The sequence below is a fragment of the Phyllobates terribilis genome, unplaced genomic scaffold (assembly GCF_046119375.1).
Source record: "Phyllobates terribilis strain yellow unplaced genomic scaffold, ASM4611937v1 Scaffold_8__6_contigs__length_399053987, whole genome shotgun sequence".
NCBI classification, from domain to species: Eukaryota; Metazoa; Chordata; class Amphibia; order Anura; family Dendrobatidae; genus Phyllobates; species Phyllobates terribilis.
In genome coordinates, this window is record NW_027362768.1 from 212,705,948 (window position 1) to 212,994,305 (window position 288,358).

At 45.3% G+C, this 288,358-nt stretch overlaps 1 protein-coding gene across 2 annotated transcripts; it reads right to left on the reverse strand.

The window, feature by feature from the left end:
• Window positions 1–30,355: 30,355 nt before the first annotated feature.
• On the reverse strand, window positions 30,356–232,627 carry RASD2 (RASD family member 2). Of its 2 annotated transcripts, none has more exons than XM_073644066.1 (3): window positions 232,181–232,627; window positions 84,002–84,281; window positions 30,356–34,973 (listed from the first exon to the last, which is right to left on the reverse strand). In XM_073644066.1, the coding sequence occupies exons 2-3, from the start codon at window positions 84,270–84,272 to the stop codon at window positions 34,444–34,446; spliced, it is 801 nt and encodes a 266-aa protein (XP_073500167.1). In that variant the 5' UTR covers window positions 84,273–84,281; window positions 232,181–232,627; the 3' UTR covers window positions 30,356–34,443. The 2 variants fall into 2 exon arrangements, with proteins under 2 accessions (XP_073500167.1, XP_073500168.1); XM_073644067.1 differs by lacking the exon at window positions 232,181–232,627 and adding an exon at window positions 189,381–189,465.
• Window positions 232,628–288,358: the final 55,731 nt, after the last annotated feature.

Sequence of the window (288,358 nt, forward strand, 5' to 3'; positions counted from 1 at the left end):
AGAGTTTTAAACACCTGGCCTGTAGGTAAGTAGTTTGAACAACAAACTGGTGTGAATTGCTTCAATGACACACTAAAGGAAATTTTTCATGGAGGCCAAAAATGGCAGTATTTTCTGACAACGTATATGTGATCCGTGTGACGGACAAAACAGAGTTTTGTACACCTGGCCTGTAGGTAAGTAGTTTGAACAGCAAACTGCGGTGAATTGCTTCAATGACACACTACAGGAAATTTTTAATGGAGGCCAGAAATTGCAGTTTTTTCTGACAACGTATTGTGAGCCGTGTGACGGAGAAAACAGAGTTTTGTACACCTGGCCTGTAGTTAAGTTGTTTGAACAGCAAACTGCGGTGAATTGCTTCAATGACACACTAAATGAAATTTTTAATGGAGGCCAGAAATGGCAGTATTTTCTGACAACGTATATGTGTTCCGAGTTAAGGAGAAAACAGAGTTTTAAACACCTGGCCTGTAGGTAAGTAGTTTGAACAGCAAACTGCTGTAAATTGCTTCAATGACACACTAAAGGAAATTTTTAATGGAGGCCAAAAATGGCAGTATTTTCTGACAACGTATATGTGATCCGTGTGACGGACAAAACAGAGTTTTGTACACCTGGCCTGTAGGTAAGTAGTTTGAACAGAAAACTCCGGTGAATTGCTTCAATGACACACTAAAGGAAATTTTTAATGGAGGCCAGAAATAGCAGGATTTTCTTACAACGTATTGTGAGCCGTGTGACGGAGAAAACAAAGTTTTAAATACCTGGCCTGTAGGTAAGTAGCTTGAACAGCAAACTGCGGTGAATTGCTTCAATGACACACTACAGGAAATTTTTATTGGAGGCCAGAAATGGCAGTATTTTCTGACAATGTATTCTGATCCGTGTGATGGAGAAAACAGAGTTTTGTACACCTGGCCTGTAGGTAAGTAGTTTGAACAGCAAACTGCGGTGAATTGCTTAAATGACACACTAAAGGAAATTTTTAGTGGAGGCCAGAAATGTCAGTATTTTCTGACAACGTATTCTGATCCGTGTGATGGAGAAAACAGAGTTTTAAACACCTGGCCTGTAGGTAAGTAGTTTGAACAGAAAACTGCGGTGAATTTCTTCAATTACACACTAAAGGAAATTTTTAATGGAGGACAGAAATGACAGTATTTTCTGACAACTTATATGTGATCCGTGTGATGGAGAAAACAGAGTTGTAAATACCTGGCCTGTAGCTAAGTAGTTTGAACAGCAAACTGGTGTGAATTGCTTCAATGACACACTACAGGAAATTTTTAATGGAGGCCTGAAATGGCAGTATTTTCTGACAACTTATATGTGATGCGTGTGATGGAGAAAACAGAGTTTTAAACACCTGGCCTGTTGGTAAGTAATTTGAACAGCAAACTGGTGTGAATTGCTTCAATGACACACTAAAGGAAATTTTTAATGGAGGCCAAAAATGGCAGTATTTTCTGACAACGTATATGTGATCCGTGTGACGGACAAAACAGAGTTTTGTACAACTGGCCTGTAGGTAAGTAGTTTGAACAGCAAACTCCGGTGAATTGCTTCAATGACACACTAAAGGAAATTTTTAATGGAGGCCAGAAATAGCAGTATTTTCTCACAACGTATATGTGATCCGTGTGATGGAGAAAACAGAGTTTTAAATACCTGGCCTGTAGCTAAGTAGTTTGAACAGCAAACTGGTGTGAATTGCTTCAATGACACACTACAGGAAATTTTTAATGGAGGCCTGAAATGGCAGTATTTTCTGACAACTTATATGTGATGCGTGTGATGGAGAAAACAGAGTTTTAAACACCTGGCCTGTAGGTAAGTAGTTTGAACAGCAAACTGTGGTGAATAGCTTCAATGACATACTAAATGAAATTTTTAATGGAGGCCAGAAATGGCAGTATTTTCTGACAACGTATATGTGTTCCGAGTTAAGGAGAAAACAGAGTTTTAAACACCTGGCCTGTAGGTAAGTAGTTTGAACAGCAAACTGGTGTGAATTGCTTCAATGACACACTACAGGAAATTTTTAATGGAGGCCTGAAATGGCAGTATTTTCTGACAACTTATATGTGATGCGTGTGATGGAGAAAACAGAGTTTTAAACACCTGGCCTGTAGCTAAGTAGTTTGAACAGCAAACTGCTGTAAATTGCTTCAATGACACACTAAAGGAAATTTTTAATGGAGGCCAAAAATGGCAGTATTTTCTGACAACGTATATGTGATCCGTGTGACGGACAAAACAGAGTTTTTTACACCTGGCCTGTAGGTAAGTAGTTTGAACAGCAAACTGCGGTGAATTGCTTCAATGACACACTAAAGGAAATTTTTAAAGGAGGCCAGAAATAGCAGTATTTTTTGACAACGTATTCTGATCCGTGTGACGGAGAAAACAGAGTTTTGTACACCTGGCCTGTAGGTAAGTAGTTTGAACAGAAAACTCTGGTGAATTGCTTCAATGACACACTAAAGGAAATTTTTAATGGAGGCCAGAAATAGCAGGATTTTCTTACAACGTATTGTGAGCCGTGTGACGGAGAAAACAGAGTTTTGTACACCTGGCCTGTAGGTAAGTAGTTTGAACAGCAAACTGCGGTGAATTGCTTCAATGACACACTAAAGGAAATTTTTAATGGAGGCCAGAAATGGCAATAATTTCTGACAACGTATTCTGATCCGTGTGATGGAGAAAACAAAGTTTTAAATACCTGGCCTGTAGGTAAGTAGCTAAAACAGCAAACTGCGGTGAATTGCTTCAATGACACACTACAGGAAATTTTTATTGGAGGCCAGAAATGGCAGTATTTTCTGACAATGTATTCTGATCCGTGTGACGGAGAAAACAGAGTTTTGTACACCTGGCCTGTAGGTAAGTAGTTTGAACAGCAAACTGCGGTGAATTGCTTAAATTACACACTAAAGGAAATTTTTAGTGGAGGCCAGAAATGTCAGTATTTCTGACAACGTATTCTGATCCGTGTGACGGACAAAACAGAGTTTTGTACACCTGGCCTGTAGGTAAGTAGTTTGAACAGCAAACTGCGGTGAATTGCTTAAATGACACACTACAGGAAATTTTTAATGGAAGCCAGAAATGGCAGTATTTTCTGACAACGTATTTGTGATCCGTGTGATGGAGAAAACAGAATTTTGTACACATGGCCTGTAGGTAAGTAGTTTGAACAGCAAACTCTGGTGAATTGCTTCAATGACACACTAAAGGAAATTTTGAATGGAGGCCAGTAATGGTAGTATTTTCTGACAACGTATTCTGATCCGTGTGATGGAGAAAATAGAGTTATGTACACCTGGCCTGTAGGTAAGTAGTTTGAACAGCAAACTGCGTTGAATTGCTTCAATGACACACTAAAGGAAATTTTTAATAGAGGCCAGAAATGGCAGTATTTTCTGACAACGTATTTGTGATCCGTGTGATGGAGAAAACAGAGTTTTGTACACATGGCCTGTAGGTAAGTAGTTTGAACAGCAAACTGTGGTGAATTGCTTCAATGACACACTAAAGGAAATTTTGAATGGAGGCCAGTAATGGTAGTATTTTCTGACAACGTATTCTGACCGTGTGATGGAGAAAATAGAGTTATGTACACCTGGCCTGTATGTAAGTAGTTTGAACAGCAAACTGCATTGAATTGCTTCAATGACACACTAAAGGAAATTTTTAATGGAGGCCACAATTGACAGTATTTTCTGACAACTTATATGTGATCCGTGTTAAGGAGAAAACAGAGTTTTAAATACCTGGCCTGTAGCTAAGTAGTTTGAAAAGCAAACTGGTGTGAATTGCTTCAATGACACACTATAGGAAATTTTTAATGGAGGCCAGAAATGGCAGTATTTTCTGACAACATATATGTGATCTGTGTTAAGGAGAAAACAGAGTTTTAAACAGCTGGCCTGTAGGTAAGTAGTTTGAACAGCAAACTGCTGTAAATTGCTTCAATGACACACTAAAGGAAATTTTAATGGAGGCCAGAAATGACAGTATTTTCTGACCACGTATATGAGATCCGTGTGACAGAGAAAACAGAGTTTTAAATACCTGGCCTGTATGTAAGTAGTTTGAGCAGCAAACTGCTGTGAATTGCTTCAGTGACACACTAAAGGAAATTTTCAATGGAGGCCAGAAATGGCAGTATTTTCTGACAACGTATTCTGATCTGTGTGACGGAGAAAACAGAGTTTTGTACACCTGGCCTGTAGGTAAGTAGTTTGAACAGCAAACTGCGGTGAATTGCTTAAATGACACACTAAAGGAAATTTTTAATGGAGGCCAGAAGTGGCAGTATTTTCTGACAATGAATCTTGATCCGTGTGACGGAGAAAACAGAGTTTTGTACACCTGGCCTGTAGGTAAGTAGTTTGAACAGCAAACTCCGGTGAATTGCTTAAATGACACACTAAAGGAAATTTTTAATGGAGGCCAGAAATGGCAGTATTTTCTGACAACGTATATGTGATCCGTGTTAAGGATAAATCAGAGTTTTAAACACCTGGCCTGTAGGTAAGTAGTTTGAACAGCAAACTGGTGTGAATGGCTTCACTGACACACTAAAGGAAATTTTTAATGGAGGCCAGAAATGGCAGTATTTCTTGACAATGTATTCTGAACCGTGTGACGGAGAAAACAGAGTTTTGTACACCTGGCCTGTATGTAAGTAGTTTGAACAGCAAACTGCATTGAATTGCTTCAATGACACACTAAACGAAATTTCTAATGGAGGCCAGAAATGGCAGTATTTTCTGACAATGTATATGTGATCCGTGTGACGGAGAAAACAGAGTTTTAAACACCTGGCCTGTAGGTAAGTAGTTTGAACAGCAAACTGCTGTAAATTGCTTCAATGACACACTAAAGGAAATTTTTAATGGAGGCCACAATTGACAGTATTTTCTGACAACGTATATGTGATCCGTGTGATGGAGAAAACAAAGTTTTAAATACCTGGCCTGTAGCTATGTAGTTTGAACAGCAAACTGGTGTGAATGGCTTCACTGACACACTAAAGGAAATTTTTAATGGAGGCCAGAAATGGCAGTATTATCTGACAACTTATATTTGATGCGTGTGATGGAGAAAACAGAGTTTTAACACCTGGCCTGTAGGTAAGTAGTTTGAACAGCAAACTGCGGTGAATTGCTTAAATGACACACTAAAGGAAATTTTTAATGGAGGCCAGAAATGGCAGTATTTTCTGACAATGTATTCTAATCCGTGTGACGGAGAAAACAGAGTTTTGTACACCTGGCCTGTAGGTAAGTAGTTTGAACAGCAAACTCCGGTGAATTGCTTCAATGACACACTAAAGAAAATTTTTAATGGAGGCCAGAAATGGCAGTATTTTCTGACAACATATTCTGATCTGTGTGACGGAGAAAACAGAGTTTTGTACACCTGGCCTGTAGGTAAGTAGTTTGAACAGCAAACTGCGGTGAATTGCTTAAATGACACACTAAAGGAAATTTTTAATGGAGGCCAGAAATGGCAGTATTTTCTGACAATGTATCTTGATCCGTGTGACGGAGAAAACAGAGTTTTGTACACCTGGCCTGTAGGTAAGTAGTTTGAACAGCAAACTCCGGTGAATTGCTTCAATGACACACTAAAGGAAATTTTTAATGGAGGCCAGAAATGGCAGTATTTTCTGACAACATATATGTGATCCGTGTTAAGGAGAAAACAGAGTTTTAAACACCTGGCCTGTAGGTAAGTAGTTTGAACAGCAAGCTGCTGTAAATTGCTTCAATGACACACTGAAGGAAATTTTTAATGGAGGCCAGAAATGGCAGTATTTTCTGACAACATATATGTGATCCGTGTGATGGAGAAAACAGAATTTAAACGCTTGGCCTGTAGGTAAGTAGTTTGATCAGCAAACTGCGGTGAATGCTTCAATGGCACACTATAGGAAATTTTTAATGGAGGCCAGAAATGGCAGTATTTTCTGACAACGTATATGTGATCCGTGTGTTGGGTAAAACAGAGTTTTGAACACCTGGCCTGTAGGTATGTAGTTTGAACAGCAAACTGCGGTGAATTGCTTCAATGGAACACTAAAGTTCATTTTTAATGGAGGCCAGAAATTGCAGTGTTTTCTGACAACGTATATTTGATCCGTGTGACTGAGAATACAGAGTTTTGAACCCCTGGCCTGTAGGCAAGTAGTTTGAACAGCAAACTGCGATGAATTGCTTCAATGGCACACTAAAGTTCATTTTTAATGGAGGCCAGAAATTGCAGTGTTTTCTGACAACGTATATTTGATCCGTGTGACTGAGAAAACAGAGTTTTAAATAGCTGGATTTCTATCGCTCTAATATGGAAAGGACCTGGCTGTATTCTGCAGTGCCAACAAGCAAATGGCACAGAAAAAATGGTGCTCTCTGGATTGCTTTTTAAGCATATAATGAGGATTAAGATCCAAAGAAAGTATTCCTGTCCCCTGAGACCTCGGCCTTTGTATAGAAATATCTAACAGCAGCAGAAGGCAGAATTGGAATGAAGCCTCTTGTGCTATATGCACTGCAGTCTGCTATATACACACCCTGCCTATACACCCTGCCTGCCTGATATCTCTGAAGATGGATTAGTCCTCAGAAGGACTGTTTGTTAAGATGGATATGTGTAATGTACGGTTTTTCTCCCTAAACTACCTAATACACAATCAAATCTGTCCCTGACGCAGCAGCAGCTCTCCCTACACTGTCTGATCCGGAGTGACTGTAATGAGCATGGCGGCGCCAGGTCTGATATATACCTGACGACGCTGTGCGGCCAGCCAATCACTGTAATGCCCACAACCAACATGGTACGGCATTACAGTGCATGGCAGGCAATCCCTGCATGTTCATTGGCTCTCTAAAGAGCGCCAAACATGTAGGGAGGGGACCCGAGTTGGAGCGAGCATGCTTGTTCATTACTAGTTACTCACCCTTCTTCCTATTGCATGGACGATCGCCAAGACTGCCAATCGACATCATGTTTTATACTTGGGTGTCAGAGACTTTCAGAACGTGTCCGGAGTGTGTTCGGAAATGGAAGGAACGGATGGCAGAGGCATACAACATAGCATCCAATGTGGTTACACAAGGACAGAGCAAGAGTAAGGAGTACTATGATCGAAAATGTTATGGAGCAGAATTAGCACCAAGAAGCCGGGTGCTAGTCAAGAATGTACGTGAGAAAGGCGGTACATGAAAACTTTGTTCATACTGGGAAGACAAGGTGTATGTGGTCGTAATGACGAAAGCTGATGACAGCACAGTGTATGAAATCTGATTGGAAATGGGAGACAAGAAAACTAGAATTGGCTCTCGGAATTTACTACTACCATGTGATTATCTCCCACCACAACAAGACTTCCCAGAAGTAGACTGACATCGTCCGAGACTAACTAAGGGACCACCACAGACTGAAGCTCTGGAGTTGGATAGTGACCTTGAAAGTTCTGATGAAGAAGAACACACCATTGTATTTCTCAGACCGGCAAGGAGAGAGATGTACCATCCTCAGGAGAGTGAACTAAGTCCCGAAGCCCCAGAGTTTGTACCAAGGAGTACAGATGAAGTCCAATTCAGATATGATGATTGAACACCGTTCCTTGAAGAGACCGATTGACACTCAGGAGGAGCGAAATTACCACACCGTGTGGAAATAGGCGATACAGGAGAAGTACAGGAACTTACAGAGGCAGCTCTAAGAGCATCTGAGGAAGTACGGGAAATGAGTGCGGGGGAAGAAACTCCTGTGACCGAAGAACTCGAGGTATCTGAGGAACAACCCACCTGGAGAATGTCGACTCGAGAAGTGAGGAGGCCCGTGATGCTGACATATGAGACACTTGGTGAACCAAGTGAAGTGTCAAGGACTGTTGACTGGAAACAGGTATCTCTGCCTACAGACCAGGTAAGCCCACTGGAGTGGTATTCACCACCGAGAGGCGGTATGGAAGATGTTGCCTGGTGGTAAGACTTGTTTTCATGCTTTGATTTTACTTAAAGACTTTGTAGAAACAAAGAACTGTTAAATCCTAGTGAGAGAGCTGGTTGAAGACGTACGAAAAGCTCCAGCTGAAGAGATGCTGATTGTTTTAGTCGTGTTAATTGTTTATTTCTTACAAGCATCCTACTCCTACAAGAAAAAGGTCATAAGAATAGTTTGTTATTTATGAACGTTATACCAATTTGACAATACCAATTTGTATATAAAGTTGTTCAAGTTTCACCACTTTCTCAGAATTGGTCAGATTGAGGACAAGTACGACTTTCAAAAAGGAGGGAAAAGTATGACATGCAGAAGTAGTGCTGTTGCTTCAAAAGAATCCAGCAACTATTAGAAGTAACACAATCACAAAAGACAGGAAGTGTTGTGCTCCAGAAGCATCCAGCAACTAGAGGGGTTAACACAGTCACAGGAGACAGGGAGTGTATAGCAGAGTCTCAGGGGGATTGTGCGGAAGTTGTTTACTGTCTGGCTGGAGCTGAAGAGAAAGGTGGTGTGTGATCTGTATCTCACAGATGGCAAGGGAACAGAATTCAGGGCAGTAGTGAAGCTAAACACAGGTCAGATAGACTCCCTGAGCTAACAGTGCAGAGTATTATTGGGCAGAAAGATGAGAACTGGAAGGAATCGTGTTATAGGGATCATCTCCCTCATCAAACCCTCCCTCCTTCCTTCTCCATGCAGGATAAGAATGCTGTGTACTATTTAGTCCTTGTGAAGGAAAAGCCTGTGGTTGTGTATGCGTAGAAGTGTGCTGCTCAGAGATCTAATCTGTGCTGAATTATGCTACTGAAGAGACTGAATGTTACTGTGCGTGCTTTAATAAGACTGTACTGTAATGAAGATTGTTAATGTAATATCCCTGAATTGCACTGGCTGTGCTTCAGATTAAATTCCACTGTTAAACTGTTGTAAAAGACTCTTGTCAGATGTGTCTGGTCAGCAATTGAATCTATCATGTGCTTGAGAGAAGCTGCAGCCAATGGTCGCCATGAGTAACAGTTCCAAAGAATGCATGTGAGCTGTCTCGCCCCTATCTAAACCTAGTGTCGTGCGCTTAACATACACTACTATTCAAAAGTTTGGGGTCACCCAGACAATTTTGTATTTTCCATGAAAACTCATACTTTTATTTATCAAATGAGTTGCAAAAGAATGCTCCCTTTGCAGCAATTACAGTATTGCAGACCTTTGGCATTCTAGCTGTTAATTTGCAGAGGTAATCTTGAGAAATTTCACCCCATGCTTCCTGAAGCCCCTCCCACAAGTAGGATTGGCTTGATGGGCACTTTTTGAGTATCATACGGTTAACCTGCTCCCACAACAGCTCAATGGGGTTGAGATCTGGTGACTGCGTTGGCCACTCCATTACATTTAGAACACCAATTGCCTGCTTCTTCCCTAAATAGTTCATGCATAATTTGGAGGTGTGCTTTGGGTCATTGTCCTGTTGTAGGATGAAATTTGCTTCAATCAAGCGCTGTCCACAGGGTATGGCATGGCGTTGCAAAATGAAGTTTTAGCCTTCCTTATTCAAAATCCCATTTACCTTGTAAAAATCTCCCACTTTACCAGCACCAGAGCAATCCCAGACCATCACATTACCTCCACTATGCTTGACAAATGGCGTCAGGCACTCTTCCAGCATCTTTTCAGTTGTTCTGCGTCTCACAAATGTTCTTCTGTGTGATCCAAACACCTCAAACTTTGATTCGTCTGTCCATAAAACTTTTTTCCAATCTTCCTCTGTGCAATGTCTGTGTTCTTTTGCCCATATTAATCTTTTTCTTTTATTAGTCAGTCTCAGATAAGGCTTTTTCTTTGCCACTTTGCCCTGAAAGCCAGCATCCCGGAATCGCCTCTTCACTGTAGACGTTGACACTGGAGTTTTGCGTGTACTATTTAATGAAGTTGCCGGTTGAGGAGCTGTGAGGTGTCAATTTCTCAAACTAGAGACTCTAATGTACTTGTCTTGTTGCTCAGTTGTGCAGCAGGGCCTCCCACTTCTTTTTCTACTCTGGTTAGAGCTTGTTTGTGCTCTAATCTGAAGAGAGTAGTACACTCCGTTGTAGGAAATCTTCAGTTTCTTGGCAATTTCTCGCATGGAATACCCTTCAATTCTAAGAACAAGAATAGACTGTCGAGTTTCACATGAAAGTTCTCTTTTTCTGGCCATTTTGAGAGTTTCATAGAACAAACAAATGTAATGCTCCAGATTCTCAACTAGCTCAAAGGAAGGTAAATTTTATAGCTTCTCAAATCAGCCAAACCATTTTCAGCTGGGCTAACATACTTGTGCAAGGGTTTTCTAGGGTTTTCTAAAAATCCATTAGCCTTCTTACACAGTTAGCAAATATAATGTACCATTAAAACACTGGGATGGTGGTTGTTGAAAATGGGCCTCTATACACCTTTGTAGATATTGCAATAAAAACAAGATGTTTGCAGCTAGAATAGTCATTTACCACATTAACAATGTATAGAGTGTATTTCTGATTCATTTAATGTTAGCTTCATTGAAAAAAAATGTGCTTTTCTTTCAAAAATATTGAAATTTCTAAATGACCCCAAACTTTTGAACGGTAGTGTATATGTTGAGAAATACCTATATTAACTATAAACAAGCAAATCTCTCCCTGACTCAGCAGCATCTCTCCCTACTCTGCCTTTTTCCGGGGTAGACTGGGACGAGCATAGCGGCCCCAGGTCTTATATAGACCTGATGATGCTGTGCAGCCAGCCAATCACTGTAATGCCCACAACCAACATGGTTACGGCATTACAGTGCGTAGCAGGCAATCCCTGCATGTTCATTGGCTTTCTAAAGAGCGCCAAACATGCAGGAAGGGGATCCGAATTCCTGACCGAGCAACTCGGAAATACTTGCCGAGCTTGTCAAGCACAGTGATACTTGCTCATCACTAACCACCACATTTAGATCTTTCAGACTGAACCTGAAAACCCATCTCTTCAAGACAGCCTACAGCCTGTCATTACCTCGCTGCCACCTCAACACCACCAGAGCAACTGCAACTCCACAACCTACTGTCTCTTTCCCCATCATCCTGTAGAATGTAAGCCCGCAAGGGCAGGGTCTATAAGACTTACCATGTAATCACCTTGGCAAAGCCTAATGCGGTTCTCCCTCTGATATCTAACAATAACAAACAGGTCATGCTGGAGAACCTTGCACCTACTGCCACTCAGTGTCTTCAGCTCCTTCAGCTCCGCTTTGTTTTAACATATTTATTAATGACCTTGTAGGGGGCATACAGAGTAATATTTCAATATTTGCAGATTACACTAAACTCTGCAGGGTAATCAATACAGAGGAGGACAATTTTATATTACAGGAGGATCTATGTAAACTAGAAGCTTGGGCTGATAAATGGCAAATGAGCTTTAATGGGGATAAATGTAAGGTAATGCACTTTGGCAGAGGAAATAAAATGTATAATTATATGCTTAATTGTAAAACACTGGGCAAAACTGTAACTGAAAAAGACCTGGGTGTGTTGTTGGATGACAAGCTCTCGTTTGGTGGCCAATGTCAGGCAGCTGCTGCAAAGGCAAATAAAATAATGGGATGCATTAAAAGAGGCATAGATGCTCATGAGGAGAACATAATTTTACCTCTATACAAGTCAATAGTGCGAGCACACTTAGAATACTGTGTACAGTTCTGGTCTCCGGTGTATAAGAAAGACATAGCTGAACTAAAGCGGGTGCAGAGAAGAGCGACCAAGGTTATTAGAGGACTGTAGGATCTGCAATACCAAGGCAGGTTATTACACTTGGGGTTATTTACTTTGGAAAAACGAAGACTTAGGGGTGATCTTATTACTAAATGCAAGTATATGAGGGGACAGTACAAAGACCTTTCTACTGATCTTTTTACTCTGAGGCCTGAGACGGGGACAAGGGGGCATCTTCTACGTCTGGAGGAAAGTAGGTTTAATCATAATCACAGACGGAGATTCTTTACTGTAAGAGCAGTGAGACTATGAAACTCTTTGCCGCATGATGTTGTAATGAGTGATTCGCTACTAAAATTTAAGAAGGGCATGAAATACTTTCTTGAAAAGTATAATATTACAGATTATATATACTAGATTCCTTGATAGGGCGTTGATCCAGGGAACTATTCTGATTGTGGTATGGAGTAGGGAAGGAATTTTTTTCCCCAATGTGGAGCTTAGTTTTTGCCACATGTTTTTTTTGCCTTCCTCTGGATCAACATGTTAGGCTATGGGTTGAACTAGATGGACTTAGTCTTCCTTCAACCTAAAACTATGTTACTATGTTTGTGAGAAACTAATGCTTGGGCAGCCACTCCAAATAAATTTCCTGAGGTATCGAAATTGTGTATGGCTTCGCTTCTGGTACTGGGTGCTAATACCAAACCGTGGCATGCCATTCATTGGATATTCATATCTGGTTGTAAACAAGCTCATTCTCACAGAAAAGTAACAGTCAGCTAAGGAGATGGTCGCCTCTATCATCATGAAGAAGTTTGCTTGTTGTCTAGGGGACCAACCACCACTGCTGTCTACCTTGTGAAAATTGTGCTGAAGCTAGCAAGGATTAAGAGGTTACATTGGCAAGTCTGGTTTTTATACTAAAGATCCTGTTTTTTTATAGTTTTATGTGAGCATACAGAGATCATGGTTTCTGCAGCAGCGCTTCTAGGCCCGGGTAGTGGTGGAGAAATTGCTGTACCCTCAGGTTGAGGATGCAAGTGACTCACCCCCAGGGCCATGGGGTACTCGCCAGCCAGGCCTTAAGGCTGATTTTGGGGGAGATCACGGTGGCTGGCCCGGTCTGTGACCCAGGGCGGTCAGTGCAAAAAGGGGATATTTATAGGGGATTTGTCGTGACGCCACCTGTGGTGTCTGGTGAGGATCATCAGCGCTGCGACAGTCCTCTGAGGCAGGTGTTAGGGCAGCTTGAGATTGAATGGCTCCCCACAGGTGGAGCAGGCCTCAAGGCAGTGAAAACGATGCAGGTTGCGCTGGGCGCTGTGGTGCAGGGGGAGCGATGGCGCAGCAGAAGTAACGTACAGAAACAGGGAATTTGCTTCATTACCTTTACTGGTGCTGTTGTTAGGTACGGTCCAGGGTACTCCGGGTGAAGGGCGCACTTTTGGACTTCGCCCCAGTGAGCGGGTATAGGGCCTCCTGATCCGTGTCTGTCTCTGTGTATGTTTCTGGCCAGCCTGCAACTGAGCCTAGACTATGTGTCCTGCTTTTACTTCACCTGTTGCTCAGAAGTAGGACCTCTGGTTGGTAACCACTTTCCCAGGCCGTCGGTGCCTTCTTGGTTTCTTGTCCTGTAGGTGTCTAGCTTCAGGTTTGACATGGACTTGTAGTCCTCCTGGGATTCCGGTTATCCCTACTGGGTGTAAAGGGTCCCTGTAGGCTCGGACCCGGTGTCCGGTTTGTATAACGGGGTGAGCACACTATGCTCTTCTGCCCCCTTAGCTCCACTCTCTTTTTCTCCTCGCCGTCAACCACACTCGGGGCCCTCACTACTTGGCAGCTGATGTGCTGCATCTTCACTGCTCTCTGAGCGTCGGCACGCTCTCTGCTCACTCTGAGTTGTGCTCCTCTCTGAACACTAAACACCAACTAACCGAGCTGCCTGCCTCCACCCTCCCTATATATATCCCTATCAGGCTCCCTCTGCAGGTCTGAGGTGGTAGGTGGAGGTGTATTAATGTAGTGAGGGCCTCTTGTGGAGAAGTCCATCCATGCACCCATCTGGGTTTTGTAGCACCAATGCGCAGCAGGGCGCCACACAAGCCATGTAAGGTATGCGTGTGAGGTTGCCCCAGCATAGGCTTGCACCATTATCGCACACAGCCTTCCCTTGTTCCAGGTTCAGTGCAGACAGTCATTGCTCAAACTCGTCCTGGAGAGCTGTCCACAACTCTTCAGCTGTATGACTGTGATCGCCAAGGCATATTAATTTTAACATTGCCTGATTGCAGTGAGACCTGACTGCGCAGTATGTAGATGGGCGGGGGTTCTCTCTGCACTGTTGGAACATGTGTCTCATTAAAGCAGAGGTTGAGGGCGCAGTTGGAGGCCCTAGAGGAGGTGGAGGAGGCAGAAGCACTGGAGGAAGTGTTAGATATAGAGGTTTGTCCTGCAAGCCTTTGGGATTCCAACATGTGCTGTCTAGTGACACCTTGGTGTCTAGTGATTTAGTTCTCCATCCCCTGGTGTGTAGTAGTTTCCGCCTCAATAGTGAGGCCTCATCGGAGGAGTGTACTTGTATTTAGCAGAGGCGGACAACTGTCCATCCCTAAGTGAGGCAAAAGAGAAAGCTGCCAAAAGCCTCCTAACTACATGTCAAAAACAGGTTCCAAGTGCTGCAGTGGCAGTCAATAGACTATACAGAGTGCTGCCTGGTCAGAAATAAGACCAGGAAGCACATCTCACCCCCTATGTCTTGGTATCCCCAAGATTCAGTTCTAGGACCCCTGCTCTTCTCCATCTATACCTTTGGCCTGGGACAGCTCATAGCTCATAGAGTCTCATGGCTTTCATTATCATCTCTATTCTGATGACACACAGATCTACCTCTCTGGACCTGATATCACCTCCTTGCTAATCATAATCCCACAAAGTGTGTCCACTATTTCATCTTCCTTCTCTGCTAGATTTATAAAACTTAACATGGATAAAACCAAATTCATCATCTTTCCACCATCTCATTCATCCCCCCAACTGACCTATCCATCAAAGTGAATGACTGCCCACTCTCCCCAGTCCCGCAATCTTGACTCTGATCTGTCCTTAAAACGTCAGATACAAGCCCTTTCCACTTGCTGCTGACTCCAACTCTAAAGTATCTCGGGGATCTGCACATTCCTCAACCATGAATGTACAAAAACACCAATATACGCCCTCATCATCTCTCACCTTAACTACTGAAAGTTCCTGCTCTGAGGCCTCCCTTCTGACACCCTTGCACCCCTCCAATCTATCCTAAACTGTGCTGGCCGATTAATCCACCTGTCACCCCGCTATTCCCAGGCTTCTTCCTGCTGTCAATCTCTGCGCTGGCTCCCTGTTGCCCAGAGACTCCAGTTGAAAAACCTAACTTTGGCATACCAAGTCATCGAAGACCTGTCTCCTCCATACATCTGTGACCTAGTCTCCATGTACTTACCTGCACACAACCTCCCATCCTTCTAAGATCTCCTTCTCTACTTCCCTCTTATCTCTTCTTGCCACAATCACATACAAGATTTGTCCCGTTCATCTCCCCTACTGTGTAACTCTGTACCCCAACACATCATACTCTCGCCTACCGTGGAAACTTTGAAAAGGAAGCTGAAGACCAACTTTTGACAAGCGTACAATCTGCGGTAACCCTCGCTCCAGCATACCGCTGCATGGCCAGCTGTACTCTGACCTACTGTATTCTCACTCATCCCTTGTAGATTGTTTGTGCGCCCTCGCAGGCAGGGTCATCTCTCCTCTTGTACCAATGGGTTAAACCTTTTCATATGTAAAGCACCACAGAATAAATATCGCTGTATTAATAATTATAGTACTTGTACTCTGAGTCAATTGATGGCACTTTCCTGGTGTCTGCCCCTAATTTGATGTGTTTTGGCAGCGTATATGCATTTGTATTTGCCCCCCATTGAATTCAATGGTGTTCGGCAAAGTTTGGCGAATATTTGAAGAATAAATCGGCGAATATTGCAAATGTGACGATCGTAATCCGAACCAAACATTGATTCATTCGCTCATCTCTATTTAATACCACCGCAATGTAACACAAAGCAAGTAAAAGTGTATGGATGACAAATTTAATCTATGGATGACAAATTCAATTCAGAAAAAAATTTGAAAGCTTTTTTGGAGTATTATATACCACTGAAATTTAACACAAAGCACATAATACTCTATGGATGACTAATTGAATCCAGAAAAAAATTTAAACGCATTTTTGGAGTATTGTATACCACAGAAATGTAACACAAAGCACTTAATACTCTATGCATGATTAAATGGTTATTTTTTCACCCCAAAAAATGAATGCGGTCACTTGCAGATGATATATATTTAGTAATGGTCTGCAAAGCAATAAGCTCTGTCCAGAGGTTATATCCTGCCACTCTCACTGCGACTGCAACTGTCCCTCGCTAGGTTAAATGCAGAATGTATCTGATATTAACAGCAAAGCACAAGATTAGCCCTTAGAAGGACTGCTACTATGATGTTTCAGCATCAGCACCAGTATAAGCACTAGAAGACTCTGATTTGTTAAACTGTGCACACACAGGTCTGGACAATCATTCTCTCCCCCTAATAAGAACTGTTCCTGAGCTGTACAATGGAGTCAGTGTGCAAAGCGTGGTGGCACCTGTTCTTTTGTAACCCCTGATGAAGTAATATGGCCAGCCAATCACAATACTGCCGCTACCAAGATGGTTAAGGCATTACAGTGACTGGCAGGCAATCCTTGCATGTTTATTGGCTGTGTAACAGGCGCCAAACATACGGAGTAACATAGTAACATATTAACTAGAGATGAGCGTTGTTCGACTCGAACTGTTCGCCAGTCTCAAATTCGAGCTGTTTTGGGCGGTGTTCGAGCCGTTCGGCGAACACGAACGATTTGAAAAAAATTCGGCTGTTCGAGGTTATGTTCGATAACTGTTCATGCACCAAAATCATAACTGGATTTTTTCTCAGTAATGCTGAAAATTAATGTTAATACGCAGTTTGAGTGTACAGTGGGGCGGGGGGAGGGGCAGGGGATGGATCTCTGCAGGAATAATGAAGATCTCCATTTTTTTTTCTCTTTCCCGCATTTACAGTGGGGAGGTGCAATCTGTCAGCCTATCAGCAGCGCACACACGGAGCGAAGTGCTTTTTTTCACACAAGCAAGGGCATGTGTCATTGGCAGTGTATGTCACATGTCCATGCCCTATAAGACCCAGCCATTTTCCCCGTCGCCACCATTTTCTCACTGCTGCAGCTGCATGTTAGACGGCACCGCTTTTGCTGTGTGCGCTATACCTTGTTAATTTAAAGCCAATTTTCGCACAAATCTACAGATAGCTTGGGAGTAGGGAATAGTTGTGATGGCAGTCCTTTTAAGGACTAGGTTACAGCGTTTCCTACGACTTTTATCAGGCAGGTCTGTGCTCTTAAATAGATAGGTTGGGAGTAAAGACTAATTGTAATTGCAGTCCTTTTCAGGACTAAGTTAGATCAGTTCCTATCAGTTTTTGCCAGGCAGGTCTGTGCCAGTGCTGTGCAAGTTTTTTTCACAGCATTTGGCTAAATCTAGCAAAGCAAATCCTTTTTGGCCTATTGCAGAGTGTGTTAGTCAGTGGAGTAGCATATCTGTGTTGCAAGCTACACCACCTGTGTATAGAATACCAATTTTTTTACTGCACCTAGTGAAGTAAAACCTTTTGGGCATAGCATCATTCTATTAATCCATCTATACTGACCTCCATCAGGTTGCAAATCAAAAATAATTTTTATCTGCATCTAGCTCTAAAAAAATATTTGGCCTTCTAGCAGTGTGTGGGACTTGTTCTATTAGTCCATCTGTACTGTCCTCCATCAGGTTGCAAATTGAATATAATTTTTTTCTGCATCTAGTTCTGAAAAATATTTGGCCTTTTAGCAGTGTGTGGGACTTGTTCTATTAGTCCATCTATACTGACCTCCATCAGGTTGCAAATTAAAAATAATTTTTATCTGCATCTAGCTCTGAAAAAATATTTGGCCTTCTAGCAGTGTGTGGGACTTGTTCTATTAGTCCATCTATACTGACCTCCATCAGGTTGCAAATTAAAAATAATATTTATCTGCATCTAGCTCTGAAAAAATATTTGGCCTTCTAGCAGTGTGTGGGACTTGTTCTATTAGTCCATCTATACTGACCTCCATCAGGTTGCAAATTAAAAATAATTTTTATCTGCATCTAGCTCTGAAAAAATATTTGGCCTTCTAGCAGTGTGTGGGACTTGTTCTATTAGTCCATCTATACTGACCTCTATCAGGTTGCAAATTGAATATAATTTTTTTCTGCATCTAGCTCTGAAAAAATATTTGGCCTTCTAGCAGTGTGTGGGACTTTTTCTATTAGTCCATCTATACTGACCTCCATCAGGTTGCAAATTGAATATAATTTTTTTCTGCATCTAGTTCTGAAAAAATATTTGGCCTTCTAGCAGTGTGTGGGACTTTTTCTATTAGTCCATCTATACTGACCTCCATCAGGTTGCAAATTAAAAATAATTTTTATCTGATAAGTTTTATCAGTTTGGCCACTCAGCTCTGCTCGGTTCCCAACCATTGTTTTTTTGTGCAAACAACTCCAGAGTTGTGAATTAGTTAACCACCAAAATGAGTGGAAAAAGGCCTGTTGCTGGTGGAAAGGGGAATAGGCGTGTTGGGAAGGGGATAAAAGGTTGTGTCCGTTGGGTAGATGTTAAAGCAACAGTAACATCTGCAGAAGAAAGACCATCTTCTAGCCAAACTAAAATGTCTACTACTTTTAGCGGACAATGTGACAAGATCCCTTTCTTACGGCCACGCCAATCGCTACAAATTCCAGATGAGGCACAAAAACAGCAGGTGCTTCAACGGATATCAAGTGCTCCTTTAAGTGGGCTCTCCTACACATCAACTTCAACATCACAAATACTCCAGTCCTCAGAGGTGTCACCCCAATCGCACTTGCTTCCTCACAGCTCCCAAATCTCCAGCTGCCCGTCTGAGTATGAGGTAGAACAGATGGTTGAGTCTGCAGAGCTGTTTACTCATACTGTAGCCTGGGAATCAGAGGTCGGCTCCAGCGCTTCTGTGAATCCAGACGAGGAAATGATCTGCACTGATGCCCAGAATCTTTATGAGTCGGATCCAGGACCAGACGCAGAAGGTTCTGACCATAATGTAGACCCTCATTCCCAAACTGTAACTCCTGTTGGTGGAGACAATGAGGAAGACGATGATGAGACTCAAATACCTGATTGGAGCGACAACTTTAGTTTTTTGTCAGGGCAGGAACAGGTTGGCTCTGAGGACGACGGGTGTGATAACACACAGGGTGATGATGATGAGGTTGGAGATCCCACTTACTGTCAACCCACAGTCAGCCAAGAGATGAGGTCAGCAGAGGAGGTGGAGGAGGATGCTAGTGACGACGAGGTCAGGTTGCGCCTTCCTGGACAGAGACATAGTACTGGAAGCACGTCAACAACTGCATCCTCAAACACAACTCTGCCTCTGACCACAAGTCGTGGTGGCTCTTCAGGTCACATGGGTGCTAAGCCTTGCACAGCCTGGGCATTTTTTCAGATCGATAAAGATGACCCAACTCATGTTATCTGTAACATTTGTCAACAAAAGCTAAGTAGAGGCCAAAAAATACATAGTTTGAGTACTTCATGCATGAACCGGCACATGGACATGAAGCATAAGTTGCAGTGAGAAGCTCACTGTGCTACAATGCGGCCTAGCCGGCCGGGCCAACCACCGTCTGCCCCATCTTGTGCATCTGCAGCCTCTTCATCCTCTGTGACTGGGGGGACAGCAGTCACACCTGTTTTGGGACACAGACCTGCCACCTCTTTACCGGCAACAGCCAGCGTGATTGGCAGGTCATCATTTTCTTTGTAGGTGGTAACACCAGCTGGTGTTTAGCGCTGTCCGACATCGATAGCACCACCTTTGGATCAAGGCAACCTAACATGTCCGCCTGCATCTTCCTCACAGACCGGCAGTTTGACGGGGACACCCTTATCAACCCCGTCTAAGCACAACAGCCAGCCCTCGGTCCCTCAGATGTGGACAAGTAAAAGACCATTTCCTCCTAGCCATGAGAAAGCTAAGAGGTTGAATTTCACCATCTGCAAGCTCTTGGCTACAGAAATGCTGCCTTTCCGCCTGGTGGACACAGAGGATTTTCGAGACCTTATGTCCGTCGCAGTGCCCCAGTACCAGATGCCCAGTCGGCACTACTTCTCAAAGAAAGGTGTGCCTGCGCTCCACCAGCATGTCGCACACAACATCACCTCTTCTTTGAGAAACTCTGTGTGTGACAGGGTACATTTCACCACAGACACTTGGACGAGTAGGCATGGACAGGGGCGTTACATGTCGCTGACTGGACACTGGGTAACTATGGTGACAGCAGGACAAGGGGTTGCTGTCCAAGTCTTGCCTTCCCCACGAGTTGTGCGTCAATCCTCTTTATCTCAAAGTTCCTCCACTGCTTCTGCCTCCTCAACCACCTCTCGGTCCTCCACCTGCACCCAAAGCCTGTCTGGTCATGCCACAAGCTTTCTAACTGCGCAGAAGGGATCCTGCACACCTCCTTACTATGCTGGCAGTAGGGCTCAACATCATCAGGCGGTTTTTACTTTGAAATGTCTAGGAAATGTGAGTCACACAGCTGAGGAGTTGTGGTCAGCTCTGGAGAACCAATTTCATGAATGGTTGTCTCCACTGGACCTGAAACCAGGGAAGGCCGTGTGCGACAATGCTGCAAACCTGGGTGCGGTCCTTTGCCGGGGCAATGTCACACACGTGCCTTGTATGGCTCACGTGTTGAACCTGGTTGTCCAGCAATTTTTAGCCCACTATCCCGGACTAGATGGCCTTCTGCAGAGGGCATGGTCGCTGTGTGCTCACTTCCGCCGTTCGCATCCCGCAGCTCAGCGACTTACATCTCTACAGAAGTCGTTGGGCCTGCCACTTCACCGGCTAAAATGCGATGTGCCTACCCGGTTGAATTCAACTCTGCACATGTTGCAGCGACTGTGGCAGCACCGACAAGCCCTGGTGCAATACGTTCTGACGTATAGCCTGGGCCAACGAGATCCAGAGGTGGGGCAAATCACGTTGGAGAAGTGGTCTCAGATCAGGGACCTATGCACCCTTCTGCACAATTTTGAAATGGCGACGAAGATGTTTAGTCCTGACGATGCCATTATCAGCATGACTATTCCGGTGATTTACATGCTGGAGCACATGTTAAACAGAATTCGGAGTCAGGTGGTGGCACAAGAGGAGGTGGAGGAAGTAGAGGAGGAGGAGTTGTATGCGGAAGGGCTAACATCTGCAAGGTCCAGACGGTCGGCAGCACCAAGGCGGCAGGCATGTGAGGGTGGGGGAGATGGTTTTACCACGGCGCATGGTAGCAGCCAAACTATTGAGTAAGGTGCAGGAGCCCAGGAAGAAGTGGAGGACGAACTGATGGAAGACTCATCAGATGAGGGAGACCTTGATCACATTTCTGTTGTGCGAGGTTGGGGGGAGAGGACAGAGGAAGGAAGCATGATTGTTACCACGCCACCAACATAACAGGGACTTGGTACTCCTGGATGCGCAAGACACATGAGTGCCTTCTTGCTGCACTACCTGCAACATGACCCTCGAATTGTGAGAATTAGAAATAATCCTGACTACTGGGTTGCCACACTGTTAGATCCCCGGAACAAAAGTAAATTTGCAGAAATTATTCCTGCCATAGAAAGGGATGCACGCATGCAGGAGTATCAGCAGAGACTCTTGCAGAATCTTACATGTGCTTTTCCACAAAACACCAGTGGTGCAGGTAGTGAATCTCACAGTTCCAATTTGCCAACCGTGGGACCGTCGAGTGTTCAGCACTCAAACTGTAACAGAAACACAGTATCTGCTGGTAACATCAATTTTGCGGAATCATTTCACCACTTTTTTAGCCCATCCTTTGCAAGGCCACAGGAGACAAGAAGTCTGACACATAGTCAACGCCTAGAGACGATGGTACAGGAGTATCTCCAAGTAAACATTGAAGCCATGACTGTGTCACTGGACCCTTGCTCTTTTTGGGATTCCAATCTGGATAAATGGCCGGAGATCGCCACTTACGCCTTGGAGATCTTGTCATGCCCCGCAGCCAGCGTTCTGTCTGAACGTGTGTTCAGCGCTGCTGGTGGTGTGCTGACAGATAAGCGCACCCGGCTCTCCACTGATAATGTAGACAGACTCACGTTCATAAAGATGAACAAATCATGGATCCGAAACGACTTTTCTACCCCTGTGTCATCCTGGGGAGACTAAAGGCTTGATGATTGGTTAAAATCACCTCACCAACCGTTTTAAGCTTTCAAATTACTAATCATGTTTATCTGTATCTTGGCTGGAAAATAATTTGGGCTTTATAGCAGTGTGCAGTACTTATTCTATTAGGCCATCTATACTAAACTCCACCAGATTTAAAATTACTAATCATGTTTATCTGTATCTTGGCTGGAAAATAATTTGGGCTCTGTAGCAGTGTGCAGTACTGATTCTATTAGGCCATCTATACTAAGCTCCACCAGATTTAAAATTAATAATAATTTTTAGCTGTATCTAGCCCGGAAAATAATTTTGGGGCTCCGAGATGCGCAAGACACATAAGTGCCTTCTTGCTGCACTACCTGCAACATGACCCTCAGATTGTCAGAATTCGAAGTAATCCTGACTACTGGGTTGCCACACTCTTAGATCCCCCACACTCTTCGATCAACCTTTTCATTTTAATAAAGACCAAAAAAATGGTCATTTTTGAAATTATAAGCATTAGCAGGTTATTAGAAACTGAAATCAAACAGTTTTCAACTCAAAACTTTATTCTAGGTTATGTTACATTTGCACATAGGACCCCTTGTTCGAAAGGAGCTTCTGAACTCTCTCATCCATTGAATTTGTCAGGTTTTGGATGGTTTCTGCTTCAATTGTTTTGCATGAGGACAGAATACCCTCCCAGAGCTGTTGCTTAGATGTGAACTGCCTCCCGCCATCATAGACACTCCTTTTGATGATGCTCCAGAGGTTCTGAATGGGGTTGAGGTCAGGGGAGCATGGGGGTCACACCATAAGTTTGTCCCCTTTTATGCCCATATCAGCCAGAGATGCAGATGTGTTATGTGCAGCATGAGACGGTGCATTATCATGCATGAAAATGATGTTGCTGTGGAATACACGGTTCTTCTTCTTGAACCATGGCAGGAAGTGCTGTTTGAGAAACTCCACATACATTATGGAGTTCATCTTTACACCTTCAGGGATCCTAAAGGGGACGACAATCTCTCTCCCCATGATTCCAGCCCAAAACATTACTCCACCTCCTCCTTGTTGGCGCTGTAGCCGTGTTTGCGTGGGGTGTCCATCAACCAGCCATCCTCCACTCCATCCATCTGGACCATCGAACGTTGCACGGCACTCATCCGTGAACAAAACAGTTTTGAAATCAGTCTTCATGTATTGTTTGGCCCACTGGAGCCGTTTCTGCTTGTGTGCAGTGGATAGAGGAGGTCGACAGGATGGCGTACGCACAGCTGAAAACCTCTGAAGGACCCTGCATCTTGTTGTTCGGGGGACGTTGGAGGCACCAGCAGCTTCAAAAACTTGTCTGCTGCTATGACAAGGCTTTTTTGCCGCTGCTCTTTTAACCTGACGTAATTGCCTGTAGGAAAGAGTCCTCAATTTGCCCTTATCAGCACGCACACGTGTGTACTGTGAATCAGCTACATACTTCTTGATTGCCAAGACACTTCATCCTGATCATCGCACAATGTTGATTGTAGTCATGCCTTGACCTAAACACTCCACAATTTGTTGCTTCTCAGCAGCCGACACATCCTTTTTCTTTCCCATTTTGGCAGAAAATGTAGGCTGCTTAATAATGTGGGACAGCCTTCTTAAGTAGTCTTGCCTTTTATTGGACACACCTGCCAAACTAATTAGCACAGGTGTCTGCAATTGCTTACAGTGATATAAAGAGCCCTGACACACATCACCATCAATGAGTTTAACTGACAAACAAACAAATTCTTCCCTTATCACTACTAAACACTTTTTGCATAATAATTTGGAACAAAGTGTACATGTGCTTTTCCCTAAAACACCAGTGGTTCACGTAGTGAATCTTACAGTTCTAACTTGCCAACCGTGGTCTGTATGGAGTTGTTCAATAAAGGGCCCAAAATTAAGATAACATAGACAGGAGAGGTCTCTATGAATAGGAATTCCTAAGTATTTGATACCCTGTGAGGGCCAGGCAAAGAGAAAGTTGGACTGGATGGAATCCTGTATGGATTTGGGGAGGGAGACATCGAGGGCCTCAGACTTCGCTGCATTGATTTTAAAATTTGACCATGTAGCAAAGTGATCTATTTCAGCCATAACAGCAGGGATGGATATATGTGATTGAGTGAGATATACTAGGACATCATCAGCAAATGCAGAGCACTTGTACTCGGTGCCTCCCACCTCAATCCACCTAATATTGGGGTTATGGCGAATTGATGAGAGCAGGTGCTCCGTCACTAGGATTTATAAGAGAGGGGACAGAGGACATCCCTGCCTTGTCCCATTGGTGATTATGAAAGGTGATGAAAATGTTCTGACGCGCCCCCTGGGCCTTGAGACACCCGGAGCCGGACCCTTTTTGGTGGATGCTGGTGGTTGTAGTCTCCATGGCGGCGACCCGGTTCCGTGGCTCAGGGCGGTCAAACCAGTGGCAGAACTATTTATGTGGTTTTGATGTTTAAATGTCCGACTACGCCACCCGTTGATTGCGGTCAGAGTGAACCGCCGCTGCAGGGCAGACCGCTGAGGCTGGTGTTGTGGGTGCAGCAGAGCGTAGCATAACTCCCCACGGGAGGAGTATAGCCTCAGGGCAGTGTATGCGGAGGATAGGGGTGATGGTGCAGGGCAGCAGCAGTAATGACACGGAGTCAGTGATGCAGTCCAGGGCCTTTACTCACAGTTCTTATTATCCAGACCACTTCTGCAGGTAACGGCTGCCCACGTCGTACTGTGCTCACCAGGTGAGGGGCTCAGACAACTCCCAGATAACTTTGGAGCGCTTCACAGGACCCCCTTTGTGTGTCCTTTGTCTGGCCTTTCTTACCAACCCTTCTGTCCGGCTGCCTCGGGCCTCCTCTTGGTAAACTTGGCGCCAGTTTCCCTGACCCTATGTGGTGCCTTCCTAGCGGGTGTAGCGAGGGGCTGCGCCATATAAAATGTCACAGCCTCCGGTTTCTAGCTGAGGGTCGTTTCCCACCTCCACTAGTTTCGGGGACCGGTCTCCCCCTTTGGCCTGACCCCTCCACGCAGGTGGAATCGGGCGTGCGGTGGCGACTCGCCCATCCGCACCCCTGGGATCCCTTCATTCCTTGTTCCTGGAGCCTTCTCTGCTCCTCTTCCTTCCTTCTCCCTCTTCCAGGCCTGGGCCTCTGTTACTAGGCCCGCCTCCGGAGCAGAGCTCATGCAGAGCTCTTGCTCCCTGTCACTTCTGCTCAGACTTCTCTTCACTGAACTAAGATGGTGCCCACCTTTTATACTCCCTTCTCAATGCACCCAGGAACTGCTTTCTCCCTGCTCCTGCACTACATTGTTCCCCTTTCTCAGTGTTCCCTCCCCCCACTCCAGCCAGGGCATATTGGTCGCCCTGCCCCACGGCAATGTGGTGTAATGCATGCAGGTGTCGGGTTCTGATCCACACTCCATCCTTACCTGAGAGTGAGATATCACACCTCTGGGTGAGGTGCAATACGTCAGTAGCAACCGAGCCCTCAGGGTGCTACAGTTCCATTTATCTTCAGCCTAGGTGACGTATTGCAATACAGGGTCGTGATTTTGGCTATAAAAGGGTCCCCTAGACCCCTACCCCAAGCTTTTTAAGAGAATAATATATGGCGTGCCAGGAGACTCTATGGAATGCTTTCTCAGCATCCAACGAGAGTATCTAATTACAAATTTTTAACTGCATCTATCCCAGGAAATACTTTGTGCCTAGTAGCAGTGTCAGCTAGTCAGCGGATTGTCCCGGCTGTTAAGCAAGCTGCATCACCTGTAGTTTGGACACTTAATTTTTTCAAAGGAAATGCTTCGGGACCACGGGATACTCAGTGAAGAGCATCAGGAGGCACCCCAAGGCATAGGGGCTGGGACTGGCTGTAGGACGCCTTGCGGTGGACAGCTGAGCTCGATCCTTATAAAAGCTTTTTAACTGCAGCAGCTTTAGTGGACGCTACTGGAGCTGGAATTACGCGGCTGCTGGCATGAGACTTGCCCTCCAATAGATCCTTGTAAAAGGATTTAAAGTGTATTCATTCAAATTAGAGAGACAATTTAAATTAAAAAGCTTAGAGCTGCCTCCACCACAGGGGAGCTCGCTCGACCCACCAGCGGACAGGCACCAGTATTGGGAGAGGGGGGCTGGCCGTCAGGGTCCACCGCGGCTCTGGCACAAACCCGGCGACACGGAGGTGGCACGGGCAGAGACGAACTGGCCGTGTCGGCTTCTCACTTTTTGGATTTAAGAAGGGCATGACATGCCTATATCTGTGTCTCCCCCTCCTTTAACTCCTCCACCTCTTTTCTTTTCGCATGACTATTTGTACTTGTCACTTTTCCATGTGTTAGTTATGTCTTCTGAGCAGTTTGTCAGCTTTTGGACACGTTTGAAGGTGTTTTCTATGTGTTTCTATGTGTTTTTGTTTGCCTGCCATTGGTTTTAATGGTGTTCGAAGGTGTTCGACGAACAGTTCGACGAACAGTTCGGCGAACACACGGGTGTTCAATGAACCGAACCGAACTCGAACACTACGGGGGTGGCTCAACACTAGTATTAACATAGTTATTAAGGTTGAAGGAAGACTAAGTCCATCTAGTTCAACCCAGAGCCTAACATGTTTATCCAGAGGAAGGCAAAAAAAAACCCATGTGGCAAACACTAAGCTCCACATTGGGGAAAAAAATTCCTTCCTGACTCCTTACGACAATCAAAAGAGTTTCCTGGATCAATACCCTATCAAGGAATCTAGTGGGGATTCAAACTTCAAATCGGAGCACCGGCCAATGCTCACCATGTGCCGAGCATATCCAAGCACCCAGATACTCAAGTGATATTCGAGTATTACCAAGCACGTTCGCTCATCCCTATTGAGCACAATAACCATGGAGGTCCTTTCCATCTCTAACATTCTATTATTCTAAGATTCTATGATGTACAGGTAGGGACAAACTCGTCAGGCAGGAGAATAGTCAATAAGCGAGCTAAGGTTAGAATCAGGAATATCCATTAGAAACAAAGGAGCTTGGAAACACTGGACTTCACCAGAGCTAGTAGAACTATAAGTGGTTTAGCCCAACCAGACTAAACAACAGAGCTAAAATTTACAAACATTAACACCCTAGCTCCCAGTGAGCAAAGAACTAGAATTACCACTGGAAACGAAAGCAGAAATAAGCCATACACCAACACATTTAACCCAGGTTTTAGGCCACAATTACTAAACAAATACCACTTTGGGAAGACTTCTGCGAATAGAAGACGTAGCTGAGTCCCACTGATTACTGCCAGTTCTGAGCCGATGACACTGCTGGACATCTTCTGTTTTTGAAGCCAACTGGCCATGATATGTCTTTCTTCTGTGGTACTAAGATTTCTTGAAATACTACTTCATCTATGGTTCTCAACAATGCCCATTTCTTGGTATTCTGAGAAATAAAGGCAGATACTTATCTATCATACACTACCATAAGGGAGGCGTCCAGTTCCAAATTTATTCTGCAGCAGAAAAGCGACCCCAAATATACAGCCATTGCCATTAAGAAGTTTCTTCAGCACAGGGAAGAACAAAGAGTCCTAGTGATAATGTGGCTCCCATGGAGCCTTAATTTCAACATCATCAAGTCTGTCTGGGTTTAATGATTAGAAAGAAAAATTTGAACAAGCCTACATCTGCAAAAGATTTGTGGTTTGTTTTCCAAGATGTTTAGAACAACTTCCCTGCCAAATTCCCTCAAAAAATGTGTGCAAATGTCTGTAGAATTGACGCTTTGATGTTGTTTTGAGGGAAAATAGTGGTCACACCAAATATTGATTTGATTTAGATTTCTGTATTGCTCTTACTAGTGATGGACGAGCGTGCTCGGCACTGCTCAATACTCGATCGAGCATTGGGGTCCCTGTAATAAGCTCATTTGATTCTGAAGCCAGGTATATACATCTATCTCCATATCTATCTCTATATATCCCTATCTATCCCCTTATCTATCTCCCTATATATTTCCCTATCTATCTTCCTATCTATCTCTATCTATCTTTCTCTATCGGAAGGAAGAATGAATATGGATGGTTATGGATGGATGGATATGGATGGATGGATATAGATGGATGGATATAGATGGATGGATATGGATATGGATGGATGGATGGAAATGGATTGAGATGGATGGATGGATGGATATAGGTGGATGGATGGAAATGGATGGATGGATGGATATGGATGGATATGGATGGATATAGATGGATAGATGGATGGATGGATATGCATGGATAGATGGATATGGATGGATGGATATTGATGGATGGATATTGATGGATGGATGGATATACCTGGCTTCAGTGCGGCTCAGATGATTCAAGTGTGCTTCTTACCGGGAGAGAGAGAATGAGCCCCCAGACCTCTTCAACTCACAAAGAGTCCAGCTGACAGAAGAGTCCCTGCTCTCCCAGCAGGGAAATTCCCGGCTCCAGTGCAGCGCTGCTGAGCTTATTCAGAATAAAATGAGCTTCCTCTTTACTAATAGAGATCTCTCCCTTTCTCTCATCATCCGCCCACCCGCCATCGAGTGCAGGTCTGCATGAAAAATGCTTGAGTCCTTCATTGACTTACATTATGTTTAGGACTTGAGTCAGGCAGGTCCGAGCGTCTGACCTTCTTGATCCAAGTACTGAGCATTCAAGCAATTTGCTGCTCGCTCATCACTACTCTTTGCAGTTTATTAAATAAGCACTCCCACCAAATGTTGTATTGCCTAAACACGTGTAAATGTATATGCTCTGTAGTGTAAGTGTGTTAACTCAACTTCTACAGTTTCAAGCACTTCTCGGTCTTCTATATTGTGTGAGGGCTATTCCAACCTACCAACTCACAGTGATTCTATGTGTGAGCCTTTTACAATGTAAGCCTGTGGAGACTTGTTCTGGAGGCTCGTTCTCAAGATCCATAGGCTTACTTTGTAAAAGCAACATCTGACTCACATATAGAGCTCAGTGTAAGCCAGCAAGTCGAAATAGCCATCATGTTTCTCAGAAGAGACCCGGAACAGTGCTGAAAACCAGGGAAGATGGTGATCGCTGAGTATGCCACACTTAAACTACACTACATATACATTTACACAAGTTTAGGAATACAAATGTTTTGGTGGGTGTGCTTTTTTACTTGATAAAAATATCTATGAACAATTCTATTTTTTAAAGGATCCTTAATTTGTAGCATTCTTCCACAAACTTTTGCAGAGTAGCTACATTACAATTTAAAAAAGTAATAAAAAAGTCCACACCAAAAATAAAAATTGAAAAATCTATTTTTTTTCATATAAAAGATGTTTTATTACTTAAAAAAAATCCACACAGAAATAATACAGAAAATTAACTCAATGGGTTAGTTCATGTGAAATGTAGACAGCAAAAATATGAGCAAGAACAACTATATCAAATATTATTTTTTTTTATATTTGCATAACAAAAAAATATATAAATTACACAGTAATTTATATATAAATATATAGAGAGATATATACCAAAACAGCAGTAACAAATAATATAATTGATCCCACATAACACAAAGCTTCATACAGTCACATCTATGAAAGAAAGAAAAAACACACCTGCTGCAAATTTAGGCAAAAAAAAAATGCCCAGTCATTAAAAAAGATCTTTCACCAAATTATTCATATTCAACTGGACACACAATGTAATAGGGGCGGTGGAGTGGAATAAAATGCTTTTTTTTGTGATTTTAATTTTGCCTTTCCACTGCGGAGTTTTTAGCAATCAAAGTATTTGGTACTTAATGAGTTAACCATTGTCAAGTCCAAGTGGGTGTTACCAGGTAGGAACTCACACAGGAAGAAGAAGTACACCCTCTATGAAAACACCCACTTGGACTTAACAGAAGTTAAAGGGGTTTTCCCACAAACAAAAGTTCACTTTAAAAATTGGCTGTGTCTGACCATGTATAGAACATACCACATCTCCTGGGCAGGGGAGGAAGCAAAAGAATGTACAGATATTACTGCAGGGGATCACAGAGGATTCATTTTGTGAGGTAAAACATTCCACTGCCTGTTTTTAAACAATATTTTACCTCACAAAATGAATCCTCTGCGATCCCGTGCTGTAATGTCTGTATTGTCTTTTGCTTTCTCCCCTGCCCAGGAGCTGTGGTATGTTCCTTACATGGTCAGACACAGACAATTTTTAAAATGAACTTTTGTTCATGGTAAAACCCATTAAACTTATTAGGTACCAAATACTTTTATTGCTACTATCTTCACAGTGGAGAGGTGAAATTAAAAACACACAATTGGCTATGTGCGCACGTTCAGGATTTGATCACAGAAATTTCTACAGCATTTCTGCATCTCTTGGCAGGAAAAACGCTGCAGAAAAAAACGCGCACTTTCCTGGGATTTTGATGCGTTTTTAATGCGATTTTTAATGCATTTTTTAATGTGTATTTGTACATCAATGAATGCTTTTGAAGTTAAATAAAAATATTTGAAAAAAGAAATGTGGGACATTGCTTTAACCCTTGGATTACCCTCATACCTGGAGTGAGTATTTTGTTTAATTAAAATGATTAAAGAATGTGTCTGTTGTATTTTAAGTAAAGTACTCTGTGTGTGTGTTTATTTAACTCTTTACTTTAGTTTACTTAGGTGTAGTAATGAAAGGGTCTGATTGACACCTTTTCATCACCACACAAAAGGGCTAGGTGTCAGCTAATACCATATACCCAATATCATTAGCATTTCCATTCATGCAATTTCTGGGGCAGCTGAGAGCTGCTATTTTTAGCCTAGGAAGGTGCCATTAGGCAAACATGTTCCCCAGCTATTAATAACACCTTTCAGCTATTTCATTAGCCGCTACATCCCCCCCCACAAGCAACAAGCAGTGGTTTGGATGCAGCATATTTTTGCTGCGTGCAAAACGCTGTGTTCTAATGCCGCACTTTTATTGTTGGTACATGTGAATCCACCGCATGTAATGACATTTCAATTGGTCAAAATCTGCAGCGGGGACTAGCATATCTGCTACAGAAATTGACCTGCTGCTGGTGAGTTTGGGTACGTGGCCACAATCAGGAGCCGCTGCAGGTTTGAAGCTATGTGTTTATGCAGCATCAAACCTGCAGTGTCCAGATGTTACAGCATAGTGGATGGGATTTCTAGAAATCCCATGTCCATTCTGCATGCATCTGAGTCTGTGGATCAACCGCGGACACTGACATGTAGCTCGTCTTTTAGGACAGCAGCATGTCAAATTCTCTTGTGGAGTCACTAGTCTCCGCAACAGAAATTTGACCACTAGAATGTACTGAATGCTGTAAATCTGCTAAGTTCAGTGAACACATGTGAATTTACCTGCGTTCAATTGAACACAGTGTTTTGGACGTAGCAAAAATAAGTCACGCCCAAAGCGCTGCTACGTTCAGATCGTGGGCACATAGCCTAAAATTTAAAAAAAAATGGCGTGGGCTCCCAAGTCATTTTAATAGCCAGCAGAGGGAAAGCCGACCACTGGGAGCTGATATTAGTAGCCGGGGAAGGGGCCATTAGCCAAAGATGTTCCCTGGCTATTAATAACAGCTCACAGCTGTTTGCTTAGCCTTTACTGGCTAGATTACAGGGGGACCACAGAAAAAAATTAACGTAGGGTCCTCCTATAAAATCTAACCAGAAAGCGCTAAACAGACAGCTGCGGGCTGAAATTAAGAGCAAAGGAAGGGTCCATGGATCCTGGCCCCTCCTCGGCTAATAATATCACCCCTCAGCAGTCCTAGAAATGGTGCATCCATAAGATGTGCCAAATCTGGTGCTTAGCTTCGGCTCTTCCCACTGCCGTGTAGCGATGGCGAGTGGGGTAATGGGGTTGGGGTTCATGTCAGCCTTGTATTGGCTGCTGACATGAATCCCAGGTTAGTAATGGAGAGGCGTCTATAAGACGCCCCCATTACTAACCCCGTAGTAAAGTTTTCAATGGTTTTTCAATAAAAACACAGCCAGAATAAAGTCTTTAATTGAAATAAAAATACATACGGTTTTAATAATTTTTTTATTGTTCTCTTAATCCACAACGCCCTCGCCTCCTGAAAAAAATAAAAAATAAAAAACAACCATATCCCTCACCTGTCCACTGTCATGATGTAATCCATATTGTCCCTCGGCGATCCGGATCACTTCTACAGCAGTCACATCAATCACTGATGTGACTACTGTAGAAGACAGCACTGCACACTGACAGAAGTGTAATCACTCCTGTCAGTGTACATTGCTCTGCTGCAGGCTGAAGTCATGTGAGTTCATCAGCTGAAGATCAGCTGATCAGCCCCAGTGACCTCATACTGCATCAGTGGTACGTGGGAACATTCGTGAGAGTATTCCCACGCAGCATCAATGCCGTAAAGTGAGGTGCTAGAGCTTTCAGCTGATCTCCAGCTGTAAACTCACATGACCTCAGCCAGCAGTAGCGATGTACACTGCCGGGAGCGAGGGCGCTCCCATTAGTGTACCGCCGGCCGTTAAGTGATCAGGATGCTGGGGGACATCGGGAGGACACCGGCAGGTGAGAACAGGTGTTTTTATTTTGATTTTTACTTTTTTTTTCACAGTGCACATACGGCGGCTCAGCTGAGGAGACTACTTCTCCCCTCAGCTGCACCACTATCACTGCTATCAGCTGCAGCGGTGGTCGGATGATGGGAGAACTAGTCTTTCCCAGCAAGCCCAGGTACCACTTTTTGTGCATTTTTGCAGTGTATTTGACCCATTGACTAGTCAAATAAGCAGCAAACAACTGCAGCAAATCTGCAAATACATTTATTCCTGCGGGTTTGCTGCGGTTCAATTGAAGTCAATGGGAGGGAAACGCTGCATTTACGCTACAAAGAATGGACATGCTGAGCATTTTACAATGCTGAGCGGAAAATTCAGCATCATGTGCACAGCACATCAGAATTGTCATTGCATTAGCTGGCAGACGGATTATATAGCGTTTTTTGGTGCATTTCCGTGCTGAAAAAATACAGTAAAAAAGCATAAAAATGCACTGTGTGCTCATAACCAAAAGCATTTTATCCCGCACAGCAGCCACTATTACATTGTGTGTTCAGTTTAACGTGTAAAATTTGATGAAAGGTCCCTTTTAAAGTCCATTCAGGCCTGGTCATAAAGGGGTTAACTATGCATGGAACTGCGCTACAGCTCTCTGTTTTTATAGTTCACTGTAAAGACTGGACAACACATATAAATTTAATGTAAAACAATCTGGAATTTCTAAATGCTGCAATTACATTAGCATTTGAGGCAAATATTTTAAAATGTTTTAAATAAATACAAAATAAGATAAGATATCAACAAGAGTATTTTACCGTGTTATAACAATTTATGTACATGAATGATTTGTGTTTTTTTCTATTGAGTTGAGCACTCACTACTACACACTGAACTGTAATATTATTTTATGTAACTATTCTTTTAAATAATGCAGAAAGATTGAACGGAAAAGATTACAGTTTACAAGGAAATGACAAACATTTGGAATGCAATCAGTTTAGCTCTTGAGCATTTTAAACATCTTACAATTTAGAATATAATTTATGTGCTCACTTAATACTTAGCAACATGCAATTGACTAAACAAGTCTATTTTTTTTAAATAAAACCAATAAAAAAAGAATGAATACAATTTAAATATTTCTGAAAATGTCAATTAGCTGTTCTTTTATTTTTTACTTCAACAAACATTTGAAAATTACTAATACAATACAAAGGCTTCAGGTGTAATGTTCATATTACACAGTAATGTATTCATTTTAATTTATCTTTGTTTCTATACCCTATTTTTTCTTAAAGTTTCCCTTGAAAGTATTTTTTTATAAACATACGCAATGGTCCATGAAATATATTGACTTCATTTAGTAAATTCACACTATTGCACATTATATACAGTGAGTTCATTATTTAGTAACTTTACACATTTGTCTATTAAAGATAGTTCAATATTTTTGTTTATTATTCACTTTGAGAAAAATGTGTCACAAGAGAACCTGAAATATATGATTATGGAAGATATTCAATTCAGTAAACTAAATCTAATCTAATCTAATTCTTTTTGCATCTGTGTTTTCAAACTAAATATTAGTCTAAAATCCATGTCAAGCCACAGGATATTGACATGAAACTCATCCAAAACACATGGTTCTTTATCTGTAAGTGTCCACACACCACAAAGTATAATTTGGTCATTTTTAACTCTTGGAGCCTAGCAAGGTCAGAGGCACTTTTTTTTGTTCATTGCCTAAAAAACAACTCATTGAATAATGCACTTCTCTCTGTCACGCCCTTGACCTTCTCCAAGGACTTTTGCCTTTATATATTTTAGATCACTATTAACACTAGGACGTCTAGCAAATGGGGAGATCATACCATATGAATCCATTTCTTTAAGCCTTCTCAACCTAAAAGACTTTTGCTGAAATGAATCCCCATACTGCATTGAAATTTTGCGATGAAGAGCAGGGCTCATTTCATTAGGAAGCTTGGCCATACTGAAAAGAACTTGAAACATTTTATCCACATTTAGATTCTTCTTGGCTGAGATCTCAAAGTAAGCACAATTTTCATCCCCAGAGACGAGACGCTCTGCCTCTTCAGCCCATACCTTGCGATGGTGTTCCCCACAATCACTCTTGTTTCCACAGATCATCATGGGGAACTCGCCAGTTTCTTTTGTTTTATTCTTAACACATGATTTCACTTCAAGGATTTGCTTTCTCAGCCTTTTCACTTCATCAAATGAGTCCTTGCTGTCTATGCTGAAGATAAGTATGAACACGTCACCTGTGAGAAATAAACATACTTTAGCTTTTGTAATAAATTATCAAATACAGATTAATCATCTAACGGCATCACATGTCACTGACAAAAAGAAACATGTGAATTTTTTTTAAGTGATTAAAATAGCAATGTACAATATGTGCTCAAATTTTCCCACTTTTGATAAATTATAACCTAAGGGCACCTTATTTCTATCTGAAATGTGTTTAATTTCCCTTGAAGATAAATTTTGCTATTGGGTTTTGTAAAAATATGTAAACCTTTTGGCATCTGGTATTATTGTTGTTGAAATTGGCAGCTACTGACATAAAAATCTATGGAACAGTTAAGGCCCTCATACACATTACACTAACATCAGACAAACCTGTTAGTCTCCTTAGACTAATGTCTATGATAGTCTAATTATACAGGGTGGGCCATTTATATGGATACACCTAAATAAAATGGGAATGGTTGGTGATATCAACTTCCTGTTTGTGGCATATTAGTATATGGGAGGGGGAAAACTTTTCCAGTTGGGTGGTGACCATAGCGGCCATTTTGAAGTTGGCCATTTTGGATCCAACTTTATTTTTTTCAATGGGAAGAGGGTCATGTGACACATCAAACTTATTGAGAATTTCATAAGAAAAACAATTGCGTGCTTGGTTTTAAAGTAACTATTCTTTCACGAGTTATTAACAAGTTTATGACCACTTATAAAATGTGTTCAAAGTGCTGCCCATTGTGTTGGATTGTCAATGCAACCCTCTTCTCCCACTCTTGACACACTGATAGCAACACTGCAGAAGAAATGCTAGCACAGGCTTCCAGTATCTGTTGTTTCAGATGCTGCACATCTCGTATCTTCACAGCATAGACAATTGCCTTCAAATGACCCCAAAGATAAAAGTTTAAGGGGTTCAGATTGAGAGACCTTGGTGGCCATTCAACTGGTCCACGATGATCAATCCACTTTCCAGGAAACTTTTCATGTAGGAAGGCTCGGACCTGACACCCATAATGTGGTGGTTCACTATCTTGTTGGAAAAACTCAGTTTCCTGGAAACAGTTTCCTGGAAAGTAGATCGGTCATCGTGGGCCAGGTGAATGGCCACCAAGGTCTCCCTGATCTTTTTGTCTTAGCAAGGTAAGTTGCTGCTAACAGCAAAGTCTGGCAGCTGCTCTATCTGGAAGGTGAGGTTTGAGCTCACATACATTACTAAATGTCACTGCATTACTGAAAAAAGTTATGAAACTTAAAGGATATGAACACTTCAGCTTGAGTGTCTCTAGTCTTATAAAGATCAGGATTTGAGAAACAATTAGGACATTGCTAGGGGGTCAGGGTAATCTGTCCCTTAGACAACAAGTGCTAAATTGTGTAGTCTTTACTAGATGGAGATAACCCAATGGTCAAGATACAATTTAGTATAAATTAAAAAGTTATTGCCAGATGCAATGTCCTTAAAGTAATATCATTGAAATGGCAGACAACTGAATATCAAGGCTTCTAATGTAGTCTTTACAGAGCACTAGTGAGACAAGCACTTAGGGAATTAAGTTAGCAGGAAGCTGGTAAAGGAAGGAAGGGTTTAAATTCCTTTGCTAGAATCATACAGCTGTGCTGGGAAAGAGAATTATTACATAGTAAAAGGAAATTGTAAAGTAACATCTAGACATAGAGAAAGTTAAACAAGATAAAGCAGATAAAGAATTCTAGCAAAAAATAAACAAAATTGAATTGACAATGTAAAATAAGTACTATTATATTGCTTTGAAAAAGTAGTCATACCCTGTGAACTTTTCCACATTTTTTCACATTACACCCACAAACTTAAATGTGTTTTATTGAGATTTTATATGATCTATCAACACAAAGTAGTAAGTATTTGTGAAGTGTAAAGGAAATGGTACATGGTTTTCTAATTATTTTAAAAATATAATTGTGAAAAATGTGACGTGAATTTTTATTCCGCCCCCTGTAGTCTGATAAATAAAATCCTGCCTCTAGACATCACATCATTAGCAACTTGAATCCACCTGTGTGTAATTTATTCTCAGTATAATGACAGCTGTTATGTGAAAGCCTCAGAGGTTTGTATGAGAACATTAGAGATGAAACAGCATCATGAAAACTAAGGAACACACCAGACAGGACAGTGATAAAGTTGTGGAGAATAGTAAAGAAGAGTTAGGTTATATAAAACAACCTAAACTTTGGCTCACTGTTCAATCCATCATTCAAAAATGAAAGACATATGGCAAAACTGCAAACCTACCAAGACATGGCCGTCCATTTAAACTGACATTTTAAGCAAGTAGAACACTACTGGCGAAGTAGCCGAGAGGTCCTTATTAACTCTAGAGGAGCTACAGAAATCCATAGCTCAGGTGAGAGAATCTGTCCACAAATATGGCCTTTAACCTCTTAACGACATTAGGATTTTCCATTTTTGTGTTTTCATTTTTTGCTCCCCTTCTTCCCAGAGCCATAGCCTTTTTATTTTTCTGTCAATATGGCCATGTGAGGTCTTAGTTTTTGCGGGACAAGTTGTACTTTTAAACACCATCACTGGTTTTACCATCTCGTGTACTGGAAAACGGGAAACAAAATCCAAGTGGGGTGAAATTGCCAAAGAAATGCAATTCCACAGTTGTTTTTTGTTTTGTTTTTTTTACCATGTTCACTGAATGCTAAAACTGACCTGCCATTATTATTCTCCAGGTCATTACGAGTTCATATATACCAAACATGCATAGGTCCTTTTTTATTTAAGTGGTGAAAAATAAATCCAAAGTTTGCTTAATAAAAAATGGCGCCATTTTCCGAGACCCGTAGCGTCTCAATTTTTCAGGATCTGGGACCGGGTGATGGCTTATTTTTTGCACATCGAGCAGATGTTTTTATTGATACTATCTTGGGGTAGATCCGATGTTTTGACTGCCCGTTATTGCATTGTATTGCAATGCTGCGGCGACCATAAAAACATAATTCTGGCGTTTAGAATTTTTCTCTCGTTACGCCGTTTAGCGATCTGATAAATATTTTTTTTATATTGATAGATCAGGTGATTCTGAACGCGGCAATACCAAATATGTATATGTGGGGGGGTTTATTATTTTATTTTGAATGGGGCGAAAGGCGGATGATTTAAACTTTATTTTTTTTTATTTTGTTTTATTTTTAAAAACATTTTTTTGCACTTTCTGCTTGCTTCAATAGTCTCCAAAGGAGACTAGAAGCAGCAGTTGTCAGATTGCCTCTGCTGCATACAAGCGATGATCAGATTGCTTGTAAGCAGCAGAAATGCTCACTTGTTATGAGCGTCGAGCACTGGGTGGCGCTCATAGAAATCAGGACATGACAACCACAGGGGTCTGCTGCAGACCCCGGGTTGTCATGCCCATCCATCGGTGACCCGCAATCATGTGACGTGGTCGCCGATGGGCGGGGCTAATGCCGCTCTTCCGGCACGGTGATGTTAAATGCCGCTGTCGGAGTTTGACAGCGGCATCTAACTGGTTAAAAGCCGGGGGTGGATCGCGATTGCACCTGCGGCTGTTGCGGGCACATGTCAGCAGTATAAATCAGCTGACATGTGCCTGATTCAGTGGGGGCTCAGCGCCGGAGCCCTCATTGAACCGGCCTTTCTGACCTGGTGCGTACTATTACTGACCAGGTCGGAAAGGGGTTAATGAAAGGTAGCGAGAAAACAGCCATTTTTGAAAGCAAGCAATAAAATGTCCCATTTTCTGTTAGTAAAAAGCCTTGTATGGGACACAGCTAGCATGTGGAAGAAAGTGCGGTGGTCAGATAAGGCCAAAGTAGAATTTTTTGGCCTAAATTCAAAATGCTATGTCTGGCTGAAAATTGACACTGCACATCACCCTGAAACACCATCCCCACGGTCAAACATGAAGGCGGCAGCATCATGCTGTGGGGATGCTTTTCTTCATTATGCACAGGGAAGCTGGTCAGAGTTACTGGGAAGATGGATGGAGCTAAATAAAGGGCAATCTTGTAGGAAAACTTGTTAGAGGATGTAAAATTCTTGAGACTGGGGCATAGGTTCACATTCCAGGACGACCACGACCCCAAACATACTGCCAGAGCTACAATGGAATAGTTTAGATCAAATCATATTCATGTGTGTGAATGGCCCAGTCAAAGTCCAGACCTAAATCCCATTGAGAATCTGTGGCAAGACTTGAAAATTGCTGTTCACAGACACCTTCATCCAATCTCACTGAGCTACAGTTGGTTTACAAAGAAGAATGAGCAAAATTTCCAGACTCTAGATGTGCAAAGCTGGCAGAGACATACCCCAAAAGACTTGAAGCAGTAATTGCAGGGAAAGGTGGTTCTACTCAGTATTGACTCTGGGGTGGGGGCTGAATACAAATGCATGTCATAATTTTTAGATTAATATGTTAAAACATTTAGAAAACCATGTGTAATTTCCTTTACAATTCACAAATACTCGCTACTTTGTGTTGGTATATCATATAAAATCCCAATAAAATACATTTAAGTATATGGGTATAAGGTGAAAAAATGTGGAAAAGTTCCCTGGGTATGAATAGTTTTTCAAGGCACTTTAAAATGCTTAATCATCGATCATATTGATATCAATGGCACCAGAGTCCAAGAGTCTGACTCTAGCGGCTGCGATAAGAAAGTCAGTATCTTGGACTCTGGTGCCATTTACATCAATAATTATACTGTTTCCTGATGTGTCCACCTATTACAGTGTGGGTGAAACACATAGAGAAAATGCCAGGCAGGGGATGATAGAAATTATACTCTAGCAATCCCATGTTATGAAGAGACAAATGGTAGTGACAAATGCTAGGCAAGGGATTATTGTAAATTCACTCCAGCAATCCCATAGTATGAAGTGATACTAATGTGAGGTAGATGATCAATGAAATTGTACTTCAGCAATGTTTTGCGAATATGAACATATATTAGAGAATCAGACAATAAGGTCACATTACAATAAGATCCCACAGACAATATGCAATATTCTAGCATCGTGGAAATATATTGTCTCTCTCTTATTCGGTATCTAGCATATTTTATTATTCCTCTACAATATAGAGAACACTTCTAATCAATTATATAGGTAATATATGCTGTTGAAATCTTCAGCATCATACCTTTTAATTAGTGATGAGTGAGCACTAAAATGCTCAAGCACTCGTTGCTCGGGTCGAGCACATTGGAATACTCGGGTGCTCGACCCAAGCAATGAGCCCAATGTAAGTCTATGGGAAACTCGAGCATTTTTCCGATGGCTCCCCTGGCGGTCAGCAAAGGACCTAAAAATTGCTCAAATTGATGGGAACAGTGCTGAAATGACATGGGAACAGCATGGGGAAGACCCCTTGAAGCATTTCTGACTCCCAGGTCATTGCTGTTAACAATGTTGTCAGAGGTATTACGCCACTTTTATGGACTCACAATAAAACATACAAAAATGAAACCAAAATGGAATTTCCTGGGAAATATGTTAAGGAACATCCTTTCAAGGGTAATGATGTGTATATAAGGCAAAATAAATAACCAAAACAAAAATGCTCCTCCACACCTTGGGCTATGTTCACATGTAGGTTTTTTGATGCGCTTTTTCACTTTTGCATTGCTTTCAACGGTGAAAAATACATTCACCAGTAAATGTCATTTTAACATTTTACAACCTTATCTGGCCATGTGGGTTGTGAAACATCATCAGACACATCCTGTTTCATTTATGAAGGAGGGATTGTGAAAGTCACAAACACTATTTTTACAGCCTTACTATTCTTAAAGGGCCAGAAGTTGGCTATGCTTTGTTGTTCCCATTATTAAAGAGTGGGCCTCCTATACTGTTATTGAGTATGCAGTGACTGCAAGGGCTGCCAAAAATTTGGACGCAATTTAGGAAAAAATCCACTAACAATTTAAACACACATAGAGGTGGGCCACAGTAACGCGTACGACATGTTCCCATTATAAAGGAGAGGGTGTGCTATCCATTTATAGGGTATGCAGTGAGTCCAACGGCTGCCCACATTTACGAAAAACCCTACTAACAATTTAAAGACACATGGAGCTGAGCTACAGTAACAAGTATGACATGTTCCCATTAAAAAAGAGTGGCTCTCCCATACTGTTTGCCTATGGAGTGAATGCAACTGCTACCAAAAATGTGGAGGAACTCCAGTGTCCCTTGCAAGAGACGTAGAGGTTGGAGGGCTTCCTGAAAACAATATTCCCATTATTAGGAAGTGGGTCTCCCATTATGTTTGCCTATGCAGTGAATGCAACGGCTGCCAAAAATTTGGAGAAACATATGGTAGATATGGTGGTGATATGGTGGTGGAGGATGAGGAGAAGGATGAGGGCAACAGAAAATAGACAAAATCAGGAAGAATACCCATGTCTGGGTGTGAAGAGGTGCATGGGAATAGACCCCCCTAAAAAAAACCCACTGGATTTGACTTTATGTTCTGCTGCTATCATCCGGTGGTGTTGAGAAGTCTGGCCCAATTCAGCCCTTGTTCATTTTTATAAGAGTCAGCCTGTCAGCATTTTCAGTTGACAGGCGGATGCGCCTATCGGTTATAATTCCATCAGCGGCACTAAAAACCCGCTCTGCCAAAACACTGGCGGCAGGGCAGGCCAGGACCTCCACGGCATAGAGAGCCAGTTCATGCCATATGTCTAGCTTGGATACCCAATAGTTATAAGGCACAGAGGAATCACAGAGGATGCTGGTATGGTCGGCAAGGTACTCCCACAGCATCTTCTGAAACTTTTCCCTCCTTGTGAGAGTACCCCACGCCTCAAGGCCTGGGAGGGTCCGGGAAAACTGTCCCACACCTTTGACAGTGTTCCCCTGCCTCTGCTGCATCGTATTTGTGTCTCACTTGCCTTGGTAATCCAGCAAACTGTGACCTCTGCCGCCAGCATTTTCAGATTTTCAGGATTTTTTTTTAATAATTCTTGAACAAGGGCCTTCTTTTACTGCAACATTTTATTAGACCTCTCCACCATGGGAAGGAGAGATAGAAAGTTCTCCTTGTAGCGTGAGTCTAGAAGTGTGACCAACCAGTAATTACTGTCAGCCAAAATGTGTACAATGCGAGGGTCACGGGGATGGCAGCGTAATATAATATCAGCCATGTGTGCCAGGCTGCCAACAGCCAAGTCTTCCCTGTCCTGACCAAGAGGACGACTGTCCATGCTCTCCTCCTCCTCATTCTCCTCCTGGTGCTCCACCTCAGGGTGAGAAATATGCGGTACAGACTCACAGCTACTGTGACTGGACCGTGTGGAAGCATTATCTGCTATCCAACTAACAACCTTTTCACACTGCTATGGCTTCAAGAGTGGTGTTCTGTGCCCCCCTAGAAATTGGGACAGGAAGGCAGTTCGACATGATGTGGGTGTTTGTTGTGCTCACTCAGCAGGCACAGTTTCATCTTGCCCAAGGCCTCGGCCTCTGCATGCACCATCAGCATCACATCCACTTCCCCTTCACTTGCCCATTTTAAATGGAGTGTAACATTTGGCACGTTCAAAAAAATGTGACTATTATTCCGACAGTAATATCGGATCACGTTTGATGACCAGGAAGCCTTTGCAGGTGTTTTTGGTTAATTATTCTAATTTACTGAGATAATGACTTTTGTGTTTTCATTGGCTGTAAGCCATAATCAACCTTAACAGAAATAAACACTTGAAATAGATCACTCTGTTTGTAATGATGCTACATAATACACCGCGTGCAGAATTATTAGGCAAATGCGTATCTTGATCACTTTGATACTTTTTATACATATTGTCCTACTCCAAACTGCATAGGCTTGAGAGCCAACTACCAATTAAGTATATCTGGTGATGTGCATCTCTGTAATGAGGAGTGGTGTTGACTAATGACATCAACACCCTATATAAGGTGTGCTTAATTATTAGGCAACTTCCTTTCCTTTGGCAAAATGGGTCAAAAGAGATTTGACGGGCTCTGAAAAGTCCAAAATTGTGAGATGTCTTGCAGAGGGATGCAACAGTCTTGAAATTTCCAAACTTTTGAAGCGTAATCACCGAACAATCAAGCGTTTCATGGCAAATAGCCAACAGGGTCGCAAGAAGCGTGTTGGCCAAAAAAGGCGCAAAATAACTGCCCATGAATTGAGGAAAATCAAGCGTGAAGCTGCCAAGATGCTATTCACCACCAGTTGTGCCATATTTCAGAGCTGCAACGTTACTGGAGTATCAAAAAGCACAAGGTGTGCGATACTCAGGGACATGGCCAAGGAAAGGAAGGCTGAAAAACGACCACCTTTGAACAAGAAACATAAGATAAAACGTCAAGAATGGGACAAGAAATATCTTAAGACTGATTTTTCAAAGGTTTCATGGACTGATGAAATGAGAGTGACTCTTGATGGGCCAGATGGATGGGCCAAAGGCTGGATCAGTAAAGGGAAGAGAGCTCCACTCCGACTCAGACGCCAGCAAGGTGGAGGTGGGGTACTGGTGTGTGCTGGTATCATCAAAGATGAACTTGTGGGACCTTTTTGGGTTGAGGATGGAGTGAAGCTCAACTCCCAGACCTACTGCCAGTTTCTGGAAGACAACTTCTCCAAGCAGTGGTACAGGAAGAAGTCAGTATCGTTCAAGAAAAACATGATTTTCATGCTGGACAATGCTCCATCACATGCATCCAACTACTCCACAGCGTGGCTGGCCAGTAAAGGTCTAAAAGAAGAAAAAATAATGACATGGCCCCCTTGTTCACCTGATCTGAACCAGATAGAGAACCTGTGGTCCATCATAAAATGTGAGATCTACAGGGAGGGAAAACAGTACACCTCTCGGAACAGTGTCTGGGAGGCTGTGGTGGCTGCTGCACGCAATGTTGATTGAAAACAGATCAAGCAACTGACAGAATCTATGGATGAAGGCTGTTGAGTGTCATCATAAAGAAAGGTGGCTATATTGATCACTAATTTTTTTGTTTTTTGTTTTTGCATGTCAGAAATGTTTATTTATAAATTTTGTGCACTGATATTGGTTTACCTGGTGAAAATAAACAAGTGAGATGGGATTATATTTGTTTTTTATTAAGTTGCCTAATAATTCTGCACAGTAATAGTTACCTGCATAAACTGATATCCTCCTAAGATAGCCAAATAAAAAAAAAGCCCACTCCAACTTCCAAAAATATTAAGCTTGGATATTTATGAGTCTTTTGGGTTGATTGAGAACATAGTTGTTGATCAATATTAAAAATAATCCTCTAAAATACAACTTGCTGAATAATTCTGCACACAGTGTATAGGAGTTTCACTTTTAGTATTGAAGAACTGAAATAAATTAACTTTTTGATGATATTCTAATTTAGTGACATGCAGCTGTATATATATATATATATATATATATATATATATATATATATATATATATATATATATATATATACTGTATATTTGCTGTGGATGTGGAATATCTATTCCTAACTATAAACTGCCAATTCTCTCCCTAGCTCAGCAGCACCTCTCCCTACTCTGCCTATCTGAAGGGTAGACTGTGCCTGTGACGATCATGGGGTCTGATATAGACCCGATGACGCTATGCGGCCAGTCAATCACTGTAATACCACAACCAACATGGCTGCGGCATTACAGTGAGTGGCAGACAATCCCCTTATGATTATTTGCTATTAAAACAGCGCCAAACATGCGAGGCGAGGACTCAAGCTCCCACCCGAGCATCCCAGAAGTACTTGCCGAGCGCCGAGCATCTCGAGCAGTGAGATGCTCGGGCGAGAACAGAGCAGAAGCAAGCGCGCTTGTTCATCGCTAATAATCAATAGTATATAATAATTACAACAATGAGGCAATATATACAAATACTGGGATAAAGTGGGGATACCTGAGGATCAGATCCAACACTGATAGCAGCAATGGAGCAATACAATTATAAGTGATACATACCAGGGTAAATTAGAAATGCCTGAGAATCAGATCCCCACATGTATCGCTGCTTTCCAGCAGCTTTGCCAGGGATGGTCTGCTTGTGTTGAATGATAGGTTTAATTAGTGTTAGTGAACCTGCGCTATGATGTCATGCCCATTCCAACCAGCACATCGCGCATGCACGATAGCGTGAAGCAGGAAGGAACTTGAGCTTTCCAATGATGTGTGTCAATGGGAGAGTCGGAAGTAATGAATCAGATCTGCAGAAAAGTCCAGTCAGTCAGTTTATATTACGATATCATAGTAGGTAAGTATAAAACTAAATTGGGGTCCAGGTCATGGGATACGAGTCAAAAAACATAACATGGTATTTAAAACTAGTAACCGGAAATTAGATATGCATTCCAAATGATGCAAGAATGTGTTCCACAGGAAGCACCCATGAAAGTTTCAAGAAATACAAATGGCTCCCATGATTAACCCCTTTACCACCTAGGACGTATTTATACGTCCAAGGTGATATCCCTGAACTCCATGTGGGCTCCGACGCTGATCAGCTGGGGGATTCTGTGCCTCCTATATTTCTTATAGACCAATTGGTCTTATTTCTGTACACGTGGCCAATCCACATTAACACATTATTTATTATTAGTATTGTGTATTCCATACCTTATTTATTGATCATTTGAAATTAGAAATTGATTATGGTATAGTGCTGCTCACCATTATTAGCACCCCTTAATTGTTTTAATAGACTGTACAATATCTTCAGAAATAAATGGAAATGTACCAAAGTTATATCCTAAGGATTTTTTAACTAATGGTCCAAAGTAATACAACAAAAAAACATTGGTTTTCAATTTCCATGTTGCAATTTCAAAGAAGAAACAGAATAAATAGCATGTGCAACATTAAAGGCACCCCTAATTAATACTTGGTTGCACACCCTTTGGCATTGATGACAGCCTCCAAACATTTCTTGTAGCCATCTATAAGCTTCTTGCACTTCTCAGATGGAATTTTCTCCCATTCTTCCTTTGCAGTTTGTTCAAACTCTTGAATTTTTGCAGGGTTCTTTATCCCAATGGCAGGTTTCAGCTCACCCCAAAGATTTTCAATGGTATTGAGGTCTAGACTCATTGCTGGCCATTTTAAAACTGTCCATTTTTTCTTTTTCAACCATTCCTGTGTACTTTTGGATGTGTGCTTTCGGTCATTGTCTTGCTGGAGAACCCATGATCTTCGACTAAAACCAAGTTTTCTTACACTGGGTAGGACATTGCGCTCTGAAGTCTGATAATTCTCTTATTTCATGATTCCTGTGATATGGTCAAGGCCTCCAGTACCGGATGCAGGAAAGCAACCCCACAGCATTATGGATCCTCCAACAAGCTTAACTTTTGGTAAAGTGTTCTTTTCCTCATAAGCTTCTTGCAACATTCGTAAAGAAACTGTTGCTTTGCATTGCCATACAGCTCTATTTTTTTTTCATCTGTCCACAGAACATTTTCCCAGAAGGATTGTGGTTTGTCAAGGTACTCTTTGGCAAAGATCAGTCATTCCTTTTTATGTTTTTTTTTTCAGCAATGGTTTCTCTCTTGGCCTTCACCAATAAAGCTCTGCTTGGTTTTGTGTGCAGCATATGGTACTTGTTGAAACCATGACCCCAGACTGTGCCAGGTTGGCTTTCAGATCTTTGGATGTTTGACGTGATTTTTTTTCACTATTCGCACCAACCTTCGAAGACATTTTTTGTCAATTTTCCTCTTTCCCCCACATCCAGGGCAGTTCTTGACGGTTCCATGCTTGGCAAACTTCTTATAAAACATTGCACACTAATGAAACTGGAGATCGATTTCTCTACAGGCTAAATGCGCTCCCAATAATCGATAATACAGGTGAATATAGGCAAATATTATTTCCTGTGCAATTTTTATTTTACCTTACAACGTGTTTTGACATAAAATAGTCTTCATCAGGTATATTTATCTAAATGAACAAAAGCCATGACTGCTTTATATAGGTAGCAGAAACACATCAGTTAGGGCGGAGGCCGTGTTTAGCAAATCAAGGCACACCCATTTAAAATCCCTCTTACATAGGTAGTCTAGTCCTAAAAAAAAACTCCATATCTTTAGATAAACAAACAAAAAAAAGTTAAAAAAAACAAAACTTTTAAAACATATATATAAATATACGTAAAGATTCATATTAAAACGCCAACATCAACATGCAGATAAAAAATATTTTTCTTATACATAAAACACATTTAAATAAAATCTTATCAAAATTATATTTCTTTATATATGTCAGAAACATTTAAATCTGATAAATATTTTTTATTTGCATGTTGATGTTGGCATTTTAATATGAATATTAACATAGGCAGCTAGATGTGTATATATATATATATATATATATATATATATATATATATATAAATATATATATATGTATGTATATACAGTATATAAATGTAAAAGAGTTTTATTTGATTGTTTATATAAAGATATGGAGCTTTTTAGGACTAGACTACCTATGTAAGAGGGATTTTAAATGGATGTGCCTTGATTTGCTAAACACAGCCTCCGCCCTAACTGATGTATTTCTCTACTTATACAAAGCAGTCATGGACTTTGTTCATTTAGATAAATATACCTGATGAAGACTATTTTATGTCGAAATGCGTTGTATGGTGAAATAAAAATTGTACAGGAAATAATTTTTGCCTATATTTACCTGTATTATCAATTATTGGGAGCGCATTTAGACTGGAGAGAAATCGATGTCCATTTCATTCCTATGACAACTCTGAAGGGGTTCTCCATAGCTACCAGGAACGTGCAGCAGACCGGCAGTGAAGGAAAACTTACTATTGTGATCCTTAAGGATCAATATGCAAGACTGCAAGATCCAGAAATAGGCGAGTACAATATTGATTTGTATGCACACATCTTAGCGAAGCAGCTACATTTTAGATCTGTGCGCTCTGTTTCTTTCTCCTTCTATGGTGCACTAATGAAACTGGGATACCAAGGTCATAGGAGATGACCTCATACCCTTTGGAAGTCTTGTGTTTGCTAATAATAGCAGTTCTGATGTCCTCAGACAGCTCATTGCCCTTTACCATTGTGACAGTGGAACAGGGCCTATCAAGTGGCTTTTTAAAACATTGAAGTCATCATTCATTGACTAATTCATGTCACATGGGCACTGACAATTACCGTATTTTTCAGACTATAAGAAGCACTGGACCATAAGACTCACCTAGGTTTTAGAGGAGGAAAATAGGAAAATAAATATTTAAGCAAAAAATGTGGTCATGATGCCCTGTTATAGGGGAGGGAGTCTGCTGCTGACACTGGTTTTGGGGTAATGTCCCCCAATTCTGTTAATATCCTCCATCCTGTTATGTATGGCCCCTCCTTCCTGGTATACGTGGCCCCCATCCCATCTTGGTATAAGTGGCCCTCATCTCCATCCTGGAATGCATGGCACCCCTTGATCTCCCATCCTGGTATTCATTGCACCCCTTTGATCTACAATTCTGATATGCATGGCACCCCCTGATCCCCATCCTAGTTTTCATGGCACCCCTTGATCCCCCATCCTGGTATGCATGGCACCCCTTGATCCCCCATCCTGGTATTCATGGCACCCCTTTGATCTACCATCCTGGCATGCATGGCACCCCCTGATCCCCATCCTAGTTTTCATGGTACCCCTTGATCCCCCATCCTGGTATGCATGGCACCCCTTGATCCCCCATCCTGGTATTCATGGCACCCCTTTGATCTACCATCCTGGTATGCATGGCACCCCCTGATCCCCATCCTAGTTTTCATGGCACCCCTTGATCACCATCTTGGTATGCATGGCACCCCTTGATCACCCCATTCTGCTATGTATGGCACCCATTGAGCCCCCATCCAGTTATGCATGGCACCACTTGATCACACATCCTGGCATGCATGGCCCCCCTCATCCCCATCCTGATATGTATGGCACCCCTTGATTCCCCCATCCTGGTATGCATGGCACCCCTTGATACCCCATAATGGTATGCATGGCACCCCCCTGATCCCCATCCTGGTATGTATGGCACCCCTTGATCACCTATCCTGGTATGTATGGCACCCCTTGAGCCACCATCCTGGTATGTATGGCACCCCTTGAGCCCCCATCCTGGTATGCTTGGCACCCCTTGATCCCCCATCCTGGTATTCATGGCACCCCTTTGATCTACCATCCTGGAATGCATGGCATCCCCTGATCCCCATCCTAGTTTTCATGGCACCCCTTGATCACCCATCCTGGTATGCATTGCACACCTTGATCCCCCATCCTGGTATTCATGGCACCCCTTTGATCTACCATCCTGGCATGCATGGAAAACAAAAACAGTAGGAGCGCCAATGGTGAAGAGCCTGAGGTTTGGGGGTGGGGGGAATGAAGGGGGAGATGTTGTGACCACTCACCTGGTCCTGTTGTGCAAAGGAGCCCCGCACGACAAGGGAAAACGCTTCCAGGTGGGAGTCTGTAAGATGATCACAACTTGGCAGGAACTGTTGTAGGGAGCTTCTGTCTGCTTCAGCGGTCACATGACCAGGACCGTGTGACCGAAGTGGGCATTCCACAATGACATCACGGCAGGTCCTGTAGTAGGCTAGTTGTAAACAGAGCAGCTTCCACCGCTCTTCACAAGGGAGATTAGCAATCAAGAAAGAAGGAATTCTGCGGTGTTAGTTAGTGTTGAGCCACCCCTGTAGTGTTCGAGTTCGGTTCGGTTCGTCGAACACCCGTGTGTTCGTCGAACTGTTCGTCGAACACCTTCGAACACCGTTAAAACCAATGGCAGGCAAACAAAAACACATAGAAACACATAGAAAACACCTTCAAAGGTGTCCAAAAGCTGACAAACTGCTCAGAAGACACAACTAACACATGGAAAAGTGACAAGTACATATAGTCATGCGAAAAGAAAAGAGGTGGAGGAGTAAAAGGAGGGGGAGACACAGATATAGGCATGTCATGCCCTTCTAAAATCCAAAAAGTGAGAAGCCGAGACGGCCAGTCCGCTCCTGCCCGTGCCACCTCCGTGTCGCCGGGTTTGTGCCAGAGCCGCGGTGAACCCTGACGGCCAGCCCCCCTCTCCCAATACTGGTGCCTGTCCGCTGGTGGGTCGAGAGAGCCCCCCTGTGGTGGAGGCAGCTCTAAGCTCTAATTTGAATGAATACACTTTAAATCCATTTACAAGGATCTATTGGAGGGCAAGTCTCATGCCAGCAGCCGCGTAATTCCAGCTCCAGTAGCGTCCACTAAAGCTGCTGCAGTTAAAAAGCTTTTATAAGGATCGAGCTCGGCTGTCCACCGCAAGGCATCCTAGTGCCAGTCCCAGCCCCTATGCCTTGGGGTGCCTCCTGATGCTCTTCACTGAGTATCCCGTGGTCCCGAAGCATTTCCTTTGAAAAAATTAAGTGTCCAAACTACAGGTGGTGTAGCTTGCTTAACAGCCGGGATAATCCGCTGACTAGGAGACACTGCTACTAGGCACAAAGTATTTCCTGGGCTAGATGCAGTTAAAAATTTGTAAGTAGATACTCTCGTTGGATGCTGAGAAAGCATTCCATAGAGTCTCCTGGCACGCCATATATGATTCTCTTAAAAAGCTTGGGGTAGGGGTCTAGGGGACCCTTTTATAACCAAAATCACGGCCCTGTATCACAATACGTCACCTAGGCTGAAGATAAATGGAACTGTAGCACCGAGGGCTCGGTTGCTACAGACGTATTGCACCTCACCCAGAGGTGTGATATCTCAATCTCAGATAAGGATGGAGTGTGGATCAGGACCCGACACCTGCATGCATTACACCACATTGCCGTGGGGCAGGGCGACCAATATGCCCCTGAGATGGGCACGACAGTCCCTGTCCCTGGCTGGAGTGGGGGGAGGGAACACTGAGGAAGGGGAACCCTGCAGTGCAGGAGCAGGGAGGAAGCAGTTCCTGGGTGCATTGAGAAGGGAGTATAAAAGGTGGGCACCATCTTAGTTCAGTGCAGAGAAGTCTGAGCAGAAGTGGCAGGGAGCAGGGGCTCTGCATGAGCTCTGCTCCGGAGGCGGGCCTAGTAACAGAGGCCCAGGCCTGCAAGAGGGAGAAGGAAGGAAGAGGAGCGGAGAAGGCTCCAGGAACGAGGAATGAAGGGATCCCAGGGGTGCGGACGGGCGAGTCGCCACCGCACGCCCGAATCCACCTGCGTGGAGGGGTCAGGCCAAAGGGGGAGACCGGTCCCCGAACTAGTGGAGGCAGGAAACGACCCTCAGCTAGAAACCGGAGGCTCTGACATTTTATGTGGCGCAGCCCCTTGCTCCACCCGCTAGGAAGGCACCACATAGGGTCAGGGAAACTGGCGCCAAGTTTACCAAGAGGAGGCCCGAGGCAGCCGGACAGAAGTGTTGGTAAGAAAGGCCAGACAAAGGACACACAAAGGGGGTCCTGTGAAGCGCTCCAAAGTTATCTGGGAGTTGTCTGAGCCCCTCACCTGGTGAGCACAGTACGACGTGGGCAGCCGTTACCTGCAGACGTGGTCTGGATAATAAGAACTGTGAGTAAAGGCCCTGAACTGCATCACTGACTCCATGTCGTTACTGCTGCTGCCCTGCACCATCACCCCCATCCTCCGCATACACTGCCCTGAGGCTATACTCCTCCCGTGGGGAGTTATGCTACGCTCTGCTGCACCCACAACACCAGCCTTAGCGGTCTGCCCTGTAGCGGCGGTTCACTCTGACCGCAATCCACGGGTGGCGTAGTCGAACATTTAAACATCAAAACCACATAAATAGTTCCGCCACTGGTTTGACCGCCCTGAGCCACGGAACCGGATCGCCGCCACGAAGACTACAACCACCAGCATCCACCAAAAAGGGTCCGGCTCCGGGTGTCCCAAGGCCCAGGGGGTGCGTCAGAACATTTTCATCACCTTTCACAATCACCAATGGGACAAGGCAGGGATGTCCTCTGTCCCCTCTCTTATACATCCTAGTGACGGAGCACCTGCTCTCATCAATTTGCCATAACCCCAATATTAGGTGGATTGAGGTGGGAGGCACCGAGTACAAGTGCTCTCTATTTGCTGATGATGTCCTAGTATATATCACTCAATCACATATATCCATCCCTGCTGTTATGGCTGAAATAGATCACTTTGTTACATGGTAAAATTTTAAAATCAATGCAGCGAAGTCTGAGGCCCTCGATGTCTCCCTCCCTAAATCCATATAGGATTCCATCCAGTCCAACTTTCCCTTTGCCTGGCCCTCACAGGGTATCAAATACTTAGGAATTCCTATTCATAGAGACCTCTCCCATCTATGTTATCTTAATTTTGGGCCCTTTATTGAACAATTCCATACAGACCACGGTTGGCAAGTTAGAACTGTAAGATTCACTACGTGAACCACTGGTGTTTTGTGGCAAAGCACATGTACACCGCGTTCCAAATTATTATGCAAAAAGTGTTTAGGAGTGATAAGGGAAGAATTTGTTTGTTTGTCAGTTAAACTCATTGATGGTGATGTGTGTCAGGGCTCTTTATATCACTGTAAGCAATTGCAGACACCTGTGCTAATTAGTTTGGCAGGTGTGTCCAATGAAAGGCAAGACTACTTAAGAAGGCTCTCTCACATTATTAAGCAGCCTACATTTTCTGCCAAAATGGGAAAGAAAAAGGATGTGTCGGCTGCTGAGAAGCAACAAATTGTGGAGTGTTTAGGTCAAGGCATGACTACAATCAACATTGTGCGATGATCAGGATGAAGTGTCTTGGCAATCAAGAAGTATGTAGCTGATTCACAGTACACACGTGTGCGTGCTGATAAGGGCAAATTGAGGACTCTTTCCTACAGGCAATTACGTCAGGTTGAAAGAGCAGCGGCAAAAAAGCCTTGTCATAGCAGCAGACAAGTTTTTGAAGCTGCTTGTGCCTCCAACGTCCCCCGAACAACAAGATGCAGGGTCCTTCAGAGGTTTGCAGCTGTGCATACGCCATCCTGTCGACCTCCTCTATCCACTTCTCACAAGCAGAAACGGCTCCAGTGGGCCAAACATTACATGAAGACTGATTTCAAAACTGTTTTGTTCACGGATGAGTGCCGTGCAGCGCTCGATGGTCCAGATGAATGGAGTGGAGGATGGCTGGTTGATGGACACCCCACGCAAACACGGCTACAGCGCCAACAAGGAGGAGGTGGAGTAATGTTTTGGGCTGGAATCATGCGGAGAGAGATTGTCGGCCCCTTTAGGATCCCTGAAGGCGCTAAAGATGAACTCCATAATGTATGTGGATTTTCTCAAACAGCACTTCCTGCCATGGTTCAAGAAGAAGAACCGTGTATTTCACAGCAAGATCATTTTTCTGCATGATAATGCACCATCTCATGCTGCACATAAAACATCTGCATCTCTGGCTGATATGGGCATAAAAGGGGACAAACTTATGGTGTGAATCCCATGCTCCCCTGACCTCTACCCCATTCAGAACCTTTGGAGCATCATTAAAAGGAGTGTCTATGATGGCGGGAGGCAGTTCACATCTAAGCAACAGCTCTGGGAGGGTATTCTGTCCTCATGCAAAACAATTGAAGCAGAAACCATCCAAAACCTGACAAATTCAATGGACGAGAGAGTTCAGAAGCTCCTTTCGAACAAGGGGTCCTATGTGAAAATGTAACATCACCTAGAATAAAGTTTTGAGTTGAAAACTGTTTGATTTCAGTTTCTAACAACCTGCTAATGCTTATAATTTCAAAAATGACCATTTTTTTGGTCTTTATTAAAATGAAAAGGTTGATCGAAAAGTTTGGGGGATCTAAGAGTGTGGCAACCCAGTAGTCATGATTACTTCGAATTCTGACAATATGAGGGTCATGCTGCAGGTAGTGCAGCAAGAAGGCACTTATGTGTCTTGAGCATCTCGGAGCCCCAAAATTATTTTCCGGGCTAGATGCAGCTAAAAATTATTTTTAATTTTAAATCTGGTGAAGCTTATTATAGATGGCCTAATAGGATCAGTGCTGCACACTGCTACAAAGCCCAAATTATTTTCCAGTCAAGATACAGATAAACATGATTAGTAATTTGAAAGCTTAAAACGGTTGGTAGGGTGATTTTAACCAATCATCAAGCTTTTACTCTCCCCAGGATGACACAGGGGTAGAAAAGTCGTTTCGGATCCATGATTTGTTCATCTTTATGAACGTGAGTCTGTCTACATTATCAGTGGAGAGCCGCGTGCGCTTATCTGTCAGCACACCACCAGCAGCGCTGAACACACGTTCAGACAGAACGCTGGCTGCGGGGCATGACAAGATCTCCAAGGCGTAAGTGGCTAGCTCCGGCCATTTATCCAGATTGGAAGCCCAAAAAGAGCAAGGGTCCAGTGACACAGTCGTGGCTTCAATGTTTACTTGGAGATACTCCTGTACCATCGTCTCTAGGCGTTGACTATGTGTCAGACTTCTTGTCTCCTGTGGCCTTGCAAAGGATGGGCTAAAAAAGTGGTGAAATGATTCCGCAAAATTGATGTTACCAGCAGATACTGTGGTTCTGTTACGGTTTGAGTGCTGAACACTTGACGGTCCCACGGTTGGGAAGTTGGAACTGTGAGATTCACTACGTGCACCACTGGTATTTTGTGGAAAAGTACATGTAAGATTCTGCAACAGTCTCTGCTGATACTCCTGCATGCGTGCATCCCTTTCTATGGCAGGAATAATTTCTGCAAATTTACTTTTGTACCGGGGATCTAACAGTGTGGCAACCCAGTAGTCAGGATTATTTCTAATTCTCACAATTCGAGGGTCATGTTGCAGGTAGTGCAGCAAGAAGGCACTCATGTGTGTTGCGCATCCAGGAGCACCAAGTCCCTGTTGTGTTGGTGGCGAGGTAACAATCATGCTTCCTTCCTCTGTCCTCTCCCCCCAACCTCGCACAACAGAAATGTGATCAAGGTCTCCCTCATCTGAGGAGTCTTCCATCAGTTCGTCCTCCACTTCTTCCTGGGCTCCTGCACCTTCCTCACTAGTTTGGCTGCTACCATGCGCCCTGGTAAAATCATCTCCCCCACCCTCACATGCCTGCCGCCTTGGTGCTGCCGACCGTCTGGACCTTGCAGATGTTAGCCCTTCCGCATACAACTCCTCCTCCTCTACTTCCTCCACCTCCTCTTGTGCCACCACCTGACTCCGAATTCTGTTTAACATGTGCTCCAGCATGTAAATCACCGGAATAGTCATGCTGATAATGGCATCGTCAGCACTAAACATCTTCGTCGCCATTTCAAAACTGTGCAGAAGGGTGCATAGGTCCCTGATCTGAGACCACTCCTCCAGCGTGATTTGCCCCACCTCTGAATCTCGTTGGCCCAGGCTATACGTCAGAACGTATTGCACCAGGGCTTGTCGGTGCTGCCACAGTCGCTGCAACATGTGCAGAGTTGAATTCCACCGGGTAGGCACATCGCATTTTAGCCGGTGAAGTGGCAGGCCCAACGACTTCTGTAGAGATGTAAGTCGCTGAGCTGCGGGATGCGAACGGCGGAAGTGAGCACACAGCGACCGTGCCCTCTGCAGAAGGCCATCTAGTCTGGGATAGTGGGCTAAAAATTGCTGGACAACCAGGTTCAACACGTGAGCCATACAAGGCACGTGTGTGACATTGCCCCGGCGAAGGGCCGCACCCAGGTTGCCAGCATTGTCGCACACGGCCTTCCCTGGTTTCAGGTCCAGTGGAGACAACCATTCATGAAATTGGTTCCCCAGAGCTGACCACAACTCCTCAGCTGTGTGACTCACATTTCCCAGACATTTCAATGTAAAAACCGCCTGATGACATTGAGCCCTACTGCCAGCATAGTAAGGAGGTGTGCAGGATCCCTTCTGCGCAGTTAGAAAGCTTGTGGCATGACCACACAGGCTTTGGGTGCAGGTGGAAGACTGAGAGGAGATTGAGGAGGCAGAAGCAGTGGAGGAACTTTGACATAAAGAGGATTGACGCACAACTCGTGGGGACGGCAAGACTTGGACAGCAGCCCCTTGTCCTGCTGTCACCATAGTTACCCAGTGCCCAGTCAGCGACATGTAACGCCCCTGTCCATGCCTACTCGTCCAAGTGTCTGTGGTGAAATGCACCCTGTCACACACAGAGTTTCTCAAAGAAGCGGTGATGTTGTGTGCGACATGCTGGTGGAGCGCAGGCACACCTTTCTTTGAGAAGTAGTGCCGACTGGGCATCTGGTACTGGGGCACTGCGACGGACATAAGGTCTCGAAAATCCTCTGTGTCCACCAGGCGGAAAGGCAGCATTTCTGTAGCCAAGAGCTTGCAGATGGTGAAATTCAACCTCTTAGCTTTCTCATGGCTAGGAGGAAATGGTCTTTTACTTGTCCACATCTGAGGGACCGAGGGCTGGCTATTGTGCTTAGACGGGGTTGATAAGGGTGTCCCCGGCAAACTGCCGGTCTGTGAGGAAGATGCAGGCGGACATGTTAGGTTGCCTTGATCCAAAGGTGGTGCTATCGATGTCGGACAGCGCTCAAGACCAGCTGGTGTTACCACCTCCAAAGAAAATGATGACCTGCCAATCACGCTGGCTGTTGCGGGTAAAGAGGTGGCAGGTCTGCGCCCCAAAACAGGTGTGACTGCTGTCCCCCCAGTCACAGAGGATGAAGAGGCCGCGGATGCACAAGATATGGCAGACGGTGGTTGGCCCGGCCGGCTAGGCCGCATTGTAGCACACTGAGCTTCCCACTGCAACTTATGCTTCATGTCCATGTGCCGGTTCATGCATGAAGTACTCAAACTATGTATTTTTTGGCCTCTACTTAGCTTTTGCTGACAAATGTTAAAGATAACACGAGTTGGGTCATCTTTATCGATCTGAAAAAATGCCCAGGCTATGCAAGGCTTAGCACCCATGCGACCTGAAGAGCCACCACGACTTGTGGTGAGAGGCAGAGTTGTGTTTGAGGATGCAGTTGTTGACGTGCTTCCAGTACTACGTCTCTGTCCAGGAAGGCGCAACCTGACCTCGTCGTCACTAGCATCTTCCTCCACCTCCTCTGCTGACCTCATCTCTTGGCTGACTGTGGGTTGACAGTAAGTGGGATCTCCGACCTCATCATCATCACCCTGTGCGTTATCACACCAGTCGTCCTCAGAGCCAACCTGTTCCTGCCCTGACAAAAAACTAAAGTTGTCGCTCCAATCAGGTATTTGAGTCTTATCATCGTCTTCCTCATTGTCTCCACCAACAGGAGTTACAGTTTGGGAATGAGGGTCTACATTATGGTCAGAACCTTCTGCGTCTGGTCCTGGATCCGACTCATAAAGATTCTGGGCATCAGTGCAGATCATTTCCTCGTCTGGATTCACAGAAGCGCTGGAGTCGACCTCTGATTCCCAGGCTATAGTATGAGTAAACAGCTCTGCAGACTCAACCATCTGTTCTACCTCATACTCAGACGGGCAGCTGGAGATTTGGGAGCTGTGAGGAAGCAAGTGCGATTTGGGTGACACCTTTGAGGACTGGAGTATTTGTGATGTTGAAGTTGATGTGGAGGAGAGCCCACTTAAAGGAGCACTTGATATCCGTTGAAGCACCTGCTGTTTTTGTGCCTCATCTGGAATTTGTAGCGATTGGCGTGGCCATAAGAAAGGGATCTTATCACATTGTCCGCTAAAAGAAGTAGACATTTTAGTTTGGCTGGAAGATGGTCTTTCTTCTGCACCTACCCCACGGACACAACCTTTTTTCCCCTTCCCAACACGCCTATTCCCCTTTCCACCAGCAGCAGGCCTTTTTCCACTCATTTTGGTGGTTAACTAATTCACAACTCTGGAGTTGTTTGCACAAAAAAACAATGGATGGTAACCGAGCAGAGCTGAGTGGCCAAACTGTGGTATTAGGCCAAAACTATTGGCTGGGTTAGATGCAGAAAAAAATTATTTTTAATTTGCAACCTGATGGAGGTCAGTATAGATGGACTAATAGACCAAGTCCCACACACCGCTAGAAGCCCAAATATTTTTTCAGAGCTAGATGCAGAAATTTTTTTTATTCAATTTGCAACCTGATGGAGGTCAGTATAGATGGACTAATAGACCAAGTCCCACACACTGCTAGAAGCCCAAATATTTTTTCAGAGCTAGATGCAGAAAAAAATTATTTTTAATTTGCAACCTGATGGAGGTCAGTATAGATGGACTAATAGACCAAGTCCCACACACCGCTAGAAGCCCAAATATTTTTTCAGAGCTAGATGCAGAAAAAAATTATATTCAATTTGCAACCTGCTGGAGGTCAGTATAGAAGGACTAATAGAACAAGTCCCACACACTGCTAGAAGCCCAAATATTTTTTCAGAGCTAAATGAAGAAAAAAATTATTTTTAATTTGCAACCTGATGGAGGTCAGTATAGATGGACTAATAGACCAAGTCCCACACACTGCTAGAAGCCCAAATATTTTTTCAGAGCTAGATGCAGAAAAAAATTATTTTTAATTTGCAACCTGATGGAGGTCAGTATAGATGGACTAATAGAACAAGTCCCACACGCTGCTAGAAGCCCAAATATTTTTTCAGAGATAAATGAAGAAAAAAATTATTTTTAATTTGCAACCTGATGGAGGTCAGTATAGATGGACTAATAGACCAAGTCCCACACACTGCTAGAAGCCCAAATATTTTTTCAGAGCTAGATGCAGAAAAAAATTATATTTAATTTGCAACCTGATGGAGGTCAGTATAGATGGACTAATAGAACAAGTCCCACACGCTGCTAGAAGCCCAAATATTTTTTCAGAGATAAATGAAGAAAAAAATTATTTTTAATTTGCAACCTGATGGAGGTCAGTATAGATGGACTAATAGACCAAGTCCCACACACTGCTAGAAGCCCAAATATTTTTTCAGAGCTAGATGCAGAAAAAAAATATTTTTAATTTGCAACCTGATGGAGGTCAGTATAGATGGACTAATAGACCAAGTCCCACACACCGCTAGAAGCCCAAATATTTTTTCAGAGCTAGATGCAGAAAAAAATTATATTCAATTTGCAACCTGCTGGAGGTCAGTATAGAAGGACTAATAGAACAAGTCCCACACACTGCTAGAAGCCCAAATATTTTTTCAGAGCTAAATGAAGAAAAAAAATATTTTTAATTTGCAACCTGATGGAGGTCAGTATAGATGGACTAATAGACCAAGTCCCACACACTGCTAGAAGCCCAAATATTTTTTCAGAGCTAGATGCAGAAAAAAAATATTTTTAATTTGCAACCTGATGGAGGTCAGTATAGATGGACTAATAGACCAAGTCCCACACACCGCTAGAAGCCCAAATATTTTTTCAGAGCTAGATGCAGAAAATTTTTTTATTCAATTTGCAACCTGATGGAGGTCAGTATAGATGGACTAATAGACCAAGTCCCACACACTGCTAGAAGCCCAAATATTTTTTCAGAGCTAGATGCAGAAAAAAATTATTTTTAATTTGCAACCTGATGGAGGTCAGTATAGATGGACTAATAGACCAAGTCCCACACACTGCTAGAAGCCCAAATATTTTTTCAGAGCTAGATGCAGAAAAAAATTATTTTTAATTTGCAACCTGATGGAGGTCAGTATAGATGGACTAATAGAATGATGCTATGCCCAAAAGATTTTACTTCACTAGGTGCAGTAAAAAAATTGGTATTCTATACACAGGTGGTATATCTTGCAACACAGATAGGCTACTCCACTGACTAACACACTCTGCAATAGGCCAAAAAGGATTAGCTTTGCTAGATTCAGCCAAATGCTGTGAAAAAAACTTGCACAGCACTGGCACAGACCTGCCTGGCAAAAACTGATAGGAACTGAAGTAACCTAGTCCTGAAAAGGACTCCAATTACAATTAGTCTTTACTCCCACAATCTATCTATTTAAGAGCACAGACCTGCTTGATAAAAGTCGTAGGAAATGCTGTAACCTAGTCCTTAAAAGGACTGTAATCACAACTATTCCCTACTCCCAAGCTATCTGTATATTTGTGCGAAAATTGGCTTGAAATTAACAAGGTATAGCGCACACAGCAACAGCGGTGCCGTCTAACACGCAGCTGCAGCAGTGAGAAAATGGTGGCGGCGGGGAAAATGGCTTGGTCTTATAGGGCAAGGACATGTGACATACACTGCCAATCACACATGCCCTTGCTTGTGTGAAAAAAAGCACTTCGCTCCGTGTGTGCGCTGCTGATAGGCTGACAGATTGCACCTCCCCACTGCAAATGCGGGAAAGAGAAAAAAAAATGGAGATCTTCATTGTTCCTGCAGAGATCCATCCCCTGCCCCTCCCCCCGCCCCGCTGTACACTCAAACCGCGTATTAACATTAATTTTCATCATTACTGAGAAAAAATCCAGTTATGATTTTGGTGCACGAACAGTTATCGAACATAACCTCGAACAGCCGAATTTTTCTCAAATTCTTCGTGTTCGCCGACCGGCTCGAACACCGCCCAAAACAGCTCGAATTTGAGATTGGCGAACAGTTCGAGTAGAACAACGCTCATCTCTAGTGTTAGTGAAGCGCTAGAACAACTAGACAGTGGATTAGGTTATAACACACAAACCTTTTATTGTTTAGTACGCTCTCTAATGCCACTTAAGCCCCCATCCTGGTATGCTTGGCACCCCTTGAGCCCCCATCCTGGTATGCTTGGCATCCCTTGATCACCCATCCTGGTATGCTTGGCGCCCCTTGAGCCCCCATCCTCTTATGCTTGGCACCCCTTGAGCCCCCATCCTGGTATGCTTGGCACTCCTTGAGCCCCCATCCTGCTGCCCACAGATAAAAAAAAAAAATCATACTCAACTCCTCTCTCCTCCAGCGCCGTGCCGCTCTGCTGCTGACACTCTCACTGTGTGAGCCGTGCATTGCAGGGTGCAGATGGTGTTCCTGCCATGCACCCTCACACAGTGTGAGAGCGCGCACACTGTACCGCAGCGTGGCTCCTGCTATTGCTCTGCGGTCAGTGTGCCTGCTGTTAAAAACCATGGATATTCACTACAACTCATGGGAGTGGGTTGTAGTGAATATTCATGAGCTTTAATAGCGGGCAGAAAGACCACAGAGCGCAGCAGGAGCCGCTCTGTGGTACAGTGTGCCGGCTATTAAGGAAAATGAATATTCCCTGCTCCCCACGTCCATGGAAGTGGGGAGCAGGGAATATTCATTCTCTTTAGTAGCGGGCACAGCGCAGGCTGCAGCAGTTGGCTGCTGCCTCCTGTGCCCCGCTGATCCCCCGCTGCTGCTCCCCCAGCCCTCCTACCACGCAGAGCCACAGTATATACAGTGAGATAGTATTCGGACTATAAGACGCACCTCCACTTTCCTCCAAAATTTTGGAGGAAAAAAGTGTGTCTTAAAGTCCAAAAAATACGGTAATCATGGGTGAATCTCTTTTGTGATTTACCACAGGCGAGTCAAAATGTGTTTCCATACTAAATTAATGTAAAGGGTGCCAGTATCAGTGATACAGCAAGCTTTAGGTATTTCTATTTTTCCCTCCCATTGTTTTTTTGTTTTAAATTATTGTTTATCATTTGCTCTTTTGTATTTAACATGATGCTCTATACAAAAACTGTTTCATTTGATTAATTTTTTTCAGGAGATATTCCACATTATGTACTTAAACTTCAAGGGTGCCAATAATGATGAGCAGGACTGTATGTTAATGCCTTAAAGACATGTGCCGTACATCTACGGCACATGGGGTGTCTCTCCTTCTGGCGCCGGCTCCGGTGATGAGCCTGCACCTTTCTGGAGACATGACAGCTGATCTAATCAGCGGTCACGTGCCCCTAACAGCTGTGGGTGGAATAGCGATCCACCCGTGGCTGTTAATATGTTAAATGCCGCTATCAATCTCTGATAGCGGCATTTAACATGGCCACGATGGAAGGACGTCGCTATTCCAGCCGATCAACGCCCCTGTCACATGACCGAGGGTCACTGATGGGTTGGCATGACAACCCAGGGTCTACAGGAGACCCCTGCAGTTGTCATTGCCAGGATGCTATGAGTACCACCCAGCACTTGCTCATAGCAAGTGAACATTTCTACTACTTACAGGCGATGTGGTGATCGCCTGTATGTAGCACAGGCAGTCAGATGATCGGAGAGTCTAGTATCCCATGGAGACTATTGAAGCATGTAAATAGTAAAAAAAATGTTTTTAAAAATATGAAAAAAATATAAATATACCCCCCTTTCGCCCCATTCAAAATAAAGCAATAAAAAAATCAAATATACACATATTTGGTATCGTCATATTCAGAACTAATCCGATACGGAAACAGCATAATGAGAAAAAAAAAGTTAAAACGCCAGAATTACGTTTTTGTGGTCGCTGCAACATTTCAATAAAATGCAATAACAGGAGATCAAAACATCATATCTACCCCAAAATGGTATCAATAAAAACATCAGCTCAGCGTTCAAAAAATAAGTCCTCACCTGGCTCCAGATCCCGAAAAATGGAAAATGGAGACGCTATGGGTCTTGGACAATGGCAACTTTTTTTTTTTTTTTAACAAACTTTGGATTTTTTTTCACCACTTAAATAAAAAAGAACCTATACATGTTTGGTATTATTTAGCATTTAGTGAACATGGTAAAAAAAAAGCAACTGTGGTATTGCACTTTTTTTGTAATTTCACTGCACTTGGATTTTTTCCCCGTTTCCCAGTACACAATATGGTAAAACCAATGGTGTCCAACTTGTTCCACAAAAAATAAGCCTTCACATGGCCATATTGACAAAAAAAAAGTTATGGCTTTGGGAAAGAGGGGATCCAAAAATGAAAGCGCAAAAACGGAAAATGGCCTGGGGGTGAAGGGGTTAAATTATTTCTTTGTACTGCACTTTTTTGGCCATTTTTCCACAGCACTTTCAATATATTAGCATGGTGTCCCCTTCTTTATATTGAAACATTTTGTTTATGTATGACATTTTACTTGAAGTACGGTGTATGTAGGAAAGAGCTTTTATTTTTCTGAGTGACTTAGCATACTCTGTAGCTATTTCTCTTGTTAATATTCATGTTCATCCATTGTTCTTTGTTGAAATTAATAAAGATTTACATACTTTACTCAATTGGGCATTGTCATTAGTGATGAGCGAGCATGCTCACCACTATTCGATACTCGCCCGAGCATCTCAGTGCTTGAGATGCGCAGTACTCGGCGAGTAATTTTTAAATGCTTGGGTGGGAGCTCAAGTCCCCGCCCTGCATATTTGGAGCTGTTTAAACAGTGAATTAACATGCGGGGGTATTGCCTGCCAGTCACTGTAATGCCGCAGCCATGTTGGTTGTGGCATTACAATCATTGGCTGACAGCATAGCGTCATCGGGTCTATATAAGACCGTTGTAACAGGCCAGATTAACCCCCCATCCAGAATATACTCGGGATTAAAATGGCCTAGGGCAGATTATACCCTGGGTATATTCTGGCCTAGGCCAAACTATACCCTGGGGTATAAATTGGCCTAGGTCAGATTATACCGCTCTGGGCCAGAATATACCCCGGGTATATTATGGCATAGGCGAAACTATAAATTGGCCTAGGCCAGATTATATCCCTCCGGGTCAGAATATACCCCAGCTGCTGTAGATCAGATTTTTCACGCTTTTGAGGAACATTGAGTGATATACTCAATAATGAGGCCCCAGGCAGCGCACAGGGCCCCAGGCAGCACACAGGGGGGCAGAGACAGCGCATGGGGCCCCAGACAGTGCACAGGAGGCAGAGACAGCCCACAAGGGGGGGGGGGACAGCGCGCAGGGGGGGGGGGAGACAGTGCGCAGGATAATCGTACACATGGCTGGTGACAGGACACTACAATATAAAAGTTCAAAGGTAAACACTGATAACATTAAAATGATTAGTAAACACTGATAACAACATTAAAATGATCATGCTTGTTTTCAAGATAAAGTGCATGTTCTGTTGTTGACTGCAGATTGAAGCTTGCGGGACACGTAAACCAATCCATGGTGTCACCGACTTTTGTGTGGATGACGATGTCACAACTCAACAGATTTGCTGTGGCCATGATTTCTGCATCAGTTGCCCAGACTCCATCACGAGAGATGCCAGAGGTGTTCACATATTCATTCACATCTTGATTAAAGTAACCCTGTAGTTTTTTCGACAAGTCAGTTTTCATGAGGTGGATGACTTTAGCTCTGAGAAGGGAGTAGTTGTCCTCTGTTCCTGTCAAGATATAGCTGATGGTCCGAAAGAAGCAGTTCCCATCACCTTTGGTTTTATATGTACGTCGTGGTTGTCCAAGATCTCTTGTGCATCCAAAGTACACAACCCTACTAAACGTAAGATCAAGAGTGGTGGTAAGATACTTCCTTCCTGAACTTGGTAGTGGGTTGAAAGTCTTGCTTTGCTTGTGTTTCTCTGTGGCAGAGTCACAGGGACAGTCATCAGGGGACTGGGGTAGTAGAGAAGTCTCTCCATCCTGGTAAATCTTAAGGTTGCTGGCATGGTAGGTGTTGCTTAGTATCTTGCCAGTCTTATTATTCTTAAGTTTTACTCGTCCCTTGGTTAAGGATTCCACAACTAAAGTAGGGTCCAACCCAGCGTGGTTCCATCTTTGAACCCATGCGATGAATACGATATTGATTCTGGATATAAACAATGGTGCCAGCAGTGATTTCTTTGTTGCTGTTGTGTCGGCGATCAAAGGCACACTTTTGGTATTCCTGAGCAGAATGGATGTTGGTACTTACAGTTGAGTGGATCCTGTTATGAATGGTTGGGAGTGTATTTATCACATCAGGGTTGGCATCATCTGAAAGAGACATGACATCCACAGTGTCATTTGCTGATGAATTGAGGTCAATAGGAACTTAGCCTTTTGTCCATACATGACCTCAAATGGAGTGGACTTGGTGGAGGCATGCACAGATGTGTGATATGCAAACAAAACACCATGGATGAACTGGTCCCAGTTGGTTCCTTGGTAATTGACAAGCTTGCTAAGAGATTCTCTGAGTGTTCGATTGTCACATTCCCCCTGGCCATTTGTTTGTGGGTGGTAGGCAGATGAAATGCGGCGATCTGTTTGAAAATGATCCATCAGGTTGTCGATGATCGAGTTCACAAACTGTCTTCCCTGGTCGCTAATCAAAGTGTCCATACTGCCTAAGCGGCAAATAATGGTGTACAAAAATTTTGCTACTGACATGGCACTCTTGTCTGGAATAGCTGTTGCTTTAGTCCACTTGGAGAAATGATCAGTGACAGCAACTATATATTAGTTGCTGTTTGATGTTTCCTATCAATCCCAACTAAGCTCTATACTTTTCCAGACACTGGTATACTGTTGAGTGGTGGAGCTTCTTTGCTGATTTTGGGACTTGTGACAAAACATTTTTGACAGGCTTTGACATGTTGGTGAACATCGTTCTTCATTCCCTTCCAGTAATAAGAAATTTTGGCAAATGTTTTATCTCTGCCAAAATGGCCACCAGAAGTTGGGTTGTCGTGACAGGCCTACAGGATATTTGGCAGTCGGCTTTTAGTGAGAAGGTCCTTTTTTCCATAGTAAATAATCCCTTTCTCTTCTCGTTATGGCTTAGATGTTTGCCTAAACCGGGACTTGGCATTTGAACATTTCTCTGGAGGTAGATCGTAGATCCACTGGGGGTACTTTTGTTCTGTTGCAGTGTAGAATCTCAAAAGCTGATCATACAGTTGGTCTTCCATTGTTGTCAAAATTGGAAAACTTATTTTTTTGTTGGAGGTGTTCCAAGTTCACTTTATATACCTTATCAGGATAGAATAGGAACTCACACTGGAGAACTCAAAGTGCATATCATAGAGAGCAGGGAGAAACATACATAACAAGTTACAACACATAACATTAACTATGCACTGATGGAACTGCACCATCTACTGTCAGTTTAATGTAATGCCTCCAACACATGCTGTAAGTCTAGTCCACCCGTTCCCATGCACTAGATTTGCTGCTGATTTTCCACAGGGAAAAAATCAGCAGACAATCTGCATCAAAATCTGCATCCTAATGATGTGGATTTTTTGTGCAGAATCATAGCAGATTTTTCCGTGTCACGTGGAAGATGGAAATCTGCTGCAGACCGCATCAAAATCTGACAAAAGTAGCATGAAATGGTATATGGTTTGTATATGTGCATCTATATATACTGTAGCACTACAGCAGCAAAAACACACTAATATTCTGCCCTAGAGGAGTGTAGGCCATGGGTCTATTATAGCCTAGGCCAAACTATACCCCGGGGTATAAATTGGCCTAGGCCAGATTATACTCCTTCGGGCCAGAATATACTCCTGCTGCTGTAGATCAGATTTTTCACGCTTATGAGAACCATTGAGTGATATACTCAAGAACGGGGCCCCAGACATTGCATAGGGGCCCCAGACATTGCACAGGGGCCCCAGACATCGCACAGGGGCCCCAGACATCGCACAGGATTGAGTGATATACTCAAGAATGGGGCCCCTGACATCGCACAGGGGGTCCCAGACAGCGCACAGGGGGGCAGAGACAGTGCACAGGGGGGCAGAGAAAGCTCACAGGGGCCCTGCGCACTGTCTCTTCCCCCCCTTAAGTGCTGTCTCTGCCCCCCTGTGCGCTGCCTGGGGCCCCTGTGCACTGACTGGGGCCCCGTTATTAAGTATATCACTCAATGGTTCTCAAAAGCGTGAAAAATCTGATCTACAGCAGCTGGGGTATATTCTGACCTGTAGGGGTATAATCTGGCCTAGGCCAATTTATACCACTGGGTATAGTTTGCTAGGCCAGAATATACCCGGGATTTAATCTGGCCTAGGCCACTTTAACCCCGGGTATATTCTGGGCAGGGGGGTTAATCTGGCCTGCTACACCGGAACCCTATGCTCGTCACAGTCTACTGGTCAAAGAAGCAGATTAGGGAGAGCGGCAGCTAAGCGAGGGAGTGAATTGACGGTTATTTTAAACAGAGATTCCACACCACTATTAGAAATCTACTCTAACAGTCCTTCTAAAGAATAATTCTGATGCATATCAATCCTGGTGATAGCAGGAGTTAGGCAGGCAGAGTTTGTGGAGAGCGTATGTGGCACCCTGCTGTTCACAGGTACCACAGGACCCAGGGTGCATGGAAGGACTTCTCCACAAGAGGCCCTCACTACATACAAACACCTGCACCCTTCCACCTCACACCACCAGAGGTAGCCCGGATAGGGATATATATATATGGAGGGTGGAGCCAGGCAGTTCAGATTAGTCAGACAGAGTCAGAGGGTCTGAGAGCGTGCTGACGCTGAGAGCAGCGAAGACGCAGCACGTCTGCTGCTGTATTGAGTGCCCCGAGTGTGGCCGAAGGCAAGAGGAGAAAGGAGAGAGGAGTTTAGGGGCAGAGGAGCATCATAGGCTCACCCCGAGTATACAAACCGGACACCGGGTCCGCTCCTATAGGGTCCTATATACCCAGAAGGGATCACCGGCATTCCAGGAGGACTACAAGTCCCTGGCTGACCTGAAGCTAAACCCATTACAGGACCAGGAACCACGAAGGCCTCGGCTTCCAGGGATAGTGGTTGCCAGCAGAAGGTCTTACTACCGAGCGACAGGTGTAGGAACAGCACGAAACATAAGCTAGGCCCAGTTGCAGGCTGGCCAGGAGCATACAGAGAGGCAGACACGGACCAGGAGGCCTTAATACCGCTCACTGGGGAGAAGTCCTGAAGTGCATTAATCCTACTGAGTACCCTGGACCGTACTTGACATCCGCATCAGTAAAGGTATTGAAGCGAATCCCCTGTCTCTGACAGTTACTGCTGCTGCACCATCCCGCCTGCACTGCAAGTCCCAGCACCACCCACCACCAAACTCCACACTGCCCTGAGGCCCACTCCACCTGTGGGGAGCCGTTCCAGCCCAGCTGCCCTATCAACTGCCTCAGAGGTCTGCAGCAGCACTGGTACAAATTACCAGAAACCACAGGTGGCGTCACGATCAAACTACAAATCCCATATAAACAATTCCCTTTTTGTTAACCGCCCTGGGCCACGGACTGGGCCAGCCACTGTGACATATCCCCCCCAGCATCTATAGGCCCGGCTGCCGAGTACCCCATTGCCCTGGGGGCGCGTTACGTATACAACAGAATAGGGTCTATTGCATGTTATTTCTGCCGCTGTTACTCATATCCATAGTCCTAGATATCAGGGCTAATAATCTTTTTGCTTTTAATCCTGATTATTTTGCTGAAAAGCAATATAGTACACCAATTTTACTGCTCCATTTGCTTGTTTGCAGCATACAGCCATATTTGGTTGATTTTAATAGCATTGCTGTATTGTGGAAGTAGAGAAACTTGTTCATCATCTCAGGTGGTCAAATATTACTGCGGTAATAATCCTGACATTTTTTGGGAATGTGACAAATATTCTACTCCATTTAAAGTCTGCCAGTTGTGTGTTTAAACCTATTCACACTTGGTCGGTGACCTATACCGTATCTATTAGGCCACTGCCTAAAACCGTGATCATCAGCTGTGATTCTTTATTACTGCGGTAATAATCCTGACATTTTAGGGAACTTAACAAATATTACACTCCATTTAAAGTCTGCCAGTTGTGTGTTTAAACCTATTCACACTTGGTCGCTGACCAATACCATATCTAAAAGGCCACTGCCTAAAACTGTGTTCATCAGACGTGATCATATATTACTGCGGTAATAATCCTGACATTTTTGGGAATGTGACAAATATTCTATTCCATTTAAAATGGTCAAGGCGCATGGCAAGGGACGGGGAAGTGGACATGATGCTGATGGTGCACGCAGAGGCCAAGGCCGTGTGCAAGCTGAAAATGTGCCTGCTGAGGGAGCACAACTAGCACCCACATTATGTCTCCCTACCTTCCTGTACCACTTTGTAGGGGGCCGCGGAACACCACTCTTGAAGCCACAGCAGTGTGAAAAGGTTGTTGGTTGGATAGCACCACCACCACCCTGTCTTTCACATGGTCCAGTCTCAGTAGCTGTGAGTCTGGATCACATATTCCTCACCCTGATCCTTCCACCATGCCGAGTGCCCAGAGACAAGTAATCCCACACTTGGACACTCCGAAGAGCTGTTCACATTTCCATTTATAGACTCAGGCCTCTTGCTCGGTCCGCTTCAAGCGGGGCATGAGGAGATCGCATGTAGCGATGCCCAAATATTTGAGCAGCCAAGGTCACATGAAGGCGATGGTGGGAAAGTTCAATTAGTGTTGCAAGAGGTGGCTGATGATGATGAGACACAATTGCCAACAAGTCAGGAGGAAGCCCTGGGTGCGTATGTGGAAGATGAGGTGGTGGATGATGAAGTCACTGACCCAACCTGGAAAGGTGACATGCATAGCGAAGACAGCAGCACAGAGGGGGAGGGAGCTGTAGCACCATAACAGGCAGGAATAATCAGGGGGTGGCCACAGACACAAGGTGGGCAACTGTTCCATGGAACACCTAACACGAGGGAAGTGGCCAGTCCAAATGTTAAGTCTTCCAGAGTCTGGCTCTTTTTTTAAAGACTGTCCAGTTACCTCCAAAAATTCTATTTACAACATCTGCCATGACAGCATCAACAGGGGCAGCAAAATTACCAGCCTGACTACCAACAGCATGCTCAGGCACATGACAGCAAAGCAACCGACTAGTTGAGCAGAATGCCAGGGTCCAGAAACAGTATCTGTGGGTGACACCACTGTCTGTTCCGCTGTTGTGCGTGCACGCCAATTCCCCTGTCCATGGCGCAGGCAAAGATGTCTCCCACCCTGCACCTGTCGTTGCACACTTGCAACCACCACCATCAGCAACCACATCCACGTCCTTGTCTCAGTGCAGCGTTCAGCTGTCCCTACCCCAGTCCTTTGAATGCAAGTGAAAATATGCAGTCAGCCAACCATAGTCCACAATACTATACTGCCACATTTCTTGACTGCTTGCACTGGAAATGTTGCCTTTTAGGCTCGTGGAGATGAAAGCTTTCCGCAACCTCATGGCGGCGGCCGTCCCTCGGTACTCAGTCCCCAGCCACCACTATTTCTCCCAGTGTGCCATCCCCGACGTACACAAGCATGTGTCCCAGAACATTACAAGTGCTTGTAGCCAGGAACGGTACATCTCACTGATGGCACACTGAGTTAATATTATGGAAGCCGGGACCCAGTCGGACCCTGGGACGTAACACCTCCTCCCGACGCTGAGGATTGCAGGCCCAGGGTCAATCAGGATTGCCCGCTCATTGTACAGCTGCTGAACCTTCTCTTCAGCCTCCATCTTCAAAAGGACCACATCAGTTGGAAGCCGGAATCACTGCGGCTCTGCCTCGGCCAAGCAGCAACAGGCTGTGCTGAAGCTAATATGTTTAAGTGACAAACCGTAGACCACTGCAGAGTTGTTGAAAGCTATAACAGAGCAGAAAGATCTGAGGCTCTAACCGCTGAACCTACAGCCAGGCATGGTCATGTGTGACAATGGCTGGAACCTGGTGGCTGCTCTGAGACTTGGCAACCTTGCACACGTACCATGCCTGGCCGATGTGCTCAACCTAGTGGTTCACTGGGTTCTCAAAACCTACCTGGATCTGCCTGAGATGCTTGTGAAAGTACATCGCATGTGTGCCCATTTCAGAAAGTCAGCTATAGCTTCCGTTGCCCTCACCATGCTTCAGCAGCATTTGCAGCTTCCAGCTCACCAACTGGTGTGCGATGTCAGCACGCGTTGAAACTCAACGTTGCATATGTTGGGAAGGATTTGTGAGGCGCAGAGGGGAGAGAGAGGCAGTTGTTAGGTACCAGCTTCAACACGTTCGTCGGTATTCAGGTCAGCCTCCGCTCATAAGAGCTGATTAGTGGGTATGGATGTCTGACATCTGTGCCAGCCTCCAAAATTTTGAGGACTCCACCAAGATGGTGAGTGGTGTTGACGCCATAATTAGTGTCATCATCCCACTTCTCTGTCTACTGAAACGCTCGCTGCTTGCAATTAAAGAGGAGTCATTGCAGGCGGAGCATGATGAGTTGGAGCAAGGAACTATATAGGGTGATGCTACACAGCCAAGTCTCATCTCATCTCAACCTGGATTTGGCTTTAATGAGGAGGATGAGGAAGAGGAGGTGGAACATGAACTGTTTTCCTGCGCTACATACGGTACTACCCACATAACATTCATGCCGTCGGTTCAGCGTGGATGGTCTGAGGAGAGGGAGAATGAGAAGGAAGACCAGGAGGAGGATAAGGAGGAGGAGGAGAGCATGGACAGTTGTCCTCTTGGTCAGGACAGGGAAGTCTTAGCTGTTGGCAGTCTGGCACATATGGCTGACTTTATGTTCCACTGCCTATCCCGTGACCCTCGCGTTTTATGCATTTTGGCCAAAACTAATTATTGGTTGGTAACACTTCTAGATCCATGCAACAAGGAGAACTTTCTTTCTTTCCTTCCTTTGGCGAAGCAGTCTAATAAAATGTCGCAGTACCAGAAGGCCCTTATTGAAGAGTTGTTAAAAAAATTCCCATATGAAAACGCTGATGGCAGAGGTCACAGTTTGTTGGACAACCAAGGAATACAGGCTAGGGAGACACAAATACGATGCAGCAGAGACAGGGGAACACTGTCAAAGGTCTGGGACAGTTTTCTCAGACCCTCCCAGTGCCCAAGCCCTGATGTGCGGGGTACTCGGACAAGGAGGGAAAAGTTTTCGAAGATGCTGAAGGAGTACCTTGCCGACCGTACCGGCATCCTCCGTGATTCCTCTGAACTTTATAATTATTGGGTATCAAAGCTGGATGTGTGGCATGAACTGTCTCTCTATGTCTTGGAGGTCCTGGCCTGCAATGCCACTAGCATTTTGTCGAAGTGGGTTTTTAGTGCTGCTGAGGGTATTATCGAATCCGCCTGTCAACTGAAAATGCTGACAGGCTGACTCTTATAAAAATTAACAAGGGCTGGATTGGGCTAGACTTCTCAACAACACCGGATGATAGCAGAGGAATATAAAGTCAAATCCAGTGTTCTTTTGGGGGGGTCTTTTCCCATGCACCTCTTCACACCCAGACATGGGTATATGCTTCATGATTTTGTCTATTTTATGTCACCCTCCTCCTTCTCCTCATCCTCTACCACCATATCAACAGGGTGACATCATGCAACATCTGCATCATTTTTTTTAAGGGTGTTTATGATGCCCTTAGGAAATATTTTTAGAGGCCTACCTCTAACAATCTGCATGTTATACAGAATGTTCATGTGTACAGTATGTTCATGTATACCCCCCAGAGGTTAATGTTTTTAATCCCATGCACTTAGTGCATGGGCATTACCAGTTTAGAAGGCCCACGCCTTAATAATGGGAACATTTTTTTTTAATGAGGCCTTCCTCTATGTTTCTTCAAAGGCTCATTGGAGTGCGTCCTAATTTTTGGCAGCCCTTGCAGTCACTGCATACACAATAACAGTATAGGAGACACACTCCTTTATAATAGGCACATTTTTTTAAGAGGCCCTCCTCTACATCTCTTCAAAGGGGTATTGGAGTGCATCCTAATTTTTGGCAGCCCTTACAGTCACTGCATATGCAATAACAGTATATGAGACCCACTCTTTTATAATGGGAACATTTTTTAATGAGGTCCTCCACTATGTGCCTTCAAAAGGGTATTGGAGCGCGTCCTAATTTTAGGCAGAATTTGAACTTGCTGCATACGCAATAACAGTATAGTAGACCCACTCTTTAATAATGGAAAATAAATTATTAACTGAGGCCATCCACTACGTCTCTTCAAATTGGTAAACAAACAGCGGCCCACATAGAATTAAACACCAGCTGAAGATCCGATTAAAACAATACCAGATCTAATGCAGTCATGTCTAATCAAAGTATATGAAGAACTGGTGAAAAGTAGAATATAGTGGCATTCTGGTGGCATACATCCCTACAACAATACATAACTTGATAGATTTTTTCATAGAATCATTGACCGATTCATAATTTTGAACAGTGATCTGTAATTAGAAATTGATGAAATCAGACAGGGTTGCTTGCGTTCCTTCACAGTTTGGTGGTGCAAGATACAAAAAAAAACTCTTCAGAACTGGTTAAATTCAATTTTTAATTGTACTATATTACCTCTCTTATCTGAGATTCATATACGGGTGACCTATAGCAGTTGGGATAGCATCTTAAAGGCATTTAGTCAGGGTTTATTGTATTATACTCTGCTAAAAAAATCTATTCCCTATTGATAACGCTGTTAGCTGCTTTTAAAATAGGGACAGGTGCTAGATGGTATTATCGGCTGGAAATGAGTGTTCATTCGAGATGTGTCTGAGCATGTCTCACACACCACGTGGCCAGATAAGGTAGTAAAATGTTAAAATTACATGTACTGGTGAATGTATTTTTCACCGTTGAAAGAAATGCAAAAGTGCAAAAATGCATCAAAAACTCGTGAACATAACCCAGGGTGTGGGGGAGAATTTTTGGTTTTGGTAATTTATTTTGCCTTATATATACACCTCAAAGATTTTTTCCAGGAAAATCCATTTTTGCTTTGCTTTAGTATGTTTTATTGTCAGTCCGTAAAAGTGGCATAATACTCTGACAACAGTGACCTGGGAGTCAGAAATGTCTCCAGGAGTCTTTCAAATGCTGTTCACATGTCATTTGAGCACTGCTTCCATCGATTTGACCAATTTTTAGGCCCCCTCCAGACCTCCGGGAGGGGGCCACCGGAAAAATGCTCGAGTTTCCCATTGACTTACAGTACAGACCAAAAGTTTGGACACACCTTCTCATTTAAAGATTTTTCTGTATTTTCATGACTATGAAAATTGTACATTCACACTGAAGGCATCAAAACTATGAATTAACACATGTGGAATTATATACTTAACAAAACAGTGTGAAACAACTGAAAATATGTCTTATATTCTAGGTTCTTCAAAGTAGCCACCTTTTGCTTTGATGACTGCAAAGCTGCAGTGCACAATGGGGTGCATATAGATAGAAGAAGGGTCACTTGGATGAGGTAGCGATGTTGAATTGGTATCTACTATCTGCTACCCCACCTAGCGACACACAGTGGTTTTGTGTCCTCCAATTCGCTGCTACCTAGTGACCAGCCTACTAGCGCCTCCTACTTCTCAATTTGTGTACTGCTCATAACCTGCCCAATACAATCCAATCTGGGAAACATGGTGGTGGCAGCATCATGCTATGGGGGTGTTATTCAGCTGCAGGGACAGGTTTCAATTGAAGGAAACATTAATGCGGCCAAGTACAGAGATATCCTTGATGAAAACCTCTTCCAGAGTGCTCTGGACCTTCCAACAAGTTCACCTTCTAACAAGACAATGACCCTAAGCAAACAGCTAAAATAACAAAGGAGTGGCTTCATAACAACTCTGTGACCATTTTTGACTGGCACAGCCAGAGCCCTGACCTAAACCCAATTGAGAATCTCTGGAGAGACCTGGAAAATTTAAAGGGGTCTGAATACTTTCCATACCCACTGTATATTATGGCAATGAATCACATGGGCAGTATAAGTATCATGTCTGTGTCTTGCACACCTTCTCAGTACTGCCCTACTCACTGCATTCATCACTCTGCTTCCCCAGTGTTAGACCATCTTCCTGAGCTGCCTTCTGCTCACTGCCACCTCTGCTCCTAGAGAATTTCCACCTGGCTATAGTGAGGCGCGGCCAGATCCTACAGGAATTTAACCCTGCTGTGTCCCACAGGTTTTGCCTTCCCCAGCCTATCCCTAGCCAGCAGCCAGTTTATTAGGCAGCTCTTCCCACCACTCTTTGCCCAATCATTGTTTCCCAGTTTCCTGTCTCTGGATCCTGTGGGTGCATGTTTGTTCTGTCTCTCCTTGCTTGTATACCAGTCCTGTCTGACCTCTCCTCTCCTGACCTTGGCTTTATACTCCTTGGCTGCCTGCACTGACTCCAAATTGTTTGACCACGTCTTTGCCTTGTTCCTCCTGTACCTTGTACCCATGTCTCTAACCCTCTAGACAGCTGCTACAGACCCTGGGACTGCCCTGAAGTGGTACTTGGTGCCTACTGACGCCGAACCCATCCTCACCCCATCAGAGGCTCTAGTGAAAACCTGGTAGCCACTTAATTACGCCCATCCAGGGAAAGCTCAACCCGTGGTGCAGTGGGTCCAGATCCACCAGCATTATAATAAGTTTATTGTTACCTGGTTCCATTGGATCTCCTTTCAGGAATCTTTAGAGTATGGAGATTTAATGAAAAGAAACCAATTCCTACTCCATTTGTGAATAATGCATAAATGCATTATGCTTTTACATTTTTTTTCACTTGTTCCCTATCTAACCCCATGGTGTCTTTGTTCCATACTAGAAGGTTTGCTTAAATTACAATATTATGATGAAATTATATACAGTCATGAGAGAAACTAAGTATACCCTCTTTGAATTCCATGGTTTTACTTTTTGAGAATAATAAAAAAAAGCTAGTCCTTAGAAGATGTTAAGATTAGAATACAACCTCTGAAGAACAATAATACATGACAAATTACACAGTATCATTATTCATTACCTATTTAATAAAAACAGTGTTAAAAATGAAATACATCCTATGAATCTATACCTTCTAGAACCACCTTTAGCAGCAATAACTAGAAGTAATCCTTTTTTCTCTTTTTCTCTTAAGATCTTGCCACAGTGGAGAGTATTTCTGCAGATGCACTGAAGGAGTACCTAACAGACTTTTTTAACTGCATTAATCCCTGAGGTGGATCAGCGGGACCTCCTAATTGACAGGGGGCACAGGATCCCTAAACCCAAAAGTGCCCCCACTTCTGCGCCCAGGCACGTAATCGCCCGGCTTCACTTCTACCATTTTAAAGAAGCCATTACTAAAGCGGCGGCGGGTAATCCAGAGCTCCCAGAAAGGTTAAGGCTATGTGCCCACGAAGCAGAAATGCTTCGGATTTTTCCTGAGCGTTTCTTCATCTCCCAGGCAGAAAAAACGCATGCAGATTTTACATGCGTTTTTTTAGCCAGGGACAAGCGTTTGTGAAGCGTTTTGATTACGCGATTTCGCATTCGGGTTGTCAAGCGCTTTCTAAGCGATTTTAGCATCACTTGGAAAGTGCTTGACAACTTGGTCACACTATATAAATCCATGCAACCGGCATGGATTTTATATAGTGTGACCAAGTTAGTTAAAATAAAGAATAAAAGTAAAAAAACATATACTCACCTTCCGATGGCCCCCGGTCTCCTTATCCGATGCGTCTGGTCTCCCCGGTGTCTCACGGTGGTGTAAAAAGACCTTCCATGACGTCATTTAGTCATGTGACAGGTCACGCGACCGCCGATGTCAGCGGTCGTGTGACCCATCACATGACTAAATGACGTCATGGAAGGTCCTTTTAGACCATCGCAAGCTGCCGGGGAGCCGGGAGGCATCGCTATGGAGACCAGGGGCCATTGAAAGGTAAGTATAATGTATTTTTTTATTTTAAATTCTTTTTTTTTTTACAGGTACTATGGTACCCGGGTCTGGAGGAGAGTCTCCTCTTCTCCAGACACGGGTACCATCCGCATTGAATCGCTTAATATCCGCATGTGCATGTGACGCTCAGCTGTGCTTGGTATCACAGATCCTAGAAGTTCCTCCACAAGAGGCCCCCATAAACATTCACACATCTCCACCATCCACCTCAGACCAGCAGAAGGAGCCCGTTAGGGATATAAATAGGGAAGGTGGAGCCAGGCAGTTCAGTTCCTCTGAAGAGTTCCTGCAGTAGAGAAGCCTGAGAAAGGTTAGTCTGCGGAGGAGCTCAGTCTAGTTTAGAGAACTCGGCTAATAGTTCAGTAGTGGAGCACGAGGCTCCTGCTAGCTAGATTCAGGGAGCTCAGTTAGGGAGCTTTAGGTGTGCCGGCGCCATAAGATCGGTGAAGCGCGGCAAGCTGCCGTTAGTGTGTATAGCCTAGTGAGGGCCTGAGTAGGCCGAAGGCGAGTGGAGAGTTAGTACGTAGGGGGCAGAGGAGCTTAACTGGCTCACCCCAAAGAAGTTACCGGACACCGGGTCCAAGCTTACCGGGATCTCTATGACCCAGTAAGGCATAACCAGAATCCCTGGAGAACTACAAGTCCCAGGATCGCTAAAGTGCTGATACGTAACAGAGCCGGGAGACACATAGGCCCCGCAAGCTGAGGAGCGTGTACTCCAAGAAAAGGCCCTACCACAAGGCCAGCCAGCGCAGGACTGAGACAAAGTTAGGCCTAGCTCCAGGCAGGTCAGAAACTTATTACGCAGAAGCAAGAAACAGGAGGCCCTACACCCGCTCATTGGGATGGATCCTGATATGCACCCTTCACCCTACAGTGCTCCGGGACGTGCCTGAATTTCCATCAGTAAAAGGTACTGAAGTGACTATTGTGTCTGTTCCTGTTCTTGCTCTGACCCGGCTGGGTCTCGCCTGTCCTGCATTCCCCTTTCCATACGCTGCCCTGAGGCCTAGCTCCACCTGTGGGGAACTATACTGCCTTATCACCAGCCTCTGTGGACTGCGCAGCGCTGGTAATTCTCACCAGAAGCCACTGGTGGCGTCACGAACTTTCATAAAACTAAGAAACCTATTTTCCCCTTTTTAAAGAGTGACCCCAGGGTACGGGCCTGGGAGCCGACCACCGCGACATCCCCAAGGCCAGGCTAAAAGCCGGGGTACCGAGTCATCCCCATCCCCTGGGGCTGGTCATGCACATGTAGTGGTGCGGACATTAGGTGATTCAATGAAAATCAATGGCGGCAAAATCGCTGCGATTCCGCAAAATAATTGGTAGTGCTGTGGATTTTTCCGCAATGATAATCCGCAGTGGAAATTTTCGCAGCATGTGCACAGCACATGCGGATTATCATTGGGGAACATAGCAGACCTTCTACCAAGCATTTTTTAAGCGTTTCTGCAGCAGAATTGCCCCTGCGGAAACGCTTAAAAATTGCATAGTGGGCACAAAGCCTTAAGGAATCTGAGAAAGGAGTGGACCTGAACAAACAGCAAGTTTGTTCCCCTAACCGTTGTACTTTCATCTCAGTTGTTCTGCTTATATCCTTTTTTAGAGCAGATCATACAACTAATTTTTTTTTTTACCCAATAGTCTTTGGAAGCACGAGGAAAATATTGTTCTATCTTACACTTCCCGCCGTTATATACTAGATAGCGGTGCATGTCCAGTAGGTACACTTTGAACCAGACTTTATTTTTGGAAATGTTACAGTTATTTATATTTTTGAGATTTGGAATTTGTGATTTCCCCATTTTTTCCCTAACTGTCTAGTGGTGACATAGATTCTGTCTGTATTTTGTATATGGTACTTCACATTTCCAGCATCAATGCGAAAGGGTTAAATAGTCTGTTTAAAAGATCCCTCCTGTAGAGAGAGGTCTACTCTGTGTTCAAGAAACCCATTTAAATAGTAGCAATGCTCACAGGTTGCAGAACAGAGACTTTCCCAATGTGTTTCACTCTCACGCAACTGGCAAAATAAGGTGAATAGTAAAAGCGATAAAAAACACCGTTGCCTTCCAATTGATCAACAGCATTATAGACGATGAAGGCAGATACATCATTTTGGTATGTAGCACAAATAACAAAACCTCTAAAAAATAGCCTCTATATATGCCCCTAATTCCAAGCAAATTTCATTTGTTAAGGAAACTTTAGCAGTAATAATAGATGTAAAAAAAGATACCATCCTAATGTGCGGAGATTTTAATATCACCCCATGCCCCAACATAGACAAATCTGTACATTCCCAAAAAAAAAAAAAAAAAGCTCGTTGTCTTTCTCAAACCCTCTGGCAGAAGAACTCTATGATGTTTGCCAGGTTTTGCATGCCTACGAATGCGATTACACGTTCTACTCACACTCACACAAAGGCTACTCAAGATTCGACTTAATTCTTACAGAAAAATGGTTATTACAGGATATCCAAAAAGCCACAATAGGTAACATCAAGTGGTCGGACCATGCTCCTGTCTCGTGCCACATTAAAGAGGGATTTAACTATATGACATATTCCCCATGGAGAGTAAATAATTACCTAATCACATCGCATAACATTAGACCTCAACTGCAGGAGACCCTGAAAGAATATTTTATAATTAATAATACTTCCGACGTGACCACATCAACAGTGTGGTGAGCTCATAAGGCTTACATCAGAGGAAAATTAATCCAATTAGCATCCCGAAACAAAAAAGAAAGAATGCGCCAAATAGAAAAAATTAACCAAAACATTGCCTTACTATTACAAATGCATAAAAACAACCCCACAAATATACTGTATTTTTTGGACCATAAGACGCACTTTTTTCCCCCCAAACTTGGGAGGAAAATGGGGGGTGCGTCTTATGGTCTGAACGTAGTCCATACCACCACATACCTGATAGTTGAGGTGGTAGTGGAACCCAGCGGCGGTGGTGGTGGCGGCGGAGGCAGCAACGGCAGCAGAAGGTGTCTAGCTGGGGGCTAGTGAGCGGCGCAGCTCTCCGGTGTGCACGGCCATCTTCCTGAAGCTGTAATCTACAGGAAATGGCCGCCAGAGACTCGTAGCTCGGGCGGCCATTTTTCTGTAGATCACAGCTTCAGAAAGATGGCCACGCACACCGGAAAGCAGAGCCCACAGCTCTGTCATGCTGCTCACTGGCCTCGGCCTGCAGCTCTGTAACGCTGCTCACCGGCCCCAGCCTGCAGCTCTGTCATGCTGCTCACCGGCCCTGGCCCGCAGCTCTGTCGCCCTGCTTACCAGCCCACAGATCTGTCGCCCCGGTCCCGACCCTAGCCCCCAGCCAGGCACCAGGTCCCAAGCCAGGCACCGGACCTTAGCCAGGCCCAGGCCCCCAGCAAGGCACCGGCCCCCAGCCAGACCCCAGGCCTCAGCCACACCCCAGCCCCCAGCCAGGCACCGGGTCCCAAGCCAGTTACCAGACCTTAGCCAGGCCCAGACCAGCACTGGACCCCAGCCAGCTCACCTCATTTGCTACAGCTGCCAGGTTCCTGAGGGAGGGAACAGAGGGCCCTGCAATCCTGCTCCACCACCACCGCAACCCCCCGTTGCTGGAGCGCCGGCTTCCTTAAGGACCCAGCCTCCTGTGACCCTCACTCCACCACCCCCCAGGTAAGATACTATACCTATTCAGAATATAAGACAGACCCCCATCTTATAAAAAATATTTTTTTCTTATATTCCACCCCAAAACTTTGAGGTGCGTCTTATGGTCCAGTGTGTCTTATAAAATCCGAAGAATACGATAACTCTCCAAAAATTACATAAACTAAGATACGATTTATATCAATTGCTCCAACATAAATACGAGCATAACCTACGGAAAAGCAAAGCTAAATATTACTGGCAGGGAAATAGGGCAGGTAAAATATTAGCGAATAAAGTCAAAGTTAAAATGACTAAACAAAGGTTACCATATATCCATAATGACCAAAATGATAAAATATATAATCCTAAAGAGATCGCCAATACCTTCGCAAATTATTACTCATCCCTCTACAACCTACAAGAAAATAATACACCACCACAGCCTAGCACCCAACTGATCAATCAATTCTTAGAAAGTATAAAACTACCCAAAATATCAGAAGATAAATTAAATATATTAAACCAACCAATATCCCAACTAGAAATAAAGCAAACAATCAGAGAAATGAAAAACAACAAATCCCCTGGCCCTGACGGATTAACAAGCTAATATTTTAAACTATTTGAACAAATACTAACCCCTTATATAGCTCCAGTCTTCCAAAACATTGTTGAAACTGGGAATATCCCAAAAGAAATGATTCAGGCAACAATTGTACCTCTCCCAAAGCTGGGGAATGCACCTGACCGAGCCATTAATTTTAGGCCTATATCATTACTGAATATGGACCTAAAAATTTATTCTAAAATATTAGCTAATAGGATATCAGGAATAATTCAGGATCTTGTGCAAAAAGACAGACGTTAGACAGCACAAGGAGAATGAGTGATATTATTTATGCAGCTGGGAGAAATCGGACGCCCTCTTTGCTCCTTTCTTTGGAAGCCGAAAAGGCATTCAATCTGGTACTTTGAGAGTTCCTATTTAAAGTACTGTCTAAATTCGGATTTGATGGAAATATACTTAGAGCGATCACCCCTGTACACTCCAATCCATCAGCCTCAGTTCTCATCTCTGGGATAATGTCAGATAATTTCAAAATTACCAATGGCACGAGGCAGGGGTGTCCACTCTCACCCCTAATATTTGCGTTAATAATTGAACCCCTTGTGGAAAAAATTAGATCACATTCGGGAATAACTGGTAGTAAAATCGGTAAATCAGAACACATAATCGGACTGTTTGCTGACGATATTATTTTAACTCTTACCAAACCTACAGAATCATTAATTAAAGTCATGGAAGTAATATACTTATTTACTAAGGTATCCTATTATAAACTAAATATCCTTAAAAGTCAAATTTTAAACTTAATACCCTCCACATCGTATCCTGCGGACCTGAAAACTAAATATCCTTTTAAATGGGATAATGAAAGCATAACATATTTGGGAATACAATTAGTGCCCTCACCAGATAGGATGCTTTCATTAAATTACGAGGCCTTAAGTAAAAAGATCAAAGCTGACATGTTGCACATAAAACAACATGACATGTCCTGGCGAGGTAGAATTGCTTCAATAAAAATGTTTATAATTCCCCAAATATTGCATTTATTTCACAGCCTGCCCATTATATTTCCCATAAAATTACTTAAAGAAATACAATCTATCATATTAAAGTATATATGGCAAGAAAAGCAACAAAGAGTTAAAGCAGACACCTTTTATATTCCAATAAAAAAGGAGGACTGGGGTGCCCCTCAGTGGTGAGATATTATAGAGCGGCTATATTCATACAAGATTTATGTGAAACAACAAGGATGACAGACATTGGATAGAAATTGAAAATATTTTATAGAAACTTCAAATATAGCATCCTTTTTTCAGTCACATATAATAACTGAATCTAACTCCAACAACAGCAGAGGTATATCTTTACCACCAATGGTGGATGCTGCATTGGGGGTGTGGAGCACACTGGTTAATAAGCTGAACTCTATAGAAATAACCCTCTCTAAAGCTCCTACAAAGACTCTGGAGCAATGCATCCCAAACCTCCAAATCCAAAACTGGAAACCACTAGAAATCACATTACTTGGCAACAAGTATGAGGGAGAAATATTATCCTCCTTTTCTACACTTAAAGAAAAATATGATATTCCATATAAATATATCTATAAATATCTACAGATAAGACACTTCCCACATGAAAAGAAGGGGATAATTTTCTCATAACCTTCTAAGTTATATACAATGCTACTCAACACAACAGATCAAAACATTATCTTTAAGTTACAACCTCATGCTGGAGGATACGTTTCCTTCTCTGGACACATATCTCCACAAATGGGAGAAAGATCTACAGTCTACGATTACCCCAGGTCAATGGCAGACATCCTCCACAATGGTAGTGTTACACTCTAAATGCACAAGCCATCTAGAAAATGCAAGGATTTTGTATAGATGGTACTTTACACCATATAGACTATCTCAGATCTACCGCAACTCCCCAGATGTCTGCTGGAGATGTGGAGACGCCAATGCAGATATGATGCATATCTGATAAAACTGCGATAAAGTAAAACAATTATGGGATGCAATCTCCCATTTAGTATCTCAAATTAGCAGCATCCTAACCAAAATCACTAAGGAGCAGGCACTTCTTGCCATTGACCTGGATTTATTTCCGCACGAATTTCAAACAGTGATCGCGCATATCTTCATAGCTACAAAAATTAAAATTGCAGGTTATTGGAAAAATCCTAAATGTCCAACACTAGGTGAAATCATAGCACTATTAAATGATAACTGCCTTTCCAAGAAAATAATTGCTTTATCTACTAATAATTCGCTATCATTCCATAAAAAATGGGACAGTTGGCTATCATTCAGACTAAATACTGTGAACATAGAGATGTAACGTGATACTATGTGTAATGTGCAGAAATTATTAATCGTTTGTCATCACCCCTTTCCTTTCCTTTTTTACCTTTTATACTTTGTTATGATAAAAAGTTATTAATGTTTACTTCTTATATTCTACAATGTCACAACTATATACATTGGTTATCAATATGTTGTAAAACATGACATTTCAGTTCAATAAAAATTTATGGTTAAAAAAAAAAAGATCTTGCCACAGCATTTAAATTGAGTTATGGTCTAGACTTTGACTGGGGCCAATGCAACACTATTCTTTTCTTTTCAGCCATTTTGATTTGGATTTGCTGTTGTGATTGGTATCCTTGTCCTGCTGCATGACCCGGTTTCAGTGAACTTTAACCCTTAGATAGAAGGCCTTACATTTAATTTCAGAATTTTTTGACATATGGAGTTCTTCATGGTTGAATCATTGACTGGAAGGTATCGAGGTCCTGTGACTACAAAGCAGACCAAATTATCAACTCTCCACCACCATGCTTGATAGTTAGTATTTGGGGCACAACAAATGTTTGAAGTTGAGGGATAGTGTGAAACATTTTGCTTCCTGGTTTTGTGGGTGTGTATGTAAGGCTAGGGATACAAGTAAAGTTTTTGTATAATCACTTTGATATTGCTGTCTATCAGAATGCAATGAGGAGCTTAAAAATCTTCAAAATTGCTGCAATTTCTTTTTTGTCATTGCTGAGATTTTTGAGAGACTTTTAAAATTGATTACTACTACTTTCCATAGATGAGAATCAGTGTCTTCACATTATTAAACAATTAATCACATTTCTGGGATTTTGACTGGAGTTTTTACGGTAGAAAAACCCCTTCAAATTTGAAACGTTTTCCTATATAGATTACATAAGTTCTTACCTGTCAATATTGAGAGCCTTCTCATAGCAGGGAAAGGATGATTGCCAGATGTATCTAAAATGTCCAACTGATACATATCTCCTCTTATATTATATAGCTTACGGTGGAAATCCTCAATTGTTGGTATATACTGGTCTTCAAAACGTCCATTTAAGAATCGTGAAACAATGGAACTTTTGCCCACCCTAGAAGCACCAAGGACCACCATACGATAGGAGTTCTTTGCTGGGACACTAAGTGTGCAGCTTCCAGAAGAAACCATTTTCATCATGACTTTGAACTGTAGAAGAAAATTTAAAAAAAATTGTTATGCAAAATTAACAGATTTGGATTGTACCAATATCTCAATGACATTTTTTTTCTTTCTCCTTCAAATCTCCAAAGAATTTATGACCAACAGTTATATATGGTACTGTGTTCCCTTTATTATTTTGTTTCTTTTTCTATTACAATGGCAACTTTGGTGTGCCAAGGTTTACTCTAGTGTTTAAAGCAGTTTTTTCTGTTTCGCTATAGGAATAGACAAATGTATCATCTGTTCTATAACAGAAACAAAGAGGTCATCAGACAGACCCCACGGACTATATTGTGGTGCACAACCTAGTTCTGCAAGCTCCTAATGGAGGCCTTTGACCTATTATTACAGATTACTTTTAGTACATTAGACTTCAATATTTCCTATAAAGTTGTGAAAATCCAGGGATTTGGATTAAATGTCATATACAGTGGGTACGGAAAGTATTCAGAACCCTTTAATTTTTCACTCCTTGTTTCATTGCAGCCATTTGGTAAATTCTAAAAAGTTCATTTTTTTCTCATTAAAGTACACTCTGTACCCCATCTTGACTGAAAAAAAACTGAAATGTAGAAATTTTTGCAAATTTATTAAAATAGAAAAACTGAAATATCACATAGTCATAAGTATTCAGACCCTTTGCTCAGACACTCATATTTAAGTCACATGCTGTCCATTTCCTTATGATCCTTCTTGAGATGGTTCTACTCCTTCATTGGAGTCCAGCTGTGTTTAATTAAACTGATAGGACTTGATTTGGAAAGGCACACACCTGTCTATATAAGACCTCACAGCTCACAGTGCATGTCAGACCAAATGAGAATAATGAGCTCAAAGGAACTACCCAAGGAGCTCAGAGACAGAACTGTGGTAAGGCACAGATCTGGCCAAGTTTACAAAAGAATTTCTGCATTACTCAAGGTTCCTAAGAGCACAGTGTCATCCATAATCCTTAAATGTAAGAAGTTTAGGACCACCAGAAGTCTTCCTAGACCTGGCCATCCAGCCAAACTGAGCTTTGGTGAAAGAGATAAAGAAGAACCCCAAGATCCAAGATCACTGTGGCTGAGCTCCAGAGATTTGAGCTTTGGTGAGAGAGGTAAAGAATATCCCCAAGATCACTGTGACTGAGCTCCAGAGATGTAGTAGGGAGATGGGAGAAAGTTCCACAAAGTCAACTATCAATGCAGCCCTCCACCAGTCGGGCCCTTATGGCAGAGTGGCCCGACGGAAGCCTCTCCTAAGTGCAAGACATTTGAAAGCCCGCATAGAGTTTTCTCAAAAACACATGAAGGACTCACAGATTATGACAAATAAGATTCTCTGGTCTGATGAAACGAAGATAGAACTTTTTGGTGATAATTCTAAGCGGTATGTGTGGAGAAAACCAGGCACTGCTCATCACCTGCACAATACAATCCCAACAGTGAAACATGGTGGTGGCAGCATCATGCAATGGGGGTGTTTTTCAGCTGCAGGGACAGGAAGACTGGTTGCAATTGAAGGAAACATTAATGCGGCCAAGTACAGAGATACTGTATCCTGGATAAAAACCTCTTCCAGAGTGCTCTGGACCTCAGATTTTACCAAAGGTTCACCTTCCAACAAGACAATGACCCTAAGCACACATCTAAAATAACAAAGGAGTGGCTTCAGAACAACTTTGTGACCATTTTTGACTGGCACAGCCAGAGCCCTAACCTAAACCCAATTGAGAATCTCTGGAAAGACCTGAAAATGGCTGTCCACGAACGTTCACCATCCAACCTGATGGAACTGGAGAGGATCTGCAAGGAAGAATGGCAGAGGATCCCCAAATACAGATGTGAAAAACTTGTTGCATCATTCCCAAGAAGACTCATGGCTGTACTAGCTCAAAAGGGTGCTTCTACTCAATTTTGAGCAAAGGGTCTGAATACTTATGACCATGTGATATTTTTCTTTTTTAATACATTTGCAAAAATTTCTACATTTCTGTTTTTTTCAGTCAAGATGGGGTGCAGAGTGTACTTTAATGAGAAAATAAAATTACATTTTTAGAATTTACCAAATGGCTGTAATGAAACAAAGAGTGAAACATTTAAAGGGGTCTGAATACTTTCCGTACCCACTGTATATGATGAAGGATGAACATTATATTTTGTTTTTCGAAAGATCCACACAACATACAAGATATTTCTAGGGCAGTACGGTGGCTCAGTGGTTAGCATTGTTACTTTGCAGCACTGGGTCCTGAGTTCAAATTCAACCAAGGACAACATCTGCAAGGAGTTTATATGTTCTCCCTGTGTTTAGGTGTGTTTGCTCCCATACTCGATAGACATACTGATAGGGAATCTAGATTGTTAGCGCCAATAAGGACAGTGTCAATAATGTCTGTAAAGTGCTGTGGAATTAATGTCTCCACATAAGTGAGTAAAATATAATATTTAACTTCTGTTAAAGTGAGCCTGTCATCTGATTCATGTGGCCTGAACCATGGGCAGCATAAATTCAAGTCTGGCTTGCATCTGTACATGTTTTGCGATTAAATTTTGCAGCAGATGTGACACATGGGGAAGACCCCTGGAAGCATTTCTGACTCCCAGGTCACTGCTGTCAACAACGTTATCAGAGGTATTACGCCACTTTTCCGGACTCACAATAAAACATACAAAAACGAAACCAAAATGGATTTTCCTGGGAAATATGTTGAGGAACATCCTTTCCAGGGTAATGACTTGTATATAAGGCAATATAAATAACCAAAAACAAAAATACTCCTGCACACCTTGTGCTATTTTCACACGCAGTGTTTTTGATGCGTTTTTGCACTTTTGCATTGCTTTCAACCATGACAAATGCATTCACTGGGAAATGTTATTTTAACATTTTACAACCTTATCTGGCCATGTAGTGTGTGAGACATGATCTGACACACCCTGTTTCATTTATGAAGGAGGGACTCTGAAAGTCACAAAGCCTATTTTTATAGGGCCATCAGGCGGCCTTTACTATTCTTAAAGGCCCAGCAGTCGGCCCTCACTATTCTTAGAGAGCCATCAGCCGGCTACACTTTGTTGTTCCCACTACTAAAGAGTGGGTCTCCTATACTGTTATTGCATATGCAGTGTGTGACAAGTCTGCCCAAAATTTGGATGCACCCCAATACCCCTTTGAAAATTTGGACGCACCCCAATACCCCTTTGAAGAGACTTAGAGGAGGGCCTCCTGAAAACAATGTTCCCATTATTAGGAAGTGGGTCTCCCATACTGTTTGCCTATGGAGTAAATGCAAGGGCTGCCAAAAATTGGGAGGCACTCCAATGCCCCTTGGAAGAGACGTAGAGGGCCTCATGAAAAAATGTTCCCATTATTAGGAAGTGGGTCTCCCATAGTGTTGGCCTATGCAGTGAATGCAAGGGCTGCCAAAAATTGGGAGGCACTCCAATGCACCTTGGAAAAGACGTGGAGGAGGGCCTCATAAAAAAAGTTCCCAATATTAGGAAGTGGGTCTCCTATAGTATTGACATATGCATTGAATGCAAGGGCTGCCAAAAATTGGGAGGCACTCCAATGCACCTTGGAAAAGACGTGGAGGAGGGCCTCATGAAAAAATGTTCCCATTTGAAAGAAGCGGGTCTCCTATTCTTGTAATGCCCATGTGTAGCACCCCGAGGGTTCGGCCACTACAGGGGTATTGCACCTCAACCAGAGGTGTGATATTCCACTCCCAGGTAAGGATGGAGTATGGACCAGGGCTCAGTTAGCTGCATGCACCACACACACCCCATTTCCGGGGGACAGCTCGACGGTGCTCCCATTTATACAGTACAGACCAAAAGTTTGGACACACCTTCTCATTTAAAGATTTTTCTGTATTTTCAGGACTATGAAAATTGTACTTTCACACTGAAGGCATCAAAACTATGAATTAACACATGTGGAATTATATACTTAACAAAAAAGTGTGAAACAACTGAAAATATGTCTTATATTCTAGGTTCTTCAAAGTAGCCACCTTTTGCTTTGATGACTGCTTTGCACACTCTTGGCATTCTCTTGATGAGCTTCAAGAGGAAGTCACCGGAAATGGTCTTCCAACAACCTTGAAGGAGTTCCCAGAGATGCTTAGCACTTGTTGGCACTTTTGCCTTCACCCTGCGGTCCAGCTCACCCCAAACCATCTCGATTGGATTCAGGTCTGGTGACTGTGGAGGCCATGTCATCTGGCGTAGCACCCCATCACTCTCCCGCTTGGTCAAATAGCCCTTACACAGCCTGGAGGTGTGTTTGGGGTCATTGTCCTGTTGAAAAATAAATGATGGTCCAACTAAACGCAAACCGGATGGAATAGCATGCCGCTGCAAGATGCTGTGGTAGCCATGCTGGTTCAGTATGCCTTCAATTTTGAATAAATCCCCAACAGTGTCACCAGAAAAGCACCCCCACACCATCACACCTCCTCCTCCATGCTTCCCGGTGGGAACCAAGCATGTAGAGTCCATCCGTCCACCTTTTCTGCATCGCATAAAGACACGGTAGTTGGAACCAAAGATCTCAAATTTGGACTCATCAGACCAAAGCACAGATTTCCACTGGTCTAATGTCCATTCCTTGTGTTCTTTAGCCCAAACAAGTCCCTTCTGCTTGTTGTCTGTCCTTAGCAGTGGTTTCCTAGCAGCATTTTATCATGAAGGCCTGCTGCACAAAGTCTCCTCTTAACAGTTGTTGTAGAGATGTGTCTGCTGCTAGAACTGTGTGTGGCATTGACCTGGTCTCTAATCTGAGCTGCTGTTAACCTGAGATTTCTGAGGCTTGTGACTCGGATAAACTTATCCTCAGAAGCAGAGGTGACTCTTGGTCTTCCTTTCCTGCGGCGGTCCTCATGTGAGCCTGTTTCTTTGTAGCGCTTGATGGTTTTTGCAACTGCACTTGGGGACACATTCAAAGTTTGCCCAATTTTTCGGACTGACTGACCTTCATTTCTTAAAGTAATGATGGCCACTTGTTTTTCTTTACTTAGCTGCTTTTTTCTTGCCATAATACAAATTCTAACAGTCTATTCAGTAGGACTATCAGCTGTGTATCCACCTGACTTCTGCACAACACAACTGATGGTCCCAACCCCATTTATTAAACCTGACAGGGCACACCTGTGAAGTGAAAACCATTTCCGGTGACTACCTCTTGAAGCTCATCAAGAGAATGCCAAGAGTGTGCAAAGTAGACATCAAAGCAAAAGGTGGCTACTTTGAAGAACCTAGAATATAAGGCATATTTTGCGTTGTTTCACACTTTTCGGTTAAGTATATAATTCCACATGTGTTAATTCATAGTTTTGATGCCTTCAGTGTGAATGTAGAATTTTCATAGTCCTGAAAATACAGAAAAATCTTTAAATGAGAAGGTGTGTCCAAACTTTTGGTCTGTACTGTATATATATATGTAGGCACAACTGACCATGTCCCTGACTGGAGTGGGGAGGGGGGAGGAAACTCAGTGGTGTAGGAGCAGATAGGGGTTGGTTTCTGAGCATAGGTAGGAGCTCATTGGGTGCTGGTCACCTGAGCTCACACACAGAGGAGGAGCTATATAAAGGCAGGCACCATCTTAGGAGTTCAGTTCAGTCAGAGCAGGAGAGAGAGCTGTCAGGGAGCAGAGGCTCTGTAGGAGCTCTGCTCAGAAGGCAGGCCTAGGGTGAAGGCAGGAGCCAGAAGGGAGAAGAGGAGAAGGAACGGAACAGAAAGGGAAGGAACCAAGGAGTAGAAAGGCTCAGAGACACGAAGGCAGAAGGGACCCTAAGGACCAGCGTGATATTGGGTGACGGGTCAGGCAACAGAAGGGTACCGGATCCCAAATTGGTGGAGGTAAATCATCCCTCAGCCAAGAACCGAAGGTCGTGATCATCTATTGGTGCGACCCCCTCGCTAAACCTACTAGGAAGGCACCACATAGGGTCAGGGAGGCTGGCGCCAAGTTCTCCCAGAGAAGGCCTGAGGCAGCTGGACAGAAGTTTGGTCACTGGTGGGGCACGGCCAGAGAAAGTATAGAAGGGAGTTCTGGGCTATACTCCTGAATTGCCCGGGGGTTGACCGAGCCCCGCACCTGGTGGACGCAGCACGGCTTGGGCAGTCATTGCCGGCAGAAGCGACTCAGATAACAACTGTGAGTAAACGACATTGGACTGCAACACGTTGACTCTGTGTTTCTTACCGCGCCAGCACTAACGGTACTGGGATGCCCTGCACTACAACCCCCACCATTTACACTCACTGCCCAGAGGCTACACTCCTCCCGTGGGGAGTTATACTATTCTCTGCTGCACCCACAACACCAGCCTCAGCGGGTCTGCCCCGCAGCGGCGGTTCACCCTGACCGCAATCCACGGGTGGTGTAGTCGGACATTTTAAAGCTCTAAATATAGACTGCCACTGTATTTGGTCTGACCACCCTGAGCCACGGGATCGGGTTGCCACTACTACTCCCATCATCGCCCTGAAGCCCGGTTCCGAGTGCCCCACGGCTCCGGGGGTGAGTCACATGCACTAAGTGTATGGACTGACAAACATTTACCCCTGGGGGGTGTACATGAACATACTGTATAATTTTTTTTTTTATGGGCATCATAAACACCCTTTAAAAAAATTATGTGGGTGTTGTATCACGGACCACGGTCACCCTGGTGATATGGTGGTGTAGGATGAGGATGAGGAGAAGAAGGAGGACAAGAGCAAATAGCCAAAATCAGGAAGTGTATACCCATGTGTGGGTGTGAAAAGGTGCATGGGAATACACCTCCCAAAAAAAGACACCGGATTTGAGTTTATGTTACGCTGCTATCATTCGGTGGTGTTCAAAAGTCTGGCCCAATCCAGCCCTTGTTCATTTTTATAAGAGTCAGCCTGTCAGCATTTTCAGTTGACAGGCGGATGTGCTTATCAGTAATAATTCAGCCAGCGGCACTAAAAAACCGCTCTGATAAAATGCTAGCGGCAGGGCAGGCCATGACCTCCAAGGCGTAGAGAGCAAAGTTCCACGTGTCCAGCTTGGATACCCAATAATTATAAGACACAGAGGAATCACGGAGGACGTTGGTACAGTGGGCAAAGTACTCCCTCAGCATCTTCCCAAACTTTGCACTCCTTGTGAGAGTACCCTGCGCCTCAGGGCCTGTACGATGGGGGGGCTGAGAAAACTCTCCCAGAACTTTGACAGTGTTCTCCTGCCTCTGCTGGATTGGAGTTGTGTCTCTCTCGGCTGTACTCATTGGTTGTCCAGCGAACTGTGATCTCTGCCGCCAGCGTTTTCAGATGGGAATTTTTTTTAATAGTCCCGAAATAAAGGCCTTATGGTACTGCCCCATTTTTCTAGACCTGTCTGCCTCAGGAATAAGAGATATAAAGTTCTCCTTGGAGCGTGTGTCTAGAAGTGTCACCAACCAGTAATGACTGTCACCCAAAATTTTGACAACGCGAGGGTCATGGGAAAGGCAGCATAACATAAACTCAGCCATGCGTGCCAGACTGCTAATAGGCAAGACTTCCGTGTCCTCACCAAGAGGATGACTGACCATGCTCTCTTCCTCCCTGTCCTCTGGTCATCCATGCTGAACAGATTGTATGACAGTTGTGCAGGTAGTACCATCTACAGCTCCTGTTCTTCCTCCTCCTCCTCTCCTCTTTCTCATTGTCACCCAATCCACATTGGGATCAGATGAGGCTGGGCTGTGTGTAATCACCCTGTATGGTACCTTGCTCCATCTTATCATGCTCCGCCTGCAATGCATCCTTTTTGATTGTGAGCAGGGAGCGTTTCTGAAGACAGAGAAGTGGGATAGTGACGCTAATTATGGCATCATCGCCGCTCACCATCTTGGTGGAGTCTTCAAAGTTCTGGAGGATGGTACAGATGTCTGACATCCATGTCCACTCTTGAGGTCTTATGTGTGGAGTCTGAACTGGATACCGACGGCCTTGTTGATGATGGTAGTCAACAACTGCCCTCTTCTGCTCACAAATCCTTCCCAACATCTGCAGTGTAGAGTTCCAAGGCATGGGGACATCAAATACCAGTCGGTGAGCTGGAAGCTGCAAACGCTGCTGAAGCACGGCGGAAGCTGTAGCTGACTTTCTAAAATGGGCACACAGGAGGCGTACTTTGACAAGCAGATCCAGCAGCTCCAGGTAGCTTTTGAGAAACCGCTGAACCATGAGGCACATGGGCCAGGAATGGTACATGTGTAAGCTCGCCTCGCCTCAGAGCCACCACCAGGTTCCAGCCATTGTCACACACGACCATGCCTGGCTGTAGGTTCAGCGGTGTCAGCCACAGATTTGCCTGCTCTTTCAGAGCTGCCCACAACTCTTTTGCATTGTGCAGTTTGTCACCTAAGCATATTAGCTTCAGCACAACTTGATGCCGCTTGGCCGAGACAGCCGTTGGACTCACTGCATACCCTATAACTGTATAGCAGACCCTCTCCTTTCTAATGGGAACATGTCGTACTTGTTACTGTGGCCCTGCTCTATGTGTCTTTAAATTCTTAGTGGGGTTTTTCCTAAAATTGGTCAGCCGTTGGAATCACTGCATACCCTATAACTGTATATAGCAGACCCTCTCCTTTCTAATGGGAACAAGTCTTACTTGTTACTGTGGCCCTGCTCTATGTGTCTTTAAATTCTTAGTGGGGTTTTTCCTAAAATTGGTCAGCCATTGGACTCACTGCATACCCTATAACTGTATATCAGACTCTCTCCTTTCTAATGGGAACATGTCGTTACTGTGGCACCTGTGACGGTTGTGTACATCTACACAACCAAGATTAAGCGTGTGATTAATGAGGCTCCGGGTCGCCTCTCTCTATTTGTAATACTGTCCTGTCGATGTTTGCATCGCAACTCCGTGCTCCTCGAGTGGTCACGCGATCCTGCCTGACCGGATACCACATCACCGTAGGTCCTCAGTTGTTTATCCCGGTGGCTGGATAACCGCAGGTCCTCAAACATCCAAATATGCCAGTCTGCTCCTGCCGCTTTGGCTCCGTATGGAGATATTTCACATGTAAACAATGGTGCAGCGGTCTCAGAGAGCGCCAAAGGAATACTGGACAATTTAATAGATGATAACCGACCTTTATTCTTCCTCCAATACCACTGCCACAACGTGTTTCGATGGTCTAAGCCGTCTTCATCAGGTGGGGTAAAGGAGAATGTTACAATGACAGCTTTATAAAGGGGTGGTATTTTACATAATTTAGACCACGTGTTGTAATCAATTAACCCTTTCATTGAAAAACTCCATATAATGCATTCTTTACCAATTAACCTCTTATTTCCCCTTGAAACAGCATTGTGCACTCATATTTAAAAATCCCTACATGGATTCATAAACTCAGAATTCTTAATAAAAACTTCCTATTTGTGTTTAAAAAATTTTTTTTTATTTTTTATTTTTATTACCAACTATTAAAATCACCCTGGGGGCCTTCTTAGGGTGTCTTGACAGTGCTGTACTGCGATTTCCAGCCCCCAATTCAAAAGTTAAGTTTCTTAAAGAGGCAGTACACTTTCATATAAAATGGCAGAAAATAACCTTGTACTGTTGCCCACTACGATTATAAACCCCATACATTTTTAAAATCACCCTGGGATCCTTCCCAGGGTGTCCTGACAATGCTATACTGCGATTACGAACCCCCAATCAAAAAGTTAAGTTTCTTAAAGAGACAGTACACTTTCATATAAAATGGGCAAAAATAACCTTGTACTGTTGCCCACTACGATTATAAACCCCTTAAATTTTTAAAAACACCCTGGGAACCTTGCCAGGTTGTCCTAATAATGCTATACTGCGATTACCAACCCCCAATTCAAAAGTTAAGTTTCTTAAAGAGACAGTACACTTTCATATAAAATGGTCGAAAATAACCTTGTACGGTTGCCCACTACTATTATACAGCTCCTTAAACCCAATACTATCCATTATCATGATCGGAACCTATGCTTCCAGTAAACCAAGTAACCGACGACAATAAGAAAAATGAGCTAAATGACAATCCGAAAGGACGAGTAAGTCTCCTGCTAGGCTGCCTCATACCATACCTTCAATCCTGTGCAGGTAACCCCGCAAGCCGTCATTAAACGGCTGATGACAACCCGGGAAAGATATGAGAAGGACAACATTAAACCTTCTCGGATTTAATGGTTTGGTGTGTTTTCAATCGTAAGGTTCAAACCCTCAGGGTACAAAGTACCCATTTTGGATATCCAAAAACTTTCTTTCTTTATAAGTGTACTCAATCGTTCTTGTCCATTATCCACAATATGGTCGATGATGGTTATTTTCATTTTACTCAGGTCTTTGTGGTGATGGTTTGCATAGTGTCTAGAGACACTATGTAATTGATATCCTGCCCTTATATTAGATCTGTGTTTATTTAATCGGGCATGGGCCGTTTGAATTGTCCGGCCGATGTATTGCAAGCCACAAGGGCACTCCAACAGGTATACTACATAGGTGGATTGGCATGTTAATCTCTGTTTGATCGGAAAAACCTCATTAGAGGTATTAGATTTAAAGGTTTTTGCATTATTGGCTATAACGCCGCAACACATACATTTAAGTGTATTGCATGCGAAACAGCCTCCTGTGTTAGTATTAGTCGTCACATCCCTTATTTTTTCCTTTCTATTCGTGTTGCTGGGAGCAAGCAAGGTTTTTAAACTTCTATTCTTCCTGAAGATAATATTTGGTTTCTCTGGAATGCTTTTGGAGAGAATGGGGTCACTTTTTAAAATAAACCAATGTTTCTGTAATAACTCCCGTACTACCGACCTGGATTGGGAAAATGTAGTAATTAAACTATACTTTGTCTTTTCCTCTGTTCTTAAAGAAGCCCATCCAGATTCTCCCTTCTATCCAAGCACGAATCTTGTGATAGGGTGCACGTTCTTTTATATGCATCTTTTAAAATTTTTTTTGGATAGCCTTTTTCCAGGAATCTCTTTTTGAGAATCTTGGATTCCACCTCAAAGTCAGAATCCAGAGTACAGTTTTTCCTGACTCTCCAATACTGCCCATAAGGCACATTTTTGATCCATCTGGGAAGGTGTCCACTGTTGAATTTGAGGTAGCTATTCACATCCACTGGTTTAAAAAACGTGGATGTGAATACTCTCCCCAGGTGGTCGAACTGCACCCATAGATCCAAGAATTGGAGAGAAGTGGATGATGCTGTGGCCGTGAATTTTATCCCCCAATCATTGATATTTAGTTTGTCCGCAAAGCTCAATGCCTCCTCCATTGATCCATGCCATATAATGAATAAATCATTTATAAAGCGCCTATAGAAAAGTACTCCACTCGTGGATGATCCCGGCTGCGCGATGAGGACGGATTCCACCGCACCCATAAAGAGATTGGCATAGCTTGGTGCAAATCTCGTCCCCATCGCGCAGCCCTTGATCTGTTTATATAATCCATCCTCAAAAGAAAACACATTGTTCTCCATTATGAACGCTATTGTGCTCAGAATGAATTCTCTTTGGTTTATAGGCATATTGATGTCTCCAGTTAAAACCTCTTTGATGACCTTTATTCCCAATGTATTTGAAATATTATTGTAGAGGGACACTACATCCAGAGAGAGAAAGATGCATCCCTCCATGGGTGGTAGAGCCCTTAATTCTTTAATTAATTGTGACGAGTCCTTTAGATATGATGTTAATCTCAACACATATGTCTGCAAAAATAAATCTACATAATGGGATAGATTACTTGTAATGGATTGGATCCCTGATATTATTGGGCGTCCAAATTTTTGCCAGCCCTTGCAGTCACTGGATACGCAATAACAGGTTAGGAGACCCACTTGTTAATAATGGGAACAACAAAGCATAGCCAGCTGATGGCCCTCTAACAATAGCGAGGTCCGACTGCTGGCCTTTTAAGAATAGTAAGGGCCATCTGATGGCCCTATAAAAATAGGCTTTATGACTTTCAGAGTCCCTGCATCATAAATAAAACAGGATGTGTCTGATGATGTGTCACATATTGCCAGATAAGGTTGTAAAATGTTAAAATGACATTTCCTGGTGAATGCATTTGTCTTAAAAAATAACATAAAAAAACCCAAAACAATAGGATCTTTCATTAGTATAAAAAACAGCGTCATCAATTTAACCTCAATGTGATCACATTGTTCAGCTCCTGAACCTCCTCCTCCATCTCCGAAATGACCATATCAGTCACAAGCTGACAGCACTGCCTTGACCAAGCGGCAACAGGCTGTGCTGAAGATAACATGCATAATGCTTAGATGACAAACTGCCCAGCCCTGCAGAGTTGTTGAAAGCTGTAACACAGCAGCCTGATCTGTGGCTATCACCGCTGAACATACAGCCGGGCATGGTCGTGTGTGACAATGGGCGGAACCTGGTGACGGAGAAATGACAGCCGGAATAGATACGGTTTCCCTCTATGCCAGTCCTTTCACTGAGATAAAGAATATGGCTGTGGTGAAATACAACTTCCACTGAGAAGCTGTTTCAGATTGAAAAACATTGTGCCCACCAGGGGATTTGATTCTGAGGGCTCACCTTTCTCCCCCGCTCAAGAGCCCCATAGCAGCTGCAAAGTTAGCGCTATCATGAACTCTCCTGAGGTAGAAGCCAAGGCACACCAGAGGATTCTCTGGTGGGCCCATCCATCCCTTCCGAGAAGCAGTCCTGGCTAAGAAAAGTGTGAGGGAAGGTTCCCAGACACTATGTCTGCTTTTTTAATGTGGATCGGACGTGCTTATACATGTTATTTCTCAAACCACATTGCAGATCAGGCCATTGCCCAACTCTGTAGTCATGAAATTAAATGCACAAAGAAATATGTGTGTGTGTCAAAGAACCACCAACAAGTTGATGTTGGATGGGCTGCCATTGCTTCTGCAACAAGCTGCATTAGAGGACTTCCTGGGAGAAATTACACCCAGAGTAGATACGGTTTCCCTCTATGCCAGTCCTTTCACCGAGCTAAATACAACTCAGTAAAAAAAAGCTGTGGACTAACTCCGTACCATCCCTGGCCACAATCACCTGTCCACGTGTTTGTGGTTAGGCAGTCCTTCCCAGTAAGTGCACTGGGGAGGGCACGGGTAATGTTGTGGGACCCGTGCTTGTGGAAGGCGGAGATGATACCGGGAGAAATAGTGGTGGCTGGGGACCGTGTATGGACACGTGGCCGCCGCCGGCATGAGGTTGTGAAAAGCTTCTGCCTCCATAAGCCTAAAATGCCATATTTCAAGTGCAAGCAGCTTCCCAGAAATCTGGCAGTTTAGTATTGCGGACTGTGGGTGGGTGGGTGGCTGGCTGCATACTTGCGCTTGCATTCCAAGTAACAGAAAACTAAGCAGATTGTGGCATCTATCATCATCATGGCCTCACCTCGGCACTATGAACTCTACTGAAGGAGAAGCCAAGGCCCACCGGAAGAGTCTCCGGTTCTCTGGTGGGCCTGTCCAACCCTGCCGAGAAGCAGCCCCAGCTAGGAAGTGTGGGGGAAGGTTCCCGGACACTCTATGACTGCTTTTTTAATGCAGATCGGACGTGCTTATGCTATTTCTCAAACCATATTGCAGTTCAGGCCATTGCCCAACTCTGTAGTCATGAAATTAAATGTGCAAAGAAAGATGTGTGTGTGTCAAAGCACCACCGACAAGTGCGAGTTAATGTTGGACGGGCTGCCATTGCTTCTGCAACAAGCTGCATTAGAGGACTTCCTGGGAGAAATTACACCCAGAGTAGATATGGTTTCCCTCTATGCCAGTCCTTTCACCGAACTAAATACAACTCAGCAAAAAAAGCTGTGGACTGGCTCCGTAAAAGCAGCGTTAGAGGACTTCCTGGGAGAAATGACAGCTCGGTAGATATGGTTTCCCAAGTCCTTTCACCAAGCTAAAGAATATAGCTGTGGTGAAATACAACTCAGCAAAAAAAGCTGTGGACTGGCTCCGTACTGTCCCTGGCCACATTCACCTGTCCACGTGTTTGTGGTTAGGCGGTCCTTCCCAGTAAGTGTACTGGGGAGGGCACGGGTAATGTTGTGGGACCCGTGCTTGTGGAAGGCGGAGACGAGTCATTACCCTGGAAAGGATGTTCCTTAACATATTTCCCAGGAAAATCCATTTTGGTTTAGTTTTTGTATGTTTTATTGGGAGTCTGTAAAAGTGGCATAATACTCTGACAACGTTGTTGACCGCAGTGACCTGGGAGTCAGAAATGCTTCCAGGGGTCTTCCCCATGCTGTTCCCATGTCATTTGAGCACTGTTCCTATCGATTTGGGCAATTTTTAGGCCCTCTGCAGACCTCCGGGGGGGAGCCGCCTGAAAAATGCTTGAGATTCCCATAGACTTACAATGGGCTCGTTGCTCGGGTCGAGCACCCGAGTATTCCAATGTGCTCGACCCGAGCAATGAGTAGCCGAGCATTTTAGTGCTCGCTCATCACTAATGCTTATCCTTTTTACTTGACAGCCGGCAGCACAGTGAAAACTGGTTTCTCTTCCTTTATTCAATGGGTGTGCGCATATGCCAGGTTTCTCACACGGACCGTGTGTCCGTGTGGAAGCCCGCAGATATGTCAGGTTTTTTTTGTGCAGCTCACACAAAATATGTGCTGCAAAAGTGCACACTGATGACACATGGATGGCATCCGTGTGTCATCGGTGTGCCACATACTGGCATCCTGGAATCAGTGTTACAGTTCACGCTGATCTCTGGCGTTCCTAGAGTTCACATTGAACTGCACTTAAGTCATTGAGCTCAGTGCAACATCGTGAGAAATTTGTTACATTTAACTTCTTTGAACTCACTGTGGTTACCACAGTTCAGGGATTCGTTCTCGCTGAATCGAGTCATTCAGCCTTGCTCTTCAGCATGAGCAGTCACCTCATGCCACCGTTCATGCTAATAAGCAAATGTTGCACAGATGGATTACAGAGTGGAACACTATGGATTCTTTCCACTTTGGACAGGTGAGGGATATTCTTGTTTATTACTATATTTTTTTACAGCGATAGCTTCGTGGATTAGTTGTTAGTTGAGAATAACTGTGCTTTTTATTTTAAATTGCTAAGTGCCAGATATGGTGCATCTTATTGATGCGTCATTTCTGGGTCCGATGAGGGCTGATGTTATCAGCCTCGGAGGGGGCCAGGATCCATGGCCCCTTCCATGGCTATTAATGTTAGCTCACAGCTGTCTGTTTAGCATTTGTTGATTAGATTTTATTGGGGGACCCTACGTCCATTTTTTTCTGAGGTCCCCCTGTATTCTAGCCAGTAAATGCTAATAAAACAGTTGAGGGCTGTTATTAATAGCCAGGGAACATGTTTGGCTAATGGCCCCTTCCCTGGCTAATAATATCAGCCTCCAGCAGGCGGCTTTCCCACTACTGAGTATGAATAATCGGCGGAAGTCCACGCCATTTATTTAATTTAATTCTTCATTTTACACAGCATGTACACAGGGCGTGCTGAATACAACTCCCAGCATTGTCTCCTGCTCGTGCTGATCTCAGCGGGAGCAGGGGACAATAATGAGAGGAGTCTTCAGCAGTCAGTGCCTGGGATTAGCACAAACTGTAATGATTTTACAATGCGGTACGTGTCACACGGACACATAGACGGCACACAGATGTGTCACATGGACATATCGACACATGGATGTAACACGTATGCCACATGGATGTCGCATACGGACATACGGATGACATACGGACACGGATCTCACTGTACTGGTTTTTCCTGTACAGGAATCACCAGGACACGTGAAGGAGGCCTAAGTTTGTGAATATAAATCTTAGATTCAAGTGATAAAAAGTGAAGTGTTGTAACACCTTATCATCACCACTCAATGTGACTGTAAATTATACATCTGTGATATACTGCAGAAACAGCACTTTAATAGGTGTTTTTTTTTCTCCAGCAAATCAAGGGTATGTTAAACCTTTTATTGCAGATTTTGAAATTAAACCCAAATTATGAATTCAAGGCTTGTTTCTCTTTGTGAATGAAAGTGCAATCTCCCTAATTTTGAAGCTTAAACACGTGTGTTCACCTACTAAAGTGTGGGAATTGTTTTTTTTTTATAATTCTTTATTTAAAAGAAGAAGGCACGTAAGCAATACATCTACAATATACAGCAATATATCAATAATGAAATATCCAAGTATGGCAATATAATATATTACAAAGAAGCACAATACAAAATTGTAGTTGTGAACAAAGGAATAAGCACAAAAGTAATAAAGACAAAGGTAATCATTATCAACTGTGAAACCGGATGTCCGGCCTACGTTTTTTAGAATTTTAGAAATTTTCGGGGAAAGGTAGCAGAGAGAGGGGAGGAAAGCTAAGGAAGTAAAAAGATGTAAGGTCAGGAAAGGAGGGAAGAAGAAGAAGGGAGTGAAAAGTAAGAGTGGGATAAAAATAAAAAGGGAGAGAGGGGGTGAGATAGACTTGTAATGTCAAAGGCTCAGAGGAATAGAGCTCATGCAAATAAATCTTCCCAAGAGATATTACAACATATCAAGCTACTCAGTAGTCTGTTGAAATTCCATCCAGGAAAATCAGGTATGTATCATGGATGCAAGAGGTTAAATCTTCCATAAGCATAATATTGTTAACCTTTGCCAGCCAGAGTGAAATACACTGCTCAAAAAAATAAAGGGAACACTTAAACAACACAATATAACTCCAAGTAAATCACACTTCTGTGAAATCAAACAGTCCACTTAGGAAGCAACACTGATTGACTATCAATTTCACATGCTGTTGTGCAAATGGAATAGACAATAGATGGAAATTATTGGCAATTATCTAGACACCCTCAATAAAGGAGTGGTTCTGCGGGTGGGGACCACAGACCACATCTCAGTACCAATGCTTTCTGGCTGACGTTTTGGTCACTTTTGAATGTTGGTTGTGCTTTCACACTCGTGGTAGCATGAGACGGACTCTACAACCCACAGAATTTGCTCAGGTAGCGCAGCTCATCCAGGAAGCCACATCAATGTGAGCTGTGGCAAGAAGGTTTGCTGTGTCTGTCAGCGTAGTGTCCAGAGGCTGGAGGCGCTACCAGGAGACAGGTCAGTACACCAGATGACGTGGAGGGGGCCGTAGGAGGGCAACAACCCAGCAGCAGGACCTTTACCTTGACCTTCTGCAAGGAGGAACAGGAGGAGCACTGCCAGAGCCCATCAAAATGACCTCCAGCAGGTCACAAATGTGCATGTGTCTGCACAAATGGTTAGAAACCGACTCCATGAGGGTGGTATGAGGGCCCAACATCCACAGATGGCGTTTGTGCTCACAGCCCAACACCGTGCAGGACGCGTGGCATTTGTCACAGAACACCAGGATTGGCAAAGTCGCCACTGGCGCCCTGTGCTCTTCATTGATGAAAGCAAGTTCACACTGAGCACATGTGACAGACGTGACAGAGTCTGGAGACGCCGTGAAGAGCGATCTGCTGTCTGCAACATCCTTCAGCATGATCGCTTTGGCAGTGGGTCAGTAATGGTGTGGGGTGGCATTTCTTTGGAGGGCCGCACGGCCCTCCATGTTCCACTAGGTACCGAGATGAGATCCTCAGACCCCTTGTGAGACCATATGCTGGTGCGATTGGCCATGGGTTTCTCCTAATGCAGGACAATGCCAGACTTCATGTGTCTGGAGTTTGTCAGCAGTTCCTGAAAGATAGAAGCATTAAAGCTATGGACTGGCCCGCCATTCCCCAGACCTGAATCCGATTGAGCACATCTGGGACATCATGTCTCGCTCCATCCACCAACGTCACGTTGCACCACAGACTGTCCAGGAGTTGGCGGATGCTTTAGTCCTGGTCTGGAAAGACATCCCACAGGAGACCATCCGCAACCTTATCAGGAGCATGCCCAGGCGTTGTAGGGAGGTCATACAGGCACGTGGAGGCCACACACAATACTGAGCCTCATTTTGACTTGTTTTAAGGACATTACATCAAAGTTGGATCAGCCTGTAGTGTGTTTTTCCACTTTCATTTTGGGGTTGACTCCAAATCCAGGCCTCCATTGGTTAATAAATTTGATTTCCATTGATGATTTTTGTGTGATTTTGTTGTCAGCACATTCAACTTTGTACAGAACAAAGTATTCAATGAGAATATTTCATTTATTCAGATTTAGGATGTGCTATTTGAGCTTTCCCTTTATTTTTTTGAGCACTTTAGGAGGAGAAGCTTTTTTTCCACAGTACTTGGATGCAGACACATTCAGCCATTATCTGGAATTTTAATAAAGAATGTTTGTATGAAGCAACAGGAATCTCGCAGTGATGAAGTAAGAACAGAGCCGGACCCAGCTCTCCGGGAAATCCTGTGACTTTTCGTATAATATCCTTAACTCCTGACCAAAATGGGTAGAGACTTTTACAAGTCCAGAAGATGTGAAGGAATGACCCTTCTGCCTTGCCACATCTCCAGCATGTAGGGTCAGATGTGGAGAAAAAACTTATAAATGAGTAGGAAATCTATACTAGTGGGAGAGTAGCTTATAACCCACCTCCTGAAATCTAGAGCTGATAGAAGCTTTTTGCATAAGAGAGAAGATTTTGGCTCTTTGTTCGGAATCATAGAATGTTAGAGTTGCAAGGGACTTCCAGGGTCATCTGGTTGGTCCAACCCCCTGCTCAATGCAAGATTCACTAAACCATCTCAGACAGATGTATGTACAGCCTCTGTTTGAAGACTTCCATTAAAGGAGAACTCACCCGCTCTCGTGGCAGCATGTTCCACTCGTTAATTACCTTCACTGTCCAAAAGTTTTTTCTAGTTTCTAATCTGTATCTTCTCACATTCAGTTTCATCCTATTGTTTCTAGTCTTTCTTTGTGCAAATGAGAATAAAGCTGATCCCTCTACAGTGTGAAAGCCCTTGAGATATTTGTAAATAGCGATTAAGTCTCCTCTCAGTCTTCTCTTTTGCAAGCTAAATAATCCCAAATCCTCTAACTGTTCCTCATAGGGCATTGTTTGCAGACCAGTCACCATTTTGGCCGCTTTTCTTTGAACTTGCTCAAGTTTCTTCATGTCTTTTTTAAGATGTGGTGCCCAGAACTGGAAACAGTATTCCAGATGAGGTCTGACCAAAGAGGAGTATAGGGGGATAATTATTCCACGTGATCTAGACTGTATGCTTCTGTTAATGCAACCCAGAATTGTGTTTGCCTTTTTTGCTGCTGCATCACACTGTTGACTCATGTTCAGTCTATGATCTATTAATAAACCCAAGTCTTTTTCACATGTGCTGTTGCTTAGCCCTATTCCTCCCATTCTGTATATACTTTTTTCATTTTTCTTGCCCAGATGTAGGACTTTGCATTTCTCTTTATTAAAACTATTCTGTTACTGGCTGCCCATAGTTCCAGTTTGTTTAGATCTTTTGGAATCCTCTCTCTGTATTCTCTAGTATTAGCTATCCCTCCTAGCTTTGTGTCATCAGCAAATGTACCCTCAATTCCTTCATCTAAATCATTGATAAAGATGTTGAACAACACAGGGCCCAGGACAGAGCCTTGTGGTACCCCACTTGAGACATTCTTCCAACTGGATATGCAACCGTTTATGACCACTCTATGGGTCCAATCACTAAGCCAGTTATGAATCCACATAACAGTTGCCTTGTCCATTCCATAGTTGATCCTTTTTTAAGAATGGTATGAGATACTTTGTCAAATGCTTTGCTGAAGTCAAGATATACTATATCTACAGCATTTCCCTGATCCACCCAGTCAGTGATTCTGTCATACAAGGAAATTAAGTTAGTCTGACATGACTTATTAGTTACAAACCCATGCTGGCTCTGGTTAATCACTTCATTCTTATAAAGGTACTTGCATACATGTTGCTTAATAATTTATTCAAAGATCTTTCCTGGTATAAAAGTAAGGCTCACATGTTTATAGTTCCCTGGGCCCACCTTATTCCCCTTTTTAAAGATAGGGAGAACATACGCTCTTGAATTCATTTATGTTAGCTAAGTATTCCCTCACTATATCTTTGTTTATACAGTGGTGGCCAAAAGTATTGGCACCCCTGCAATTCTGTCAGATAATACTCAGTTTCTTCCTGAAAATGATTGCAATCCCAAATTCTTTGGTATTATTATCTTCATTTAATTTGTCTTCAATGAAAAAACACAAAAAGAATTGTCCTAAAGCCAAATTGGATATAATTCCACACCAAACCTAAAAAAGGGGGTGGACAAAAGTATTGGCACTGTTTGAAAAATCATGTGATGCTTATCTAATTCATGCAATTAACAGCACCTGTAACTTACCTCTGGCACCTAACAGGTGTTGGCAATAACTAAATCACACTTGCAGCCAGTTAACATGGATTAAAGTTGACTCAACCGCTGTCCTATGTCCTTGTGTGTACCACATTGAGCATGGAGAAAAGAAAGAAGACCAAAGAACTGTCTGAGGACTTGAGAAACCAAATTGTGAGGAAGCATGAGCAATCTCAAGGCTACAAGTCCATATCCAAAGACCTGAATGTTCCTGTGTCTTCCGTGCGCAGTGTTATCAAGAAGTTTAAAGCCCATGGCACTGTGGCTAACCTCCCTAGATGTGGACAGAAAAGAATAATTGACGAGAGATTTCAATGCAAGATTGTGCAGATGGTGGATAAAGAACCTCGACTAACATTCAAACAAGTTCAAGCTGCCCTGCAGTCCAAGGGTACAACAGTGTTAACCCGTACTATCCGTCGGCGTCTGAATGAATAGGGACTGTATGGTAGGATACCCAGGAAGACCCCACTTCCTACCCTGAGACATAAAAATGCCAGGCTGAAGTTTGCCAAAACTTACCTGAGAAAGCCTAAAACGTTTTGGAAGAATGTTCTCTGGTCAGATGAGACAAAAGTAGAGCTTTTTGGGAAAAAGCATCAACATAGAGTGCACAGGAAAAAAAAAGAGGCATTCAAAGAAAAGAACACGGTCCTTACAGTCAAACATGGCGAAGGTTCCCTGATGTTTTGGGGTTGCTTTGCTGCCTCTGGCACTGGACTGCTTGACCGTGTGCATGGCATTATGAAGTCTGAAGACTACCAACAAATTTTGCAGCATAATGTAGGGCCCAGTGTGAGAAAGATGGGTCTCCCTCAGAGGTCATGGGTCTTCCAGCAGGACAATGACCCAAAACACACTTCCAAAAGCACTATAAAATGGTTTGAGAGAAAGCACTGGAGACTTCTAAGGTGGCCAGCAATGAGTCCAGACCTGAATCCCATAGAACACCTGTGGAGAGATCTCAAAATGGCAGTTTGGAGATGGCACCCTTCAAATATCAGGGACCTGGAGCAGTTTGCCAAAGAAGAATGGTCTACAATTCCAGCAGAGCATTGTAAGAAACTCATTGATGGTTACCGGAAGCGGTTGTTCGCAGTTATTTTGGCTAAAGGTTGTGCAACCAAGTATTAGGCTGAGGGTGCCAATACTATCGCCTCGCCCATTTTTGGAGTTTTGTGTGAAATGATCAATGATTTGATTTTTGCTTCATTCTCTTTTGTGTTTTTTCCTTGCAAGCAAATTAAATGAAGATAATAATACCAAAGAATTTGTGATTGCAATCATTTTCAGGAAGAAACTGAGTATTATCTGACAGAATTGCAGGAGTGCCAATACTTTTGGCCACCACTGTAGATAGTGTGGATTATTCTATTCCTTCAATAGTACAGTGAAGATAAGTTGATGTTACATTTACTTTCTTAGAGAACACAGAAGCAAAATAGGAATTTAAAAGTTCGGTCTTCTCAGCATTATTTTTTGCCACTTTACCATTTTCATCCTATAAATATTTTATAGCATCTTTGACTTTTCTTTTACTTTTCACATACCCCCAAAATCCTTTCTTATTGGTTTTGACATCTCTTGCAAGCCTTAATTCATTATCAGCTTATGCTAACCTGATGCGTGCTCTGCAGGTTCTGCAGGCAGCAGTATATTCTTCTTTAGAAATGCCTCCCTCTTTCCATTTAATATACATTTCTTTCTTCCTTTTTAGCATATGTTTAAGTGCTGTGTTCATCCATCCTGGTTTCCTTAAATGCTTCCTATTCTTCCCTCTTTTAGGGATTGTTAACGATTGTACTTTCAGGATCTAATTTTTCAAAATTTCTCATCCTTCCTGAGGTCTAAGGGGTAACGTTTCTCCTTATGGAGAGTGACACACCAGCTCTGGCACGTCAAGGTAAGGAGGCTTATTCGCCATGCAATGCTCCTCTGGGAAATTTAATATGTAAATCGCCTCTTCAGAAAAAAAGAGGACTTGTACTCTATAGCGACACCTATTGGAAGCAGCAATCCTACAAGTCACAATCAACCCTTTAACGAGTCGTGCGATATGACTTAGGATAAAAGCCAAATCACAATCCCAATTTGCAGACACGGTGTTTCGGGCTGTTGGCCCTCGTCAGTGCAAAGTATGAGAGCTGATTTGGCTAGGTGACAGGCTCTGGACTGAGGTCTAAGGGGTAACGTTTCTCCTTATGGAGAGTGACACATCAGCTCTGGCATGTCAAGGTAAGGAGGCTTATTCTTTTTCTCTGAAGAGGCGATTTGCATATCATCCTTCCTGGACATTTCTGTCCTTAAGGACATCCAGCCATTGGATCCCTCCTATTCTCTTTCTGAGTCCCTTAAAATCTACTTTTCTGAAGTGGAACCTTAAAGTCTGACTCTTCACAGGTCTTCCTCCTCTAGTTATCCAAAATTCTATGATGGCATGATCGCTGCCTCCTAGGGTCCAAGCCACCATTGCCTCCTCAACCATTTCCTCCCTATTGGTAAGAATTAGATCCAAGGTAGCAGATCCCCTTGATCTCTCCTCTACCTTTTGGAAGATAAAGTTGTCAGCAAGAGAGGATAAGAATTTGCTGGACCTGTCACTTTTGCCTGAGAGAGATTCTCAACAAATATCTGGATAGTTGAAATCTCCCATTATCATCTATATCTTCTGCTTGCCCAGGTGGCCTATAGTAAACTCCTATAATGGTGTCCTTTCCATTGCTCTCTCCTTGTATTCTTACCCAAACAGTTTTCACAGAACTCCCAGTATCTGAAGCTTCAATCTCTGTGGAGATGTACCTTTTTCAAACATAAAATGTGACACCTTCTCCCCGTTTATTAAGTCTGTTTTTTGCAAATAAATTGTATCCTTCTAGCCTTGTATTCAAATCATGTGTATCGTCCCACCAAGTTTCAGTGATGCCAATGACATCATATTTCTTTTCCTGCATTAGTAGCTTGAATTTTCCTTGTTTGTTGCCCAAGCTCTGTGCATTTTTATAGAATCATCTTAGCTTGTAATCGGTTTCTGTTTCTTCAATATTTTTATTATCCTGACTTTTTTGTCTTTGCTCTTCCTTTCCAATTCTAATTGCAGAGCTCTCGATAGTATTTGTTCGCTGTATGACTTTCCCTGGCCTGTTGCTTCCCTTTCCACAATGTTCTATTTTAAAGCCCTCCTGATGAGTGAAGCAAGGCGACTTCCAAATATGTGTTTTCCAGTCTTGGTAAGGTGCAGTCTATCTCTAGCAAGTAGTCCATCGTATAGGTAATTCACCCAATGATCCATAAATCCAAATCCTTGCGGACTGCACCATCGACGTAGCCAATTGTTTACCTGTAAAATTTTGTTCCACCTCCTTGTTCCATGGCCATCCACTGGGAGGATGGATGAAAAGACCACCTGCGCTCACAGTTCTTTCCCTTTTTTGCCTAAGTCTTCAAAGTTGCTGCACATTGTTTCCAGGTCCTTTCTTGCAGTATCATTTGTCCCCACATGTATACGCAGGAATGTGTAGGTCTGAAGAGTTCTGATATCCTGTCAAACACATCTTTGATTATTGCACCTGGAAGACAGTACATTTCTCTTGAGGTTATATCCGGTCTGCAGATAGTGGCCTCTGTTCTTTTCAACAGGGAATCCCCCATGATCACCAGTCTCCGTTTCTTCTTCACAACATTTTTCTTTCTCCATCCAAAAGGACTTTGAGTGCTTACATGGCTGTTCTTTGTTGACAAAGTCTTATCTTGATGTATTTGATCATCGTTCTCCTGCATAAGAGCCTGGTACTGGTTCATGAGTAGTATGGGTGCTAACTGCCTCCCGATCCTCCTGCTTCTCTGGGTCACATGCTTCCATTCTTCTGTTTTTTCAGGTGCACTATAAATTTCTTCTCTTTTTGTATTCTGAAGAGATACTTCTGCTCTGTCTAAGAATTTCTCACCTTTCTTAATAATTTTCAATGTAGTTATTCTCTCTTCTAGACTTTGCAACTTTTCCTCCAACAGGGCCACAAGCTTGCATTTCTGAAGTGAAGTTTGTCTTTTCCACTTTTAAGTCTGTGAACATGTAGCATGCAATGCAGCTCATGAAATGGGTACTGGCCTCTTTCATGTTCTTAATCTTTATATGATGTCAAATCAGTGAAGATCGTGGCAAAATTCACAAGGTTTTCCGATGTCCTCCATTCCGCTGCAACAGCCAAAATCTGATATTCCTTGAATTCGTGGGAACTGCTCCCCTGTTGAACAAAACTAATTTCTGTGGACTCACCTAAAGGTGCGAGGTTTGACAATTGCCTTCAAGCAGCTTGATCCAGCTACACTCAAAGATCTTCAGGCTCACGGAGACTCTCCACTCTTCCCAGAATGCAAATTATCCAGGAATATGCAAATTACCTCCCTCGATCTTCAATTCCTGGTTTTGTAAGTAAAATTAATGTTTAACTCTTCCTCCCATTTTAGAATAAACGGTGGAGTGGGATTGGTCCAGGGGGAGAGTAACATTGAATAGTTTCTGGAAAGAGCATGTATAAATGAACCCAAGCAAAGACAGGTCATTTCAAATAGTGTCTTAGTTTGCAGGAAACTAGATTTAGAAGATAATTTACCCAGAAAATGTTTTAGCTGCATGCATCTCCAATGCCCTAGCGGAATCGGTTCAACTAAGTTAGATAATTGTTCAAAGGAGGGCCAGTCACCACCATCACAAAATCTCCCAACACGGTCCATTCCAGCAGTAATCCATGACTTAAAAACTGGGTCAGATAAACTAGGTCCAAACTTAGGATCACTAAGTATTGGAGTTAGGGTCGAGTATTGAGGAATCGCAACTGCATGGACAGCAGCCTTACAACAAGAGCTCAGAGTAGGGCCAATAGTCAAGTGTACTTTTAAGAAATTAGGTGCGGAGGAGGCAGCTTATGGTAAGGTATCTGATGCAAAGGGGCTGAAGCTTTGCTCTATTTGTATGCTTTAGTCTGTATGTTTCTACACCAGTCAACTATTCACAAAACTTGACTTGCCAGATGATAAGACTTGATATCAGGGAGGTCTATGCCACCTCCTTCTTTTGGTCTGCAGAGAATTTAACGCTTAAGTTTATCTGTCTTTTTAGCCCAAATAAAGGCATTTTGAATCTTGCTAACAGTTTTGAAAAAGACTCAAGGAATTTTGATTTGAAGTGTTCATAGGAAGTATAGGATTCTTGGGAGAATGTTCATTTTTAAAATCGGACAATTGACGTAAACATGGCTTTATACCATCTGCCACAATCTACTCACATAGAACTAATGAGATCTGCAAAGTTACATTGATATAGAGAGTGAGGGTTGGCTGATAGCCATATGCCTAGGTAATTTAAAAGTTGTGGGGACCATCTGAAACTAAAATAACTCTTTAGATCCTTTACAATAGAAGTTTGAATGTTGACATTTAAAGCTTCCAACTTTGAAAAATTAATATTAAAGTTAGAAAGTTAAGAACATAACTTAAATTGGCGCATGAGATTAGGAAGGCTTATTTCGCTTTGTCGGTTAAATTGATCGCTTTAGTTGTATTATCTCAAGCTTTGTGGCCTGCCATAAAACCAGCTTGGTCAGGATGAATGAAATCCTGCAGTAATGGGAAAAGTATAGAAGCAAGAATTTTAGCAAAGAGTTTAATATTCACATTTAGGAGGGAAATGGGACGATAGCTCGAGCACTGTAATGAATCTTTCCGCGGTTTGTGAACTACAGAGATATAAGCCATAAGCATATCTTGAAGGGGTGGGGAGTCTTTGGACAAGGCGTTACATGATGACGCTAAATTCAGAGTCAGGCATTCCCAGAGTTTTTTTTATAGGCCAAGGGTAGGCCATCTGGTCCAGGAGCTTTAGGCTATGTTCACACACATTGTGTTTTGCTGCGTATTTTGCAGCAGATTTTTATGCAAATTTTCAGCTGCGTCTAGTACCAGCAAAGTCTATGAGAAACCAGAATTCTCTGTTCACACATGTTGCTTTTTGTTTGCTGCGTATTTTCTGCCTTGCTTGCGTATTTGGAAAATAGAGCATGTCCCTTCTTTCACTGTTTCTGCAGCAGAAAACGCACTTGCGTTTTTGCTGCGTTTTTTCACCCATAGGAATGGGTGGTCAAAAATACGCAGCAAAGACGCAGCAAAAAATGCAATGCGCAGCAAATACACGCGTTTTTAACACAGCTGTTTTCCTGCCAGAGAAAAGTTAGCAGCAGATTTGCAGCAGAAAAAAACACAACGTGTGTGAACATAGCCTTACCTGTCTTAGAACCAGAAATTGCAAAAGCAATTTCCTGTTCAGAGATGGGCTTTTCAAGGATACGAGTTTCTTCAGGACAAAGTGTACGGAGACCCAAGGTTTTGATGTAATGCCAGATCTGCGAGCAGAAATCAGTGGAAAAGGAAACAGGATTTTTACTGTCAATACTATAGAGCGAGGCATAGTAATTTTGGAAAGCAGAGGCAATTTCCAATGACAACCGTACGGGGCTATAAGAGGAGGAGTTAGAAATCTCTGCTACATATGTTTTAGTTCTTTGAAGTCTTAATGCCCTCGCCAACAATTTGTTACATTTGTTGCAGTATTCATCATAGTTGTCTTTCACATCTGAGAAGGGCATGTAGTGCTTCACAGACTCTAAGAACCAAATTTTTTAGATAATTCGTAGGGTTGCATTTTTCTTGAGTTTTGGCGATTTTCAAGGTCATGTAATTGAGACAAGAAGGAGGCCATGTCTATTTCTTTTTTTTTTTCTTCAGTCTCGTCCCATGTTCTATAAAAACACCCCTAACCACACAGTTGTGTGCTTCCAAAATTGCAGTCTGGGAAGATTCTGCAGAGGTATCTAGAGAAAAGTATTCAGACAAGGTTTGAAGAATCTCCCTGGATACCACAGTATAATCTAATAGAGATGTGTTAAATTTCCACGGCCATTGATCAATCTCTTTTCACGACTGTGCAGGCCTTTCACATTTAATGAGCCAACTTTCAAGTCTGTCTGCATTGTTTGTGACATATTCCCATCTGATAAGGAGTGAAAGATGGGAGGGGATGAGAGAGAGAAAAGGGGAGAAGCGAGGATGAGGGGCGGAGTAGATGGGAAGGTGAAACCAGGAAGGAAGGGATGAAGAAGTGAAAAGGAGATAAGGTGTGTATCTAAACAACACATACTATGTGGGAAGGGGAGAGAGGAAAAGTCAAGCAAGAGGTCACTTGATCCTGAGCAGATGTTCGGGTGGTAAACTCCCCAATAACCTGTGGGGAGGAGAAGGAAGTGCAGAAAAACATGGGGTGGTGCTGCGCTTAACACAGGAAGGGATTAAAAAAGAATTATTAGAATATAACCGAGCGTCCCCCTTCCTAGAAAGTAGAAGAGGTAGGTACTAATCTTAGTTACATGAGATATGAAATCAAATAAACCATAAAAAATAATTAATTAGAAATATGAAATTCTCTATCATATTTAAATCCTTATACAGGGAAGCATACATATTATATCAGTGACAAATTTCCTTATATTTATGTAAAGATTAAAATAATATGGTTCAGTAACCCTTGGAGTTGAAAGAAAATAGCACCACGAGTCATGTCTCAGGAAGGACATCGAAAGCAGGAACTGAAACTGATGGAGTAACTTCAGAATTTTCTTAGAGATTAGGTAAAATGTGTTGACTGAGATGGGAGTTAGTTCTCTCTGGTGTCAACTGTTTTGTGCTCTGGGGATCCCTTCTTCTCCTTCTGCAATGGCCTGTCCATCATGAGCCAATTGGGGACATGGAAAGATGGAATTCCCAAGAAGTGAAATAGTCCATCAAGATCTTATGGTTTTTTTTTAAGAAAGTGATGTGCACTATTTTTCTTCACAATCAAATGGAAAGGGTGCCCCCATCAGTATCAGACACCACTGTCTTTGATCCTAAGTAGGTGGTAGGTGGATGAAGCTGCCTTCTCACCTTCTCATGTATTAAGCGTGGCTTGAAATATCAAGAAACAAACGGATTTCCATCCATCGCCGCTATCCCATGAGACCAGGCATGTCGAAGTATTATTTTTTTTTTGGTATAACAATGAACACTACAAAGGACATCATGAGGGTTGGAGACATCCAGGGGACTTGCATGACATACACAATGCATTCTGTCGATAGTGTAGGTAGCCTCAAGGGGCCTCAATAATACCAGGTTAAACATAGAAGTCACCATTTGTAGTAGATTATGAAAGGTAACACTCTAATGAATCCCATTAAGGTGAATATTGTTTAGTCTTCCCTAATTTTCTAGGTCGTCGACCAACATTGTCAGTGATTGTATATGTGATTGAGAGTGGGAGACTTCTCTCTCTCTATTCAGAAACTCTTTCAGAAAGAGAAACAGTAGGCTTCTCATTAGAGACAGTTTGTGCTGCTAAGGAGTCAATATCACCTCTTATGGCGAATAGGGCCTGTTCCTGAGAAGCCTCTACTCTAGATATTAGTGTGTCTAGGTCCTGCTTGGTTGTCAGAGCTTGAATCAGCTCCCGGAGGCACTGTATTTCTGACTGCATCATTGGGAGCGAGCTAGTATAGAGTTGCATCGTAGGAGACTAACCCCTCTCCAGGAAGTTCCAAACAGCAGCTGAGGAAAGGTCTGCATCATTCAGTAGTTTAGGCCTCGATGAGGTAGTCCAGTTTGCGCTTTCCTTGACCTCAGGTATTTGGAAGCTGAGACTCGTGCGTGCAGCAACTCAGGAGGATCAGGTTCCATTACTGAAGTGTGCAAAGACGCTGTTCCCCGCTTGCCTTTCTGAAAGAGGTGTACCAGGTTTGAGTGACCAGAGTTTCTTCGTGATATGGTAAGAGAAGGGTTAGTGGCTTTGGTTCTCTTCTTCCTCTACATCATAAGCAGGATTTGTCCTGTTTATATCAGGTTTCTGGTGCCAGGGTCAGTGAAGCTCCAGGAAGATGCTTATTCACCATGCCATAGCTAAGTCACGCCCCCTGTGGACATTGTTTCAACCCTTCAGCCTGAAGCCTGTTTTCACATTTCTGACCAGTCCAATAGTTTCAATTCTGATCAGTTTCAATTTATGAGGTAATAACTCTAAAACTCTTTTATGGATCCCAGTGATTCTGAGATTGTTTCTTCGAGACATAAAGTACTTATAGTGCTAAATTTATATTTTTTGCGTTAATTTGTGAAAATATCAGAAATTTGTGGAAAATTTTGAAAATTTTGCAATTTTCAAACTTTTAATTGTTTTTGCCATTAAACCAGAGAGTTATGTCACTCAAAATAGTTAATAAATCACATTTACCACATCAACTTTACATCAACATCATTTTTGGAACATAATTTAATTTATTACAAAGTTAGAACTTTATCAGAAATTTCTCATTTTTCCAACAAAATGTACAAAATCATTTTTTTAGGGACCACATCACATTTGAAGTGACTTTGAGGGGCCTATGTAACAGAAAATACCTAAAAGTGACACCATGCTAAAAACTACACCCCTAAAACTGCTGAAAACCACATTCAAAAAGTTTATTAACCATTCAGATGCTTCACAGGACTTATAGCAATGTGGAGTGAAAAAAATGAAAATTGTACTTTTTCCCACAAAAATTATTCCCCATATGTGGTGGAAAACTACTGTTTGGGTGCATGGCATGGCTTGAAAGAGGAGGAGCACAATTTGACTTTTGGAATGCAAAATTGGTTGGAATCGATAGCGGAACCCGTGTCATGTTTGGAGAGCTCTTGGTGTGCTTAAACAGTGGAAACTCCTTTCCAAGTACCCCATTTTAGAAACTAGACCCGTCAAGAAATGTATCTAGATGTGTGATGAGCACCTTAAACCCCCAGGTGCCTCACAGAATTTTAGAATGTTGAGATGTGAAAATAAGACATCACATTTTTCTCACAAAAAAATTTTGTTTTAGTCCCAATATTTTTATTTTCACAATGGTAATAGGACAAAATGGACCCTACAATTTGTTGATCTATTTCTCCTGAGTACACTGATACCCAATACGTAGTGGGAAACTACTGTTTGAACACACACTACTGAACTCCAAAAGGAAGGAGTGACGTTTTGTAGCTCAGACTTTGATGGAATGGTCTGCAGTCGCCATGTCATGTTTGGAGAGCCCCTGATGTGCCTAAAGAGTGGAAACTCCTCACAATTAACTCCATTTTGTAAACTAGACCCCTAATGGAATTTATCTAGATGTGTGGTGAGCAGCTTGATCCCTCAGATGATTCACAGAATTTTATAACATTGAGCCGTGAAAATAAAAGCATCACATTTTTCCCAAAAAAGCTTGCTTTAGCCCCAAACTTTTTATTTTCGGATAGGCAACAGAAGAAAATGGTCCATACAATTTGTTGTGCAATTTATCCTTAGTATGTCAATACCCAAATTGTGGTGGGAAACTACTGTTTGGACACAATGTCGAGCCCTAAAAGGAAGGAGTGAAGTTTTCTAGCTCAGATTTCGATGGAATGGTCTGCGGTGGCCATGTCGCGTTTGGAGAGCCCCTGGTATGACTAAAGAGTGAAAACTCCTCAATAGTGAGCCCATTTTGGAATTTAGACCCCTCAAGGAATTTATCTAGATGTGTGGCGAGCATCTTAAACCCACATGTGCTTCACAGAGCTTTATAAAGTTGAACCGTGAAAATGAAAATGTCATGCTCCTGGATTTGAACCCTTAAATTTGTGTTCTCTTGTTGTCTTCTCTTTCTGCCGAGCCACAGGAGAAACACCTTTTTTTCTGGTTGTCTGGGTTTTCCTATTCTGGCTGCAGTCTGTCTAGCTTAACATAGGTTTTCTTCAGTTACTCTCTCTGTCCTATCACTTTTTGGGTGCAGCTTTCAATACCTTTCCCTACTGATGTTTTCTGTTGGTGATAATCTTTGTTGGATTCATTCACTTGTCTGTACTTTGTGTTGGTTGCAGCTGTTTTGTGTGTGATTCCTTTATTCCTTAGGTAACAGTTACTCTATATTAGGAGCTATTAAGGACATTCAGGGTAAACCGTTGTCGAGTGGGGGCCCCATTGCGTTATCTTAGGGTGCCAACCTCCGCATTCAAGCAGGGACAGACTAGGATCACAGAAGGGTTTTACCTAGTCTGAACAGGAACCTCTCAGGTTCAGGTATTTGTCTCCCTGGTTTGTTCGCTAATTACTACTCGTGTGCTTGTGAAGTCATAACATTATCACCAGCCCACTCCTTTTTTGTGTGTGCTAAGAAATCATCATAAATGCTGCGTACACTTAGACTGTGTGTAACGGGTCTGGGAGGCGGAACCTCTGAGCTACTATACAAGGGGGCGGTCCTTGTAAGGGAGCGGGTGGCGACCAGGGAAGACGGGCTGGAAGTCTCAGCAGGTGACCGGGACAGTCTCTGAGTGAGCGGGCTGGAGGTCACGGCAAGTGACCGAGGCAGTCTCTGGATGCACGGGCTGGTGGTCACGGCAAGTGACCGGGACAGTCTCTGAGTGAACGGGCTGGAGGTCACGGCAAGTGACCGAGGCAGTCTCTGGAAGAATGGGCTGGTGGTCACGGCAAGTGATCGGGGCAGTCTCTGAATGACCGGGCAGATGGTCACGGCAAGTGACCGGGGCAGTCTCTAGGTAAAGGGTTGGTACGACCTGTGGCGGCTGATGATAGACGTGAGCTCCCAGGTGAGCAGGCGAGAGTCTCTGGATGAACGGGTGGTCACAGCATGTGATGGCGGAGCCTCCAGGAAGACCAACAGACAGGCAGCAGATGAGCGCTCCCAGGTGAGCGGGCAGAAGTCTCTGGACAGGCGGATGGTCACAGCACGTGACGGCAGAGCCTCCGGGTAGGCTAGCGGACAGGTAGCAGATGAGCGCTCCCAGGTGAGCGGGCAGAAGTCACTGGACAGGCAGATGGTCACAGCACGTGACGGCGGAGCCTCCAGGTAGGCTAGCAGGCAGGTAGCAGATGTGCGCTCCCAGGTGAGCGGGCAAGCTGGTCCATAGACAGACTGACAGGAGTTGGAAGGCAGACCGTCGGACCTCAGGCAAGCAGGCAGGTAGCTGATGTGCGCTCCCAGGTGAGCGGGCAGGCTGGTCCTTAGACAGACTGACAGGAGTTGGAAGGCAGACCGTCGGACCTCAGGCAAGCAGGCAGGTAGCTGATGTGCGCTCCCAGGTGAGCGGGCAGGCTGGTCCTTAGACAGACTGACAGGAGTAGTAAGGCAGACCGTCGGACCTCAGACTAGCAGGCAGGTAGCAAGCAATCAGGCAGGAATCTGGCAGGTAACTGGCAGGTAACTGGCAACGGGACCTGAGGGCTGAAGCAGAGTAGTGAACAGTGCAACAACATTGCTCGGGCACCTCCATTTTGGAGGAGGTGCCTTATATATGGTGAAGTCCTCCGGCCATTGGCCGGGGACTCCTTAGGACGGCGCGCGCGGCCCCTTTAAGAGGGAGGGAGAGCGCGCGCGCCCTAAGCACAGTGGCCGGGAAGGAGCGCGCGCTGCCAGCAGAGCGGGAGGAGGACTCCGGGCACGGAGCAGAGAGGTGAGGGGAACAGCGTCCCTGCCTAGCAGAGGGCAGGGACGCCGGCGCTACAGTACCCCCCCCTTTAGGCCCCCCCTTTTTTAGGCCAGACAGAAATTTAGCTAGGATGAGAGGGGCATGGATGTTCTCCCGGGGCTCCCACGTTCTCTCCTCAGGACCAAACCCCTTCCAATCTACTGGAAAAAAGGTCTTTCCTCCTACCCTTTTGGTGGCAAGAATGTTCTCTACCTCAAACTCGTCCTCAGCAGAAACCGGAGCAGGAGGCGTACCTGTAGACTTGGAAAAAGAGTTAAGTACCACAGGTTTGAGGAGAGATACATGGAAGGAGTTAGGGATCCGTAAGTTGGCCGGGAGTTTCAATTTATAGGCCACCGGGTTGATCTGACTGATGACCTCCAGAGGACCGATGAACCGAGGCCCTAACTTGTAAGAAGGTATCTTGAGTCGGACATATTTAGATGAGAGCCAGACTTTATCTCCAGGACGAAATTGTGGAGGATCCAGGCGTTTTTTGTCAGCGTGTCTTTTCATCCGTTCGGACGACTGAAGGAGTGCGGATCGGGTACTCTCCCAAATGGAGGAAAATTTGCTAACGAGAGATTCCGCAGCCGGGTTGTCCACAGAGGTGGAGACAGGAAAAGGAATCCGAGGATGCTGACCGAAGACAACAAAAAACGGGGATTTGGAGGAGGATTCGCTCTGGTGATTATTATAAGAGAACTCGGCCCATGGTAGGAGATCCACCCAGTCTGAATGATGGGCATTAACGAAGTGCCGGAGGTAACTGGTCAGGTTCTGATTGATCCGCTCCACTTGACCATTGGACTGTGGGTGGTAAGCGGAAGAGAAGTCCAGGGTGACGTCTAGCAGTTTACAAGTGGCTCTCCAGAAACGTGAGGTGAACTGTACCCCACGATCCGACACGATGTGGAGGGGCAGGCCATGAAGACGGAAGATGTGGCGGATAAAGTCTTTAGCCAGCTCGGGTGCAGACGGGAGGCCTGGCAAGGGAATAAAGTGAGCCATCTTGGAAAAGCGGTCAGCGACCACCCAAATGACCGTACAACCGGCAGAGACGGGGAGATCAGTTATGAAGTCCATAGCAATATGCTGCCAGGGGGCAGCAGGCACAGGAAGCGGAAGGAGGCGACCGGCTGGCAGGTGTCTCGGGACTTTGTTGCGGGCGCAGGACATACAGGTAGAAACAAAGTCTATTACGTCGTTGTGCAGGGTAGGCCACCAGTAGTGCCGGGCAATAAGCTGGAGTGTCTTTTTCTGACCGGCGTGGCCAGCTAGTTTAGACGAATGGCCCCAGTGTAGGATCTTCTCCCGATCAGGTACTGAAACAAACGTCTTACCGGGAGGGAGACGATTTAGACTCACGGGAGCCACCTGCATTACTCTGGGGGGATTGATGATATGTTTAGGTTCTTCCTCGAGATCGGACACCAGAAAGGATCGGGACAAGGCGTCTGCTTTGACGTTTTTGTCAGCCGGGCGAAAATGAAGAACAAAATCAAAGCGAGCAAAAAACAAGGACCACCGGGCTTGGCGCGGGTTAAGTCTCTGGGCATGCTGGAGGTAAGCCAAGTTCTTGTGGTCAGTGTAAATTATTACCGGGTGAAGAGCCCCCTCGAGCAGGTAACGCCACTCCTCCAATGCCAGTTTGATGGCCAATAACTCTCGGTCTCCAATGGAATAATTGCGCTCTGAGGAGGAGAAGAGTTTAGAGAAGAAACCACAAGTTACCATTCTCCCGGAAGATGATTTTTGAGTAAGTACCGCTCCGGCTCCAGAGGAGGAGGCGTCAACTTCCAGGAAGAACTGCTTGTTGCCATCTGGGCGATGCAGTACCGGGGCGGAAGAGAAGGCCTGTTTTAGGGAAAGAAAGGCCTCCTCTGCTTCGGGTGGCCACTCTTTGGGATTAGTACCTTTACGGGTGAGCGCGGAAATTGGGGCGGTCCGGGAAGAGAAGTGAGGTATGAAGAGATGGTAGTAGTTGGCGAAGCCCAGGAATCGCTGAATGGCCTTTAACCCCTCCGGTCGAGGCCATTTCTCGATGGCAGACAGTTTCTCTGGATCCATTTGTAGGCCGGTCTGAGAAATAATGTAGCCTAAAAACGGAAGCGAGGTCTGCTCAAAGAGGCACTTCTCGTATTTAGCGAAGAGGTGATTCTGCCTGAGCCTGAGCAGGACCTGGCGAACGTCCCTCCGGTGAGTCTGGAGATCCGGAGAGAAGACCAAGATGTCGTCCAGGTACACCACTACGCAGGAGTAGAGAAGGTCCCGGAAGATGTCATTGACCAACTCTTGAAAGACGGCAGGAGCGTTACAGAGGCCAAAGGGCATTACCAGATATTCATAGTGGCCGTCCCGGGTGTTGAATGCCGTCTTCCATTCATCCCCCTGACGGATACGAACCAGGTTGTACGCCCCACGGAGGTCCAGTTTGGTGAAGATTCTAGCCCCCCTCAGACGATCAAATAACTCCGGAATGAGCGGAAGGGGGTACTTATTCTTCACCGTGATCTGGTTAAGGCCTCTATAGTCTATACAGGGACGGAGAGAGCCGTCCTTCTTTTTGACGAAAAAGAAGCCTGCTCCCGCCGGGGAGGTAGATTTCCGGATGAATCCTCTGGCCAGATTCTCCTCAATATATTCGGACATCGACCGGGTTTCAGCAGCAGATAATGGATAAATACGCCCACGGGGAGGAGTAGTACCAGGTAACAGGTCGATAGGGCAGTCGTATGGTCTATGAGGGGGTAGTGTCTCTGCCTCCTTTTTATTAAAGACATCAGCATAAGACCAATAAGGAATCGGAAGTCCAGGTAGATTAGCTGGGGTAGGAGAAGGACGGACGGGATGGACGGGAACCAGACAGGTCTTATGGCAGTCCTGTCCCCAGCGAAGGACTTCTCCGGTCTGCCAGTCAAGCACGGGTGCATGTCTCTAGAGCCAAGGTAGGCCTAGCAGGAGGGCGTGAGAGAGTCCAGGCAGAACATGAAAGGAGATACTCTCAGAATGCAGCATTCCCACCTGCAGAGTAATGGATTCGGTGATGAGTTGGATGGGGCGTGGTAAGAGACCCCCATCCACGGCAGCAACAGACAAGGGTACAGCCAGAGGTTTGGTGGGGATGCGGTATTTCTCTACCAGGGACTGTGAGATAAGATTCCCGGCTGCTCCAGAGTCAAGTTGGGCTAGTTCGAAATAACGGTTCTCCCCGCAGACGATTGAGACTGACAACAGCAGAGATGGAGAGGATTTATTCTTGTCTAGGTCGACCTCTCTGAGCGAACCTAGACACAGGCGTTTCCCGACCTCTCCGGGCAGGCACGGATCCGGTGCTCCTTACTGCCACAGTAGATGCAGCTCCCCTCGGCACGGCGTAAGTCCTGACGGGTTTTGAGCATCTTGGTCTGGTCGACCTGCATAGACTCAGGAGAGTGTACCTGGGTAGAGACGGAGGGAGTGACGGGTTTCTGAAAAGTAGGAGCTAGACGTGGTAACCTCCTCTCACGGGTGACCTCTTTGGCACGCTCCTGGAACCGTAGGTCAATCCGGGTGGCAAGAGTTATTAGGTCATCGAAAGTGGTAGGAATGTCCCGACCGGCAAGTTCATCTTTAATACGGCCGGACAGACCCTCTCAGAAGACGGATACCAGAGCGTCGTTATCCCAGGCCAGCTCCGAGGCAAGGGTACGGAACCGTATGGCATATTGGCCCACGGTGAGACTTCCCTGACGGAGGCATAGCAGTGATGATGCGGATGAGGTCTTCCGTCCGGGTTCGTCGAAGACTTTCCGGAAGGCCGTGAGAAAAGCAGGCAAGTTGGACACCAGGGGGTCTCCTCTCTCCCATAGAGGATTTAGCCAGGCCAGGGCCTCCCCGGTGAGATGGGACATGATAAATGCAATTTTGGCCCTGTCGGAGTTAAACTGGTGGGACAATAGTTCAAAGTGCAGGGTGCACTGATTTATGAAGCCCCGAGCCTGGGCGGAGTCACCTCCGAAGCGAGGAGGTGCAGAAAGCCGGGGTCCGGGATAGGATACCATGGTATTATTGGGCAGCGGAGCTGCCGGATTGCGAGACATGGCACTGGTGGAGGTTGCTGGTGGAGCAGTCAGAGTGTCCAGGTGAGTATTGACATTCCGCAGGTGACCCAGGATGGACTCCTGTTGGGACCTTTGACGGGACAGTTCATGACACAGGTCCGAGAGCGAGGGAGCTTGGGTGCCACCGGGTTCCATGGCCCGAGCAAACTGTAACGGGTCTGGGAGGCGGAACCTCTGAGCTACTATACAAGGGGGCGGTCCTTGTAAGGGAGCGGGTGGCGACCAGGGAAGACGGGCTGGAAGTCTCAGCAGGTGACCGGGACAGTCTCTGAGTGAGCGGGCTGGAGGTCACGGCAAGTGACCGAGGCAGTCTCTGGATGAATGGGCTGGTGGTCACGGCAAGTGACCGGGACAGTCTCTGAGTGAACGGGCTGGAGGTCACGACAAGTGACCGAGGCAGTCTCTGGAAGAACGGGCTGGTGGTCACGGCAAGTGATCGGGGCTGTCTCTGAATGACCGGGCAGATGGTCACGGCAAGTGACCGGGGCAGTCTCTAGGTAAAGGGTTGGTACGACCTGTGGCGGCTGATGATAGACGTGAGCTTCCAGGTGAGCAGGCGAGAGTCTCTGGATGAACGGGTGGTCACAGCATGTGACGGCGGAGCCTCCAGGAAGACCAACAGACAGGCGGCAGATGAGCGCTCCCAGGTGAGCGGGCAGAAGTCTCTGGACAGGCGGATGGTCACAGCACGTGACGGCAGAGCCTCCGGGTAGGCTAGCGGACAGGTAGCAGATGAGCGCTCCCAGGTGAGAAGGCAGAAGTCACTGGACAGGCAGATGGTCACAGCACGTGACGGCGGAGCCTCCAGGTAGGCTAGCAGGCAGGTAGCAGATGTGCGCTCCCAGGTGAGCGGGCAAGCTGGTCCATAGACAGACTGACAGGAGTTGGAAGGCAGACCGTCGGACCTCAGGCAAGCAGGCAGGTAGCTGATGTGCGCTCCCAGGTGAGCGGGCAGGCTGGTCCTTAGACAGACTGACAGGAGTAGTAAGGCAGACCGTCGGACCTCAGACTAGCAGGCAGGTAGCAAGCAATCAGGCAGGAATCTGGCAGGTAACTGGCAGGTAACTGGCAACGGGACCTGAGGGCTGAAGCAGAGTAGTGAACAGTGCAACAACATTGCTCGGGCACCTCCATTTTGGAGGAGGTGCCTTATATATGGTGAAGTCCTCCGGCCATTGGCCGGGGACTCCTTAGGACGGCGCGTGTGGCCCCTTTAAGAGGGAGGGAGAGCGCGCGCGCGCGCCCTAAGCACAGTGGCCGTGAAAGGAGCGCGCGCTGCCAGCAGAGCGGGAGGAGGACGCCGGGCACGGAGCAGAGAGGTGAGGGGAACAGCGTCCCTGCCTAGCAGAGGGCAGGGACGCCGGCGCTACACTGTGCAATTGCCACTGGAGGAGGCAGGTATTAAGCAGTCATTTTAGCATATGTTAACCACTGCTACGCAAGTTTTTTAACACCTAAAACCGCCTTCTGAGTAGTGTTGAGCCACCCCCGTAGTGTTCGAGTTCGGTTCGGTTCGTCGAACACCCGTGTGTTCGCCGAACTGTTCGTCGAACTGTTCGTCGAACACCTTCGAACACCGTTAAAACCAATGGCAGGCAAACAAAAACACATAGAAACACATAGAAAACACCTTCAAAGGTGTCCAAAAGCTGACAAACTGCTCAGAAGACACAACTAACACATGGAAAAGTGACAAGTACATATAGTCATGCGAAAAGAAAAGAGGTGGAGGAGTAAAAGGAGGGGGAGACACAGATATAGGCATGTCATGCCCTTCTAAAATCCAAAAAGTGAGAAGCCGAGACGGCCAGTCCGCTCCTGCCCGTGCCACCTCCGTGTCGTCGGGTTTGTGCCAGAGCCGCGGTGAACCCTGACGGCCAGCCCCCCTCTCCCAATACTGGTGCCTGTCCGCTGGTGGGTCGAGAGAGCCCCCCTGTGGTGGAGGCAGCTCTAAGCTTTTTAATTTAAATTGTCCCTCTAATTTGAATGAATACACTTTAAATCCATTTACAAGGATCTATTGGAGGGCAAGTCTCATGCCAGCAGCCGCGTAATTCCAGCTCCAGTAGCGTCCACTAAAGCTGCTGCAGTTAAAAAGCTTTTATAAGGATCGAGCTCGGCTGTCCACCGCAAGGCATCCTAGTGCCAGTCCCAGCCCCTATGCCTTGGGGTGCCTCCTGATGCTCTTCACTAAGTATCCCGTGGTCCCGAAGCATTTCCTTTGAAAAAATTAAGTGTCCAAACTACAGGTGGTGTAGCTTGCTTAACAGCCGGGATAATCCGCTGACTAGCAGACACTGTTACTAGGCACAAAGTATTTCCTGGGCTAGATGCAGTTAAAAATTTGTAAGTAGATACTTTCGTTGGATGCTGAGAAAGCATTCCATAGAGTCTCCTGGCACGCCATATATGATTCTCTTAAAAAGCTTGGGGTAGGGGTCTAGGGGACCCTTTTATAGCCAAAATCACGGCCCTGTATCACAATACGTCACCTAGGCTGAAGATAAATGGAACTGTAGCACCGGGGGCTCGGTTGCTACAGACGTATTGCACCTCACCCAGAGGTGTGATATCTCACTCTCAGATAAGGATGGAGTGTGGATCAGGACCCGACACCTGCATGCATTACACCACATTGCCGTGGGGCAGGGCGACCAATATGCCCCTGAGATGGGCACGACAGTCCCTGTCCCTGGCTGGAGTGGGGGGAGGGAACACTGAGGAAGGGGAACCTTGCAGTGCAGGAGCAGGGAGGAAGCAGTTCCTGGGTGCATTGAGAAGGGAGTATAAAAGGTGGGCACCATCTTAGTTCAGTGCAGAGAAGTCTGAGCAGAAGTGGCAGGGAGCAGGGGCTCTGCATGAGCTCTGCTCCGGAGGCGGGCCTAGTAACAGAGGCCCAGGCCTGCAAGAGGGAGAAGGAAGGAAGAGGAGCGGAGAAGGCTCCAGGAACGAGGAATGAAGGGATCCCAGGGGTGCGGACGGGCGAGTCGCCACCGCACGCCCGAATCCACCTGCGTGGAGGGGTCAGGCCAAAGGGGGAGACCGGTCCCCGAACTAGTGGAGGCAGGAAACGACCCTCAGCTAGAAACCGGAGGCTCTGACATTTTATGTGGCGCAGCCCCTTGCTCCACCCGCTAGGAAGGCACCACATAGGGTCAGGGAAACTGGCGCCAAGTTTACCAAGAGGAGGCCCGAGGCAGCCGGACAGAAGTGTTGGTAAGAAAGGCCAGACAAAGGACACACAAAGGGGGTCCTGTGAAGCGCTCCAAAGTTATCTGGGAGTTGTCTGAGCCCCTCACCTGGTGAGCACAGTACGACGTGGGCAGCCGTTACCTGCAGACGTGGTCTGGATAAGAAGAACTGTGAGTAAAGGCCCTGAACTGCATCACTGACTCCGTGTCGTTACTGCTGCTGCCCTGCACCATCACCCCCATCCTCCGCATACACTGCCCTGAGGCTATACTCCTCCCGTGGGGAGTTATGCTACGCTCTGCTGCACCCACAACACCAGCCTTAGCGGTTTGCCCTGTAGCGGCGGTTCACTCTGACCGCAATCCACGGGTGGCGTAGTCGGACATTTAAACATCAAAACTACATAAATAGTTCCGCCACTGGTTTGACCGCCCTGAGCCACGGAACCGGATCGCCGCCACGAAGACTACAACCACCAGCATCCACCAAAAAGTGTCCGGCTCCGGGTGTCCCAAGGCCCAGGGGGTGCGTCAGAACATTTTCATCACCTTTCACAATCACCAATGGGACAAGGCAGGGATGTCCTCTGTCCCCTCTCTTATACATCCTAGTGACGGAGCACCTGCTCTCATCAATTCGCCATAACCCCAATATTAGGTGGATTGAGGTGGGAGGCACCGAGTACAAGTGCTCTCTATTTGCTGATGATGTCCTAGTATATATCACTCAATCACATATATCCATCCCTGCTGTTATGGCTGAAATAGATCACTTTGTTACATGGTAAAATTTTAAAATCAATGCAGCGAAGTCTGAGGCCCTCGATGTCTCCCTCCCTAAATCCATATAGGATTCCATCCAGTCCAACTTTCCCTTTGCCTGGCCCTCACAGGGTATCAAATACTTAGGAATTCCTATTCATAGAGACCTCTCCCATCTATGTTATCTTAATTTTGGGCCCTTTATTGAACAATTCCATACAGACCACGGTTGGCAAGTTAGAACTGTAAGATTCACTACGTGAACCACTGGTGTTTTGTGGAAAAGCACATGTACACCGCGTTCCAAATTATTATGCAAAAAGTGTTTAGGAGTGATAAGGGAAGAATTTGTTTGTTTGTCAGTTAAACTCATTGATGGTGATGTGTGTCAGGGCTCTTTATATCACTGTAAGCAATTGCAGACACCTGTGCTAATTAGTTTGGCAGGTGTGTCCAATGAAAGGCAAGACTACTTAAGAAGGCTCTCTCACATTATTAAGCAGCCTACATTTTCTGCCAAAATGGGAAAGAAAAAGGATGTGTCGGCTGCTGAGAAGCAACAAATTGTGGAGTGTTTAGGTCAAGGCATGACTACAATCAACATTGTGCGATGATCAGGATGAAGTGTCTTGACAATCAAGAAGTATGTAGCTGATTCACAGTACACACGTGTGCGTGCTGATAAGGGCAAATTGAGGACTCTTTCCTACAGGCAATTACGTCAGGTTGAAACAGCAGCGGCAAAAAAGCCTTGTCATAGCAGCAGACAAGTTTTTGAAGCTGCTTGTGCCTCCAACGTCCCCCGAACAACAAGATGCAGGGTCCTTCAGAGGTTTGCAGCTGTGCATATGCCATCCTGTCGACCTCCTCTATCCACTTCACACAAGCAGAAACGGCTCCAGTGGGCCAAACATTACATGAAGACTGATTTCAAAACTGTTTTGTTCACGGATGAGTGCCGTGCAGCGCTCGATGGTCCAGATGAATGGAGTGGAGGATGGCTGGTTGATGGACACCCCACGCAAACACGGCTACAGCGCCAACAAGGAGGAGGTGGAGTAATGTTTTGGGCTGGAATCATGGGGAGAGAGATTGTCGGCCCCTTTAGGATCCCTGAAGGCGCTAAAGATGAACTCCATAATGTATGTGGATTTTCTCAAACAGCACTTCCTGCCATGGTTCAAGAAGAAGAACCGTGTATTTCACAGCAAGATCATTTTTCTGCATGATAATGCACCATCTCATGCTGCACATAAAACATCTGCATCTCTGGCTGATATGGGCATAAAAGGGGACAAACTTATGGTGTGACCCCCATGCTCCCCTGACCTCTACCCCATTCAGAACCTTTGGAGCATCATTAAAAGGAGTGTCTATGATGGCGGGAGGCAGTTCACATCTAAGCAACAGCTCTGGGAGGGTATTCTGTCCTCATGCAAAACAATTGAAGCAGAAACCATCCAAAACCTGACAAATTCAATGGACGAGAGAGTTCAGAAGCTCCTTTCGAACAAGGGGTCCTATGTGAAAATGTAACATCACCTAGAATAAAGTTTTGAGTTGAAAACTGTTTGATTTCAGTTTCTAACAACCTGCTAATGCTTATAATTTCAAAAATGACCATTTTTTTGGTCTTTATTAAAATGAAAAGGTTGATCGAAAAGTTTGGGGGATCTAAGAGTGTGGCAACCCAGTAGTCATGATTACTTCGAATTCTGACAATATGAGGGTCATGCTGCAGGTAGTGCAGCAAGAAGGCACTTATGTGTCTTGCGCATCTCGGAGCCCCAAAATTATTTTCCGGGCTAGATGCAGCTAAAAATTATTTTTAATTTTAAATCTGGTGAAGCTTATTATAGATGGCCTAATAGGATCAGTGCTGCACACTGCTACAAAGCCCAAATTATTTTCCAGTCAAGATACAGATAAACATGATTAGTAATTTGAAAGCTTAAAACGGTTGGTAGGGTGATTTTAACCAATCATCAAGCTTTTACTCTCCCCAGGATGACACAGGGGTAGAAAAGTCATTTCGGATCCATGATTTGTTCATCTTTATGAACGTGAGTCTGTCTACATTATCAGTGGAGAGCCGCGTGCGCTTATCTGTCAGCACACCACCAGCAGCGCTGAACACACGTTCAGACAGAACGCTGGCTGCGGGGCATGACAAGATCTCCAAGGCGTAAGTGGCTAGCTCCGGCCATTTATCCAGATTGGAAGCCCAAAAAGAGCAAGGGTCCAGTGACACAGTCGTGGCTTCAATGTTTACTTGGAGATACTCCTGTACCATCGTCTCTAGGCGTTGACTATGTGTCAGACTTCTTGTCTCCTGTGGCCTTGCAAAGGATGGGCTAAAAAAGTGGTGAAATGATTCCGCAAAATTGATGTTACCAGCAGATACTGTGGTTCTGTTACGGTTTGAGTGCTGAACACTTGACGGTCCCACGGTTGGCAAGTTGGAACTGTGAGATTCACTACGTGCACCACTGGTATTTTGTGGAAAAGCACATGTAAGATTCTGCAACAGTCTCTGCTGATACTCCTGCATGCGTGCATCCCTTTCTATGGCAGGAATAATTTCTGCAAATTTACTTTTGTACCGGGGATCTAACAGTGTGGCAACCCAGTAGTCAGGATTATTTCTAATTCTCACAATTCGAGGGTCATGTTGCAGGCAGTGCAGCAAGAAGGCACTCATGTGTGTTGCGCATCCAGGAGCACCAAGTCCCTGTTGTGTTGGTGGCGAGGTAACAATCATGCTTCCTTCCTCTGTCCTCTCCCCCCAACCTCGCACAACAGAAATGTGATCAAGGTCTCCCTCATCTGATGAGTCTTCCATCAGTTCGTCCTCCACTTCTTCCTGGGCTCCTGCACCTTCCTCACTAGTTTGGCTGCTACCATGCGCCCTGGTAAAACCATCTCCCCCACCCTCACATGCCTGCCGCCTTGGTGCTGCCGACCGTCTGGACCTTGCAGATGTTAGCCCTTCCGCATACAACTCCTCCTCCTCTACTTCCTCCACCTCCTCTTGTGCCACCACCTGACTCCGAATTCTGTTTAACATGTGCTCCAGCATGTAAATCACCGGAATAGTCATGCTGATAATGGCATCGTCAGCACTAAACATCTACGTCGCCATTTCAAAACTGTGCAGAAGGGTGCATAGGTTCCTGATCTGAGACCACTCCTCCAGCGTGATTTGCCCCACCTCTGAATCTCGTTGGCCCAGGCTATACGTCAGAACGTATTGCACCAGGGCTTGTCGGTGCTGCCACAGTCGCTGCAACATGTGCAGAGTTGAATTCCACCGGGTAGGCACATCGCATTTTAGCCGGTGAAGTGGCAGGCCCAACGACTTCTGTAGAGATGTAAGTCGCTGAGCTGCGGGATGCGAACGGCGGAAGTGAGCACACAGTGACCGTGCCCTCTGCAGAAGGCCATCTAGTCTGGGATAGTGGGCTAAAAATTGCTGGACAACCAGGTTCAACACGTGAGCCATACAAGGCACGTGTGTGACATTGCCCCGGTGAAGGGCCGCACCCAGGTTTGCAGCATTGTCGCACACGGCCTTCCCTGGTTTCAGGTCCAGTGGAGACAACCATTCATGAAATTGGTTCTCCAGAGCTGACCATAACTCCTCAGCTGTGTGACTCACATTTCCCAGACATTTCAATGTAAAAACCGCCTGATGACGTTGAGCCCTACTGCCAGCATAGTAAGGAGGTGTGCAGGATCCCTTCTGCGCAGTTAGAAAGCTTGTGGCATGACCAGACAGGCTTTGGGTGCAGGTGGAAGACCGAGAGGAGGTTGAGGAGGCAGAAGCAGTGGAGGAACTTTGACATAAAGAGGATTGACGCACAACTCGTGGGGACAGCAAGACTTGGACAGCAGCCCCTTGTCCTGCTGTCACCATAGTTACCCAGTGCCCAGTCAGCGACATGTAACGCCCCTGTCCATGCCTACTCGTCCAAGTGTCTGTGGTGAAATGCACCCTGTCACACACAGAGTTTATCAAAGAAGCGGTGATGTTGTGTGCGACATGCTGGTGGAGCGCAGGCACACCTTTCTTTGAGAAGTAGTGCCGACTGGGCATCTGGTACTGGGGCACTGCGACGGACATAAGGTCTCGAAAATCCTCTGTGTCCACCAGGCGGAAAGGCAGCATTTCTGTAGCCAAGAGCTTGCAGATGGTGAAATTCAACCTCTTAGCTTTCTCATGGCTAGGAGGAAATGGTCTTTTACTTGTCCACATCTGAGGGACCGAGGGCTGGCTATTGTGCTTAGACGGGGTTGATAAGGGTGTCCCCGGCAAACTGCCGGTCTGTGAGGAAGATGCAGGCGGACATGTTAGGTTGCCTTGATCCAAAGGTGGTGCTATCGATGTCGGACAGCGCTCAACACCAGCTGGTGTTACCACCTCCAAAGAAAATGATGACCTGCCAATCACGCTGGCTGTTGCGGGTAAAGAGGTGGCAGGTCTGCGCCCCAAAACAGGTGTGACTGCTGTCCCCCCAGTCACAGAGGATGAAGAGGCCGCGGATGCACAAGATATGGCAGACGGTGATTGGCCCGGCCGGCTAGGCCGCATTGTAGCACACTGAGCTTCCCACTGCAACTTATGCTTCATGTCCATGTGCCGGTTCATGCATGAAGTACTCAAACTATGTATTTTTTGGCCTCTACTTAGCTTTTGCTGACAAATGTTACAGATAACACGAGTTGGGTCATCTTTATCGATCTGAAAAAATGCCCAGGCTATGCAAGGCTTAGCACCCATGCGACCTGAAGAGCCACCACGACTTGTGGTGAGAGGCAGAGTTGTGTTTGAGGATGCAGTTGTTGACGTGCTTCCAGTACTACGTCTCTGTCCAGGAAGGCGCAACCTGACCTCGTCGTCACTAGCATCTTCCTCCACCTCCTCTGCTGACCTCATCTCTTGGCTGACTGTGGGTTGACAGTAAGTGGGATCTCCGACCTCATCATCATCACCCTGTGCGTTATCACACCCGTCGTCCTCAGAGCCAACCTGTTCCTGCCCTGACAAAAAACTAAAGTTGTCGCTCCAATCAGGTATTTGAGTCTTATCATCGTCTTCCTCATTGTCTCCACCAACAGGAGTTACAGTTTGGGAATGAGGGTCTACATTATGGTCAGAACCTTCTGCGTCTGGTCCTGGATCCGACTCATAAAGATTCTGGGCATCAGTGCAGATCATTTCCTCGTCTGGATTCACAGAAGCGCTGGAGTCGACCTCTGATTCCCAGGCTATAGTATGAGTAAACAGCTCTGCAGACTCAACCATCTGTTCTACCTCATACTCAGACGGGCAGCTGGAGATTTGGGAGCTGTGAGGAAGCAAGTGCGATTTGGGTGACACCTTTGAGGACTGGAGTATTTGTGATGTTGAAGTTGATGTGGAGGAGAGCCCACTTAAAGGAGCACTTGATATCCGTTGAAGCACCTGCTGTTTTTGTGCCTCATCTGGAATTTGTAGCGATTGGCGTGGCCGTAAGAAAGGGATCTTATCACATTGTCCGCTAAAAGAAGTAGACATTTTAGTTTGGCTGGAAGATGGTCTTTCTTCTGCACCTACCTCACGGACACAACCTTATTTCCCCTTCCCAACACGCCTATTCCCCTTTCCACCAGCAGCAGGCCTTTTTCCACTCATCTTGGTGGTTAACTAATTCACAACTCTGGAGTTGTTTGCACAAAAAAACAATGGATGGTAACCGAGCAGAGCTGAGTGGCCAAACTGTGGTATTAGGCCAAAACTATTGGCTGGGCTAGATGCAGAAAAAAATTATTTTTAATTTGCAACCTGATGGAGGTCAGTATAGATGGACTAATAGACCAAGTCCCACACACTGCTAGAAGCCCAAATATTTTTTCAGAGCTAGATGCAGAAAAAAATTATTTTTAATTTGCAACCTGATGGAGCTCAGTATAGATGGACTAATAGACCAAGTCCCACACACTGCTAGAAGCCCAAATATTTTTTCAGAGCTAGATGCAGAAAAAAATTATTTTTAATTTGCAACCTGATGGAGGTCAGTATAGATGGACTAATAGAACAAGTCCCACACGCTGCTAGAAGCCCAAATATTTTTTCAGAGATAAATGAAGAAAAAAATTATTTTTAATTTGCAACCTGATGGAGGTCAGTATAGATGGACTAATAGACCAAGTCCCACACACTGCTAGAAGCCCAAATATTTTTTCAGAGCTAGATGCAGAAAAAAATTATTTTTAATTTGCAACCTGATGGAGCTCAGTATAGATGGACTAATAGACCAAGTCCCACACACTGCTAGAAGCCCAAATATTTTTTCAGAGCTAGATGCAGAAAAAAATTATTTTTAATTTGCAACCTGATGGAGGTCAGTATAGATGGACTAATAGACCAAGTCCCACACACTGCTAGAAGCCCAAATATTTTTTCAGAGCTAGATGCAGAAAAAAAATATTTTTAATTTGCAACCTGATGGAGGTCAGTATAGATGGACTAATAGACCAAGTCCCACACACCGCTAGAAGCCCAAATATTTTTTCAGAGCTAGATGCAGAAAAAAATTATTTTTAATTTGCAACCTGATGGAGGTCAGTATAGATGGACTAATAGACCAAGTCCCACACACCGCTAGAAGCCCAAATATTTTTTCAGAGCTAGATGCAGAATTTTTTTTTATTCAATTTGCAACCTGATGGAGGTCAGTATAGATGGACTAATAGACCAAGTCCCACACACTGCTAGAAGCCCAAATATTTTTTCAGAGCTAGATGCAGAAAAAAAATATTTTTAATTTGCAACCTGATGGAGGTCAGTATAGATGGACTAATAGACCAAGTCCCACACACCGCTAGAAGCCCAAATATTTTTTCAGAGCTAGATGCAGAAAAAAATTATTTTTAATTTGCAACCTGATGGAGGTCAGTATAGATGGACTAATAGACCAAGTCCAACACACCGCTAGGAGCCCAAATATTTTTTCAGAGCTAGATGCAGAAAATTTTTTTATTCAATTTGCAACCTGATGGAGGTCAGTATAGATGGACTAATAGACCAAGTCCCACACACTGCTAGAAGCCCAAATATTTTTTCAGAGCTAGATGCAGAAAATTTTTTTATTCAATTTGCAACCTGATGGAGGTCAGTATAGATGGACTAATAGACCAAGTCCCACACACTGCTAGAAGCCCAAATATTTTTTCAGAGCTAGATGCAGAAAAAAATTATTTTTAATTTGCAACCTGATGGAGGTCAGTATAGATGGACTAATAGACCAAGTCCCACACACTGCTAGAAGCCCAAATATTTTTTCAGAGCTAGATGCAGAAAAAAATTATTTTTAATTTGCAACCTGATGGAGGTCAGTACAGATGGACTAATAGAACAAGTCCCACACGCTGCTAGAAGCCCAAATATTTTTTCAGAGATAAATGAAGAAAAAAATTATTTTTAATTTGCAACCTGATGGAGGTCAGTATAGATGGACTAATAGACCAAGTCCCACACACTGCTAGAAGCCCAAATATTTTTTCAGAGCTAGATGCAGAAAAAAATTATTTTTAATTTGCAACCTGATGGAGGTCAGTATAGATGGACTAATAGACCAAGTCCCACACACTGCTAGAAGCCCAAATATTTTTTCAGAGCTAGATGCAGAAAAAAATTATTTTTAATTTGCAACCTGATGGAGGTCAGTATAGATGGACTAATAGAACAAGTCCCACACGCTGCTAGAAGCCCAAATATTTTTTCAGAGATAAATGAAGAAAAAAATTATTTTTAATTTGCAACCTGATGGAGGTCAGTATAGATGGACTAATAGACCAATTCCCACACACTGCTAGAAGCCCAAATATTTTGTCAGAGCTAGATGCAGAAAAAAATTATTTTTAATTTGCAACCTGATGGAGGTCAGTATAGATGGACTAATAGACCAAGTCCCACACACTGCTAGAAGCCCAAATATTTTTTCAGAGCTAGATGCAGAAAAAAATTATTTTTAATTTGCAACCTGATGGAGGTCAGTATAGATGGACTAATAGACCAAGTCCCACACACCGCTAGAAGCCCAAATATTTTTTCAGAGCTAGATGCAGAAAAAAATTATATTCAGTTTGCAACCTGATGGAGGTCAGTATAGATGGACTAATAGAATGATGCTATGCCCAAAAGATTTTACTTCACTAGGTGCAGTAAAAAAATTGGTATTCTATACACAGGTGGTATATCTTGCAACACAGATATTCTACTCCACTGACTAACACACTCTGCAATAGGCCAAAAAGGATTAGCTTTGCTAGATTCAGCCAAATGCTGTGAAAAAAACTTGCACAGCACTGGCACAGACCTGCCTGGCAAAAACTGATAGGAACTGATGTAACCTAGTCCTGAAAAGGACTCCAATTACAATTAGTCTTTACTCCCACAATCTATCTATTTAAGAGCACAGACCTGCCTGATAAAAGTCGTAGGAAATTCTGTAACCTAGTCCTTAAAAGGACTGCAATCACAACTATTCCCTACTCCCAAGCTATCTGTATATTTGTGCGAAAATTGGCTTGAAATTAACAAGGTATAGCGCACACAGCAACAGCGGTGCCGTCTAACACGCAGCTGCAGCAGTGAGAAAATGGTGGCGACGGGGAAAATGGCTTGGTCTTATAGGGCAAGGACATGTGACATACACTGCCAATCACACATGCCCTTGCTTGTGTGAAAAAAAGCACTTCGCTCCGTGTGTGCGCTGCTGATAGGCTGACAGATTGCACCTCCCCACTGCAAATGCGGGAAAGAGAAAAAAAAATGGAGATCTTCATTGTTCCTGCAGAGATCCATCCCCTGCCCCTCCCCCCGCCCCGCTGTACACTCAAACTGCGTATTAACATTAATTTTCATCATTACTGAGAAAAAATCCAGTTATGATTTTGGTGCACGAACAGTTATCGAACATAACCTCGAACAGCCGAATTTTTCTCAAATTGTTCGTGTTCGCCGACCGGCTCGAACACCGCCCAAAACAGCTCGAATTTGAGATTGGCGAACAGTTCGAGTAGAACAACGCTCATCTCTACTTCTGAGCCTAAGGTAAATTTGTCAGATTGTTTAGACGGGGACAGAATTAAGTTTCCTATCTTTCTTTCTTCATGTGAATAGTTTTTTGTCTCTGTCCCGTTTCACCCTGAAGTGAGAGTCAACCTGTGGGTATTATTCTGTCGTTGCTCTGTGGAGATCTTCAGGCTTGGGCATTTCCTTTGCTTGATGATTTTCTAGAGCTTTCCACAGTAGATGCTTTTTTTTCTGATCTGGGGCTTATTTATGATGACCCCGATAAAGTGGCAGTTGCTGAATCAATGATCCACAGGTTGGGTCAACACAGTGTTGAGGAGTACTGCTCTCAGTTCAGTTGCTGGGTAGTGAAAACCTCCTTTGAATGACCCAGCTCTTAGCAGTAGCAGTCAATTTTGCCTGGGTCTTACTAGTCAGATACAAGATATGAAGGCTTATAGTCCCTCCCCGTTGGATGAAACCATGTCACTGGCAGTGCTTTTGGACAAACGTCTTAGGGATAAGAAAACATTCAAGGGTGTTTTTTTTACTTCTCCCTTTTATCTTACTTAGGCAGAAGAACTGATGCATGCAGATTGTGGTCTGCAGAGCTTCCAAGGAGGGGCCAATCTTGGAACACCTGCTCGTTTCTGCCTATACTGCGGTAGAGTGGGTCATGTAATGGTTCAGTGTTTCAGATTCAATAATGAATTTCTTAAAGCTAGGGAGAAGGAAAGAAAAGAGTCACTAATATCTAAGGACACTTATTCTAAAGATTTGAGACCTCACATGCAGACTACTGGTTGTTTACAAGTGTCTTTGGCTACCAAATCTTGAGTCATACTTCTGCTCAGGTTCCGCATTGGATCTCATTGACAGTGGTTTTGCTTTCAAGTGTGGGTATACAGTTGCAACTCTTAGTCATCCTGTTCAGGTAGCAGCAATTATTAATTCCCCTCTTACCCAGACACATGTTACTTATAAAGTTGAGAATGTGTGCATGAAAGTGGGTGTGTTACACACAGGATCTATTTAATTCAAGGTAACCAACTTCACCTGCCAGAAGTGTAGACTACTGGCTCTTTTAGAAGAAAAGGTGCGGGGACTGGAAGAAAGAATTGCGACATTAAAACTCATCAAGGAAAATTAAGACTTCCTGGACAGAACAGAAGCGTCACTACTGGTCACGGAAAGTGAAGGAAGTGTCAGAGAACCTCCAGAGGCAGACAAGTGGAGGCAAGTGACCAAAAGAAGCAAGAAGACCATGGAGACACCACCAACCACACAACTGAGAAACAGATTCCAAGGACTTGTGGAGGACGAAGATGGCACACCTAAGGATGAGACACTACCAGCAAGCAAAAAAAAAAAGAGCACCCAGAAACACCCAGAAGCGACAAGAAAAAGGACAGCCAAGAAGGGAAGAAGAGTGGTGGTGGTGGGAGACTCACTACTGGGAGGAACAGAAGCCGCTATCTGCAGACCGGACATAACCGCAAGAGAAGTATGCTGCCTCCCAGGTGCGAAGATCAAGGATGTTACCGATAGGATACCGAAGCTCATCAGTTCCAAGGATGTCCACCCATTTCTTCTGATACATGTTGGCACCAATGACACGGCAAGGAAGGACCTACCGACAGTCTGCAAGCACTTTGAAGCATTGGGGAAGAAAGTAAAAGAACTGGATGCGCAGGTAGTTTTTTCTTCTATCCTTCCAGTAGACGGGCATGGCGTCAGGAGATGGAACAGGATCCTTGATGTGAACAACTGGCTGAGACGATGGTGCAGACAACAAGGATTTGGATTCCTGGACCACGGTGTGAATTACCTCTATGACGGACTCCTTGCCAGAGACGGACTACACCTCAACAAACCCGGGAAACACACATTCGCCAGGAGACTCGCAACACTCATCAGGAGGCCGTTAAACTAGAAGAAGAGGGGATGGGAAGAAAAATGCCGGACACGAACATGAAACCAGAGAACATACTAATGAAAGATATGAAGTGCTACAAAGAAGGTCCAAGACAAGATACTTGGAAGGGAGGTAAGAAAATTTCTAATACAATCCACAGGGAGAAGATTGGAACAAAACAAAATCGTGTAAACTGCGTGCTAGCAAATGCCAGAAGCCTGACAAACAAGATGGATGAACTGGAAGCAGAAATATCTACAGGTAACTATGACATAGTGGGAATAACCGAGACATGGTTAGATGAAAGCTATGACTGGGCAGTTAACTTACAGGGTTACAGTCTGTTTAGAAGGGATCGAAGAAATAGGAAAGGGGGTGGAGTCTGTCTATATGTAAAGACGTGTCTAAAGCCTACAATACGGGAGGATGTATGGGAGGGAAATGAGGAAGTCGAGTCCTAATGGGTGGAGATACATGGGGCAAAAAACAATAATAAAATTATCTTAGGAGTCTGTTATAAACCACCAAATATAGCAGAAGCCATGGAAAGTCTATTAATGAGACAAAAAGACGAAGTAGCAAAAAATAATGAGGTGATTATTATACGGGACTTCAACTACCCCGATATAGACTGGGAAACCGAAAGCTGTAGATCTCAGAAAGGAAACAGGTTTCTGTCAATTATCAAAGACAATTATTTGTCACAACTTGTGCAGGAACCAACTAGAGGGACGGCCCTTTTAGACTTAATATTAACTAACAGGCCAGACAGAATAACTGAGGTGCGGGTCGGGGGGCACCTGGGAAATAGTGACCACAACACTATACAATTCCACATGTGCTTCAGTAGGGTGCCCAGCAAGGGAGTCACAAAAACACTGAACTTCAGGAGGGCAAAGTTTGATCAGTTAAGAGATGCCCTTCACCTTATAGCCTGGGATAGTATCTTTAGTAATAGGAGCACGGATAGAAAATGGGAAATTTTCAAAACAGTCCTACATAGTCACTGCAGAAGGTACATACCTTTTGGGAATAAAAGGGCTAGGAATAGGAGGAAGCCAATGTTGCTAAATAAGGAAGTCAAGAGGGCAATGAAAAACAAAAAAAGGGCTTTCGGTAAACTTAAACAAGAAGGCAGCGAGGAAGTGCTAATATCTTATAGGGAAAAAAACAAAATCCGTAAGAAACAAATAAGAATAGCAAAAGAGGAGACAGAGAGACTAATTGCCAAGGAAAGTAAAACGAATCCCAAACTGTTCTTTAACTATATAAACAGTAAAAGGATTAAAACTGATAGAGTTGGCCCATTGAAAAATAACCTGGGTAAAATCATAGAGGGCGATGAGGGTAAAGCAAACCTACTCAATAGATTCTTCTCCACTGTTTTCACAAAAGAAAACAATTTATCGGAGGAAATGCAGAGTGATAAAGCAAACCCTTCGCTAAATATCACCCACCTAACCCAGGAGGAAGTTCAGAAACGCCTAAATAATATCAAAATAGAAAAGTCACCAGGCCCAGATGACATACACCCCCGGGTACTAAAAGATTTAAGTAATGTGATAGACAGGCCGCTGTATCTTATATTCAAGCACTCTTTATGGACAGGGACTGTCCCACTAGACTGGCGCCAAGCAAATGTGGTACCAATATTCAAAAAGGGGTCTAAAAGTGACCCTGGGAACTATAGACCAGTAAGCTTAACGTCTGTTGTGGGTAAATTGTTTGAAGGATTTCTTAGAGATGCTATTGTAGAATATCTTAATGATAATAACTGTCTAACTCCATATTAACATGGATTCATGAGGGATCGCTCCTGCCAAACAAACCTGATCGCCTTCTACGAGGAGGTGAGCTCACAGCTGGACCGGGGAGAGTCAGTGGATGTTGTATACCTTGACTTCTCCAAAGCGTTTGATACCGTGCCACACAAAAGGTTGGTATATAAAATGAGCATGCTTGGTCTGGGGGATAATGTGTGCAAGTGGGTAAATAGCTGGCTGAGTGATAGAAAGCAGAGGGTGGTTATCAATGGAGTAAGCTCAGGGTGTGTCAGGGTTACTAGCGGGGTGCCTCAAGGGTCTGTCTTGGGCCCTATATTATTTAATAGATTTATTAATGATCTAGTGGAAGGGATGCATAGTAAAATAGCAATATTTGCAGATGATACTAAACTTTATAAAGTAGTTAATACAGATGAGGATAGGGCACAGCTACAGGAGGATTTAGATAAATTGGGGAGTTGGGTCAAAAAATGGCAAATGGGGTTCAATGCCGATAAATGTAAGGTCATGCACATGGGAAAGAAAAACAGCAGTCACCCACACATATTAAATGGGAAATCGTTGGGGAAATCTGACATGGAGAAGGACCTGAGCGTCTTGGGTAACAGCAAATTAAATTGGAGTGCCCAGTGTCAGGCAGCAGCTGCGAAGGCAAATAGAGTCATGGCATGCATCAGAAGAGGAAGAGGGGCATATGATGAGAACATTGTTCTTCCTCTGTATAAAGCGCTGCCGCACTTAGAATATTGTGCACAGTTCTGGGCTCCGGTGCTCAGGAAAGACATATTGGAGCTAGAGAGGGTACAAAGGAGGGCGACTAAGGTAATAAAGGGAATGGAGGGACTAGAATACCCAGAGAGGTTGTCAAAATTAGGCCTATTTACGTTGGAAAAGAGAAGGCTTAGGGGAGACCTCATAAACATGTATAAATACATCAGGGGGCAGTACAGAGATCTCTCCCATGACCTGTTTATACCAAGGATGGTGACAAAGACGAGGGGGCACACTATGCGTCTGGAGGAAAGGAGGTTCCTGCACCAGCATAGAAGGGGATTCTTTACGGTCAGAGCCGTGAGACTCTGGAACTCTCTGGGAGAGGAAGTGGTGATGTCCAACTCACTTAATGAGTTCAAGAGAGGCCTGGACGTCTTTCTTGAGAACAATAAAATTACATCTTATGCTTAATGATAGTTAATTAATCCAGGGATTTAATCTGACTGCCAGATTGGAGTCGGGAAGTGAATTTTTCCTCAATGATGTAAATTGGCCTATACCGCATGGGTTTTTTTTGCCTTCCCCTGGATCAACGCTGCGGAATAGCTGCAGTGCACAAGAAATAGGCTGAACTGTATGGACGCTTGTCTTTTTTCGGCATTATAAACTATGTAAACTATGTAAGGTACTTCCTTCTTTACCCGATAAAATTGTGTTGGATATGCCCTATTTGCTGAAACATAATCCTACCATCAAATGGGAGACTCTCAAAGTTAAGTCTTGGGAGAATATTTGTTTTTCTAATTGTTTATCTAAATCCCTGTCATCTATGAGATCTCTTTCCGATTTGGTTCGGGACTCTTGAGGATGTTTTTTTCTAATAGAAGGTGAAGTTCTTTCCCTACATAGGTCTTATGATTGTGCTCAGATGGATCCTGTTAAGGCACAAGCCGTCTTTGATTGGGTACAACCAACTAATTGTAAAGCTTCACAGAAGTTCTTAGGAGTTGTTAATCTTTATCATAGGTTCATTAACCTCTTTCTAATGGGATATGTAATAATACGCCCCTGTGCCCAGGGCCTTATGGACCAGGTACATATTATTACGTCTCACAGATTGTGCCCGCACAGAGGCTGTGCGGGTATGATCGCCGCTGGGTGTCAGCTGGTTTTGACAGCTGACACCCGACACTCAGTGCCAGGAGCAGTGCCTGCAACTTTTCCGGCACTTTAACCCCCTAAATGCTGCGATCGCAGCGCAGTGCATGATAAAACTATATTTTGTCTGCAGGGCTGACAGGTTATTAGGTATAACCTTATAGCAGAAAGTGAAATTCCAATAGTGGGACTAAATAAAAAGTAAAAAAAAGTTATAAAAATATTTAAAAACAAAATAAAAAAAAAATAGAGAGAGACTGTTTTAAGGCATTTTTATTACTTACTGCAGAGTCAAAAGTTTGCATACATTTCATTAGTATTTGGTACCATTGGCCTTAAACTAAATGACAAGGGTCAAACGTTTGGGATATTCTTCCACAAGTGTGGCACCCCCGGAGTCCTGTTTTCACAGTGGCATTGCCTCCTTCACAAGAGGTGATGCCATGCCTGGAAGCAAGCAGGGGTCCCCTAATCAGGTATACTAACATAAAACACGTTCCAGGCTCCAGACCAGCAAGGGGAGCTCCTCCCTTTAGCAACTGGGATCTGGAGGCGGGGTTAGTTAGACTTAGTGAGAGGAGTTGAAGTCAGGACGTTGAAGAGGAAAGACCTAGGGAGTGAAGCTGCATGGCAGTTCACCCCTGAGGATAGGAGCACGGAAGAACCGGACACCGGAGTCCGAGGTTGTGGGGCACCGAAGGCCCAGCAGCAGAAACCGGAGGGCAGGAGACTGCAGGTCTCCTGGCCCCACCTGATGCCCGGAGGCTCAGCAGCACCGCAGGGCCCAGCACCGCCACGTGGGAGCAATGCATCAGCAAGGCCCGAGCTGCCTGCCATACAGGTGAGCACAAGGACGTTGTACTCAGGGACGAGGGTCACAGCACAGCTACAAGCAGCAGGGCCAGAGAGATTAGTGCAAAAGGGAAGGCCTACAACTCCACCTGGCAAGGTGGATTCCTTACTTGCTTCCAGGCTGCCCGGACTTTCACTTCTAGCCAGCACCGGTGTCCCGGTCTGCCTAATCACCACAAGTAAACATAAGAGGAAACCGCCATTGAGTTGTGGACTGATTATTAACTGCGCCATCACACCTGCACTACAACGCCCAGCATCACCTATAACATCTACAACATTTATACACTGCCCTGGAGCTAAGCTCTACCTGTGGAGAGCCAAACCAACTCTGCTGCATTAAACACCAGCTTCAAAGGACCTGTGCTGCAGCGGAGACTACCTATAGCCGCATACCACAGGTGGCGTCACGAATTGCATACATAAAAAACTCTAAAATCCCCCTTTTTACTGCCGCCCTGGGTCACGGACCGGATCACCGCCACTGTGACATCACCCCTAGCAATGACCGGCCCGGCACCGAGTACCCCACGGCCCAGGGTGCGCGTCAACTTGGAGTTACGAACAGGTTCACATGCCCGTTATAACCGGGTCCTGTGTGCCATAGACGTTACTAAACGTTGTTATCACGTGATTTGCCGCCCGCCGAGGGGAAGCAAGAAACCCCGTTCCGGAACCGCCGGGTAAGAGATCCTTCCGCCTGCAGAGCAGCATACTGGTAGGGCAGCAGACGCCAAGGCCCTGGCTGAGGTTCACTAGGGGGAAGGAAGATGCCCAGCATGGGAGAAGATTCAGCCGCGGGCTTAGCCACTGTAATGCCGTTATTAATGCCATATATACCGGGGGCGGCGTAGTTGCCCCAGTACTCAGGGGAGTCGCACACCTTGAACGACTTTGAGGAGAGACTGCGCAGTTTGTTTAAAGTGTACCCCCTGTCTGAGGAGCAAAAAGTCAGCATCCTCATAGGACAGCTAATCGGTGCAGCCCAGAGAGAGGTGAAGTCCTGGTCGGGCTGGGACAAAGGCACTGTCAAGGAAATACTGGCCTGGTTGAAGGATACCTTTGACACCCACACCGCAGCAGAAATTAAAATGAAGTTCAACGGGTGCAAACAAAGGGTGCAGGACAGTGTACAGGACTATGCTCTAAACCTGTTGGAGGCGCTGCAGGCCATCAAACAGGTAGACCCCGACAGTGTGCGAGATGAGGACAGATTGCTGACTGAGCAGTTTATTGAGGGGCTCCTGTCTGGCGCTCACAGGACACAGCTGCGCATTATGGCTCTGCAAAACACTGATCTGGACTTTGCGCAATTTAAAGACCGAGCCATCCGGGTGCTGCGAGAACCAACCCCAGGCGGCACTACATCCCTCCAGTGTCCAGCTATCACATACCACCAGGAGGTGGTGTCCTTTCCCCCAGCACCTGTGGAGGCTGACGCGCAGACCCTAGACAATGACCCATCTGCAGACCTACGCCTTCAGGTCCAGGAGCTGACCAAAATTGTGGCTACACTAACTGAAAACATGCAGGCCATGCAAGTGTCTCCAAAGGAAAAGATCCAGCTGGCTTCCAGTCCAGATGACGTCCCATGGCGATGACAGAGAAGAATTCCACCGACCAGAGGTAGGAACAGCGATTGCTACGACCAGGATGGACAACCCATCTGCTGACGCTGTCAAAAGGCGGGGCACTTTGCAAGATTCTGTAATTTAAACGAGCAACCCCTGGGGCAGAGGGCCAACCCCCAGGAGTAAGGCGACCAGGCCCACAAAGCTGGCGAGACAAGTACGTGGGAGGACAACCGGTCCTACCTGTCGTGCTTGATGGCATCCCGATGAACGCACTGCTGGACACTGGGTCCCAGGTGACAACGATGCCATATATCCTTTATAAACAATACTGGACTGATTCAGACATTACCCGCCGTCCAGATGAACATCTTAGTATCTATGCCTGCAATCGTCAGCCCTTGCCTCAGGTGGGGTATAAAGAGGTGACCATAAAAGTTGGCAAAGTAGAATTGCCATCACAAGGAATGATTATTGTTGATATTGATAGCCGAGAAAGTCATCCTATGATAACCTTAGGGACCAATGTGATAGAAAATTGTCTTGGGGAAATTATTCTTTTGTTGCAACAGGTCACAGAGACTGCCAGTTCCAGTCAGCAGCGAGTTCTGCAGAAGGAAATCAGAGCCCTGATGAAAATACAACAGGTAGAGCTGTCTGGTGGAGAAGTTAGCAGTGTCAGAATGAGTGATCCATTCCCCATTGCAGTGCCCCCTAGAAGTGAAATGTTAATATGGTGTCGGGCAGCAATCGGTCTCAGGGGTCAAGATTATCAGGCCCTGGTAGAACCCATGTACTCTGATAGTAGGCCCACCATCTTGACAGCCAGGGGGGTAGTTGATGTCCACAAGGGGAGAGTACTGATACGCATCCTGAATTGTGGGGAGAAAGAGGTCCATTTATCCCGGTATGCTACCCTTGCTAAGCTATTCACTGTCAGTAAAAACACAATAAAGGCAGTGGAACCCTTGCCTCCATCCAAGGGTCTTCAGCAAACACCCACTAAACTTTGGGCAGGTAAAAGGGGTCCAATATCATATCCCCACAGGAGATCATCCGCCCATTAAAGAGAGGTACCGGCCTGTACCCCCAGCTCACTATCAATGTGCCAAAGGAATGTTACGGGAGATGAAGGAGGCTGGGGTGATCAGAGATAGTTGTAGCCCCTGGGCAGCTCCATTAGTTCTCGTTAGAAAGAAGGATGGTACAATGAGGATGTGTGTTGATTACAGGCAGATTAACCGTATTACACATAAGGACGCCTACCCATTACCCAGAATTGAGGAATCATTAGCAGCATTGAGATCAGCTAACTATTTCTCCACTTTGGATCTCACCAGTGGGTACTGGCAGGTTCCTGTGGCAGAGGCGGACAGAGAAAAGACCGCGTTTACAACACCAATGGGCCTCAGCGAGTTCAACTGCATGCCATTCGAGCTCTGCAACACCCCAGGGACCTTCCAGCGGTTAATGGAGTGTTGCCTAGGACACAAAAACTTCGAAACTGTCCTGCTGGACCTAGATGATGTAACTGTCTACTCAAAGACATATAAAGACCACCTGGAGCACCTGGCCGAGGTGTTTGAAGCCCTATCTGGTTATGGCCTGAAAGTAAAGCGTCCAAGTGCCACCTGTTGAAGCCCAAAGTGCAGTATCTAAGTCATGTGGTAAGCGCCGAAGGTGTAGCACCAGACCCTGACAAAAGTCACTGTGATCAAGGACTGGCCAAGACCCTCCACTATCAAGGAAGTGCAGCAGTTCCTCGGGCTGGTAGGCTACTACAGGAGATTCATCAAGGGTTTCACCAAGATAGTGGCACTAGCAGGACCTCTTAGTTATCCAGTCCAAGAAGGCCAAGATCCCGAAACCTCCATTCAAATGGGGTAAACCAGAAGACGAATCTTTCACTCGCCTGAAAATGGCTCTTACTGGAGACGAAGTCCTGGCCTACCCCTGTGAGGAGCTGCCAATTTTCTAAAGACTGATACTCCGGGCCACGGAGATGGAGCGGGCGGCAGTGTTAAACAAATTTCTGGGTGTGCATGTAGCGATTCCCCCACCCGCCCCAGTGCAGAGGACAATGGATAACAGGAGAGAGGGGCCTACATCTTTAAGGTACCGGGATATACCACAGTTCAATGAGGACTCCTCGGATATTGATGAACATCTCCGCTTATTTGAGAACCTCTGCCTCCTGCATGAGGTGTCAGTCAGTGATTGGCCCAGATATTTGAGTGTTGGCCTGACTGAAAAAGCAAGAGAAGCTTTTAATAACTTGTCTTCGGTGGATCAGAGATGTTACTCTACCATTTGCAGTGCATTGCTAGAGAGGTATGCCGTCACGCCGGAAACCTACCGGAGGAAGTTTCGGGAGGCTGACAAGCCCGCTGCACACACACATTGGGAGTTTGCCAACACACTACGTATGGCATGCACTCGGTGGATAGAAGGACTGAGGGCTCAGGAAGCAGAAAATGTAATGGATATAATCATGTTGGAACAATTTACGTCAAAGCTCCCAGGTAATTTGAAAGAATGGGTGGCAGATAGAAAACCACTCAGCCTGGATAAGGCTGCAAGATTGGCGGATGATTGGTCTGCTAATCGACCAGGGCAACGTGGAAGTACAGCCCCAGTGAGTCAGGAACAGGATTTTACAGGGAGGCCACCGAGACCCATGGATCGGCCAGATGAGGAACTGCAGGGAGTTCAGACTTCACAAAGAGGGGAAGGTTGCCCAAGCCCCCAAGTACGGCCCGTGTTGGGGCGAGGAAGGCTTAACTGCCATAACTGTGGACGCATGGGACACTTTGCCAGGGAATGCTGGGAACGTTCTAGCCCACATCACAACCTAGGACGAGGATTGGTGTGCCACTGGGCCAATGTCGCAACCCAAAGCCAAAGACCGGTTCTCACTGCTTCAGCCGAGAGGGAGCTGCACTATCTGCAGACTAACCCCCCACCTGTGGTGAGTAATACACAAAATGCGATGACTGTTACAATGAAGGAATGTAATCTGGGGAAGGTAAATTACATCAGGGAGGAGGCCCAGGGACTTCGGGACACTGGATCTACCCTCACTCTGGTCAGCCCAGATACTGTCCCCCCAGAGCTTCCTTTACCAGGCCGCCAAGTGACCACCCCCCTAACTGGGTGTCAGCACTTTGGGGTTGGTAGCAATGGATACAAGTTTGGTTATCATTGGGCACGTGTGTAGTTTCCCAGGACAAACTGGGGATCAGGGGGGGGATATGGAGGACCCCGCGGAAAGGACAGACCCCTGATCCAGCGAACTAAATACAGAGTCCTTGTCTTCGGTCTTCCCCCATCGGGAAGTTGGCAGGATCTGAAAGACCATATGAGAGAAGCTGGAAATGTCTATTACACTGACGTATACCAGAGTGGAATGGGGACTGTGGAGTATATTCGCAAGGACGACATGGAATATGCTTTGAGGAAACTGGATGATACAGAGTTTCGTTCTCATAAAGGTGAGACCTCTTACATTCGTGTCCGTGCTGAAAAAGTGGGGGAGTGTGAGGACCTGGCCACTTTGTAAATACTTTTCCAGCACTAAGCACCCCTTTTTGTCAATCTTAATTTTGTATTTTGTAAGAAATTTGCTTGCTGTGTTTTGTTAGTGATTTGTTTGCTCATCAGTTCAACCTCAGGTATCTATTCCATTCAGTGACCATATCTCCGAGACCTTGGGCCATTGTTCTCTCCATCACCACAGGTAGTCTCACATGCAAACCCAGGGGATTGGTTTTACCTGAGAAAATATCTCCACTAAGGCACAGTTAGCTGGGGGAGGGGTGAGCTCTTCTGCTGATTCAGGGGGCTGAACCCTGTGCAGGAGAAAGAGAAGATTAATTGCTAGTCGGACTGAGAGCTGGGTGGTATCATGGGCTGCGGTCGTGATATCCATCATCCAAAGGAGCATATGCTGTGACTGCCAATATACTGGCTGGAGATACAAAAAGCTGTGGGCCAACCAGAAGTTGGGGGACAGTGGGTATCACCTGGTACGGAGCAGTGGAACTACTGATCCCAGGTTGGAAACTCAAGGACTAAGAGAATTGCCTGTTGGACATTTACCAGGAATTGCTGTTCACCGCGGTCGGAAGGAATAAAACTAATTGCATCGATAACCTGCCTAGGTGATTATTAAAATCCACGAACGCACATCTTTACAAGTGTACCTAGATGATGTAACTGTCTACTCAAAGACACATGAAGACCACCTGGAGCACCTGGCCGAGGTGTTCGAAGCCCTATCTGGTTATGGCCTGAAAGTAAAGCGTCCAAGTGCCACCTGTTGAGGCCCAAGGTGCAGTACCTAGGTCATGTGGTAAGCGCCGAAGGTGTAGCACCAGACCCTGAAAAAGTCACTGTGATCAAGGACTGGCCAAGACCCTCCACTATCAAGGAAGTGTGGAAGTTCCTTGGGCTGGTAGGCTACTACAGGAGATTCATCAAGGGTTTCACCAAGATAGCGGCACCCATGCAGGACCTCTTAGTGGGCCAGTCCAAGAAGGCCAAGAACCCGAAACCTCCATTCAAATGGGTTAAACCTGAAGATGAATCTTTTACTCGACTGAAAATGGCTCTTACTGGAGATGAAGTCCTGGCCTACCCCCACTATGGCCAACCCTTTATACTTCATACTGATGCAAGCAAAGTGGGATTGGGAGCGGTGCTGTCCCAGGTACATAAAGGCAGAGAAAGAGTGATTGCCTACGCCAGCAGGAAGCTCCATCCCACGGAAAGGAACCCCTACAACTATAGTTCCTTCAAGTTGGAGTTTTTAGCCATAGTCTGGGCTGTAACAGAGCGCTTCAAACATTACCTCGCCTCCTCCAGATTTACAGTCTTCACTGACAACAACCCGCTGATGCATATGGAGACTGCGAAGCTTGGTGCCCTAGAGCAACGATGGATGGCCCGACTGTCTAACTACGAGTTTACCATCAAGTATCAGGCAGGGCATAAAAACACTAATGCTGATGCGCTGTCCAGGATGCCCAACTTGCAAGATGGGGGAGAAGACCCGGAAGATCTGAAGGAGATAGAGCTACCCTCTTTCCATCATCACGGGGTGACCCAGTGCTCCCACTGTGTGAGGGACAAGCGCTCTGACAGCAGAGAGGCCACGTTCAACCCATTGCCCCATCATGGATGGGCAAAGACGCAGGATAGCAACCCAGCTGTTCGCCTGGTAAAGGAGTTGCTGACACAAGCTGACTCGCACCCTGATCCAGATGCTCAACAGGAGACCCAACAGTTGTGGAAGGAGAAAGGCAAACTGTTCATCTACTAGGGAAAGCTGTGTCGAAGAATCATCAACTCCCAGAAAACAAACTGGTCTGGCAGGTGGTAGTCCTGAGTAGTGTTGAGCCACCCCCGTAGTGTTCGGGTTCGGTTCGGTTCGTCGAACACCGGGATGTTCGAGGAACTGTTCGTCGAACTGTTCGTCGAACACCTTAGAACACCGTCGAACATCGTTAAAACCAATGGCAGGCAAACAAAAACACATAGAAACACATAGAAAACACCTTCAAAGGTGTCCAAAAGCTGACAAACTGCTCAGAAGACGCTCTCTTTAAAAAAGCCGGCCGGCAATTCAGCAGCGGCATACACCGGTACCCGACAATTTAGACAAGAAGGAATAGAGCATCACACATAGATTAGATAGATAGAAACATGTCAGTCACACATATAAGAAGCACAGTGACAGTGTTGCTTACTGTACTTGTCATTTAGTGTAAAGGATTTATTTAAAAAAATAATAGTGTTTTCATGCACCATCTCTTTAAAAAAGCCGGCCGGCAATTCAGCAGCGGTACCCGACAATTTATAACAGAAAGAATAGAGCTTCACACATAGATAGATATAAACATGCCAATCACATATATAATAAGTACAGTGATAGTGTTGGTTACTGTACTTGTCATTTAGTGTAAAGGATTGATTTAAAAAAATAATAGTGTTTTCATGCACCGTCTCTTTAAAAAAGCCTGCCGGCAATTCAGCATCTGTACCCGACAATTTATAACAGACAGATAGAGCATCACACATAGATTAGATAGATAGAAACATGTCAGTCACATATATATGAAGTACAGTGACAGTGTTGATTACTGTACTTGTCATTTAGTGTTAAAATAAAGGATTTATTAAAAAAAAAATTGGCGTGGGGTTCCCCTTAATTTTAGTCTCTAGCGGAGGTTAAGCAGACGGCTGGGGCAGATGTTTGAAGCCTGGGAAGGGGGTAATACTCATGGAGCTTCCTAGGCTACTAATATCAGCCCCCAGCTGAATACCTAGCCTTTACTAGCTATTAAAATGGGGGAACCCCCCAAAAAAATGACGTGGGGTCCCCCCTATTTTAATAGCTAGCAAAGGCTAGGCAGACAGCTGGGGGCTGATATTAATAGCCCAGGAAGGGTACCATGAATATTGGCCCCCTCCCAGGCTAGAAACACCAGCCGTCAGCCGCCCCAGAAATGGCGCATCCATAGGATACGCCAATTCTGGCACTTAGCCTCGCTCTTCCACGCTGCCCTGGTGCGGTGGCAGTGGGGTAATAGGGCTGGGGTTGATGTCAGCTTATAATGCCAGCTGACATCAAGCCCAGGTTAGTAATGGAGAGGTGTCTATAAGACACCCCCATTACTAACCCCATAGTCAAAGTTAAAAAAAAAAACACAAACACCCAGAATAAAGTCCTTTAATTGAAATAAACACACAATTCTTTATTGTTCTAAATTAAACCATACTTACCATCACGCCCATTCCAGCTGAAGCCAATGTCTTCTGCAATAAAAGTAAAATAATAAAGCAACCTCATCCTTACCTTTCCATGGTTCCCAGACAGCTTCAGCTCTGCTACATCGAGATGACAGGCTGGACCGCAGCAGAAAGCTGCCATCCAGCCTGTCATCCCGCAGACACTGAGAAGCACAGGCATGCTTGCGCTCCTCAGTGTCTCGCTGTGACGGCATCCAGACGAGCCGAGGTCATGTCCAATGAACTCAGCTCACCTCATGTACGTCACTGACAGCGTGGAAGAATTCTCCTGCACTCAGCACTTCAGCGTGAGAATTCTCCCAAGCTGTCAGTGACGTACATGAGGTCAGCTGAGTTCAATGGACATGAATGAGCTCACCTCATGCACGTCACTGACAGCGTGGGAAAATTCTCCTGCACTCAGCGCTTCAGCGTGAGAATTTTCCCACGCTGTCAGTGACGTGCATGAGGTGAGCTCATTCATGTCCAATGAACTCGGCTCACCTCATGCACGTCACTGACAGCGTGGGAAAATTCTCACGCTGAAGCACTGAGTGCAGGAGAATTCTCCCACGCTGTCAGTGACGTGCATGAGGTGAGCCGAGTTCATTGTGTGACACCCCAGGGGTCTGGTTGCCACAGTGATAGAGATGTTATGTCTGAGAGCAGGTGGGAGGTCCTTTGGTCAGGGATCCTGTGCATGCCACACCTCCTGCCCAGTCTTGGGAGGGGAAGAACTTCCCCTATATAAACCCGGGGCTGAAGCAGGGTTAGGAGTCAAGGAGAGTAGAGACAAGAGACAGTCATAGGAAGAAACAGCTGGAGCTCAGTGGGAGCAATACTACTACGAGTCAGGGGCTGGCAGCTGCAGAGCTCGCCCTGACTGAGAAGCTTTCTTACCGGACCCGGCGTCCGAGGCTGTGGGGACTAACTCTTACCCAGCAGCAGAAGCCGACCGGCAGGGGATTTCAGGTCCTCAGGCCCAGAAACCTGAAGGCACGGTCACACGTGTGGGACCAGCACCGCCATCGTGGAGCGGAAGCCAATAGAAGGCCCCGAGTCACCGGCCATACGGGTGAGCACCACACGGTACACTCAGGGACGTGGGCTACTTATATCCGCTCATAGCAAGGTAGCCAGAAGAGTACAATCAGTTTGGGAGGCCTACAACTCCGCCTGGCCAGGGGAGATCCCATCTGCTCAAGGACTGACCAGGCCCCGTTCGCTAGCAAGTACTAGTACCCGGGAGGGTCTATCGTTGTTACCAGTAAAGACCCTGAATTACACCGCACCGTCTCTGAGTGGTTCCTGCTACCCCCATCTTCCACGTCGGCTGCCCTGAGGCCATACCCCTCCCGTTGGGGGTTATACTATCACGCTGCACAATTCTACACCGGCCTCAGCGGTCTGCCCTGCAGCGGCAGCTCCATAGCTGCAAATCAACGGGTGGCGTAGTCGACACTCAAATAACATCTATCAAGACTGCCACACACTGAGTCTGACCCCCTGGGCACGGACCGGGTCCCCGCCACTCGGAGACTACAACCCTCATCTGATCCGGTTCCGGGTAAGCCCCCGTGCGCGAGACGCTGCGCGACACAGCAGGCCCAGGGGCGCGTCAACTTTGGCGTAGTCGGCAGGATTTCGTGCCCGCAACCACCGGGTACTGCGTGCCTGAAAAGCAAAGACTGTTCAAACTTACCAGTGGTGAGGTTTCCCGCCATCCGGCGCCATCTTCTGCCTTCTTCCCACCATCCGCGAAGTTTTCCCGCCATCCGGCGCCATCTTCGGCCTTCTTCCCGCCATCCGTGGAGTTTTCCCGCCATTGGACGCCATCTTGAGGATGCCGCGCGGGAAGAAGAGGGGCGTGGACTTCGAAAGCGCGCGAGAACTGAAGCCCCGCCTCACGTCCGGACGTTGCGTAAGGTCCTGGAAGGAGCCCAGCAGACGCCGACGTCACCGGAGCGCGACGGAAGGTCCTCAACCCTGACGATCTACTGCGGAGCCGCGGCCTACGGAACAGGATCATCGCAAGGTAGGCCACGGTCCACTAGGGGGGAGGAAGATGTCGGATACGGAGGAGAGCTTCACTGCCTCAACCCCCGCCAGCGCCACCGCTGCTGCAGTTATGCCCTTCACCATGCCCTATATCCCGGGAGCAGCTTGGCTACCCCAGTACTCAGGGGAGTCACATACCCTGCATGACTTTAGAGAAAAGCTGGATAGCCTCTTCCAGGTGTACCCCCTCACAGAAGAGCAAAAAGTGAGCATCCTGGTGGCCCAACTAACCGGGGCAGCTAAAAGGGAAGTAAAATCTTGGCCACCTGGGAGGAAGACTGTCGCAGGGATACTAACCCGGCTGAAGGACACCTTTGATACCCGCACCTCAGCCGAGATTAAGCTTAGATTCTACGGGTGCAAGCAGCGAGCGCATGAGAGTATAAGGGACTATGCACTAAACCTACAAGAGGCCCTGAGGGCCATTAAGCAGACCGACCCTGATGGAGTGGGAAACGAGGACAGGCTGTTGACTGAACAATTTATAGAGGGACTGTATTGTAATGCCCACCGAACCCAGTTGCGGGCGATGGCCTTACAGGATCCCCATCTGGGCTTTGCACAGTTCAAGGACAGAGCCATCCGGGTGCTCCGAGAACCGGCACCGGGTGGCGTTATGACCCACAGGCGCCCAGCTATTACTTACCACCAGGAGGCGGCGCCCTTGTCGGCAGGGCCTGTGGGAGCTGATGCGCAGGCTTTGGACAATGACCCGGCTCCAGACCTACACCATCAGGTCCAAGAGCTAGCTAAGAGCGTTGCTGCGCTAACCCGAACTGTGCAGTCTTTACAGGTTTCCACCCCAGGGAAGATCCAGCTGGCATCCGAACCGGAGGACATCCCGTGGCGTCGACCAAGGAGGACCCCACCGGCCAGAGGAAGACCCAGTGACCGATACAGCGAGGACGGACGACCCATCTGCCGCCGCTGCAATCAACCCGGACATATGGCAAGGTACTGTTCTTTAAACGGGCACAACCTGGGGTAGAGGGCCAACCCCCAGGAAAAAGATCACCAGGCCCATCGAACTGGCGCGACAGATATGTGGGAGGACGTCCAGTCTTGCCGGTGGTACTGGATGGCATTCCCATGAGTGCCCTACTGGACACCGGGTCGCAGGTCACCACCATCCCGTACGTGCTCTTTAAGCAGTACTGGAATGACTCGGATATTACCCGCTACCCTGACGACGACTTGAGTATCATCGCCAGCAATGGCCAGCCCGTGCCACAGATCGGATTTAAAGAGGTGACCATCAAAATCGGTAGAGTCGAACTGGCAGCACAGGGACTGATCATTGTAGATATTGACAAACATGAGAGTCACCCAAAAATAACTCTAGGAACTAATGTAATTGAAAATTGTCTTGCAGAGGTGATTTTCCTTTTACAGCAGGTTGCCAAGAACGCCAGCTCCGGCGAGCAGCGAGTGCTCCAGAAAGAGATCCGGGCACTGATGCGACGGCAACAGGTGGAACTCTCCGGCGGTGAGATTGGTAGCGTAAGAATGTGTGACCCTTTTCCTATTGCCATGCCCCCAAAAAGTGAAATGATGATTTGGTGCCGGGCAGCTATTGGTCTGAGAGGTAGGGATTACCAGGCAATGGTAGAACCAGTTTACTCAGACAGTAGGCCCACCATTTTGACAGCACGGGGGGTGGTTGATGTACGCCATGGGAGGGTGCCCGTTCGCATAATAAATATCGGGGAGAGGGAAGTGTACCTGCCCCGGTATGCCACGCTAGCCAAATTATATACCATTAACCAAAATTCTATACAATCTGTGGAACCCTTGCCTCCATCTCACCCGGAGGAAGGTAACGGCTCTAAGAAAAACATGGAGGACTGGTGTCAGCAACTACATCTGGGTACTGACTCCACTCCCTCACACCAGAAACAAGGAGTCTATCGGGTGGTTCAGGAGTACGAGAGAGTGTTCAGTAAACACCCGTTAGACTTCGGGCGAGTCAAGGGGGTAGAACACCACATCCCCACGGGAGACCATCCTCCTATAAAAGAGAGGTATCGACCCGTACCCCCTGCCCACTACCAACACGCCAAGGGGATGCTTAGAGACATGAAGGAGGCTGGGGTGATCAGGGATAGCTGTAGCCCCTGGGCAGCTCCACTAGTCTTAGTCAGAAAAAAAAGACAACACCATGAGGATGTGTGTAGATTACCGGAAAATCAACCGTATCACACACAAGGATGCGTACCCCTTACCAAGGATAGAGGAGTCATTGGCTGCTTTAAGATCTGCTAACTTCTTCTCTACCTTGGATCTCACTAGCGGGTACTGGCAGGTTCCTGTAGCAGAGGCGGACCGGGAGAAGACCGCATTCACCACCCCGATGGGACTTAGCGAGTTCACCTGCATGCCGTTCGGACTCTGCAACGCACCAGGAACCTTCCAACGACTAATGGAGTGTTGTCTGGGCCACAGAAACTTCGAGACGGTCTTGTTGTACCTGGACGATGTCATCGTATATTCCAAGACGTATGAGGACCACCTGAAACACCTGGCGGAAGTGTTCGAAGCTCTGGCGAGTTACGGCCTAAAGGTGAAACCCTCCAAGTGTCACCTCCTGAAACCAAAGGTGCAGTACCTGGGACACGTGGTGAGCGCTGACGGAGTGGCTCCCGACCCTGATAAGATCACCGCAATTAAGGAATGGCCAAGCCCCTCCAGCGTAAAAGAAGTGCGGCAGTTCCTCGGGTTGGTAGGCTACTACCGAAGGTTTATTCCCGGTTTCACCAAAAAGGCAGCACCTATGCAGGACCTCCTGATAGGCCAGTCCCGGAAGGCCAAGAACCAGAAGCCGCCCTTCAAATGGGAGGAGTTGGAAGAAGAGTCCTTCCGCCAGCTGAAGATGGCCCTCACGGGGGACGAAATCCTGGCGTACCCGGATTATAGCCAGCCCTTTATCCTCTACACCGACGCCAGTAACATCGGGCTAGGAGCCGTACTGTCCCAGATCCAGCAGGGGAAGGAACGAGTAATCGCCTACGCCAGCCGAAAACTGCGACCCACCGAAAGGAACCCCGAGAATTACAGCTCATTTAAGCTAGAGTTCCTGGCCGTAGTATGGGCAGTCACCGAGCGCTTTAAGCATTACCTCGCTTCTTCCCGGTTCACCGTGTACACGGATAACAACCCGTTGACACACCTGGACACGGCAAGACTCGGTGCCCTGGAGCAGAGGTGGATGGCCCGTCTGTCCAACTACGAGTTCACAATCAAATACCGGGCCGGACGCTCCAATACCAACGCGGATGCCCTGTCCAGGATGCCCAACCTGCCGGACGAAGGAGAAGATCCGGAGGGACTGGAAGAAGTTGAACTCCCTGCGTTCCACCGTCATGGGACTATCCAGTATTCCCACCGGGTAAGGAGTAAGCAGGCTGCTACGTTGAACCCCTTACCTCACTACAACTGGGCGGAAACGCAAGACAGCGACCCTGCCGTCCGACTGGTGAAGGAGATGCTGACTCACCCGGAGGCTTGCCTTGAACCAGACGCTCCGGAGGAAGCCAAACAACTATGGGCAGAGAAGAGTCGACTGTTCCTTTACAAGGGGAAGTTGTGCCACAGAATGGTTAACTCCCGGACGCATGAACTACTCTGGCAAGTAGTGGTGCCACGAAGAGACGCAGCCATGGTGATGGAGGCATACCACGACGGAGCTGGACACTTCGGGTGGAAGAAGCTGGAGTTCCTGCTGCGCGAGCGATTCCACTGGGTAGGCATGAGGGGAACCATTGAGAAGTGGTGCAGAGACTGTGGCCCGTGCAACCTGAGAAGGAAGGACCGTGCCAGCCAGAAGACTCCCCTGCAGTCCATCGTCACCCGGCAACCGTTGGAACTGGTAGCCTTGGATCATGTAAAACTGACCCCAAGCAGAAGTGGCTACGTCTACGCGTTAACCATCGTGGATCATTACTCCCGGTTCTTGGTTGTCGTCCCCGTCAAGGACTTAACGGCTCAAACAGCAGCTAGAGCCTTCCAGCAGCACTTTTGCCGTCCACACGGGTATCCGGACCAAGTGCTGACGGACCAGGGACCTGCCTTTGAAGCGGAGGTCTTCCAGGAATTCTGCAATCTGTATGGCTGCCGGAAGATAAGGACGACACCCTACCATCCGCAAACTAATGGACTTTGTGAGAAAATGAACCAGGTGGTAATGGATCTTTTAAAAACGTTGCCCCTGGAAGAACGCAGTCTGTGGCCTGAGAAGTTGCCCGATCTGGTGGACCTATACAACCACATCCCGGTAGGTTCCACCAACTGTACCCCGGCTTACCTAATGAGGGCAAGACCTGGTAAGTTACCTGTTGACCTGGAAATGGGAGTCCTGACACCCGAGGACACTTCACCAGAAACAGACTGGGACACGGAGAGGCAGCAGCAGTACCGGAGAGTACAGGAGAGCGTGGAGCGAAGTCTCTGTCAGGCTAGGGAAAGACAAGAGAAAACTTACAACCAGTATGCTCCCGCTGTTCCCCTGGTACCCGGAGAGCAGGTCTTGAAGAGGAAGAGACGGCTCCACAAGTTGGACGACCAGTGGGAAAAGGACCCGTACACTGTACTGCCCTCAAGCCACGAGAACCCGAAGGTTTGTACCATCAGTAAAGACTAGTGTTGAGCCACCCCCGTAGTGTTCGAGTTCGGTTCGGTTCGTCGAACACCCGTGTGTTCGCCGAACTGTTCGTCGAACTGTTCGTCGAACACCTTCGAACACCGTTAAAACCAATGTCAGGCAAACAAAAACACATAGAAACACATAGAAAACACCTTCAAAGGTGTCCAAAAGCTGACAAACTGCTCAGAAGACACAATTAACACATGGAAAAGTGACAAGTACATATAGTCATGCGAAAAGAAAAGAGGTGGAGGAGTAAAAGGAGGGGGAGACACAGATATAGGCATGTCATGCCCTTCTAAAATCCAAAAAGTGAGAAGCCGAGACGGCCAGTCCGCTCCTGCCCGTGCCACCTCCGTGTCGCCGGGTTTGTGCCAGAGCCGCGGTGAACCCTGACGGCCAGCCCCCCTCTCCCAATACTGGTGCCTGTCCGCTGGTGGGTCGAGAGAGCCCCCCTGTGGTGGAGGCAGCTCTAAGCTTTTTAATTTAAATTGTCCCTCTAATTTGAATGAATACACTTTAAATCCATTTACAAGGATCTATTGGAGGGCAAGTCTCATGCCAGCAGCCGCGTAATTCCAGCTCCAGTAGCGTCCACTAAAGCTGCTGCAGTTAAAAAGCTTTTATAAGGATCGAGCTCGGCTGTCCACCGCAAGGCATCCTAGTGCCAGTCCCAGCCCCTATGCCTTGGGGTGCCTCCTGATGCTCTTCACTGAGTATCCCGTGGTCCCGAAGCATTTCCTTTGAAAAAATTAAGTGTCCAAACTACAGGTGGTGTAGCTTGCTTAACAGCCGGGATAATCCGCTGACTAGCAGACACTGCTACTAGGCACAAAGTATTTCCTGGGCTAGATGCAGTTAAAAATTTGTAAGCAGATACTCTCGTTGGATGCTGAGAAAGCATTCCATAGAGTCTCCTGGCACGCCATATATGATTCTCTTAAAAAGCTTGGGGTAGGGGTCTAGGGGACCCTTTTATAGCCAAAATCACGGCCCTGTATCACAATACGTCACCTAGGCTGAAGATAAATGGAACTGTAGCACCGAGGGCTCGGTTGCTACAGACGTATTGCACCTCACCCAGAGGTGTGATATCTCACTCTCAGATAAGGATGGAGTGTGGATCAGGACCCGACACCTGCATGCATTACATCACATTGCCGTGGGGCAGGGCGACCAATATGCCCCTGAGATGGGCACGACAGTCCCTGTCCCTGGCTGGAGTGGGGGGAGGGAACACTGAGGAAGGGGAACCCTGCAGTGCAGGAGCAGGGAGGAAGCAGTTCCTGGGTGCATTGAGAAGGGAGTATAAAAGGTGGGCACCATCTTAGTTCAGTGCAGAGAAGTCTGAGCAGAAGTGGCAGGGAGCAGGGGCTCTGCATGAGCTCTGCTCCGGAGGCGGGCCTAGTAACAGAGGCCCAGGCCTGCAAGAGGGAGAAGGAAGGAAGAGGAGCGGAGAAGGCTCCAGGAACGAGGAATGAAGGGATCCCAGGGGTGCGGACGGGCGAGTCGCCACCGCACGCCCGAATCCACCTGCGTGGAGGGGTCAGGCCAAAGGGGGAGACCGGTCCCCGAACTAGTGGAGGCAGGAAACGACCCTCAGCTAGAAACCGGAGGCTCTGACATTTTATGTGGCGCAGCCCCTTGCTTCACCCGCTAGGAAGGCACCACATAGGGTCAGGGAAACTGGCGCCAAGTTTACCAAGAGGAGGCCCGAGGCAGCCGGACAGAAGTGTTGGTAAGAAAGGCCAGACAAAGGACACACAAAGGAGGTCCTGTGAAGCGCTCCAAAGTTATCTGGGAGTTGTCTGAGCCTCTCACCTGGTGAGCACAGTACGACGTGGGCGGCCGTTACCTGCAGACGTGGTCTGGATAATAAGAACTGTGAGTAAAGGCCCTGAACTGCATCACTGACTCCGTGTCATTACTGCTGCTGCCCTGCACCATCACCCCCATCCTCCGCATACACTGCCCTGAGGCTATACTCCTCCCGTGGGGAGTTATGCTACGCTCTGCTGCACCCACAACACCAGCCTTAGCGGTCTGCCCTGTAGCGGCGGTTCACTCTGACCGCAATCCACGGGTGGCGTAGTCGGACATTTAAACATCAAAACCACATAAATAGTTCCGCCACTGGTTTGACCGCCCTGAGCCACGGAACCGGATCGCCGCCACGAAGACTACAACCACCAGCATCCACCAAAAAGGGTCCGGCTCCGGGTGTCCCAAGGCCCAGGGGGTGCGTCAGAACATTTTCATCACCTTTCACAATCACCAATGGGACAAGGCAGGGATGTCCTCTGTCCCCTCTCTTATACATCCTAGTGACGGAGCACCTGCTCTCATCAATTCGCCATAACCCCAATATTAGGTGGATTGAGGTGGGAGGCACCGAGTACAAGTGCTCTCTATTTGCTGATGATGTCCTAGTATATATCACTCAATCACATATATCCATCCCTGCTGTTATGGCTGAAATAGATCACTTTGTTACATGGTAAAATTTTAAAATCAATGCAGCGAAGTCTGAGGCCCTCAATGTCTCCCTCCCTAAATCCATATAGGATTCCATCCAGTCCAACTTTCCCTTTGCCTGGCCCTCACAGGGTATCAAATACTTAGGAATTCCTATTCATAGAGACCTCTCCCATCTATGTTATCTTAATTTTGGACCCTTTATTGAACAATTCCATACAGACCACGGTTGGCAAGTTAGAACTGTAAGATTCACTACGTGAACCACTGGTGTTTTGTGGAAAAGCACATGTACACCGCGTTCCAAATTATTATGCAAAAAGTGTTTAGGAGTGATAAGGGAAGAATTTGTTTGTTTGTCAGTTAAACTCATTGATGGTGATGTGTGTCAGGGCTCTTTATATCACTGTAAGCAATTGCAGACACCTGTGCTAATTAGTTTGGCAGGTGTGTCCAATGAAAGGCAAGACTACTTAAGAAGGCTCTCTCACATTATTAAGCAGCCTACATTTTCTGCCAAAATGGGAAAGAAAAAGGATGTGTCGGCTGCTGAGAAGCAACAAATTGTGGAGTGTTTAGGTCAAGGCATGACTACAATCAACATTGTGCGATGATCAGGATGAAGTGTCTTGGCAATCAAGAAGTATGTAGCTGATTCACAGTACACACGTGTGCGTGCTGATAAGGGCAAATTGAGGACTCTTTCCTACAGGCAATTACGTCAGGTTGAAACAGCAGCGGCAAAAAAGCCTTGTCATAGCAGCAGACAAGTTTTTGAAGCTGCTTGTGCCTCCAACGTCCCCCGAACAACAAGATGCAGGGTCCTTCAGAGGTTTGCAGCTGTGCATACGCCATCCTGTCGACCTCCTCTATCCACTTCACACAAGCAGAAACGGCTCCAGTGGGCCAAACATTACATGAAGACTGATTTCAAAACTGTTTTGTTCACGGATGAGTGCCGTGCAGCGCTCGATGGTCCAGATGAATGGAGTGGAGGATGGCTGGTTGATGGACACCCCACGCAAACACGGCTACAGCGCCAACAAGGAGGAGGTGGAGTAATGTTTTGGGCTGGAATCATGGGGAGAGAGATTGTCGGCCCCTTTAGGATCCCTGAAGGTGCTAAAGATGAACTCCATAATGTATGTGGATTTTCTCAAACAGCACTTCCTGCCATGGTTCAAGAAGAAGAACCGTGTATTTCACAGCAAGATCATTTTTCTGCATGATAATGCACCATCTCATGCTGCACATAAAACATCTGCATCTCTGGCTGATATGGGCATAAAAGGGGACAAACTTATGGTGTGACCCCCATGCTCCCCTGACCTCTACCCCATTCAGAACCTTTGGAGCATCATTAAAAGGAGTGTCTATGATGGCGGGAGGCAGTTCACATCTAAGCAACAGCTCTGGGAGGGTATTCTGTCCTCATGCAAAACAATTGAAGCAGAAACCATCCAAAACCTGACAAATTCAATGGACGAGAGAGTTCAGAAGCTCCTTTCGAACAAGGGGTCCTATGTGAAAATGTAACATCACCTAGAATAAAGTTTTGAGTTGAAAACTGTTTGATTTCAGTTTCTAACAACCTGCTAATGCTTATAATTTCAAAAATGACCATTTTTTTGGTCTTTATTAAAATGAAAAGGTTGATCGAAAAGTTTGGGGGATCTAAGAGTGTGGCAACCCAGTAGTCATGATTACTTCGAATTCTGACAATATGAGGGTCATGCTGCAGGTAGTGCAGCAAGAAGGCACTTATGTGTCTTGCGCATCTCGGAGCCCCAAAATTATTTTCCGGGCTAGATGCAGCTAAAAATTATTTTTAATTTTAAATCTGGTGAAGCTTATTATAGATGACCTAATAGGATCAGTGCTGCACACTGCTACAAAGCCCAAATTATTTTCCAGTCAAGATACAGATAAACATGATTAGTAATTTGAAAGCTTAAAACGGTTGGTAGGGTGATTTTAACCAATCATCAAGCTTTTACTCTCCCCAGGATGACACAGGGGTAGAAAAGTCGTTTCGGATCCATGATTTGTTCATCTTTATGAACGTGAGTCTGTCTACATTATCAGTGGAGAGCCGCGTGCGCTTATCTGTCAGCACACCACCAGCAGCGCTGAACACACGTTCAGACAGAACGCTGGCTGCGGGGCATGACAAGATCTCCAAGGCGTAAGTGGCTAGCTCCGGCCATTTATCCAGATTGGAAGCCCAAAAAGAGCAAGGGTCCAGTGACACAGTCGTGGCTTCAATGTTTACTTGGAGATACTCCTGTACCATCGTCTCTAGGCGTTGACTATGTGTCAGACTTCTTGTCTCCTGTGGCCTTGCAAAGGATGGGCTAAAAAAGTGGTGAAATGATTCCGCAAAATTGATGTTACCAGCAGATACTGTGGTTCTGTTACGGTTTGAGTGCTGAACACTTGACGGTCCCACGGTTGGCAAGTTGGAACTGTGAGATTCACTACGTGCACCACTGGTATTTTGTGGAAAAGCACATGTAAGATTCTGCAACAGTCTCTGCTGATACTCCTGCATGCGTGCATCCCTTTCTATAGCAGGAATAATTTCTGCAAATTTACTTTTGTACCGGGGATCTAACAGTGTGGCAACCCAGTAGTCAGGATTATTTCTAATTCTCACAATTCGAGGGTCATGTTGCAGGTAGTGCAGCAAGAAGGCACTCATGTGTGTTGCGCATCCAGGAGCACCAAGTCCCTGTTGTGTTGGTGGCGAGGTAACAATCATGCTTCCTTCCTCTGTCCTCTCCCCCCAACCTCGCACAACAGAAATGTGATCAAGGTCTCCCTCATCTGATGAGTCTTCCATCAGTTCGTCCTCCACTTCTTCCTGGGCTCCTGCACCTTCCTCACTAGTTTGGCTGCTACCATGCGCCCTGGTAAAATCATCTCCCCCACCCTCACATGCCTGCCGCCTTGGTGCTGCCGACCGTCTGGACCTTGCAGATGTTAGCCCTTCCGCATACAACTCCTCCTCCTCTACTTCCTCCACCTCCTCTTGTGCCACCACCTGACTCCGAATTCTGTTTAACATGTGCTCCAGCATGTAAATCACCGGAATAGTCATGCTGATAATGGCATCGTCAGCACTAAACATCTTCGTCGCCATTTCAAAACTGTGCAGAAGGGTGCATAGGTCCCTGATCTGAGACCACTCCTCCAGCGTGATTTGCCCCACCTCTGAATCTCGTTGGCCCAGGCTATACGTCAGAACGTATTGCACCAGGGCTTGTCGGTGCTGCCACAGTCGCTGCAACATGTGCAGAGTTGAATTCCACCGGGTAGGCACATCGCATTTTAGCCGGTGAAGTGGCAGGCCCAACGACTTCTGTAGAGATGTAAGTCGCTGAGCTGCGGGATGCGAACGGCGGAAGTGAGCACACAGCGACCGTGCCCTCTGCAGAAGGCCATCTAGTCTGGGATAGTGGGCTAAAAATTGCTGGACAACCAGGTTCAACACGTGAGCCATACAAGGCACGTGTGTGACATTGCCCCGGCGAAGGGCCGCACCCAGGTTTGCAGCATTGTCGCACACGGCCTTCCCTGGTTTCAGGTCCAGTGGAGACAACCATTCATGAAATTGGTTCTCCAGAGCTGACCACAACTCCTCAGCTGTGTGACTCACATTTCCCAGACATTTCAATGTAAAAACCGCCTGATGACGTTGAGCCCTACTGCCAGCATAGTAAGGAGGTGTGCAGGATCCCTTCTGCGCAGTTAGAAAGCTTGTGGCATGACCAGACAGGCTTTGGGTGCAGGTGGAAGACCGAGAGGAGGTTGAGGAGGCAGAAGCAGTGGAGGAACTTTGACATAAAGAGGATTGACGCACAACTCGTGGGGACGGCAAGACTTGGACAGCAGCCCCTTGTCCTGCTGTCACCATAGTTACCCAGTGCCCAGTCAGCGACATGTAACGCCCCTGTCCATGCCTTCTCGTCCAAGTGTCTGTGGTGAAATGCACCCTGTCACACACAGAGTTTCTCAAAAAAGCGGTGATGTTGTGTGCGACATGCTGGTGGAGCGCAGGCACACCTTTCTTTGAGAAGTAGTGCCGACTGGGCATCTGGTACTGGGGCACTGCGACGGACATAAGGTCTCGAAAATCCTCTGTGTCCACCAGGCGGAAAGGCAGCATTTCTGTAGCCAAGAGCTTGCAGATGGTGAAATTCAACCTCTTAGCTTTCTCATGGCTAGGAGGAAATGGTCTTTTACTTGTCCACATCTGAGGGACCGAGGGCTGGCTATTGTGCTTAGACGGGGTTGATAAGGGTGTCCCCGGCAAACTGCCGGTCTGTGAGGAAGATGCAGGCGGACATGTTAGGTTGCCTTGATCCAAAGGTGGTGCTATCGATGTCGGACAGCGCTCAAGACCAGCTGGTGTTACCACCTCCAAAGAAAATGATGACCTGCCAATCACGCTGGCTGTTGCGGGTAAAGAGGTGTCAGGTCTGCGCCCCAAAACAGGTGTGACTGCTGTCCCCCCAGTCACAGAGGATGAAGAGGCCGCGGATGCACAAGATATGGCAGACGGTGGTTGGCCCGGCCGGCTAGGCCGCATTGTAGCACACTGAGCTTCCCACTGCAACTTATGCTTCATGTCCATGTGCCGGTTCATGCATGAAGTACTCAAACTATGTATTTTTTGGCCTCTACTTAGCTTTTGCTGACAAATGTTACAGATAACACGAGTTGGGTCATCTTTATCGATCTGAAAAAATGCCCAGGGTATGCAAGGCTTAGCACCCATGCGACCTGAAGAGCCACCACGACTTGTGGTGAGAGGCAGAGTTGTGTTTGAGGATGCAGTTGTTGACGTGCTTCCAGTACTACGTCTCTGTCCAGGAAGGCGCAACCTGACCTCGTCGTCACTAGCATCTTCCTCCACCTCCTCTGCTGACCTCATCTCTTGGCTGACTGTGGGTTGACAGTAAGTGGGATCTCCGACCTCATCATCATCACCCTGTGCGTTATCACACCCGTCGTCCTCAGAGCCAACCTGTTCCTGCCCTGACAAAAAACTAAAGTTGTCGCTCCAATCAGGTATTTGAGTCTTATCATCGTCTTCCTCATTGTCTCCACCAACAGGAGTTACAGTTTGGGAATGAGGGTCTACATTATGGTCAGAACCTTCTGCGTCTGGTCCTGGATCCGACTCATAAAGATTCTGGGCATCAGTGCAGATCATTTCCTCGTCTGGATTCACAGAAGCGCTGGAGTCGACCTCTGATTCCCAGGCTATAGTATGAGTAAACAGCTCTGCAGACTCAACCATCTGTTCTACCTCATACTCAGACGGGCAGCTGGAGATTTGGGAGCTGTGAGGAAGCAAGTGCGATTTGGGTGACACCTTTGAGGACTGGAGTATTTGTGATGTTGAAGTTGATGTGGAGGAGAGCCCACTTAAAGGAGCACTTGATATCCGTTGAAGCACCTGCTGTTTTTGTGCCTCATCTGGAATTTGTAGCGATTGGCGTGGCCGTAAGAAAGGGATCTTATCACATTGTCCGCTAAAAGAAGTAGACATTTTAGTTTGGCTGGAAGATGGTCTTTCTTCTGCACCTACCCCACGGACACAACCTTTTTTCCCCTTCCCAACACGCCTATTCCCCTTTCCACCAGCAGCAGGCCTTTTTCCACTCATTTTGGTGGTTAACTAATTCACAACTCTGGAGTTGTTTGCACAAAAAAACAATGGATGGTAACCGAGCAGAGCTGAGTGGCCAAACTGTGGTATTAGGCCAAAACTATTGGCTGGGTTAGATGCAGAAAAAAAATATTTTTAATTTGCAACCTGATGGAGGTCAGTATAGATGGACTAATAGACCAAGTCCCACACACTGCTAGAAGCCCAAATATTTTTTCAGAGCTAGATGCAGAAAAAAATTATTTTTAATTTGCAACCTGATGGAGGTCAGTATAGATGGACTAATAGACCAAGTCCCACACACCGCTAGAAGCCCAAATATTTTTTCAGAGCTAGATGCAGAAAAAAATTATATTCAATTTGCAACCTGCTGGAGGTCAGTATAGAAGGACTAATAGAACAAGTCCCACACACTGCTAGAAGCCCAAATATTTTTTCAGAGCTAAATGAAGAAAAAAATTATTTTTAATTTGCAACCTGATGGAGGTCAGTATAGATGGACTAATAGACCAAGTCCCACACACTGCTAGAAGCCCAAATATTTTTTCAGAGCTAGATGCAGAAAAAAATTATTTTTAATTTGCAACCTGATGGAGGTCAGTATAGATGGACTAATAGACCAAGTCCCACACACCGCTAGAAGCCCAAATATTTTTTCAGAGCTAGATGCAGAAAAAATTTTTATTCAATTTGCAACCTGATGGAGGTCAGTATAGATGGACTAATAGACCAAGTCCCACACACTGCTAGAAGCCCAAATATTTTTTCAGAGCTAGATGCAGAAAAAAATTATTTTTAATTTGCAACCTGATGGAGGTCAGTATAGATGGACTAATAGACCAAGTCCCACACACTGCTAGAAGCCCAAATATTTTTTCAGAGCTAGATGCAGAAAAAAATTATTTTTAATTTGCAACCTGATGGAGGTCAGTATAGATGGACTAATAGACCAAGTCCCACACACCGCTAGAAGCCCAAATATTTTTTCAGAGCTAGATGCAGAAAATTTTTTTATTCAATTTGCAACCTGATGGAGGTCAGTATAGATGGACTAATAGACCAAGTCCCACACACTGCTAGAAGCCCAAATATTTTTTCAGAGCTAGATGCAGAAAAAAATTATTTTTAATTTGCAACCTGATGGAGGTCAGTATAGATGGACTAATAGACCAAGTCCCACACACTGCTAGAAGCCCAAATATTTTTTCAGAGCTAGATGCAGAAAAAAATTATTTTTAATTTGCAACCTGATGGAGGTCAGTATAGATGGACTAATAGACCAAGTCCCACACACCGCTAGAAGCCCAAATATTTTTTCAGAGCTAGATGCAGAAAAAAATTATATTCAATTTGCAACCTGCTGGAGGTCAGTATAGAAGGACTAATAGAACAAGTCCCACACACTGCTAGAAGCCCAAATATTTTTTCAGAGCTAAATGAAGAAAAAAATTATTTTTAATTTGCAACCTGATGGAGGTCAGTATAGATGGACTAATAGACCAAGTCCCACACACTGCTAGAAGCCCAAATATTTTTTCAGAGCTAGATGCAGAAAAAAATTATATTCAGTTTGCAACCTGATGGAGGTCAGTATAGATGGACTAATAGGATGATGCTATGCCCAAAAGATTTTACTTCACTAGGTGCAGTAAAAAAATTGGTATTCTATACACAGGTGGTATATCTTGCAACACAGATAGGCTACTCCACTGACTAACACACTCTGCAATAGGCCAAAAAGGATTAGCTTTGCTAGATTCAGCCAAATGCTGTGAAAAAAACTTGCACAGCACTGGCACAGACCTGCCTGGCAAAAACTGATAGGAACTGATGTAACCTAGTCCTGAAAAGGACTCCAATTACAATTAGTCTTTACTCCCACAATCTATCTATTTAAGAGCACAGACCTGCTTGATAAAAGTCGTAGGAAATGCTGTAACCTAGTCCTTAAAAGGACTGCAATCACAACTATTCCCTACTCCCAAGCTATCTGTATATTTGTGCGAAAATTGGCTTGAAATTAACAAGGTATAGCGCACACAGCAACAGCGGTGCCGTCTAACACGCAGCTGCAGCAGTGAGAAAATGGTGGCGACGGGGAAAATGGCTTGGTCTTATATGGCAAGGACATGTGACATACACTGCCAATCACACATGCCCTTGCTTGTGTGAAAAAAAGCACTTCGCTCCGTGTGTGCGCTGCTGATTAGCTGACAGATTGCACCTCCCCACTGCAAATGCGGGAAAGAGAAAAAAAAATGGAGATCTTCATTGTTCCTGCAGAGATCCATCCCCTGCCCCTCCCCCCGCCCCGCTGTACACTCAAACTGCGTATTAACATTAATTTTCATCATTACTGAGAAAAAATCCAGTTATGATTTTGGTGCACGAACAGTTATCGAACATAACCTCGAACAGCCGAATTTTTCTCAAATTGTTCGTGTTCGCCGACCGGCTCGAACACCGCCCAAAACAGCTCGAATTTGAGATTGGCGAACAGTTCGAGTAGAACAACGCTCATCTCTAGTAAAGACGGAGGGGAAACCACAGCTATTGTATCCCGGGACCACCTGAAGAAGTGTCCCGAACAACTGAGGAACCCTGAAGAGGAACAAGACCATCGACCCGTAGAGGAAAGGGAAGATATGGTTAGTACTGTGCTCGGGGACTTCCCTCGGTCTTGGACTCAAGTCAATGGTGCAGTTGTGGTACCCGTACTCACCTTCCTCCAACCAGCATCCCAAGCACCTACGGAGCAACAGGTAGAGCTGGAAGAACAGCCGGTCCAGGAGGCAGAAGACCCCACACCCGCAGACCAGGAGGATCAACCCTCTGCTTGCAGTGAGCCTGCCATATCCCTAGTGAGCCAAAGAGCCGGTAGATAGCTGCCCAGTTTACCCTTGACAGCTCCTACACCCTGTAGTTCAGGGCTAGGCAGTCAGCTCCGTAGGTCCACTAGGGTCACTAGAGGCCAGTTACCCGCACGGTGGAGGATTTGAAGTGTATAAATTGTTTTATTTATGTTTACCTGTGTATTGTTGCTTGTGTATAATTTTGTGTTTCTAGTTATTTGTAGGAGTCCTTGGTGGATTTACCGGGAATCCTTGTACATAGTTGGAGCGTAACCCAGGACGGACTAAAGACTGTTAAGGACTCGGGGTAGGACAAACCCCTACCTGGTTACGTCTCCCTGTTTTGGTGAAATGGACACCTTGCTTTTCTTCAAAGACTGCACCCGGTTACGGACATGCCGTAACCATCTTTATATGTTTTTCTTATTGTATTATTATTGTTTTTATCTTGTTATGTTTTTCTAAAATATGTTTAGTCCCGGAGTACTAAATTTCACTAGGGGGGAATGTGACACCCCAGGGGTCTGGTTGCCACAGTGATAGAGATGTTATGTCTGAGAGCAGGTGGGAGGTCCTTTGGTCAGGGATCCTGTGCATGCCACACCTCCTGCCCAGTCTTGGGAGGGGAAGAACTTCCCCTATATAAACCCGGGGCTGAAGCAGGGTTAGGAGTCAAGGAGAGTAGAGACAAGAGACAGTCATAGGAAGAAACAGCTGGAGCTCAGTGGGAGCAATACTACTACGAGTCAGGGGCTGGCAGCTGCAGAGCTTGCCCTGACTGAGAAGCTTTCTTACCGGACCCGGCGTCCGAGGCTGTGGGGACTAACTCTTACCCAGCAGCAGAAGCCAACCGGCAGGGGATTTCAGGTCCTCAGGCCCAGAAACCTGAAGGCACGGTCACACGTGTGGGACCAGCACCGCCATCGTGGAGCGGAAGCCAATAGAAGGCCCCGAGTCACCGGCCATACGGGTGAGCACCACACGGTACACTCAGGGACGTGGGCTACTTATATCCGCTTCTAGCAAGGTAGCCAGAAGAGTACAGTCAGTTTGGGAGGCCTACAACTCCGCCTGGCCAGGGGAGATCCCATCTGCTCAAGGACTGACCAGGCCCCGTTCGCTAGCAAGTACTCCGGGAGGGTCTATCGTTGTTACCAGTAAAGACCCTGAATTACACCGCACCGTCTCTGAGTGGTTCCTGCTACCCCCATCTTCCACGTCGGCTGCCCTGAGGCCATACCCCTCCCGTTGGGGGTTATACTATCACGCTGCACAATTCTACACCGGCCTCAGCGGTCTGCCCTGCAGCGGCAGCTCCATAGCTGCAAATCAACGGGTGGTGTAGTCGACACTCAAATAACATCTATCAAGACTGCCACACACTGAGTCTGACCCCCTGGGCACGGACCGGGTCCCCGCCACTCGGAGACTACAACCCTCATCTGATCCGGTTCCGGGTAAGCCCCCGTGCGTGAGACGCTGCGCGACACAGCAGGCCCAGGGGCGCGTCAATTGGACATTAACTCGGCTCATCTTTATGCCGTCACAGCGAGACACTGAGGAGCGCAAGCATGCCTGCGCTTCTCAGTGTCTGCGGGATGACAGGCTGGATGGCAGCGTTCTGCTGCGGTCCAGCCTGTCATCTCAATGTAGCAGAGCTGAAGCTGTCCTGGGAACCATGGAAAGGTAAGGATGAGGTTGCTTTATTATTTTACTTTTATTGCAGGAGATCGTTGGCTTCAGGTGGAATGGGCGTGGTGGTAAGTATGGTTTAATTTAGAACAATAAAGGATTGTGTCTTTATTTCAATTAAAGGACTTTATTCTGGGTGTTTGTGTTTTCTTTTAACTTTGACTATGGGGTTAGTAATGGGGGTGTCTTATAGACGCCTCTCCATTACTAACCTGGGCTTGATGTCAGCTGGCATTATAAGCTGACATCAACCCCAGCCCTATTACCCCACTGCCACCGCTACAGAGCAGTGGGAAGAGCGAGGCTAAGTGCCAGAATTGGCGCATCCTATGGATGCGCCATTTCTGGGGCGGCTGACGGCTGGTGTTTCTAGCCTGGGAGGGGGCCAATATTCATGGCACCCTTCCTGGGCTATTAATATCAGCCCCCAGCTGTCTGCCTAGCCTTTGCTAGCTATTAAAATAGGGGGGACCCCACGTCATTTTTTTGGGGGGGTCCCCCATTTTAATAGCTAGTAAAGGCTAGGTATTCAGCTGGGGGCTGATATTAGTAGCCTGGGAAGCTCCGTGGGTATTACCCCCTTCCCAGGCTTCAAACATCTGCCCCAGCTGTCTGCTTAACCTCCGCTAGAGACTAAAATTAAGGGGAACCCCACGCCAATTTTTTTTTAAATAAATCCTTTATTTTAACACTAAATGACAAGTACAGTAATCAACACTATCACTGTACTTCTTATATATGTGACTGACATGTTTCTATCTATCTAATCTATGTGTGATGCTCTATTCCTTCTGTTCTAAATTGTCGGGTACAGATGCTGAAATGCCGGCCGGCTTTTTTAAAGAGACAGTGCATGAAAACACTATTATTTTTTTTAATAAATCCTTTACACTAAATGACAAGTACAGTAAGCAACACTGTCACTGTACTTCATATATATGTGACTGACATGTTTCTATCTATCTAACCTATGTGTGATTCTCTATTCTTTCTATTCTAAATTGTCGGGTACCGATGCTGAATTGCCGGCCGGCTTTTGTAAAGAGATGGTGCATGAAAACACTATTATTTTTTTTGATAAATCCTTTACACTAAATGACAAGTACAGTAAGCAACACTGTCACTGTACTTCATATATATGTGGCTGACATGTTTCTATCTATCTAATCTATGTGTGAAGCTCTATTCTTTCGGTTCTAAATTGTCGGGTACCGGTGTATGCCGCTGCTGAATTGCCGGCTTTTCATGTTTCACTGTTGGCACTGTTCCCATCGATTTGGGCAATCACTGTAATGCCACAACCACCATGGCTGTGGCATTACAGTGAGTGGCAGACAATCCCTGCATGATTGGTGCTCTAAATAGCGCCAGACATGCAGGACACGCTTTTGGTGCACGAACAGTTATCGAACATAACCTCGAACAGCCGAATTTTTTGCAAATCGTTCGGGTTCGTCGAACAACTCGAACACCGCCCAAAACAGCTCGAATTTGAGATTGGCGAACAGTTCTAGTCGAACACCGCTCATCTCTAGTCCTGAGGCGGGATGCGCCAATGGTCTTAGAAGAGTACCACGATGAAGCAGGACACTTCAGGTGGAAAAAGTTTGAAGTCCTGCTATGTGAGCGATTCTACTGGGTTGGCATGAGGAAAGCAATCGAGAGGTGGTGTCGAGAATGTGGTCCATGCAACCTGAGACGGAAAGACCGTGATAGCCAGAGGGCTCCCCTGCAACCCATAATCACCAAACAACTACTTGAACTGGTAGCCTTGGACCACGTGAAGCTAGCCCCAAGCCGGTCAGGCTATGTCTACGCTCACACCATAGTAGACCACTACTCCCGGTTCTTGGTAGTAGTGCCAGTGAAAGACCAGACAGCTCAGACGGCAGCCAAAGCGTTCCAACAGCACTTTTATCGCCTGCACGGTTACCCTGAATGAGTGCTTACCGACCAAGGTCCAGCCTTTGAAGCAGAGGTGTTCCAGGAATTCTGTAACTTGTACGGCTGCAAGAAAATCAGGACGACGCCGTATCATCCCCAGACCAACGGGTTGTGTGAGAAAATGAACCAGGTTGTAATAGAACTGTTGAAGACGTTGCCCCTCGAAGAACGTAGCCTGTGGCCAGAGAAGTTACCAGATTTGGTGGACCTATATAACCACATCCCGGTGAACTCCACCAACTGTACACCCGCTTACCTGATGAGAGCAAGACCTGGTAAGCTACCCATCGACTTAGACTTGGGAGCATTAACACCAGAGACGACCTCACCAGATGCGGATTGGGATACCGAGCGGCAGCAACAATACAGCAAGGTGCAAGAATGTGTTGAGAGAAATTTGTCCCAGGCGAGACAGAAACAAGAGAAAACATATAATCAGCACGCACCTGCCGTTCCCTTATCACCTGGAGAACAGGTACTTAAGAGGAAGAGAGGAGTCCACAAATTTGATGACCAGTGGGAGGTTGAGCCATACACCGTCCTACCGTCAAATTACGATAACACCAAAGTGTGCCTCATCAGTAAGGATGGAGGAGAAACTTCAGCGGCAGTGTCAAGAGATCACTTGAAGATATGTCCTGAAAAGTTGAAACACACAGAAGAAGATCAAGGCAGCCCTCGGCCCACAGAAAAAGTGGAGGAGATGGTCCAGACAGTCCTCGGAGAATTTCCCCGGTCTTGGACACGAGTGAACAAAGCAATTGTGGTACCTGTCCTGATCTTTCTCCAAGCGGCCTCACCTGAAGCTGCAGAGGCTCCAGAACATCTGGAAGACCAGTCGACCTCAGAGACAGATGCTTCATCAGCAGCACATCAGGAGAATCTACCCTCTGCTAGCAGTGAACCTATTGTACCCAGTGTGAGTCAATGAATTCGTAGGAGATTACCCAGCCTACCTGTGTTACCTCAGACCACCCGTAGTACTCCCACTGAACCCACCACACCAGAGGTAGACACTAGTGTTGAGCCACCCCCGTAGTGTTCGAGTTCGGTTCGGTTCGTCGAACACCCGTGTGTTCGCCGAAATGTTCGTCAAACTGTTCGTCGAACACCTTCGAACACCGTTAAAACCAATGGCAGGCAAACAAAAACACATAGAAACACATAGAAAACACCTTCAAAGGTGTCCAAAAGCTGACAAACTGCTCAGAAGACATAACTAACACATGGATAAGTGACAAGTACATATAGTCATGCGAAAAGAAAAGAGGTGGAGGAGTAAAAGGAGGGGGAGACACAGATATAGGCATGTCATGCCCTTCTAAAATCCAAAAAGTGAGAAGCCGACACGGCCAGTCCGTTCCTGCCCGTGCCACCTCCGTGTCGCCGGGTTTGTGCCAGAGCCGCGGTGGACCCTGACGGCCAGCCCCCCTCTCCCAATACTGGTGCCTGTCCGCTGGTGGGTCGAGCGAGCCCCCCTGTGGTGGAGGCAGCTCTAAACTTTTTAATTTAAATTGTCTCTCTAATTTGAATGAATACACTTTAAATCCTTTTACAAGGATCAATTGGAGGGCAAGTCTCATGCCAGCAGCCGCATAATTCCAGCTCCAGTAGTGTCCACTAAATCTGCTGCAGTTAAAAAGCTTTTATAAGGATCGAGCTCGGCTGTCCACCGCAAGGCATCCTACCGCCAGTCCCAGCCCCTATGCCTTGGGGTGCCTCCTGATGCTCTTCACTGAGTATCCCGTGGTCCCGAAGCATTTCCTTTGAAAAAATTAAGTGTCCAAACTACAGGTGGTGTAGCTTGCTTAACAGGCGGGATAATCCGCTGACTAGTGGACACTGCTACTAGGCACAAAGTATTTCCTGGGCTAGATGCAGTTAAAAATTTGTAATTAGATACTCTCGCTGGATACTGAGAAAGCATTCCATAGAGTCTCCTGGCACGCCATATATTATTCTCTTAAAAAGCTTGGGGTAGGGGTCTAGGGGACCCTTTTGTAGCCAAAATCACGGCCCTGTATCGCAATACGTCACCTAGGCTGAAGATAAATGGAACTGTAGCACCCTGAGGGCTCGGTTGCTACAGAGGTATTGCACCTCACCCAGAGGTGTGATATCTCACTCTCAGGTAAGGATGGAGTGTGGATCAGGACCCGACACCTGCATGCATTACACCACATTGCCGTGGGGCAGGGCGACCAATATGCCCCTGAGATGGGCACGACAGTCCCTGTCCCTGGCTGGAGTGGGGGGAGGGAACACTGAGGAAGAGGAACCCTGTAGTGCAGGAGCAGGGAGGAAGCAGTTCCTGGGTGCATTGAGAAGGGAGTATAAAAGGTGGGCACCATCTTAGTTCAGTGCAGAGAAGTCTGAGCAGAAGTGACAGGGAGCAGGGGCTCTGCATGAGCTCTGCTCCGGAGGCGGGCCTAGTAACAGAGGCCCAGGCCTGGAAGAGGGAGAAGGAAGGAAGAGGAGCGGAGAAGGCTCCAGGAACGAGGAATGAAGGGATCCCAGGGGTGTGGATGGGCAAGTAGCCACCGTACGCCCGAATCAACCTGCGTGGAGGGGTCAGGCCAAAGGGGGAGACCGGTCCCCGAAACTAGTGAAGGCGGAAAATGACCCTCAGCTAGAAACCGGAGGCTGTGACATTTTATGTGGCGCAGCCCCTCGCTACACCCGCTAGGAAGGCACCACATAGGGTCAGGGAAACTGGCGCCAAGTTTACCAAGAGGAGGCCCGAGGCAGCCGGACAGAAGGGTTGGTAAGAAAGGCCAGACAAAGGACACACAAAGGGGGTCCTGTGAAGCGCTCCAAAGTTATCTGGGAGTTGTCTGAGCCCCTCACCTGGTGAGAACAGTACGACGTGTGCAGCCGTTACCTGCAGAAGTGGTCTGGATAATAAGAACTGTGAGTAAAGGCCCTGGACTGCATCTCTAAATCCGTGTCGTTACTAATGCTGCTGCCCTGCACCATCTCCCCCATCCTCCGCATACACTGCCCTGAGGCTATACTCCTCCCGTGGGGAGTTATGCTACGCTCTGCTGCACCCACAACACCAGCCTCAGCGGTCTGCCCTGCAGCGGCGGTTCACTCTGACCGCAATCCACAGGTGGCGTAATCGGACATTTAAACATCAAAACCACATAAATAGTTCCGCCACTGGTTTGACCGCCCTGAGCCACGGAACCGGGTCGCCGCCACGGAGACTACAACCACCAGCATCCACCAAAAAGGGTCCGGCTCCGGGTGTCCCAAGGCCCAGGGGGCGCGTCAGAACATTTTCATCACCTTTCATAATCACCAATGGGACAAGGCAGGGATGTCCTCTGTCCCCTCTCTTATACATCCTAGTGACGGAGCACCTGCTCTCATCAATTCGCCATAACCCCAATATTAGGTGGATTGAGGTGGGAGGCACCGAGCACAAGTGTCTCTATTTGCTGAAGATGTCCTAGTATATATCACTCAATCACATATATCCATCCCTGCTGTTATGGCTGAAATAGATCACTTTGTTACATGGTCAAATTTTAAAATCAATGCAGCGAAGTCTGAGGCCCTCGATGTCTCCCTCTCCAAATCCACACAGGATTCCATCCAGTCCAACTTTCCCTTTGCCTGGCCCTCACAGGGTATCAAATACTTAGGAATTCCTATTCATAGAGACCTCTCCCGTCTATGTTATCTTAATTTTGGGCCCTTTATTGAACAACGCCATACAGACCACGGTTGGCAAGTTAGAACTGTAAGATTCACTACGTGAACCACTGGTGTTTTGTGGAAAAGCACATGTACACTGTGCTGCAAATTATTATGCAAAAAGTGTTTAGGAGTGATAAGTGAAGAATTTGTTTGTTTGTCAGTTAAACTCATTGATAGTGATGTGTGTCAGGGCTCTTTATATCACTGTAAGCAATTGCAGACACCTGTGCTAATTAGTTTGGCAGGTGTGTCCAATGAAAGGCAAGACTCCTTAAGAAGGCTGTCCCACATTATTAAGCAGCCTACATTTTCTGCCAAAATGAGAAAGAAAAAGGATGTGTCGGCTGCTGAGAAGCAACAAATTGTGGAGTGTTTAGGTCAAGGCATGACTTTAATCAACATTGTGCGATGATCAGGATGAAGTGTCTTGACAATCAAGAAGTATGTAGCTGATTCACAGTACACACGTGTGCGTGCTGATAAGGGCAAATTGAGGACTCTTTCCTACAGGCAATTACGTCAGGTTAAAAGAGCAGCGGCAAAAAAGCCTTGTCATAGCAGCAGACAAGTTTTTGAAGCTGCTGGTGCCTCCAACGTCCCCCGAACAACAAGATGCAGGGTCCTTCAGAGGTTTGCAGCTGTGCGTACGCCATCCTGTCTACCTCCTCTATCCACTTCACACAAGCAGAAACGGCTCCAGTGAGCCAAACATTACATGAAGATTGATTTCAAAACGGTTTTGTTCACGGATGAGTGCCGTGCAACGCTCGATGGTCCAGATGGATGGAGTGGAGGATGGCTCGTTGTTGGACACACCACGCAAACACGGTTACAGCGCCAACAAGGAGGAGGTGGAGTAATATTTTGGGCTGGAGTCATGGGGAGAGAGATTGTCGGCCCCTTTAGGATCCCTGAAGGGGTAAAGATGAACTCCATAATGTATGTGGAGTTTCTCAAACAGCACTTCCTGCCATGGTTCAAGAAGAAGAACCGTGTATTCCACAGCAACATCATTTTTATGCATGATAATGCACCGTCTCATGCTGCACATAACACATCTGCATCTCTGGTTGATATGGGCATAAAAGGGGACAAACTTATGGTGTGACCCCCATGCTCCCCTGACCTCTACCCCATTCAGAACCTCTGGAGCATCATCAAAAGGAGTGTCTATGATGGCGGGAGGCAGTTCACATCTAAGCAACAGCTCTGGGAGGGTATTCTGTCCTCATGCAAAACAATTGAAGCAGAAACCATCCAAAACCTGACAAATTCAATGGATGAGAGAGTTCAGAAGCTCCTTTCGAACAAGGGGTCCTATGTGCAAATGTAACATCACCTAGAATAAAGTTTTGAGTTGAAAACTGTTTGATTTCAGTTTCTAATAACCTGCTAATGCTTATAATTTCAAAAATGACCATTTTTTTGGTCTTTATTAAAATGAAAAGGTTGATCAAAGAGTGTGGGGGATCTAAGAGTGTGGCAACCCAGTAGTCAGCATTACTTCGAATTCTGACAATCTGAGGGTCATGTTGCAGGTAGTGCAGCAAGAAGGCACTTATGTGTCTTGCGCATCTCAGAGCCCCAAAATTATTTTACGGGCTAGATGCAGCTAAAAAATATTATTAATTTTAAATCTGGTGGAGCTTAGTATAGATGGCCTAATAGAATCAGTACTGCACACTGCTACAATGCCCAAATTATTTTCCAGCCAAGATACAGATAAACATGATTAGTAATTTTAAATCTGGTGGAGCTTAGTATAGATGGCCTAATAGAATCAGTACTGCACACTGCTACAAAGCCCAAATTATTTTCCAGCCAAGATACAGATAAACATGATTAGTAATTTTAAATCTGGTGGAGCTTAGTATAGATGGCCTAATAGAATCAGTGTTGCACACTGCTACAAAGCCCAAATTATTTTCCAGCCAAGATACAGATAAACATGATTAGTATTTTTAAATCTGGTGGAGCTTAGTATAGATGTCCTAATAGAATCAGTACTGCACCCTGCTACAGAGCCCAAATTATTTTCCAGCCAAGATACAGATAAACATGATTAGTAATTTTAAATCTGGTGGAGCTTAGAATAGATGGCCTATTAGAATCAGTGCTGCACACTGCTACAAAGCCCAAATTATTTTCCAGCCAAGATACAGATAAACATGATTAGTAATTTGAAAGTTTAAAACGGTTGGTGAGGTGATTTTAACCAATCATCAAGCTTTTACTCTCCCCAGGATGACACAGGGGTAGAAAAGTCGTTTCGGATCCATGATTTGTTCATCTTTATGAACGTGAGTCTGTCTACATTATCAGTGGAGAGCCGCGTGCGCTTATCTGTCAGCACACCACCAGCAGCGCTGAACACACGTTCAGACAGAACGCTGGCTGCGGGGCATGACAAGATCTCCAAGGCGTAAGTGGCTAGCTCCGGCCTTTTATCCAGATTGGAAGCCCAAAAAGAGCAAGGGTCCAGTGACACAGTCATGGCTTCAATGTTTACTTGGAGATACTCCTGTACCATCGTCTCTAGGCGTTAACTATGTGTCACACTTCTTGTCTCCTGTGGCCTTGCAAAGGATGGGCTAAAAAAGTGGTGAAATGATTCCGCAAAATTGATGTTACCAGCAGATACTGTGTTTCTGTTACGGTTTGAGTGCTGAACACGACGGTCCCACGGTTGGCAAGTTGGAACTGTGAGATTCACTACGTGCACCACTGGTGTTTTGTGGAAAAGCACATGTAAGATTCTGCAACAGTCTCTGCTGATACTCCTGCATGCGTGCATCCCTTTCTATGGCAGGAATAATTTCTGCAAATTTACTTTTGTACCGGGGATCTTACAGTGTGGCAACCCAGTAGTCACGATTATTTCTAATTCTCACAATTCGAGGGTCATGTTGCAGGTAGTGCAGCAAGAAGGCACTCATGTGTCTTGCGCATCCAGGAGCACCAAGTCCCTGTTTTGTTGGTGGTGAGGTAACAATCATGCTTCCTTCCTCTGTCCTCTCCCCCCAACCTCGCACAACAGAAATGTGATCAAGGTCTCCCTCATCTGATGAGTCTTCCATCAGTTCGTCCTCCATTTCTTCCTGGGCTCCTGCACCTTCCTCACTAGTTTGGCTGCTACCATGCGCCCTGGTAAAACCATCTCCCCCACCCTCACATGCCTGCCGCCTTGGTGCTGCCGACCGTCTGGACCTTGCAGATGTTAGCCCTTCCGCATACAACTCCTCCTCCTCTACTTCCTCCACCTCCTCTTGTGCCACCACCTGACTCCGAATTCTGTTTAACATGTGCTCCAGCATGTAAATCACCGGAATAGTCATGCTGATAATGGCATCGTAAGCACTAAACATCTTCGTTGCAAATTCAAACCTGTGCAGAAGGGTGCATAGGTCCCTGATCTGAGACCACTCCTCCAGCGTGATTTGCCCCACCTCTGGATCTCGTTGGCCCAGGCTATACGTCAGAACGTATTGCACCAGGGCTTGTTGGTGCTGCCACAGTCGCTGCAACATGTGCAGAGTTGAACTCCACCGGGTAGGCACATCGCATTTTAGCCGGTGAAGTGACAGGCCCAACGACTTCTGTAGAGATGTAAGTCGCTGAGCTGCGGGATGCGAACAGCGGAAGTGAGCACACAGCGACCGTGCCCTCTGCAGAAGGCCATCTAGTCCGGGATAGTGGGCTAAAAATTGCTGGACAACCAGGTTTAACACGTGAGCCATACAAGGCACGTGTGTGACATTGCCCCGGCGAAGGGCCGCACCCAGGTTTGCAGCATTGTCGCACATGGCCTTCCCTGGTTTCAGGTCCAGTGGAGACAACCATTCATGAAATTGGTTCTCCAGAGCTGACCACAACTCCTCAGCTGTGTGACTCACATTTCCCAGACATTTCAAAGTAAAAACCGCCTGATGACGTTGAGCCTTACTGCCAGCATAGTAAGGAGGTGTGCAGGATCCCTTCTGCGCAGTTAGAAAGCTTGTGGCATGACCAGACAGGCTTTGGGTGCATGTGGAGGACCGAGAGGTGGTTGGAGAGGCAGAAGCAGTGGAGGAACTTTGAGATAAAGAGGATTGACGCACAACTCGTGGGGACGGCAAGACTTGGACAGCAGCCCCTTGTCCTGCTGTCACCATAGTTACCCAGTGCCCAGTGAGCGACATGTAACGCCCCTGTCCATGCCTACTCGTCCAAGTGTCTGTGGTGAAATGTACCCTGTCACACACAGAGTTTCTCAAAGAAGCGGTGATGTTGTGTGCGACATGCTGGTGGAGCGCAGGCACACCTTTCTTTGAGAAGTAGTGCCGACTGGGCATTTGGTACTGGGGCACTGCAACGGACATAAGGTCTCGAAAATCCTCTGTGTCCACCAGGCGGAAAGGCAGCATTTCTGTAGCCAAGAGCTTGCAGATGGTGAAATTCAACCTCTTAGCTTTCTCATGGCTAGGAGTAAATGGTCTTTTACTTGTCCACATCTGAGGGACCGAGGGCTGGCAGTTGTGCTTAGACGGGGTTGATAAGGGTGTCCCTGGCAAACTGCCGGTCTGTGAGGAAGATGCAGGCGGACATGTTAGGCTGCCTTGATCCAAAGGTGGTGCTATCGATGTCGGACAGCGCTCAACACCAGCTGGTGTTACCACCTCCAAAGAAAATGATGACCTGCCAATCACGCTGGCTGTTGCGGGTAAAGAGGTGGCAGGTCTGCGTCCCAAAACAGGTGTGACTGCTGTCCCCCCAGTCACAGAGGATGAAGAGGCCGTGGATGCACAAGATATGGCAGACGGCGGTTGGCCCGGCCGGCTAGGCCGCATTGTAGCACAGTGAGCTTCCCACTGCAACTTATGCTTCATGTCCATGTGCCGGTTCATGCATGAAGTACTCAAACTATGTATTTTTTGGCCTCTACTTAGCTTTTGCTGACAAATTTTACAGATAACACGAGTTGGGTCATCTTTATCGATCTGAAAAAATGCCCAGGCTATGCAAGGCTTAGCACCCATGCGACCTGAAGAGTCACCACGACTTGTGGTGAGAGGCAGAGTTGTGTTTGAGGATGCAGTTGTTGACGTGCTTCCAGTACTACGTCTCTGTCCAGGAAGGCGCAACCTGACCTCGTCGTCACTAGCATTCTCCACCTCCTCTGCTGACCTCATCTCTTGGCTGACTGGGTTGACAGTAAGTGGGATCTCCAACCTCATCATCATCACCCTGTGCGTTATCACATCCGTCGTCCTCAGAGCCAACCTGTTCCTGCCCTGTCAAAAAACTAAAGTTGTCGCTCCAATCAGATATTTGAGTCTCATCATCGTCTTCCTCATTGTCTCCACCAACAGGAGTTACAGTTTGGGAATGAGGGTCTACATTATGGTCAGAACCTTCAGCGTCTGGTCCTGGATCCGACTCATAAAGATTCTGGGCATCAGTGCAGATCATTTCCTCGTCTGGATTCACAGAAGCGCTGGAGCCGACCTCTGATTCCCAGGCTATAGTATGAATAAACAGCTCTGCAGACTCAATCATCTGTTCTACCTCATACTCAGACGGGCAGCTGGAGATTTGGGAGCTGTGAGGAAGCAAGTGCGATTGAGGTGACACCTTTGAGGACTGGAGTATTTGTGATGTTGAAGTTGATGTGGAGGAGAGCCCACTTAAAGGAGCACTTGATATCCGTTGAAGCACCTGCTGTTTTTGTGCCTCATCTGGAATTTGTAGCGATTGGCGTGGCCGTAAGAAAGGGATCTTATCACATTGTCCGCTAAAAGAAGTAGACATTTTAGTTTGGCTGGAAGATGGTCTTTCTTCTGCAGATGTTACTGTTGCTTTAACACCTACCCCACGGACACAACCTTTTTTCCCCTTCCCAACTCGCCTATTCCCCTTTCCACCAGCAGCAGGCCTTTTTCCACTCATTTTGGTGGTTAACTAATTCACAACTCTGGAGTTGTTTGCACAAAGAAACAATGGATGGGAACCAAGCAGAGCTGACTGGCCAAACTGTGGTATTAGGACAAAACTATTGGCTGGGTTAGATGCAGAAAAAAATTATATTCAATTTGCAACCTGATGGAGGTCAGTATAGATGGACTAATAGAACAAGTCCCACACAATGCTAGAAGCCCAAATATTTTTTCAGAGCTAGATGCAGAAAAAAATTATTTTTAATTTGCAACCTGATGGAGGTCAGTATAGATGGACTAATAGACCAAGTCCCACACACTGCTGGAAGCCCAAATATTTTTTCAGAGCTAGATGCAGAAAAAAATTATATTAAATTTGCAACCTGATGGAGGTCAGTATAGATGGACTAATAGAACAAGTCCCACACACTGCTAGAAGCTCAAGTATTTTTTCAGAGCTAGATGCAGAAAAAAATTATTTTTAATTTTCAACCTGATGGAGGTCAGTATAGATGGACTAATAGACCAAGTCCCACACACTGCTAGAAGCCCAAATATTTTTTCAGAGCTAGATGCAGAAAAAAATTATATTCAATTTGCAACCTGATGGAGGTCAGTATAGATGGACTAATAGAACAAGTCCCACACACTGCTAGAAGCCCAAATATTTTTTTCAGAGCTAGATGCAGAAAAAAATTATATTCAATTTGCAACCTGATGGAGGTCAGTATAGATGGACTAATAGAAAAAGTCCCACACACTGCTAGAAGCCCAAATATTTTTTCAGAGCTAGATGCAGAAAAAAAATATTTTTAATTTGGAACCTGATGGAGGTCTGTATAGATGGACTAATAGACCAAGTCCCACACACTGCTAGAAGCCCAAATATTTTTTCAGAGCTAGATGCAGAAAAAAATTATTTTTAATTTGCATCCTGATGGAGGTCAGTATAGATGGACTAATAGACCAAGTCCCACACACTGCTAGAAGCCCCAATATTTTTTCAGAGCTAGATGCAGAAAAAAATTATATTCAATTTGCAACCTGATGGAGGTCAGTATAGATAGACTAATAGAACAAGTCCCACACACTGCTAGAAGCCAAAATATTTTTTCAGAGCTAGATGCAGAAAAAAATTATTTTTAATTTGCAAACTGATGGAGGACAGTATAGATGGACTAATAGATCAAGTCCCACACACTGCTAGAAGCTCAAATATTTTTTCAGAACTAGATGCAGAAAAAAATTATTTTTAATTTGCAACCTGATGGAGGTCAGTATAGATGAACTAATAGACCAAGTCCCACACACTGCTAGAAGCCCAAATATTTTTTCAGAACTAGATGCAGAAAAAAATTATTTTTAATTTGCAACCTGATGGAGGTCAGTATAGATGGACTAATAGACCAAGTCCCACACACTGCTAGAAGCCCAAGTATTTTTTTAAAGCTAGATGCAGAAAAAAATTATATTAAATTTGCAACCTGATGGAGGTCAGTATAGATGGACTAATAGAACAAGTCCCACACACTGCTAGAAGCCCAAATATTTGTTCAGAGCTAGATGCAGAAAAAAATTATTTTTAATTTACAATCTGATGGAGGTCAGTATAGATGGTCTAATAGACCAAGTCCCACACCCTGCTAGAAGACCAAATATTTTTTCAGAGCTAGATGCAGAAAAAAATTATATTCAATTTGCAACCTGATGGAGGTCAGTATAGATGGACTAATAGACCAAGTACCACACACTGCTAGAAGCCCAAATATTTTTTCAGAGCTAGATGCAGAAAAAAATTATATTCAATTTGCAACCTGATGGACGTCAGTATAGATGGACTAATAGAACAAGTTCCACACACTGCTAGAAGCCCAAATATTTTTTCAGAGCTAGATGCAGAAAAAAATTATTTTTAATTTGCAACCTGAAGGAGGTCAGTATAGATGGACTAATAGACCAAGTCCCACACACTGCTAGAAGCCCAAATATTTTTTCAGAGCTAGATGCAGAAAAAAATTATATTCAATTTGCATCCTGATGGAGGTCGGTATAGATGGACTAATAGAACAAGTCCCACACACTGCTAGAAGCCCAATTATTTTTTCAGAGCTAGATGCAGAAAAAAATTATTTTTAATTTGCAACCTCATGGAGGTCAGTATAGATGGACTAATAGAACAAGTCCCACACACTGCTAGAAGCCCAAATATTTTTTCAGAGCTAGATGCAGAAAAAAATGATATTCAATTTGCAACCTGATGGAGGTCAGTATAGATGGACTAATAGAACAAGTCCCACACACTGCCAGAAGCCCAAATATTTTTTCAGAGTTAGATGCAGAAAAAAAATATTTTTAATTTGCAACCTGATGGAGGTCAGTATAGATGGACTAATAGACCAAGTCCCACACACTGCTAGAAGCCCAAATATTTTTCAGAGCTAGATGCAGAAAAAAATTATATTCAATTTGCAACCTGATGGAGGTCAGTATAGATGGACTAATAGAATGATGCTATGCCCAAAAGGTTTTACTTCACTAGGTGCAGTAAAAAAATTGGTATTCTATACACAGGTTGTGTAGCTTGCAACAAAGATAGGCTACTCCACTGACTAACACACTCTGCAATAGGCCAAAAAGGATTAGCTTTGCTAGATTTAGCCAAATGCTGTGAAAAAAACTTGCACAGCACTGGCACCGACCTGCCTGGCAAAAACTGATAGGAACTGATGTAACTTAGTCCTGAAAAGGACTGGAATTACAATTAGTCTTTACTCCCAACCTATCTATTTAAGTTCACAGACCTGCCTGATAAAAGTCGTAGGAAATGCTGTAACCTAGTCCTTAAAAGGACTGCAATCACAACTATTCCCTACTCCCAAGCTATCTGTAGATTTGTGCGAAAATTGGCTTGAAATTAACAAAGTATAGCGCGCACAGCAACAGCGGTGCCGTCTAACACGCAGCTGCAGCAGTGAGAAAATGGTGGCGACGGGGAAAATGGCTGGGTCTTATAGGGCAAGGACATGTGACATACACTGCCAATGACACATGCCCTTGCTTGTGTGAAAAAAAGCACTTTGCTCCGTGTGTGCGCTGCTGATAGGCTGACAGATTGCACCTTCCCACTGTAAATGCGGGAAAGAGAAAAAAAAATGGAGATCTTCATTATTCCTGCAGAGATCCATCCCCTGCCCCTCCCTCCGCCCCGCTGTACACTCAAACCGCGTATTAACATTAATTTTCATCATTACTGAAAAAAAATCCAGTTATGATTTTGGTGCACGAACAGTTATCGAACATAACCTCGAACAGCCGAATTTTTTTCAAATCGTTCGTGTTCGCCGAACGGCTCAAACACCGCCCAAAACAGCTCGAATTTGAGATTGGCGAACAGTTCGAGTCGAACAACGCTCATCTCTGGTAGACACTAGGGACCAGGGTAGTTCAGTGACAACAAATGTACTACGTAGGTCGACCCGGAGTACTAAAGGTCAGCTCCCTGCCCGCTGGAGGAACTAAAGTGTAAAAGAACTAAAGAGTATGTTATAAATAGTTGTAACCGTTAAATAATGCTATATATATATATTTGTTAAATTTATGGACAATTGGACCACAGGACTAGGTGTGGTCAGGACAATGGTGGATATAGTTCCTAATTGGCCTAGAAAATAAACCGCAGGCGTGGCTGAAGACCAGGCCCACCGAAAGAGTGCCCTGAAGCCACGCCCAGGGACGATACACAAAGTGGGTTAATGCAGTTCTCACCAGCCAAATTTCGGTTACCCGGATTGTGGTGTAAAGACTAAGCGCCGCAATGACTGTTTTCAGTTCTTGTTTGCAATGTGAATTGTTCTTGTTGATTGTTAATTCAAAAAGTATCCTCAGTCCAGGAGTACTGAAGTTAACCAGGGGGGGAATGTGGCACCCCAGGAATCACAAGAGGTGATGCCATGCCTGGAAGCAAGCAGGGGTCCCCAAGTCAGGTATACTAACATGCAACACGTTCCTGGCTCCAGACCAGCAAGGGGAGCTCCTCCCCTTAGCAACTGGGATCTGTAGGCGGGGTTAGTTAGACTTAGTGAGAGGAGTTCAAGTCAGGACGTTGAAGAGGAAAGACCTAGGGAGTGAAGCTGCGCGGCAGTTCACCCCTGAGGATAGGAGCATGGAAGAACCGGACACCGGAGTCTGAGGTTGTGGGGCACCGAAGGCCCAGCAGCAGAAACCAGAGGGCAGGAGACTGCAGGTCTCCTGGCCCCACCAGACGCCCAGAGGCTTAGCAGCACCGCAGGGCCCAGCACCATCACGTGGGAGCGACGCATCAGCAAGGCCCGAGCTGCCTGCCATACAGGTGAGCACAAGGACGTTGTACTCAGGGACGAGGGCCACAGCACAGCTACAAGCAGAAGGGCCAGAGAGATTAGTGCAAAAGGGAAGGCCTACAACTCCATCTGGCGAGGGGGATTCCTTACTTGCTTCCAGGCTGCCCGGACTTTCACTTCTAGCCAGCACATGTGTACCGGTTTGCCTAATCACCGCAAGTAAACATAAGAGGAAACCGCCATTGAGTTGTGGACTGATTATTAACTGCGCCATCACCCCTGCACTACAACGCCCAGCATCACCTATAACATCTACATCATTTCTACACTGCCCTGGAGCTAAGCTCTCCCTGTGGAGAGCCAAACCAACTCTGCTGCATTAAACACCAGCTTCAGAGGACCTGCGCTGCAGCGGCGGCTACTTATAGCCGCATACCACAGGTGGCGTCACGAATTGCATGAATAAAAAACTCTAAAATCCCCCTTTTTACTGACCGCCCTGGGCCACGGACCGAGTCACCGCCACTGTGACATCACCCTTAGCAACGACCGGCCTGGCACCGAGTACCCCATGGCCCAGGGGGCGCGTCACAAGCTTCTCACAATAGTTGGTCGGAATTTGGGCCCACTCCTCCTGACAAAACTGGTGTAACTGATCCAGGTTTGTAGGTCGCCTTGATCACACCTGCCTTTTCTGCTTTGCCCATACATTTTCAATCGGATTGAGATTAGGGCTTTGTGATGGCCACTCCAAAACATTGACTTTGTTATCCTTAAGCCACTTTGTTACCATTTTGGCAGTATGCTTTGGGTCATTGTCCATTTGGAAGACCCATTTCCGCCCCAGCTTTAACTTCTTGGCTGATGTCTTGAGATGTTGCTTCAGTATTGCCACATAATCTTCTTTTCTCATGATGCCATCTATTTTGTGAAGTGCACCAGTCCCTCCTGCAGCAAAACAACCACACAACATGATGCTGCCAGCCCCATGTTTCACAGTTGGGATGGTGTTTTAGGCTTCCAAGATTCTCCCTTTTTTCCTTCAAACATAACGATGGTCATTAGCCCAAAAAGTTCAATTTTAGTTTCATCAGACCACAGAACATGTCTCCAGAAAGTAAGCTTGTGTGCATTTGCAAACATTAATCTGGCTATTTTATGTTTCTTTTGGAGTAATGTCTTCTTCCTGGCAGTGTGGCCTTTCAGCCCATGTTGATACAGTACTTGTTCCACTGTGGATATTGACACAATCTTACCAGCTTCCGCCATCATCTTCACAAGGTTTTTTCCTTTTGTCCTTGGGTTGATATGCACATGTCAGACCAAAGCACGTTCATCTCTGGGACACCGAACATGTCTCTTTCCTGAGTGGTATGATGGCTGGACATTCCCATCTTGTTTGTACTTGCATATAATTGTTTGCACAGATGAACAAGGCACCTTCAGGTATCTTGAAATTGTACTCAAGAATGAGCCAGACTTGTGCAAGTCCACAATTCTCTTCCTGATATCTTGGCTGATTTCCTTAGACTTCCCCATAATGCTACACAAAGAAGCAGTGTGTTTCTGGTGTGCATTAAAATACATCCACAGGTGTGTCTCTAATTAACTCAGATATTGCCAAAAGATGTCATGTGTCAAGCTTCCACATGACACATAACATCACATGACATCATCATATGGGCAGTCCAGAATTGTTTAAAGGCATAGTGATCTTAGTGTATGTAAACTTTTGACTTTGCAGTAAGCAATAAAAATGCCTTAAAACATTCTCTCTCATTTTTCTGGCATTTGGCAAATATTAAACATTATGGTAATCCTAATTGACATAAAACGGGAAAGGTTTATTCTGATTTCATGTCAGATATTGAGAACATGCATATGTGTCTTTTTATATAGTGTATGTAAACTTTTGGTTTCAACTGTACTGTATATATATATTGTACAAAAAAATATATATTATTATGAAACTTAAAAAATAAACAATAAAAGTACACATATTTGGTATCACTGCGTCCGGAATGACCTGACCTATAAAATTGTCCCACTAGTTAACCCCTTTAGTGAACACGGTAAAAAAATAATTAAAAACGAGACAAAAAAAACAGTGCTTTATGATCATATCACCAAACAAAAAGTGGAATAAAATGCAATCAAAAAGACAAATATAAATAGAAATGGTACTGCTGAAAACGTCATCTTGTCCCGCAAAAAACAAGCCACCATACAGCACCATCAGCCAAAAAATAAAAAAGGTATAGCTTTCCGAATAGAGCAATGCAAAAAAAAATATTTTCTATAAAATATTTTTTATTGTATAAAAGAGCCAAAACATAAAAAAATATGAATTTAGTATCGCTGTAAACGTACTGACCAGAAGAATAAAGCTGCCTTATCAATTTTACCATACACGGAACGGCATAAAAAAACACAATTCCTGAATTGTTGGTTTTTGTTTATCCTGCCTCCCAAAAATCAGAATAGAAAGCGATCAAAAAATGTCATGTGCCTGAAAATGGTAACAGTAAAAACTATATAAATATGGAAAAATTATAGCTCTCTAAATATGGCGATGCAAAAACTGGTCTTTGCAACAAAAAAACGGTTTTTAGTGTGTGACAGCTGCCAAGCATAAAAACCTGATATAAATCTGGAATCGCTGTAATCGCCCCAAGCTGAAGAATAAAGTCATCTAATCATTTACATCGCATGAGGAACGGTGTAAAAAAAAAAACAATTCTGCACCTGCTGCTGATTTGTTCATTCTGCCTCCCAAAGATCGCATTATGGCTCGGCTCACATCTATCCTACGCTCTTCGGTGAGCGCTTGCACTGGGGTTTCCATGTAAGTATCTGAAATACGTGATTCAGACGGAACCCCCAGCAGAAGATCCCCTCTAATGAGACAGATGGAAGCATCATGGACGCCGTCTGGCCTGAGATCCCACAGTGTCCGTGTTTTTATTAGGCTTGCATAAATGTGCCATCGGCCACAGTTTTGTGAACCTCTGAAAAAAATGACACCGCTAAACAGAGGCCAGACGGAGTCCAGAGTAAGGCCTGTTTCACATGTCCTGATATTTCCGGTGCTGGAAAAAACAGTACCGGAAATATGTGTGTCCGTGTGCACCTGTGTAGTATACGTGTGGCAACCATGTGCCGCCCATGTGCCGCATCAGGAGCACACGTACACGTGCATGTAAATCAGTGTACAGTTAGCGCTGTTCCCAAGCGCTGGGTGCTGAACGCATCATTGTCCCCTGTCGGCGCTGCGATCAGCGCGAGCAATAGACAATGTAGAAAGTATTATTCGGCTCCCTCAGTGTCCTGGTTTAAAAATAAGAATAAAATTAAAAAATCCTTATACTCACCAGCTGAAGATGTCCTCCGCTGTAACCCATTTGATTGCTCATGTCGATGAGCCGGGGAGAATGACTCGCTCCAGAGCGAGCCCCGGAGCTGTGCTCAGCGAGCAGTGTCATGTTATTCACTGAGCTCAGAACAGCTCCGGGGATGATATGGAATATCATCATACTCAGGAGAAATTGCACAACAACTTTTAGGGTACAATTTCTCCTGTTACCTTTGTGAAAATAAAAAAATGGAGGCAAAAAGATAATTTTTGCGTAAAAAAAGTGATTTTTTATTTTCATGGCCGTACATTAGAAACTTTTGTGAAACACTTGGGGTTTCAAGGTGCTCACTACACATCTAGATAAGTTCCGTGAGAGGTCTAGTTTCCAAAATGGTGGGGGGATATGCACTGTTTAGACACATCAGGGGTTCCCCAAATGTGACATAGCGTCCGCTAATTATTCAAGCAAATTTTACATTCAAAAAGTCAAATCGTGCTCCTTCCCTTCCGAGCCCTGCCATGCACCCAAACAGTGGTTTTCTCTCACATATGGGGTATTGTCGTGCTCATGAAAAATTTCACAACAAATTTTAGGGTACATTTTTTCCTGTTACCCTTACAAAAATTTTAAAATTTGGGTCTAAAGAAACATTTTTGTGAAAAATGTTAAATGTTCATTGTTTTCTTTCACATTCCAAAAAATCCAGTGAAGCACCTGGCGGGTTAATAAACTTCTTGAATGTGGTTTTGAGCACCTTGAGGGGTACAGTTTTTAGATAGGTATCACTTTTGGATATTTTCTGTCATAAAGGGTCATAAAAGCCCCTTTATGTCACTTCAAATGTGATATGATCCCTAAAATGTGATTTTGTAAATTTTGTTGGAAAAATGAGGAATTTCTGACAAAAGTTTTAACCCTTCTAACTACATAACAACATAAAATTTTGTTCCAAAAATGATGTTGATATAAAGTAGATGTGGTAAAAAATGGTTTTGTAAATTTTGTTGGAAAAATTAGAAATCGCTGGTCAACTTTTAACCCTTACAACTTAGACTTGTAGACAAGCCTTAGACACTAAGAAAGAAAAAAAGTGGGAAATGTTATTTATTAACTATTTTGTCCAGCATATGAAAAGAAATAGTGAGGCACCATTAATGAGTGCATTATCTGTTCAATTTCTATAGCTTTTATGGAATTAGCTATTTTGTGTGACACATCTCTCTTATTTAAGGACATGAAAATTCAAAGCTTGAAAATTGCGAAATTTTAAGAATTTGTCAATAAAAGAAAATGAAGTTCATGACACCAGGTTGCACTTAATTAACCTTTGTTTCCTGGTAGTGTGGTGACATATAGTGCACTCCAATAGCACAGAAAAACAGGGAGGCCAGAGAGGCTATTGATAAACTTTTCTTGTTGCATGAATACACAGGTAAATCCAGATAAACGATGATTTCACAGAGATTCAATTCCAATGCAGCAAGCACAGTTACTTCCCAGTATATTAGTGCAGATACATAAATAGTGTAGTGATTCCTGAGCTCCAACTTCTGCTTATAAGCATAGTCATTATCACACAGCTGCATGCAGCTGTGGCTGTGTTTTCTCATATACAAGAACTTTAGTTGCCTTCTTACCTTCAGCTCTTTTTAGACCACACACTTTACCACAAAATGTCTCCTTCACTCTGGGTGCTAAACCCAGAACCTGGTCATGTGGTCTAAGCATGTGAACTCATATTCATATATGGAAAGCAGGACTGAATTGTTAACTCTTAACAACCTCCTGATAGCAGAACATAATAAGTTCATCACTTTATGCATACATAAACCACTTCTATTTACTGAATCCTCATGTACATTATCTGCAAAGAGAAATGTGAACATTGTGCAAACATTATGAGGTAGCTGCTAGTTCTTCTACATGTTAAAGACACATACACAGCAACTTTGGGGTATTAGATTGTCACGGTGTATGGTGGTCAAGATAAGGACTTCCCTTTTGTTCTTATACTTTTCCACCAGCATGTTGTTGCTGCATTGGGCTCTGTTGTCGCCCTTTCTCAGTACTTGCCCAATTAGCGACTCTAAGGAGGCCTCTCTCGTTCTTTCACATGGGGCTGCATGCAACTTTACCCCTGGCAGAGAGGGTCTTGAAGAGCGGGATGCTGGTGTAAAGTTATCTACGTAGAGAAGATAACCCATATCCAGTAGTGGGTGCAACAATTCCCACACAATTTTCCCACTCACCCCCAGGACAGAGGGGCATTCAGGAGGGTCAATCCGAGTGTCCCTCCCTTTGTAAACCCTAAGTCTGTGGATGTACCCTGAAGTACTCTTGCTTAGCTTGTACAGGATAATTCCGTATCTGGTCCTCTTACAGGGCAAGTATTGTCAGAATTTTAGCCTCACTTTGAAATAAATCAGAGTCATCTTTACAGATGTCCCTTTGGGGATTGTACGCATCAGCAAATTTTTTGCTGTTGTGTTCAACTACTGGTCGAATTTTATATAGATGATCAAAGTTGGGATCATCTGGGGAGGACACTGCGCATTATCACAATAATGCAAAAATATTTGGACTGCTTCAAATCATGTCCTTGTCATGGCAATACAGAATACCGGTGTGCTGTATTGTATATCAGCACTCCAGTAGTTCTGAAGCTCTGTTGTTTTTTTTCACTATGGCAATATGCAACACATAGCCCCAAAATGACATATATTCTGCAGCACTTACAGGGATCCATCTGGCATATGATAACGTGGAATTTTGGGTGAAAAATTGATGGACACACAAATTTGCTTTGGCCACCATAAGATTTACTATATCCCTGCTGAAAAATAATTTGAAAAAGTCAAATTCAGTGAGGCCTATAGCGTCAAATTGGATTCCTGGGCTGCCAATGAAATCTGGAATAACATACTTATAATTTTTAAGGGGTCGAGTCCATATGGGATCAATTACTGAAGGGATTGCTTGGATCCTAGAGAGCCTTGCTGGGGGTCCCTCTTCAGTAGATGATGAGGAGGAAGAGAAAGAAAAAGAGGAGTTTGGGATCTTCAGAACTGCCTCATTCTGTGTCGAAGGCAATGAAAGCGCCTGCCTTCTCTGCTGAACAAAGTCTTCTTGACAAACTGGCCATTTTATTTAATTCTACTAACCAGTGGGCATGTGTGTGTTAATGTATTGCGTGGGGCGTGTGTAAAGGGTACTATTTATTATTATAATTACTATAAAAAAATATAGAAAAAAGTAGTGAAATAAAAGGAGAGAATAAAAGTAGAGAAAGAGTACAGGAAAAGTATAGAAAAAAGTAGAGAGAAAAAAGTATAGAAAAAAAGTATAGAAAAAAAGAATTAGAGAAAAAAGTAAAATGGAAAAATATAGAAGAAACATAAGAAAAAAAAAGAAAAATCAGTAAAAGTAAAAAAAGTTTGTATAAAAAAATTACAGTGATGCTCACTACACTAATGTGCTACTGAAAGATATTCGTCACTCAACCGACGCTTTCCTAATGCTCTAGCTAAGAAGTTACTCAACGCTAACTATTCTATTTCTCTGTGCAAAAGAAAAATGAACGTCACTAACACTGCGACATCTGCTCATCTAATGCGCTAGCTACACCGCGTGCAGAATTATTAGGCAAATGAGTATTTTGATCACATGATACTTTTTATACACGTTGTCCTATTCCAAGCTGCATAGGCTTGAGAGCCAACTACCAATTAAGTAAATCTGGTGATGTGCATCTCTGTAATGAGGAGGGGTGTTGACTAATGACATCAACACCCTATATAAGGTGTGCTTAATTATTAGGCAACTTCCTTTCCTTTGGCAAAATGGGTCAGAAGAGAGATTTGACAGACTCTGAAAAGTCCAAAATTGTGAGATGTCTTGCAGAGGGATGCAGCAGTCTTGAAATTTCCAAACTTATGAAGCGTGATCACCGAACAATCAAGCGTTTCATGGCAAATAGCCAACAGGGTCGCAAGAAGCGTGTTGGCCAAAAAAGACGCAAAATAACTGCCCATGAATTGAGGAAAATCAAGCGTGAAGCTGCCAAGATGCCATTTGCCACCAGTTGTGCCATATTTCAGAGCTGCAACGTTACTGGGGTATCAAAAAGCACAAGGTGTGCGATACTCAGGGACATGGCTAAGGTAAGGAAGGCTGAAAAACGACCACCTTTGAACAAGAAACATAAGATAAAACGTCAAGAATGGGACAAGAAATATCTTAAGACTGATTTTTCAAAGGTTTTATGGACTGATGAAATGAGAGTGACTCTTGATGGGCCAGATGGATGGGCCAGAGGCTGGATCAGTAAAGGGCAGAGAGCTCCACTCTGACTCAGATGCCAGCAAGGTGGAGGTGGGGTACTGGTATGGGCTGGTATCATCAAAGATGAACTTGTGGGACCTTTTCGGGTTGAGGATGGAGTGAAGCTCAACTCCCAGACCTACTGCCAGTTTCTAGAAGACAACTTCTTCAAGCAGTGGTACAGGAAGAAGTCGGTATCGTTCAATAAAAACATGATTTTCATGCAAGACAATGCTCCATCACATGCATCCAACTACTCCACAGCGTGGCTGGCCAGTAAAGGCCTAAAAGAAAAAAAAATAATGACATGGCCCCCTTGTTCACCTGATCTGAACCACATAGAGAACCTGTGGTCCATCATAAAATGTGAGATCTACAGGGAGGGAAAACAGTACACCTCTCGGAACAGTGTCTGGGTGTCTGTGGTGGCTGCTGCACGCAATGTTGATCGAAAACAGATCAAGCAGCTGACAGAATCTATGGATGAAGGCTGCTGACTGTCATCATAAAGAAAGGTGGGTATATTGATCACAAATTTTTGGGGGTTTTGTTTTTGCATGTCAGAAATGTTTATTTCTAAATTTTGTGCACTGATATTGGTTTACCTGGTGAAAATAAACAAACGAGATGGGATTATATTTGGTTTTTATTAAGTTGCCTAATAATTCTGCACAGTAATAGTTACCTGCATAAACTGATATCCTCCTAAGATAGCCAAATCTAAAAAAAAACACTCCAACTTTTAAAAATATTAAGCTTGGATATTTATGAGTCTTTTGGGTTGTTTGAGAGCATAGTTGTTGATCAATAATAAAAATAATCCTCTAAAATACAACTTGCCTAATAATTCTGCACACAGTGTATTAAGTTCCTCAGCACTAACCTTTTTAATTGTGCAAAAGAAAAAAACAGACATCACTAACACTGCAATGTCCACTCCCCTAATGCGCTACTTATGAAGTTACTTGGCACAATTTTTTTTCTGCAAAAGAAAAATGGATGTCACTTACACTGTGATGTCCACTCCCCTAATGTGCTACCTCCCTACCTATAAATCTACTCTGCACTAACTTCTATTATTTTTTTCTACAAGAAAATAGGACGTCACTTAACACTTCGACTTCCACTACTCTATCTATAGAAAAAAAAAAAAAAAAAAGTCATTTGGCACAGACTATGATCAGCAGAGATACTGATCATACCACTGCGGCCAAGGGAGGCACACACGTTAGTGTCGCAGAAAAATGCTCCAAAAATTGAGCTTGAATAATTAGAGCAAAATACAATTGGGGATGTGCATGCAAAATACACATACGTAAAAGACACCAAAAAAAGTACGCCAAAAATGCAATTGGGGAGGGATTAGGGGAGGTGGGGGTGGTTGGTGGATGGGGGGAGCTGGAACAGGGATTTTGAAACTGTTGCTGTGATCACAGATTAATCACACAGCAGCCAGCACAGACGACGCTGGAGAAGATCGCAAAAGGATTGCACTGGCCACCAATGATTTTTATTTTTTTCAGGTACACAGAGGGTTTCTACAACTGTTTTGCACGTCAAATCTGAGGAGAAGATGGCATGCAAAGTGGCGATCATTATTTTAAATCAACCCTTTTGGCTCCAATTTGTCAGTAACTATTGTTCAGCGATCGGCACCAAAAAGTTTAATAAACAGAGGTGACGTCGCGATTACCCCATCCATTTTGACTGGTGTGATTGATGCTGTCTCACAGTGTGTCACATTGATTTTTTTTTACTTTATTGTCAAATTGCTGTGATTTGCACAGAATTGACCAGCCAATCATAGTGATCGATGATGTGGGGGGTGAGCGGTACGGTGACAGGCTGAGATTGTCTGCTATCGCTTCATTAAATTATTATTTATTTTGGTTGATCATCATTATTAAAAAAAATGAATAAATAGACAACAATGACTGGTCGCATTTAACAATCGTAGGCGCCACAAAAAAACTTCTGGCTGTTCTCACAAATTACTTTCCTTGTGTGTACTTATGCAGTCACATTTTTATTTGGGGTTAAGCTTCTTTGTTAAGGGTAGGGAAATAACTGGTTATGCTAATTTGTTTATGGAACTTTTCAAATAGTCCTTCATGCCAATGGGCCACATTTTGTTTCATAAAAGGCTTATAGACAATCACTTTTTTATTTGGATGAGAACACAGGATGAGGCTCGAACATTTGTCGATAATCTTAATAAAAACCCATGGAGTTTGGGATTTACTTTCACCTACTCTGATGCATGCATAGCGTTTTTTGATTTGGTTACTTCTAATAACAATTGTGGGGAGATTTGTACGTCCATTCTTTTTAAAAAAGTGGATGTGAACAGCTGCTTGGAATTTTCTAGTAGCCATCCTGCAAAATGGATCAAGAATGTGCATACACAATATTGGCGGACTCGTAAGAATTGCACAAATGAACCTGATTTTCTACATGAGTCAAGTGTTTTGAGGAAAAGATTTAGAGAAAAAGGTTACCGCAAGTACATGCTAAAGGACATGTTAATGAAAACTAGAGGTTTACAGCAATCCTACTGCTTAGCTAAAATAGCCAGAAAAGATCCTCTAACCATTAGGAAGTTAATTTCCAATGACCACACATTTCACTATAGCTTTGTTACCACCTTTAATAATTCTCATGGGTATATCATGGGGTTGCTCAAGAAATACTGGTTCATTTTGGGGAATGACCTTGTTTTAGCGAATAGTCTACCAAAAAAACCCAATGTGAAATTTGAAGAACCATGTGGTACCAAGTCGTATCACCAAGAAAGGGTTCAGCACAAAATCAAGCCATTCCTCCCTGTCTCTAGATTTAGGAGGGGTTTATCATTGTCGGGACCTCAAGTGTTTATGCTGTGCACTGTTTATACATAGTTGTAAGTTTTCAATCGAGGACCACTAGGGAGGTTTTTTCTATTACCCAATTTCTGATTTGCAAAACTTAGTTTATTGTTTATTTAATAGAATGTAGCTGAAAGCTTCAATATGATGGTCGCACCACTCAACCCATCCATAATAGAATGAATAGTGTGGTAGATTAGCTCACTGGGTGCTTAACAAAGTAGTCAAAGGAATGCTTTTAGTTTAAATCTTCATCTGGTTAATTAAGACATGCCTCATAAACCAGTCCAAAACAAAATAAACATTTAGTCTTATTGGCCTAAATAAACAGCATTACAGTCCGTATAACTGTGGGGTCCACCCGATCAGAAATCAGAGATCAGCTCTTTTAAGCAAGAGCCCAGCTCTTTGGGTCATCTCTTCTTCAGAGCACACAGAACCATAATTAAGTTCAGAGGCTTCACTTTTACCTCCTGGACCCCACACTAGGGTCAAGATATGGTGAGCAGCCGTCCCATTCAACTGTTTAGCTGTTCACAATAAACCTGGCCATGTCATGGCTGATTAACCCTCTCAGCAAATAACATGCTGGAGAAAACTTTCATGTTTACATCACTAAAGCTAATAAACTCAGTGAAACATATCTCCCCTCCAGAACATTACCAGTGACCCTCCTTACAATAGTCAAAGGCACAATATTAGGAGTGAAGTACTCAATCATAGGTTATCTAGGCATTTCTTTACTGACCACCAGAAAAATCCACACTGTTGATGCCTAATTGCATTGGAACATATACCTGACATGTTCCCTGTCAGACTTCAGAGGCTAATTAATAGGGAGTCTTTTTGGCTACATTCACCCCGACATGCTTGAATGATAGTATTGAGTATACACATTAATATAGTATATGCATTGATTTGATATATTTGTATTTTTTATTTATATATATATATTTTATATACACTGCTCAAAAAAATAAAGGGAACACTTAAACAACAGAATATAACTCCAAGTAAATCAAACTTCTGTGAAATCAAACTGTCCACTTAGGAAGCAACACCGATTGACAATCAATTTCACATACTGTTGTGCAAATGGAATAGACAATAGATGGAAATTATTGGCAATTATCAAGACACCCTCAATAAAGGAGTGGTTCTGCAGGTGGGGACCACAGACAACATCTCAGTACCATTGCTTTCTGGCTGATGTTTTGGTCACCTTTTAATGTTGGTTGTGCTTTCACACTCGTGGCAGCATGAGACGGACTCTACAACCCACAGAAGTTGCTCAGGTAGTGCAGCTCATCCAGGATGGCACATCAATGCGAGCTGTGGCAAGAAGGTTTGCTGCGTCTGTCAGCGTAGTGTCCAGAGGCTGGTGTTATGATCTGCATCATGAACTAAGGAAAGATAGGGGAAAGCTGTCCCTACAGTAAGACTAAGCTGAATCCCATACGATGTAGTGGGCTGCCTGTTCCTAGCAAACAGACCCGCCTTAGTCCTCGGCTAGTCTGAACGGAGACCTATAGCATAAAGGGAGGGATCCCTAAAAGAACTAAGGACTGGGACAAAAATGGGACACCTCCTAAACAGAGAAGTTGCTGCAGAACACAAAAAGACAAACTGACTAAAAGGTACTAGAGGTCCGAGAAAAACCAAGCGAACTGACAAAGAAAGGCACAAAAGCACCTAGCTAGAGAAACAGTCAAACACTGAAGTCCAGCACAGCCAAAAGGGGCGCAGCTGGAATATAAAGGCAGATGGTCATGTGACCGCAAAACACAAGAAGGAAAAAACAAACAGGAGGGTTCTAACAGTACCCCCTCTTTTATGAGGATCCTCCGGATCCTCCAGGCCCAGGCCTATCCAGAAACCTCTTGTGGAAAGCTTTAACAAGCCTAGGAGCAGAGACATCATCCGTCCTTACTAGTGTTGAGCCACCCCCGTAGTGTTCGAGTTCGGTTCGGTTCGTCGAACACCCGTGTGTTCGCCGAACTGTTCGTCGAACTGTTCGTCGAACACCTTCGAAAGCCGTTAAAACCAATGGCAGGCAAACAAAAACACATAGAAACACATAGAAAACACCTTCAAAGGTGTCCAAAAGCTGACAAACTGCTCAGAAGACACAACTAACACATGGAAAAGTGACAAGTACATATAGTCATGAGAAAAGAAAAGAGGTGGAGGAGTAAAAGGAGGGGGAGACACAGATATAGGCATGTCATGCCCTTCTAAAATCCAAAAAGTGAGAAGCCGACACGTTCAGTCCGCTCCTGCCCGTGCCACCTCCGTGTCGCCGGGTTTGTGCCAGAACCGCGGTGAACCCTGACGGCCAGCCCCCCTCTCCCAATACTGGTGCCTGTCCGCTGGTGGGTCGAGCGAGCCCCCCTGTGGTGGAGGCAGCTCTAAGCTTTTTAATTTAAATTGTCTCTCTAATTTGAATGAATACACTTTAAATCCATTTACAAGGATCTATTGGAGGGCAAGTCTCATGCCAGCAGCCGCGTAATTCCAGCTCCAGTAGCGTCCACTAAAGCTGCTGCAGTTAAAAAGCTTTTATAAGGATCGAGCTCGGCTGTCCACCGCAAGGCATCCTACTGCCAGTCCCAGCCCCTATGCCTTGGGGTGCCTCCTGATGCTCTTCACTGAGTATCCCGTGGTCCCGAAGCATTTCCTTTGAAAAAATTAAGTGTCCAAACTACAAGTGGTGTAGCTTGCATAACAGCCGGGATAATCCGCTGACTAGCAGACACTGCTACTAGGCACAAAGTATTTCCTGGGCTAGATGCAGTTAAAAATTTGTAATTAGATACTCTCGTTGGATGCTGAGAAAGCATTCCATAGAGTCTCCTGGCACGCCATATATGATTCTCTTAAAAAGCTTGGGGTAGGGGTCTAGGGGACCCTTTTATAGCCAAAATCACGGCCCTGTATCGCAATACGTCACCTAGGCTGAAGATAAATGGAACTGTAGCATCCTGAGGGCTGGGTTGCTACAGAGGTATTGCACCTCACCCAGAGGTGTGATATCTCACTCTCAGGTAAGGATGGAGTGTGTATCAGGACCCGACACCTGCATGCATTACACCACATTGCCGTGGGGCAGGGTGACCAATATGCCCCTGAGATGGGCACGACAGTCCCTGTCCCTGGCTGGAGTGGGGGGAGGGAACACTGAGGAAGGGGAACCCTGTAGTGCAGGAGCAAGGAGGAAGCAGTTCCTGGGTGCATTGAGAAGGGAGTATAAAAGGTGGGCACCATCTTAGTTCAGTGCAGAGAAGTCTGAGCAGAAGTGGCAGGGAGCAGGGGCTCTGCATGAGCTCTGCTCCGGAGGCGGGCCTAGTAACAGAGGCCCAGGCCTGGAAGAGGGAGAAGGAAGGAAGAGGAGCGGAGAAGTCTCCAGGAACGAGGAACGAAGGGATCCCAGGGGTGCGGACGGGCGAGTCGCCACCGCACGCCCGAATCCACCTGCATGGAGGGGTCAGGCCAAAGGGGGAGACCGGTCCCCGAAACTAGTGGAGGCAGGAAACGACCCTCAGCTAGAAACCGGAGGCTGTGACATTTTATGTGGCGCAGCCCCTCGCTACACCCGCTAGGAGGGCAGCACATAGGGTCAGGGAAACTGGTGCCAAGTTTACCAAGAGGAGGCCCGAGGCAGCCGGACAGAAGGGTTGGTAAGAAAGGCCAGACAAAGGACACACAAAGGGGGTCCTGTGAAGTGCTCCAAAGTTATCTGGGAGTTGTCTGAGCCCCTCACCTGGTGAGCACAGTATGACGTGGGCAGCCGTTACCTGCAGACGTGGTCTGGATAATAAGAACTGTGAGTAAAGGCCCTGGACTGCATCACTGACTCCGTGTCGTTACTGCTGCTGCCCTGCACCATCACCCCCATCCTCCACATACACTGCCCTGAGGCTATACTCCTCCCGTGGGGAGTTATGCTACGCTCTGCTGCACCCACAACACCAGCCTCAGCGGTCTGCCCTGCAGCGGCGGTTCACTCTGACCGCAATCCACAGGTGGCGTAGTCGGACATTTAAACATCAAAACCACATAAATAGTTCCGCCACTGGTTTAAGCACCCTGAGCCACGGAACCGGGTCGCCGCCATGAAGACTACAACCACCAGCATCCACCAAAAAGGGTCTGGCTCCGGGTGTCCCAAGGCCCAGGGGGTGCATCAGAACATTTTCATCACCTTTCACAATCACCAATGGGACAAGGCAGGGATGTCCTCTGTCCCCTCTCTTATACATCCTAGTGACGGAGCACCTGCTCTCATCAATTCGCCATAACCCCAATATTAGGTGGATTGAGGTGGGAGGCACCGAGTACAAGTGCTCTCTATTTGCTGATGATGTACTAGTATATATCACTCAATCACATATATCCATCCATGCTGTTATGGCTGAAATAGATCACTTTGTTACATGGTCAAATTTTAAAATCAATGCAGCGAAGTCTGAGGCCCTCGATGTCTCCCTCCCCAAATCCATATAGAATTCCATCCAGTCCAACTTTCCCTTTGCCTGGCCCTCACAGGGTATCAAATACTTAGGAATTCCTATTCATAGAGACCTCTCCCATCTATGTTATCTTAATTTTGGGCCCTTTATTGAACAACTCCATACAGACCACGGTTGGCAAGTTAGAACTGTAAGATTCACTACGTGAACTACTGGTGTTTTGTGGAAAAGCACATGTACACTGTGTTCCAAATTATTATGCAAAAAGTGTTTAGGAGTGATAAGGGAAGAATTTGTTTGTTTGTCAGTTAAACTCATTGATGGTGATGTGTGTCAGGGCTCTTTATATCACTGTAAGCAATTGCAGACACCTGTGCTAATTAGTTTGGCAGGTGTGTCCAATGAAAGGCAAGACTACTTAAGAAGGCTGTCTCACATTATTAAGCAGCCTACATTTTCTGCCAAAATGGGAAAGAAAAAGGATGTGTCAGCTGCTGAGAAGCAACAAATTGTGGAGTGTTTAGGTCAAGGCATGACTACAAACAACATTGTGCGATGATCAGGATGAAGTGTCTTGGCAATCAAGAAGTATGTAGCTGATTCACAGTACACACGTGTGCGTGCTGATAAGGGCAAATTGAGGACTCTTTCCTACAGGCAATTACGTCAGGTTAAAAGACCAGCGGCAAAAAAGCCTTGTCATAGCAGCAGACAAGTTTTTGAAGCTGCTGGTGCCTCCAACGTCCCCCGAACAACAAGATGCAGGGTCCTTCAGAGGTTTGCAGCTGTGCATATGCCATCCTGTCGACCTCCTCTATCCACTTCACACAAGCAGAAACGGCTCCAGTGGGCCAAACATTACATGAACACTGATTTCAAAACTGTTTTGTTCACGGATGAGTGCCGTGCAGCGCTCGATGGTCCAGATGGATGGAGTGGAGGATGGCTGGTTGATGGACACCCCACGCAAACACGGCTACAGCGCCAACAAGGAGGAGGTGGAGTAATGTTTTGGGCTGGAATCATGGGGAGAGAGATTGTCGGCCCCTTTAGGATCCCTGAAGGCGCTAAAGATGAATTCCATAATGTATGTGGATTTTCTCAAACAGCACTTCCTGCCATGGTTCAAGAAGAAGAACCATGTATTTCACAGCAAGATCATTTTTTTGCATGATAATGCACCATCTCATGCTGCACATAAAACATCTGCATCTCTGGCTGATATGGGCTTAAAAGGGGACAAACTTATGGTGTGACCCCCATGCTCCCCTGACCTCTACCCCATTCAGAACCTCTGGAGCATCATCAAAAGGAGTGTCTATGATGGCGGGAGGCAGTTCACATCTAAGCAACAGCTCTGGGAGGGTATTCTGTCCTCATGCAAAACAATTGAAGCAGAAACCATCCAAAACCTGACAAATTCAATGGACGAGAGAGTTCAGAAGCTCCTTTCGAACAAGGGGTCCTATGTGAAAATGTAACATCACCTAGAATAAAGTTTTGAGTTGAAAACTGTTTGATTTCAGTTTCTAATAACCTGCTAATGCTTATAATTTCAAAAATGACCATTTTTTTGGTCTTTATTAAAATGAAAAGGTTGATCGAAAAGTTTGGGGGATCTAAGAGTGTGGCAACCCAGTAGTCATGATTACTTCGAATTCTGACAATATGAGGGTCATGTTGCAGGTAGTGCAGCAAGAAGGCACTTATGTGTCTTGCGCATCTCGGAGCCCCAAAATTATTTTCCGGGCTAGATGCAGCTAAAAATTATTTTTAATTTTAAATCTGGTGGAGCTTAGTATAGATGGGCTAATAGGATCAGTGCTGCACACTGCTACAAAGCCCAAATTATTTTCCAGTCAAGATACAGATAAACATGATTAGTAATTTGAAAGCTTAAAACGGTTGGTAGGGTGATTTTAACCAATCATCAAGCTTTTACTCTCCCCAGGATGACACAGGGGTAGAAAAGTCGTTTCGGATCCATGATTTGTTCATCTTTATGAACGTCAGTCTGTCTACATTATCAGTGGAGAGCCGCGTGCGCTTATCTGTCAGCACACCACCAGCAGCGCTGAACACACGTTCAGACAGAACGCTGGCTGCGGGGCATGACAAGATCTCCAAGGCGTAAGTGGCTAGCTCCGGCCATTTATCCAGATTGGAAGCCCAAAAAGAGCAAGGGTCCAGTGACACAGTCATGGCTTCAATGTCTACTTGGAGATACTCCTGTACCATCGTCTCTAGACGTTGACTATGTGTCAGACTTCTTGTCTCCTGTGGCCTTGCAAAGGATGGGCTAAAAAAGTGGTGAAATGATTCCGCAAAATTGATGTTACCAGCAGATACTGTGGTTCTGTTACGGTTTGAGTCCTGAACACCTGACGGTCCCACGGTTGGCACTTTGGAACTGTGAGATTCACTACGTGCACCACTGGTGTTTTGTGGAAAAGCACATGTAAGATTCTGCAACAGTCTCTGCTGATACTCCTGCATGCGTGCATCCCTTTCTATGGCAGGAATAATTTCTGCAAATTTACTTTTGTACCGGGGATCTAACAGTGTGGCAACCCAGTAGTCAGGATTATTTCTAATTCTCACAATTCGAGGGTCATGTTGCAGGTAGTGCAGCAAGAAGGCTCTCATGTGTGTTGCGCATCCAGGAGCACCAAGTCCCTGTTGTGCTGGTGGCAAGGTAACAATCATGCTTCCTTCCTCTGTCCTCTCCCCCCAACCTCGCACAACAGAAATGTGATCAAGGTATCCCTCATCTGATGAGTCTTCCATCAGTTCGTCCTCCACTTCTTCCTGGGCTCCTTCACCTTCCTCACTAGTTTGGCTGCTACCATGCGCCCTGGTAAAACCATCTCCCCCACCCTCACATGCCTGCCGCCTTGGTGCTGCCGACCGTCTGGACCTTGCAGATGTTAGCCCTTCCGCATACAACTCCTCTTTCTCTACTTCCTCCACCTCCTCTTGTGCCACCTCCTGACTCCGATTTCTGTTTAACATGTGCTCCAGCATGTAAATCACCGGAATAGTCATGCTTATAATGGCATCGTCAGCACTAAACATCTTCGTCGCCATTTCAAAACTGTGCAGAAGGGTGCATAGGTCCCTGATCTGAGACCACTCCTCCAGCGTGATTTGCCCCACCTCCGGATCTCGTTGGCCCAGGCTATACGTCAGAACGTATTGCACCAGGGCTTGTTGGTGCTGCCACAGTCGCTGCAACATGTGCAGAGTTGAATTCCACCTGGTAGGCACATCGCATTTTAGCCGGTGAAGTGGCAGGCCCAACGACTTCTGTAGAGATGTAAGTCGTTGAGCTGCGGGATGCGAACGGCGGAAGTGAGCACACAGCGACCGTGCCCTCTGCAGAAGGCCATCTAGTCTGGGATAGTAGGCTAAAAATTGCTGGACAACCAGGTTCAACACGTGAGCCATACAAGGCACGTGTGTGACATTGCCCCGGCGAAGGGCCGCAACCAGGTTTGCAGCATTGTCGCACACGGCCTTCCCTGGTTTCAGGTCCAGTGGAGACAACCATTCATGAAATTGGTTCTCCAGAGCTGACCACAACTCCTCAGCTGTGTGACTCACATTTCCCAGACATTTCAAAGTAAAAACCGCCTGATGACGTTGAGCCCTACTGCCAGCATAGTAAGGAGGTGTGCAGGATCCCTTCTGCGCAGTTAGAAAGCTTGTGGCATGACCAGACAGGCTTTGGGTGCAGGTGGAAGACCGAGAGGAGGTTGAGGAGGCAGAAGCAGTGGAGGAACTTTGACATAAAGAGGCTTGACGCACAACTCGTGGGGACGGCAAGACTTGGACAGCAGCCCCTTGTCCTGCTGTCACCATAGTTACCCAGTGCCCAGTCAGCGACATGTAACGCCCCTGTCCATGCCTACTCGTCCAAGTGTCTGTGGTGAAATGCACCCTGTCACACACAGAGTTTCTCAAAGAAGCGGTGATGTTGTGTGCGACATGCTGGTGGAGCGCAGGCACACCTTTCTTTGAGAAGTAGTGCCGACTGGGCATCTGGTACTGGGGCACTGCGACGGACATAAGGTCTCGAAAATCCTCTGTGTCCACCAGGCGGAAAGGCAGCATTTCTGTAGCCAAGAGCTTGCAGATGGTGAAATTCAACCTTTTAGCTTTCTCATGGCTAGGAGGAAATGGTCTTTTACTTGTCCACATCTGAGGGACCGAGGGCTGGCTATTGTGCTTAGACGGGGTTGATAAGGGTGTCACCGGCAAACTGCCGGTCTGTGAGGAAGATGCAGGCGGACATGTTAGGTTGCCTTGATCCAAAGGTGGTGCTATCGATGTCGGACAGCGCTCAACACCAGCTGGTGTTACCACCTCCAAAGAAAATGATGACCTGCCAATCACGCTGGCTGTTGCGGGTAAAGAGGTGGCAGGTCTGCACCCCAAAACATGTGTGACTGCTGTCCCCCCAGACACAGAGGATGAAGAGGCCGCGGATGCACAAGATATGGCAGACGGTGGTTTGCCCGGCCGGCTAGGCCGCATTGTAGCACACTGAGCTTCCCACTGCAACTTATGCTTCTTGTCCATGTGCCGGTTCATGAATGAAGTACTCAAACTATGTATTTTTTGGCCTCTACTTAGCTTTTGCTGACAAATGTTACAGATAACACAAGTTGGGTCATCTTTATCGATCTGAAAAAATGCCCAGGCTATGCAAGGCTTAGCACCCATGCGACCTGAAGAGCCACCACGACTTGTGGTGAGAGGCAGAGTTGTGTTTGAGGATGCAGTTGTTGACGTGCTTCCAGTACTACGTCTCTGTCCAGGAAGGCGCAACCTGACCTCGTCGTCACTAGCATCTTCCTCCAAGTCCTCTGCTGACCTCATCTCTTGGCTGACTGTGGGTTGACAGTAAGTGGGATCTCCAACCTCATCATCATCACCCTGTGCGTTATCACACCCGTCGTCCTCAGAGCCAACCTGTTCCTGCCCTGACAAAAAACTAAAGTTGTCGCTCCAATCAGGTATTTTAGTCTCATCATCGTCTTCCTCATTGTCTCCACCAACAGGAGTTACAGTTTGGGAATGAGGGTCTACATTATGGTCAGAACCTTCTGCGTCTGGTCCTGGATCCGATTCATAAAGATTCTGGGCATCAGTGCAGATCATTTCCTCGTCTGGATTCACAGAAGCGCTGGAGTCGACCTCTGATTCCCAGGCTATAGTATGAGTAAACAGCTCTGCAGACTCAACCATCTGTTCTACCTCATACTCAGATGGGCAGCTGGAGATTTGGGAGCTGTGAGGAAGCAAGTGCGATTGGGGTGACACCTTTGAGGACTGGAGTATTTGTGATGTTGAAGTTGATGTGGAGGAGAGCCCACTTAAAGGAGCACTTGATATCCGTTGAAGCACCTGCTGTTTTTGTGCCTCATCTGGAATTTGTAGCGATTGGCATGGCCGTAAGAAAGGGATCTTATCACATTGTCCGCTAAAAGAAGTAGACATTTTAGTTTGGCTGGAAGATGGTCTTTCTTCTGCAGATGTTACTGTTGCTTTAACACCTACCCCACGGACACAACCTTTTTTCCCCTTCCCAACACGCCTATTCCCCTTTCCACCAGCAGCAGGCCTTTTTCCACTCATTTTGGTGGTTAACTAATTCACAACTCTGGAGTTGTTTGCACAAAAAAACAATGGATGGAAACTGAGCAGAGCTGAGTGGCCAAACTGTGGTATTAGGCCAAAACTATTGGCTGGGTTAGATGCAGAAAAAAATTATATTCAATTTGCAACCTGATGGAGGTCAGTATAGATGGACTAATAGAGAAAGTCCCACACACAGCTAGAAGCCCAAATATTTTTTCAGAGGTAGATGCAGAAAAAAAATATATTCAGTTTGCAACCTGATGGAGGTCAGTATAGATGGACTAATAGAGAAAGTCCCACACACTGCTAGAAGGCCAAATATTTTTTCAGAGCTAGATGCAGACAAAAAAATATTTTTAATTTGCAACCTGATGGAGGTCAGTATAGATGGACTAATAGAGAAAGTCCCACACACTGCTAGAAGGCCAAATATTTTTTCAGAGCTGGATGCAGATAAAAATTATTTTTCATTTGCAACCTGATGGAGGTCAGTATAGATGGACTAATAGAGAAAGTCCCACACACTGCTAGAAGGCCAAATATTTTTTCAGAGCTAGATGCAGAAAAAAATTATATTCAGTTTGCAACCTGATGGAGGTCAGTATAGATGGACTAATAGAACAAGTCCCACACACAGCTAGAAGCCCAAATATTTTTTCAGAGGTAGATGCAGATAAAAATTATTTTTAATTTGCAACCTGATGGAGGTCAGTATAGATGGACTAATAGAGAAAGTCCCACACACTGCTAGAAGGCCAAATACTTTTTCAGAGCTAGATGCAGACAAAAAATTATTTTCAGTTTGCAACCTGATGGAGGTCAGTATAGATGGACTAATAGAACAAGTCCCACACACAGCTAGAAGCCCAAATATTTTTTCAGAGGTAGATGCAGAAAAAAATTATATTCAGTTTGCAACCTGATGGAGGTCTGTATAGATGGATTAATAGAACAAGTCCCACACACAGCTAGAAGCCCAATATTTTTTCAGAGGTAGATGCAGAAAAACTATATATTCAGTTTGCAACCTGATGGAGGTCAGTATAGATGGACTAATAGAGAAAGTCCCACACACTGCTAGAAGGCCAAATATTTTTTCAGAGCTAGATGCAGACAAAAAATTAGTTTTAATTTGCAACCTGATGGAGGTCAGTATAGATGGACTAATAGAGAAAGTCCCACACACTGCTAGAAGGCCAAATATTTTTTCAGAGCTGGATGCAGATAAAAATTATTTTTAATTTGCAACTTTATGGAGGTCAGTATAGATGGACTAATAGAGAAAGTCCCACACACTGCTAGAAGGCCAAATATTTTTTCAGAGCTAGATGCAGAAAAAAATTATATTCAGTTTGCAACCTGATGGAGGTCAGTATAGATGGACTAATAGAACAAGTCCCACACACAGCTAGAAGCCCAAATATTTTTTCAGAGGTAGATGCAGATAAAAATTATTTTTAATTTGCAACCTGATGGAGGTCAGTATAGATGGACTAATAGAGAAAGTCCCACACACTGCTAGAAGACCAAATATTTTTTCAGAGCTAGATGCAGACAAAAAATTATTTTCAGTTTGCAACCTGATGGAGGTCAGTATAGATGGACTAATAGAACAAGTCCCACACACAGCTAGAAGCCCAAATATTTTTTCAGAGGTAGATGCAGAAAAAAATTATATTCAGTTTGCAACCTGATGGAGGTCTGTATAGATGGATTAATCGAACAAGTCCCACACACAGCTAGAAGCCCAATATTTTTTCAGAGGTAGATGCAGAAAAAAAATATATTCAGTTTGCAACCTGATGGAGGTCAGTATATATGGACTAATAGAGAAAGTCCCACACACTGCTAGAAGGCCAAATATTTTTTCAGAGCTAGATGCAGACAAAAAATTATTTTTAATTTGCAACCTGATGAAGGTCAGTATAGATGGACTAATAGAGAAAGTCCCACACACTGCTAGAAGGCCAAATATTTTTTCAGAGCTGGATGCAGATAAAAATTATTTTTAATTTGCAACCTTATGGAGGTCAGTATAGATGGACTAATAGAGAAAGTCCCACACACTGCTAGAAGGCCAAATATTTTTTCAGAGCTAGATGCAGAAAAAAATTATATTCAGTTTGCAACCTGATGGAGGTCAGTATAGATGGACTAATAGAACAAGTCCCACACACAGCTAGAAGCCCAAATATTTTTTCAGAGGTAGATGCAGATAAAAATTATTTTTAATTTGCAACCTGATGGAGGTCAGCAATAGATGGACTAATAGAGAAAGTCCCACACACTGCTAGAAGGCCAAATATTTTTTCTGAGCTAGATGCATACAAAAAATTATTTTCAGTTTGCAACCTGATGGAGGTCGGTATAGATGGACTAATAGAACAAGTCCCACACACAGCTAGAAGCCCAAATATTTTTTCAGAGGTAGATGCAGAAAAAAATTATATTCAGTTTGCAACCTGATGGAGGTCTGTATAGATGGATTAATAGAACAAGTCCCACACACAGCTAGAAGCCCAATATTTTTTCAGAGGTAGATGAAGAAAAAAAATATATTCAGTTTGCAACCTGATGGAGGTCAGTATAGATGGACTAATAGAGAATGTCCCACACACTGCTAGAAGGCCAAATATTTTTTCAGAGCTAGATGCAGACAAAAAATTATTTTTAATTTGCAACCTGATGGAGGTCAGTATAGATGGACTAATAGAGAAAGTCCCACACACTGCTAGAAGGCCAAATATTTTTTCAGAGCTGGATGCAGATAAAAATTATTTTTAATTTGCAACCTTATGGAGGTCAGTATAGATGGACTAATAGAGAAAGTCCCACACGCTGCTAGAAGGCCAAATATTTTTTCAGAGCTAGATGCAGAAAAAAATTATATTCAGTTTGCAACCTGATGGAGGTCAGTATAGATGGACTAATAGAACAAGTCCCACACACAGCTAGAAGCCCAAATATTTTTTCAGAGGTAGATGCAGATAAAAATTATTTTTAATTTGCAACCTGATGGAGGTCAGTATAGATGGACTTATAGAGAAAGTCCCACACACTGCTAGAAGGCCAAATATTTTTTCATAGCTATATGCATACAAAAAATTATTTTCAGTTTGCAACCTGATGGAGGTCAGTATAGATGGACAAATAGAACAAGTCCCACACACAGCTAGAAGCCCAAATATTTTTTCAGAGGTAGATGCAGAAAAAAATTATATTCAGTTTGCAACCTGATGGAGGTCAGTATAGATGGACTAATAGAGAAAGTCCCACACACTGCTAGAAGGCCAAATATTTTTTCAGAGCTGGATGCAGATAAAAATTATTTTTAATTTGCAACCTGATGGAGGTCAGTATAGATGGACTAATAGAGAAAGTCCCACACACTGCTAGAAGGCCAAATATTTTTTCAGAGCTAGATGCAGACAAAAAATTATTTTCAGTTTGCAACCTGATGGAGGTCAGTATAGATGGACTAATAGAACAAGTCCCACACACTGCTAGAAGCCCAAATATTTTTTCAGAGCTGGATGCAGATAAAAATTATTTTTAATTTGCAACCTGATGGAGGTCAGTATAGATGGACTAATAGAGAAAGTCCCACACACTGCTAGAAGGCCAAATATTTTTTCAGAGCTAGATGCAGAAAAAAATTATATTCAGTTTGCAACCTGATGGAGGTCAGTATAGATGGACTAATAGAACAAGTCCCACACACAGCTAGAAGCCCAAATATTTTTTCAGAGGTAGATGCAGATAAAAATTATTTTTAATTTGCAACCTGATGGAGGTCAGTATAGATGGACTAATAGAGAAAGTCCCACACACTGCTAGAAGGCCAAATATTTTTTCAGAGCTAGATGCAGACAAAAAATTATTTTCAGTTTGCAACCTGATGGAGGTCAGTATAGATGGACTAATAGAACAAGTCCCACACACAGCTAGAAGCCCAAATATTTTTTCAGATTTAGATGCAGAAAAAAATTATATTCAGTTTGCAACCTGATGGAGGTCTGTATAGATGGATTAATAGAACAAGTCCCACACACAGCTAGAAGCCCAATATTTTTTCAGAGGTAGATGCAGAAAAAAAATATATTCAGTTTGCAACCTGATGGAGGTCAGTATAGATGGACTAATAGAACAAGTCCCACAGACTGCTAGAAGCCCAAATATTTTTTCAGAGGTAGATGCAGAAAAAAATTATATTCATTTTGCAACCTGATGGAGGTCTGTATAGATGGATTAATAGAACAAGTCCCACACACAGCTAGAAGCCCAATATTTTTTCAGAGGTAGATGCAGAAAAAAATATATTCAGTTTGCAACCTGATGGAGGTCAGTATAGATGGACTAATAGAGAAAGTCCCACACACTGCTAAAAGGCCAAATATTTTTTCAGAGCTAGATGCACAAAAAAATTATATTCAGTTTGCAACCTGATGGAGGTCAGTATAGATGGACTAATAGAACAAGTCCCACACACTGCTAGAAGCCCAAATATTTTTTCAGAGCTAGATGCAGAAAAAAATTATATTCAATTTGCAACCTGATGGAGGTCAGTATAGATGGACTAATAGAATGATGCTATGCCCAAAAGATTTTACTTCACTAGGTGCAGTAAAAAAATTTGTATTCTATACACAGGTGGTATATCTTGCAACACAGATAGGCTACTCCACTGACTAACACACTCTGCAATAGGCCAAAAAGGATTAGCTTTGCTAGATTCAGCCAAATGCTGTGAAAAAAACTTGCACAGCACTGGCACAGACCTGCCTGGCAAAAACTGATAGGAACTGATGTAACCTAGTCCTGAAAAGGACTGCAATTACAATTAGTCTCCCACAATCTATCTATTTAAGAGCACAGACCTGCCTGATAAAAGTCGTAGGAAATGCTGTAACCTAGTCCTTAAAAGGACTGCAATCACAACTATTCCCTACTCCCAAGTTATCTGTAGATTTGTGCGAAAATTGGCTTGAAATTAACAAGGTATAGCGCACACAGCAACAGCGGTGCCGTCTAACATGCAGCTGCAGCAGTGAGAAAATGGTGGCGACGGGGAAAATGGCTTGGTCTTATAGGGCAAGGACATGTGACATACACTGCCAATGACACATGCCCTTGCTTGTGTGAAAAAAGCACTTCGCTCCGTGTGTGCGCTGCTGATAGGCTGACAGATTGCACCTCCCCACTGTAAATGCGGGAAAGAGAAAAAAAAATGGAGATCATCATTATTCCTGCAGAGATCCATCCCCTGACCCTCCCCCCACCCCGCTGTACACTCAAACTGCGTATTAACATTAATTTTCATCATTACTGAGAAAAAATCCAGTTATGATTTTGGTGCACGAACAGTTATCGAACATAACCTCGAACAGCCGAATTTTTCTCAAATCGTTCGTCTTCGCCGAACGGCTCGAACACCGCCCAAAACAGCTCGAATTTGAGATTGGCGAACAGTTCGAGTAGAACAACGCTCATCTCTAGTCCTTACCCAGGAGTTGTCTTCGGGACCGAAACCCTTTCAGGAGACGAGATACTGTAATCTCCCTCTATGCCATCTAGAATTCAAGATACGAGAAATTTCGCATTCGCCGTCTTCCACCACAGGAGGAACTGTGACAGTGGCGTCCCTATCAGATACATCAGCCTTTTTCAACAAGGAAACATGAAACACAGGATTAATCTTCCAGGAAGTAGGGACATCCAACCTAACAGCAGACGGGTTAACAACCTGAAGCACATTAAATGGACCCACAAACTTAGGACCCAGTTTTTCAGAGGGAATCCTCAACCGCAGGTTCTTCGAGGACAACCAAACCATGTCACCCACAGTAAACAAAACCTCTGACTTCTTGTTAGCCTCTTGAAGGTTGCAACGTACAATAGTCCAAACTCTCTCCAAATCACCGGAAAAATTCTCCTCCTCCGGCACCGCTGACCCCAATTTGGAGAACAAACCAAAAGACGGATGTCTCCCAGTACAACAAAACAAAGGAGAACACCCAGCAGAGGAGGATGTATGATTGTTAAGAGCAAATTCTGCGAGAGGTAGAAACTCAGACCAAACCTCTTGATTGTCCGCCACAAAACAACGCAAAAACTGTTCAACATCCAGATTCTTTCTTTCAGTCTGTTCATTAGACACAGGATGATAACCAGACGAAAATGACAAATGGACTCCCAACCTGTCACAAAAAGCACGCCAAAAGCAAGCCACAAACTGAGGTTCTCTATCAGAAACAATATCTGTGGGAACGCCATGGAGCTTGACAATCTCCTTAACAAATGCCTTAGCAAGTGTCTTGGCGCAGGGCAACTTAATGAATGGAACCAAATGACACATCTTACTAAAACGGACCACGACCACCCAGATGACAGTAAAACCCTCGGACACCGGAAGATCAGTAATAAAATCCATTGTGAGATGCGTCCAAGGTGCACTAGGAACCTCCAGAGGGCAAAGCAACCCCACAGAAGGAGTATGTGAAGTCTTTGACCTAGCACACACAGTACACTGACGCACCCACTTGATGACCTCCCTCTGCCATCCCGACCACCAATAACTGCGACTGATAAGTCTCTTAGTCTCCGAAATTCCTGGATGACCTGCCAACCGAGACTCATGACACTCCACAAACAAATCTCTCCTAAAGGCTCTAGGCACGAACAACCTCCCATGGGGAGTGTTAGATGGAGCATCATCTTGAGCTTTCAGAATCCCATTCTCCAAAATGGAATCCAATGCCGCCACCACAACTCCTTTCTGTAAAATGCTCTCCTCCTCCTCGGCGCAGACCGTAGGAGAGAAGCTGCGAGATAAAGCATCGGCTTTAACATACTTAGTACCAGGGATATAGGTAACAGAAAAATGAAGCTGAGAAAAAAAAAATGCCCACCTAGCTTGACGGGCATTCAAGCGCTTGGCAGCATCCAGATAGATCAAATTCTTATGATCTGTAAAAATCTGAATAGGAAATCTAGCGCCTTCCAAAAAATGATGCCAATGTTCAAACGCGAGTTTAACAGCCAGCAACTTCCGATTTCCAACATCATAATTCAGTTTTGTTTCCAAAAATTTTTTCGAAAAGAAGGCACAAGGATGTACTCCACTCTTGTTCTCTTGAGACAAAACTGCTCCGACCCCAACCGATGAAGCATCGACCTCGACCAAGGCTCATCAGGCTGCCTCATAAGGATAGGGGCAGAACTGAACCTCTCTTTGAGATACTCAAATGCTTCAATGGCCTCAGTAGTCCACTGGGCCATATTAGCACCTTTCCTGGTGAGATCGGTTAGAGGTTTAACGATTACAGAAAAATTCTTAATGAATTTCCTGTAATAATTGGCAAAACCCAAAAATCTCTGTATAGATTTCAAACCAATAGGCCTAGGCCATTCTTGCACAGCCTGAACCTTCACAGGGTCCATCTCAAATCCCACGCTGGAGACAATGTAGCCCAAAAAACTAATTTTCTGCATAGCGAACTCCCATTTCTCCAGCTTAGCAAAAAGTGAATTATCACTCAATAACTGCAAAATTTCACGTACACTCTGCCAATGGGACTCTAGATATGGTGAATAAATCAAAATGTCATCCAAATACACAACCACATTCTTACCAATCAAAGGTCTCAGGATGTCATTAATAAGGTTCTGAAAAAATGCAGGTGCATTGGTAAGACCAAAAGGCATCACCAGATTCTCAAAATGACCTACCGGAGTGTTAAAAGCAGTTTTCCATTCATCACCCTCCTTCACTAGGAACAAATTGTATGCCCTCCGGAGATCAATTTTAGAGAACCACTTGGCCCCCACTAACTGGTTAAACAAGTCAGGAGTTAATGGCAATGGGTAGAAATTGCATACGGTAATCTAATTAATGTCACGATAATCCAGACATGGACGTAAACCCCCGTCCTTTTTTTTAACAAAGAAAAATCCAACTGCCACAGGCGACTTAGAAGGTCGAATGTGACCAGCAGCCAGGCTAGTCTGTATGTATTCCTCCAAGGCCTTTCTTTCAGGGATAGTCAGATTAAACAAGCGACTCTTGGGAAGAGTAGCTCCCGGAACAAACTCAATGGCGCAATCATAATCCCTATGAGGAGGTAAAACTTGCGACTCCTCCTCCGAAAAAAAACTCCGAAAATCCTGAATAGGCACAGGTAATTCCCCTTTTTCCACAGCCGCAATGCGACCATTACAACATTTATCATAGCACTTCGGACTCCAAGACTTAATCACATTAGTAGACCAGACCAGTAAAGGATTGTGCAGTTTTAACCAAGGCAATCCTAGAACAACCGGAGAGAGCAAATTATCTAAAGCAACCAAGTCCAAAATTTCTTTGTGAACTCCATTGATGGTGAGGGGAAATGCAGCAACCTTGTGAGTAATACATTTCAAGGGAGTGTTATCAATTGCAATCACAGAAATAGGAGATGACAAAGGTTTGGATTTCAATTTAAGGTTTTCCAAAAACACTTTATCAATCACATTAAGTGTTGAACCACAATCCACAAATACCTGAAATTCAATCAAGTCTCCCTGCAAAGTAGTACTCCCAGAAAGAAATACTCCTGCAGAGCGTAAACAAGCTATACGGGCGTAACTGACCTTTTTTTTTTCTTTACTTAAATGAAGCTCACAATACTTAATCAAATGGTCAGCTTTACCACAATAAAGACACAATCCCTCGGCGAACCTCCAGTCTCTTTCCTGAGAGCGGAGAGACATCGCCTCAACCTCCATCGGTTCTCCGCCGTCTGAGCAGATTTTCTGGGGACTAGGAACTGACATTACAGGAGTCTTTACCTCATTCAGCCTGCACCTCTGCCTCCTGTCCACACAAACAGCTAATTGCATGGCATCCTGCAGAGTCTCAGGTGCAGGGAATGCAATTAGCAGATCCTTAACCCTTTTACTCAGACCAGCAAGAAATAAACATTTCAGCACAGGATCATTCCATTTAACTTCTGAGGCCCATCTTCTAAAGTGTGTGCAATAATTTTCAACATCACCTGACCCCTGATTCAAACGCCTGAGTTCTGCCTCAGCAGATGAGATTCGATCAGGATCGTCATATAATAGCCCCATAGCAGAAAAAAATTCTTCAACAGGCCTTAAACACGGATCGTTAGGTTGGAGAGAAAAGGCCCACCCCTGTGGTTCATTGCGCAAAAGTGACATAATAAAACCAATGCACTGTGATTCATTCCCAGAGGACCTTGGTCTCAAACGAAAATATAACAAACAAGCATTTTTAAAGGAAAAAAAATCTTGCTGTTTACCATAAAAAATATCAGGCAGTCCTACTTTGGGTTCGACAAAATGCACTCCAGAACAGCTACTCACGTGTTTCTGAAGCTCGGCCACCTCCAGAGACAATCCCTGCAGGCATTGAGCCAAATCCTGGACGGAAACTATACTGATCCTCAAACTTCTTTCCTTTTAGTTTTTTGGGCTGGACTTACTGGTATGATCTGCAACATGAACTAAGGAAAGATAGGGGAAAGCTGTCCCTACAGTAAGACTAAGCTGAATCCCTATGATGTAGCCGGCTGCCTGTTCCTAGCGAACAGACTGACAAAAAGGTACTAGAGGTCCCAGAAGGACCAAGCGAACTGACAGAGAAAGGCACAGAAGCACTTGGCTAGAGAAACAGTCAAACACTGAAGTCCAGCACAGCCAAAAGGGCGGAGATTGAATATAAAGGCAGATGGTCACGTGACCGCAAAACACAAGATGGAAAAAACAAGCAGGAGGGTTCTAACAGCTGGAATGGATACCAGGAAATAGGCCAGTACACCAGGAGACGTGGAGGAGACTGTAGGAGGGCAACAACCCAGCAGCAGGACTGCTACCTCCGCCTCTGTGCAAGGAGGAACAGGAGGAGTACTGCCAGAGCCCTGCAAAAGGATCTCCAGCAGGCCACAAATGTGCATGTGTCTGCACAAATGGTTAGAAACCGACTCCATGAGGGTGGTATGAGGGCTCGACGTCCACAGATGGGGGTGGTGCTCACAGCCCAACACCGTGCAGGACGCTTGGCATTTGCCACAGAATACCAGGATTGGCAAAGTAGCCACTGGCGCCCTGTGCTCTTCACAGATGAAAGCAGGTTCACACTGAGCACATGTGACAGACGTGACAGAGTCTGGAGACGCCGTGGAGAGTCATCTGCTGCCTGCAACATCCTTCAGCATAACCGGTTTGGCAGTGGGTCAGTAATGGTGTGGGGTGGCATTTCTTTGGAGGGCCACACAGCCCTTCATGTGCTCGCCAGAGGTAGCCTGACTGCCATTAGGTACCGAGATGAGGTCCTCAGACCCCTTGTGAGACCATATGCTGGTGCGGTTGGCCCTGGGTTCCTCTTAATGCTGGACAATGCCAGACTTCATGTGGCTGGAGTGTGTCAGCAGGTCCTGCAAGATGAAGGCATTGAAGCTATGGACTGGCCCACCCGTTCCCCAGACCTGAATCCGATTGAGCACATCTGGGACATTATGTCTCTCGCCATACACCAACGTCACGTTGCACCACAAACTGTCCAGGAGTTGGCGGATGCTTTAGTCCAGGTCTGGGAGGAGATCCCACATTAGACCATCCGCAACCTCATCAGGTTCATGCCCAGGCATTGTAGGGAGGTCATACAGGCACGTGGAGGCCACACTCAATACTGAGCCTCATTTTGACTTGTTTTAAGGACATTACATCAAGGTTGGATCAGCCTGTAGTGTGTTTTTCCACTTTAATTTTGGGGGTGACTCCAGATACAGGCCTCCATTGGTTAATAAATTTGATTTCCATTGATGATTTTTGTGTGATTTTGTTGTCAGCACATTCAACTTTGTACAGAACAAAGTATTCAATGAGAATATTTCATTCATTCAGATCTAGGATGTGTTATTTGGGTGTTCCCTTTATTTTTTTGAGCAGTGTATATATATTTGTCTTGGGACTTGGGATAATTCATTCTGGTGATACCTGTTTTAACATTTCTCTCTTAAAAAGTCTTTTACTGAGATATATTATGCAGATGTTTCATAAATTTGAATTTTTTATACAAGTATTTTTTTCATTTTCCTTTATATGTTACTTGGCGAGATAGGAAATACATCTTCCTAATTTATAGTTAGAATAATTTATGGCTTTTGTATTTGTAGGCAACTAATTGCTTGATTTTTTTTATATTGCGACGTTACCACTTGCCTTTCTAAAGGTTAAGGGTGATCTCTTGCCTGTATACACCTGATGAAGGGGAAGGACCATAGTTTAAACACATAGTTCGATAAAAATTTTCATTCCACCTGGATCTGCCTTGTCCCCTCCCGGTACTGTCTGGATGATACCACTTTTTCCTCTCTTTTCCCTATATGATCTAGCTCTGTGCATCCAGCATTGTGTGCCTGCGGTCATTGCAGCAGCAGCCCAGTATGGATCCAGTGTTGTGCATGGCTTAGAACAACCACCTTTAGGTGAGCACTGCATACAGTGGGTACAGAAAGTATTCAGACCCCTTTAAATTTTTCACTCTTTGCTTCATTGCAGCCATTTGGTAAATCCTAAAAAGTTCATTTTTTTTCATTAAAGTACACGCTGCACCCCATCTTGACTGAAAAAAAAAATGTAGAATTTTTTTGCAAATTTATTAAAAAAGAAAAACTGAAATATCACATGGTCATAAGTATTCCGGCCCTTTGCTCAGTATTGAGTAGAAGCACCCTTTTGAGCTAGTACAGCCATTCTTCCTTGCAGATCCTCTCCAGTTCCATCAGGTTGGATGGTGAACGTTGGTGGATAGCCATTTTCAGGTCTCTCCTGAGATGCTCAATTGGGTTTAGGTCAGGGCTCTGGCTGGGCCAGTCAAGAATGGTCACAGAGTTGTTCCGAAGCCACTCCTGTTATTTTAGCTGTGTGCTTAGGGTCATTGTCTTGTTGGAAGGTGAACCTTCGGCCAGGACTGAGGACCAGAGCACTCTGGAAGAGGTTTTCATCCAGGATATCTCTGTACTTGGCCGCATTCATGTTTCCTTCAATTGCAACCAATCTTCCTGTCCCTGCAGCTGAAAAACACCCCCATAGCATGATGCTGCCACCACCATGTTTCCCTGTTTGGATTGTATTGGGCAGGTGATGAGCAGTGCTTGGTTTTCTCCACACATACCACTTAGAATTATCACCTAAAAAGTTCTATCTTCGTCTCATCAGACCAGAGAATCTTATTTCTCATAGTCTGTGAGTCCTTCATGTGTTTTTGAGCAAACTCTATGGGGTCTTTCATATGTCTTGCACTGAGGAGAGGCTTCCGTTGGGCCACTCTGCCATAAAGGCCCAACTGGTGGAGGGCTGCAGTGATAGTCGACTTTGTGGGACTTTCTCCCATCTCCCTACTGCATCTCTGGAGCTCAGCCACAGTGATCTTGGGGTTCTTTTTTACTTCTCTCACCAAGACTCTTTGCCCACGATTGCTCAGTTTGGCTGGGCGGCCAGGTCTAGGAAGACTTCTGGTGATCCCAAACTTCTTCCACTTAAGGATCATGGAGGCTACTGTGTTCTTTGGAACCTTGAGTAATGCAGAAATTCTTTTGTAACCTTTTGTGCCTTGCCACAATTCTGTCTCAGAGCTCCTTGGGCAGTTCCTTTGAGCTCATGATTCTCATTTGGTCTGTCATGCACTGTGAGCTGTGAGGTCTGATATAGACAGGTGTGTGCCTTTCCTAATCAAGTCCTATCAGTTTAATTAAACACAGCTGGACTCCAATGAAGCAGTAAAACCATCTCAAGGAGGATCACAAGTAAATGAACAGCATGTGACTTAAATCTGAGTGTCTGAGCAAAGGGTCTGAATACTTATGACCATGTGATATTTCAGTTTTTCTTTTTTAATAAATTTGCAAAAATTTCTACATTTCTGTTTTTTTTTCAGTCAAGATGGGGTGCAGAGTGTACTTTAATGATAAAAAAAATTAACATTTTAGAAATACCAAATGGCTGCAATGAAACAGAGTGAAAAATTTAAATGTGTCTGAATACTTTCCGTACCCACTGTATACTTTTCCAACCCACCTTTAATGTACTGAAACACACTTGAAGAGCTTTTCTTTGACCTTTCCCAAGAAGAAAAACGTACATTGTTGATTCCACACAGTTTTGCAGTTTGAAAGCCTGGAGAGAAAAGTCACAAGGTGGAAGACTTGCTGCTGTGCATCAAGAGGCAACTCATCCACTGGTTTGCTCCCTTTGAAATGCAACTTGGAATTACCATAACATTATCCAGAATATTCTGGCTGCCATATGGTCAGACAAAATTACCCATGTTCCATGCATGGCTCACATCCTCAATTTAACAGTTTCAAATTTCATTCACAAGTAGAGATGAGCGTTGTTCTACTCGAACTGTTCGCCAATCTCAAATTCGAGCTGTTTTGGGCGGTGTTCGAGCCGATCGGCGAACACGAACAATTTGAGAAAAATTCGGCTGTTCGAGGTTATGTTCGATAACTGTTCGTGCACCAAAATCATAACTGGATTTTTTCTCAGTAATGATGAAAATTAATGTTAATACGCAGTTTGAGTGTACAGCGGGGCGGGGGGAGGGGCAGGGGATGGATCTCTGCAGGAACAATGAAGATCTCCATTTTTTTTCTCTTTCCCGCATTTGCAGTGGGGAGGTGCAATCTGTCAGCCTATCAGCAGCGCACACACGGAGCGAAGTGCTTTTTTTCACACAAGCAAGGGCATGTGTGATTGGCAGTGTATGTCACATGTCCTTGCCCTATAAGACCAAGCCATTTTCCCCGTCGCCACCATTTTCTCACTGCTGCAGCTGCGTGTTAGACGGCACCGCTGTTGCTGTGTGCGCTATACCTTGTTAATTTCAAGCCAATTTTCGCACAAATATACAGATAGCTTGGGAGTAGGGAATAGTTGTGATTGCAGTCCTTTTAAGGACTAGGTTACAGCATTTCCTACGACTTTTATCAGGCAGGTCTGTGCTCTTAAATAGATAGATTGTGGGAGTAAAGACTAATTGTAATTGGAGTCCTTTCCAGGACTAGGTTACATCAGTTCCTATCAGTTTTTGCCAGGCAGGTCTGTGCCAGTGCTGTGCAAGTTTTTTTCACAGCATTTGGCTGAATCTAGCAAAGCTAATCCTTTTTGGCCTATTGCAGAGTGTGTTAGTCAGTGGAGTAGCCTATCTGTGTTGCAAGATATACCACCTGTGTATAGAATACCAATTTTTTTACTGCACCTAGTGAAGTAAAATCTTTTGGGCATAGCATCATTCTATTAGTCCATCTATACTGACCTCCATCAGGTTGCAAACTGAATATAATTTTTTTCTGCATCTAGCTCTGAAAAAATATTTGGGCTTCTAGCAGTGTGTGGGACTTGGTCTATTAGTCCATCTATACTGACCTCCATCAGGTTGCAAATTAAAAATAATTTTTTTCTTCATTTAGCTCTGAAAAAATATTTGGGCTTCTAGCAGTGTGTGGGACTTGTTCTATTAGTCCTTCTATACTGACCTCCAGCAGGTTGCAAATTGAATATAATTTTTTTCTGCATCTAGCTCTGAAAAAATATTTGGGCTTCTAGCGGTGTGTGGGACTTGGTCTATTAGTCCATCTATACTGACCTCCATCAGGTTGCAAATTAAAAATAATTTTTTTCTGCATCTAGCTCTGAAAAAATATTTGGGCTTCTAGCAGTGTGTGGGACTTGGTCTATTAGTCCATCTATACTGACCTCCATCAGGTTGCAAATTAAAAATAATTTTTTTCTTCATTTATCTCTGAAAAAATATTTGGGCTTCTAGCAGCGTGTGGGACTTGTTCTATTAGTCCATCTATACTGACCTCCATCAGGTTGCAAATTAAAAATAATTTTTTTCTGCATCTAGCTCTGAAAAAATATTTGGGCTTCTAGCAGTGTGTGGGACTTGGTCTATTAGTCCATCTATACTGACCTCCATCAGGTTGCAAATTAAAAATAATTTTTTTCTGCATCTAGCTCTGAAAAAATATTTGGGCTTCTAGCAGTGTGTGGGACTTGGTCTATTAGTCCATCTATACTGACCTCCATCAGGTTGCAAATTGAATAAAAAAATTTTCTGCATCTAGCTCTGAAAAAATATTTGGGCTTCTAGCGGTGTGTGGGACTTGGTCTATTAGTCCATCTATACTGACCTCCATCAGGTTGCAAATTAAAAATAATTTTTTTCTGCATCTAGCTCTGAAAAAATATTTGGGCTTCTAGCAGTGTGTGGGACTTGGTCTATTAGTCCATCTATACTGACCTCCATCAGGTTGCAAATTAAAAATAATTTTTTTCTTCATTTAGCTCTGAAAAAATATTTGGGCTTCTAGCAGTGTGTGGGACTTGTTCTATTAGTCCTTCTATACTGACCTCCAGCAGGTTGCAAATTGAATTTAATTTTTTTCTGCATCTAGCTCTGAAAAAATATTTGGGCTTCTAGCGGTGTGTGGGACTTGGTCTATTAGTCCATCTATACTGACCTCCATCAGGTTGCAAATTAAAAATAATTTTTTTCTGCATCTAGCTCTGAAAAAATATTTGGGCTTCTAGCAGTGTGTGGGACTTGGTCTATTAGTCCATCTATACTGACCTCCATCAGGTTGCAAATTAAAAATAATTTTTTTCTTCATTTATCTCTGAAAAAATATTTGGGCTTCTAGCAGCGTGTGGGACTTGTTCTATTAGTCCATCTATACTGACCTCCATCAGGTTGCAAATTAAAAATAATTTTTTTCTGCATCTAGCTCTGAAAAAATATTTGGGCTTCTAGCAGTGTGTGGGACTTGGTCTATTAGTCCATCTATACTGACCTCCATCAGGTTGCAAATTAAAAATAATTTTTTTCTTCATTTATCTCTGAAAAAATATTTGGGCTTCTAGCAGCGTGTGGGACTTGTTCTATTAGTCCATCTATACTGACCTCCATCAGGTTGCAAATTAAAAATAATTTTTTTCTGCATCTAGCTCTGAAAAAATATTTGGGCTTCTAGCAGTGTGTGGGACTTGGTCTATTAGTCCATCTATACTGACCTCCATCAGGTTGCAAATTAAAAATAATTTTTTTCTGCATCTAGCTCTGAAAAAATTTTTGGGCTTCTAGCAGTGTGTGGGACTTGGTCTATTAGTCCATCTATACTGACCTCCATCAGGTTGCAAATTAAAAATAATTTTTTTCTGCATCTAGCTGTGAAAAAATATTTGGGCTTCTAGCAGTGTGTGGGACTTGGTCTATTAGTCCATCTATACTGACCTCCATCAGGTTGCAAATTGAATAAAAAAATTTTCTGCATCTAGCTCTGAAAAAATATTTGGGCTTCTAGCGGTGTGTGGGACTTGGTCTATTAGTCCATCTATACTGACCTCCATCAGGTTGCAAATTAAAAATAATTTTTTTCTGCATCTAACCCAGCCAATAGTTTTGGCCTAATACCACAGTTTGGCCACTCAGCTCTGCTCGGTTACCATCCATTGTTTTTTTGTGCAAACAACTCCAGAGTTGTGAATTAGTTAACCACCAAAATGAGTGGAAAAAGGCCTGCTGCTGGTGGAAAGGGGAATAGGCGTGTTGGAAAGGGGAAAAATGTTGTGTCCGTGGGGTAGGTGCAGAAGAAAGACCATCTTCCAGCCAAACTAAAATGTCTACTTCTTTTAGCGGACAATGTGATAAGATCCCTTTCTTACGGCCACGCCAATCGCTACAAATTCCAGATGAGGCACAAAAACAGCAGGTGCTTCAACGGATATCAAGTGCTCCTTTAAGTAGGCTCTCCTCCACATCAACTTCAACATCACAAATACTCCAGTCCTCAAAGGTGTCACCCAAATCGCACTTGCTTCCTCACAGCTCCCAAATCTCCAGCTGCCCGTCTGAGTATGAGGTAGAACAGATGGTTGAGTCTGCAGAGTTGTTTACTCATACTATAGCCTGGGAATCAGAGGTCGACTCCAGCGCTTCTGTGAATCCAGACGAGGAAATGATCTGCACTGATGCCCAGAATCTTTATGAGTCGGATCCAGGACCAGACGCAGAAGGTTCTGACCATAATGTAGACCCTCATTCCCAAACTGTAACTCCTGTTGGTGGAGACAATGAGGAAGACGATGATAAGACTCAAATACCTGATTGGAGCGACAACTTTAGTTTTTTGTCAGGGCAGGAACAGGTTGGCTCTGAGGACGACGGGTGTGATAACGCACAGGGTGATGATGATGAGGTCGGAGATCCCACTTACTGTCAACCCACAGTCAGCCAAGAGATGAGGTCAGCAGAGGAGGTGGAGGAAGATGCTAGTGACGACGAGGTCAGGTTGCGCCTTCCTGGACAGAGACGTAGTACTGGAAGCACGTCAACAACTGCATCCTCAAACACAACTCTGCCTCTCACCACAAGTCGTGGTGGCTCTTCAGGTCGCATGGGTGCTAAGCCTTGCATAGCCTGGGCATTTTTTCAGATCGATAAAGATGACCCAACTCGTGTTATCTGTAACATTTGTCAGCAAAAGCTAAGTAGAGGCCAAAAAATACATAGTTTGAGTACTTCATGCATGAATCGGCATATGGACATGAAGCATAAGTTGCAGTGGGAAGCTCAGTGTGCTACAATGCGGTCTAGCCGGCCGGGCCAACCACCGTCTGCCATATCTTGTGCATCCGCGGCCTCTTCATCCTCTGTGACTGGGGGGACAGCAGTCACACCTGTTTTGGGGCGCAGACCTGCCACCTCTTTACCCGCAACAGCCAGCGTGATTGGCAGGTCATCATTTTCTTTGGAGGTGGTAACACCAGCTGGTCTTGAGCGCTGTCCGACATCGATAGCACCACCTTTGGATCAAGGCAACCTAACATGTCCACCTGCATCTTCCTCACAGACCGTCAGTTTGCCGGGGACACCCTTATCAACCCCGTCTAAGCACCATAGCCAGCCCTCGGTCCCTCAGATGTGGACAAGTTAAAGACCATTTCCTCCTAGCCATGAGAAAGCTAAGAGGTTGAATTTCACCATCTGCAAGCTCTTGGCTACAGAAATGCTGCCTTTCCGCCTGGTGGACACAGAGGATTTTCGAGACCTTATGTCCGTCGCAGTGCCCCAGTACCAGATGCCCAGTCGGCACTACTTCTCAAAGAAAGGTGTGCCTGCGCTCCACCAGCATGTCGCACACAACATCACCGCTTCTTTGAGAAACTCTGTGTGTGACAGGGTGCATTTCACCACAGACACTTGGACGAGTAGGCATGGACAGGGGCGTTACATGTCGCTGACTGGGCACTGGGTAACTATGGTGACAGCAGGACAAGGGGCTGCTGTCCAAGTCTTGCCGTCCCCACGAGTTGTGCGTCAATCCTCTTTATGTCATTTTTCCTCCACTGCTTCTGCCTCCTCAACCTCCTCTCGGTCTTCCACCTGCACCCAAAGCCTGTCTGGTCATGCCACAAGCTTTCTAACTGCGCAGAAGGGATCCTGCACACCTCCTTACTATGCTGGCAGTAGGGCTCAACGTCATCAGGCGGTTTTTACATTGAAATGTCTGGGAAATGTGAGTCACACAGCTGAGGAGTTGTGGTCAGCTCTGGAGAACCAATTTCATGAATGGTTGTCTCCACTGGACCTGAAACCAGGGAAGGCCGTGTGCGACAATGCTGCAAACCTGGGTGCGGCCCTTCGCCGGGGCAATGTCACACACGTGCCTTGTATGGCTCACGTGTTGAACCTGGTTGTCCAGCAATTTTTAGCCCACTATCCCAGACTAGATGGCCTTCTGCAGAGGGCACGGTCGCTGTGTGCTCACTTCCGCCGTTCGCATCCCGCAGCTCAGCGACTTACATCTCTACAGAAGTCGTTGGGCCTGCCACTTCACCGGCTAAAATGCGATGTGCCTACCCGGTGGAATTCAACTCTGCACATGTTGCAGCGACTGTGGCAGCACCGACAAGCCCTGGTGCAATACGTTCTGACGTATAGCCTGGGCCAACGAGATTCAGAGGTGGGGCAAATCACGCTGGAGGAGTGGTCTCAGATCAGGGACCTATGCACCCTTCTGCACAGTTTTGAAATGGCGACGAAGATGTTTAGTGCTGACGATGCCATTATCAGCATGACTATTCCGGTGATTTACATGCTGGAGCACATGTTAAACAGAATTCGGAGTCAGGTGGTGGCACAAGAGGAGGTGGAGGAAGTAGAGGAGGAGGAGTTGTATGCGGAAGGGCTAACATCTGCAAGGTCCAGACGGTCGGCAGCACCAAGGCGGCAGGCATGTGAGGGTGGGGGAGATGATTTTACCAGGGCGCATGGTAGCAGCCAAACTAGTGAGGAAGGTGCAGGAGCCCAGGAAGAAGTGGAGGACGAACTGATGGAAGACTCATCAGATGAGGGAGACCTTGATCACATTTCTGTTGTGCGAGGTTGGGGGGAGAGGACAGAGGAAGGAAGCATGATTGCTACCTCGCCACCAACACAACAGGGACTTGGTGCTCCTGGATGCGCAACACACATGAGTGCCTTCTTGCTGCACTACCTGCAACATGACCCTCGAATTGTGAGAATTAGAAATAATCCTGACTACTGGGTTGCCACACTGTTAGATCCCCGGTACAAAAGTAAATTTGCAGAAATTATTCCTGCCATAGAAAGGGATGCACGCATGCAGGAGTATCAGCAGAGACTGTTGCAGAATCTTACATGTGCTTTTCCACAAAATACCAGTGGTGCACGTAGTGAATCTCACAGTTCCAACTTGCCAACCGTGGGACCGTCAAGTGTTCAGCACTCAAACCGTAACAGAACCACAGTATCTGCTGGTAACATCAATTTTGCGGAATCATTTCACCACTTTTTTAGCCCATCCTTTGCAAGGCCACAGGAGACAAGAAGTCTGACACATAGTCAACGCCTAGAGACGATGGTACAGGAGTATCTCCAAGTAAACATTGAAGCCACGACTGTGTCACTGGACCCTTGCTCTTTTTGGGCTTCCAATCTGGATAAATGGCCGGAGCTAGCCACTTACGCCTTGGAGATCTTGTCATGCCCCGCAGCCAGCGTTCTGTCTGAACGTGTGTTCAGCGCTGCTGGTGGTGTGCTGACAGATAAGCGCACGCGGCTCTCCACTGATAATGTAGACAGACTCACGTTCATAAAGATGAACAAATCATGGATCCGAAACGACTTTTCTACCCCTGTGTCATCCTGGGGAGAGTAAAAGCTTGATGATTGGTTAAAATCACCCTACCAACCGTTTTAAGCTTTCAAATTACTAATCATGTTTATCTGTATCTTGACTGGAAAATAATTTGGGCTTTGTAGCAGTGTGCAGCACTGATCCTATTAGGCCATCTATAATAAGCTTCACCAGATTTAAAATTAAAAATAATTTTTAGCTGCATCTAGCCCGGAAAATAATTTTGGGGCTCCGAGATGCGCAAGACACATAAGTGCCTTCTTGCTGCACTACCTGCAGCATGACCCTCATATTGTCAGAATTCGAAGTAATCATGACTACTGGGTTGCCACACTCTTAGATCCCCCAAACTTTTCGATCAACCTTTTCATTTTAATAAAGACCAAAAAAATGGTCATTTTTGAAATTATAAGCATTAGCAGGTTGTTAGAAACTGAAATCAAACAGTTTTCAACTCAAAACTTTATTCTAGGTGATGTTACATTTTCACATAGGACCCCTTGTTCGAAAGGAGCTTCTGAACTCTCTCGTCCATTGAATTTGTCAGGTTTTGGATGGTTTCTGCTTCAATTGTTTTGCATGAGGACAGAATACCCTCCCAGAGCTGTTGCTTAGATGTGAACTGCCTCCCGCCATCATAGACACTCCTTTTAATGATGCTCCAAAGGTTCTGAATGGGGTAGAGGTCAGGGGAGCATGGGGGTCACACCATAAGTTTGTCCCCTTTTATGCCCATATCAGCCAGAGATGCAGATGTTTTATGTGCAGCATGAGATGGTGCATTATCATGCAGAAAAATGATCTTGCTGTGAAATACACGGTTCTTCTTCTTGAACCATGGCAGGAAGTGCTGTTTGAGAAAATCCACATACATTATGGAGTTCATCTTTAGCGCCTTCAGGGATCCTAAAGGGGCCGACAATCTCTCTCCCCATGATTCCAGCCCAAAACATTACTCCACCTCCTCCTTGTTGGCGCTGTAGCCGTGTTTGCGTGGGGTGTCCATCAACCAGCCATCCTCCACTCCATTCATCTGGACCATCGAGCGCTGCACGGCACTCATCCGTGAACAAAACAGTTTTGAAATCAGTCTTCATGTAATGTTTGGCCCACTGGAGCCGTTTCTGCTTGTGTGAAGTGGATAGAGGAGGTCGACAGGATGGCATATGCACAGCTGCAAACCTCTGAAGGACCCTGCATCTTGTTGTTCGGGGGACGTTGGAGGCACAAGCAGCTTCAAAATCTTGTCTGCTGCTATGACAAGGCTTTTTTGCCGCTGCTGTTTCAACCTGACGTAATTGCCTGTAGGAAAGAGTCCTCAATTTGCCCTTATCAGCACGCACACGTGTGTACTGTGAATCAGCTACATACTTCTTGATTGCCAAGACACTTCATCCTGATCATCGCACAATGTTGATTGTAGTCATGCCTTGACCTAAACACTCCACAATTTGTTGCTTCTCAGCAGCCGACACATCCTTTTTCTTTCCCATTTTGGCAGAAAATGTAGGCTGCTTAATAATGTGAGAGAGCCTTCTTAAGTAGTCTTGCCTTTCATTGGACACACCTGCCAAACTAATTAGCACAGGTGTCTGCAATTGCTTACAGTGATATAAAGAGCCCTGACACACATCACCATCAATGAGTTTAACTGACAAACAAACAAATTCTTCCCTTATCACTCCTAAACACTTTTTGCATAATAATTTGGAACGCGGTGTACATGTGCTTTTCCACAAAACACCAGTGGTTCACGTAGTGAATCTTACAGTTCTAACTTGCCAACCATGGTCTGTATGGAATTGTTCAATAAAGGGCCCAAAATTAAGATAACATAGATGGGAGAGGTCTCTATGAATAGGAATTCCTAAGTATTTGATACCCTGTGAGGGCCAGGCAAAGGGAAAGTTGGACTGGATGGAATCCTATATGGATTTAGGGAGGGAGACATCGAGGGCCTCAGACTTCGCTGCATTGATTTTAAAATTTTACCATGTAACAAAGTGATCTATTTCAGCCATAACAGCAGGGATGGATATATGTGATTGAGTGATATATACTAGGACATCATCAGCAAATAGAGAGCACTTGTACTCGGTGCCTCCCACCTCAATCCACCTAATATTGGGGTTATGGCGAATTGATGAGAGCAGGTGCTCCGTCACTAGGATGTATAAGAGAGGGGACAGAGGACATCCCTGCCTTGTCCCATTGGTGATTGTGAAAGGTGATGAAAATGTTCTGACGCACCCCCTGGGCCTTGGGACACCCGGAGCCGGACCCTTTTTGGTGGATGCTGGTGGTTGTAGTCTTCGTGGCGGCGATCCGGTTCCGTGGCTCAGGGCGGTCAAACCAGTGTCGGAACTATTTATGTGGTTTTGATGTTTAAATGTCTGACTACGCCACCCGTGGATTGCGGTCAGAGTGAACCGCCGCTACAGGGCAGACCGCTAAGGCTGGTGTTGTGGGTGCAGCAGAGCGTAGCATAACTCCCCACGGGAGGAGTATAGCCTCAGGGCAGTGTATGCAGAGGATGGGGGTGATGGTGCAGGGCAGCAGCAGTAACGACACGGAGTCAGTGATGCAGTTCAGGGCCTTTACTCACAGTTCTTATTATCCAGACCACGTCTGCAGGTAACGGCTGCCCACGTCGTACTGTGCTCACCAGGTGAGGGGCTCAGACAACTCCCAGATAACTTTGGAGCGCTTCACAGGACCCCCTTTGTGTGTCCTTTGTCTGGCCTTTCTTACCAACACTTCTGTCCGGCTGCCTCGGGCCTCCTCTTGGTAAACTTGGCGCCAGTTTCCCTGACCCTATGTGGTGCCTTCCTAGCGGGTGGAGCAAGGGGCTGCGCCACATAAAATGTCAGAGCCTCCGGTTTCTAGCTGAGGGTCGTTTCCTGCCTCCACTAGTTCGGGGACCGGTCTCCCCCTTTGGCCTGACCCCTCCACGCAGGTGGATTCGGGCGTGCGGTGGCGACTCGCCCGTCCGCACCCCTGGGATCCCTTCATTCCTCGTTCCTGGAGCCTTCTCCGCTCCTCTTCCTTCCTTCTCCCTCTTGCAGGCCTGGGCCTCTGTTACTAGGCCCGCCTCCAGAGCAGAGCTCATGCAGAGCCCCTGCTCCCTGCCACTTCTGCTCAGACTTCTCTGCACTGAACTAAGATGGTGCCCACCTTTTATACTCCCTTCTCAATGCACCCAGGAACTGCTTCCTCCCTGCTCCTGCACTGCAGGGTTCCCCTTCCTCAGTGTTCCCTCCCCCCACTCCAGCCAGGGACAGGGACTGTCGTGCCCATCTCAGGGGCATATTGGTCGCCCTGCCCCACGGCAATGTGGTGTAATGCATGCAGGTGTCGGGTCCTGATCCACACTCCATCCTTATCTGAGAGTGAGATATCACACCTCTGGGTGAGGTGCAATACGTCTGTAGCAACCGAGCCCTCGGTGCTACAGTTCCATTTATCTTCAGCCTAGGTGACGTATTGTGATACAGGGCCGTGATTTTGGCTATAAAAGGGTCCCCTAGACCCCTACCCCAAGCTTTTTAAGAGAATCATATATGGCGTGCCAGGAGACTCTATGGAATGCTTTCTCAGCATCCAACGAGAGTATCTACTTACAAATTTTTAACTGCATCCAGCCCAGGAAATACTTTGTGCCTAGTAGCAGTGTCTGCTAGTCAGCGGATTATCCCGGCTGTTAAGCAAGCTACACCACCTGTAGTTTGGACACTTAATTTTTTCAAAGGAAATGCTTCGGGACCACGGGATACTTAGTGAAGAGCATCAGGAGGCACCCCAAGGCATAGGGGCTGGGACTGGCACTAGGATGCCTTGCGGTGGACAGCCGAGCTCGATCCTTATAAAAGCTTTTTAACTGCAGCAGCTTTAGTGGACGCTACTGGAGCTGGAATTACGCGGCTGCTGGCATGAGACTTGCCCTCCAATAGATCCTTGTAAATGGATTTAAAGTGTATTCATTTAAATTAGAGGGACAATTTAAATTAAAAAGCTTAGAGCTGCCTCCACCACAGGGGGGCTCTCTCGACCCACCAGCGGACAGGCACCAGTATTGGGAGAGGGGGGCTGGCCGTCAGGGTTCACCGCGGCTCTGGCACAAACCCGGCGACACGGAGGTGGCACGGGCAGGAGCGGACTGGCCGTCTCGGCTTCTCACTTTTTGGATTTTAGAAGGGCATGACATGCCTATATCTGTGTCTCCCCCTCCTTTTACTCCTCCACCTCTTTTCTTTTCGCATGACTATATGTACTTGTCACTTTTCCATGTGTTAGTTGTGTCTTCTGAGCAGTTTGTCAGCTTTTGGACACCCTTGAAGGTGTTTTCTATGTGTTTCTATGTGTTTTTGTTTGCCTGCCATTGGTTTTAACGGTGTTCGAAGGTGTTCGACGAACAGTTCGACGAACAGTTCGGCGAACACACGGGTGTTCGACGAACCGAACCGAACTCGAACACTACGGGGGTGGCTCAACACTATTCACAAGTATACGCACATTAAAAAGGTGGTGGCTATAGCCAGATAATTTTCAGCCAATTTCATTAAGTCTTACATGGCAAAGCCCAACCTTCTGGCTTAGCAAAAACATCAGGCTGCCAGAACACTACCTGGATTACAATATTACACCCAGCTGGATATATTGTAGTGTTTGGACAAACAGCATAAAGCTGTGATGATAACATCATGCTGCAGTGGGCTTCTTTGAGGTCCTATATTGGCAGCTAATGAGTGATGTGTGTTGTCTATTTAAGCTCTTTGACGAGGCAATAAGATTTGCAACAGGAACACATGTGGAATCAGCAATGTAATCTCGTTAATATTTTTCCAGGATAAGACACTCACCAACATGCAAAAGAAGATGCAGGAAGAACACCAATTTTCACCTGTTCAGTACCATCTTGGGTCTGTTGGGGACCTAAAGGTTTGTTCTGCTATTGCAACAAACTGATGCACTTCAGAAAACAAGCTCAATAGTCTGAACAGCCAGGTTCAGTCGTACCTAAACTGTGTCCTTTGTCGGGAAGATATCCCGAGCCTTGATCCCATAGATTTCTTGGTGAACAAATTGGACCAGTGGCAAGAACAGGCACAGTTTGGTATGGGAGTTAAGTCGTGTCCAGCCTCTGCTGTCATGTCAAGGAGGGTATTCAGTGCGGTTGATGGATTTGTTCGACCATAGCGTGGGAAACCTAAGTTTTGGCAAAATGAATCAGGCATGGATCAGTGTAGAATTTCATGCTGATGACTAAATCAGCCATATAATTTTTCTGCCTGCCTGTTGACTGCCAACTATAACTTCTTACCTGCCCCATCTTAACTCTTTACTATGCTGCTCCTACCACTACCACTGTACAGCGACACTAGCCAACACCTATGGCTATGAATGGTTCTCCTGAGGAAGGAGTCAGTGGACTCTGAAACGTGTAGACAATAAACGTACATTTTTATCCATACTAATGGTTTGTTGTGACTCTAGAGAGCGCAGAAACAATTTCCTTCCCCAGCATCTATCTCTGACATATCCATAGGAAGCTGCAGCATCTGGAGTCCAGGCTTTATAGGTGTTGTGTCCAACACAACCCTACTAGGTGAGCAGTTTTTAATACTTCTGTACCAATTATTAATTGGATTAGACCCCATTTCGCTCTTGTATTTTTTCATAGTTCATACACACAATGGTATCTCTGTTTGATAACATTGCTTGACCCATAAATATTCTGAGAGTCCCAAATATATTTGAGCAGTTTCATTTAAAGAGACATTATGGTTATTAGACATATTAATACAAATATGCTTTTATGGAAATGTAATTTTGGCAGTCTGGAAAAATGAGATTGATCTGACAGAGTTGGGATTTAGATTGTGTCAAGCATATATTTCTTAAATGCTATATAATTAGTATCCAATATCTAATAAATAGTATCTAATAAAATGTATTATCATTTCATCAATACTATTACTTGAAAATATTTGTATAATAGAAATTATATGATAAAAGTTGCATTGTTACAATCTTTAATGGGTGATTAAATACAGTTTTTTTTCCTATGAGTTGAGTATTCTGATCAGTCATAGAGGGGAATTATTGGACCTGTTCTTATGGACACAAATACACAAATGATATTTTGCTATAAGGGAAAATATTTGAGATAGTCATTTTGGGTTACAGCACTGGGGAAATGTATCTAGAAAACCTAGAAAAGTGGTATGGATGCCTACTGATTATTGAAAATTGTATGATTAAATGACAATATTTCAATCATTTGGATATTACAAACTAGCAATCATTGTTATTGATGGCATTAGATGAAGAATTGTGATGTTGATGTCCAGCTTCATAGGACAGAATGGCAATGCCTTTGTAGCTTAGTTTTCCTAGACCCGTCATGTGCAGTAATGTACATATTATTGATAGTCAGGTGAGATGCATAAATAATGTCAGCTGCAATTTCCTATAAGGCTAAGTTCACAAGATCCTATTTTTGGTCTGAGTACTTTCTGGGAAAAACTGACAGCACTGGGAACATTGTTATTCAATGGGACTCATGAAAAGACCATTTTATTTCCCAGACCGAATGACCGTGAAAAAAAATTGCAGCACGCATTAGTCTATGTACATATTTAAGATGAGTCTCATGTGTTTAATTTTATGGGTGCATAAGAAAAATCGGATCTCATGCGAATCAACCATATAGCATTCAATTTTTTTATGGATACAATGGAATTCTTTAGCATAGGAAACTCTATTTGGTCTTTTACAGTTTAATAACTACTGATATATAAAAAGAATGATATATAAACTGAATTCTTTGAAAAACAGGCAATTTTTCTATATGCTTATGTGAACTTAGCCCTATAGGAATAGGAGCAATACAACATCTGCTAAATCTTACCTTGGTCAGGTTGCAGGGACTGTTAGAACAGCTCTGCCTGGAAATCCTCCTGGACTGCAAAATAACAATTCTGTTTGTCTCTCTCCAAATCCTAGGACCTAAAAGGAGTCCCCAGAAACTGGTTATTTCCAATCCATATAGTGCAGCCCTCAGAAGACCTCCAGGCTCTGACAGCACTCACTATGGGCTACTAATCAATACTTTGCTGTGTTTCACTTTTACAAGAGGCTGATAATACAAGCATGACATTTGTGCATCTCCTGGCATCAGTCAGAAGGCTCAGAACAGTTTTTCAGATAATGTTTCTATTGCTGGTATTTTTTTTGTCTTTTCTCTTGAATACACGAAGATTCAGGCATCCAGATGACAGCACAGAGCAGATTAGAAGAATCCAGTGTTTGGATCTTCAGCAACTGAGAGTAGATTGTCTCAGCATCCCTGCCCCACCTCTCTCCATGAAGATCACCAATCACAGGATGGCTGATCTCAGTCTACGACATATATACAAGCAAGTGCGCATCTGTGTTCTTGGTAAGCAATAGGCTACGCAGCATGACTGTATCTACATAAAGCAGAAAATTCACTGAAAAATCTCACATTACAAAAAATCTAACAGCATATGTATATACTGTGCAAAAAATCCTCCGACCCCCTGGTCTAAGGGGTCTTTACACTGTGTAAAAGTTCAGGTGGCAAATTTATAGCAAATGGAGAAATGTTTAAAGAGGTACTTCCATCTATATTTTTTATTAAATGTGTGTATTAGGGATGAGTGAACATGCTCGATGATACTCGAATATCACTAAAGTATCTGGGTGCTCGGATGTGTTCGGCCCTCGGCGAGCATTAACCAGTGCTCGGATTTGAAGCTCGAATCTCCATCTTGCAAGTTTGGCATCTGTTACACAGCCAATAAACATACAGGGATTGCCAGTCACTGTAATGCCGTAGTCATCTTGTTAGTGGCATTACTGTGATTGGCTAGCTGTATTACATTATTATGGGTTATAAAAGATCAGGCGCCGCGATGCTTGGCACACTTACGCCATTGCACAGTTCTCAGTTCTTATTGGAGGGATAGAGTGCTTGTCCAGACCTGTGTGTGCACAGTTTAACAAATTAGAGTCCTATAGTGTTGATACTGGTGCTGATGCTGAACCATCATACTAAGAGCCTTTGTAAGGGCTAATCTTGTTTTTTGCTGTTTGCATCAGATACATTCTGCATTTAGCCTAGGGAGCAGGGGTGGATTAAGAGTAGCAAGGGCCCCGGGCAGTTTAGAAGGCGCGGCCACCCCCCCCCCACCTGTTTTATCACGTGACATGTCACATGATCCCCTGTAATAGATCATGTGATAGTTCACGGGAAATTAATTTGGCATAATATTAATTGTGCTGCCCCATCTGAGAGCAGCACAATATAGGGGCAGATACCCTGATTCCAGCGATGTGTCACTTTTTCAGCTGCTTGTTGTCATTTTGAGAAAATCACAGTTTCATCTGCTGCAAATCTAGCAGCTCTCTGAATACTGCGCTCTGTATAGCCCCGCCCACACCACTGATTGGCAGCTTTCTGCCCATGCTCAGTGTACACAGAAATCTACTGATCAGTGATGGGGGTGGGGTCCTACAGAACTTACTAGTCATCTAGTGATAATTACCTTCTGACAAATCAATGATTTTATCAAAACAACACTAAGCAGCCCAGTAAGTGACACATTACTGGAATCAGTGCCTCTAACCCTACATTATGCTGCTCTCAGATTAGGTGGCAAAAACCTGATGACAGATTCCCTTTAAAGGAGCTGTAAATACAAAAAAGTTTGTATTAAAAAAAATACAAGCCATTTGTGAAATTTACTTTTTTTCATTGTTAATTCACATTAGACTGTATCTTCAACACTTTTGTCAGCAGGTCTTATTACAGACTCTGAATAGGGCAGTTCTCTCCCTCTCCCTCAGCAGAAAGTCACAGCATGGTTAAAAAATGGGATCTTTTATGATTTTCTCATAATAAATAAAAAAGGACATGCAAGTCCTCCAAACTATTTTCCTTTTCTCTATAGGGGTGGTCCTAAATCTTTCTTGTTCTTTAGTTGATCACTTGTCAAAAAGGCAAAGCATTTACTATGAACTCGCCTAAAAAAATATACACTGGGAGAGTAATATCATCATCTGCATGTAAATATTCCTTGACTCTAAGGGCTCGCTCACACTGTCGTATAACACGGCCGAATGCTATGTGATGTTTTATCGGATAGGACTCGGCCCTATGTTATACTATGGGACAGTGCAGATCTGCGATTATCGGCATGAGAAAATAATCTCATTCGATATTCGGACCATGTGCACCCATACAAGTCTATGGGTGCACGTAAAACATTAGACTGCACTCGGATGTCATCCAAGTGCAGTCTGATGAACACTCACAGAGACTATGGAGAAGATGGAGAAAGTAAGTTCTCCATCTTCTCCATATCTGTGCTGCGAGAGAATCGGATCACACTCAGTTGAAGCTCTGACAGAGTTTGAGCCGAGTGTCATTAGCATAATTGGCCCTATTCTCTTGCATGAGAGAATATATGGCTTAGTGAGTGGACCCTAAGACTGAATAGTAGTGACGGAAAGGCACCTCACAAGCGGGATCCATGTAGCTCTCAGATGTCGTGTAGGTAGGGCTTCATTCCATGGGGTAGGGCTTAATTTCAAGGTATATAAAAAAAATGGACTTCAAATAAAATTTAAATGAACACAAAAAGCACTAATTGAATTATTTTTTTCGTATTTATGCTTGCAGCCCCTTTAAAAACCCTTTGAGGACCAAGGCACATATATGTCCCATAGTTTTAAACTGGAAAAAAATTTGATTGAATAAAATTTAAGGTCCTTGAAGGTTTAAGTAGGTCATAAATTCATATGAATACTTGCTCATACAATTGCACAAGCCAGTAGATGAAGAAGAACAGAATCAAAAATATGACATTAAGTGGAGCACTTACAGGTATTCAAGGTGAAAGAGACCAGCAAATGCATCGTCTCGAATGACAGTAAATGAGTTAGAATTCAGCAAGCTGAAAATGAAGACAGCAGGTTAGAAGCGAACCAGACTTTATGGTGCTCAGAATTAGTCAAGCAGAATTTATTGACTGCTCTTGCAAAGCACTGAGACTCCCGCGGTGTATAGATGGCGCCATGCGGCCTCCCGCTGTGTATAGATGGCGCCATGCGGCCTCCCGCTGTGTATAGATGGCGCCGTGCGGCCTCCCGCTGTGTATAGATGGCTACGTGCGGCCTCCCGCTGTGTATAGATGGCTACGTGCAGCCTCCCGCTGTGTATAGATGGCACCGTATAGATGGCTACGTGCGGCCTCCTGCTGAGTATACGTGTATAGATGGCTACGTGCGGCCTTCTGCTGAGTATAGATGCCGCACAGCGCCCCCCCCAGAGACAGCAGGAGGCCGCACAGCGCCATCTATACTCAGCGGGAGGCCGCACGTAGCCATCTATACACAGCGGGAGGCCGCATGGCGCCCCCCCCAGAGACAGCAGGAGGCCGCACAGCGCCATCTATACTCAGCGGGAGGCCACACGTAGCCATCTATACACAGCGGGAGGCCGCATGGCACCCCCCCAGAGACAGCAGGAGGCCGCACAGCGCCATCTATGCTCAGCGGGAGGCCGCACGTAGCCATCTATACACAGCGGGAGGCCGCACGGCGCCCCCCCCAGAGACAGCAGGAGGCCGAACAGCGCCATCTATACTCAGCGGGAGGCCGCACCTAGCCATCTATACACAGCGGGGAGCCGCACGGCGCCATCTCTACACAGCAAGGGGCCACACGGCGCCATCAATACATGGCGGGGGGCCGCACGGCGCCATCTATACACAGAGGGGGGCCGCACGTAGCCATCTATACACAGCGGTGGGCCGCACGTAGCCATCTATACACAGCGGGGGGCCGCACGTAGCCATCTATACACAGCGGGGGCCGCACGGCGCCCCCCCCAGATACAGCAGGAGGCCGCACGGCGCCAACTATACTCAGCAGGTGGCCGCACGCAGTCACTCACACACACAAACATATACAGACATATACATACACGCATAAACACATTTGAAACACAAAAATACATATAAACAGACATCACACAATCATATCTGCCCACACACACACAAACTGACATCACACAATGATATCTGCCACCCCCACACACATACAAACAGACATCACACAATGACATCTGCCCACACACACACAAACAGACATCACACAATGACATCTGCCTACACACACACACAAACAGACATCACACAATGACATCTGCCCACACACACATACACACACAGACATCACACAATGACATCTGCCCACACACACAGACATCACACAATGACATCTGCCTACACACACACACACACACACACATACAAACAGACATCACAGAATTACATCTGCCCACACACACACACACACACACACACACACAAACAGACATCACACAATGACATCTGCCCCCCCCACACACACACACAAACAGACATCACACAATGACATCTGCCCACACACACACACAAGAAAGAAGGAATTGTGCAGTGTTAGTGAAGCACTAGAACAACTAGACAGTGGATTAGGTTCTAACACACAAACCTTTTATTGTTTAGTACGCTCTCTAACGCCACGACGCGTTTCGATGGCAGACGCTATCTTCCTCAGGGCCGTGTCTCCTAGCAGTGACGCGGCCGGGCCAGCACAGGGAAGTTAACTGCTGCAGTGCTGGCCGAGCCGATGAAGAAGTAGCGGCGGCCGCTGCTGGGGGAGCGGTACGGGGCCCCCCCTCCCGCCACTGCTACCGGTATGTGCCGCGGCGGCCCGCACATATAATGAGGGCAATCCGGCATTAGACACCCCGCCCGGAGCCGCGGGCCCTCTGGAGGCTCGGGGCCCCGGACGGTCGCCCGGATTGCCCTCATTATAATCCGCCTATGCTAGGGAGGACAGTTGCAGGAGCAGTGAGAGTGGCAGAATACAGCCTATAGGCAGGGCATAGGGCTTTCCAGTCCGTTGCCAAATACATATCTGTTGCACGTTACCAAATTCTTTTTTGGGAGGTAAAAAAATTAACTATATTGTCATCCATAGAGTATTACGTATTTTGTGTTACATTTCGGTGATATATAACACTCCAAATAAGAGTTCAAAAATTTTTTTGGATTCAATTACTCATCCCTAGAGTATCACGTGCTTTCTGTTAAACTTCGGTGGTATATAACACTCTAAAAAAGCGATGAATTTTTTTCTTGATTCAATTAGTCATCCATAGAGTATTACATGCTTTGTGGTATATTTGAGTGATATATAACACTACAAAAAAAGCATTAAAAAAAATTCTGGATTTAATTTGTCGTCCACACACTTTTAAGTGCTTTGTGTTACGTTACGGTGGTTTTAAACTAAAAAAAAAAACTTTGACTGCTGCAGGTGCCTTTTTTTTTTTTTTTTTAAATAAACTTGGTTCAAGAGACCTAGCAATTAGAAAATGCAGAAGACATGCAGTAAGGGATGGAGAAATGAAAGTGCTGATAATGGTGCATGCAGACGCAAAGGACGTGGGGCATGTGCGACTACTCCTGTTGCTGTAGCACAAGAAACACGCCTGTCCACAACACATAGGTTCTTGTACTAATTTGCTGGGAGGCACGATTCACCACTTCTAAAGACAGAGTAGTGCGAACAGGTGGTCGGTTGTATAGCAGATAATGCTTCCAGCATGCTTGACAGCACCACCCAGTATTCCATACGGTCCAGTCTCACCAGCCAAGAGTCGGGATCACTCAATCCTCACCCTGATCCTTATTTCTCCCACCACGTTGAGTCCCAGGAGACTAGTGATCCCACACTAGGACACTCTGAGGAGCTCTTTACAACATTGTTTCATGATTGTGGACTCTCACCCTGCATTTTCCAAGAGAGACAGGAGGACAAGCTGTTTAGTGATGCCCAAAACTTAGAGCAGCCACTGCCACAAGAAGATGACTGTGAGGAATGGCAAATTTTTCTAAGGAGGTAGATGATGATGAGACAGAGTTGCTGATAAGTCAGGTTGTTGTTAAGTCACCAAATCAGGAGGACCAGGGTGCGGCAGTGAAAGACGAGGTGGTGGATGTGAAAGTCACTGAGCCAACCTGGGAAATTGGCATGCAGATCGAGGTGAGCAGTGCTGAGGGAAGGTCTTGGCATCACCAAAACAGGCAGGATAAGGCAGTGAGGTGACCAGAAGGAGAAGGTGGACAACTGTTCCGCAGGGCACAGACACTCGTGAATTTCTCCAGTCTGGGACTTTTTTTTAAATAGAGTTCTGAGACAAAAAAAATGGTAATTTTCAATCTGTGCAATGCCAAGATCAGCAGGGGTCTCATCACTAAGATCCTAACCACCACCACCATGATCAGGCACATGACATCTAAGCACCCAACTCAGTGGGCCTAATGCCTGGGTCCACGATTAGTGCCAGCGGTTGACACCACTGCATCTTCCCCTGTGCTAGGTGCTTCCCAGTCCCCTGTCCATTATGCTAGCAGAGATGCCTCCCGTCCTGCCCTTGCACATTCTGATTCTCCATCATCAGGCACTTCCAAAAACTTGTCCAAGCACAGCGTTCAGCTGTCCCTACCCCAAGCCTTGGAATGAAAAACAAAGTTCCCAGCCATCAACCCACCGGCCCAAACGCCATATGGTCACATTTCTAGGCTGCTTGCTGTGGAAATTTTGCCATTTAGACTAATAGACACGGAGAATTTCTGCCAACTCATGGCAGCAGCCAATCCTTGGTACTCGATCCCCATCCGCCACTATTTCTCCCAGTGTGGCATCCCCACCTTGCACCAGCATGTGTCCAAGAACATAACCCGTGCCTGTAACATCCCTGGCTGCGTGCTGGCATGGCTTACCATCTCCCACCATGCAAGACCGCCAACTTACCTACCAGCCCAGGCTGTGCACTATGCTCCTCTACTTGCTGTGTGCATGTCTCTTGTCTGCTGGCTTAGGGCGGCGGCGCTGGAACTTCCTGATTCTTAAAGTTACCGTGTGCAAAGTCCTAATGCGTCCCCAGCCTATTTCTGTCTGTGTGTTCACTGGATACTTAAACCTCCTCCACCCAATGGGAGGTGCCTGAGCAACACATTCTTACAGTGTGTTCTGTGCAACTGTGATCTGCCAGGTCCTGTCCTGAATCTTGCCTGTTTCTGCCACCCTGGGGGCTGAGAACCCAGGCCTGTACCTGTTTCTTTCCTGTACTGCCACCCTGGGGGCTGAGTCCCCAAGCCCGTTACCTGTTTCTGTGACTTCTAGTCTATTTCTGTCACCCTGGGGGCTTAGTACCCAGGCCCATTACCTGTATCTGTGACTTCTAGTCTATTTCTGCCACCCTGGTTGCTGAATGCCCAGGCTCCTTCCTGTACCTCGTTCCTGTGTCAGTTCCTTTCTGAACTGTGTCCTAGCCTGTTACCTGTTGGTCTCTATGTCCAATCCTTCCCTTTTCCTGCAGTGTCTGAACCAGTACCTAACTCCAACTCGTTGTCTCTGTACTTCTTTTTGTGAGTTCTGTGTCCACTCGCTACTTCATAGCAAGTACCTTGTGTGTATCTGGCTCTGCTTTCCCATTTCCCTGCCTCCGTATCTACCTCCAGTGTTTTCCTGTCCCTGTCTGTTCCATGTGAACAGAGGCCTGTCCTCTCTGGCCGCTCCTGCGGCATTCCCGCCTGACCGCACCTGCGGCCCTTCTCTTCCCTGCTCCGCTTCCCCTCCACACCTGCACCTCTGCTCTACCTTGCTCCTCTTCCCCTCCGCACCTGAGCCCCTGCTCTGCCCTGCTCCATTTCTCCCTCGCACCTGCGCCTCTGCTCAGCCCTGCTCTGCTTCCTCTCCACACCTGCGGCTCTGCTCTGCCCTGCTCCGCTTCCCATCCACACCTGTACCTCTGCTCTGCTCCACTTCCCCTCCGCACTTGCGCCTCTGCTCTGCCCTGCTCCGCTTCCCCTTCGCACCTGCGCCTCTGCTCTGGCCTGCTCCGCTTCCCCTCCGCACCTGCGGCTCTACTCTGCCCTGCTCCACTTCCCCTCTGCACCTGCGGCTCTGCCACTGTGCGTCCATGGTCGGATCTGGCGAGGCCCCTAGTCACGCCCCTCCAGGCACTCCTCGGTTCGTGGCCCAGTGAGACCACTAACCATGCTCACGTCAAACAGTCCTGGCGTGAGTGTAACAGTTTTGCTCAGGCCATGGTCCCCATTGAGTCCCACGGCCCTTCGCTCTTGTAGACATTTGAATCTTTGTCTGGCGAATACATGCACCAAGAAAAAAATTTCCCAAGCTGAGGTCCAGGCGATTTACGCACGAGCTCAAATAGAGCTATCAGCACTCGTTCCTGCGGATCCATCACGGTACTATGGGGATCCAAAACAAAGCAGTGCGTTTGAGGAGCAATGCATGCTACATTTCAAATTCTATGCCAACTATTTTCCCACCGATCGGGTTAAAGTGGCGTTTCTGATGTCCTACTTAGCAGATGATGCCTTAAATTGGGTCACCCCACTATGGGAAGCAAGGGATCCTATCGTCTCTGACCTGCAGGCCTTCCTGGTGGCCTTTCCAATGGTCTTCAATGACCCTAACCCTGAATCTTCTGCTAAAGCTTCCCTTCCCAATATCCTGGAGCAGTCTAGATGGGTGATGCGTGTAGGTAGCCCACCAGTTCCCCAGAATGAAGAGGCTTCTGCCCAAACAGAATCCACAGAAGATGACAATGCTCCACAGAATACTTCCCTTCCCAATCTCAAGAGGCTGTCCTCCCAAAGACCTCCTGTTCCCCAGCCTGTAGAGGTACTGTAGCTACCCATGCAAAATCCATGAAGGTTGACCATGTTCGTCAGGCAAAGCAGGGACCGGAACTCAGTCATAAAATTGGATTACGAATCCGCTGCGGTTGTTTGGAACATCCTGACAGTCTTTGTCTGGCGAAGGTTGGAGAATCCCAAGACATTAGGCCTGTAGGAGAGGCTGCCCTTGGCCTTAGTGTTTCCTCTCCACAGATGACTGTGACTGTCTCTGTGGCAAGTGGAGGCTTCGGTTTAACCGGAAGTTTCGGACTGAAAGCTGTGAAGAGTCGGTGTCTGATCCCCGCCGGACAACTCCAGAATCCGGTTTGGGCATTGTCTGTACAAATTAAGCTCCAGATTGAAGCATTACACATGAAGAAGATCACATTCCAGGTGCTGTCTGGTTTACCCACAGGTCGTCCACAGCCGAAAGCTCTAGTGCCCGCTCAGGTATGGAGATCCTGCATGGTGTTTCAAGGGGTGTCCAGTCCCCATACCTTCAGGACAGTCAGCAATGTCTTCTTCGTCTTCACCAGATCCGCTAGTCACTGACTCGCTGTGCGCTGAAGTCTCCAAAGGAAGGGAAGCGGAGGCTATGTCCCCACACAGTCTCGATGATTGTACCAATGATCTGTCTTCAGGTACCGCCCCGCCTCGTAGACGCGTCATCTCAGAGACCAGACTGAAGATGGTCCCGAAGCAAGGATCTTCCATCTCCAATAAGTCTGGCAATAAGTCCATCAAGGCAGTGGTTACCCCCAAGTCTCTGCACCCCTCCAACCAGGTGGAGGACTTCCAGTTGTCTCTTGAATCCTCTGGGGTGCTGCCTAATGTTAAAAAATGGAGAGAGACTTTCCTACACCCTGTTCCTGGTACTTCGCCCACTTCATCCAGTAAGCTTGGCAAAGTGTATGTCAAGGCGGTGGTTACCCTCGAGTCTCTGCACCCCTCCAACCAGGTGGAGGATCTCCAGTTGGAGAGACACTTTCCTATGTCCTGTTCCTGGTACTTCGTCCACTTCACCTGATGCTGAGGATGGCTCGATGGGAGGAAGCATCCTAGTCACCAAGATGGTGAGACCTGTCTCGTTCCCTCTAGTGGACAGAAGAGGTAGTCTTGTTAAAGAGAAGTCTTGGGAGTCCATTGAGAAGGATCGGCCTCCAACTTCTCTGCAGAAAATCCTTGCAGGCTTGAAGAAGAGGGGGCATAAAGGGGGGGTACTGTAACATCCCTGGCGGCGTGCTGGCATGGCTTACCATCTCCCACCATGCAAGACCGCCAACTTACCTACCAGTCCAGGCTACGCACTATGCTCCTCTACTTGCTGTGTGCATGTCTCTTGTCTACTGGCTTAGGGTAGCGGCGCTGGAACTTCCTGATTCTTAAAGTTACAGTGCCACAGCCTATTGCTGTGAGTCACTGGATAATTAAACCTCCTCCACCCAATGGGAGGTGTCCCTGAGTAACACATTCTTACAGTGTGTTTTGTGTAACTGTGAGTTACCAGGTCCTGTCCTGAATCTTGCCTGTTTCTGCCACCCTGGGGGCTGAGTACCCAGGCCTGTACCTGTATTTTTCCTTTTCTGCCACCCTGGGGGCTGAATGCCCAGGCTCGTTCCGGTATCTCGTTCCTGTGTCAGTTCCTGTCTGAACTGCGTCCTAACCCATTACCTGTTGGTCTCTATGTCCGATCCTTCCCTTTTCATGCAGTGTCTGAACCAGTACCTACCTTCAACTAGTTGTCTCTGTACTTCTGTTTGTGAGTTCTGTGTCCACTCGCTACTTCATAGCAAGTACCTTGTCTGTATCTGGCTCTGCTTTTCCATTTCCCTGCCTCCGTATCTACCTCCTGTGTTCTAGCTATCTTCCCTGTCCTTTCTGGCCGCTCCTGTGGCATTCCTGTCTGACCGCACCTGCGGCTCTGCTCTGCCCTGCTCCGCCTCCCCTCTGCACCTGCAGCTCTGCTCTGCCCTGCTCCACTTCCCCTCCGCACCTGCGCCTCTGCTCTGGCCTGCTCCGCTTCCCCTCCGCACCTGCGGCTCTACTCTGCCCTGCTCCACTTCCCCTCTGCACCTGCGGCTCTGCTCTGCCCTGCTCCACTTCCCCTCCACACCTGTGGCTCTGCTCTGCCCTGCTTCACTTCCCTTCCACACCTGTGGCTCTACTCCGCTTCCCCTCCGCACCTGCAGCTCTGCTCTGCCCTGCTCCACTTCCCCTCTGCACCTGTGGCTCTGCTCTGCCCTGCTCCATTTCCCCTCCGCACCTGTGGCTCTGCTCTGCTCTGCTCTGCCCTGCTCTGCTTCCCCTCCACACCTGCGGCTCTGATCTGCCTTGCTCTGCCTCCTGTCTTCAACTATGGCTCAGCTCTGCTTCCCGTCCGCACCTGTAGCTTTTCTCTGCTTCCCGTCCGTACCTGCGCCTCTGCTCTGCTCTACCCTGCTCCACTTCCCATCCGCACATGCGCCTCTGCTCTGCTTCCCGTCCGCACCTGTGCCTCTGCTCTTCTCTGCCCTGCTCTGCTTCCTCTCTGCACCTGTGGCTCTGCTCTGACATGCTCCGCTTCCCCTCCGCACCTGTGGCTCTGCTCTGTCCTGCTCCGCTTTCCCTCTGCACCTGTGGCTCTGCTCCGCTTCCCCTCTGCGCCTGCGGCTCTGCTGTGCCCTGCTCCGCTTCCCCTCCACACCTGTGGCTCTGCTCTGCCCTGCTCTGCTTCCCCTCCACACCTGTGGATCTGCTCTGCCCTGCTCCGCTTCCCCTCCGCACCTGTGGCTCTGCTCTGCCCTGCTCCGCTTCCCCTCCACACCTGTGGCTCTGCTCTGCCCTGCTCCACTTCCCCTCCGCACCCATGGCTCTGCTCTGCCCTGCTCCACTTCCCCTCCGCAACTGTGGCTCTGCTCCGCTTCCCTTCCACACCTGCGGCTCTGCTCTGCTCTGCCTTGCTCTGCCTCCCGTCCGCACCTATGGCTCTGCTCTGCTTCCTGTCTGCACCTGTGGCTCTGCTCTGCTTCCCGTACGCATCTGCGCTTCTGCTCTGCTCTGCCCTGCTCCGCTTACCATCCGCACCTGTGCCTCTGCTCTGCTTCCCGTCCACACCTGCGCCTCTGCTCTGCTCTGCCCTGCTCCGCTTCCCCTCCGCACCTGCGCCTCTGCTCTGCTCTGCCCTGCTCTGCTTACCGTCTGCACCTGTGCCTCTGCTCTGCTCTGCCCTGCTCTACTTCCCGTCCGCACCAGCACATCTGCTCTTCTCCGCTTCCCCTCCGCACCTGCGCCTCTGCTCTGCCATGCTCTGCTTCCCGTCCGCACCTGCACCTCGGCTCTGCTCTGCCCTGCTCCGCTTCCTGTCCGCACCTGCGCCTCTGCTCTGCTCTGTTCCTCTTCCCATCCACACCTGCGTCTCTGCTCTGTTCTGCCATGCTCCGCTTCCTCTCCGCACCTGCGTCTCTGCTCTGCTCCGCTTTCCGTACACAACTGCGCCTCTGCTCTGCTCTGATCCACTTCCCGTCCGCACCTATGGTTCTGTTCCTGTATCCCAGTCTGTACTGGTCCCTATCCTGCCTGTTTACCTACCTGCCAGTACCCGCCTGTCTGCATACCAGCCGTGCCTGCCAGTACCTGCCTGTCTGCATACCAGCCATGCCTGCCCGTTCCTGCATTCTCCGGTGTGGGTCAACAGCTGTGTGACCGGGGTCTGACCTGGAGTAGCACCTGAGCTACCTCCCTCATCCCTCCTTGGACCACGGAGTCGATTAAGCCGCCGTGTGTCCGTGGCCGGATCTGGTGGGGCCCCTAGTCACGCCCCTCCAGGCACTCCTCGGTTCGTGGCCCAGTGGGACCACTAACCATGCTCACCCAAAACAGTCCGGGCGTGAGCGTAACAGTGCCCTTACCAATGCACTCACATGGATGTATACGGCTGAACTCCAGAGTATTCTTGCTAGTGCTTTTGAATCGAATATTATCACTAAAAAAGCACTGGACGGACTTACTGTCCATTTCCCTAAAGTTCCAACATTTTATTTGCTGCCCAAAGTCCACAAGGATGCCGTCATTCCGCCTGGGCGTCCGATCGTGTCGGGGGTCGAGGGCTTATGCGAACCAATTTGCACATTTATTGATTTTTATCTCAAGCCCCTAGTTGAGACCTTGCCCTCATTTACCAAGGACACGACGGACGTCCTCACCAGGTTTGACGGAATCTTTGTGGATGATAACACCCTCTTTGTCACCACTGACGTGGAGACATTATATACCTGTATCGAACATAAAGATGGTTTGGAGGCTGTCCGTCTCTTCCTGGGTGCCTCCGACCTGGGCGGCCCTCTGTGAGGGTTCATTCTCAAGCTGCTGCGCTTCGTGCTCACCCACAATTTTTTTACCTCAAAGATATGTTCTATCTATAGAAGCGTGGCACAGCCATGGGTGCGGCCTGTGCCCCCTCATACGCCAATCTCTTCCTCGGCTCATGGGAGAGACATTCTTTTGGCGGCGAGGGGGCTTGGGCCGCTGACCATGTGCTGTGCTGGCATAGATATATTGACGACATCTTATTCTTGTGGAGAGGTACGGCGCAACAGCTTGGGAATTTCATGGACAGACTTAATAGAAACAATTTAAACATCCGTTTGACTTATAAATATAATTCAACAAAAATTGATTTCTTGGACGTCAGCCTTGAGGTTGACCATAGGTCGTCCGTCCAGACCGACGTCTTTAGAAAAACGACAGCAGTTAATGCTCTCATTCATGCTTCATCTGCCCATGATCCCGCCACTCTGAGGGCCATCCCAGGCGGACAGTTTCTCCGCGTGAGGCGGATTTGCTCCTCCAATCATCTGTTTGAGGCACAGGCAAAGGACATTCAGTCTAGGTTTCTACAACGCGGCTATAGCCGACGTTCAATTAAGAGAGGATATGCTAGGGCTAAAACATAGCTGTGTTTCTGTTATTCCCCTTTTTAGAGTTTTTATTCCACCTTTTCAATCTTGTTTTCACCATTTAATGATTGGTGCCTGGTTCTGCTATGGTCGCCCTGTTTTATATATTGTCTTTCATTATTGCTGATACTAATTTAATTGTATTCTACCTAGGATCCTTTTTGCTCTTACCCTTTGGCTCATATAAGCAACCCAGCAGTCATCACATAATGCTTTCCACCTATGGATGATCGGTCCTGAGGCAATCCATAAATTTCTTCTTACAAATGGATTTCATTTGATTGTTCTCCCTCTTCTCGTTTTGTGGAACCAAACTATTACTTGTCATTTTGTTGTACCTTTTATATTATATATTTATTTTGTTTGTGTTCCACTGTATGTGTTTAAAGGGGTTCCAAACTGGTCTTTCCTTTGCAATATAGTGGTTTGAATATTTGTGTTTACCATTGGTGGCGCTGTGGTGCACATGCGCCTCCCGGGGTCGCGTCCCCTTTCCGCTTCCCGGTGTCTTCATGCCCGTGCGTGCACTGCATCAGTCAGCTCAGCTGACTGACAGTGGTGCGCGCACCCCCAGGGTTTGACTGCCGGCAGCGCCATTGGCTGGTTTCCGGCCACGTGTTATTACACGTGACTGGTTGCCAGGGTTACTTAAAGGTGCTGGAAGGGCATTATTACACCATCCCTTGAGAAAGCAACGCATTGTCCACGTGAAACGCGCGTTGGGTAGGTGTCCTTGCACTCTTTCATCCCCATTGGGGGGGTTCTCAGCCCTCGGGTAAGTGCCCTGCTACCCTGTTTACCTATACTCCATTTTTCAGCATATTCCATCATTACGTCCCCTACCTGTTGCCTCTTGTCTTCTTGGTTTTGATTCACTGTGGGGTACTATAGCAGCACTGTCTGCTTCCCTGTCCCTTAGGCCTTCAATTGGCCAGGTGTCTAATGTGCTGACTTTTGGTTGTGTCTTACTATTATCTCTCTTTATTTTGCACGTCTTACCGTGGCTGATTACTCTGTTGGAGTGTCTGCTCTTTTCTGAACACATCGTTTATAAAATATTTTTATGGACTCTATATGAATTTTTATAGTGTATTAATATATTTAATAAAGTATTTCCTTATCTGCATCAAAAAGCTCCTTTTGTCTTTCATTGTTATATGGATGTATACATGTGGACAAGCGCTTGTGGCCAAGGACGCCACATTTTCCTGACGGCACACTGGGTGAACGTTGTGGAGGCTGTGGTCGAGTCCCACCCTGGCACAGTGTGCTACTGTCGCTGAGGATTTCTGACCCAACTTCAATCAGGGTTTCCTTCAACTCCTACACCAGTTCCTGCACTCTGTCCTGCTCCTCCACATCCTCCATCTCCGATTTGGGACCTCAGAGCTCGTCGTCGACATCAGCCGAAAGCTGAAAGCTCTGCAGCACAGCCTCAGTGAAGTGGCAACAGGCTCTGTTGAGTCTAATTTGTCTAGAAGACAAACCGCACACCGCGGCAGAGTTATTGAAAGGAATAACAGACCAGACAGATCTGTGGTTCTCGCCTCTGAATCTCCAACCACGCATGGTCGTGTGTGATAATGGCCATAACCTGGTGGCAGCTGTGAAGCTTGGCTAGCTTTCACACGTACCATTCCCACATGTTGTACTTGGTGGTTCAGTGGTTTATGAAAACCTACCCAGATTTACCAGATCTTCTGGTCAAGGTACACCACATCAGCGCCCATTTCCACATGTCGGTTACAGTTGCCACCACTCTGGCAGTACTACAGCAGCGCATGCAAGTACCAGCTCACCAACTAGTGTGCGACGTTAGGGCCACCATCAGGGCCCTTACTTTTGTATGGGTCCCGGTGAACAGAAGGAAAAAGGGGGGGCGGCCAGTCCGGGCCCGTTGGCCCCATGCCCCCCGCCAGCCCTGGCCCCCCCTCTCTTTGCCTCTACTCACCGGGCCTCAGGGAATAAGGGCAACAGTTCTGAGCATAATGCACGGTCCTGATGCGGATCACGTGACATGTTGCGTGCTCACTCTCATTTCGGAGCAGAGCAGCGTGCATGCCACACGTGGATTGGGAATGCTCGGGACAGGCAGGCAGACCTTGGTGACGGCAGCAGCAGCGGGAGGTAGGGAGACTGTGTGTCAGTGTGTGTGTGTGTGTGTCAGTGTGTGTCAAGGAGGAGGCCGCGGCAGCAGCAGGCAGTCTATGAAGACTAGGGGAGGCTGCTGAGGGGTTTCTGGCTCTGTGAGAGGGGTTTCTGGCACTGTGAGGGGAATTTCTGGCTACAAAGTTTGGGTGGAGCCTGGGCGGAGTCTCAAGGGGGCTCCAAAATTTTACCAGTATGGGGCCCCGAAATTCCTAGTGGCAGCCCTGCGCAACGTGACCACTCTCTGGACTCCACACTGCACATGCTGACAAGGCTTTGTGAGCAGCAGAGGTCAGGTGTCGAATACCAGCTCCAACCATCGGTATTCTGGGCAGCCTCCGCACATCACAACTGAAGAGTGGGCATTGATATCTGGCATTTGTGCGGTTCTCCAAGACTTCGAAGACTCCACAAAGATGGTAATGGATGACTTTATTACTAGAGATGAGAGTTGTTCTACTCGAACTGTTCGCCAATCTCAAATTCGAGCTGTTTTGAGCGGTGTTCGAACCGTTCGGCGAACACGAACAATTTGAGAAAAATTCGGCTGTTCGAGGTTATGTTCGATAACTGTTCGTGCACCAAAATCATAACTGGATTTTTTCTCAGTAATGATGAAAATTAATTTTAATACGCAGTTTGAGTGTACAGCGGGGTGGGCGGAGGGGCAGGGGATGGATCTCTGCAGGAACAATGAAGATCTCCATTTTTTTTTTCTCTTTCCCGCATTTACAGTGGGGAGGTGCAATCTGTCAGCCTATCAGCAGCGCACACACGGAGCGAAGTGCTTTTTTTCACACAAGCAAGGGCATGTGTCATTGGCAGTGTATGTCACATGTCCTTGCCCTATAAGACCAAGCCATTTTCCCCGTCGCCACCATTTTCTCACTGCTGCAGCTGCGTGTTAGACGGCACCGCTGTTGCTGTGTGCGCTATACCTTGTTAATTTCAAGCCAATTTTCGCACAAATCTACAGATAGCTTGGGAGTAGGGAATAGTTGTGATTGCAGTCCTTTTAAGGACTAGGTTACAGCATTTCCTATGACTTTTATCAGGCAGGTCTGTGCTCTTAAATAGATAGATTGTGGGAGTAAAGACTAATTATAATTGGAGTCCTTTTCAGGACTAGGTTACATCAGTTCCTATCAGTTTTTGCCAGGCAGGTCTGTGCCAGTGCTGTGCAAGTTTTTTTCACAGCATTTGGCTGAATCTAGCAAAGCTAATCCTTTTTGGCCTATTGCAGAGTGTGTTAGTCAGTGGAGTAGCCTATCTGTGTTGCAAGATATACCACCTGTGTATAGAATACCAATTTTTTTACTGCACCTAGTGAAGTAAAATCTTTTGGGCATAGCATCATTCTATTAGTCCATCTATACTGACCTCCATCAGGTTGCAAATTGAATATAATTTTTTTCTGCATCTAGCTCTGAAAAAATATTGGGCTTCTAGCTGTGTGTGGGACTTGTTGTATTAGTCCATCTATACTGACCTCCATCAGGTTGCAAACTGAATATATTTTTTTCTGCATCTACCTCTGAAAAAATATTGGGCTTCTAGCTGTGTGTGGGACTTCTTCTATTAATCCATCTATACAGACCTCCATCAGGTTGCAAACTGAATATATGTTTTTCTGCATCTACCTCTGAAAAAATATTGGGCTTCTAGCTGTGTGTGGGACTTGTTGTATTAGTCCATCTATACTGACCTCCATCAGGTTGCAAACTGAATATATTTTTTTCTGCATATACCTCTGAAAAAATATTGGGCTTCTAGCTGTGTGTGGGACTTGTTCTATTAATCCATCTATACAGACCTCCATCAGGTTGCAAACTGAATATATGTTTTTCTGCATCTACCTCTGAAAAAATATTGGGCTTCTAGCTGTGTGTGGGACTTGTTGTATTAGTCCATCTATACTGACCTCCATCAGGTTGCAAACTGAATATATTTTTTTCTGCATATACCTCTGAAAAAATATTGGGCTTCTAGCTGTGTGTGGGACTTGTTCTATTAATCCATCTATACAGACCTCCATCAGGTTGCAAACTGAATATATTTTTTTCTGCATCTACCTCTGAAAAAATATTGGGCTTCTAGCTGTGTGTGGGACTTGTTGTATTAGTCCATCTATACTGACCTCCATCAGGTTGCAAACTGAATATATTTTTTTCTGCATCTACCTCTGAAAAAATATTGGGCTTCTAGCTGTGTGTGGGACTTGTTCTATTAATCCATCTATACAGACCTCCATCAGGTTGCAAACTGAATATATTTTTTTCTGCATCTACCTCTGAAAAAATATGTGGCCTTCTAGCAGTGTGTGGGACTTTCTCTATTAGTCCATCTATACTGACCTCCATCAGGTTGCAAATTGAATATAATTTTTATCTGCATCTAGCTCTGAAAAAATATTTGGCCTTCTAGCAGTGTGTGGGACTTTCTCTATTAGTCCATCTATACTGACCTCCATCAGGTTGCAAATTAAAAATAATTTGTATCTGCATCTACCTCTGAAAAAATATTTGGGCTTCTAGCTGTGTGTGGGACTTGTTCTATTACTCCATCTATACTGACCTCCATCAGGTTGCAAACTGAATATATTTTTTTCTGCATCTACCTCTGAAAAAATATTGGGCTTCTAGCTGTGTGTGGGACTTGTTGTATTAGTCCATTTATACTGACCTCCATCAGGTTGCAAATTAAAAATAATTTTTATCTGCATCTACAGTACCTCTGAAAAAATATTTGGGCTTCTAGCTGTGTGTGGGACTTGTTCTATTAGTCCATCTATACTGACCTCCATCAGGTTGCAAATTGAATATAATTTTTATCTGCATCTAGCTCTGAAAAAATATTTGGCCTTCTAGCAGTGTGTGGGACTTTCTCTATTAGTCCATCTATACTGACCTCCATCAGGTTGCAAATTAAAAATAATTTTTATCTGCATCTAGCTCTGAAAAAATATTTGGCCTTCTAGCAGTGTGTGGGACTTTCTCTATTAGTCAATCTATACTGACCTCCATCAGGTTGCAAATTAAAAATAATTTTTATCTGCATCTACAGTACCTCTGAAAAAATATTTGGGCTTCTAGCTGTGTGTGGGACTTGTTCTATTAGTCCATCTATACTGACCTCCATCAAGTTGCAAATTGAATATAATTTTTATCTCCATCTAGCTCTGAAAAAATATTTGGCCTTCTAGCAGTGTGCGGGACTTTCTCTATTAGTCCATCTATACTGACCTCCATCAGGTTGCAAATTGAATATAATTTTTATCTGCATCTAGCTCTGAGAAAATATTTGGCCTTCTAGCAGTGTGTGGGACTTTCTCTATTAGTCCATCTATACTGACCTCCATCAGGTTGCAAATTGAATATAATTTTTATCTGCATCTAGCTCTGAAAAAATATTTGGCCTTCTAGCAGTGTGTGGGACTTTCTCTATTAGTCCATCTATACTGACCTCCATCAGGTTGCAAATTGAATATAAATTTTATCTGCATCTAGCTCTGAAAAAATATTTGGCCTTCTAGCAGTGTGTGGGACTTTCTCTATTAGTCCATCTATACTGACCTCCATCAGGTTGCAAATTAAAAATAATTTTTATCTGCATCTACCTCTGAAAAAATATTTGGGCTTCTAGCTGTGTGTGGGACTTGTTCTATTACTCCATCTATACTGACCTCCATCAGGTTGCAAACTGAATATATTTTTTTCTGCATCTACCTCTGAAAAAATATTGGGCTTCTAGCTTTGTGTGGAACTTGTTGTATTAGTCCATCTATACTGACCTCCATCAGGTTGCAAATTAAAAATAATTTTTATCTGCATCTACAGTACCTCTGAAAAAATATTTGGGCTTCTAGCTGTGTCTGGGACTTGTTCTATTAGTCCATCTATACTGACCTCCATCAGGTTGCAAATTGAATATAATTTTTATCTGCATCTAGCTCTGAAAAAATATTTGGCCTTCTAGCAGTGTGTGGGACTTTCTCTATTAGTCCATCTATACTGACCTCCATCAGGTTGCAAATTAAAAATAATTTTTATCTGCATCTAGCTCTGAAAAAATACTTGGCCTTCTAGCAGTGTGTGGGACTTTCTCTCTTAGTCAATCTATACTGACCTCCATCAGGTTGCAAATTAAAAATAATTTTTATCTGCATCTACAGTACCTCTGAAAAAATATTTGGGCTTCTAGCTGTGTGTGGGACTTGTTCTATTAGTCCATCTATACTGACCTCCATCAGGTTGCAAATTGAATATAATTTTTATCTGCATCTAGCTCTGAAAAAATATTTGGCCTTCTAGCAGTGTGTGGGACTTGTTCTATTAATCCATCTATACAGACCTCCATCAGGTTGCAAACTGAATATATGTTTTTCTGCATCTACCTCTGAAAAAATATTGGGCTTCTAGCTGTGTGTGGGACTTGTTGTATTAGTCCATCTATACTGACCTCCATCAGGTTGCAAACTGAATATATTTTTTTCTGCATATACCTCTGAAAAAATATTGGGCTTCTAGCTGTGTGTGGGACTTGTTCTATTAATCCATCTATACAGACCTCCATCAGGTTGCAAACTGAATATATTTTTTTCTGCATCTACCTCTGAAAAAATATTGGGCTTCTAGCTGTGTGTGGGACTTGTTCTATTAATCCATCTATACAGACCTCCATCAGGTTGCAAACTGAATATATTTTTTTCTGCATCTACCTCTGAAAAAATATGTGGCCTTCTAGCAGTGTGTGGGACTTTCTCTATTAGTCCATCTATACTGACCTCCATCAAGTTGCAAACTGAATATATGTTTTTCTGCATCTACCTCTGAAAAAATATTGGGCTTCTAGCTGTGTGTGGGACTTGTTGTATTAGTCCATCTATACTGACCTCCATCAGGTTGCAAACTGAATATATTTTTTTCTGCATCTACCTCTGAAAAAATATTGGGCTTCTAGCTGTGTGTGGGACTTGTTGTATTAGTACATCTATACTGACCTCCATCAGGTTGCAAACTGAATATATTTTTTTCTGCATCTACCTCTGAAAAAATATTGGGCTTCTAGCTGTGTGTGGGACTTGTTCTATTAATCCATCTATACAGACCTCCATCAGGTTGCAAACTGAATATATTTTTTTCTGCATCTACCTCTGAAAAAATATGTGGCCTTCTAGCAGTGTGTGGGACTTTCTCTATTAGTCCATCTATACTGACCTCCATCAGGTTGCAAATTGAATATATTTTTTATCTGCATCTAGCTCTGAAAAAATATTTGGCCTTCTAGCAGTGTGTGGGACTTTCTCTATTAGTCCATCTATACTGACCTCCATCAGGTTGCAAATTAAAAATAATTTTTATCTGCATCTACCTCTGAAAAAATATTTGGGCTTCTAGCTGTGTGTGGGACTTGTTCTATTACTCCATCTATACTGACCTCCATCAGGTTGCAAACTGAATATATTTTTTTCTGCATCTACCTCTGAAAAAATATTGGGCTTCTAGCTGTGTGTGGGACTTGTTGTATTAGTCCATCTATACTGACCTCCATCAGGTTGCAAATTAAAAATAATTTTTATCTGCATCTACAGTACCTCTGAAAAAATATTTGGGCTTCTAGCTGTGTTCTATTAGTCCATCTATACTGACCTCCATCAGGTTGCAAATTGAATATAATTTTTATCTGCATCTAGCTCTGAAAAAATATTTGGCCTTCTAGCAGTGTGTGGGACTTGTTCTATTAATCCATCTATACAGACCTCCATCAGGTTGCAAACTGAATATATGTTTTTCTGCATCTACCTCTGAAAAAATATTGGGCTTCTAGCTGTGTGTGGGACTTGTTGTATTAGTCCATCTATACTGACCTCCATCAGGTTGCAAACTGAATATATTTTTTTCTGCATATACCTCTGAAAAAATATTGGGCTTCTAGCTGTGTGTGGGACTTGTTCTATTAATCCATCTATACAGACCTCCATCAGGTTGCAAACTGAATATATTTTTTTCTGCATCTACCTCTGAAAAAATATTGGGCTTCTAGCTGTGTGTGGGACTTGTTCTATTAATCCATCTATACAGACCTCCATCAGGTTGCAAACTGAATATATTTTTTTCTGCATCTACCTCTGAAAAAATATGTGGCCTTCTAGCAGTGTGTGGGACTTTCTCTATTAGTCCATCTATACTGACCTCCATCAAGTTGCAAACTGAATATATGTTTTTCTGCATCTACCTCTGAAACAATATTGGGCTTCTAGCTGTGTGTGGGACTTGTTGTATTAGTCCATCTATACTGACCTCCATCAGGTTGCAAACTGAATATATTTTTTTCTGCATCTACCTCTGAAAAAATATTGGGCTTCTAGCTGTGTGTGGGACTTGTTGTATTAGTCCATCTATACTGACCTCCATCAGGTTGCAAACTGAATATATTTTTTTCTGCATCTACCTCTGAAAAAATATTGGGCTTCTAGCTGTGTGTGGGACTTGTTCTATTAATCCATCTATACAGACCTCCATCAGGTTGCAAACTGAATATATTTTTTTCTGCATCTACCTCTGAAAAAATATGTGGCCTTCTAGCAGTGTGTGGGACTTTCTCTATTAGTCCATCTATACTGACCTCCATCAGGTTGCAAATTGAATATATTTTTTATCTGCATCTATCTCTGAAAAAATATTTGGCCTTCTAGCAGTGTGTGGGACTTTCTCTATTAGTCCATCTATACTGACCTCCATCAGGTTGCAAATTAAAAATAATTTTTATCTGCATCTACCTCTGAAAAAATATTTGGGCTTCTAGCTGTGTGTGGGACTTGTTCTATTACTCCATCTATACTGACCTCCATCAGGTTGCAAACTGAATATATTTTTTTCTGCATCTACCTCTGAAAAAATATTGGGCTTCTAGCTGTGTGTGGGACTTGTTGTATTAGTCCATCTATACTGACCTCCATCAGGTTGCAAATTAAAAATAATTTTTATCTGCATCTACAGTACCTCTGAAAAAATATTTGGGCTTCTAGCTGTGTGTGGGACTTGTTCTATTAGTCCATCTATACTGACCTCCATCAGGTTGCAAATTGAATATAATTTTTATCTGCATCTAGCTCTGAAAAAATATTTGGCCTTCTAGCAGTGTGTGGGACTTTCTCTATTAGTCCATCTATACTGACCTCCATCAGGTTGCAAATTAAAAATAATTTTTATCTGCATCTAGCTCTGAAAAAATATTTGGCCTTCTAGCAGTGTGTTGGACTTTCTCTATTAGTCAATCTATACTGACCTCCATCAGGTTGCAAATTAAAAATAATTTTTATCTGCATCTACAGTACCTCTGAAAAAATATTTGGGCTTCTAGCTGTGTGTGGGACTTGTTCTATTAGTCCATCTATACTGACCTCCATCAAGTTGCAAATTGAATATAATTTTTATCTCCATCTAGCTCTGAAAAAATATTTGGCCTTCTAGCATTGTGCGGGACTTTCTCTATTAGTCCATCTATACTGACCTCCATCAGGTTGCAAATTGAATATAATTTTTATCTGCATCTAGCTCTGAGAAAATATTTGGCCTTCTAGCAGTGTGTGGGACTTTCTCTATTAGTCCATCTATACTGACCTCCATCAGGTTGCAAATTGAATATAATTTTTATCTGCATCTAGCTCTGAAAAAATATTTGGCCTTCTAGCAGTGTGTGGGACTTTCTCTATTAGTCCATCTATACTGACCTCCATCAGGTTGCAAATTGAATATAAATTTTATCTGCATCTAGCTCTGAAAAAATATTTGGCCTTCTAGCAGTGTGTGGGACTTTCTTTATTAGTCCATCTATATTGACCTCCATCAGGTTGCAAATTAAAAATAATTTTTATCTGCATCTAGCTCTGAAAAAATATTTGGCCTTTTAGCAGTGTGTGGGACTTTCTCTATTAGTCCATCTATACTGACCTCCATCAGGTTGCAAATTAAAAATAATTTTTATCTGCATCTACCTCTGAAAAAATATTTGGGCTTCTAGCTGTGTGTGGGACTTGTTGTATTAGTCCATCTATACTGACCTCCATCAGGTTGCAAATTAAAAATAATTTTTATGTGCATCTACAGTACCTCTGAAAAAATATTTGGGCTTCTAGCTGTGTGTGGTACTTGCTCTATTAGTGCATCTATACTGACCTCCATCAGGTTGCAAATTGAATATAATTTTTATCTGCATCTAGCTCTGAAAAAATATTTGGCCTTCTAGCAGTGTGTGGGACTTTCTCTATTAGTCCATCTATGCTGACCTCCATCAGGTTGCAAGTTGAATATAATTTTTATCTGCATCTAGCTCTGAAAAAATATTTGGCCTTCTAGCAGTGTGTGGGACTTTCTCTATTAGTCCATCTATACTGACCTCCATCAGGTTGCAAATTAAAAATAATTTTTATCTGCATCTACCTCTGAAAAAATATTTGGGCTTCTAGCTGTGTGTGGGACTTGTTCTATTACTCCATCTATACTGACCTCCATCAGGTTGCAAACTGAATATATTTTTTTCTGCATCTACCTCTGAAAAAATATTGGGCTTCTAGCTGTGTGTGGGACTTGTTGTATTAGTCCATCTATACTGACCTCCATCAGGTTGCAAATTAAAAATAATTTTTATCTGCATCTACAGTACCTCTGAAAAAATATTTGGGCTTCTAGCTGTGTTCTATTAGTCCATCTATACTGACCTTCATCAGGTTGCAAATTGAATATAATTTTTATCTGCATCTACCTCTGAAAAAATATTTGGCCTTCTAGCAGTGTGTGGGACTTTCTCTATTAGTCCATCTATACTGACCTCCATCAGGTTGCAAATTGAATATAATTTTTATCTGCATCTAGCTCTGAAAAAATATTTGGCCTTCTAGCAGTGTGTGGGACTTTCTCTATTAGTCCATCTATACTGACCTCCATCAGGTTGCAAATTAAAAATAATTTTTATCTGCATCTACCTCTGAAAAAATATTTGGGCTTCTAGCTGTGTGTGGGACTTGTTCTATTACTCCATCTATACTGACCTCCATCAGGTTGCAAACTGAATATATTTTTTTCTGCATCTACCTCTGAAAAAATATTGGGCTTCTAGCTGTGTGTGGGACTTGTTGTATTAGTCCATCTATACTGACCTCCATCAGGTTGCAAATTACAAATAATTTTTATCTGCATCTACAGTACCTCTGAAAAAATATTTGGGCTTCTAGCTGTGTGTGGGACTTGTTCTATTAGTCCATCTATACTGACCTCCATCAGGTTGCAAATTGAATATAATTTTTATCTGCATCTAGCTCTGAAAAAATATTTGGCCTTCTAGCAGTGTGTGGGACTTTCTTTATTAGTCCATCTATATTGACCTCCATCAGGTTGCAAATTAAAAATAATTTTTATCTGCATCTAGCTCTGAAAAAATATTTGGCCTTTTAGCAGTGTGTGGGACTTTCTCTATTAGTCCATCTATACTGACCTCCATCAGGTTGCAAATTAAAAATAATTTTTATCTGCATCTACCTCTGAAAAAATATTTGGGCTTCTAGCTGTGTGTGGGACTTGTTCTATTAATCCATCTATACAGACCTCCATCAGGTTGCAAACTGAATATAATTTTTTTCTGCATCTAGCTCTGAAAAAATATTTGGCCTTCTAGCAGTGTGTGGGACTTGTTCTATTAGTCCACCTATACTGACCTCCATCAGGTTGCAAATTCAAAATAATTTTTTGTCTGCATCTAGCTCTGAAAAAATATTTGGCCTTCTAGCAGTGTGTGGGACTTTCTCTATTAGTCCATCTATACTGACCTCCATCAGGTTGCAAACTGAATATATTTTTTTTCTGCATCTACCTCTGAAAAAATATTGGGCTTGTAGCTGTGTGTGGGACTTGTTCTATTAATCCATCTATACAGACCTCCATCAGGTTGCAAACTGAATAAAAAAATTTTCTGCATCTACCTCTGAAAAAATATTTGGGCTTCTAGCTGTGTGTGGGACTTGTTCTATTAGTCCATCTATACTGACCTCCATCAGGTTGCAAATTGAATATAATTTTGTTCTGCATCCAACCCAGCCAATAGTTTTGGCCTAATACCACAGTTTGGCGACTCAGCTCTGCTCGGTTCCCATCCATTGTTTTTTTGTGCAAACAACTCCAGAGTTGTGAATTAGTTAACCACCAAAATGAGTGGAAAAAGGCCTGCTGCTGGTGGAAAGGGGAATAGGCGTGTTGGGAAGGGGAAAATAGGTTGTGTCCGTGGGGTAGGTGTTAAAGCAACAGTAACATCTGCAGAAGAAAGACCATCTTCCAGCCAAACTAAAATGTCTACTTCTTTTAGCGGACAATGTGATAAGATCCCTTTCTTACGGCCACACCAATCGCTACAAATTCCAGATGAGGCACAAAAACAGCAGGTGCTTCAACGGATATCAAGTGCTCCTTTAAGTGGGCTCTTCTCCACATCAACTTCAACATCACAAATACTCCAGTCCTCAAAGGTGTCACCCCAATCGCACTTGCTTCCTCACAGCTCCCAAATCTCCAGCTGCCCGTCTGAGTATGAGGTAGAACAGATGGTTGAGTCTGCAGAGCTGTTTACTCATACTATAGCCTGGGAATCAGAGGTCGACTCCAGCGCTTCTGTGAATCCAGACGAGGAAATGATCTGCACTGATGCCTAGAATCTTTATGAGTCGGATCCAGGACCAGACGCAGAAGGTTCTGACCATAATGTAGACCCTCATTCCCAAACTGTAACTCCTGTTGGTGGAGACAATGAATAAGACGATGATGAGACTCAAATACCTGATTGGAGCGACAACTTTAGTTTTTTGTCAGGGCAGGAACAGGTTGGCTCTGAGGATGACGGGTGTGATAACGCACAGGGTGATGATGATGAGGTTGGAGATCCCACTTACTCTCAACCCACAGTCAGCCAAGAGATGAGGTCAGCAGAGGAGGTGGAGGAAGATGCTAGTGATGACGAGGTCAGGTTGCGCCTTCCTGGACAGAGACGTAGTACTGGAAGCACGTCAACAACTGCATCCTCAAACACAACTCTGCCTCTCACCACAAGTCGTGGTGGCTCTTCAGGTCGCATGGGTGCTAAGCCTTGCATAGCCTGGGCATTTTTTCAGATCGATAAAGATGACCCAACTCGTGTTATCTGTAACATTTGTCAGCAAAGCTAAGTAAAGGCCAAAAAATACATAGTTTGAGTACTTCATGCATGAACCGGCACATGGACATGAAGCATAAGTTGCAGTGGGAAGCTCAGTGTGCTACAATGCGGCCTAGCCGGCCGGCCCAGCCACCGTCTGCCATATCTTGTGCATCCGCGGCCTCTTCATCCTCTGTGACAGGGGGGACAGTAGTCACACCTGTTTTGGGGCACAGACCTGCCACCTCTTTACCCGCAACAGCCAGCGTGATTGGCAGGTCATCATTTTCTTTGGAGGTGGTAACACCAGCTGGTGTTGAGCGCTGTCCGACATCGATAGCACCACCTTTGGATCAAGGCAACCTAACATGTCCGCCTGCATCTTCCTCACAGACCGGCAGTTTGCCGGGGACACCCTTATCAACCCCGTCTAAGCACAATAGCCAGCCCTCGGTCCCTCAGATGTGGACAAGTAAAAGACCATTTCCTCCTAGCCATGAGAAAGCTAAGAGGTTGAATTTCACCATCTGCAAGCTCTTGGCTACAGAAATGCTGCCTTTCCGGCTGGTGGACACAGAGGATTTTCGAGACCTTATGTCCGTCGCAGTGCCCCAGTACTAGATGCCCAGTCGGCACTACTTCTCATAGAAAGGTGTGCCTGCGCTCCACCAGCATGTCGCACACAACATCACCGCTTCTTTGAGAAACTCTGTGTGTGACAGGGTGCATTTCACCACAGACACTTGGACGAGTAGGCATGGACAGGGGTGTTACATGTCGCTGACTGGGCACTGGGTAACTATGGTGACAGCAGGACAAGGGGCTGCTGTCCAAGTCTTGCCCTCCCCACGAGTTGTGCGTCAATCCTCTTTATGTCAAAGTTCCTCCACTGCTTCTGCCTCCTCAACCTCCTCTCGGTCTTCCACCTGCACCCAAAGCCTGTCTGGTCATGCCACAAGCTTTCTAACTGCGCAGAAGGGATCCTGCACACCTCCTTACTATGCTGGCAGTAGGGCTCAACGTCATCAGGCGGTTTTTACATTGAAATGTCTGGGAAATGTGAGTCACACAGCTGAGGAGTTGTGGTCAGCTCAGGAGAACCAATTTCATGAATGGTTGTCTCCACTGGACCTGAAACCAGGGAAGGCCGTGTGCGACAATGCTGCAAACCTGGGTGCGGCCCTTCGCCGGGGCAATGTCACACACGTGCCTTGTATGGCTCATGTGTTGAACCTGGTTGTCCAGCAATTTTTAGCCCACTATCCCAGACTAGATGGCCTTCTGCAGAGGGCACGGTTGCTGTGTGCTCACTTCCGCCGTTCGCATCCCGCAGCTCAGCGACTTACATCTCTACAGAAGTCGTTGGGCCTGCCACTTCACCGGCTAAAATGCGATGTGCCTACCCGGTGGAATTCAACTCTGCACATGTTGCAGCGACTGTGGCAGCACCGACAAGCCCTGGTGCAATACGTTCTGACGTATAGCCTGGGCCAACGAGATCCAGAGGTGGGGCAAATCACGCTGGAGGAGTGGTCTCAGATCAGGGACCTATGCACCCTTCTGCACAGTTTTGAAATGGCGACGAAGATGTTTAGTGCTGACGATGCCATTATCAGCATGACTATTCAGGTGATTTACATGCTGGAGCACATGTTAAACAGAATTCGGAGTCAGGTGGTGGCACAAGAGGAGGTGGAGGAAGTAGAGGAGGAGGAGTTGTATGCGGAAGGGCTAACATCTGCAAGGTCCAGACGGTCGGCAGCACCAAGGCGGCAGGCATGTGAGGGTGGGGGAGATGGTTTTACCAGGGCGCATGGTAGCAGCCAAATTAGTGAGGAAGGTGCAGGAGCCCAGGAAGAAGTGGAGGACGAACTGATGGAAGACTCATCAGATGAGGGAGACCTTGATCACATTTCTGTTGAGCGAGGTTGGGGGGAGAGGACAGAGGAAGGAAGCATGATTGTTACCTCGCCACCAACACAACAGGGACTTGGTGCTCCTGGATGCGCAACACACATGAGTGCCTTCTTGCTGCACTACCTGCAACATGACCCTCGAATTGTGAGAATTAGAAATAATCCTGACTACTGGGTTGCCACATTGTTAGATCCCCGGTACAAAAGTAAATTTGCAGAAATTATTCCTGCCATAGAAAGGGATGCACGCATGCAGGAGTATCAGCAGAGACTGTTGCAGAATCTTACATGTGCTTTTCCACAAAATACCAGTGGTGCACGTAGTGAAGCTCACAGTTCCAACTTGCCAACCGTGGGACCGTCAAGTGTTCAGCACTCAAACCGTAACAGAACCACAGTATCTGCTGGTAACATCAATTTTGCGGAATCATTTGACCACTTTTTTAGCCCATCCTTTGCAAGGCCACAGGAGACAAGAAGTCTGACACATAGTCAACGCTTAGAGACGATGGTACAGGAGCATCTCCAAGTAAACATTGAAGCCATGACTGTGTCACTGGACCCTTGCTCTTTTTCGGCTTCCAATCTGGATAAATGGTCGGAGCTAGCCACTTACGCCTTGGAGATCTTGTCATGCCCCGCAGCCAGCGTTCTGTCTGAACGTGTGTTCAGCGCTGCTGGTGGTGTGCTGACAGATAAGCGCACGCGGCTCTCCACTGATAATGTAGACAGACTCACGTTCATAAAGATGAACAAATCATGGATCCGAAACGACTTTTCTACCCCTGTGTCATCCTGGGGAGAGTAAAAGCTTGATGATTGGTTAAAATCACCCTACCAACCGTTTTAAGCTTTCAAATTACTAATCATGTTTATCTGTATCTTGGCAGGAAAATAATTTGGGCTTTGTAGCAGTGTGCAGCACTGATTCTATTAGGCCATCTATAATAAGCTCCACCAGATTTAAAATTACTAATCATGTTTATCTGTATCTTGACTGGAAAATAATTTGGGCTTTGTAGCAGTGTGCAGCACTGATCCTATTAGGCCATCTATACTAAAACTTCACCAGATTTAAAATTAATAATAATTTTTAGCTGCATCTAGCCCGGAAAATAATTTTGGGGCTCCGAGATGCGCAAGACACATAAGTGCCTTCTTGCTGCACTACCTGCAGCATGACCCTCATATTGTCAGAATTCGAAGTAATCATGACTACTGGGTTGCCACACTCTTAGATCCCCCAAACTTTTCGATCAACCTTTTCATTTTAATAAAGACCAAAAAATGGTCATTTTTGAAATTATAAGCATTAGCAGGTTGTTAGAAACTGAAATCAAACAGTTTTCAACTCAAAACTTTATTCTAGGTGATGTTACATTTTCACATAGGACCCCTTGTTCGAAAGGAGCTTCTGAACTCTCTCGTCCATTGAATTTGTCAGGTTTTGGATGGTTTCTGCTTCAATTGTTTTGCATGAGGACAGAATACCCTCCCAGAGCTGTTGCTTAGATGTGAACTGCCTCCCGCCATCAAAGACACTCCTTTTAATGATGCTCCAAAGGTTCTGAATGGGGTAGAGGTCAGGGGAGCATGGGGGTCACACCATAAGTTTGTCCCCTTTTATGCCCATATCAGCCAGAGATGCAGATGTTTTATGTGCAGCATGAGATGGTGCATTATCATGCAAAAAAAATGATCTTGCGGTGAAATACACGGTTCTTCTTCTTGAACCATGGCAGGAAGTGCTGTTTGAGAAAATCCACATACATTATGGAGTTCATCTTTAGCGCCTTCAGGGATCCTAAAGGGGCCGACAATCTCTCTCCCCATGATTCCAGCCCAAAACATTACTCCACCTCCTCCTTGTTGGCGCTGTAGCCGTGTTTGCGTGGGGTGTCCATCAACCAGCCATCCTCCACTCCATCCATCTGGACCATCAAGCGCTGCACGGCACTCATCCGTGAACAAAACAGTTTTGAAATCAGTCTTCATGTAATGTTTGGCCCACTGGAGCCGTTTCTGCTTGTGTGAAGTAGATAGAGGAGGTCGACAGGATGGCGTAAGCACAGCTGCAAACCTCTTAAGGACCCTGCATCTTGTTGTTCGGGGGACGTTGGAGGCACCAGCAGCTTCAAAAACTTGTCTGCTGCTATGACAAGGCTTTTTTGCCGCTGCTCTTTCAACCTGACGTAATTGCCTGTAGGAAAGAGTCCTCAATTTGCCCTTATCAGCACGCACACGTGTGTACTGTGAATCAGCTACATACTTCTTGATTGCCAAGCCACTTCATCCTGATCATCGCACAATGTTGATTGTAGTCATGCCTTGACCTAAACACTCCACAATTTGTTGCTTCTCAGCAGCCGACACATCCTTTTTCTTTCCCATTTTGGCAGAAAATGTAGGCTGCTTAATAATGTGAGACAGCCTTCTTAAGTAGTCTTGCCTTTCATTGGACACAAATGCCAAACTAATTAGCACAGGTGTCTGCAATTGCTTACAGTGATATAAAGAGCCCTGACACACATCACCATCAATGAGTTTAACTGACAAACAAACAAATTCTTCCCTTATCACTCCTAAACACTTTTTGCATAATAATTTGGAACACAGTGTACATGTGCTTTTCCACAAAACACCAGTGGTTCACGTAGTGAATCTTTCAGTTCTAACTTGCCAACCGTGGTCTGTATGGAGTTGTTCAATAAAGGGCCCAAAATTAAGATAACATAGATGGGAGAGGTCTCTATGAATAGGAATTCCTAAGTATTTGATACCCTGTGAGGGCCAGGCAAAGGGAAAGTTGGACTGGATGGAATCCTATATGGATTTGGGGAGGGAGACATCGAGGGCCTCAGACTTCGCTGCATTGATTTTAAAATTTGACCATGTAACAAAGTGATCTATTTCAGCCATAACAGCATGGATGGATATATGTGATTGAGTGATATATACTAGGACATCATCAGCAAATAGAGAGCACTTGTACTCGGTGCCTCCCACCTCAATCCACCTAATATTGGGGTTATGGCGAATTGATGAGAGCAGGTGCTCCGTCACTAGGATGTATAAGAGAGGGGACAGAGAACATCCCTGCCTTGTCCCATTGGTGATTGTGAAAGGTGATGAAAATGTTCTGACGCGCCCCCTGGGCCTTGGGACACCCGGAGCCGGACCCTTTTTGATGGATGCTGGTGGTTGTAGTCTCCGTGGCGGCGACCCGGTTCCGTGGCTCAGGGCGGTCAAACCAGTGGCGGAACTATTTATGTGGTTTTGATGTTTAAATGTCCGACTACGCCACCCGTGGATTGCGGTCAGAGTGAACCGCCGCTCCAGGGCAGACCGCTGAGGCTTGTGTTGTGGGTGCAGCAGAGCGTAGCATAACTCCCCACGGGAGGAGTATAGCCTCAGGGCAGTGTATGCGGAGGATGGGGGTGATGGTGCAGGGCAGCAGCAGTAACGACACGGAGTCAGTAATGCAGTCCAGGGCCTTTACTCACAGTTCTTATTATCCAGACCACGTCTGCAGGTAACGGCTGCCCACGTCGTACTGTGCTCACCAGGTGAGGGGCTCAGACAACTCCCAGATAACTTTGGAGCGCTTCACAGGACCCCCTTTGTGTGTCCTTTGTCTGGCCTTTCTTACCAACCCTTCTGTCCGGCTGCCTCGGGCCTCCTCTTGGTAAACTTGGCGCCAGTTTCCCTGACCCTATGTGGTGCCTTCCTAGCGGGTGTAGCGAGGGGCTGCGCCACATAAAATGCCACAGCCTCCTGTTTCTAGCTGAGGGTCGTTTCCTGCCTCCACTAGTTTCGGGGACCGGTCTCCCCCTTTGGCCTGACCCCTCCACGCAGGTGGATTCGAGCGTGCGGTGGCGACTCGCCCGTCCGCACCCCTGGGATCCCTTCGTTCCTCGTTCCTGGAGCCTTCTCCACTCCTCTTCCTTCCTTCTCCCTCTTCCAGGCCTGGGCCTCTGTTACTAGGCCCGCCTCCGGAGCAGAGCTCATGCAGAGCCCCTGCTCCCTGCCACTTCTGCTCAGACTTCTCTGCACTGAACTAAGATGGTGCCCACCTTTTATACTCCCTTCTCAATGCACCCAGGAACTGCTTCCTCCCTGCTCCTGCACTACAGGGTTCCCCTTCCTCAGTGTTCCCTCCCCCCACTCCAGCCAGGGACAGGGACTGTCGTGCCCATCTCAGGGGCATATTGGTCGCCCTGCCCCACGGCAATGTGGTGTAATGCATGCAGGTGTCGGGTCCTGATCCACACTACATCCTTACCTGAGAGTGAGACATCACACCTCTGGGTGAGGTGCAATACCTCTGTAGCAACCGTGCCCTCAGGGTGCTACAGTTCCATTTATCTTCAGCCTAGGTGACGTATTGCGATACAGGGCCGTGATTTTGGCTATAAAAGGGTCCCCTAGACCCCTACCCCAAGCTTTTTAAGAGAATCATATATGGCGTGCCAGTAGACTCTATGGAATGCTTTCTCAGCATCCAACGAGAGTATCTAATTACAAATTTTTAACTGCATCTAGCCCAGGAAATACTTTGTGCCTAGTAGCAGGGTCTGCTAGTCAGCGGATTATCCCGGCTGTTAAGCAAGCTACACCACCTGTAGTTTGGACACTTAATTTTTTCAAAGGAAATGCTTCGGGACCACGGGATACTCAGTGAAGAGCATCAGGAGGCACCCCAAGGCATAGGGGCTGGGACTGGCAGTAGGATGCCTTGCGGTGGACAGCCGAGCTCGATCCTTATAAAAGCTTTTTAACTGCAGCAGCTTTAGTGGACGCTACTGGAGCTGGAATTACGCGGCTGCTGGCATGAGACTTGCCCTCCAATAGATCCTTGTAAATGGATTTAAAGTGTATTCATTCAAATTAGAGAGACAATTTAAATTAAAAAGCTTAGAGCTGCCTCCACCACAGGGGGGCTCGCTCGACCAACCAGCGGACAGGCACCAGTATTGGGAGAGGGGGGCTGGCCGTCAGGGTTCACCGCGGCTCTGGCACAAACCCGGCGACGCGGAGGTGGCACAGGCAGGAGCGGACTGAATGTGTCGGCTTCTCACTTTTTGGATTTTAGAAGGGCATGACATGCCTATATCTGTGTCTCCCCCTCCTTTTACTCCTCCACCTCTTTTTTTTTCGCATGACTATATGTACTTGTCACTTTTCCATGTGTTAGTTGTGTCTTCTGAGCAGTTTGTCAGCTTTTGGACACCTCTGAAGGTGTTTTCTATGTGTTTCTATGTGTTTTTGTTTGCCTGCCATTGGTTTTAACGGTGTTCGAAGGTGTTCGACGAACAGTTCGGCGAACACACGGGTGTTCGACGAACCGAACCGAACTCGAACACTACGGGGGTGGCTCAACACTATTTATTACCCTCCTTATCAATTTTTCCTGGCTTTGCACTTTGAGCAAAGCCTTTATGAGTGTAGGAGTACATCAGCTACACTTTTAAAATATTTTATTGAGGCACGCCAGTTGTTGGCTTCAAAGGTCTACACAAGACTAGATGACCCTTCTTTTAATTTTTTCCTGGCTTTGCACTGTGTGAAGAGCCTTTATGAGTGTAGGAGTACCACAACTACACTTTCTTAATATTTGAATGAGACACTACAGCTGGTGCCTTCAATGGTGTATGGATGACCCTGCTTGTAACTTTTGGCAGGCTTTTCACAGTGTGCAGAGATTTTGAGTGTAGGAGGACCACTACATGACAATTTTTAATAATGTGTATGAGGCCCTCCTTTATGTTTAATATAAGGTGTATCTGAGTCCCTCTTCCATCTATTATTTGACAGTTCTGTCTTCCTTCATAAATTACATGGAAATTTCAAATTTTTTTTATAAATAAATACAAGTTTAATAAAAATGTATAAAAAATAAAAATTTGGTTTACTTAAATTATTATTTATTTTAAATCTTTATTAAATTTTGCCTTATATACATGTAATTATGCAGGAAAGAATGTTTCTAAACATTTTTTGCCCTGTAAACTCCAATTTCTCATCGATTTGGAATGTTTTATTGTCAGTCCTTACACTGGAGTAAAAATGTGACACCATTGTTTTCAGCAGTGATCTGGGATTCAGAGATTCTTCCAGGGAGCTTCTCCATGTTCTTCCATTCATAATTTTTCCAATCCATTTGAACATTTTCACTGTCCCACCAGACCTCCTTGTAGGGTCTGTCAGAAAAATTCTCGAATTTCCCATTGACTCCCATAATAATAGTTTCTCAAAACCAGCATCCGAGCATTAGAAATTGCTCGGTTTGAGTAACAAGCATCCAAGCATTTTAGTGCTCAATCTTGCTCAATCTTCCCTAGGTACTCCCTGTTGAGTCGCAAATTTATGTTGGTATCGGACCATACTCCGCTAAAGTATATGCGGGGAAAAAAAGGGGAATAGTGCCCTGGTAACATGACTGATTTTGGTCCTGCAGGATTTAAATTTTCATGAAGAACAAAGGCCTTAGAAACTGCATGGAAACTCCAATGCACTCTCAAGGGTGCACTGTTTGATAGCAGAAAATGCCCAGCCCCTCAGGCTTTGGGTGGAAGGGTATTCACAAAGCAGGTGGTAAAGTCCTGGATGAGAGATATGTGTCACCGAGGTGGCTAGCTTCGGTGATGCAAGTCTTGGAAATGAGGGTTCCAGCAATAATAGGTTACTGAGAATTTTTTTTTTAATGGGACAGAATTTTGGGACCGGGTTTTAGTAGTGACCAAAAGAGGTTGGGTGGAAATGGTCATTTCCATAACCCCAGTCCAGGCTTTTCCAGGTCCTATTTAAGGTAGCTGAGCTGTCTCAGAAATGGTCTGTATGTAGGAGGAGGGGAAGACTCTAAGGATGGTTGTTCTCTGCCAGAGACTGAGTGCTGTACTTACAGTGAAGGAAATAATTATTTGCTGTTTTCATAAGTTTTCCCACTGACAAAGACATGAACAGTCTATAATTTTAAGGGTAGGTTAATTTTAACATTGCGAGATAGAATATCCAAAGAAAATCAAGAAAATCCCATTGTATAAATTAGATACATTTATTTGCATTTTACAGTGAGAAATATTTGATCCCCTACAAACCATTATGAGTTATTGCTCCTACAGACCAGTTAGATGTTCCTAATCAACTCATTACCTGCATTAAAGACAGCTGTCTTATATAGTCACCTGTATAAAAGACTCCTGTCCACAGACTCAATTAATCAGTCAGACTCTAACCTCTACAACATGGGCAAGACCAAAGAGCTTTCTAAGGATGTCAGAGACAAGATCATAGACCTGCACAATGCTGGAATGGGCTACAAAACCATAAGTAAGGGGTGAGAAGGAGACAACTGTGCAGTAGTAAGAAAATGGAAGAAATACAAAATAACTGTCAATGGACATCAATCTGGGGCACCATGCAAAATCTAACCTCTTGGGATATCCTTGATCATGAGGAAGGTGAGAGATCAGCCTAAATACAACACGGTGGGAACTTGTTAATAATCTCAAGGCAGCTGGGACCACAGTCACCAAGAAAACCTTTGGTAACACAATACGCCTTTAAGGTTTAAAATCCAGCAAGGTTACCCTGCTTAAGAAGGCACATGTGCAGGCCATTCTGAAGTTTGCCAATGAACACTTGAATGATTCTGTGAGTTATTGGGAGAAGGTGCTGTGGTCATATGAGACAAAAAATTAGCTCTTTTGCATTAACTAAACTCGCCGTGTTTGGAGGAAGAGAAATGCTGCCAATGACCCAAACAACACCATCCCAACACTCAAGCATAGAGGAGAAACATTGTATTTTGAGAGTGTGTCTCTGCTAAGGGCACAGGACTACTTCACAGCATCAATGCGAGAATAGATGGAGCCATGTGCCGTAAAATCCTTAGTGACAACCTCCTTCCCTCCACCAGGACATTAAAAATGGGTCGTGGCTGGGTCTTCAAGCAAGACAATGATCCAAAACATACAGCCAAGGCAAGAAAGGAGTGGTTCAAAAAGAGGCACATTAAGGTTATGGAGTGGCCTAGCCAGTCTCCAGTCCTTAATCCCATAGAAAACTTATGGAGGGAGTTGAAGCTCCGAGTTGCCAAGCGACAGCCTCAAAATCTTAATGATTTAGAGATGATCTGCAAAGAGGAGTGGACCAAAATTCCTCCTGACATGTGTGCAACCCTCATCATTAACTATAAAAAATGTCTGACTGCTGTGCTTGCCAACAAGGGTTTTGCCACCAAGTATTAAGTGTTGTTTGTCAGAGGAATCAAATACTTATTTCTCACTGCAAAATGCAAATAAATGTATCTAATTTATACAATGTGATTTTCTTGATTTTTTTGGATATTCTATCTCACAATGTTAAAATTAACCTACCCTTAAAATTATAGACTGTTCACGTCTTTGACAGTTGACAAACTAACAAAAACAGCAAGGGATCAAATAATTATTTCCTTCACTGTATATCTGCTATATGAGCTGTTTTCTTCTGTGTTACCTTTGTGTCAAGAAAGGTTGTTTTTGCTTTAAGTTTTTCAGCAATTCATGAAGTTAATAAACCTTGTCTTGTTGGACCAGAGATATTACCTGAGTGTATGCTAGCTGCTACCAAAGAGCGTGGATCCCTACAGTATCATGTGTGATATAGTCCATTGAGCCGTGTATCTAATCCGATCATGTGTTATATGATCCATGTATCTAATTCTATTGTGTGTGATACAGTCTGCTAAGTCATGTATCTATACCAATTATAGTAACATAGTAACATAATTTTTAAGGTTGAAGGAAGACTAAGTCCATCTAGTTCAACCCATAGCCTAACATGTTGATTTTGACGCTGAGTCACTTCTCACAGACAAGCCGTGAGTCGGGATAGTCGAGGAGTCCGAGGTCAATAGCCAGGGGGGGTGTCATAAACCGAGGGAAGAAACAAAGTTGTAGTCAGGTAACTATCTGAGGTCAAAGTATCAAAAGGACAGCAGATGAGAACAAAGTGGTTAAAAAGACGGATAGTCTTTTAACTGCTCATCCATCCATGCTGCTCTCCATGCTGTTCTTCCATCCATCCATGCTGCTCATCCGTCCATCCATGCTGCTCATCCATCCACAAACACTCCTACTCACCTTTCCCCGCTCCCCTGCAGCACACATTGCGTGAGTCAGGGGTGGGCAATTAATTTTCCAGAGGGGCCACATAAGAGACTGCGACTGTTGTGGAGGGCCAAACAAATAGGCTGAAATTAATTCAGCTCAATATTAATATCATTAGATTAATTATAATTTGTTATTAAGAATGATATTAATTGTATGACTTAATATTGAGCAGAATTAAGTATGCAGACATCCACCTACAGGCTACAGTATATACCATTTGAACCCGAATACAGCCCCTTCTATATATTGTATGAGCCCTCTCACAGCCTCCTTATATACAGCATGAGCCCCATCACAGCCTCTCTATATACAGCATGAGTCCCACACAGCCTCCCTACATACAGCATGAGCCCCACTGTCACGGGTGTGTCAGAAGTGACAGACAGTTGCCCTGCAGTTGGTTGCAGGAGATCTCTTTGTTTGGCATAACATACACCTTCTTAGATCTGTTTCACTCTATGACCCAGCATCTACCTTCCTCCTGCTAATTAACACTCTGGCCTGGGTGATAGTCACGTTTCCCAACTCTTTATTGTGGAAGTTGGTCCGTCGGATGTGGGGGTTAGGGCTGTGTTGTCTCAGGGTCCATCCCCCGGTAAATGGCGTCCATGCACTTTTGTTTATGAAAAATTGTCTTCGGTTGAGAGAAATTATGACGTAGGTAATAGAGAACTGTTGGCGATTGAATTGGAGTTCGAAGAATAGCGACATTGGTTGGAGGTGTTGTCCATTCTATTACTGTTATTACTGACCATAAGAACCTGTCATATCTCCAGTCAGCCAAATATCTCAACCCTAGGCAAGCCAGATGGTCCCTGTTTTTTTTTACTAGGTTCAACTTTGTGGTCACTTTTCATCCAGGGGTCAAAAATGTCAAATGTCTATGCTTGCTGGTCATCCATGTGGTAAGGCAACTGCAGACCTCGTCTCTCATTGTTTTTGGTGGCCGGGGTTGCATCAGGATGTGATTGAACATTTATCTGCTTGCAGTATTTGCGTGCGTTCTAAGGTTTTGCATACCTGTCAGTCTGGTACTCTTCTTCCACTACCTATCCCTAGTAGGCCATGGACACACTTGTCGATGGATTTTATTATTGACCTACCGATTTCTTCAGGCAAAACGGTGGTTTTGGTGGTTGTAGATAGGTTCAGTAAAATGGTTCACTTCGTCACATTACTGGCACTTCCAAATGCCAAGACACTTGCTCAGGTGTTTATGAATGTGGTGTCAGATCGGGGGACCCAGTTTGTTTCCAAGTTCTGGAAAGCATTTTGTTCTCGACTGGGGGAGCAGCGGTCCTTTTCTAATCCCCAGGTGAATGGACAGACCAAGCGCGTCAATCAGAATTTAGAGACATATCTCAGGTGTTTCGTCTCCGATAATCAGGAGGATTGGGCATCCTACTTAGCGCTGGCAGAATTTGCCATTATTAATCATCATCAAGAATCCCCTGGCAGGTCAAGGTTCTTTGGTGCATATGGTTACCATCCACAGTTTGTTACCATTAGTGGGGGAGGAGCTTCGAGAGTTCCTGAAGAGGAAAGTTTTGCTTCGTCACTCTCCTCGGTGTGGTGGGGAGTTCTCAGTAATTTAATCATGGGAGACAGGTATAAACGTATGGCTGACAGAAAATGCTTGCCAGGTCCGGACCTGAATGTGAATGACTTTGTGTGGTTGTCTACCAGGAATATTAAGTTGAAAGTCCCTTCTTGGAACTTGGGACCTAGGTTTATTGGTCCCTATAAAATAACAGTCGTCATTAACCCAGCAGCGTTTTGTCTTGAGCTTCCTCAGGAACTTAAGATCCACAATGTTTTCCACAGGTCCTTACTCAAGAAATATGTGGAACCTCTTGAACTCTCACCCCTACCTTTGCCCCCAATAATTGTTGATAGTAATCTGAAGTTTCAGATTTTGAGGATTGTAGATTCTTGTCTCCAATGTCATTCCCTACAATACTTGGTGCACTGGAAGGGTTATAGTCCAGAAGAGAGGATGTAGGTTTCAGCATCAGAGGTGAATGCTCCCAGGTAGGTTCATTCATTTCACACCTCTTATCCTGAAAAACCTGGTCCTGAGTGTCCAGAGGCCACTCGTAGAGGAGGGGGTCCCTATATACAGCATGAGCCCCATACAGCCTCCCTATATACAGCATGAGCGCCCCACACAACCTCCTTATATACAGCATGAGCGCCCCACACAGCCTCCCTATATACAGCATGAGCGCCCCACACAGCCTCCCTATATACAGCATGGGCCCAATACAGCCTCCCTTTATACAGCATGAGCCCCACAGAGCCTCCCTATATACAGAATTAGCCACACACAGCCTCCCTGTTCTTAGCAGGAGAGCCCCTAGCCTCCTCATAATATATAAAACTACCTCACTCCTGGTGTAGATCGGTGCACAAGTAGGGTCCAAAGCCAATTGTGTATAGTATAAACTTGTGCAGTGGCCGTAAGGGCCTAGGGTACTCGGTAGCTGGGCCGCCAGTCTTCCAGGGAGGACACGGTGGCAGTGGCCCAGCTCCGTGGCCCTTGCCGAGCAGATGAAGGGAGTATTTACAGTGGATGCGCTGCTGTGTGGACCCTGGGGGATAGATGGTATAGCAGCTGGAATGAAACACTTCCCACGGGTGAAGCGGGCCCCCAGGGATTCAGAAAGCTTATGAAGGATGGCGGGGGGGGGGAAAGGGGTGAAGAGGGCAGGGCGGCAGCAGTGATGATAGCCGCAGTGGTAGCACAGCTGCGGGGAGGCGGAGAAGAAGACAGACACGAGTAATGCAGTCCGGTTACCTTTACTGCAGAGATAGCTGTGGAGTGCGGGGCACTGGTCACTAGGTCCAGGAGGGTCCGGTCAGCCTGGAAGCAATCGGAGTCCACCCCGTCAGGTGGGTTTGGAGGCCTGCCTGCTGAGCTTCTCCGTTGCGGGTCCCGCTGCCTGTGAGCTACCATGAGATCCATTTTCTTCACTCCTGCCCTAAGCTCTGTACAAGCAGGCGGTGCGAACCTATAACGGTTACTGCCATCTTGGGTGCAGCTCCGGGCTCTAGTTATACTGCTGTGCTGCCGGGCCTCTGCTTGTGGCGAGGAAACTTGCAGTCTCCTGTCCCCCAGATTCGGTTGCCTGGACGTGCAATGCCCGTACAACCCAGGACTCTGGCATCCTCTGCTCCGCTGCCTGGGGTTTGCTCTTCACTTGCTCTACTCCCCAGAACTTTCTCCTTCTCCCTCTGCTGCTTTCTCCCCCTCTATCTTCCCTCTCACACTCACTGACTAACTCTGCCCCCCAGCTGGAAGAGGCAGCTCCCCAAAATAGGGTGTAGAGCTTCCTCTTCAGGTCAGGGATCAGAACCTGTGTGTGCATGTGGGGTTTACCTGATGAGGGGAGCTCCTCCTGCTTCCAAGCGTAATATCACCTCCTGTGAAGGAGGCAACACTACTGTGGCAACTGGCCCATGGGGTGCCACATTTGGTACTCGTATGACTCAATGATAACTTTTTGTAAATTTTGCATGCTCAAATACAGGGAGGCCTACTGGATACACGAGTTGCAATCTCTTAGTCCAAGGGGTCTCAACCGGGAGTATGACCTCCTCTTGTTCTTTTGAACAGTTCTTAACTTATGAATTTAAGGTCTCCCCAATATATCCCTATATGGTGGTTAAATGTGTTGTACCATAATACTGTATTTATCCTGATCAATTATTTATGCAGATGTCCCACTTATACTAACCCATGTCTCTGATTTAGATTATATAGTGTGTTGATTATACTCAGTTGCTTTATTATGATGACTTTATTTAGTGAGAACCAATCTTAGGCATCATATATACATAATTGGACTGTACATCATGTCTCTAATATATTCTTTCTTATCTTTTAGAATCAACCCTAAGATCCACGTTCCCCTTCCTGAATCCTATCCATCTGATGCCTCTCCCACTGGACTGTCTCCTCCAATCCCTGGTCCACTTATCCTCCTAATCCCAGCCCAGCACACATTCTGTAACACAGTGGAACGCAAATCTACGGTGGTGGAACGCACTCGGCGCGTCACTTCCGCCCACATGACCACCAGTGTGTAATAGGACCTGATGACATCATCGCAATGTCATTTCCGATCCTGCAGGTCCTTCTAGACACATATTCACAGCGCCAGTATTACACTGCCACCAATCCTAGGCCCCTATTCGCCGTAAGTTCCACCCTCCCTCTATTTAAACACACTTTAAGCAGTCTTTACCTGACGCCACACGGAACAAATGGTGGACACCATGTTCCCACGTTCATGACCTCCTCTCTTCACTCTATTTACACCAAGGGTATGTTGTCTTATTTCATCTATTTTGCTGGTCCCGCTGTTTATATTTCCATGCTCACTGCTCTTCTATATCCACAGCTATTGCACTTTATTTGGACGTCTGTCTACCACAAGCTTACTGGCATTATTGGTACATTCTCCTATTTTTCCTCCTTATCTGACTTCCCTCCTCCCCTCTCCCATCCCCATCTGCCCTTGTTTAAGTTTGTTGTTTCCCTGTTCAGTATAATTATTATCATTACTCGCCCCATGTTACATGACCTGACCATGTTTATTGTGATCTTACGCTTTCACTGAGACTTAATTTGTGTTTTTGTGTTTTAGTACACTGATGAAGGTCAATTGTGACCGAAACATTTGTTTTCTGTGTAAGGGGGAAGACCAGGGTGTAAGTACTTTCAGAGCAAGGAATCCAAAACTGCCGGGGCCATACCTCTTGTTGCAGGGGGGAGACAGATTGCAAGCAGAGGAGTCATGTGACAGGGAAGCAGGGGGTGTGTCGAGAGAGAGAGCTGGGAGGTCAGGTGACAGAGCGAGTCCTGGTGTGACGAGGGAGAGGGAGAGACGAGGACGTTTGCGTGGGAAAGCGCAGCTTTGTCCTGCGGAGCAGAGCCATGTGAGAGGGTTCAGGCTCTTGGCTACAGGACTTGGAGCAAGGGATCCGAGTGCAGTGGACCGGAAGAGTCAAGCTGACTGTAGGGAGAAGAGACGCAGGGTCCGTGGAGCTGACCACATGAGGTGCACTGTTATGGACTAGGGGCTCAGCGGAAAAAAACGGAGACCACCCGCTACCGCCAAAAGACGAAGCATTGTTTGGGCGGGGAAGCCTGAAGACAGCATCACCAGCACGAGCTGGCAACTGCCTTGTAGAGGACACAAGTCAGCTAAGTGAAAAAACTGTTGTTTGTTAACGGTTTGACTCTGCTACATCTAGTTAAACTGTAAACTGTCAGTTACAGACTAATACCTGCTATTTCCCCATATTTTCCCCTGTTACTCCCTGCGTGGAAATTCATCTTGTTATCATATTCTTTCCCTGTTTATTAACCCTGTATTGGCTGCTCTGTGTTTCTGTGTCACTGCATCTAAAGTACCTGTGTTACATTTGGCGTAGTCGGCAGGATGCAGTCGTTAGACACAGACACTGCAGAGCAGTCCATCCTGGGAGCCCCTAAATCTAGCTTGCCGCTGGGGGCCATGCTCAGCAATCTCCCAAAGTTCACCGGGGCAATATGATGCTGTGGGACTGGATTGAGAGAGTTAGGAGTATGTTACGTATGTACCCGATGACCCCAGCTATGCAAGCCGAAATAGCCTTACTGGCCCTGGATGGTGAGGCCCGACAGTCCGTGATGTACCGCCCTCCCCATGACTGGGATACTGTAGAAAAAGTGGTGCGGATACTGGAGGAAATGCATGGGGATCCCACCAATGTAGGAGAGCTGAGGATACGACTGTTTCCCCAAGAGCAGCAGGAGGGGAAGGCTGTGACGCAGTATGTTAATGCCTTACAGAGGGTGCATGCCTATATCACTAGAAAAGACGACATGGGAAATTTGGGAATGGGCCCCCCTGACGTGATCTTAAGGGACCAGTTTGTGGCAGGCCTCAGGGATGTGCAGCTGAAGCAGGCCTTGCGGGAGCCACTGCGCGTCAACCCACGTATGACTTTTCTAGAAGTGGGGGCGGAGGCATGCGCGAGAGATCAGGAGATGGGAGTGACGGCCCTGGCAGGGATGGTCCGGAGTATTGAGCTACCCACCCCACATGCAGCTGAACCGGAATGGACTCAAGAGATGCGGAAGGAGATACAGGAGATGCGGGATGAATGGTCCAGTCTCAAGAAGACCCCTGCCCCGACACCAGAGATACCCAGATCGATTGCCCCAGTTATGGAAAGAATTGAATTAAGGACCCCCCCTGCAGGAGAGTTCCATAGAGGAGGGAGGCAGCCCTACACAGACAGAGACACGACCTGCTGGTAGTTTGGATGCGCAGGACATTACGCTAGGGGCTGTGCTAGCACGAATCCTAGAACGAATGCGGGCTCAATTGACGGGACTTACACCTCGACAGGCGCAGCAGGTTGAGGATGTGCTGGAGCGGTACCAGGAAGTCTTTGCTCGCCATGAGGATGATTTTGGTTGCACCGAAGTCATTACCCACGAGATTCCTACTGGGAGCGCTGCCCCAGTGCGGGAGAGAAATCGGCAGATACTTCCCCAGATGTATAAAGAGGTTAAGGAGATGCTAGCCCATATGTTACAGAATAGTGTGATACGGGAGAGTCAGATTCCATGGGCAGCCCCGATTGTCCTGGTCTGGAAGAAAGATGGGACCCTGCTGTTCTGTGTGGACTATAGACGACTGAATGTCTGTACAGTATGGGACTCTTACCCACTACCCCGAATCGAAGATTCCCTGTCGGCCTTAGGGAAGGCAAGATATTTCTCCTCCTTGGATCAGGCCAGTGGGTACTGGCAGGTGCCCGTGGCCAAACATAACCGTGCGAAGGCAGCGTTCATATTACCCATAGGACTGTTTGAGTTCAATCGGATGCCCTTCGGCCTGACTAACGCCCCCGGGACGTTCCAGCATCTGATGGAGAAGTGCCTGGGCGATTTGAACTTCGAGGCAACACTGATTCACCTTGACGACATAATTATCTATTCCGCCATCTTCGAGGAGCACCTCCAGCGACTGGAGCAAGTACTGAGTCGCCTACAGAGTCATGGCCTAAAGTTGAAGCCCCAGAAGTGCCACCTGTTCCGCAAACAGATCGAATATCTCCGTCATACTGTGTCCGGAGAAGGATTCAGGCCCACCCTGGAAAAGGTGGCCGCCGTACAGGAGTGGCCTACCCCGAAGACAGTGAAGGACGTTTGTGCCTTCCTGGGACTTGCCGGGTACTACCGAAGATTCGTGAAGAACTTCACCCGCATAGCCAACCCATTGCTGGAGCTACTTAAGGGAGTGCCGGCAGGCTCCAGGAATCAGGCGATTCGGTGGGGAAGCAACCAGGAAGAGGCCTTCCGTGCCCTAAAAATGGCCCTGAGAGAGGCCCCAATACTTGCCTATGTGGATTTCTCCCAACCCTTCATACTCCACACTGATGGGAGCCTACATGGTCTTGGAACCATGTTACCACAAGTACAGGAGGGGAAAGAGCGCGTGATTTCGTATGCTAGCCGCTCCCTTCATGACTCCGAGAGGAACCCAGATAATTACAGCTCTTTCAAATTAGAGTTGCTGGCTCTGGTTTGGGCAATGACCGAGAAGTTTGCGGAGTATTTGTCCGGGTCCGAAGTACTGGTGAGAACAGATAACAACAAGCTGGCCCACCTGGAAAATGTGAAATTGGGGGCCCTGGAGCAGCGGTGGGTGGCCCGCATGGCCAGGTACCGGTATAAGATCGCCGACCGGCTTAAGGCAGAGAATACTCACGCCGACGCCCTCTCCAGAGTGATATCTGAATGGCCTGATCATGACCGCAATGAAGATTTGGAGGCGGTTGAGACTCCTAGCTTCCAAAGTTTCATGGGACCACTGGCTGCGGCGCAGGGACAGATCGGAGAGATGTCGGGAGAACAAGTGCTAGGACGGCCAAGAGATGACTGGATCCGACTTCAACAGACTGACAGAGAAGTTGCTCAATTACGTCAATGGGTGGCTTTGCGGCAAGTCCCCAGTTGAGAAGAGAGGAGTACCCTGTCCTCGGGAGCACTGAAAATGCTGGGACAATGGGAGAGACTGTGTTTGTGACACGGGCTGCTGTACAGACGGGTGCAGCTACTGCGAGAGATCGGGACCATCTGGCAAGTGGTGATCCCAGAGAAGTTGGTCGGAGTAGTGGCTAAGGAGGCTCATGAACAAGGGGCTCACTTCGGACCAGACAAGATGTTTCAGTGGTTGCAGAGGCTGGTGTATCATCCCCGACTGCGAGCAACAATAGAAGACATTTGTCGAAGATCTCGGAGCTGTGAGCTGGTAAAGCCCCTGGAGCAGCGGGTCGTCATACAAACTATTGTGACTTCTGCCCCCTTGGAGGTGTTGATGATCGACTATTTGACTGTTGGACCGGCGCATCTCGGGTATGAACATTGCCTGGTAATGACAGACCACTTCACCAAGTTTGCGGCAGAGACCAGACCGCCGAGTCAGCTGCGCAGGCCATCTGCCGAGACTTCATTCTGGTGTACGGCTGCCCAAAGAGGATTTATTCTGATCAAGGTGCCTGCTTCCAAGGCCAGGTGATGGAAGAGCTGCACCGGTTGTACAAGATTGAGAAGTCATGGACTACTCCTTACCACCCTCAAGGAAACACTTTAATCAGACACTGATCTAAATGCTCCGAACATTGGAGGAAGATTGGAAGGTACAATGGCCTGAGTTTGTGGCCGAGCTGGTGTGGGTCTACAACAACCGAGTGAATAGTATGACGAGGTTCACTCCTTATACTCTACCTTGCTGTTCGGACGAAAGGGGCGAGAGATCACCGAGTTAGAGCTGGACCGCGAGGAGGACTACCCACGGACGGAGGTGTCTTTCTGGGTCCGAGAACATCGGCATCGACTGCAGACCCTCCGACGGTTGGTAGAACAAAAGTTTCAGGAGCTCAAACGTCATGAGACATTGCCTCTTCGAGGCACAGCTCTGAGGCCCGGGGAGTGGGTGTTGGTTCGGGACAGGCGGCCCCGAGGCAAATTGAGTAGGCGGTGGGAACGGACGCAACACCGAGTGAAGCGCAGGATTGGCGCTGAAGGACCTGTGTATGAAGTTCAACCCGAGGGGGCTGAAGACGCCCCTACCAGAGTGGTTCATCGTAGTATGCTGCGACCCTGTCTGTCAAAAGATGACGAGGATGGAGAACAATCACCTGCTTCTAGAGAGGGACCTGTCACAGTTGCCCCAAGCCACAATGTGGACAAAGAAGAGTTGTTGATTCTACCTCCGAGCCCCAGCACTTGATTACCTGTAGTGCAGGAGGCAAGGGAACAACATCGGTTGAAGTTACCGGGCAGGCGGAGATTGGAAATCCGAGTGACCCTGCACCCCCATCGGTCAAACTGAGTTACCCCGGTCAGAACGGACAACAGCAGGAGTGCCTCCTCACCGTTACGAACAAGATCAATTCATATGGTACCGTATCGTCCAGGAAGTCCAAGAATGTGAATGTTTGATGAAGGAACTCTCGCCCGTGCAATGGTGAGTTAAAGGAGAGAGGAGTGTAAGGGGGAAGACCGGGGTGTAAGTACTTTCAGAGCAAGGGATCTGGAACTGCCGGGGCCATACCTCTTGTTGCAGGGGGGAGACAGACTGCAAGCAGAGGAGTTATGTGACAGGAAAGCAGGGGGTGAGTCAAGAGAGAGAGCTGGGAGGTCAGGTGACAGAGCGAGTCCTGGTGTGACGAGGGAGAGGGAGAGACGAGGACGTTTACTCGGGAAAGCGCAGCTGGGTTCTGCGGAGCAGAGCCATGTGAGAGGGTTCAGGCTCCTGGTTACAGGACTTGGAGCAAGGGATCCGAGTGCAGTGCACCGGAGGAGTCAAGCTGACTGTAGGGAGAAGAGACGCAGGGTCCGTGGAGCTGAGCACGTGAGGTGCACTGTTATGGACTAGGGGCTCAGTGGGTAAAACCGGAGACCGCCCGCTGCCGCCAGAAGACGGAGCATTGTTTGGGCGGGGAAGCCTGAAGACAGCGTCACCAGCACCAGCTGGCAACTGCCTTGTAGAGGATACAAGTCAGCTAAGTGAAATAACTGTTGTTTGTTACCGGTTTGACTCTGCTACATCTAGTTAAAATGTAAACTGTCAGTTACAGACTAATACCTGCTATTTCCCCATATTTTCCCCTGTTACTCCCTGCGTGGAGATTCATCTTGTTATCATAAACTTTCCCTGTTTATTAACCCTGTGTTGGCTGCTCTGTGTTTCTGTGTCACTGCATCTAAAGTACCTGTGTTACATCTTTACTGCATTTTCCCCTATTAAAATTTACAAAAAGTTATCACCTAGCCGCCCCATGTCCAGGATGAGACCCTCGTAGCCTCCCCATGTCCAGGATGAGAGACGTATAGCCTCCCCATGTCCAGAATGAGAGTCCCATAGCCTCCCCATGTCCAGCTAAACAGCCCATAGACATGAAAAAAAACTACCACATACTCGCCTCGATCCCACTTCCCCAGCACTCTGCCTCTGCTCCTGTCGCCAGTGTACTGACTCTTGGCAGTGCACAGCTGATGCAATGAAATTACATCCTTAAATCAGGTGTTTCACACACCGACTGGCGGAGGAAGGGGCCGGAGACCCCTCCTCCGCCAATGCAGTCAGCGCGTTTAAGTTAAATATTTAAATAAAATGGCGCCATTCTGCTCATCCATCCATCCATGCATGCATGCTGCTCATCCATCCATGCTGCTCATCCATCCATGCTGCTCAACCATCCATCCACAAGCACTCCTACTCACCTTCCCCCGCTCCCCTGCAGCTCATCGTGTGAGTCAGGGGTGGGCAATTAATTTCACTGAGGAGACACATGAAAGACAGTGACAGTTGTGGAGGGCCAAACCCGTAGGCTGAAATTAATTCTGCTCGATCGTATTATATTAATTATAATTTATTATTAAGAATTATATTAATATTAATTGTATGACTTAATATTGAGCAGAATTAAGTATGCTGACATCCCCTATAAACCATTTGAACCTGATTAAAACCCGTTCTATATATCGCAAGAGCCCCCCACAGCCCCTTATATACCGTAAGAGCCCCCCACACAGCCTCCTCATGTTCATCATGAGTGCCCCCCACAGCTTTGTCATGTCCAGCATGAGTGCCCCACACAGCCTCCCCTTTCCAGCATGAGTGCCCCACACAGCTTCCCCATGTCCAGGATGAGAGCCCCATAGCCTCCCCATGTCAAGCTAAACATTCCATACACATGAAAAAAAGACCACCACATACTCTGCTCGGTCCCGTTTCCCCGACACTCTGTCTCTGCTCTTGTCTCCGATGCACTGACTCTTCAAAGTGCACAGCTGATGTGATGAAATTACGTCATTGCCTCAGGTGTTTCACACACTGATTGGTGGAGGAAGAGGCTGGAGGCCCCTCCTCCACCAATGCAGTCAGCGCGGATGGAGACAGAGGGTGGATGGAGACAGTGAGAGGGCGGGCGTGGAATGGCATGGTATGGTGAGGCCCAGGTCTGGTCTAAGTTAAATAATTAAATAAAAAGGAGTCAGCGCTTGCGCATACCGCTCTATCCGGCGCCATTTTGATGAAGACATTGTGCCAATTTGTCTTCAATAAAATGACGCCGGAGATCACGCTGACACTGGCACCACATTCCTCCTCCATACTCATGTCGCCGGAGATTGCAGTATGCGGTCAGTGCCTACGCATATCGCTATCTCCGGCGCCACACTCCTCATCCTCCTCCTGGTCTGGATGTGTTCTTCTGTCTCCGGCCACACTCTGAGGGCGCAGTGTGTTTGCGCCGTCTATAGAGGCTTCGGACATAAGACACGTCCCTGGTTATATTATAGATACCTATATAGAAAGGCGCACTGTTCAAAATTAATAAAAATGCATCTTCTTTATTGGATAACAAAATAATTAAAAGCATGAAGCTAGACATACAGAAGTCAGGCATATAAAATGCCAAAGGCAGGTAAGTGATAATAACAAAACTCTTGTGTGAATATTACTACATATCAATACAGAGTTATATTGTGTGCAATCACAGTATTGAGATCGGATACTCAAAAGGTACAAGCCAAAATAGCCAGTGCTGTATAAGTTAAGGCCCTTTAAATTACATGAAGATAAACGGTTAGAGAGTAATATCACATAAAAGTTCACATGATAATAGTAATTCCATTGTGCAAGGAAGAAAGAGTGAAACAGTCCATTAGCAGCCTCTGATTGGCTGCAGGACTCGCCTGGAATAACAACATCATGCTGGCATGGGGCCTGAATGTGCTGCTATATGGTTGTATCTTGCCGAGGCTTCTCTAAATAAGCTTGTAAAAGCAACTTAAAGAGGTTGACCACTACTATTAACAATGCCCCCATCGAATTTAAATTGTGGAAACAAGTCTTTGTAAATACCTTGCGTGGTCTTTGTTGCCTGTGAGTGGCACTATTGCTGACCACTCACCAGGCATCACGTGACCCAGCTGCAGCCGACTCTGACATCTGCTGATGTCACGTCAAGTTCTGGCTGCAGCTGGGCGAGACTGAGTGATGCGCTCCCCGCTGATTGATGAGCTGTGGGCGGGGTTTCACCACACGTCACAGTCCAGCATGCACCACACGCTTTCCCTCTCCTCTGCTTTCATTGGAAAAGTGTGCTGTGGATGCTGGGCTGAATCTCCACCGCTCATGGTGCTGAGAAAATTAGGCCACGCCAAGACATGTGTTACATGCACGCTGCTAGGTTCAGATAGGAGTGAGGCAAGTTACATGAATTCTTTGAAATCCTGGGGGAACCGTTACTCAAGGCGACCATAGACCATGTACTGCAGCTTCTCTCAGGCACACAGGGGTATAGATCCTCAGGCACAGACACGTAGGTTGTTTCATTTGCTGACCAGACACACTTGACAAGAGTCCTCATAAACAGTAGAACAGTAGCATTTAATAAGAAGCCGCACAGCCAATGCAAGTTAAGTCTTATGAGCAACAGACTTCAGTGACAAGCAGTACAGTTTCCTTAGCAGCACAGCAGTTCACAGTCTTCCCAGTAGTACAGGACAGCACAGTTCTAATGCAAAGACATATTAATGAACACAGCATTCTTTACAGCACAGTGAGATGGAGGAGGGGGGGAGGGTTTGCTGAGGGAGATGATCCCTGTGACACCATTTCTTACAGTCCTTATCTTTCTGCTAGACAATACTCTGGACTGCTAGTTCAGGAACACTACCTGACCTGTGCTTAGCTTCACTTCTGATTTGAATCTTTTTCACTTGCAGGGGCACTTCTGTGAGATGCAGAACACACACACCACCTTTCTCTTCGGGTCTAGCCAGACAATAAACAACTTCCCCACAATCCCCCTGGGGATCTGTTAAACACTCCCCTGGTATAAAGTTTATAAACATTGATAACAACCTTAGCTTACGATCTTTTCCTTGTAGGATGACTGTAAGAAATACACAATCAGCAACTCTTAAGCTGGAGCTTTTCGTACGTCTGGCGGTTCTCTCTTTTGTTGGTGATTTAAGGTTCCCTCTCGGAGGCGGCACTGGAGGGTTTCCATGATGATCTTCGGACTAGCCACTCGGGGTCTCCAACTTCAGCTAACTCATTTTGGTGATTTTAGGAGCAGAGCCTTTTTTTAACTTCTGTTCGCTCTCTGACTCCAAACTAGCTGCCTCATTCATTTTTTCAATTAGGATTTTGTCCAGAATGCCAGGATTTTCTAGGTACTGTTTCAGCTGCAACTTGATGTCTTTGCTGATTAACCCCATTCCCAATGATCTCAAGAACTTCTTCTGCACTAATCCAGCATCAAACTTCTCTTCTGCTTCTACATCTCTGGATGCAAACAACAGTCTATCCTTCAGTTAAATTGCTCTGAACAAGAAACTTTGGGGTGATTCATTATTTTTCTGTGAGAGGTTAATGAGTTGGTGGAACAATTCTGAAGTACTCTCTTCTTTATAGTGCCCTTTTAAAATCATCTTCAGCTTTTTCAAGGTCAATTGACTCTTCATGTCTAGCATACTACAGAAGTTCAGTCCTGGGTTAATCGCTTTCACCACCCCTTCAACAATCTCATCTGGCTAGTATCCTTTCTGTAAGCCTGCATTGATCTGGTGCAACAAGTTCATAAAAGATAGTCTCTCTTTCTGTTCACACTCTCCAATCTGACCCAGGATCTTGAATTATTTCCTTATGGTGATTTGTGGTTTTAGAAAGGACTGTCTCCCTGATTTATCTAACCCGAGCAGGTTAAAGGTCCTGTCTGAGTCTGTCACCCATTCAGAGGTTTTGGTAGATTCCTGCAGGACTGTTGTTAGGGCTTTGAATTGTTCTTTCAATTCCTGTAGTTCAGTCTGTGGATGGAGATTCCCGCTTTTGGTAATTGGTGCTGCCCCTCCATCCTCCAACTTCAACCTGGTTAGAAACTGTGTTAGTTACTGGAGGAACGTCCCCATGATGTCTTCAGCTTCTTTCTCCACCAGCTCATCCATTTTTGCATTAATGGCAGCTAACAGTTGCCGGCGGTTGTGTGCTTCTTCTGACATCTTTATATGTTCTGCTACTGTTCTCAATTCTTCACAGGTTGACTGAAGAAGCAGCTCACTAATTCTGTCCATTTGTATTTCCACAGCCATTGCTGCTAGTGAGTTTTCTTTAGGGCTGGTCCCCTTTAACTGGTATAGCAGAGTTAAGTTGAGGTGCTGTGCTGCTGTGTTTTTCCAGACACTTTTCCTCTTCTCCCTCTACACGCTAATTCCCGCTCATGACTCCCCGTACGGGCCACCAATGTTACACGTATGCCGCTAGGTTCAGATAGGGGCGAGATAGGTTACATGAATTCTTAGGAATCCCGGGGAAACTGTTACTCCGGGCGACCATAGACCATGTGCTGCAGCTTCTCTCAGGCACACAGGGGTATTGACCCTCAGGCACAGACACGTAGGTTGTTTCATTTGCTGACCAGACACACTTGACAAGAGTCCTCATAAATGGTAGAACAGTAGCATTTAATAAGAAGCCGCACAGCCAGTGCAAGTTAAGTCTTATGAGCAACAGGCTCCAGTGACAAACAGTACAGTTTCCTTAGCAGCACAGCAGTTCACAGTCTTCCCAGTAATACAGGACAGCACACCTCTAATGCAAAGGCACATTAATGAACACAGCATTCTTTACAGCACAGTGAGATGGAGGAGAGGGGAGGGTTTGCTGAGGGAGATGATCCCTGTGACCCCATTTCTTACAGTCTTTATCTTTCTGCTTGACAATACTCTGCACTGCTAGTTCAGGAGCTCTACCTGATCTGTGCTTAGCTTCACTGATTGAATCCTTTTCACTTGCAGGGGCACTTCTGTCAGATGCAGAACACACACACCACCATTCTCTTCGGCTCCAGCCAGACAATAAACAACTTCCCCACAATCCCCCTGTGGCTCTGCTAAAACACTCCCCTTTCCTGTGACTGTGTTAACCCCTCTAGTTGCTGGATGCTTCTGGAGCACAACTCTTCCGGTCTCCTGTGCTTGTGATACTTCTAATAGTTGCTGAAAGCTTTTAAAGCAACAGCACTTCTTCTGCATGTCATACTCTGCAACAGCACTACTTCTGCATGTCACACATGTTATGTAATGTTAATATATAATATTAACCCCTTAGTGAGAGTTCCCTCCTTGACTTCCGCTCCTGTGCACTAGGAATGTCAAGCATTCCATACTTGCATTCCAGCGTGGAAACCAAAAGTCAGTTTCTCATATGAGAGACCAGCAAACGCTACATGCGCCAACACTCCTGTGGTTATCCCGATGTGCTTTTTTGATAACAGCCTTTCTGATTGGCCAAGACTAGTATTTAAAGAGCACTCACTTACCTTTTGGTTAACGCCACCTAGAAGAAGCATGGCAAAACTGTGTCATTGCAATGTCTCTGGGCAATGGGGAGCCAGTGAAGAGGTTGACAGAGAGGAGAGGCCAGGGAATAGCGGGGGGACAGGTGAATTAGTACGGCAGCAGAGTTTAGGATAGATTGGAGGGGTGCGATAGAGTTAGATGGGAGGCAACAGAGCAGGAGGTTGCAGTAGTCAAGGCGGGAGATGATGAGGGCATGCAAAATAGTTTTTGCAGATTCTTGTTTGATGAATGTGCGGATTCAGGAGATTTTTTTACTTGGAGTTGGCATATTCCTCACCCTGATCCTCCTTCCTCCCACCATGCCAAGTGCCTGGAGACAACTGATCCCACACTTGGACACTCCGAAGAGCTGTTTTGTTCATCTTTCCATTTAAAGATTCTTGCCTCTCACTCGGTCTGCTTCAACCCAGGCAACAGGAGATCGCATGTAGCGATGCCCAAATATTTCAGCAGCCATGGTCACACGAAGGTGACAGTGGGAAAGTGCAATTGCTGTCGCAAAAGGTGGATTATGATGAGACACAATAGACAGAAAGTCAAGAGGAGGACCATAGTGGGGAAGTGTAAGATGAGGTGGTGGACGATGAAGCCACTAACCCAACCTGGTAAGGTGACATGCATAGTGAGGACAGCAGTACAGAGGGGGAGGGAGGCGTAGCACCACAACAGGCAGGAAGAAGCAGTGGGGTGGCCACAGATTCAAGGCGGGCAACTGTTCCCCAAAACACCAATACCAGGAAGTTGCCAGTCCAACTGCTAGGTCTTCCCAAGTATGGCTCTTTTTTAAAGACTGTCCAGTTAACCCCAAAAAAGGCCAATTGCAACATCTGCCATGCCAGCATCAGCAGTGGCGGCAAAACGACCAGCCTGACCACAACCAGCATGCTCAGGCATTTGACAGCAAAGCACCTGACTAGTTTGGCCAAATGTCAAGGTCCAAAAACAATGTCTGCGGGTGACACCACTGCCTTCTCCCATGTTGTATGTGCACGCCAAGCCTCCATCCATGATGCAGGCAAAGATGGCTCCCACCCTGCACCAGTCTTTACACACCATCACCGTATGCAACCTTGTCCAAGTCCTTGTCCCAGCGCAGCGTTCAGTTGTCCCTACCCCAGTCCTTGGAATGCAAGCGCAAATACGTAGCCACCCACCCACAGGCCACAATACTAAACTGCTACATTTCTCGAGTGCTTGCACTAGAAATTTTGCCTTTTAGTCTCATGGAGGCGGAAGCTTTCCGCAACCTGATGGCTGTGGCTGTCCCTCAGTACTCGGTTCCCTGCCGCCACTATTTCTCCCGGTTTGCCGTGCCCGCCTTATACAAGCACGGATCCCAGAACATTACCAGTACCCTCGCCAAAGCAGTTACTAGAACCAACTAACCACAGACACGTGGACAAGTTCTTGTGGCCAGGGATGGTACATCTCACTGATGGCATACTGGGTTAATATTGTGGAAGCCAGAACCTAGTCAGACTCTGGGACGGATCACACCCTCCCGACACAGAGGATTCCGGGCCCTGTGTCACTCAGGGTTTCCTCCACATTCTACAGCTCCTGCATCTATTCTTTGGCCTCCATCTCTGAAATGACCACATCAGTTGCAAGCTGAAAGCACTGCAGCACTGCCTCGGCAAAGCGGCAACAGGCTGTGCTGAAGATAATATGCTTATGTGACAAACCGCACACCATTGCACAGTTGTTGAAAGCTGTAACAGAGCAGGCAGATCTGTGGCTTTCACCGCTGAACATACAGCCAAGCATGGTCATGTGTGACAATAGCCGGAATCTGGTGGCAGCGCTGAGGCTTGGCAACCTCGCACACATTAAATGGCTGACCCATGTGCTCAACTTAGTGGTTCAGCAGTTTCTCAAAACCTATCCAGATCTGCCAGAGCTGCTTGTGAAAGTACACCATGCGTGTGCCCATTTTAGAAAGTCAGTTACACCTTCCACCACCCTGGCAGTGCTTCAGCAGCATTTGCAGTTTTCAGGTCACCGACTTGTGTGCGATGTCACCACACATTGGAAA

What these genes read in the sequence shown, in the direction of transcription:
- RASD2 (XM_073644066.1), bottom strand. Translation starts at nt 84,272, where the DNA reads ATGATGAAAATGGTTTCTTCTGGAAGCTGCACACTTAGTGTCCCAGCA. An exon ending in AAGGCTCTCAATATTGACAG is followed by an intron (nt 34,974 to 84,001) that starts GTAAGAACTTAT and finishes TATTTCTCACAG; the next exon opens with GTGACGTGTTCATACTTATC.